Genomic DNA, 288,358 nt, shown 5'->3' on the forward strand with positions numbered 1-288,358 from the left:
TGGGCATCTGTATTTGAACCTACTTCCTGGTACTCATCCTGCAACCATCTCCCAATTCCTTATCAACAAGCAATAAATTATGGGACTATTTATTGCTCACATAACTTTGTCAACACATCACTACCGATTCCCACAGATTTTACTCAAATCCTATTAATTCGCCCACAAGATCCTCAACTTTCCTCTTCCAGAAAGCCATGTCTCTGTAAGCATATTACCTATGTTGTCAAAAGCCATCAACCAAACTCCGAAGGGTCAGACGTAGCCTGCCAAACTTCATGGATGCTGGAAGATGACACATGACTCCAGGGGCAAAGATAATAGTTGGTTCATTGCAATAGCAGTACTAAATCATCAGCATTTGTGCCATTTTCCTGAGCCCCAGTTTTTACAAGGGGACATGAATTGGGCCATATGGTCTCTGACTTGTATTACAGGAGAGGAATATTTTATACTACACAGTGAGCATACCTGCCTTTTTCTCCAGGCGGGGGGGTCAACCATCTCAATATTCCAGGCCTGTAAACAACCCTGTTACTTGCTTTAGACATTAACTCTACCATCCAACCCTATTCTCTATGCAAATATCCTTTAAAAGCTAGTCTACAACAAAGGGCAGTCAATGCCCCTGCTAGTTAAATTACAGAAATAAGAGACCCATGGAGAATTGTCTCCCAAGTTAAAGAAGAGAATTTCAGGAATAAATTGGTTTATCCAGTTAATTTTTGCAACCAGAAAGCTATTTGACCATACTCTTTTTGTTAGGATTATTTGTTAGGAGGTACGCTGAATCCCATGCACACAAATATAACATGCAAGGTACAAGTACATTTTTTTTTTTCATACTTTTTTTTTTTTTTTTTTTTTTCAGAAAGAAACCTGAAGCCACTTTTGGAGCTAAGGTTCTTCAGACATAGATAAATAGTACATATTATCTGTATCGGATATTAAAGAGGGAACAGAAAAAGAAAGTATAAGAAGAGTATAATGAAATAACTGCAAGTACAAATGTAAAATGATACAGAGACAAGAATGATGGAAGAAAATGAACACTCGATTAGATCAGCACAATGGAGTGAGAAACAGAAATCCACGGAGCAAGAATATGTTTTGGCTTTGCAGCTAATGTGGGTTTTGGCAGGATTAGATTTATCACTCTGAATTGTTCCTGTCTTTTGGAAATAAATATTGAAGATGATTCTATAGTGTTGAATGATATAAGGGAAGTAAAACAAATTTTGAAAAAGTAGAGATAGCTCAATTTTAAGTTTAGGAGGTAAGAGAGACAGTATTAAAATAGTACAAGAAAAACAAAGCAAAGCACGCGAATATTATAAGGCCAATATTCTGTGGGAAAAGAACACTATGAAGAAGTTCATAGGAACTTCTTAGGGAAGTTCCCTTAGTTCATAGGGAAGATGGGGAAAAATCTCCCTACCATTGTAGATTTAAAAAATCTACCTTAGATTTCTAAGGTAGAAATCTTAGACTTAAGAACTAAGGACTTAGTTCTAAGTCCTACCTTAGAACTAAGTTCCCTTAGTTCATAGGGTAGAAATCTTAGACTTAAGAACTAAGGACTTAGTTCTAAGTCCTACCTTAGAACTAAGTTACCTTAGTTCTAAGTCCTACCTTAGAACTAAGTTCCCTTAGTTCTAAGTCCTACCTTAGAACTAAGTTCCCTTAGTTCTAAGTCCTACCTTAGAACTAAGTTCCCTTAGTTCATAGGGAAGATGGGGAAAAATCTCCCTACCTTTGTAGATTTAAAAAAAAAAAAACGAAAGAACTCATTTTATATGACTAAAATGAACCTAACGAAGAAACTCATACTTAAAATTTAGATTTTAAAATTTAGATTTAAAATTTTTATTTAGATTAACCTGGAACTTCAGAGTCACAAAAGTATAAAGGGTCATCACTCTCCTTGCATTCTACTCTCTATACCTGAGTTGTGAGTAATGTGAATGCAGGAAGGGAGTGAGAGCTAGATGAAAGAGGAGGAAGAGGAAGGTGAGGAAGGCGAATGTGAAGGAGGGAGGAAAAAGCAAGCAAAGAAGACAGAATAAAGGACTGGGAAAGGACCTAAAAAAGGAGAGAGACAAGGAGACAGAGACCTCATATTTAGCGCCCAAATGCATAACCTGTGATGGTGTTTCAGTTAATGATATAAGATTATAAAATTGTATGCTCTAACACACTAACATATGATATTCGGTGGCTTTTACTGTGAACAAATAAAAACAGCCTGCAACTGCGTATCAGTAAAACAAAAATGGAGGCAGGTTCAAAGCCAGGTATCATTATAGTAGATGCCGAAGCCCCTTTTCCCCCAGTTATTTTCTATCCAACCTCAGCACTTGCTCCTCAGACCACAGCAGAGAAAAGGCTTGTCAATATTTGTACTGAATCCTGGTGTTTAGACTTCTTAAAAGATAAATGATTAAAAGTTTGGAATCAAATAAATTACTGAACTCCTTATCAGCAGTTTCCAAACCATATTTGATATTTTCCAGAATTGTAGTAGATTTATTTAAATTCATCAACTTAGTTTTTCAAGGACTTTTGACTTAATCATTTAAAATCAAAATGTTTTATTGTGGCACCCTCTTTTCTGTAGGAAGGTTGTAAAAAGTGTACTGAATATCAGTTGATTCCATAAAAATAATTTTAGAAAATAGCTTTTTCATCAGTGTTATTAGAACATTAAAAGATTTATTTGTATAGCTGAAGTTTACTCTAATATTTGTCTTCCCTTTATCTATCTTACAAGAGCAAACAATGTACTCCCAGAAAGGCTGGGTTAATATTAATATCAGAAGCAGCAGGTTGAAAGTTGAATTGTATTACATTTGATATTCCTTAACTGACTACACCTTTGAATTTTGTAGTGCTATCCAAATGATATACAATATAAACTGTTTGACATGACATCCCTTTAATAACTGAATTGTCTGTCCAAATTCAGACATTTTGTGTATTGCCTGCTATTCAAGGGAAAATTATTTGCACCATTTTGGTGTATTGATTTGTCTTCTTTGTTGTTTCCTGGAGAGATTCTATTATCGAACTGAAAGAAATATTCAGCAGTCACTTTGCTCTGACTCTCAGTAAGAAGGAATTGTTTTAATATGATTATAAATTGAAGAGTAGAGTAAAATCTACCATAACTTTCTTGGTCAGCTCCGGTTCTCTTTTTCAACTGAAACTATCTTCTAAGAGTTACAAACAAAGTATCGAACACCTGGGAACTTCACAGTGGTGGGGGCCTACGCTTTTCCATTCTAAAATTACAATTTCCATAAAATATTCATAAATATTTATTTTATCCATAAAATAAAATATAAAGTCAAGTATTCTGTGGCTCCTTCTAAGCTTTTCTTTCAGATCGTTCAATATTGGGTAAATAAGATTGGAAATGCTGGTGAATTTGAATACATTCCTTTGGTTCCATGTGCTGCCCTACTGTTGTTCCCCTGAAAATAGAAATGACTATTATCCATTTTCGTTCAGTTAGGCCAAATCCTCTCCACCTGGCCAGGCTTCCTGGCGGCATCGCCCTTTATTTTCTGCCTACCAAAAGCTGACTATGTCAGGCTCTCTAAACTAAAGGTGATAGTTTTAAGATTGTTTCCTTTGTATCCCACTAGAGGTTTTAACATTTCTCTTCACTGATATGCAAACAGTCTAATATAAAAACGGAAGGGGAGAAGAGAGAGAAATGTTCTTTTAAGGGTCCTGAAGTTCTTGTCACCTTTGAAATAGATTGGTGGGACGTAGGCTACTCTGTCCCTTCATCTTCCTATCAATCTACCAAACGGCGTGGCAGCAGTCACTTACACACCAGGAAGGAATAAAGTCCCCAAACAACTGCTCGCTCAGTGTGTTATTAGCTCTCCCAATGTCAGTCGAAAGTGTTTTCATCCTTCAGTGTTTTCTCAGCCTGGCAGAAAAATGGATAATGGATGATGATGTGGATGACAAAGTGCATGGACTCTGGAACTGATGAAGAGGAGAGAGAATTTGATAAGAAAAGCACCTCTGAGGCCACAGCATTATGAAAAAATCTCTCTCTCACACACACACACACACAAGTGGAGCCCCTTTGTTGCTTCTGTGTTGTTTAATGCTCTTGTCTCCCCAGCTCATGCCATCTTCTCTCTTGGCTTACGTGCAGTCGTGAAAAATGCAGACACATAAAGTTGGTTGAAGATAAAGATGATTATCATCTCTCCAGTAAGTGTCTAAGGTATATGTATAAATCCTTGCATTTTCAATTTCCTTTTTTTTTTTTATCTTTTAGATCACTGTGGGAAACTATCACTACTAACAATGATTCCTATTGTGCATATAAAAACCAAACTGCATAAGAAGTGACCTAAACTTACAAGCACCAATATTCAGATATGTTACCGTGATGGGATGTATTACATATTTACGTGTTAAACAGAGCAGCGTAAGGCCTTTTGGATGATGAATTGTGTAACAGGATGAACTCTGGGGATGTAATCATCATAGAAAAGGGTGAGGTTATGGTGTCAGGGGAGCAAAAGGAACAGAATATATTTAGTTGAATAATTAAAAATTGTTCATCTGTCAATTGCTCTCGGTTTTTTCTCTGTAATCCTTTCCATCAACTCTCTTTCCTCCATCTTCTCAGTCCCCTATTGTTTTAGTCCTTGTTGTCTTTGTAGTTTTCCTAAAGATCATTCCCCTATAGTGGGTATTTAGTATTTTTGGAATACAAAATATTCCTCTTGCCTCTAACCTGTACTTTACCCACTTTGCTTCAAACTCTTTTCTTGAACACCTGTGATGTACCTGGCCTTGTGCTAAGAGGACAGCAGCACACCGGCCCCAGGCCTATATGCTTGATAACACAACATGGGTCCTCACAGGTGCTCATTCATGATTCACTTTACCCACATCTTCCTTTGGTTTCCACTCAAACAAGACCCATCACCTTTCTCAATTTTTCCTGGTTAAGGTTTGTTAATGTTTCAATTCTCAGCTTAAACATCAATTTGCTCCCATAAAACCTTGTCCATACCAAATTTATCCTATGAAGAGCTGTATTTCTAGTACCTAAAACTTTGCCAGGTAATCAGTGTTTTATTTATTTATTTATTTATTTATTTATTTAACATTTACTTTTATTTTTGAGAGACAGAGACAGAGCATGAGCTGCCTCTCTGGGAGGGGCAGAGAGAGAGGGAGACAGAGAATCTGAAGCAAGCTCCAGGCTCTGAGCTGTCAACACTAGAGCCTGACGTGGGGCTTGAACTCACGAGCCACAAGATCATATGACCTGAGCTGAAGTCGGACTCTTAACTGACTGAGCCACCCAGGCTGCCCTATTTATTTGTTGTTTTAATGGAAAACAAGAAGCATAAGCTGAAAAATGGCAAAGGTCATTGTGTTTTTCATCAACGTTTTATTTTCATGTTTCAAAGAAAGCATCAATTACATTTAGAGCTAAGGACAAGTATATACATAAAAAGGAGGTCAAAATCCTATTAAATAAAGTATGTTAAACTCTCATCCCACCCACCCCCATCTTTGACTCATTAAATAAGTAACCAAACTGTAGACACTTTAAAGATTAAAAAATATGGAAGTTCATTAAATATTTTTCCACTTTTTGTTGGAACATGTAAGTGAAAAGTATCCCAATTGCTGAGACTACATGAAATTATATGTGTAATAAAAGTGAATGAAGTGTATATTGATTTTACTTAACAAGCTACACAATCAGCAATGTCCAACCTGAGGGTTATTGAATTATTGCAAAAGCTCCATAAATCATGTTTGCACTGAACTCTGTGTTTAATCCAGGAAACCATCCTGGTCTTCCCTGGCCATCCAACACAAAGCCAATTCCAAACTTTACTCACTCAACATAATCAAAAGCCAGGCTGGCGATCAGAATCACGAACAAGAGACATGGTGTCAGGGCAACTAGGGGGCTCAGTCCCTTAAGCGTCTGTCTCTTGATTTTGGCTCAGGTCATGATCTCACAGTTTGTGGGATTGAGTTAGACATCAGGCTCTGGGCTGATAGCATGGAGTCTGCTTGGGATTCTCGCTCACCCTCTCTCTCTGCCCCTTCCTCCCCACCTCCTCAAAATAAATAAACTTTTTCTTTTTAAGAGAGATATGGTGTCTATGTTCAGTAGTTACAATACTGATATGCAACTCAAGTGGATTTTTTGTGTTAGTGGGCATATTATTGAAGACTATTTCTAATTAGTATTTCAGTTCATTCTGACCCCAGTAAGAGTGATATGGGCTTCCTATGTGGAATGGATTTTCTGTCTGTCCCTCCTACCTTCAAAGAATTCCTGGACTCTATACATAGAGTCATTTTTCTCCTTAGATCATGTTTCCAGGCATAATGAGGCAAAAAGGCAAATAACCCCTCTTATCATTTTTCCAACACAATTACCAGTATGACAAGTAAGGAAAAGAAATGCTAATTTAATTTTTTACTTTTCTCCTATCTTCTGGGATTTAAAAAATGTTTATAAAATAAGACATTAAAAATATAACAATATGATTCCTACAATTAATAACAATAATACAATGTGATATTAAATCACTTTCACTTCTCTGCAAGTCAGATGGAAGCTGGTTGGTGCTCATGTACAGCAACATAAAGCATTGTCTATTTTTGGACACATAATGTTTTTCATAAATGGCTACTTCAACATTTAAACTAAGCCACAGCCCTTTTGTTATATACGATAGTATATAGTATTATTAGTAGTAGTATATATAGTATTACTGAGGTAAAGAAAATAATTTCTAATTCTGAATGAATGTCTTATGTCTTATACTCATTTCCAAGGAATAAAAAGAAATATTATTCTGGTTGTGCCTGTAAAGAAAACAGATTAGTTTTCCTATGTGAATCACTAAAATAACCAAATTATTCTGTAATTATCATTTCTCTATGCTTTAGTGCTCATAAATTTTTAATTAAATCAATACTTAAGATAATTTTCTACTACATAGGTTTCATGGTTTTCAAAAACCTCTAATGAGAATTTCGGTCTAAATAAAATGAAGACATGTGGGAGGTGATGTATGTTCGTCTTCCACTAAAATTTTCAGTCCTTTCTCTTGGGGCCTCTTAATTTTTCATATCTGCCAAAGATTTTAGCAGCGACTATCATTTGCAACTTAAATATTTTCAAAGCATTGTTTTGTAGTTTTTAGTATAAGGTGTAGCTAGTGAGCAAAATCTATCACCTCTGTCAAAAGTTTTTCTTTCATTTTTTTTTTTCTGAAAGAGTCTTTGATAGAGATATTTTAAAGATTTGAAATAAAATGTTTACTTCTGAAAATGAAATCAGCATAAAAATTCACTATCTACCTTATATTTCAAGAAACATATGCCTCTATTCCCAATCAATAACATACCTGGTAATAAGATAGATTTTACCTCACAAAAAAATACCCAAAAATCTTAATGGGGAAAAAAAACTCATCCAATATATATATATATATGCTTCAGGCAGTAGTACATTTCTCAACTGCAACTCTTGTCCTAAGATGGTGTTTCAAATAAATAAAAGCCAATACAGAAAGGGTTGCAGATTAAAGGGATACTGAGGGAGAGGTGGCATTCTTACGTTTCTGTCCTGCCAAGATCTTTAATCAGAAAAAGACATGGGAGGTCATTGACCTCCTCATACAAAGTCAGGGGCAAGTCTAGCTGTAGCAGCAGTGGGAAACGTTCACGGAAATGCTACCTGTGCATATCAAATGCAGAGCTGACATTATTTCTATTATCAGAGACTAAGCAAAACCCTGTGATGGCCATACAACTAAAATGTTAAAAAAAAAAAAAGTGAGGGTTTTGTTTCATAGTTGCTAGTGTTGGCAAAAATGAAATGTTACTTCTGCAGCATAAAACTGACAGTTCTTCCCCTTCTAAAAGTGCAGACTCTTATTAACATTTTGTGTATAAAATGTGCAAAATTTAAGAATGCTTTGAAAATTTGTATCTACAAATGGGTAAGTATATAAGTAATTGCAAACTGCACAAGTTGTATAATAGACACTACAGTTTCTGATAGCTTTTGTCATTTAGTGCTGTGATGCGGCTACCTCAAGAGTCAAAGGTTTATCCATATTTCCTTTGCCTGGCTTTTTCATTTCTCTCCCATGTTTTCATCTAGGGCTGTCATCTTCCCTACTCTGAATGGCAGGTGTTGTGTTATGGAACACAAACCATTTTAGGTGATGTTGTCTAGTTTTCCATTGGGAAAGTAGAAGAACTGATGATTAATTGGAACCAGATTTTGGTTTGAGCACAATTTTGAGATGCTTCTAGCAACTAACTGATTTGGACCAGGTCTTCAGGATCATTTTGGTTTTACCCTAAGCTGATTTTAACTCTTTCTAGTGTGGGAACTTCAAAGGGGGGTGGAGGGGGAGACTTTGGTGTTACCTTAGACACACATCCTCTGTGACTAAGCCATTCATCTAGGAAAAAAATCCTTTCAAGTCGTAGCCACAGGAGGACAATCGTTTTCTGAGAATTAAAATGGAAATGAAACCTTACAAGGTTGGTATTTTCTTAGTGGATACCATATTTAAAAATATGTTTAACATAATAGTCCAATTTAAAGGAAAATGCTATCATTACAGATGTAAGATAGTAGTTTTTTATTCTTAACTACACACTAATCTCAAAGAATACAAAGCAAAGTATTTTCAACTACTGGACCTTAATATTGCAATCTTTTCTTATTAAGCTTTCTTTCCTCTCCTTTGACTCTCTCACGTACTAAAAAGACCCCATAAGGAGTTGAGAATCCTTTAGGATTATAACGCACCACGACAAACAGTCTGAATACATATATTTTAGTAAATATGTAGAATCACAAAATGCAACCCTCAAAATTTAAATCTATAAATAAATCATTCCTATTGCAGCCAACCGCAAAGCAAAAAGAAAAAAATAATGTTTAGTTTCTCCACCAACTTTTCCTTTTCATTACAAGGTCAATAGATGTAGGTGGGAAGCTATTTTGGCTTTTCAGTTTCCTGATTGCTCTAGATATATCAACTATTCACCTTCATGTTAGTGACTTCATTAAGTTCTGATTTAGAAACTAATTTGAAAGAAGCCTGACCTTTGAAATACAGAGGGTGACAAGAGGGCAAAGAAAGGAGGTGGAGAAGATACTGCTGAGCAGATCTCAAATCATATTTATGCTTTAAAAGCTACCTTATGAGCCATTCACCACTCACAAGTTAGCGTTTTAATCCAAATTTTCACTTGAAAGTAGCCCCCGCTGACTCAAAAGTGTTATAACATGCAGTGGCCAGGTGGGGGAGAAGTGCAACCTTCCCCCTTTGAAGGCTGGCTGCCTGAGATCAATAGGCGTTCACAGGTGGCCACACTTCAAAGAGGAGACACAGGGTCTCTGTTTCGGTCTAGCCCCTGGAACAGTTATTTCCGGCCCCCCCCCCCCCCCCCCAGCAGCTTGGAATTGCCTTTCATGTTCTACTTTCACTTAAGAAAGTAAATGAAGAGCATCAGAAGCAGATCTTGATGAAAAGAATTTTAAAAGAAGCCAACATCTTGAGAGGACCAGCTACCTTTTAAAACCTATTAATGCAAATGCTGGGTAGAGGGAAAGGTAAACCTGCAGGGGAGATTTTTAAAAGGAACCCATCTGACATTTTAGCAACTAAGCTGCATCTCTTCAAGGAACTGCTTTGTTCGGGGCAAATTATGCTTAGAGACCGAGCTTTGTCTTTGCCGATAATTTATTTAATACGGGTTCACTGCAGGAATTATCATTTATAATGGTAATAATTCACAAGCCAAAAGCGTAGTTTCACGAGCCAAGAATGTAGTTCTTGAGGGACACCTGGGTGGCACAGCATGTAAGCCAATAGAGAAATAACATACTTCCAAACCAATGAGAGATTAGTTACCCCATTCATTGTTCCAGGCAAAGGGGAGATTAGAGACATAAAGTCAACTTTATTTGAGGTGTACCTTTTCAAAAGTTGGTTCTCGGTAGAGTTGGCCCTTCCATCTAAAATCTGGGTATCAGCTTCTGGCTAAGGTCCCCCGCTACTGGGGCTTGGGGCTAGTGGGTGACAGTGCTGGTATTGGCAGGCAAGGTGGGGTCCTCTGAAGGTTAGTACTCCAGGGACCATTGCACAGTTTGCCCCACTTTCCCACGAGGAGCAGCCTCGCCAAGGCAGCAACAGATGGCTACGCGGGTTAACACCACTGCCGACCATGGGTAGGCTGGCTACGGCAGGAGCAAGCACCTCAAGATCTTCAGAGACCCATTTAGACCAACAAAGAATAGCCTTGCCCAGACCAAACGCGCTTGGCAAGGCTTCACAGATTCTCGGTATTTAGAGTCTAAATGTCCATTACACTACAGTCGCTTCTCCACACGTTTGAATCGATAAGCACCAGGCAGCATGACAATTCTGCTGATACCATCCTAACTCTCCTCCAAATTCACCCTCAGATCCAAACAACTTAAGATATAAACAAGTAGATCAAATACTGGTCTGTAAGCAAAATATGCATTCTGTAGCTGGGTATCTATTCAATAGCGGAGTTAGATTGAAAAAAGGCCCACAGCTGCTGAGTTCAGGTGGAAAGAACTTAGTGATATTAGTTGAAAAATAGCAATGACCAAATTTTAGCCATTAAATGTATTTCTTTACAGCCAACACACAAGAATGTAGTTCTTGAGGGACACCTGGGTGGCACAGCTGGTTAAGTGACCAACTCTTGATTTGAGTTCAGGTCTTGATCTCACGGTTCATGAGATCGAGGTCACACTGGACTCTGGGCTCACAGCACAGAGGCTGCTTGGGATTCTCTCCCTTTCTCTGCCCCTCCTTCACTCCTCTCTCTCAAAATAAATAAACATTTTTTTTTTAAAGAATGTAGTTCTTGGGGCACGTGGGTGGCTCATTGGGTTAAGTGTTGAACTCTTAGTTTCAGCTCAGGTCACGATCTCAAAGCTTGTGAGTTAGAGCCCTGCTTAATTCTCTCTCTGCCTCTTTCGCTTCCCCTCTCCTTCTCGTGCTCTTTCTCTCTCAAAATAAATTAATTAGGTAAGTAAATAAATAAAAGTTAAAAAAACAAAAGAATGTAGTTCTTGAGAACATTTATACACGACATTCACTGAAATATGTAAATGTAACATAATACATTTAAGTATATCATATATGCTTCATTTTATATAGAGACCTAAAATAATAATGTTTCTGTTGTCACAGATAAATAACTTGTGTAAATCCCAATAATTTTATGGATAATACAAAACCAAATTATTTATAATCCAGAAAAAAAAAAGCTTGGCCACATGTTGAAATCATCTAGCATGCTTTAAGAAAAAAAGATGCCTGGACTCCATCTGGTGATTTCAATTTAATCAGGCTAGAGTGGGCCTGGGCATAGGAATTTGAAGAGCTCCCTAGGTGATTTTCATGAGCACTAAGAGTGAGCGGTGCTCATCTAGAACAGAACCTCTCAAATCCTAATATGTATATAATCACCGGGAGACCTTGTAAAACTGAATATTCTGATTCAGTAGGTCCAGAGTGGGGTCTGAGATACTGCATTTGCAACATGTTCCCAGGTGATGGCAAGCTGCTGGTCCCCAGACCACTTGTCATGGAGCAGTAGTTAGTGTTTCTCAGCTCAGGAAAGGAGCATAGGTTGGAATCATGAAGGCATTCAGGTTGAAACTATTTATATCCTCATAACCTCCAGTCTAAATAGACACCCACTACCCACCTGCCTCCAATTGCCCCACCTCCATCTGCCACTGTTTCTCATCTTTCACGGTAAGCTTGTTGCTGAAGGTCATTAAATCTGGTTTCTGGAATAATCTCTGCAAGGCTGTGCCGGGACTTTAAAATGCAGTCACTAATAGAAATTGCATACCGGGATATTTCAAACGAAGAAACTGCTTACTACAGGTAACTACAAAAGCAGTTCTGCCTTGTTAAATTTCTACTGTCTGTATGTTGAGCTCAGTGCCAGCAAGAATGCTAAGTGGGGCCTTTATTCTGATTGGTCCATATTCATGACATTTGTCCAAGGAAAGGATAGGCTGAGTGAAAGAGCCATCTGAACCTGAGGAGGAAACCAGATATCCAGACTGGCAGAGGTCAGACCATTCTGTACGCACAGCAGGGATGTTTCACCGTGACCTGCAGTACTCATCTCCAGAGCGGCCTGCGTGGGTCCCCGGCTGCTCACTGTGCAGAGTGCTCTAGCCCTGCTTAGGAGAGTTCCAATTTCTTCACCCACAGACCTTTTAAATAAACTACAACATCGGAAAACTATAAGCAAGAACTCCGCAGACTGTCTCTCAAATCTTCTTGTGTTCTACGACAATGGGGTATTTAGAAAGATTATGGGCTTCTGAGTATGAAAAACTTGAGTTTTTGAGTATGGGCTCCGAAAGAATTTGAGTCTCTAGATACTAACATATACATCTCTAAGCCTCCTAGTTACCTATTGAGGATCCTCCAATCTCTAATGCCCTGGCTACCTGGGAGCCTCAGTCTTGGATTCTGCAGGTGTAGCTTTTCTAATAAATAAAGTCACTGTTTTCCAAAATCAAACAATGTACTAGAATAACTGGGTTTTAGAAAGCTTTAACACCTACCACAAATCATGGCATGACCTAAGCACTCAGACCGTTTCATTGAGGGACAGTCAGTAGACTAAAGGTCCTTTGATTTCAGTATCTCTTCCTTCCTGCCATCTGGCCTTACCTGGGGCAACCTTAATTGTCCTGGACCGGTCTTCCTTACTCTGAATCCTGGGGGCAAGAATTGGAATTTATCCTTTCCCAAGAGATCTCAAGGAATCTTATGCAAATTGACCCACCTGCTCCTTAGATCTGAATAAAAATCAAGATCATATTGCTAAGACATGCAAAGAAACAACTTTTGTTAGGTTCTGGCCCTAGGCATTACTTCACTTGGTGTTCTTTTATCACTAATCAGTCACTTGCCTACCTGGTGGTAGACAATCTTTCAGAAACTGAGGATTTAGAAGTTAAACATATGAACAAAACCCTCATCCTTGAACTGCAGATTCTCTAGTTTAGGGGAAAAGGTTTACTGTATTACAAGAAAACTATACTTTATTGCAATTTACCATATACCAGGTATCATATTTAGGGTCCTTTATAGATGTATCTATTTACTCCCCCCAACAGTCTCTTGAGACATATCTAGAGGAGAGCCAACTTTAGCAGAATTAGAATCACCAGCAGAGCTTGTTAAGCTATAGCTTGTTGTCCCTAACCCCCACAGTTTCTGATTCAGTGGCAGGGGTAGTAGAATTTTCACTTATAAGACATTCTCAGGTGATGTTCATGCTACGAATCTGGGATCAACACTCAGAATAACTGGATTAGAGAACATTTACTCAACAAATAAATGTAGCCAAACATTGATGAAGTACCTAGTACATGGAAAGTACCATTTTAAACACTTTAGTGAATTATCTCATTTAGTTCTTACAACAATCCTATGAGATAGAAATTATTATCACCAGCCCAACCTCACAGATGAGGAGGCTGAGGAATAGGCCAGTGATCTCCCCAAAGTCACATGGTTTGCAAGTCTGTAATTCTGTTGGAGTATAAACTCAGTGTGAACTCTCAACTCTTTCTTCTGTGCAAATAGTTGGTGCTCCTCACTACTAAGTCCTACATCAGGTGGGAAGGATCTGGTAAATGAACGAGACTAACAAAATCTCTGCTTTCACAGAAAGAAGGATGGGGTTTGCTGTACTTTTGGATGTAATATATAAGTTGAAGCATGAAGAATGAGGGGATGGCCACTCAAAGAACCAAGGAAAGGACTTTAGGAGCAGAGACAATAAGAGCAAAGAACTCTACCTGACATAGAGTGGCATGTGAATATCAGAAACCAGCCAACTAAGGGAAGAGTAGGACAGAATGTGGTCAGAGAGAGATGCATGGGCCAGATGACAGAGATTTGAAGGTCATCGTAAAAAAACAAAAAAACAAACAAAATGGTTAAACTTATTTCCAGGGCTATGCAAACCAACTGAAGGGTTTTCATAAATAATAGGATCTAAGTTTTGTCTTTAAAAAAGATTATGTTTGCGGCTGCAATGAGAGGAGGCTACGAGAAGGCAAGTTTAGAAATAGGAAAGCCAGTCAAAGGACTATTGTGGGAGACCAAATGAAAGATGACAGAGCTGGGATGATGTCAAAGGCATCACAGAATACCTGGCACAAAATTAGTGCTTAATAAATGGCAGTAAGTATTAAATAGTTAGTCTGAGGGAGAGCTCTAGGGTCCCTCTGCAGTGTTCCTCTCAGGCCATCATCAGCGGCCATAGCCACCATTGCTGTCTTACTTTCCCAAACAGCAGGAAGCATCTCTGTACTCAAACCAGATTGTCTGGAATTGTGAAAAAGCATTTTAGATAGTACATTGCTCAGTCTTATTATAGGATGCTAATTATAGCATTTTAAAGATTCTGATATTGGCATAAATTAGGAAGTATAATTAGCTAAAATTTTCATTTTTCTTTGATCTTTGTTCTAATAGAGCGGTATTTGTGAATACAAGTGAAAATGGATTTAAGTTACTCGATGTCTTCAATTCCAAAAGTTCCTACTTCTTTTAATAAGATTTAAAGTGTTTGGAGTTGGGAACCCTTTCAAAATTACGTGCCCGATGAAAGGAATAGTGTTTCTTTTTTCCTGAAAAATTGTTTTAAGTAGGCAGTATATCGTTCAGTTAATACATTCTTGGAATCGTGAGAGTGTTTACATATAATAAATACAGCCTTCTGGATAGAGCAGCCTGCATGTGGTCACAGGCTGTAGCTTATTGTTCCCTACTCTTCACCATTTTCTAGCTGTGCAACATTGGACAATTCATTTAGTTCTCTAAAACTCAGTTTCCTCATCTGTGAAAATGGGAATAATAGGAGTTCTAAATTCAAGGTTTAGAGTGAGATTCAAAAGAGACAGTATTTGTGGAACACACGGCATAATATCAGGTACCTGTTAAACGCTCAACAAATTTTTCCCTCGTTTTTATTATTTATCCTTTATCGGCTGAATTTTTTTAGACAGTTGTATTAAGATATAACTGACCTGCAGTAAACTGCATATATTTAAAGTGTACCATTCAACAAGTTTCCATATATCTATACACTCGTGAAATCATTACAAGTAAATCCATACATACATGCAAAAGAAAACAAACCCCATAATCCCGAAACATTATCAGTTAGTAAATGAGATGGCTTTCTCAACACAGTGAGGTAATATTGACCATGACTTTTCCGTCTGCAACATATATCTGAATGTAGCAGATAAAAATTATGTACTATAGAAATTCCCAATTTTGAAACCTATAGCTATAACAAAAATCCTCTAGTGCTATGAAAATTTGCTTCTTATATGATTTGGGAGGAAAAACCTCTAATGTTTTAGAATATTGTCCAAATTTGATAGGAGAATAAAAGGAGTAAGCCCAACAGGATGTTGAAAGAGTGTGATTAACCTGTGGCTTAGCGAGAGACTCTCAGAAGGACTGCAGCATTGTGCAGATTTCTTTCAGGGTAAGGCTCGTGAACATGTTCTTCATATAAACCACTACCATATCATTTAGGGCTTAAGAGCAAATTAAATAGTACATTTTATTCTATATTATAGTGAAAACTCTAGCATAATATAACAAAGCTATAGGAAATAATGCAGGCGGACTATCACCCTTGTGACTTAACATCTAAATGCCATCATTTAAATTATCATCACGATGCTGAACAATGTTTACAAAAGTACAAATGTCTCATGTCTTGCCCATTTTTAAAAATCTTCCTAAAGGTTGACTGGGAAAGTCTTTGAGAAAGGTAGAAATTTCCACCATGACTTCCATTATAAAACCACCTTGGTCATCTTCTGTCACTTCAGCTTAGTTTCTTTGGTGTCTAGTCTCTTTTCTACAATTAAGTAGCCAAATACTTTGCGTGGAATATTTATCACAAGTTCTTTTTCATACACATAAGGACCACTAATTAAATTTCTTGAGTCACTGCTGATATTCAAAGACACTCCTAAACGAGCTAGTTAATGTACGTGCTATCCGGAGGCAGAGAGCCTCCTTTAGCAAAATGACTTAAATCGTAGGTGGTAAAAGAGCACCTTCTTGCTCCACGTATTCAATGTTCTAGCCATGAGCAGGAATCATGAAAATTACTCCATTAGTGTCAATGGTAGAAAAATAATGTTACCTTTATGTATTTGTTTGAAGCACTGAATATTATTCAGAAATCTTGCCTATAAACTCATTCTTTACACCTGAGACATATTGCACATGGTTGCTCTTTATTTTCCTCCCCAATTCTATAGCTTAATATAAATGATCAATTCATTACCGAGTATGTTTCATAAAATATATACAGCATTTACATTTTCATTTGTTTCCCATTATGTGTCTAGTATATTTTGCTATCCACTATAGGGAGCAAAAATGAATGACCTTACCTGCTTTTCTCTTTATTGCAGGTTTGGGTTTTTCCTTTCATTTCCCTTAGAGACGACTGAAAGGGAGAGATTCAGGAGACAGATTAGAATGCTGATTCCTAGGATCACGGCCTTCCTGCTTTAATTCAATCAGTAAATCAGTGCTTTCTCTTTGAAACAGTGGGCTTCCTTAGAGAAAATAAATGGGCTCATTCCTGTGCAGAGCTAGATAGGGACATAGTGGAGAACCTTTGGACACAGTGGATAGCTGTTAGTTGAAAAGCCAGCAGAAGCATAAAGGGGTGAGTACAGAAAGATGAAGACAGTAAGCAAGTAGATGAAGTTGGCAAATTATGAGCTACAGCGGACACATTGTGGAACACCAAAGCTGTTTGGAGGGAGCGTAGAAAACTGTAATGTTCAAGACACAACTTAGCTTTCTTTGATTGCTCTTGACCTCAGTGCACTCATCCAATCAACTAGGATGGCCGAGACTCATCCAGACCATCTCCCAAATCCTACTCCTCATTTCTTCTAAATGATCCGTGTGTAAATCGCCATCATCTCCTAGCTGGTCTCCTTTCTTCCACTCTGGCCCTGAAGTGGCCCCCAACTGCCACCATCCCCAAACCCTTACACAGGAGCCAGTTTTCTGCCCTTAACTGGATCTTCTCACTTCCCCCTGCATTAAAACCCTTTCCTGCTTATTAATGATAGAATAAAATCTGAATTCTTTACCAATATTTTGATCCTAATATGATTTGTGCCCATATTCCTTTCTTCATTTCACACCCCCTTCCCTTGTCTCTCAAACTCCAGCCACACCTGGCCTTTCTTTTAGTCCTAGAATATAAAAAGCTCATTTCTACCCTGAGTCTTTTCATGGTTTCTTCCCTGAAATATTCTTCATCCTGATTTTCACATCCTCTGAATGTTCTTCCTTCAGCTTCTCTTGTCATGATATCTCAGCTTGATCTGTATCTTCTTGTAAAGAACCCCCCTGACCACTTGGTCTTAAGTCGCCCTTTTTTTTTCAATCTGGCACATTTCCCAATTATATTTTTCTGCATAATAACCATCAATAAAATATATCTTCTTCCTGTTTTCTTTTTTTGTTTATGACCTGCTTCCCTTCTTCCACCATGTTGTAAATTCCACAATAGCAGGAACCTTGGTTGTCTTAGACGCTGTTCTACCTCTAGGCCTAGAAGAGTACCTAACATATACACAGCGCTCACTGACTATTTATTGAAAGAATGAATAATATACTCTTGCCTGTGGTCTTTACCCCATTAAATTAGGGTTGTCTGTGAGCTGCCAGAATTTCCTTTAGTTATCTCTTCTGGGACTTCTTCATTTCTATATAGAGATGCTAGGGGAGGGGGGCTTGTAGAGTATTTCCAGTTTCTAATGTGACCAATTTTGATTGTCTTAATTCATTTCAAGTAGCATTTACTAAACATAGAAAGGCTGAGTGTACAATTCAAATTCATGTACAGTCTGAAAAAGCCCTAACCAAACTGAATAAATATTTAGCCCATGTGCTTGCAAATCATTCTGATGTGTGCTAAATAATTTTCTTATGTTCTTTTTTTTACCTTTGTTAGCTCTTCACCACAGCTTGTCTTAGCTCTATACATCTCTGTGTATTATCTACACATGAAGCCTAAAACACTGAGCAGTTTAATTATGTGCACATTTAGCATTATAACTAAGTATTACCCTCTCAAAACATTTTCTTTTATATTTTTCTTGTAGATATTGCAGACAAGTCCACTTTGGATAAGACTGCCTGCTTAGAATTCTTCCTATTATGTTTTCAACACCTGACCTTGGAAGTCTGACAAGCTGCGATTTCATCTCCATCGAGGATATAGTTATAGACTGACATGTATATAAGTATCTAGTGTCTCTCCAAATGCACACCAAATATTTATGTGCTACTGCCCACAGTCTCACCAGATATTGCTACAATCAATCCTCTAAAAGGGAGATTTTATATATTCAAGCAAACTTGACACCTAAAAAAATCCAAAATTATATACAGTATAAATAAGGGCACAGTTATCAGTGAATAGTTGTAAACAGAACAGAACTCCAGAATTTTTGCCTGAAATCTCCCCTTAGAAGTCATCTACTTTAACTATTTCACTGCCTAGTTTAGGAACCAGAAACCCAAAAAAAGAAAAGGTAGATTTGAAGTAGATTTGGGAAAGCAGCAGAAGAGTATCTAAAAACCTGGTCACTTGATGTTCATATCCCAAATCTAAGAAGGATTTGGTTGCTCGGCATATAGTACGTATTCAAAAAATACTTATTGAGGTACTGTTAAAGGATTTTGTTGTCTGCTCTAGGTTAAAACAAATCACAGTAAACATGATGTGAAGAAATCTTTCTGTGTTTATAGCACTACATGATTTTGTGTTTATAGCATGCATTCTAAAAAATATTACTGAGTGAAGCATGCCTGAGTTCTAATCTTCATCTGCCAATGTCAGGTTTCAAACACGCAGACTGTATGCTTCTCGGGTAGGTCCCCGATTTCAACAGTTAACAATTCCCCTTTTAAAGGAATTGATCATAGATATGCTTGAGGTTTAACTGAACTGACCAATGGCCCATCCCATGTAGCATTCAGGGAAATTTTATGCTTGGGTTTAGAGCTATAGCTACTCTCTGCAGAACCTGGCACAGTTTGCAACTCTGCCTTTTTGAATCATGGTCAATGCCTTTGCTTATAAAGAACCACTCCATTCTGGTTGCTCAATGCCAGATTGTTCTCGCTGCTATTGTCTCTCAGCAGGCCAAAGCTGTGTAGCATCCTTTAACATGGAAGGGTTTGTCGACGTCGTCAGTTCTTCATATTTGTAAGTATTGCATTTGTGGGGATGAAATATAGCCAAATCCATATCATATCCAGCCTGTCTTTCCCATAACTGTCATTTCTTTGGCTTGAAGTAGGTAATGCTTACTTTCCAGGGAGCAAATCTAGCCTTCTTTCAGAGTGGCGTTTGGAAAGGGATTTACGTTCTCACACTAAACAGACTTCTTGTTCTACGAGTATCAAAAACCAGTGTAGTCACAAGAAAGAAAAAGAGGGGAAAAGGATGCTGAAAAGTCCAGGAACATTTTGGAGTCTTTCAAAATACAGTGGGATTGAAAGCTCTTAGACACTAGCAAATGTATATGACATTTATTATATTTGAGATCAATTAAAAAATAATACCTGCTTTAGTGCATAAAGATATCACCAATTCAGTTCTGCCAAACATTATGACATTCAGAAACATGTATGGTTTTGTACAACACGTAATTCGAGAACTACCTGCAATGTGATAGAAGAACTGAACAAAATTATAAGAAATACAACCAAAAAGATGTAAATTTAACAGCCTGGAACTAGAGCATTAAGAGGTCTTAAAACTTTCACCCATTATTAATTCCAGACAGTAAATTCTAAGTAAGTAACTGTCACAGAGAAAATCTGTATCTTAAGATAACATTCCAAGAATACTAAATCACAATAAACCCATGAACAGTTGTAGGGACAAAACACACAGTTGACAGCTTTCTGTGTGGGGCTGATGAAGAGTAAAAAAGTAACAAAAAGTCAGCTGACACGGCTTTATGAATCAAACTCTAGCTATCATTGCTTCAAAATATTCCTTTTTGACTTTTAATAATAAAGCACTGTTAAGAGGGTATAATTACCTGTTTACTAGGATGCAGTATTATTCATACTTAATGGACTGTTTCATTGGCTTCACACGAAAGCAAAGTATCGTAGGTTTATTTGAAGTAAATCCAATTATTTAGTGAAAGAAAATATGAGGTCAGTTTCTGTTATTCTAAAGAAAGAAAATTCTACCATTTTAGTGTCTTTAAACCTAAACTAAGCTAGAATCAAATTATTTTAGGAGTGATCTGTTTGTGATATAGGCAATACTAGGGTACTGTTTTATTGTCCTAGAGTAATGGGTTTTTTGAGATATTTTACTTTTCATTGTACAACATCAAGGTTGTTTTATTCAGGGAAAAAAAAGTTAAAAACATACAAATGATGTAGGACAATAAGAATGCAAACATTATAAGAACATTAATCATGTAAGTAGTTCAGCAAATATTATCTGCACTGTTGCAGCCCATTTGTCCTTTTTTGTTGTGTCTTATATCACTGTATTATGATAAACTATGGTTTCACATCATTCATCAGCAATTGGATTATAGCTGTATTGCAATTTGCTTAATTGGTATCAAAGCAAAAATTATGCTGTACTGGACAGGTTGTTAACAGAATGTAACAAAGGGAGAAAAATGTCATCTCTAGCAAATATGAACATCACAATATATGCTACCCCTATCAAGGCAAGTGGATTGGTTTTAAATGTCATGATGAATAATTAGGAACTGTGAGCATGATCTGTGATCATTCCGAAAGTATTTTGTTAAAATACTGTACACTTCCAGCTAGAAACTTTGAATTTTTAAATCATGTATTAAAATGAAAAAAACGAAAGAAAAGAGATATTGTGCCATCAAAAGGAGAAAGGTAAGTTTTCCTGCCTTAGGAACAAAAGAGCCATATATATATATATATATATATATATATATATATATATATATATATATATATAATGAAGCTCTCAAAATGAATGTACTTACCCCAGGATGGACAAGAGCTTCATTTTTCATCATCAGAATTCACATTTCAATCCCCTTTGAAATGTAATTTGAAAAGCTAGTAACCGATTTAAACATGGCCATATTCTAGTTAGATTCTTAACCTCTTTTTGCATCAAAGAATTGTGAAAAGAATTCTTAAAATTCATTAATTGAACAAAGTTACAGACTTTCAAAGATCTATCTATCTTATTCACACACACACACACACACACACACACACACACCAGTACCTATATCTAACTCAAGTTCATCTGAGCATAAAGCCTAAAACCAACTGTCTAAAATCTACTTGAAAATGGAATATCAGACTAGAAAATTATATAATAGACTTTTCATACATAAATATAATTATTTGTAATAAATTTCACCTGCCTAATTATATATTCAAGGCCTTATTTTAAAATCAAATGCATCCCTTCACCATATATTAATAGCCAAGAATGAAGATGTAGCAATTAATGACAACTGAAAATCGACTTGCATTTAAAAAATTGAAATAGTGATTTACAAAATGATATTTCTCATGTAAAACCAATATAATTGTGAGCTATATTATATGCCTCATGACATATGCTTTTACATATAAATTTATATCTGTGTACAAATAGACAAATAGAAGTATGCAGAGGCAAGAGTAAACACCCCTATTCCTTCAATAAGTAATAGTTGAGTATCATTAACACGGTTCTTTGCTATTCCATCTGACAAATTCAAAAAGGGCATCATAGATTCATTGAGCCTTGTAGCCAAAAGGGAATTTTGAAATCTTTTAGTACAAACTCATCATGCAGTTCAAAGTGTCAATCAAAATATATTTAAATACATTATAGATGAATATTTTCATCAAGCAGATCTTATGATAATGTACATACACATTGAGACAGACATTAGTCATTCTCAATCTTGACTACATATTAGAATAACCTGAGAAGTTTCTTTAAAAATACTCATGCCTGGGCTCCCTATCTCCAGAGAGTTTGTTTAATTTGGTGAATTCTGGCCATCAGCGTGTTCTAAAACTCACCAGCAGCATAGTTGCGAAACACACACTAATATGCAGCAACCAGTGTTGAGAACCACTGACCCACGTGAATCATAGAAGCGTCACTGTTAGGAGGAGATATCAAAATGCAAATGCAAAATGTCAAAAATGAGCAAAGTCTATTTCCAAGTTAAAACAAATTGTTAATATTGCAAACCAGATTCATACATGTAAATTCATATAAATAGTTCTTTCCGTGTTTATTAAGTGAATCATTATGCATACATATTTTTAAATTTTTAATTAAGGCTATTTTACATTTCTATGACCTTGAAGTTGTTAAAAAGCACTTTACAAACATTAATTGTGCTTCACAATATTCCTATAAGCTACATATTATTATTTCTGTTTTACAAATGGGAAAACATAAGCATGAAGAGGCTAAACTAATTGCCCACAGTCAAGCAACTAATGAATGTTACAGCCGGGAAAATAAGGGGAGGGAGTATTCTAATTCTTAATTTCCTTATGTGATAAAGTTTTCCACAGGGGTCAGAAAGGACAAAATCCTGCAAAAAAATGTTATGAATTTATGCAAAATCCTGCAAAATCCTGCAAAAAAATGTTATGAAATCAAAAAAAAATTTTTATGAACATAAAAAATGTTATGTCTTTTTTAGAAGGCACTCTGTCATCTTCTGTGGATAGGGTGACACCCTGAACATGAAACAGCAGAGGACCAAGAACCTCTACTTCATGTATTCAATCAAGAGCCTCCAATCCACAGATGGGACTAAGAACTTCCATTCCAAAAAAGGACTAAAAACATCCATCTGAGGTGAGTACCCCCCACCTCAAAGTGAACGGCCATACAAATATCATACACGCGAAGTGCCAGATTCGTGGTGAAGAAAGAACTCTAAGGATTCAGAGGAACTTTTTGGAAAAGTTTGAAATCAAGCTGGTGTAAAGACATGAAAAAAATTCAGGCAAAAATATGTACAAATATTTGGGAATGTGTAATTCCTTCATTTCTTTTCATCTCGGAATCTACGGAGGAGAGTATAGATGGTAACGTCTGGAAATGTGGTAAGGGCCAAAGGGTGAAAAGGCTTGAATAGCAGTCTGAGAAGTCTGGATATTACCCTACAGGCATAGTGCAAACACACTGGTCATTTTTCAATAGGTTTCAAAGGCAAAGTACTACACAGGAATATTTATCCAAAACATTAGAATTAGTAGAAGATAGTTAAATGGGAGAAACCAGAGCAAAGATACTAATTAGGATATAAATTGTTGGCTGATGTGAAAAAAAGACTGGCCAATAACAGAAAATGTGGGAATAGACAGAAGCACATGGATTAACAAGACCTTTGGGAAAAAAATAAAGCACACACACACACACACACACAACACACACCAAAAAAAACCCAAAAACAAAACAAAACAAAAATTATTAAAAGACCTGGTAAATAACTGACTATAGAAAGAGGTGGAAAAGAATTTAAAGGTTATAAAAATCTATCAGCATAAGCATACTCTACATGTCATCTAGCTAGGTCTTAGATACATTTTGTGTTGTAGAACTCCCTTTTATATGTGGCAGCCCATCTCATATTTGGATAACTCTAATTACCAGGAAGCTTATTTTATTTGGCAAAAAATTCACTCATAACTTTCACTCGTAACTTTTATCCTTTGCTTCTAGGTTTATGCTTATATCACCCTAGTGTACAAATGCAATTATTTTTTCTCTAAAGGGTCAGACATTTGAAATTTTAGGCCTTCTAGGCCATATGGTCCCTGTCACAATTACTCAACTTTGCTGTTGTAGGGAGAAAGCAGCCATAGACAATACACAACATGAATGAACGTGGCTTTGTTCCAATGAAACTTTGTTTACACAAACAGATGGCAGGTCAGTTTTGGCCCAAGGGCTATAGTTTGCTGACCCCTGCTGTAGCTTATAACTATGTTTAACATATTTTAAGGCACATTTTATCCTTCAAACTTTCTACAAAGTCCCCTTCTCCAGCCTAAATATTAACTATTCCTGATAAGATGGGGTTTTGAATCATACTTCCATGCTTCTTAGCAACGTATCCATGATTTTTTAGACTGTGGCACTTACAGTTTAATAAATCTCCCTCAAAGTGGTCAGATAAGCAATAGACTGAGGTTACTGACTCTCCTTTTTTGGGGGGGGCACTGTAGTATACAAACAAACTCTCTGATTGAATTAACTATTCGTGAACAGCCACGTTACTCTGTTGACTCATGCATCAGATTAAGACTCCTTTCTGCACTTTGAGGACATAGGTTGCTCTCAGGCTGCTATCCCTGCTCTCTGTGACTTTTGCTCTTCCTAATTGTGCACTATAGCAACAAGATAGGCAAAGGCTGATGTGTGAAGTTCTAGAAAAGCAGATACAAACACTCAATGCCTAATGGACCAGCTTCCTACCTCCCAAATCCTAGCCCAGGCTAGGCCTTCTCTGATCCAGGTTCTAGGTGATTCCTGGTTCTAATGTTTCCTCATTGTCCTGTGAGCTGGAGAGGAGCTGTGGAGTAATGATCAGTGAGGCCAGAACTCAGATTCAGCCACATGGGGCTGGGTTCAAACTGGCCATAGATAGAGGAGGCATTTGCTGAGAAAAGAGGAGTGCCCTTTACATTCCCTGGAGATGATGAACGTCTTGGATATTTAGCTGAATGATGTCTGCTTTTCCATCTGTAATTTTTGGTCATGAGGTAGAATTAAAAACTATCAATGATTCTTCATTACACATACTTGTTTTTCAACTTGAGGTTGAATGAAAACCATCTGCAGAGCTGGTGCTGTTACTACAACCAGCCACTCTTTATCAAGTCAAGCTTCGTAATTGTCTTCATAGCTATTTATCACTAGATGATCTTTCCTCCCTCCTTTCTCCCCACCTTCCTTTCTTCCTTCTCCCCTCCCACCCTCCCTCTTTATTTATTTATTTGTTTATATTCTTTCTCTTAGTAGAATGTATGCTCCTAAGAGCAAAGACTTTGATCTAATAGCTGTAATGCTCCAGGAACTATTTAGTGTAGAGGATCAGTGGCAAAAAAGACCTAGGCTTTACCCTTAAGCATCTAAACTTTGGGGAAACAAGAAAATAATTAATAAAATTATAATATATAGTTATACCTAATGTGCTTGCCCCCATGTTTTTTTACATGAATTATATAATAACTTCTCTACCTTTTTACTAATAAACTTAAATTTTAGTGTCTATTCTAGTTATCTGATGCTATGTCACAGACATCCTAAAACTTGGCTTGAGACGACATGTATTTTGCTCCTGAATCTGTAACTTGGATAAGCTTCTGCGTCTGTTCCTTTTGAGGTCAGCTGGGATTGGCTGGAAGACTGGAATGAAATGAAGGCCTAATCTGTCACAAATCTGGAGACTGAATATGGCTGTTGATTGCAACACTGGCTAGGGCTGTTGGCCAGAACTCCTAAATGTGGCCTGTCCACAGGGTCTCACCTGTCTCCTGACATATGACACAAAGGATGATTTCAAAGAGGAGCATCCCAAGAGAGCTCAATCACAACTGTGGTGCCTTTTCGAACCTAGCCTCCTACTCATGCAGTGCGTATCATGCCATGTTCTATTCATCAGAAGAAAGTACCTAAGACGGCCTCCCCTATTCCAGGAGAGAGGAAATAGCCTCAATTTTTTTTATGGGAGGAATATGGACATGTTTTAAAGCTACCATAGTCCTTCTTCTGTGCGCCACAGATTACTTACATTTCCTCATCATGAAAAATACCTCATCCCTCCATAAGGCCTTCCAAAGGCTCTACAGCATTGGGCTCACACTTGAAGTCTAAGATTTCATTATCTTTATCAGGTTATGGTGACATGAGACTTCTGGCAGATTCTAGTCAGGCACATGTTGCTAGTCCCAATTTCTGGAAACAGTTCTCAAAAGGTTTTAGTGCTGCCCTCGGGGCTCTTGATTCCACCCTCTGAGTCATCCTTCTTTTTACATGAAATATGGCTGGTGTTTGCAGCTGATTACTTTCCTTAGCCTTCTTACTGCCCATACTAGTTCCAGAACCCAAAAGACTCTTCACGTCGTAATGTCTCTGCCTCTTTCAGTTCAAGTGGATACAATTAAAAAAAAAAATCCTTAGACGAAAGCTACCCACCCCTTCAACAAATTTCTTTAAGATGAAGCCTTCTATACTTCAAGTTCCCTGGGACACTGCTGTGGAGACAGTTCTCTCAAGATTCTTAGAGGGCCTTTTGTCTATTTGAAAGGGTCTATATGGCACACCCTTAAATCTTTCTGAGGTCTTAACAAAGGGATTTATAGTTACATCCTTGGTTTTATCTTTAGACCATGTTTCTCTGAGAGTGCCCTAGATTTGATCTTTGCCTGGAAGCTGTTATTTAATTATAGCATCTTTTGCAATCTGGAGGGTCTGGGAATAAGAAACTATTTTATTTTTGAACCCAGAAAGGCCAGGCCCCTTTATATTTAAGCCTTCCTTCCTTCCTTCCTTCCTTCCTTCCTTCTTTCCCTTCCTCCTTTCCTTCCCTCCTTCCTTCCATCCTTTTCTCTCTCTCTTTATCTCTTTGTTTTTCTTTATCTTTTCTCTCCCCCCTTACATTTTACTATAGAAAAACTAGAAGAAGCTCAATGGCACCTTAAGCACTCTACCTGGAAATCTCTTCAGCTGTATCATTTAATTCCTTGAGCACATTTTCTGTTTTTCATCTTTTGATGGCAGGGACTTCAAAGAAGTTATAGACATCTGTTAAAACCACCATAATATCTAAGTGCAGTAATAAACATGATATTGGGAAAGATTACTGAGCCATGAATCTAAATAGATTCTGACTCCAACTTTATTATTAACTAGTAATATGACCTTATCCAGATTAAATTGTTTTTTAAAAATATTTTAATAAATGAAAGTCTATGTGATTATTTTCAAAAAAAGTTAGACATCTTTACCAGGCAAATAATTTTAATAAATGGAAAAAATGCAATGAGTTTTAGTCTGACATACTTGTTCATGTTGTAGTTATGATGTCATCTGAATATTCCTATTTTACAAAATATTCCCCAAATAACCAATTATGAGTATACCAGGGGTTAACACCAAACTATCTTTTTAAAAAATCATGATCAAGTGACCATTTACAGCTTTCCAATAACATTCTAGGCTTCCCATGTCCCTCAGTGGATAGAGATAACAGCTCAACATCTTAGTGTAAGCTCCGCAGCACCTAAGATAAAACCTTTCACATACAGGAAGACTGAAATTATGTAAGTTAGCTAAAACTTCAATTACCATTTCCCCATCAGTCCTGACCCTCAATTCTATTCCAGGGAGGTGAAATTATATCATTTTAGCATTAGAAAGAAATATTATGATCACCTAGCCCAATGAACTGCCAATATCAATGACCCATAAACTGGGAAATAGGACAAAATGAAATCATAAAGGCCTTGTGGAAGCAAAGAGGACTTCCAGGCATTAGCCATTAGGCAATGGAAAATTGTTGGAGAATTTCAAGCATAGAAGTATTGAGGATAGGGGTGCCTGGGTGGTTCAGTCAGTTAAGCAACTGATTTTGGCTCAGGTCATGATCTCACAGTTTGTAGGTTTGATCCCTGCATGGGGCTCTGTGCTGTCATCGTGGAGCCTGCTTGGGATTCTCTCTGCCCTTCCCACAGTTGTGCTCTCACTTTCAAAATAAAAATAAATAAGACTTACAAAAATAAAAAAGAAGTAGGGGTGCCTGGGTGGCTCAGTTGGCTGAGCATCAAGCTCTTGATCTCTCTCTGCTCAGGTCATGATCTCATTGTTTGTGGGTTCGAGTCCTGTGTTGGCCTCTGCATTGACAGTGCACAGCCTACTTGGGATTCTCTCTCCCTCTCTCTCTGGCCCTCCCCTGCTCACATTTTCTCTCTCTCTCTCTCTCTCTCTCTCTCTCTCTCTGTCTGTCTCTTTCAACATACATAAATAAACATTTTTAAAAATTTAAAAAAAGAAGTATTGAGGATAAAATGAGCTGGTGACTATATTATCATTGAATGATAGGAATGTCAAAGTGTTATACTTATTAAATATTCAATAGGTTGAAAGTATACTTAAAGGTCAGTTTTAGGGGTACCTGTGGGGCTCAGTTGGTTAAGTGTTCAACATCTGCTCAGGTGATGATCTCATGATTTGTGAGTTCGAGCCCTGCATCAGGCTCTGTACTAACAGCTCAGAGCCTGAAGCCTGCTACAGATTCTGTGTCTCCCTCTCTCTCTGCCCTTCCCCCACTCATTCTCTCTTTCTCTCTCTCTCTCTCTGTCTCAAAAAAAAAAAAAAAACATTTAAAAAAGATCAGCTTATATAATTTAAAATACTGCCAAAGACAAGTATATTGTAATAGTACTAACGTAGTTTTGTTGTTTTTTTTTTTTAAAGGGTAAGAAACTGCATTTTGGTGAAAAACCTTAAGGATTCTTCATGCCATGTATGGTCTCAACTGCACCAAAATATCAAATACCTTAGAAAAACTCTCACAATCTCTGAAAAGATGGAGTATTTTGCTAAAATACATACTAAATATAACCTGATAATTGCTCTCAGTTAATTGAGTGGTTGACCAGTGCTACCAAAGCTATCAGATGTACTGTATACAAGTTATTACAAGGACTAAGAAACTAAAGAATAGAAGATCGTCCTATAGTCAATCAGGGTCTTTGAGAGGAAATAAAATTAATTCTCAATTTATGTTAACAGGTTATAGTTTGGAATAGGATCTAATGCTTACTATTAATAATGTTAACAAAGACTTAGCAGAAAAGAGAGGTAAGAGTGATTATTTTACCTTTAAAATAAGTAAAAATTATTTTTTTTCCTAGAGTAAAATAAGGTGCATGCAGGAACACGACAAAAATGGCATTCCCAAAAAAAAGATATGGAAATAAGAATCAGAAAATAAAAGGATTTGCATGACTATAAGGAAAAAGTTTCATAAACAAGTGAGTCCAAACTTAATTTCTGAAGGACTATTTTCTATCCATTTATTGATAGGGTGTAATTTTGACTGAAGAGATATTGGAACACAATGAGCCATTATTTGAACCCTATAAACCACTAATTCTGGTTTTCTCCCTAATATCCAAGCATTAAAATATTGAAAAAAGAAGGGATTAAGGGATAATATATGGAACTAGATACTATATTAAGAAGTGGCAAAATCATGCCATAGGCAGCCACAACGTGTGTATGTGTATAGTAATATTTTCTGTGCTAATAATTTTAACATGATATGTCAATTTCATGGTTCATTTATGAATTCCAGTTGCTACAATATCACCCAATTAAGGTTTCTTCTGATTGAATTTAAGAAAAAAAAATAAAATAAAATAACATAAGAAACCTAGTGTAATTTGGCATTACTAACAATAGAACACACATATATTAAGTATCTTATTACAATAATTAGTGCTATAGCCAAAAATAAACTTAATGGAAAAATTATGTATTAATTTATTAAGTCCATATATTTTCATTATATTATTAATTCAAAAGTTGTTGAGCCTTCAATGGAATATCCAGACATGCACAATAATAATTAAATTCAGTTATTTTATGTATTTGTTTACTGTCACTTATCTTTCATATCTTTGCTAGCTTCTACTAATTTAAAAATTACAGTTTTATATACTTTTATATTTTGTCATAATGACGGTATATCCTTGTCACAGTAGTAGGAGATAACATTATATTTAACAGTATCTTCATTTGATTTACACGCACGCTCACACACACATACACACACACACACAGTATGTGGACCTCCATTTTCTAGGCAGGACATTTTAATCTCTCCAGTCTGGATCCTTCTTTGCAGCTCCAGACTTTTCTTGCTTGACAGCTCCACTTGAATGTCTCACAATATATTTTAAACTTAACATACCCAAAATAAAACTCTTGATTTACCTCCCAAACTTATTCCTGTACTCCTCATTTATATTTCAGTATAAAGTACCTCTAATCATTTTGTTATCAATGTCATCTGGAGGTCAACCTCAACACACCCAATCCATCATCTGTAGGAATTATACGTTCAACATATGTTTTAAAGCCCTTCTATTTCCGCTACCATTACCTTAATCCAATCCATGACCATATTGTAAAATGTACGTTTTAAATTCTAGTTCAGTAAATGTTGGTAAGTATAATTCACATAACAAAGATTCACTGGGGTCCTCAATATTTAAAACCAAAACACTTGAGTGGCTATGGTAGACTATAAGCTCAATGAGGATAGAGATCATCTGTTTTTCTCACCAGTGTATACTAGCACTTAGCATAGAGTCTAGCACAAGATATTTGTTGAACACATATATGCATGATTGATGAAATGGTTTCAGTGGAAATTGGGGTGAGTACCAGACTGCTAGGAGTTAGATAAAGAGTCATCAACCTAGGTAAACAACTTCTTCCAAAGGTTTCACAACAAGTGAAATGAGATAACCAGAAAAGGTGCTTAGGAAGGAGGCACAGCCAAGAGATTGCTTCAAGATGTAGGATTTGGCTCTGTTTAATTTGCACATCCTCATATCTGTGTGTACAAGAATGTGTTCTAGATTAATTCTTTTTGGTTCATGTGCCATGATGAGTATATACTGTGCTTGGGATTCTCTGATATCCTTTTCCAGATGTCTCCCCTTCCACACTTCCGATATAAAGTCATAGCATATGGATTAAAGCATTTTGTAAATCTGATTGCCTTTGGGAGATTTTCAAAGCACACAGTGTGCTTTGGCTCTCTGTGTATCATGGCTACAAGTTGAAATATCAACCATCATTTTGGTATATAGTCATAAATGAAAGAAATGTCCTTCCTCCAGTTTGCAATGGGGAAGCAATAGCAATTACTGATATCACAATCCTGGAAAACACCAAGGAGGAATGGAACACAGTATGAGACACAAATGCTGCCATGGGAGCATGTGCAAAGCTAGGAAGGAAGCAATCTGGGTGAGTGATTTCATGGGGTGTAGTGTCATTCACTCCCTAGAATAAACCTGTACTTTTAAACATGTGCCTTTCACTAGGGTATTTTTATCTGAATCTCTCTCTTTCTCTCTCTTTTTTTAAAGTCTGAGTTTGAACTGCCAGCTCCTATATTTTTATGTGACTTTGCAACTGCCTTAATTCCCTTTGAGTTCAATTCTGCTTGGCCATTCAGAATACATGTGGCTCTCCCTCTCTGATTATTCCCATTTACCAACTTCGGATTAGAAGTGGTTCTTCTAGAATGAGAGAAGAAAGAAAACTAGGTGAAAATTAAATCCATGGTGTAAGTTTCATAAGCACACTAAGTGTAAAATAAATGATGGATGTAAAAAATGGCTATGTGGAAATTATGTTAACGTGGTAAGGATAGCAATTTTCAGCCTAACGGAATATGTGACCTTATCAACAGGATAATTGAAGTAACATAATTATATTGATTATAACTGATGTTGTGGGCCAAATAATGGCCCTCAAAAAGATGTGTTCATGTTCTGATCCCTGGAACCTGTGAATATTAGCTTATTTGACCAAAAAAGAGTAAATGTTACCTTCTATGTCAAAAGGAATGAAAAAATGAAAGGGTGCTTGTATTGGATTATCCTAGTGGGCTGTAAATGCACTCACATGTTATCTTATAAGAGGGAGTTTTGAGACAGAAAGACATGGGAGATGAGAGGAAAGAAAAAACAGCATGATTACAGAGGCAGAGATTGGAGTGATGTGACCACAAGCCAAGGAATGCCTGTAGCCACCAGAAGCTGGCAAGGCAGGGGACAAATTCTCTCCTACTGATTCACATGGGAGCCCTGCCCTGCCAACACTTTGACTTCAGACTTATGACCTCCAGAACTGTGAGAAAAAACATTTGTGTTGTTTTGAGCCTCCCAGTTTGCAGTCATTTGGTATTCTAGCGCCAAGAAACTAATATACAGGACGAATATTAGAGTCACATCACTTTTGCTTTCTTCTTCAGGCTCAATGTATATATGTATGTATGTATGCATGTATATATGTGTAAATATATGTATGTGTTTATGTATATAATATTATATATACAAATATGAAATGATATATATAATATATATATATATATATATATATATATATATATATATATACTATATATTTGATAGGCCTCTTGATAGCCTAATAGGAAATTAAATTGAAAAAAATCCCAAACCCGAATTATATGGCACCTATGGGTCAGGGCTGAGCATGAAACATGTGCTACATCTCTCTCCTATAGACACACACATTTATAGTAGGAGTGAGATGCTTCAATTGGCAACAAGCGAGCTTTTCTAATGCTGAGGGAACTGTTGATTACACTCATATAGACATTAAAACCCTTTTCACAAAATAAATATCCCTTTGCAGCAGAAGGCACCAGCATTCTATGAATGTGTAAGTGGAATGTGATCACAGTCATTGTACTGTAAACATCTGTCTGCATTTCCCAGGATCTTGCCATGATTCCTCCATTTCACCTAATTTGTCACTACCCATCTGTTTGAAGATAGATTGATCACTGGTGGTGGGATTATTGGGCAAGTAGTTCTTATGTTTATTATCATGTGCATAACAATACCTTAAAATTATATTTAATGTGAATTAATTTTTAGGTGACAGTGGGTGTCCCAGAGGCCCTATTTGTTTACAAGCAGTGGGAACCACAGCAGAGCAAAGATGCAATCATATAATCAGTTAAATATAAACATCCAGAAATGAGATTTCAGACTTGATCCTCAGCCTTTTTAGCCCCTCAGCCTCAATTCGATCTGTTGAAGAAACCTTCTGATATTTGGAAGTACGTGTTTCAAATTTCTCAAACTTTACATGTAACATTAACATTTTTTTTTTAAAAATTTGGTTACTGTGTTAATGCTTCAGATTATTTTAATTCAAATACGAAATTTTATTTAATGACCAAATTAGCTCTAATGAGACTAAACTTCCTATACTATTGTATAACTTGCTTTCATAATCTGCTTAAATTCTTTAAGAATCTCTGTGTGTCCTTTGATCCTATAGCCTTAACTGACTGTATGTCTTCATGGACATAATTAAAAATTTATCTAAAATAAATTAATTTTTAATAATATCTATTTTGATATGTCAATATGACAACATTTGAAGCTAAGATTCTATATGCCCCTGCACCACATATTTTATTTATGTAGTGATATGATTAAAACAGACACATATTAAAGCTGAAATCAAAACTATACACACACACACACACACACACACACACACACACACACAAATTTGAGCATTATATAACAAATGATTATACTCAGCTATTGACTTGCCTCAGGTTGCAATATCTTTATGCAACCAGCATTAAATCCTGCACTCCTAAATAGTCCTCAGAATGTCAAGTGACAGAAATATTTTTCATACCTAATTATAAAGTAAAAAGAGATGGTTACGAGCAAACATAGAACACATATTTAAAACACAGTAGAACTAAGTAATAGGTGCTATTTTTAGCAAGTCACAACAATTTATAATCATGTCTTAATTTCCATTATGTACTCTTTATTACTATCAATATCAAAATGACATTTTCCATGAAAATGCTATGATTAAATTCTATGATTTGAGTGCTTTTCTCCCTATCTCCCTATCCCATAGCCTCATATATCCAATGAGGGTTTGATCTGATGGCTATTATTCTGATATTCCCATAATCAGAATAAACCTCCCACAGCTATCCTATCCCAAATCTTCTCATTAGCCCAGTCAAGTACACCTGTCCTCTCCCCCACTCCCCATGAGTGTTTTTATTTCTGGGTGTGAAACTGAGCTAATTATAATAAAAGGACATTCTTGCTGAAAAAGTGATGTTAGGTCGCCCAGAAATAATAAGGCAAAATCTATGTATTTTTCCCTAGGGCACAAGCTGCTGACATACACTCTTCTTCCTGTGAACACCTGGTCGGAATCTTCATGAACTTTTTCTCACTAGGGATTAAGACATGAAGGAGAAAGGATCAGATGTTTGGGAACAGATGGCTGTCCCTAGACTAAATTGTTCTCAGCCATTCAATTATGAAGACTACCAATTAATCCCTTTCTAGGAAAAGAAGAGTGTATCTTGAAAAGAGAGAAAGACAAGATTTTTGTATGAATGATGCCAGTTCCCAGAGAGGATCAGTTAGGTGTAGCATCACATGGTGACACTCAGATTATGAGAGGATGTTAGGACAAAGAGGTCCTTTTTTGTGTGTGTGGTGTGTGTGTGTGTGTGTGTGTGTGTGTGTGTGTGTGTGTGTGTGTTGTGTTGTGTTGTTTCTATCTGAAGGTCACAAGCAGCTTGTGAAAGGGAAAGAAGAGATGCATTTTGGGGGAATGTCCCATGGATTCTTGAGGAAGAGACAAACCCTGAAGAATTAGTCCTCTAGGGAGCCCTGGGCATTGTTGCTTAAGGAAACTCTGCAATGTCAGGTTATGTGAGGAAAGAGTTCTGGAAGGAGGTATCACCAATAGCAAGAGCACTCAGGAGGCAGGATGTCTAGATTTACATCCCAGTTCCCACCATAATTTTCTGGATGACCAGGAAGAAGTCATTATACCACTTGTTGCTTTAGTAACCTCAGTAGTAAATTTGAGGCTAACAGTAATAATGTCTGAATTTACCTTCCACGTGTATTGTAAAGATTTGTTAAGTTTTTATGTGTAATATTTAGTAGTGTGTCTGACACATAGGAAGCACTCAATAATTGTGAAATAATAATTTTATTTTTATTCTATTTTTGTTTAAAGTTTATTCATTTACTTTGTGTGTGTGAGAGAGAGAGAGAGAGAGAAAGAGAGAGAGAGAGAGCTCAAGCCCATGCACTAATGGGGAGGGGCAGAGAAGAGAGAGAGAGAGAGAGAGAGAGAGAGAGAGAGAGAGAATTACAAACAGCCTCTGTGGTGTTAGTGGGCCCCTGATGCAGAGCTCCATCTCAGGAACTGTGAGACCATGACCTGAACCAAAATCAAGAGTTGGATGCTTAACCAATCGAGCCATCCAGGTGCCCCTTTATAATTTTATTTAAGCCAGAAAAAGATGCTGAGAAATACTACAGGTTCTGTGATTTGACTAGGGCTCCCCTTGGTCTCACATGGAATTATTATTCTGTTGGGAGACGGAGACAGTTTCAATTCTACTCTGTTCCCTCAATTGTTGGCATGAGCTCTGAAGTTAGACAAAATTTTTTGTTTGTGCTTATTTATCTGGGGTCATTTTGAGAGTCAGTTGCCTCTTCTGTTAATAAGGTGTGTTATGTAAGTGCCAAACTCTAGTAGGGATTCATTACAGCTGATTTTCTTGTGACCTTCCTCTGGGCTTTGTACTTACACTGAAAAAGAAAAAGTAACACAAGTGACAGAAACTACAATAGAATCTTAGAAACAGAAAAAATGTTTGTGCTTGGACGAATCTGCATGCTAACTAGCTACAACTTCTCCTTAGACTCTGAGTAAATTGTGGCTCCTGGGGGAGCAGCCTAGGCTACTTAAGGTTAATCACTGGTGCTTAGAGTTAATTGTTATCAATCCCTTTGTCAAAGGCTGCTCAGTTGGAGGCTTCCATACATAATAATCAGTTCCGACAATAGCTCCAGGCCTAAAATGAGTTCTTTTTACATTCTTCCCCATGATCAATTATCAAAATATACCAAAGGGTAAAAATGGACCTGAAATCATTACATTTGTCATCTAGTTATTTGCAAACTTGAGAGCGCATCAGAATCACTTGAAGGTTCTGTTGGATCAAATTGCTGGGCCTCTGCCTCAAAGTTTCTGACTTGTCAGGTCCGGGATGGGGCCTGTGAAAATATTTTTCTCTCAAGTTTCCAGATGCTACTGATGCAGTTGGTACTAGAAAAGGAAAACAAAGTTTTACTCCATGTGGCATTCCTAAAGAAGACAGGCTGATGAGCCAATCTCTTCTGAGGGATCTAACTTAACTACAAATTGACAATTCCCTTTGTCCTTGCTAAGCCTTTGCTGGGTCCCCTACCTTTGTACCCACATAACCCAGTGTCTCATCTATGACCTTTTTAGTTGTCTCCTCTTTTCTGTGACCTATGAGGATGCTTCTTTGTGCATCAAAGAATATGCAGACTAGGAGGCCAAAATCATCTCTAAAACAGAGACAGCCCTCCAGTAGCTCTCTTCCCCCTCTGGACTGCTCGATGTCAGAATGTTGTGTAGGGGTGGAAAATTTTCCCTTCCTCCCTCCTAGATTCCTTGGCTTACCTAATAATCAAATTGACATAAAATAGAGAAACAGGAGAAAAACAAATCTAATGATGCAAATACGGGAGCCCTACAAAGGCATGACACTCAAAGGGAGTTTGGGGCTTATATACCATCCTGAGCTGTGAAGAATGGGGTGGGGGACTGGAGTTTCAAAGAGGAGGATGACAATCACAGAAAGGTTTGAATAGCAAATGTTTGGGAAACAAATGTTTGTTATACCAAGTAGATAAGTTTCCTGGGTATAAAACATTTTCTTTGGTAATAGCTCTCTTCCTGGTACAGGGCTCCTATTCTTTTAGGTAGTTAAGGGACAGGTTAAGAACTTTTCCTGAGTTTTCAGCTTAAAATAATCTACATGCCAAAGTGGAACACTGGGGTGGAATTTTCTGATCCCCTTCATTTTTCTGAGCCCTCTGTCTTCACCTGAACCTCAAACCTTGGTGTCCACACATATTCATCCATCCCCTCTGGTCCTGTAGCTTTTAAGTGGGATGCAATTGTTCAGAGAGTAGAGGGTGATCAAGATGGCCTTAACATTTCCTTCAGTTTGACTACACTTTAAACAGGTTTCTCCCTGACTCTAGCTAGGCCCCTAACCTCCCTTTTCTTAAAGCATTTGCTTTAGAAATGTGCAATTATAAATTCTTTTTCTTCCCTTCTGAGATGTCAATCTTATAAAACCCTAGAATATTGTTCTCAAGATCCTGGGAGCCATCCCTTTGAGATGTTATAATCAAGAAAGAGAGTGTCTTTATCTCTCAGTCAATGTGGGAAGGAAGAAGCCAATTAGCAAACACAGATGGTCTAATCACCTTGACCAGGCTCCCTCCTAAAATCCTGCAGGTACTTTTCCATTAGCTTACCTCAGCCTTAAAAAACTCTCCTACCTTTTATTTCAGCAGAGTTGAATTCAATCTGTCTTCCCTATTGCAATAGTCTTGAATAATTTTTTTCCTTTAGTTAATTCCATCTGGTGCAATTTTCCTTTGGCAGAAGACTCTCCCTCTCAGATTTGCATGAGCGTGTCCCTTTGCTGACTTGTTGAATGAAACTGTACCCTGCTCCCAACCCTCACCCACCTTCCTGTCCACTTGTTCCTAGAGTTGGGCCTGCAATGCTCATATTTCCACTCCAACTACGGAACAAGGTGACAGGTTCGATGGCACATGGTGACACTGGAGCCAGAGCACTGGTCACCTAATGGCAAAAGGAAATCAAGGCATTCCCCATAAATATTATATGCTTTCCTGGCATCAGTGCTAAACTCTGGTAACACAAAGACAAATAATGTGTGGCCCTTGCCCCAACTGTCAAACATGTTTTCTTGAGCAGCAGAGATGAATATCAGACCCACATACCATATCCAGGCAAATTGGCTGTCTGCTGGAGGGAGATAACGCCTCAGATTTCCCTGATAAACAGAACCCAGGGGATACCCTGAGGAACTGGTTCAGTGCCATTTATCAAGGTGGGGAGAGTGACTGAAGATTAAGAAAAATCAGACTTCAGTGGCAGCCAGTCATTGATTCTACGTAGAACCTTTTACTTACCCCTTAATATTAAGGTGACCTTTTTACTTTATCAGCCAATCATGATCCTTTTCAGTGATAAGCATCCTAGCAAACTCACTGGGACAATATGTATACCTATGACCATCTTAGGAAAAGTAGGGTGTTAAAGTAATTCTATCTAAGACCAATCATGAAGACATTTGCCGTAATTGAAGATCAGAAGATTCTCCTTTCACCAGTGCACCTAATACCCATACATATGTATATGCATGCATGTGCACACACACACACAGCCATGAAGAATATAAAATCAGGTCTCATTTCGGTATCAAACTGATATCAGCAGAGCACCCCTATCCATGCACCTCAGAGAAATTCACAGCTACAATTCCTTAACAGACAAAATCTCTCCTTGACCTTCTTCCTTATGCCCCCACCCCTACATGCCTCCTCTTCAATAACAGCCCGCTGACCTATGCTCTTTTACTGCTGGAGGAGAAGTGGAACAGCATTAGGAGAGGTAGTCCAGTCCCCGGCAAAAATATATAAAAGAATAAAAAGAAAAATCTAAAAAAATGGACGTCTCATATTGCCAGGTTTAATTTCCGGCTAGCTTATCTTGAGCATTATCTAAATGGATTCTCCTTTTCTGAACCTGAACCACGTTACAAAAATCTCTCTTCTGTTTCCTCAGCCTAGAAAGACTCTAACCTGGACAAGGGGAAAGTATTAACCGCCACCCACCCTTTCCACTTTGGTCTGGAATTCCCCTGGATTCTCCAAAGAGGTCAAAGCAACACTGGTTCAAGCTCAAAATATTCTCCCAGGGTGTGAACAAATGCAGATTCATTAGTTCTGTACTCACTCTGGCTGAGGTGTAAATGCAAGTAAATAAAAAGCAATAGAATATTGCTTTGCCTATACAAAGCCATAGCTAACCTCCACTGATCTGAAAGCTTGAAATAACAATTGCACTATGCTATTCCCAACACCAAGATGTGTTTGGCGTATAGAAAGTGCTTGATAAATTTAGTTGACTGGATTGATGAAGGTTCCTATTCTTTGCTGCCCTGTGTATACTCTTGATATCTCTTCTCTCAGGCCTGGATGGTCAAGTCCATGCATTTTTCCTCTTTGATCAGAATCTCTGTTATAGACTCCATCTAAGATACCACTATCCACATATCTATCTTCTCTCCTAGACCTGTTAGATTTTGGAGGTCAGAGACAATGGTTACTCTGTAACCCTGACACCAAGAACATTCCTGTCACGTGGGCGTTTAGTCAATGTTCACACACAAATCTGATGTGAATCCATGTTGCCTCTCCCCCCAAAAATAAATAAAATACAAACTAAAAATATAATATAATATAAAAATAGAATTTACTGGGCATCTGGGTGGCTCAGTCGGGTAAGTGTCCAACTTCAGCTCACGTCATGGTCTCACGGTTCGTGAGTTCGAGCCCAGCTTCGGGTTCTGTGCTGGCGGTGGGCTCTGTGCTGACAGCTCAGAGCCTGGAACCTGCTTCAGCTTCTGTGTCTGCCTCTCTCTCTGCCCCTCCCCCACTCACACTCTGTCTCTCTCTCACTCAAAAATAAATAATCATTAAAAAATTTAAAAAATTGAATTTATAAATAAACATAAATTAAAACAAAATTTTAAATATGCATTATTTTATCTAAATGAAAACATTAATATTAAATACAAATGTGTGCATAAGAAAGTCATAAGTTTTAAAAGTGTCATCTATTTTCAAGCAAGTACTCACTACAAAGAGGAGAATCCTCAAGAAAACAAATTCTAGGATTTGAATGAATTCTAAAACTGGCTATAGTAATAAAGAACAATAAGTATAGGATCAAGGCAAAGGTAAGCCGTAATTTAACAGGGAAAATTCGTGGGAGAATGTCTTGTATTGAGAGTTGTTACAATTAGGTAGACCCAGGCTCAAATTGTGTCTCCAACATGTGTTAGCTGTCTATAGAGACACTTTAGTTGAATTTGCTGAGTATCAGTGTCTTTGGCCATACCACAGAGTTAATACCATCTGTCCTGATAGGTTGTTGCAAACATTAAGTACGATAAGGACATCAGTAGCATCTGACATTTACATAGATACCAAAGAGACTTCAGATTCCATCCATATATCTGATTCTGAAATTAGGACATATATGAAGACGATGGCATCTTTGTTGAAAAAAGGTAAACAATAAAGAGTGATCAATAAATAAGTATGATGTTAACCAGCTGAGGCAGAAAATTACTATATATTTCTGAAAGAAACAGTTTTATCCCCAAACTAGATTCCAAATAATTGACTTCTAATCATAATTCAGAATACATCTATTTTTAAAACAAAGCATGTATCATTCTTCCCCTTATTTTTCTCTCTTAGAAAATAATGCTACTTAATATCTACAAATGAACACCCTAAGTTTTAAATTTACCAACATATTATAGCTCATAATAAAAGAACAATGTTTTAATTTAAAGTTTTACATCATTAAAAACAACTTAACATGAGATTCTCCTCAATAAGAAAAGCAGATCTGGAGCCTAGACATCCGGACATCTTACTTTGTTAATTCGGAATGAGCTCTTACAAAGCCTTGCCCTTTTCCCCTCCCCTGCATCATCTGCGGCTCCTTTTCTGCCTCCCTTGCCTTTCTGCTGTGCGTACCCGCTCTAAAGACGTGATCGTTCGATGCAACATCTCATCAAGAAAAGGCTGGAAACGTATCATAGATAATTATCTTTCTCTTTTAGAGATGAATTCTGATCCTTCTTCTAGGTCACATGTAAATATGACATTTGAGATTTTTATAAATAGAAGCAATGATTTTGAAACAATGCAAAAATAAAGCATGAGAAGAAGCTGGTGGTGAGAAACCAAAAGGGAATTATTATTGTGATTATTTAGTAAACTGAATTTAGACTGGGAGTGACAGTCAAGATACATCCATTACCATATTTTCCATTAGCTCCCTGCCATCCTAAGCAATATCACACTGCTATTCCATTGCTAATTTTAGCTTGCATAATATAAATTATTTCTTATGTTCAATTTACTTATTTGATATGACAATTTAAAAGAAATGTATACCTCTGAACTTTGTGTGAAAAATGGTATCCAATACACCTAGTCCTGGAGAGAGCAGGGTCTGTTTCAATCCTTCCCATCACCTTGGTGGTGGTCGTAGTAGCTGTTGCTCTTCCAGTTTTGCATTTTGCTTCTTGTGTAAATCAGTGCTGTTAAAAGAAAAAAAAGGAAAAGAAAAGAAAAAAGAGAAAGGAAAAAACGTGTTCATGTATTCTGTATTCTGCACATTTTTTAAAACCAGTGCAAATTAGGGTTCCCGTTAAGAAAAAAAAAAAGTTTTTTGAAAAATGCTAACATTACACAATATATAAAATATCAGTTATAACTGATGTGATTATCTTTTGATAGGTAATGGTAGTACTCTGGAGAATATTTTAATTTAGAATGTAATGGGAAGAAATGTCCACTTTCTAGATAGGTATTGAATTCCAAAATGAAGAATTGTTAAGATATTAATTTGAATGTTCTATAAAGAATTTGGGGGGGGGGGGGGTGCCCGGGTGGCTAAGTCAGTTAAGCGTCTGATTTTGGCCCAGGTCATGATCTCATTGCTCGGCTCGTGAGTTCGAGCCCTGTGTCGGGCTCTGTGCTGACAGCTCGGAACCTGGAGCCTGCTTTGGATTCTGTGTCTCCCTCTCTCTCTGCCCCTCCCTAGCTTACGCTCGCACTCTCTCTCTCTCTCTCTGTCAAAAATAAGTAAACTTAAAAAAAAAAAAAAGAATTTGGGTAATGATTGTATTTATTAGAAACATAGTTTTGGCAAAAGGATTTCACCATTTTTAATACATGAACTGGAGAATAGGTCAGCAGCCTTGAATATAATCAAACTTCCTTGGTAAATAAGTAGAGTTTTAGGAGAGGGGGAAATTTTTGCATGATCAAATCTATTTATCCTGTGAAATTATAAATATGATCTTAATAGTATTATTTTATTTTAAAATCTAATTTTTCAAAAGATCATATAGTAAAGAATGTTTTTTTCAAATAAATTACCTTTCAGCTTCAGCTTAAAAGTAGCATGCCTCCAGTTCTATTTTATTTAAGAAAGAAGTGTTCATTACTTATCTTCTTTAGAAATGCAAAAGCAATTACAAAGGTGGCATTTTCCTTTAACATCAGCTCAAAACTAAAACTATTTGTTTGGGGAAAAGTTCACAAAATCATAGCAGTTCACACTGAAAGCCACATTCAATTATAGTGGGTTTTATAGATACTGTAAAATAGCTATTTGAAAAACTTTCTTGAACTTCAGGTCTTCTAAAAGTCCCAAGATCTTAAATTGCACCTCATAGTTTATAACATTTAATAACATTTCCCCTTCTTCAAGCCCCAAAGGTTAAAAGCCATTTAAATGTGTTTAAGAAGAAAGTATTATGTCTTTAAAACTAACGTTTAAGAACAAGCAGTTCAATGGAAATAAATTTGTCTTATAATTAAAAGTCTATATACAACTACATGAAACAATTATAAATTAGTATATGTGAAACTTTTAATTAAAGGTAAAATTTTTTTAGCAGTCTCTCTATAGATAATGCAAGTGAATATAATACTTCAGGTTTATTAAAAGAAAATTGGCATTTAAAATATGGATAATAATTATGTTCATTCATACCCAAATTGGGAGAATATTAAGTGGACTATTCCAAAGACCTGTCTCACATTTTCTTGAGCCATTTTTCACTTTTTTCACCATCAGGATAAGGGTTACATTTTACATTAATGCACATTTATAATTAATGGTTACTTTACATTAATACACAGCATCTATAGAGTAAGACTAGATTCTGTTCATAGATCGTGGCTAGATTCTGAGCATGTTCTCCTAGGGAGCTCAATACTTTTTTGTTATAAATAATGAAAGCAGCGTCTACTGTTCACTTTCGAAAGAGAACACTACAATGACATGTTGTTGATCAAGCAAAGTCTAGTGTTTTACTTACTACAACAGGAAAAACACCATCCTGAAGTTTAGTAGTGTCTTGGAAGGGGAAATTAAAGCTGACATTTTTAAGGTTAGGGATCACCTTGCCAATGGTTTAAGGCAAATCTTTTAATGTGGGATGGAACTGGGGATATTGGGCGAAGTTCTTAATAGTTTAGGACTGGAAGACAGAGGGAGACAAAGAGTGAATGTCAGTGAATAGACAATTGTTTGATAGGCAAGTGGGTTTGACCAGCTGAGAAGGAGGTTGGTTGAGCACTTTATTGATTAGATAAATGGATTTTTCTGAAATTATGGAGGAAAACAATAAAGTTATACATTTTTCACAGCCTTATCTTCCTGGGTAAGAATTCACTGGAACAAATTTTAAAGTCTCGTAATGTAGTCTCAAAACTAAGAGTTAAATTCTAGGACACCAGGGATGTAAGTTTCAGCACTTGGGAATGATAATAATAGTCACTGTATATATACACCAGAAGCAGAAGAAGAAAAAAAAGAAAAGAAATCCTTTCATGTAAGTGTAAAAATAATCTTATATTCTTATACTATAAACATATAATAAAAGGAGGAAAGTTGCTAGATAAGCACATTCACACACAATCCCAGAAGCATTTCACCTGGGAAAAAGTATCATATTAACTACTGGAATAATCTCTAATATACATCGCAAATTATTTTTCCTTTGTAGATTTTTGAAGAGAAGCATTTTAACGACGAGTAATGACATTTAAGTTAGGCATCATATCTCTGGTCCTCACTTTGTTAAAGTATATATTAGTTGAAACTGAAATACATGCCTTTGAACTCTAAGGTATTTCCACGTATTTAAATGTGATCCAAGGAAGATCTGAGCTTTTGTGCAACTGAAAGGCCATGTGGGGTCTGTATCAAAGAATCAGCTGGGGGTGAAAACAAGTAGTACAAAGTTAGCTTATTTCTAGAATCTATTGCCTATACATAAGCAATACAGATTCATGAAATAAAAGGGCATTTGGTCTCCTAACAATGTGCTTAAAATTATTTTCTTTTGAATACTTTTCGCATTTAAGAAACACATTGGCTCTATGAATACCCCTGATTCTTTCTTCCCTTCCTTTCCTCCTGGCTTCCTTCTCTTTTGCCTTCCTTTTATTTCTTAATTTCCTTTCTTTCCCTTCCTACAAATAGTTAGGTCTCCAGCTCCCACTAGCCACTCCATGAGGAGTGTGGAGAGAGAGAAAGATGAATCATAACTATGCATATAGATTGACTGCTGTCTTTTTAAAAAAATTTTTTTAACGTTTATTTACTTTTGAGGGAGAGAGTGTGAGTGGGAGAGGGGCAGTGAGAGAGGGAGACACAGAATCTGAAGCAGGCTCCAGGGTCTAAGCTGTCAGCATAGAGTCAGATGCGGGGGCTCGAACTCATGAACCATGAGATCATGACCTGAGCTGAAGTCAGACAGTTAACCGATTGAGCCACTCAGGCACCCTGATTTACTGCTGTCTTTTAATTAGTGTAGCTCTATACATTATATTTTATTCAATGTAGTAATGAAAGCAACACCTGTAATTATCAGATATTACCTTTCAAGCAAGTTTTTATTACATATCTCCAGTGGCATCATGTGTACTTAGTTCTGAAACACTGTAGTTCATTCTGTGATTTCTCCTATTTCAAGAGATCTTTGGAATTAGTTCAGATATATCTGTTCATCTATGTAAACTGTCTATGCCTCTTGCCACTACAAGTTGTTTTTTTTATTTTTTATATATTTAATTTTTTTGAGAGAGAGAGAGAGAGAAAGGGAGAGAGAGAGAGAGAGAGGGAGACAACCCAAGCAGGGGAGGGGCAGAGAGAGAGAAAGAGAGAGAGAATCCCAAGCAGGCTCCACACCATCAGTACAGAGCCTGACGTGGGGCTTGAACTCACAAATGGTGCGATCATGACCTGAGCTGAGATCAAGAGCTGGACACTTAACCGTCTGAGCCATCCAGGCACCCTTAGAAGTTTCATTTTCATAAGTAATGCCATTTAAGTAATTCAGTAAAATTCTCACCAAAATCATCAGAAATAAGGCCAATCTAATATGTAAATATGTACTTTACATCTCTTGAATAAAGTGGTAGCATTAATTCAGTGCTTTTCATTGGGCTTTGTTTAATTTGTGGCCAGAGATAAAAATTTAATCAAAATAAAAAGGAGTATAGAAAAAGGAAACATAAAATGTGTAACTGATCTGAGAGCTTCTAATCATGACTTCATGTATCATCTATAACTCAAACGAAGCATCTTAATCATTGGTCTACTTCTCTTTTGTTTCTTGTAGTGTCATTTTTACTATTACCAAATTAGAAATTAGTTCCTGTCATCTCAACTAGTGTTTGGTAGTTACTGGGGAGAGGAGGATTGTAATAGTTCACTGGATGTTGAATTAAAAATTGTGTATGATGCCAACAGAATAATAATCATCTTTTCCTCTATAAACAAGGACTGAGATTCTCATATTCGTGTAAATTAATCTGGCAAATTCTACATGCTTTTATGAGGGAAACACTTCACTGCGATCAGTTAGTGCTATTGTCTAAAAACACATCGGGCCTCCGTAAATACCAATTACTGTCCTCCCATTTTTTTTGGAACAATTCATAGTTAAGACCAATTATTTACGTATCAGTTTGTCTTTCATAAGTGAGCACATTAGAGACTTTAACTTTGCCCAAATAAATATCAATATAGTAGCGTTCGTGTTATTTGCTCGTATCTTCCAGTTCCTAGATAAGGCAACTGGTTCGCAATTCACTACCATTCTAGGGAGATGCTTTGAAAACCAGTTCAGTGCCCCAATACACGAGGCATAGGAACAGCAGTGTCTGACACAACCAAAGGGTACTGGCAGATGAAGTCGTTTAGAAGAGTAAACTTTCGAATATAAAAGTGCAAGTCACATCAGTCTCGCGGCCTGATTTGTCAGTTTGGACAAATCACAACTAATTTGGGGTAAAAACAAAGTTCATGGCATAGACCCTTCCTTTCCACCTCACAGATGTCAGGCAATATGAATAAGTGCCTCAGAAAAAAAGACACTTTATAAAACACAGTCTATCATTATGTTTTAAAATGATTAAAACCATATTTTCCAAAATAGAGGGAACTTCTAAATATATCTATAAAGTATACTCAGACTTCGAACATCTGTGTTCTACCTATATAATCAAGGGACGTAATCAGGAAAATGAATATTCCTAGAGGTTCAAACAAATCACTCTCAGATATGCTACACTTAACAGGGTAAAATAAAATATAGGTCAAGATTCAAGAATCATGGGGAGGCATACGTTTATGTCAGGCTGTCGTAAGTCTTACAGAAAGATAGTATCATTGAAATAAGTAAGAATTACAAATGTTAGAGTTCCCACTTCTTAAATTTTATACTTAACTATGTTTAAAAATAGGGGTGCCTGAGTGGCTCAGTCGGTTAAGCACCGTACTCTTGATTTTGGCTCAGGTCATGATCTCGTGGTTCACGACTTCAAGCCCTGCATTGGACTCCATGCTGATGGTGCGGAGCCCGTTTGGGATTCTCTCTCTCTCTCCCTCCCACTCTCTGTCCCCCTCCTCCACTCTCTCACTTTCTCTCTCTCAAAATAAATAAATAAACTTAAAAAAAAAACAAACCAGGACCATATTTTTATCGACAAGCAATACAATTAAAATATAATAATATAAAAGCTATATTTGAAGATCTAACCCATTTCAGTAGCTTACTAAAAGTATTCAATTTTGCAAAGAGAAGAAATATGTTACAGAATGTGAGAACAATTTGCATGAGCAAGAAAAATAAAAATAAAGTTGCTAATTATCAGGCAGTTCTAGTATTTAAACAATATATGTGCATGTATATACAATATAGAGACAGAGAAATGGAAGGAGTTCATAAAGACTTAGAAGATTCAGTCTTTGGAAAATAGCATATTAGGCCTATAAGTCTATTATTAAAATAATCATATCAACTTGGACAAATTATAGTCAATTTTTTGTAATCAGTCTATTTCAGATTGAATACATGAATGATAAATACAGAAAGATGATAAGATTAGAGCTTGAATCCCTATCATATATAAAGCAAACACATTTTCATCTTTTTTCTATTTTTAAAACAAATGTTCATCTCTAAAATCATAAATCTCTTAATTTGGTGCCCCAATAGAAAGGAGAAGACTGAAGTCAGTTCCAAAAAGAAAAATCAGTTTTGATAAATATTTTGACTTTAGTATAGAGGACCTAAAAAACAACAACAACAACAACAAAAATTTGAGAGAAATGCTGTGAAAATTATCCTCCAAGATGCTTTATGACAAAAATGCATTGATCTCGTATGCACTGATATTAGACATTAATACAAGTCTTGAATTAGAATTAATAGCATCCATTAAATTTTCCATAGCAGAAGTGCAAGTACTAATACACCAATGAGACTTGCATCATCAACCATTTAATTTTAAACATTTTTTTAAAATGGTCTTCAGACAATGTTCTATACCTCCCTTCAATATGTGCTTTCTTTAGAAGTTTGGGAATTTATAACACTGGGCAGAAAGTTGTTATACAATGATCCAAATGCATTCTTAAAAATGTACTCTGACTTGCTGCAGCAGAACTATCCACTGTTGCATTAATATTAAGATGTGTGGTTTACAATTGTGGGGTTTATTTTTTCCTATTCATCTCTGAAGGCCCATAGACTAATACAACTTATATTAGTGAAGTTAAAATTTTCCAAGAATCTTAGGAGCATACTCCTATACTATAACAAACCAGAGCCTTAACAAAATTAGTTTTCATAGCAAATATATTTTCCTCCAACATAAGATGTATATAAACGTATACATTAATTTTATGAAGCCCATGAAATAATCTTTCCAACAAATGGGCATATCTCGGGTTTATATTATATATTTCTGGGGATTTTGGAGTTGTGTAATAATCGCTAGTCCTATTATTATATGCTGGGTGCCGTTCTAAATGCTTTATATGTAGCATCTCAGTAACCTTGCCTACAGCTCTGTGTGAGAGAAGTGTCTTTACTGTCTTCATTTTGAAATGAGGAGCTAAGACCCCCGGAGAATAGGAAAACTGCCAAAGATTGCAGAGCCATAAATGGCAGAACCAGCACCTGATGTGAGTCAGTTGAACTCTAGAACTTCTACTCTTAACCACAACAGTTTTTCTCAGACTGTAAAATATTAAATGTTCTTTGGTCAACACTAGAGTGCTCGAATTATCTGAAGAAGTTTTCAAAATAGCTATTCATCCCTTCTGCATGGAGCATGCAATGTATTTGGTTTCAATGGTACTTAGAAGGAAGGTTTGTTCCTGACCTTGACAGACATCAGGCAGAAATGTGAAGGAAGAGAGTGACAAACCTCCCCTATGTGTTCAGCAACCTTCTTCCCGAGGGATCTAGAAACCCTTCTATAACCCTAGCTCCTCTGATATTAATATGCCCTTGCTTTTAGGCCATTATCAACCAATCCTGTGTAAAACTTTAAAAACTATCCTAATACATCCTGTTACAATTATTTATTTCTTTTTTCTTTTTTTTCTTTTTTTTATGTTTTTATTTATTTTTGAGAGAGAGAAAGAGAGACAGAGCACAAGTGGGGGAGAGTCAGAGACAAAGAGGGAGACACAGAATGCAAAGCAGGCTCCAGGCTCTGAGCTGTCAGCACAGAGCCTAATGCGGGGCTCGATCCCAGGAACTATGAGATCATGACCTGAGCCGAAGTTGGACGCTTAACTGACTGAGCCACCCAAGCACCCCATCCTGTTACAATTATTTAATGTTAAATACAGTTGTTCAAAATATCAACCATTTTATGAAAGCAATTACTTTCTTCAATATCCAGTTATCATAAATTTTAGTTTAGGCAAGGGGTTTATGTTAAAAATAAATAAATAAAATTTATTTAAAATTAAAAAAAAAATAAATTCATATGGTCTATTCTCTGCCTGACCTGTAGGGAATAGAGTTCCAGAGGGGAGGGAGAGGAATTCACATCATCCTTCTCACAATGAGGTAGAAATATCCTCACTGGATATTCTTCCAGAAACTTGAATTTTATTTCTTGAATTTTTATTCTTCCAGAAACATGAATTTTACTACCTGGTAATCATTTAAAATATTACTTTTCATTTTAAAAAAGAGATGTTGTAAAATCAAATGTAACATTTACATAATTTTTTAAGGATAAAATAGACTTGAGACAAATTTTGTGTTTTCACTTTTTAAAACCTACATTCCAAATGCTTCCTTCCTTTCCCCAGGACAAAGTCAAGATTTCCAGAACTCAGGGTCTTTTGGAGAATAGGATGAGAATTACTTGATCAGGAATATATGGACATTGAGAAATAAAGACATTCTTCAATTCATTATATAATGGTTTCTTTTAACTCCATTGGAGAAAATATGCTTGGATACTGACAGACTAACAGATGCCATCACCCTGTCTCTAAATTTAGTTAATATTATATTGAACTAAGTAGAACAAAAAACATCAGTATGTGCCTCTGTGCAAATGGTCACATTTAGTAAAACCTACGATGTTTTAGAGTAAAAAGAAACATTAAAGATCACTTGGTCCAAGGGTTTATCTTCCAATTGGGTACAAGTGAGCCAAAATGATGTGATTCAAGTTATGGTGCACCTTACAGTTTTCATCAAGTCAGTACTAGAATCCAGGTCTCCTGCTTCCCCTTTCATTCTCTCTACATTATGCCATGAATTAAATTCTTAGGTACTGATTCATTGAAAAGCCTTATGCACCCCAAAGGTGCATGCTTCATTCTTTCTTTTGTAATCTTTGGCTTCTCAACAGAAAAGAAAGCATCCAGGAAAAATAGCTAGTCTGAGTCGGTAGCAGAGGGTTGTGTATGAGGCCTCTTACAACAATATAAACAACTCTAGTAGCAGTAGATGGAATGAGAACAGACTGGTTACTCAAGGATGCAACAGTTATCAATCTTTAAGGAGAGATAATCATGGGAGGGAGACTGCAACTGGGAGAATCAGAAAAAAGCTTCCACCTCTGTCAGCCCTTGATCTGGCTTTGCTCTGGGTTCACCCTGTCTATACAGACTTGGAGAGGTGACTTAATCTCTATACACTTTAATTTGCCCATTTGTAAAATAAAGCACCTCGTCTAGATGTTATATTTGAATTTAGTCAGAAGACCGAGAAGCAATGATGCATGACAATCGTTATGTTCTTAAATTCTGTAATGCTATAACCACAAATGGCTTCTCTCTCTAAACATCCTGACGTTTTAATTGTGTCCTATTAAAGGTTAGAAAAAGAACTGGTTTGCCCAATTATCTAAAATACTCTAAATATAAAATAAATATTCTAAACATAAATACAAAACATGCCTAAAAGCATCGATGGAATCAGCAGTACCTCCCTAGCCACCTCATAGCCACTGCACAAATGGAAACGGATGGTCTCAATGAATTAGATATGTTCCTATACGGCTCCGACTCCCACGAGACCATCCTCCAAATAGGGGTTTGTTTAGAAATATTTTGAAGTCTAGGCATTATAAAAGAAGACATTTGAAAGCCAAAAGCATTCACTACCTACGGTGAAACATCTACAGTTATGGAATTTCAGCCATGTTGAGAGTTGTCAGGAAAAATATTTTGGGGTGGCCATATTTGCCACTATCCTTTTCACACAACTGACACAATAACTTTATCCGCTTATATCTGCATGTGATGGTTTGGCCAAAGGCCACAGTCCTACTTTAGTTTTACAAAGTAGGGCTTATTTTTATCATTATCAACAACAGTAGGCAAACAAAATTTTGACTGGGAACCGTTCATCTTTGGTTGGAGAAAAACCAACATGTTCCATGGGCAACATTCCATCATCTACAATTAGTTTAGCTAACATTTTTCTTCAGGATGCTTTAGCTGTATCAAATGGAGCCTCCTACTCAACCAGGTTCCATGGTATAGATTCAGGATATACCAGCACATGAATTAACCATTTAATCAATGAAACCATAGCCAGATAATATGGTTAATTAAATGAATACTTACTGAGTCCCTACAATGTTGTGTGTTCTGTATACACTTAGCAGTAGGAATACAATAGCAAAAATCCCAGTCCCTGTCTTCCTGTTGTTCCAAGTCTGGAAAACACTGTTTTACCAGCTGTATCTGCCTTCCTTACTCTAGTAATCTGGACCACATGAGTGGTGAAACCCCTCCTCTTCGCTTCTAGGATTTAGAGTAGAAGCAGGCCTAAGGAAGAATTCTTCCTAAGGAAGAATTGCTCCTCTGGTTCTTATCATTCCAATATAAGAAGAGACCAAAAAAAGAGACCTTCTTCCTTAAAACCTAGAGCAAACGTGTTATACACCACGTCCTATCTTTACACTGTTTCATGCTCGTAATGTTAGGGCCCCCCACCCCCAAGCAGAAAATAACTCTGTTCCCATCATACCACTTCATCTTCATGAGCTAGAAACCAGTAGAAAAGAAAACCAGTTGATTATCGGGAAGACTAGAGTTTTTACATCATATATTTATACTATCGTATTTTACATAATTTCGTTTCTTTCACCAAACTTTGACCACTGTTGTGAATTTGTTTAGTTTCCTTCTGGTGCATGTCAATTTCCAGCAGAGGAGGAGAGAGGAGAGAGGGAGGAGAAGTAGCAGGGGGAGCAGTGGCCCGTCACAGGAACCTGGAGCCTCCCTCCAACTAAAAGCTGGTCCATGTGGACCTCAGGGTGGAGCGTGCTCTGGGGGCAGCCTAAAAAACATGCATCCAGCATAAGGAAAGATTCCAGGAAAGGGATGAACATGGTTCCCTTCCTGTTGTATTCCAGACAACATATTATTCATGCTGTCACTGGCACCAAAGAACAAATTAGCCTGTCTGAATATTCTCAGCAGAACAGAGGCAATGATAGCAAACTGGGTTATACAACATTCTGAACAAAATGCAATAAGCTATGTAATAGGCCAAATCAGCTCCAAAGTTAAGCTTAAGGAAAAGCCCTCTGCTCTTAGTTATGTGTTTGCATGGCAAAACATATTTTCGGTTCTGATATAAAGTCAAAGTGAAAGCAGCTAGGACATTACTCATCACGTGCATCACAATGAGCTCCATCACACAGACAAATTGTACTGAGTAATATGGTTTAAGGGAGGATTAAAATAAATTATGGCAGGAAACATGTAGTTGGCTGATGAATTCATCACAATCACTGTTTCTTAATTAATATTTGTTAAACAAAGAAATAACTATACTGTTGAGATACTTTACATGTCAACTAAATAGTGTATAGTAATAGATCAGTAGTCACTTAGATAGATAAATAAGCTTCTCCTGTTAAGATTCTCTGTTTTTGCCACTCAGAAGCAAAATATGGTTAATACGAAAGTTGATCATCAAGATATTCTCATTAATTCTAGGTAGTTGTTTACATTTTTGGTTATTACTTTAATTCAAGTTCCAGTTGTTACACTATAAAAAGGGCTTGTTAGGCTTGTGTGTATTTACAAAACAGCACTAAACTCTCGTTAAAATGGCTTTCTCAATTCATTTTACATATAAAGTTCTGTACTTCATGATCATGTCAACCTCGAAATTCTTAATAGTTATTCTTGAGAAACAAAAAAGCATTAAAACCTAAAGCAACATGAAAAGACGTCTTAACAGTCATCAACATCTGATCATTGAAACTTGCCTTCCTCTCAAATGGGAATATACCGACAGGATGCAGAAGGTAATTTTGTGTAGCAGCTTTTGGTAGCAATTATAAAAACACAGAGGACCATCAGGGCTCAGAGGAAAAGGGACAGGGCAAGGAGAGAAAAACTGATCAGTAAATTCATGTTCAATGCACAATTCACATGCCATTCTTCAGGTAAGTTTTTGCTTCGGGAGAAAGAACACCCTTGTAAGATTTCATGGGAATTCTGTTGGAGAACAATTAACTGAGGTCTATGTAGGAGAAGCAGATCGGGAATAGCTCATGGTGACCAATAAAAAGCTGTTTCATTATTCAGGCATGGCATTAGTTAGTAGAAAATGGTGGAAATTCTGAAAAAAGTATATATAGTTAGAAGCATTTCAGAGAGCAGAACAGTAGAATTATCATACACAGAAATGGAAATGGTATCTTCATGTATAAAACCCAGTTAGAGGCTTGAATGTTCAAAGGGACAACCACTTCAAACTTACCATATCCCTCAGATGAATATAGAGTCTACCCTCCAAAAACCTACCTAGGATTCTCTTGCTTCTACAGCCCCTCTCTTCTAAACTCTGCACTATCAGTAAACCTGGCTTCTCTGGGCTTCTTTAGTTTCACTTGATTCACCCATTATCTTGACTCTTTAAAAATGCATGCCCAAGAATTTGATAGAGCAAGCACATGGGACAGAAGTAGGGAAACTGTGCGGATCCATACATTAAGGATTTTTCTCCACTGTACATTTATAGCTTTGCCTCGTAAGTATCACAACATTTCAGTGGTGCAATTACAATGATTCCCATGAGGAACACACCAAGAAGCAGTCTAAAATTTCAAGGAAGCATAAGGGGAACTGATTGAAACTTCACCTTGCTAAAAAAATGTGAACGACAACATGGAAGAAGAGGTTGACAAACACAAAAGAGTGGCACCCAGTTGAAAAGACATTATAAAGGAGATTCAAGCTCTGAAGGAGCTGAGGCCTGTTGCAATGCTAAGAGGAAACAGCAAGCATTTCTATTCTAAATTTTGTTTTCCTTCCCTCAGCTTAAAAATACGCTTGCCTATTGCATTGTAGCAGATATGATAGACAGACTAACTCAATATCCGTCCAACCTCTTTCTTGTATGTCTTCCTGTACTGCAGAAGCTGGGACACATAAAATCTACATTTCCTAGATGCCCTTGTAGCTAGGTTTCAGGATGTGATTTAGGTTCTGTCAATCAGACACTTTCATGTGAAGCTTGAATGTGGAAGAGAGGACAAGTATACCTATCATGGTGTTATTTATTTATTTTTTTAAGTCTAATCTGGCTATATTGGATGTTCCCAGTATTAAGTTATACTTCCTTTGTTCTCACTTTTAATTATACTGTTTTTTAATGTATGTGCTTTAAATTTTTTTAAAAATTGTTTAATGTTTATTTACTATTGAGAGACAGAGAGAGACACAGCATGAGCATGGTGGGGGGGGGGGGTGGGCACAGAGAGGGGAGAGACACAGGATCCGAAGCAGGCTCCAGGCTCTGTGCACAGAGCCTGATGCGGGGCTCGAACTCACAAACCACGAGATCGTGACCTGAGCTGAAGTCGGACACTTCACCGACTGAGCCACCCAGGCGCCCCTATTTATGTACTTTTGAAAGCCATCTTAAGAACTTTGAAGGGGCACCTGGGTGGCTCAGTTTTTTAAGAGACCAGCTCTTGGTTTTGGCTCAGGTCATGATCTCGTTGTTCATGCGTCTGAGCCCACATCGGGTTCTGAGCTGACAGTGCAGAACCTGCTTGGGATTTTCTCTCTCCCTCTCTCTCTGCCCTTCCCCTACTCATGTTCTCTTTTTCTCTCTTAAAACAAATAAATAAACTTAAAAAAAAAAAAGAACTCTGTAGAAAAAACAACATTGAGCTTATCTTTGCATAGAATTTTGAACATCTTTTTTGTTCAATAACAGTAAAAAAGCTATCTTTTATAAACAATTTTTAAATCATGACTAGTCCAATGCTTAACAAAAGACATGTCATTGTTTTAATTTGTATCTATCTAGATCTTGGAGATACTGAATATGTTTATATGTTTTTTAGCTATTAGTAGATCTTTCTTAAAAATTATAATTTATTTATTTTTTGCTCATTTAATTATTAGAACTGTATGTTTATATTTTTAAAGCACATTATCATTATCTGGAGTATATTATCTATCGCTTCATTTATTGCATATATCTTCTTAATTTATTCTCCAGTTTTTAATATTGTATGTTTTTTAAACTAGTATTCAAAGGAGTTTGTAGCCAGGGCAATAGGGGAAGGCTTGTTGTTAAACATAACAGTAAAAACACATAAAGCAAAACACTTCATATGTTGTTTAGAATATTTCTTCATTGCAAGACAGAATGAACATTGAAAAGGGTAAGCTCAAGCCTAAAACAGATGAGGGAGAAAACTCCCTCAAGAAGATGTGGTATAACCACATCTTGCCATTTGCAACTACGCCGATGGAACTGGAGGGTATTATGTTAAACAAAATTAGTCAGAAAAAGACAAATAATCATATGAGTTCACTCATATGAGGACTTTAAGATACAAAACAGATGAACATAAGGGAAGGGAAGCAAAAATAATATAAAAACAGGCAGGGGGACAAAACATAAGGGACTCTTATATACAGAGAACAAACAGAGGGTTACAGGAGGGATTGTAGGAGGCGGGATAGGCTAAATGGGTAAGGGGCATTAAGGAATCTACTCCTGACATCATTGTTGCACTATCTGCTAACTAACTTGCATGTAAATTAAAAAATAAATGAAATAAAATAAAGACATATAAGAAATCTAGTAATTTTAAGTGAATACAAATATCCCAACTATGAAAAGTGAGTTTAGTGCTCCTCCCCTAGCAGCTCACAATGAGATCCCTTGAACACACAGCAAGATGGTGGCTGCTTCCAACCTGAAGGGAAAGCTCTCATCAGACACCAACCCTGTGGACACCTTCATCTTGGATTTCCAGCCTCTGAAACTATGAGAAAATAAATTTCTGTTGTTTAAGAAAGAAGGAAGGAAGGAAAGAAAGAAAGAAAGAAAGAAAGAAAGAAAGGTGAGTTTGATGCTATGTCCTAGAAAAATCCTAGCCTTGATAACTAAAGAGATGATTTGTGAATATTTAAGAAGAGTGATCTACAAGAACCATGACAAAATTAGTATATTTTCTTTTCAACTCAGATAACAAACCAGCAGATCAGGAAATTCCACCTTGTTGGGTTTCAGCTGAATATTTGGCAAGTCTTTCATATATCATTGTTGTCAGAAAAAAGAAGTATGGACTGCTGGGAAAATTCATACCTGGTTGAACAATATTTTCTATAGAACTTTGTTTACTTGAGAAAAGTTTCTTAAAGTGGCAATCATCATTTTTTTTTGGTTTGAACATAAAAAGGAATATAGAAAACAATTTTGAGTATCTACTCTATGTATTTATTCACATATAAACTATTTACATATTTATACACTAAAATTTTGTTGATTATAAAACCTACAAGAAGGTAAAATTGACAAGAATAAGACAAAGATTAAGCAAAATAACATCTGATTCATGAACATTCAAAAATTGTTCTAAACAAAAAATATATTACAAATGACACTCATAAAGTACCTTTTTTAATGTCTTACTATTTGTGATGTTTTCACTTAATTATTAAGCAATATCCCAAGGCACAATGTACATTTATTGCTGTGTTTACCCTTCTTACCAAGTCTGTTTAGATTCTCAAGGTATGTGTAATGAGCCTGATTATGAGATTATATTGGATGGACAGTATCATCTCTATCATTTTCTTTTCCTTTGCTTACATTTGCAAAATGATATTTATTTTTATTTGCACCTTCTTAGCAGAAATCTTTTAAGCTACTTATACATTTAAATCACCAGGAAAGTCACTTATAACACAAACTGCAAGACATAGCAATATACTAAATATGAACAAACTCTTTAGGTTGTAGTCATCAAAACCTCTGTTAAAGACCTCTCTATTCCTTCTGACAGTAAAACCTCATTGGATTATGAATCAATTAATATTTGAAATATTAGTAAAAATTGGTATTATGTGATTGTATAGATAAAATATGTATAAGTAAAAGTCATCTAATATTATCTTCTCCTTCCCAGTGGCTCAGATTGTCTTGTGAAATTCTTGGGATGAGAACATCTCACTTTATAAATGATCATTTTTCATATTAATGACTTAGCTGAAGACATATGAAGCATAATTACTAAATTTATTGATGACACAAAAAGGGAGGAACAATTAACATGCTGGACAAGTTCTTAATTAAATTCAAGCACAATATCTCTCAAGAGTAGGAATGGGATTGAGAATGGGAGGATTCAGGTGGAATCTAACAGTGACTGGTGTTTCAGTCTTCAGGATATTTACTTTATGTAATTTATTTATTTAAGGGGCAGATAAATCTCAGAAAGGCATGTATCTGGAATGTTGAGCAACAGATCAAATAGCCAAGTATCTAGAATAATAGATGATTTTTATGCTCAGATATTGAGCATTTAGGAGGTAGCTACTATTGTAACGTTCATTTAAAGAGACCATGTTTGTTTCACTATATAAGCAGGAACACATTGGTTTTGCACCTTGAAACGTATTTACTTATGATTATTGTGAGCCTTACAATGCAATCAAATTGGCTTGAGATATATCAGGTCTCACCTGTGTACATGAGCTTTCTTTCTCTAGGTACAACTTTTCTCGATTCTTCCTAAAGACCTACACAGTAATTAAAAGAGCTGAAGATGTTAAAGCTTGAATTTCTTTTTTTGTTGTTGTTGTTTTTTTAGAAAATACAAAATGGTCTTAAAATATATGAAAAACTATATAGCAGGAAAGGGATCATGCATAACTGGGAAATTTCCAGAGGGTAGAACTGAAATCAATGAGTAGAAATTATTCTTTAAGTAAACATTAAAAAAAGTTTTCCAACATTTTTTAAGCTATCCCAAAAGGTAGTGATAAGTAGAGGTAGAGATAAGTGAGGTAGAACTAAGTGTTTAAGCAGAAAGAATGGTCAGTTGATCATAGAATTTATATAACAACTTACTCCATACTATGTGGAATAAACTCATTCATCTTTAAGGGTTCTCCTGCTGGAAGATTCTGTGACTCTTCAAACCAGTTTACACTTCAGAATAACTTTGTTTAGTCTTCTGAAAGTCTCAATTAACTTGTTATATGTTTAAAAGATACACAAAAAAAGAATTCTGAAGTTATATTACCATATGCATTGATTAAATCTTTTATTTAGTACCACGTAAAAATTTAAAACAAAATTTTTATTTTGCTGGTTCAAATACTACCTTCTCCCTTCAACTGAAAAAACCCACATGAATCTATTGTATCAGTTTTCATTTGTGGGGGTGGGGGTGGGTGGTGGTGTTTTGTGTTCAAGTGATATAAACCTGAGTAAAATCATGTGAAAAATTAAATATTCATCCAGAGTTTATTGTTTGGTATTAAATAAGCGTTAGCAAAAAGAGTCAGAAATAACTTACTCTTGATCTAAAAGGACAGCTAGAACCAAAATTAAGATTTTTATGTGATTGTGTGTCTATCTCACTATCTCTATGTAACATGGAAAAAAAAACAATAAATTTCATTAAAAACATCCCTACTCTTGACAACTTATTAAAATACTATTGTATAATATATAGTCCAAAGTTATATAACTATACTCTTAGAAATGCACAAGGAATTTTTAAAGAACATGTATGTTTTATTGAATAGATATTTTAGATAGATTGTTTTATCTCCTCTAATTCTTTCATAATACACATAATGTCTTATCAAGGCAGAACTTTGACCATTAATAAGTTCCACACAGGGGTTAAATAATAGAATATTAGCAAATATTTGCTGATTACAAAGAACATATGAGATCTGTCTCAAAATAGGGACGCACTTATGGTTCTATTCACGTGTAGAATCAATCTACATTATCAGCATAAACAAGATTTAACAAAAAAGTCTAATGGGCTTTGAGTTCTGCTATATGAAAATTAAGTAAGAACTCCATATCAAACCATTGGATGCCATGATAGATTAAAGTTTTACCAGTATTCAGAAAACAACCCCCCATTAAAAGAGATATCCCAAATACTGAAAAGACCACACTGCTATGTAGAAAGTTTCTATTCAGTGAAAATTTACAAAGTGTACACTAAATTTATAATTGTTGAAGTAGAGACTTAACAATTTGGTTTAAATCAAACTTTTTTCCTCCTAAGAGTTAATCCCCGAGTAATCTGAAGAAGACTCTACCTCAGCCAAATTCTTCAGAATCTGCTTTTCTCAACTCACAAAATGACTTTTAAAACATAATTTATTAAGTGTATATATAGTTCAGTGCCTTCCAGTAAATTCTATTTTCTGCTAAATATAGGAATGTGGCCTAACCCCTTAAGATACCATCATTAGAATCAACTATTATGACATCACTGAAAAGTTAAAGCTTTCGGTAGGTTCACTGCTGTTCACTGTGTAAATACAGATGCAGGAAGTTTTTCAGTGGCAGGGCATTGTTCTTGTTTTATGGTGTTGTTTGCTTGATTATTCTTGGCTGTCTTTGTCCCATTGAAATGGCTATATTGAATGTTTCACCCCAAAACTTTCTTGTTTTGCCACTTTTTTTTCAAATTGGAAAGAAATTGAAACTCAATAATTAAATTTGACAGATTTACATTGGCAATTTTCTGCTTAATCATAGAAACAACTTTTGTCTTCACTTTTTATTTTTTATGTCATTAATGATCAAATTCATTAATATACCATGACAGTCATTAATTTGCCAGTCTATAGCACTTTGCTAAATAACTTGTTATGCTATTAGTAAATGTTATCTTACATAAGAAAAATCTATTTTGACTCATCACATTTATCTTCAGGAAAATGAAGTAAAACTTAAAAAAAATAATTAGACCTACAAAGGCTGACCAAAACAAAACAAACAAAATAAAGCAAAAAACCCCCCACCTTCTCCCACCAAAAAAAAACCTTCACATATTAAAATAAAAAAAACCTTGAACCTAAGTTTAGTGATACTTTAAATTCTAATCAATTTCTTCTGTTTTTAATAAAAAAAGATAAAATACAGTTATGTGTTTGTGGAAAAAATATGAATAAATTTAAGGTTAAAAATTATATCCTGTTCATGCAATGCTTTTGCTGGAGACAGTATTACCTCTTTCCTCCAGAGGAGAGAAAAAAATCAAGATCTAAAGAGTTAGGTTTTTTTTTTTTTTTTTTTACAAATACAGGTGAATTGTTGCCTTTAAGGCTGCAACTGACACTGGAATTTTTAGTAAGCCCTAATCAATCATAACTCTTGAAAGCAGCTATTAGGAAAGTCATACTGTGTGACATGAACTTTCCAAAAACCAGCACTGACAGCAGCTCTCTCTAAGGGCACTCATTTTCTTCCTCTTTTATTGAAAAAAAGAGAGAAAGATGTGAATTTTTCCAAGTTCCAAAAATGGTACTTTTAACTATTAAATAATTTTAATATACAGAATCAATATTTTATACATAACATTTGCAAACTGATTTAACGCACTCAATACAGACACAAGATAAAGACAGGCAAACATTTACGGATGAAAAGTAATTAGTATGACTCTCTTTTAAAGAAATCTACCCAGACTAATTTTAGCTTTAAACGTATGTCAGTAAATGAAGTTTCACAGAGTCATGTATCAGTTCACTGATATGCGATCAATTCAAAGATAACTTTGATTAGGCTAGGTACCGAGATTGCTTACGCACTTTTTATTTCTATTCATTAATCAAGAAAGATAATCATACCTACTTCCGTAAATTGAGTGAATGGAGATGGTTCAGCACATGCGTTTATGTGTGACAATAAATCTCCAGATGGAAGGGAAAGAAAACAGAATTCAAGCAGGCTATCCTCATAAATAAACGAATGGCTCAATAAAATTGTCCGTAAATAGTAAATCTCAAATACAGGAGATATTTTTCTTTTAGCAATTGTATTAAAGTAACCAATAGTTTATTTTGTGGATTCCTTTCTTTTTCCCTCTATCCCTCTTTGTTCTGCCTGTTCACATACACAACTGGGGCAGAAGACCGACTGTTCACCTTGGAGGGGAATCAGAATATGCCAGCCCAACATATGCCACTGTGACATAAGATTATTCTGAGCAGAAAGCAAACTGAGAAACAATAGACATAGGAGGAACCTCCCAGTCCTTCCCCTTTCTGACTAAAAGCAGGGCATACATTCCCTTTGCAAAGGTGATGTAAATTTCCATTTGTAAAGTTTCCCCCTTCTCAGTACCAGGAAGAACATGATAACTTCATTTCCAGCTTGACAGACCTTAATAAGCAACCCTACCTACCATACATTAGCTATTAACCTTCCCCCAATTTATTACTGCAAGGAGCCCCAACTCCCTTTTCCTTTGTCTAGTCACAATGACTGCCTTTTGTTAAAGTGGTATAAAAGCTCCCAAACCTGACTGCTCCTTTGGGTTGTCACTTGTTTGCTTTGAAGCCCCTGTGAAAGTAAAAATACTTTCAAAATGTGTCTGCCTTTTCTTCAGTTAATCTGCCTTTTTCCAGTTTAATTTGCAGGCCCCCAAAAAGAAACTTAAGAGGGTAGAGGGAAGAAGGTTTTTTCCTACCCATACACCATTATTATTTATCTAGGGGGTGATATAATGTTAATGTCATGAGAAGACGAAAACATGTTGAGTTTTCTACATTTAAAAAAATGCAACTAGTGTACCTTACATGCAAAACTGATTTTAGTTTAGATTTAGAAATTTTGATAAATAGGGTATTTTGACTCATGGAACCACCAAATTATTTCCTTTATCATTCACTAACAACAAAAATAAGTCTCAATTAGCATCAAAGTTATAATTAACATAGATAAAAATCACAGCCTAAATTTAGTTGACATTTTTCCAAATCATTTTCATATCTCTGTTGAGTCTGTGTTAGGTTAACTTTTTAAATCAAATGCTGACCAAAGCATAATTATAAAATAGAACCTCAAAGGTAAATTTTTGCCTAAATAACTAAATATTTGAAGAAAAAATAGTATTATTTTCATAGTAATATATCTATATATGAATTATGTGTTATGTATATATTTAAAAACATGACATTACATATATACTAATGTATGCAACTTACACATAGGTTTATGTTTGAATGACAGGTAATTTGATTCAAATATATGTACTAGATATAATATGTAATATATATTACATGGATGGATATATACAAGTGTATAATATATGATATATAATTACAATTTACAGGGGCACCTGGGTGGCTCAGTCGGTTAAGCATCTGACTTTGGCTCAGGTCATGATCTCACGGTTAGTGAGTTCAAGCCCCGTGTTGGGCTCTGTGCTGACAGCTCAGAGCCTGGAGCCTACTTTGGATTCTGTGTCTCCCTGTCTCTCTCTGCCCCTCTCCCACTCACACTCTGTCCATCTCTCAAAAATAAATAAAAATTAAAATTTTTTTAAAAATTGTAATTTATAGAATTATAATATATATATAACATGATTCCTGTCAATGTTTTAATTACCATGCAAGATAAGCAGAACTAAATATGTAACGAAATAAATTGTCTGATATTGAGCAAATGTGATTAAGGTGTGTTTTTAATCTGAACAGTTCAAAATGCAACCAGTGTGCAAAAATGTGAAGGGAAAGAGACAACATAAGACGGTTAAATCTGGGAGTAGGAGAGAGGGAGATATTCTACATCACTGCAAACACAATCTTGAAAATCAAGATCAGTGGGGGGGGGCGGAAACAAATGCAATCAAAATCTTGCATCAGTGGGGGTGGGGGGAAACAAGGTCCTAATTCTGTAAGAAATTTATTGGGAAGTAACTTCTCTAGTAGTATTTCAGCAATCATGTTTAAACAATGTTAATCATCAGGGTGCCTGGGTGGCTCAGTCGGTTAGGCAGCCGACTTGGGCTCAGGTCATGATCTCATGGTTCATGAGTTCAAGCCCCACATCAGGCTCTGTGCTGACAGCTCAGAGCCTGGAGCCTGCTTCAGAATCTGTGACTCCCCCTCTCTCTGTCCCCTCCCAGCTCATGTTCTGTCTCTGTATCTCAAAAAAAAAAAAAAAAATTAAAAAAAAATTTTTTAAATAAATAAACAATGTTAATTATCCTGCCCTGGTTTATCTTCTAGGATGATTTTTAAAACCATTTCTACATTTTTAAGATTTTAGGAGAGCAATTTTTTTTTTAGTGTTTATTTATTTCTGACAGTGAGAGACAGAACATGAGCAGAGGAGGGGCAGAGAGAGAGGGAGACACAGAATCCGAAGCAGGCTCCAGGCTCTGAGCTGTCAGCACAGAGCCTGATGCGGGGCTCAAACTCACTGACAGCGAGATCATGACCTGAGCCAAAGTCGGACGCTCAACCAACTGAGCCACCCAGGTGTCCTAAGACAGAACTTTTGATTTATGGGTATAGATAACACAAAAATGTTTTTTTATCTCAGCAGGGAGTCATTAGGGTCTAATGTCCTATGGGAAGGATTGCAGAGAAGTGTCCTGATTTCACTGGACTCAGAGTTGTCCTAATACATGATACAAACTATTGTCTAGGAAATGGTGCACAGGTGATGACACATTCCTAAGCCTGAAAAAAAAAAAGCAGAAATTATCTCCAATGATCTATAGGATTAAAAATTTTGGCTAATCTTTGCCTCAATTTCAAAAATTCATTTTTGCTCTCCCAGAGTATCTCTTCTTACATAGGTTCACTTTCTTAATAGGAAAATTATACACAATAAAGATATCATTTCTTTTCTATTTGGTGAATTAATTATAATTCTCCTTCTCTTTTTATTGGGTTGTAGTGCTGAATGAGACTATTAAAAACAAATACCACATCACATTTTTTTATACCATTACCATTTAAATTATAGTGGCTTAAAGACCTAGAATTCTAGTACACATGTAAAAATCAAAATCTATTCTCGATTCTTTATACCAATATGAGAAGGCACAAGGTGGCTAACGGCAAAAAGCAAATCTTACGATTATCTTTGAAATGTATCTTTAAAAAGAATCTATAATTACTGAATCCACTTCTGCCTGGGGAGATTTTCCCCTGGTTTTCACTCCAGCTCATTCTCCCCTGGAAGTCCAACATTCTTAGAAAAGGCAAACCACCTCTCCCCACAAACAGGGTTTCAATTCACAATTTTTTCTGTAGAGAAGAGGTAGTTAAATACAAGGCTTTTCTTGTGCTGTACCTGCCATCAAGGAGACGCAGGGACCCGGAGACATACCAACAAAGCAACAAAGGAATCAAATAAGTAGAATAATTGTTAATTTGAAAAGAACGTTTGCTTGGTTTGAAATAGCAAACCTATGCAAAAGTTGGGGCTTATTTCTTCGCTTTCCATTTTTACATTTTTTCCACATTTTAGATGAGAAATATCGTAAAATCTCAAAAAGCTGTTGTACATATTGATAATTAGGAAGGCAAAGTATTATCACAGACAATAGGAGACAGGGGACCAGGGTTCTCAGAACTCCGGCTAACTGGTCTCTATGCTTCAAAGTCAGTGACAAGTGCCCTAAGTCTGATTTTACCTGTGAAATCAAGGGATGCATCCACATGATCTCTCAGAGTATCTCCAGCTCTAATAGGTCCATGATCAACCTACTGGAAAGATCCTATCTAAAAATGGTCAGCATTACTCAGATCTGGATTAAAGGTTCATTAATTGAAACTCCACTTTTTATATCGTGGAGCAACCAAATTACTGAAGCAACCTTACTGCTTTTCTTTTTTTCTGAAACATGATTGTAGTCTGTCCTTTGCTACATCACAGTTTTCATGACACTCATCAAAACTGATTGTTAACTCCTTAAATTATGCCCATTACATAAAGTATAAAAGTTGACTATTTTAAGTGAGACTCACAGATGGGCAGAGATTGTCAGAACATCTTAACTGCAGTTAACCAAATTATTTTTCTCCAAATGCTGATGTGATGACACTAAATTTTGTACTAAACATGCATTACAGAGACAAGCATTCTATTTCTACAAATGGGTTCTACTTTTTAAAAAATCTTCAAGGTTCCAACTACTGTTGCTTATCTGGAATAATTAATTATAAGGATTTAAGCTGGACTTTTTTTTCAAATAACACCGTACAAAAACTAGAAGTTTTGCCTATTTTGTGTAACTACATTTATATAACTATATAAATAGCAATGCTTAACAATGCAATGTTTTTGTACAGATGTCTTCTTTGACTCTTCCTTTTGTAATGATATACTAGAACCTAGTTTCTTTTTTTGATTAGTAAAACTTACAAAACTGCATAGGCATAGTTTGCCCTGGATATACTAAAACTTGACAAATAGGATTCAAATGGATTTTTCCTATCTGAATAGAGGCATCCTCGCAATCAAACAAAGAGCAACATAACAGGGTTTCTTTAGCAAAGATCAACTCAGTTTAAAATAATCATACCAATATGTTACAAACTGAATATTCTTCCTGCTTCAGTGAAAAAAACCCACAAAACATATAAGGCCTCAGTGCTGATGACATTTTGGTTTAAATTAGTTTCTTTTGTAGACCATGTGTGTTCTTTCTCTTGACAGACTACAGATCGCATGAAGGCAATTATGTCTTTAGATTTGCCCTCTTTCGGGTCAGTGGTATAATTATAAGAGTTTGCACAGCTAAGTTGGTAGGTGGTATATTTATTTAATTGTTTACCACTCAGTCGAGCGCCAGCTTTAGCAGAACAAAAGACTAGACAGTCAGGTCTATTATAATTTATGGTTGGCTGGGTTTGTTACAGCCAAATCATCCAGCAGAACCATGCCACGGTGACCCAGGAATGCCCAGCTCTTGACATATGCCTTGGTCGTGTTATCCAGTCATAACAAACCAAACGTACCATTTCGTGGACCTCTCGGTGTTTGTTTACCACATGTGCAATTGAATTATTCTAGCCACCATATGTGTGTGGAAATCTCAGGAATATAATTTAATTACGCTAAACCAAATATCAAGGATATATGATGTGACTTCTGAGGTAACTTAGGTAATACCTAGAATATATATGGGAATAAGAACTTCTTTTTAAAACAGTATTATTTGACACTATAGCAAACATCACACAATGTTGATTCCTTTGTCTTTTTTCCCTTTGGCAAACTTATTCATAAAATTTGTTAAGTTTTCCCCTCTCTTCTTTAGATTCTTTACATATATAAACATTTATTGAGCTTCTAATTGGGGCCCAGACCTATGGTAGGTATTAAGGGTGCTATAATAATAAAACAACAGATGATTGTGTCATTACTGTGCCAAGAGTGAGGACTGTGTGTAGCCTCAGTCTCTAGCACATGGTAAGTGATCAATAAATATTTCTATCTATCTACCTACCTACCTACAGCAGATCTACAAATGTTTGGTGAATGAACGAATTCTCTCAATGCAGATTGCCAGTTGTCAATGGTCATGGAATGTAAATTCAACTTTAAGGATAAATTAAGCACCGTAAGCAGCTATAATGACACCTGTAAGAGTTCTTAAATCAGATTATTGTGATTGTTTGATAAAATCCAATACTTTAAAATGAGTAAAAGGGGTTTACAACAAAAGAGGCAGGTTGAAATTTAGAGGTTAATATAAAATATCACTAAGCTTGAAAAAGCCTTTTTTTTTTTAAAGTCTGACTATGATTTGAAAACAGGAGGGCTTTGGGGCTGATGTTGCAGACACACACAAATTTCAGTCTGTAAAGAATTGTATCTTGTGCATAATGGAGGATTTGGATTATTGCCTTGTGGTTGAGAGAAATCGTCTTATTAATGAAGGATAGGCATGACTGGTTTCCATTTAGAATTTTTTTTTGTTTTTTTTTTACCTTTATTTATTTTTGAGAGACAGAGCACAAGTCGGGGGTGGGGGGCAGAGAGAGAGAAGGAGACACAGAATCTGAAGCAGGTTCCAGGCTCCGAGCTGTCCCCACAGAGCCTGATGCAGGCGATCGAACTCACAAACTGTGAGATCATGACCTGAGCTGAAGTCGGACGCTTAACCAACTGAGCCACCCAGGCACCCTTAGAATGTTTTTAGTAAACTGTCAACAGTTGTAAAAAATAGCTACCTCAGTCATTTGGTTAGCTAATTTTATGTATTTGTTTTATATGGAAACATTCAAGCAGATTTTCGCAGCTAATGAGAGGAAGCACGTGCCACAGAAAACTAGATCAATAGGGATCCACATCATTTTAGAAGAAAACTTCACAAACACAGCCAGATATCATTCCTTTCCTGACATTGCCTGATTATTTTTTGTACCTTCTCCCCAAAACATGGGAAAAGTATAAACACATGGCACTAACATTCTGGAAATGAAAATCCATTGGAAATGGTAACTTTAGCAGGAAGTCCAAATGCTCATCCTTTCTCTGTTCTTCCCTGTACAAATTTTTCCTCCTTGAAATGTATTATGCCACACAGCATCCCTTCTACAGCATGCAGGACTGAGTTTCTGCATTCCTCATGTGTACTCTGTGGATCTTTCTGGTTGTGATGTCCCGCAGGCAGCTCCCGCTTCTGCTCCTCTCTCACCACCTGTAACCTAGACCCAGATCCTCTTTCGGCAGAATGACTGGTATTCCATGAGCCCTCCTTATTATCGGCATGAATTTCCTATAATCAAATTCCAGCTAGAGCGATGCTTTCTCCTTAATTTCTCAGTTTTGTCTCTTCCCTAAAATGTTTGTTGATGCATAGCATGTACATAAATGTGCACAAATCATCACCATGCAACTCTGTATATTCTGACAATGTGAGCAGACTTTAGTACATACACCATACACAAAAATAGAGCATCAGTAGCTATGCTCCCCTCTCCTTCTACCTCTAACCACTCTGATGGCTGTACTAGGATCCAATTATGGTGGCTGTAATTTACATTCTCCTGATGACTAATTTGATGAAGGATCTTATGTGTAGTGCCCTTCTTCCTCTAAGTGTCTCTCTCTCTCTTGCCTGTTTCTTATTGAGTGGTCTGATTTAGACTAACTATAAAATTTTAGAGTCTTTTATGTATTCTGGATAGGAGAACTGTAACATTTATTTGTTGCAAATATCTCCTCGGACTCTGTTGCTTGCTTTTTCATTCACTTAATGATGTCTTTTGATGAACAGAAGTTTTTAATTTAGACGTCATCTTTTTTTTCCCCTTTATGGTTCATGCTTTTTTGTGCCCTGTTTAGGAAAATTTTTACTGCTTAAAAATTTAAAGATAAACAATATATTCTTTCCTATTTTGTACACTCCCAATAACGTCAACCAAATATAATGACTGCTTTGTTTTTCCTTTCAAATTTTTGGGACTTTTTCACTCTCTTCCAGTGTGTTAAATAGAAGAAGTAATAATGGATGTGCTTGCCTCATTATTGATGTCAGAATAAAAGTTTTCACCATTACAATTAAATATGAAGTTTGCTAAAGGAGTCTGCAAAAAGTACTCATCATGTAAAGAAACTTCCCTTTTATTACTAGTTTACTATGAGTTTTTATTATAAATGGTTGCTATAGCAATTGATATTTATTCTGGGGTGTCTGCATGGCTCAATCGGTTAAGCATCCAACTTCAGCTCAAGTCATGATGTCACAGTTCATGAGTTCAAGCCCCGCGTCAGGCTCTGTGCTGACAGCTCAGAGCCTTGAGCCTGCTTTGGATTCTGTGTCTCCCTCTCTCTCTGTCCCTCCCACACTTGCATTCTGTCTGTCTCTCTTTCTCAAAAATACACAAACATTTAAAAAAATTCAAATGATATTTATGCATATTTTGAAATAAACATGATTTTCCTCCCTTTTGAGCAAATTACATTGACTGATTTATAAATCTTAATCCAACTTTGCATATAGGATTAAAGCCCATTGATTATTTTTCCTTAATTTATTCATGAGAAAGATAGGCCTATGAGAATTGGGAAGTCTCTCTTATGTGTTACCTTCCACCAGAGAAGGTTTCCCTTATTCACAAACAGAAAATTAGAAGGACAACAGATCACTTTCATCCAATAAAAAACAGGGCAGAGTCAAGTATGAGTTTTTATAAGACTTGGTGTCTTTTAGATTGTCTTCTCTCCCACTCCCATGGTACGGCTCTGTAGTGCCCAGAGCAGGGCAAACCTCCCCAACAGCGTCTCCAGGAAAGTGACGAGATCCCAGAGAAAAAAATAGGTATGTGCAGAAAATCATGCAAAAGATTCATGTGTAAAATGTAGCATACAAATGGCAGAGAATTAGGGGTCTTAAGGATGTCTTTTTTTTTTTTAATTAATAATCATTTTAAAGAACATGTGTGTCCTTAGAACCTTTGTAAATTCTCTAGTTTTGCAATTATTATGGTCACCCATATGTTTGTCTGTAGTAAATGGTAGAAGGAAAATCTTTAAAAGTCAGGGAGGAAAAAGCTTCATATACAGGTGGTTCAGGGGCATAAGGAAGGAGAAGATGGGAAGGAAAACTTGCCACTTTATAAGCCAGTCAGTATCCTTGGATGCTGTATTCACAGGGGCCTAATATTTGCTCCCAGAAGGGGAAAGTTCTGACCTGAGACTCAGGCCTCCAAATATGAGACTTGTCATGGGCACAATCTTCACCAAGGAAGCCACACATTTGAAATGTAGGGTGACATTTCCTTTGGAGACATTATAATGACAACTTTTGTATGTACCGTCAAGATAATTCTGAATGAAATAAATTTTATAAATTAACCTGCACAGGAAGGCAAGTCTGCCTAAGTGTCATATTATATATATGTATATGTATATTTGTATGTATATTTTTCAGAATCAGTCTAGCATAATATATATGTCGGTGTCTAATAAACTGATTGACATTTTAGGAATGTTCTTCTTACCATGATATCTTCTCATTTTTATGGGATAATTTTGCCAGGTTATGGAATTTTCAAAGCTGTTTTTCTCGTTTTTAATACCTATTTCTTTCAGGCTTGCTCTTGCCAGTGGGGCCATCACAGAAAGTCGAAAAGGTAAAACTCTGGATTAACATATCTTGGGAAAGAAGTATGGAATTGCCTCTTTGGATTTTATTAATCACTGTGAGAAATTCTGTTACATGCAAAGGTCTCTTCTATTGGCATTTGGGACTTCACCTTCCACCTGTCTACTTTTCAGTAGTCTCCTGCAAGGAGATGTCAGTCACCTACTAAATGCATCTGTTCCCTTGAAATCCATCATCTTTCTCGGCTGACGCTTTTAATATCTGCACACCTTTGCTCTGAGTGCAGCCTCATATAACTAAATGACAATCAGATGCCTTTTCTCAGAAATTATGCAAATATCTCAAAGTTCATATTTCTGAATCAAAATTTATGTATGCCTTAAACGTGTATATCTATATCTATCTATCTGCGATTTGTCACATCTCTTTTCTTTCCTTCCCCATTTTTAATACCTAAATTTAAAACTCATTACCTGTCAGGTGGGTTATTCTTGTAGTTTTCCCAACTGCTTTTCTTTCTACTTCCTGCGTGGACATAACTGCAATGCATCCCCCACTCTGCTCCTACAGAGGACTTTCTAAACATTCAGATCTGACCGTACTGTTAGATATTTTAAAATCCTACAGTGACTCCTTGTAGCTTTTAGGACAATATTGAAATGCCACTGCTTAACATAGAATATCATTCTTTATTTGGCAATTTCCTATCTGACATTACTTATTTGCTTGGAAGCTCAAAAAAGGCCTCTCTGGCTGACAGCCTCTCCTCTGCCATCCTGCCAATGCTCCTTTGTGGTGTATTCAATAAGCTTCTATCTCCTTTAAAAATAAAAAAAAAAAAAAAGAAGAAGTCCTCTCTTCTCCACCCTTAATTCATTAAATAATACCTACTCATTTCCCAAACTAAGTACAAGCTTTCGATGGTCACCTATTTGGAGTTAGAAGTTGGCCTCAGTGCCATTTATAGAAAACTGCAGTAGAGTACTTACCGCACTTTATTATAAACAGAGATTTCTTTCTCTTACTCTCAAATTAAGCCTTAACAACTTTGAGGACAGTGATTTTTCCCTATTGACATTGTAGCCCAGGGAAATAGCCAAAGACCCAGTATATAATTGATACCCAATAAACTTCTGCTGTAATCACGAACGCTTGGATGTTATAGATTTTATGTATGCAATAATAATTTGTAATTCAACAATATAGATACAGAGAAGAAAAATAATTTCAATCCATAGAGTACTCAACCATAAACCATAAAGAGCTGACAAATCAAAAGGAACTGTTTAGCTAATGTGACCACCATGCGATGAGTGATGAAGAAAGGGTATTTCCTTTGAAATGCTGTATTTAATTATACAATAAAAACGCATAGGGTTATAAAATTTAATATAAGCTTTCTTACTTTAATAACACAAATGCCAACTTTTTAAACAGGGTTTTGGTAGAGTCGCTTTTATATAGTTCCTTTAAGTTTGCCTCTTATATTAGGTCTGTTAATTGTTTCAATAAGTTTTCCAAATCAAAAAATGGCCAATGAGGAGTTGAGTTGTCAATTGCCTCTTAATTATAGTGATTTGGAGAAGTCTGGAAGATGACCCTGAGGGCACTTGGAAACACAGATTTTCTTTACTGCATTGCTGTGGTTTTGTTAATGTGGCTTGTGGTTATTTAGTTAATTAGGAAGGATAGTTTATATAAACAACAGGCTTTCTGAATAAAATATTTCCCATAACTCTAAAGGCAAGGATTTATTGCCTTTGTCTTTCAACTCATAACTGTACATTTGATAATTAAATTCTTGGTAATAGGATCCTAAAATTACAGTAGTAGGGATGAAAGGACCTCATCTTTGGTCAAGTCTGGACCCAAAGAGGGAACCCTGATGTCTGATTTTCAGATGACTTCTGGGCTATATGCTTGTATTTATGTGTGTGTGTTTACATGTATAGGTTCATATGTAAAGGATCAGGGAGATGTATACTTCATGACAGTGTCTTGTCTTTGTTCTGTTATAACCTGCCTCTATAAGGCTCGTCAAAATCAAGTGTATCCTCTTGTTCTCCAGCCTCTTTAATGTGTATAATAAATGTATCTACATATAAATGCTATAACGTAATCTTTGTAACTTTCATTCTTCCCTCCTGAACTGCTTTAAAATATCAGACCTTGAAGTATATTATTTTTAAAATATCTCCCCCCATAGGACATATTAAAGTGTACGTTTACCTTTCTCACAGCAGCACTTGTTGTGCAAGCTCCTTCAAATTTAAATATGTCAAAGTTATAATTATAGTAAAATGAAAGCAAATGCAAGACTGGCTCTGAGAGGTTTATCCTTTTAAACTGCAAATTTAGCTGTTTTACATAGGCAGGTTTAATTTCAAAGATTTTCACAGTGTAGGAACTAATTAATTAGTTAATAATGCATGAAGCCAGTAGAGCATTATCGGTGCTATATCCCAGATGGAAAACTAGAACAAATGGGGAAACTTGCATTTAATTTGACCCTTTTAAACATGAAAACTTTAGGCTTTTCTGGTTGTCTTCTTACATGTTCGTCACTTGATCCTTCATGCCTTTGGTCATCCCCTACTCCAGCCCCACGCGATTGTAGAATTTTTAGCCTCTTGGGGTGACAGAGGGAGATGACCACAATTTGACAAGGACAAACCATTGAATGGGCTTGACAAAGCTGATTTTAAAAACCAAAGTCATTCTTCAGTTTGATAGCACATTATCTTCCATGAGCTGCTAGTGGCCATTCACTAAATTGCCTCCTTTATTAAAACAAATGGAAACCGAGGGGTGTGAGGGTGTTAACACTCTCAATCCTACCTACTTCTCCTCCTCCCCCTACACACACACATACACACACACACACACACACACACACACACACACACACACACGTTAAAGAAACCAAGCAATCTGAGTGCTTTTTCCTTCCAGGTTACACTTCTTATTCCCAAAGTGCTCTAGAAAAGCTAAATAACAATGTGATTTTAATCATCAAATACATTCCTTTCTTTCACATCTATTCTTATCAAGCCACAATGCTAATTTGACAGGTGAAATGTACTTAATGCTATGAAGTATTATCACTGTTCCACCACTTCTGTGTTTTTATGATCTTCATAGATAGAAGGAGCCAAAAAAAATCTACAAACTGAAATCTGTGTTACTTATTATGTACTGCTCCTTTACTTTCAGGGGCAAAACTGAAGCCTCTTTAGATCTTTCTCCTTTGCCAGTAACTAGACAATGTGTTACAATGTAGGTATCAACTGTAGTTAAGGAGTATTTTTTTTTTCCTGGAAAGATCTAAAACTGGAGAAAGGACACACTTTAATTTTAGGGATGGATGCTGAAATTCTAAATTCCTAAGAGTTTCACTGCAAATAATAGAAACAGAAACATAATCACAGGGGTTCTTTCCAAAAGGCTTCTGTGTCTTGTCCCATTGGGTGAGTGCTGAGATGTGTGGAATCACAGTTTGAACTACAAACATATGAAATCATTTAAGGGCTTACCTGCTGCAATACACCACGTGGCTAAACTCTTTCCCCAAATGAAGGACACTGGTTCAGAGGAGGTATCAGTCCACTGGTCCTGCCAGGCCCATGTGCACCTAGTGCTGCCAAGAGAGAAATAGAAAAGCATATGAAAGAAAAGGCATCCTGAAGAATTCTCGACTTTTTACATTTCTCTTTAGCAGAAAGCCAGGATGGATAGGAAGTTCATGATGCTCCTTCCAGATCTGCAGTACAGAGAACAATCCAAAATTTCAGGTTGTTTTCTTCTAACAGTTCAGAAAAGACTCAGTTTTGTCTCTAATTTAATGGCATGCGTGAATAATCCACTCTGCATCTGGAAATTTTTTTTTTTTTAATTACACGCTGTTACCATTTCATTTAACACTGTAGTTGCTACATTAGCTGCTGGAGGTACAAGTGTGGCCCTAATGGGCACATTTCTGGCTCTCACAGAGCTTCCAATTTGGTTTGAGAATCGGGTAATTAAAAAGCAATTATAATACAGTCCAGTAGTGCAATTCATTGTGGCAGAAGAACGGCAGCACCATAGGAGTACAAATCAGCCACGACAGACTGAGTTTGGGCGGGTGGGGTGGAGGGGCAGTGAGGCATTTTCTTCAATATTGTTGGAAAGCGGAGGAGGGCCAGTAAAGTGTCCTCCAGACTGAGAGGGCACTTTGGGACCGAGAAAGGAAGCAAGCCACTCCATACCACTTGCATTGAGCTTTATCCAAGGTAACTGTCTGCCAGGGGCAAACGGGTGGGAGAAAACGATGGAAGCCGCTACACAACTCTGCTCCACCCCAGACCCGGGCCTTCACCCACAGGTTTTACAGACGAGGGGCATTGTGGGGAGGTCAAAGGGTAGTTATCTAGAGTGGTGCCACCTGTGCACCAGTCCCCTCTAACTAGCTCTGCTAGTTAGCTAAAGTGACACTTTCTGTGCACCCCTTGCGGGACGCTCAGAACACGCCTCTGCACATGCAGGTCAGGGCGTATATTTGAACCTCCAGGGGCCCAGAACACATAGCCCCGAGGGAAATAATTAAAAGGGCGTGAACAAGATGGACGGCCAAAGATGGAGTCAGTGCTGTGGGTACTTGTACAGATAGAAAAGCTAACCTGTAATCTGAGCAGCAAGTAAACTATTGATCAGGTGGCAAAGACAGAAAAGATTGGGTCAGAAAGAGCTTTGAATGGGCTGTTAATGGTCACAGAGGAAGCAAGTCATATTGAAGGAAGAAAGTCCTGATGAGCAGGATTGAGACATGGAATCACAAGACTGGTAACAAACAGAACAGGTATGGTATGCACATAAAAATGTTAATTATTAAACTATCTTTCCATGTGTTGGGTGTTATCTTGTGGTAGTAGCAGAATTTTATGTCCGTATTAATTGTAATTCAGTCTGAATAGAATCTATTCTAGGGCTCTGACAAGAACTGAAGCCTGCAAGACTGAGGATTAGATGTAACATGGGGAAATTGCTAACGTCATCTCAACCAGACCTTCAAGAGATCCTTTTACTTGAAATGTAAAGCATATTTCACTATAAGCCTTCCCTCCACCTCTTCTCTCTTCTTGTCCTCCTGTTCGTTTAATATTTCTTAAATGGGGTAGAATTTTCAAAGTGGCATCAGCTGCAAACATGGATTGATTTTCTCCCCAACCACTGAATTTATTGTAATTCTTGATTTCCTGTGCAAATTTCAACCAACTCTATGCTACTGTTGCATTTTGGAAGCGGAAACTTTGTTTTCAGATGCCTTTCCCATGCCTAAGTGCAAACATTCGATTTCTAATGTTATTTCCCAGTACTGTACTGATAGCCCCTCCCACTAGCAACAAAACCACAATCCTTTGGGATATAAATTGTAAACTAATACACTGAAAACAACAACCAAAGTATTTTCTGTACATTCAGCACTTGGCATTTGTTGCATTTTCAAGCAGTGTATGAAAGAAATAAGACACAGTTCAGCAGTAGGTCTTGAAGGAGAACTTGTGTTTAGCTATTTGTGTACGTTTGTTTTTGTTGTTTTCCTTCAGAAGTAGGTGAATAGTAATTTAGCAAAGAAGGAAGTTTATAATTGCAAAAACTAACTAAAGCTGGATTTTTTTTCTTCTCCCGACATTATAATCAAATTTGAATATGTGTGTTTCCTGAATCAGGTCTTCCCATGGACATGTGTGCTGGCTAAAATCATAGAAACATAGCATTAAATTTGTGATATTCAAAAAAGTAAAAACCATCAGGACGTTCTGATAACCACACAAATTATATTATAGTTGTCAGAATGAAAGGAAGCAAAGGATAGAGAATGATTTATTTTATTTGTTGGGTCAGGACCTAAGTTGTCCATGTGCTACCCATGTAGGAATATATATTTGAACATATCACCACTTTGTTTTCTGATGGCATCCTTATTATAATGAGGCAAAAATGATAATTTCCTCAGCAGTCTGTAACCATTTCCCTGGAGGTGAATAAATACAGTACAAACACAAGCTGCCAACAGTATGCATTGGGTCACTTGGTTTCTCTTTTCTAAAAAAAAAATATATTCAGCTGTAAAATTTGGGTATAAATTGCAATCATTCAATTCACATAGAAATATTTTCTTAAATATTTTTTTTTACTGTCTTGATCTTGACACAGAAACTATATAAGAAATAAGACAAAATATTATCGCTATTTGAAATCTTTATTTAGAAAACATTTAAATTATTTCTTTCATATGCATACACAATAGTCTTATAAGAATGTTTACTACATCTAGGTTTAATTTATCAGGCCATCTGATATACCAGCTGACATGGATATCAGTAGGATTTGCCAATTTGGCATTTATTCAACCCTTTTATTTCCTTTCTTTCTGTTTTTTTTTTTTTTTCTTTTGAGTTGGGGTGTTGGGAATTAGCACCTTGGTTTTCCTTGGAAATTTACCACTTCTTCACCCTACATCTATGTAATTGAAGTGAGCTTGAAGCTATGGAACAGCTTTACGGGCAGGCATGTGCCCAAAGTCAAGTCAACGAAACTGAATTCCAGGGCCTGTACTACAACAATCAGGAGATAAAAGTTCTCTTTCCTCTTGTGCTGCTTTACTGTGAGAATGTACACAAAAATCTGGTTAGGGGGGCGCCTGGGTGGCGCAGTCGGTTAAGCGTCCGACTTCAGCCAGGTCACGATCTCACGGTCCGTGAGTTCGAGCCCCGCGTCAGGCTCTGGGCTGATGGCTCAGAGCCTGGAGCCTGTTTCCGATTCTGTGTCTCCCTCTCTCTCTGTCCCTCCCCCGTTCATGCTCTGTCTCTCTCTGTCCCAAAAATAAATAAACGTTGAAAAAAAAAATTAAAAAAAAAAAAAAAAATCTGGTTAGGGCTTCTAGAATGGGAGAGCCCATTTAAGAATTAAGCCAACAAAGGGACAATAAGTAGCCAACAGGGAGAGATGATTCCCTTATTCGAAGACCTTGCACTAACCATGCCTAGACTTTCCCATTTTGTTGGGTAAAATTTTCGGTTTTTGCATAAGGCAAGTTGAGCATATTTTTGTTTTGCCACTTGTCTTTTGCAACTTAGTTTGGGGGTTTCTTGTGAAAAGGAAAAGCCCTAATTAATACACCAGGGTGAGCTCCCAAGAAACGACTGCTTTCTGCCAATCCACTGAATAAATCCCTCAGAAGTACAGGTTTACAACAATGCATATTTTCATGAAGACTTTATGAGAAGCACTCCTTTAGAAAATAAATTCAACTGGGTTTGGGTCATATTATGTTTATCTTTGTATCTCCAGGGCCTTATAGTTGGTCTAGCATATAATTAAATCTCAATCATTATTGAATAAAGTGTCCATAAATTCCATACATTAATTGGGCAACAGAAGTACAGAAAGGTATAAACACAGGTTACTTTCCTTTGAGGAAAGCAGAAATCGTATAATCAAATTATTGGAATAATCCACATTTTACACTTGTCCAAGACTTATTCGATGATGTTCTCAAGCATTAAAAAGGGTTACTTACAGGCTGAAGTAAACTTGGAAAATAAACCTATTACTTGAGTTAAATAAAAAACTTCCAAGTACATTAACACATTACGGATGGCAAGACTTCTTGCAGCTTCAGGAGTCAAGTCCAGTGTGCCAGACTCGCAAGTGAAAACATTTAAGAAACAAAACACCTATTAATCATCTCACATGAGCATTTTACACATCACCATTAGAAAAGCTGCAGCTAAGCATGATATGGACAATACTTTGGGAGTGGATGAAATGACTGAGGTGAAGTCATAAGGAAAGGATATTTGCCAAGGCTCTAAGGCATTTTTGAGAGTGTGTCAGGAAGAGAAGGTATTTAGATGTATTCGAGGTGGGGGCCAAGTGTGTGTGAAGTCCTATACGTCCACCAGCACCGTGAGAACAGAGAAAGGCAAAGATTCTTGACACTAATTCCTAATATGGAATATCCTTGTCAGTGGTGATTAGCAGTTTCTCCTTTTGTTATATATTATCTTATGTAACTCTTACAAGTCTGTGAAAACACTGATCTTCCCTCCCTTTCTTAGTTATTAAGTGCTACCATCACCCACACCACCCATGATAACAGCAAAAATAAAGATGCCAGCATGTCAGGGAGGTTTCTAAGGGCTTTGAATGTTTAAATCCTTGAGCTTTTACAACCACTTTGCAAGGTAAAAACTATATCATTATCCCATTTGGTACCAGACTATTAATGAGACGCTCAGTATCTCATTGTTCGGAGACAGATATTAGACACTCAAGGTCACAAGATGGCAGAATCACAGCCAACTCAGGAGGTCTGGCTTCAGCATCTGCTTCCTTTAAGGTCATGTTCTACCATGTGCAGCACTGGCCTGGGTATGTGTATGTGTTGGTAAAGAAACAGACAAGTTCCCTACCCTGGTCAGTCTACAATCTGTGAGGAATATCGACCAAAACAAACAAACAAACAAACAAACAAACAAACATCTCTCAAAGTAGGAACCCCACTCTTGAAATCTTTTAAGTCAATGCATCAAGTTGAGCAAATATAGGAGAGGTAATAGCTAGTGATAATTAATCAATACAAGGTCAATTGTAATTTCCTTTGTATGGAGAACAACTTTAATCCCTAATGTCAGGATTTATTTTTATGAGTTTGGAAATGCTTTACCTTGGTAATTATTGAAAACTGATTCTCCTTAGTTAATGTGATGAAATTTCCCTAAAAATCTTAAATGAATGCAAAAATAAGAAATAGGTTAGAATTCCGTCTGTTAGAGGACCCAAGAAGGAATGATTGGTGCTGGAGAAGTACCCGAGCTGAGCCTCGAGATACAAAAATAGTACCAAAGAATAGGAGAAAGAAATGACTTCACTAAGTGCTTACATTTTGCTTGCTAAGTCCCTCCCATTGCTTCGTCTCTTTCCTCGAGGACATGTAAAGGGAGTTGGGGAGTGAAGCCCAAATGACTAGGGTTCAATAACCACTAAAGTAGTTCAAACACCTACCACCCTTGCAACCCACGTTAGTTTTACCTCCCTCCTTCTCCATCTGTCTTCCTTTCAGTTCTGAAATAAACTTTTCCCTCCCATCCTCAACAAAACTCTCATTCCCTTAGAATGATTAAAGTAGATTACCCCGAAAAGTAAATCTTTTCCTAGTTGCCAGTTTCAGTGCTTCTGGAGATAGTAAAGTGTCTTGGTCATCTTTGCTGTTTCCCTTATGGGAGCACATCACTGAGTGTCACCTAGCCTCCTAATTAGTCCAAAAGTCTACTTCATCTATTTTCTCTGTTTCCCAGGGACCAAAATCACGATAATGGCTACTTAATCTCTTTTTCTCCCAAGCATTGCTGAAGGTAGCACAAACTATCATCAGCTAGATTGGTTTAGCTATTGCAGCGCTGTGACAAGGAGTGATGGGGATACATACACCCTTGAGAATTACCTCCTGAAAGCTCCAAATGTGAGTCATATCCATGTTCATGTGAGTTTAATACTGAAGAATCATCACTTAATGCTGTCCATGTAGGTCCCATCTTTACAGGCAGATACAAAGTATGGTCAGTAAAATAAAAACTAAGACAATGACAACAATAATGCTACTTATGTAAATGTACAGACCATGTGGCTTAACCAAGAAAATCAAATTCCTTGAGCACGACCATCCATTCAATAGTCTAACACCTTTGAATAGCTATGAAGTGCCAACCATGTGCTAAGCCTGAGAATGCTTTTTAAAAAATCATTCTCCCCCATTTAATTGAGACTATCCATCCAATCAATCCTAGATTCACTATCACATTCTTTGCCCCAGAGAACACACCCTCAATACATATAAAAGAAACTTAAGCTTTAAATAAATCTAAAGGAAAAACTGAATATGATACTTATTTAAAAAGAGTCTTAAAGCTTACTTCAAGAGAATAATTAAATTAGAAATACCTTTTGTTTTTCCCAGTAAACTCTTTTCTTCCTAAGAACACTAGAAATCACCTCCTGACTAACATTAGGTAGGTTCACAATGAATTAGAAGGAATCAAGGGTAGGGTACTCAAGTAAGAAAAACTTATATTGGCTTTTTTGTTTCAATAATGCAGTGAATAATTTAAAATTAAAACTGAATTGGTAGTATTTAAATCTGATGATTGCTTTAATCTGAACAGTTTACTTCCTTCAAATCTCAGTTTACTTCCTTCAAAATCTCCAGATTTTATGATACAAAAATAAACTTAGTCAAGATAAATCATTAAAGGTCTTAAGAAATACCTTAAAAACTTAATAAGAGCCAGTCCAACATTTAATCTCCTGGGAAATACATAAAATCCAATGATAAAAATTGGTTAATCTCCAAAATGATGTCAACAGAGTGTGTAAACCAATTGAGGTTGGCACAGTATACAGGAAGTGTTTTTTTCATATTATATAATTCAGGTGACCTTATAGAATTAATACCCATTACTCAAAGAACAAAACACCATGGCTGAAAGTGTAGGTGTTTAGCTAGCTACTCTTCAGCTTATGACATTTTATTAAAAAAAAAAGAAGAGAAAAAGAAAAGAAAAGAAAAGAGAGAGAGAGAGAGAGCAAGGGCGAATATCTATGCAAACACACTAGGCCCATTTAGTAATTTAGGTCAAGATAAATGAAGTATGTAAATAATTTATATTTTTCAGTGAAGTGCTTTGCAATGCTATCTAATTTACAGGGCAAAGAGCATCACACATAAATTTTTAGAATCTCATTAAAACATAAGTCTACTGATAGACCAGCCAGATTCTGAATTCTAGAAAATCTCTTCAATTTTGAACAATAAAATAGACATTGTAAGGAAAACTTTCACAATACATCAGCTCATTGGTTTCTCCTGGACTATGAATTTATACTATTTACAGGGCCTTTGTTCTAAAGGTGGAAAATGAAATAGAATCTCTCAAGGGATTTGAAATCTTTCCTCTAAAGCTCCTTCTACGGTTTAAATTTCGTGTATGGCTCCTATGCACAAACATGGGGGAAAAAGCATTTGGAACGAGAAAAGAACTTAGTCCAGTTCAAGGCTCTCATTTTACAGATGAATGAATTCATCCTAAGACGACTCTCCAACCGAAGTCATTAGAAGCATTGTGATTTTATTTCTCGTGTGCCATTAATAAGGGGGCTTGCAACTCACGGGCTCTTGTTACTTGGTATCGTAAAATCTGACCCATTGCATCGTCTTAGATGTACTCCCAAAATTCTAGTTCCTCATAGAGTAATTTTCTGGCTCTATTTACCATCTTGTCTTATGACATAGCAAAGAAGTATGCTGTATTCCATTGTCCTGCTTTTAATCTGAGCAAAACTGAAATAAAAAAACAAAAACAAAAACAAAAACAAAATAATGTATCAGGCAACAGACGTATTGGATACTGCAGATAGCCCCAGAGAACAGTGATGTGTCTGGGCGATATTTGGTTTCTTACCAAAAATACAGCCCAGGACTCTAATCGTAGTTATTTTCTTTTAAGAAATGGATGGTAAATGACAAGATGATACTAAACCCTCATAATACAAAGTCATGAAATTTATTGATCCACCTCAAAACTGCTGGAGTTTCCATATATCAGGGCTTTCAAGTAGTAGTGTACTCTCTGTATATCATGCACATTAAGGTTTTATTAAAAATTCAGTGAAATATTTATATCTCAGTTATAAATCCCTGATGGGTAGATGAATGCAATCAAGACATAGTGATTTTCCAATGTGAGTTTTATACATAGAACACTTTGCCATGGCAATGGATGTCTTTCAGTTCTTAAAAAGATAACAGTTGTTAGGTGTCCTACTTCTTACCTGGGAATGACTTATTTGACCACTGTTTCAACTCTTCTTCCCCATGCCTGCCCCTGTCCCATCCCTATCTTGAAGAGTAAAACTGATTTTCAAGAGAATTCCCATAGGGCCTATTTCAAATTTCCCTCGGCAATTCAGAAATAATTCCAAATTTCCCTAGGTAATTCAGAAATAATTTCATAATAATGCATAATAAATTTCATGCAGATTTTAAAGTTATAATCCTTTCTATTAAAATTCCCAAGATAACATTTCTTACAATAATTCCATTATGTAAGTACAAAGGCAATTGTCAGTAATTCCAAATGATGTCGATATTTGCAGATAGGGGTATCTATCTCTCCTGAGCCCCACCGTCAGGGTTGCCCTATTGCTTATCTCTAGGGGCAGCATTCACAGAGAACAGAAAGCCCATCACATCCTGGCAATAGTGACACCGAGATGATGGCCAAGGGACTCTCCTCGCGAAAAAGCCACAATCAAATGATTCGGTTACAAGTTTAAAATTGTCTAAATGACCATATCTTTCTAGAAAGTCCCTTCAGAATTTAAAAGATTTTTGCGCCTATCTTGAGTACCAGTAAAATCTGGAATAAAACTCATTTCGAAACCATTTTTTTTAATTTACAATAAACGTCAGTATTTAACTTGAGAACCTTGTTGCTAGATCTCCTTTCATTCAGTACTTTTAACAATATTTAGTGGCACAGATACAGGGACAAAACATTACAAAATCTAAAAGAAAAAAAGTAAACTCAATATCTATTTCCAGAATATTTGATCTTGAGTGTCTTTATAAATCACAAGCTTACGACATTATAACCAAAGACTGGTTTAGGAGGGCAAGAGGTTCAGAGCAACTAAACTTGATCTCTAACTTATTTCTCTTCCTCCCTTTGAATATCTCTGCTGATAATCTTCTTCCCTTTTAGTTTTAAAATGTTAATAGTGATCTCACAGGAATGATACCTTGAATTATATCTTTTGTCAAATAATTTACAGTGATATTTAGAAATCTTAAGCCAACAAATCATGTGCACGTAAACAGAAGATATAAAATATAATCACTAGGATTGTCTATCTTGCATTTGTAGAAAAGGTAGTGTCTTCAAAAATAATAATGTTAAAACTGAATATCCCCAATGCTTCCTTCTGTAATATAATTCAATTCTTCAAGTGCACTTTGCTAAGCATTTTTTTATGTTTTTCTAAAACATTCACTATAATCTCTATAGTTTTAACCTATCTTCGCACTTTCTTCAAGAAGGACTAAATAGGCAAATAAGACCACTGATATAGCAATACTTTAATGTACAGACCTGCCTCAGAGAACACATAGGATTTTAACTGACGCCATCCCAAGACTCTCACAGAGAATATCTCTTATCTATTGTTTTCTTTATTTATTCTATCCTTGAATTTTCTTCATTTGTGTTAACTTTGGGAAGTAGAGAATGAGACGTGAGATAATCTCATATAACCATCATCAGTATAGATAGACATGGTAAGTACATTTGAAGTAGGTGGTGTTTCACACCCTGGAAGGAAAATGCAAATCAGATGATTTTTATATTGCAGTTAAAAAAAAAATCAACTTCTAGAAGAAATAAGTGAGGGCAAGGGGAAACTATAGAAGAAAGATTTTATTGAGACAGTAAAACTCACTCTTTCTCAATAGTTTTACCATCTTGTGTTCTTTAAGCTTCCGAGGAATTGAAGTCTATTAAAGCAAGGCCAAGTATTGTGCATCAGCCTGTCCCTAGGTTTTTCTACCATCACAATCATGTCATGGCAGAACAGCAAAGGTCTGACATTGGCTGTTTTTCCTCCAGGGCCACGCTTAGCCTCCGTAAATGTTGTTGATGTAACTGGCCTTCCCTGTACTCCTCCCATCTCCCCTCCAACCTGCATTATAAATTAAACTGATTTCATCTCAAGGCTCAACTTTCCAAGCAGACTCCTCACAGATTAATTCTAGACACAACAGACGAGTAGCTGAGACCTTGAAGTTTTTATACTTGAAAGTAATAAGTGAAATGCAGAGGAATTCCAGATTTTGCATTGCTCTTTGTTTCTCTCTCTCTCTCTCTCTCTCTCTCTCTCTCTCTCTCTTTCTATCTAAAAAAGGAGTGAATTCTCAAACTTCCTTCATCGAATGCTGGCATTGAACAAGGATTGGAATTTCTTTGAAAATGTAAAATCATAACTCCCAGTATAACTCAGATCGGCATTTTGTAAGTCTGATGATCTTGGACACATTTATTATTTTATGGTTGCCTTGCTAGATATCTTCATTACTCTGCAAATTATCTGAAGTCTAAGGGACTTTTTAATCTAAAGAAAAGTGTGGTTGCTGCCTCGTGAATGATTTTCTTGAGGTCAGTCCGAGGAAAGCATACTTGCTGGAAGTGTGCTTGATTGTCATTTGTTTAGCTTAAAGGATGATGAAGCTTTAGAATATAAAAGCAATTCCTGCATTCATTTCTCAGCATTCACTGCTGCCAGAAAATCGGTGGAAAACTTGGCTGTTAGGACAGCCGGTATTTTCCTGGACAATTTCCAAAATTTAGATGAGTTGTTATTAAAAGTAAAGTCTGTCTGGTTTACATAGACATAAAAAGTTCTGATTATACATTTAGGACAAGAATTCCCAAGAATTCTGTGACCTTTCTGAATATTTTGGCTACCTTTCCAAATTACCTGCTTTAGATAAAAGCTAAATAAAATAACCCTTTTTTTCTGAAAGTTTCCTTTACCTAATATACATCATTAAAATATATACATGTTTAAATGTGAATGAAGAACAAAGGTACATTTATGACAGTCAGTAATACTATCTAGATAAATGAAAATAATGTTCCATAAATTAGAACTGTTTTCTGCATCCTTTGTATTTTTTGTACCTTCGGTAATTATTTTCATACTTATTTTTTTTTTTTGAGAGAGAGAGAGAGAGAGAGAGAGAGAGCACAAGCAGAGGGGGGGCAGAGAGAGGGAAAGAGAGAATCTCAAGCAGTTTCGATGCAGGGCTCGAACTTGCAAACCTTAAGATCGTGACCTGAACTGAAATCAGGAGTTGGACATTTAACTGACTGAGTCACTCAGGTGCCCCTTCAGTAATTATTTTCAGCTTTAGCATAGGAACTCTAAAGCACAGTGCCAGACAGGGCATAGACCAGAAAGATATGTACAATACTGTGCATGACCTCAAGTCTATCACATTCTCTTAAAGGGTAACATGGATAATCAAAAACTGGTATAAGATGCAATAAACGCCACCTGTACCATAAAAACAAATACTATTATTCAGAGAAGGAACAATGATTTTCAGCTATGAGAGTCAGAATAATGAAGGCATATCTTGTGACTGAGCCTTAAAGAATATAAAGACTTTTAATGTACAGTAATCCTGGTGGATAGCGTTCCAGGCAAAGAAAGGAGTATGAACAAAGGTAAAAAGCAAGGTGTGCACATAACAGAGAGAGTAGTGAGGTTCAAACTCCAAACCCTGACATATGACATTGTTCAGGTTAACGACTGCTGTGTATTGTGTAACAAATCACCTCCAAACTCCGTAGCTTAAAACAGCAATCATTTTATTGCCTGTGATGGTTTCTGTGGGTCAGGAATTGGGGAAGGGTTTGGCTCCACAGTATAGGCTCAGGATCTCTCATGAAGTTGCAGGCAGACAGAGGTTAAAACTAGCAGAGTGAGGGGCTGGTGCAGCCGAGAGCTAAGCTGCTACCCCTCCGGATGCGGTCTCAGGGCCTCTCTGTGTGGGGTCTGTTTGGGTTTTCGCACAGTATGGTGGCCACTGCACAGTCGCATGGCTGACAATGTGGCTGAAGTCTCCAAGAGCAATGTTTCTGGGGGATTGTGTGAAAGTTGATTCACTTTTTATGCCTTTGAGAAGTCTTACAGAAATCCTGAACATTACTGATGTGACGTTCCATTGTTTACAAGCAGCTCACAGATCTTCCTCGATTCAGAGGGAAAGGAATTAGAGTCCCTTTCTTGGGAGAGGAATGACAAGCTTGCGTAAGAATACACGAGACAGGAAATAGCATCATTGTCTTTGGAAAAGACAATCGGCCACAGACATTCTTTCTGACCTGATCCTAGCTAACGTTTTCCATATTTAATTCCTTCCATTTCTTCATAGACAAGCGTGCCTCTCCTGTCACAAAGAACTATTTGGGATTCTAAAATGTTGTTATGCTTTTGCATATCTCCCTGCCATTGAGACTCTTGCTGCTCTTCAGGAACTGCCCATTCTCTTTGTGTCTACCCAGCAAAATCCTGTTCGGCTTCACAACTAGCCACTCTACACGCAGCTTGCACCGACTCTTGCAGAAAGTCTGTGTGCTCCTCTACGGCTCACAGGATTTGTTTTTTCTTTAACTTTTTAAAATTCACTGTGGTATCATAGATTTAACATGAAGTTTACATTGGTAACCAAGTGTCCAATTCAGTGGAATTAAGTACATTCACATCCCTTTGCAGCCATCACCACCATCCGTCTCCAGAATTTTTTCATCATCCCAAATACAAAGTCGATACCCATTAAGCGATAACAATAACTCTCTATTCTCCCCTCCCCACAGCTCCTGGTAACCACTATTCTACTTTCCATCCCTATGAATTGGATTATTCTAGGTACCTCACATAAGTGGAATTATAAAATATTTGTCTTTCTCTGTCTGGCTTATGTCACAAGGATAATGTTTTTAAGTTTCAAACGTATGCTAGCAGGCATCAGAACTTAGTTCTTTTAAGACAATAATATTCCACTGAATGGATACGCCATATTTTATATATCCATTCATCCATTGGCGCACATTTCGGTTGTTTCCACCATTTGGCTATTGTGACTAATACTACCATGAACATTGGCGTATTCTAGAGGCATGTCACATTAATCTTCTGAGGAAATTTATAAACACTTTCCTACATGCCTGTTTATGTAAGCATCCTCTCAAACACCCGAACTCCACAAGTTTTAAGTTTAAAAACATTGACCTATTAGTTTCCACATCTTTGCAACCTAAAACATAATATATATTCGCTAAAGATACATTTGATATGGAACAATAAACAATTGAGGCAATGTCTGTAGCGTAAGACCTGTTTCTGGCCTTCTATGCATATTTGCCAAAGGCTTCCTCAGTTATTTGATCTGAATTTGAGATCATTTTATAGATAGATCAGAATGTACTAGATCCTATAATAAATACAACCTTTTAGCTGTGTCTGATTTTCAGGAGCTCACATTTTTAAATTGAGGTGGAATTCCTCTATATGGTTTGAAAGGAAAACCATCCTTCCCTGCTCACATGCTGTCTCTCTCTCAAAAATAAATAAATAAATAGGGGCGCCCAGGTGGCTCAGTGGGTTGAACGTCCGACTTCGGCTCAGGTCATGATCTCACAGTTTGTGAGTTCGACCCCCAGCTCGGGCTCTGTGCTGACAGCTCAGAGCCTGGAGCCTGCTTCAGATTCTGTGTCTCCCTCTCTCTCTGCCCCATCCCTACTCATGCTCTGTCTCTCTCTGTCTTAAAAATAAATAAAGCAATAACACTTTTTTAAATAAATAAATAAATTTTAAAAAAATATTCTGTTTGTGGGATTCTCATTTAGAGTAACCATGAATCTAAAGAATCGTAACTCCCATTTTTTGTGTCACAGTGAAGAAATGAACAAAGCAACATAGCACAAGTTATGGAATGGTGCAATATTATAACATAAGTAGATATGAAATACCCCAATATTTTACATGATAAAATTGATGTGGGCCAAAGAAATGCTATAGCAAGCTATATCCGTAGGTAAAAATAAAGAAAATATGAACAAATGGCAATATGCTTTTATTAGACTGTAGGCCACAAATTTGATTATGTAAAAAGAACACAGCACATCTGGTTGTGATTGTTTGATTGTTGCCACTGGAATCAACTACACATCCTAAAATCCTAGGTAAAATTTGTGTCATAGTACTTATGAAAATAAATATAAAATTGAAAAGTCTTAGGCCATAGCATTTGTAATTAAAGATGCAAATAATGAAAAATAAAATGTTACTTACTCTAATCATTGTAAATACTTTTGAAAAGTTAGCATGAAAATAACACTAGTAAAATTAAGGGTCAATTGAGACATCTATGCTCATTGTTTAAAAGTAATGCAATTATAGAACAATAATTATTGTCTATTATTCATTCCCAAAATGCTACAATCATTTCTTTTATTATTTTGTCACAAAGATGTTATCACTTTTAAAATAAAAGCTGCTTTTTCAGGTAAGATGAAAACTTAGATGATAATTATATTCTTTGAAAATTTCTTTTTTTTAATGTTTATTCATTTTTGAGAGAGAGAGAGAGAGAGGGAGGGGCAGAGAGAGGGAGACACAGAATCCGAAGCAGGCTCCAGGCTCCGAGCCGTCAGCACAGAGCCTGATGCGGGGCTCAAGCCCATGAACCATGAAATCGTGACCTGAGCTGAAGTCAGAAGCTTAACCGAATGAGCCACTCAAGTGCCCAGGTAATTATATTCTCTGTATGAATCTCTATGTCTCACTATGCAGACAGGCATAAATTTTTTTGATTTATGAAAAGATCAGAAAACAGAACTCCACATTTTGATATACAAGATTATAAAGCTATTTAGTGTTTATCTTCATAATTTTTCATAACCTTATTAAACATCTACCAAATAATTATTGTGGTATAATTTCACTTATATCTCCTGGATCATTGAATTCTATCCCCAAATTTAAGTTGTTCTATAGGAAAAGTTACATATTGATCTTTGAAGGATAATGCACACCAAAGACTCAGTCCACTGCACTGATAATGGCAAAAAAAATCAATACCAGCCAAAGTACAAGGTTCACGAAGAATTTCAAAAAAAACAACACTACTAAGCTAGTCATCACCTGTTAAGTTTTACAATTTTTATATGAAAGGAAAAAGAGGGGGAAGCCAGGGATGTTTAGAAACCATCCTCCTAGCTTTTTCACAACATCACCACCAACAATACTGAAATATGTCAAAGTCTGTGTGAAAAATGAAAACCAGTGACAATGAAAGCATTCAGCCTGAAAGATAGATTACCTCTTTCCCATGTTGCACTTCAGAAACAATACAAAACACGATTACTAGTCCCAGAGGAAGGAAGGACTCTTTACAAGTGATATTACCATTTCAAAATATCTTTGTATAAAAGCAGAACTAAATAAAGACTCTGAAACGTCAGGACTTCTGGGACAGAAGCTGAAATTTTTGTAAAGAGATATATTCCTGGTAGAAGAAAAGATGGCAGATGGGAGTGGAAAGGAGTCAGTTCATACATCATGGTTCACGCTTAGTTGGAATATAGTCAAGGGAATAAAAATTTTGTGAATATAAATACCATAGATATATTTATTACCATGAGTGTTGTGAGCTGTTTAGAGCATTAAATTTAAATCAAATATTTGTATGTCACTGTCAGAGGAGACAGTCACTCCAAAGGAAGTGCTCATTCAGAGAGCAAAGAGCAAAATATGTGCAAATCAGTCGAAAATTAACACACAATATACTTGATGAGAAGGTTCCATTTCTGATCTGGGCTGGCCATTTTCTAAGACCTCTGGTAGACTAAATGGGAAAGGGTAATATTACATTTCAAGTGCCACTTTCCTTGACCTTTTTTCTTTGGACACTATGCAGTATGAACTGATTTCAACAAAAGTGAGGACTTTGCTCTGAACTAAGGAAAAAAATTCAACTTTTTAATGAACTGTCTTAGTGTGTTTGGGCTGCCCTAAAAAATTCCATACTGGATGGAGTATTTATTTTAAGTTTATTTATTTATTATGAGAGACAGAGAGAGTGAGTGAGTAGGGGAGGGGCAGAGAGAGGGAGAGAGAGAGAATCCTAAGGAGGCTCCACACTGCCAGCATGGAGCCTGACATAGGGCTCAAACCTACGAACCAGGAGATCATGAGCTGAGCTGAAATCAAGAATCACTCAACCAAAACTGAGCCACCTAGGGATCCCTGGATGGCATTGTTTAAATTTATTTTCTTCAAGTTCTGGAGGCTAGAAGTCCCAGATCAAAGTACTCCAAGTTCAGTCTCTGGTGAGAGCTCACCTCGTGGCCTGTGGATGGCTACCTTCTTATAGCACATCTTCACACAGCCAACGGGGAAGGAGAGGTAGAAAAAAAATGCTCTCTGCTGTCTCTTCTTACAGGGACACTAATCTTACCAGCTCAGGGAACTACCCCTATGACCTCATTGAACCTTAATCACCTTCTAAAAATCCTATGTCCAAAAATAGTCACATAGAGGTTTAGTGCTTCAACACATAAATTTTTTGGGGGGGGCATACTATTCAGTCCATAGCATAAACAAAACAAAATGTTTATAAAACCCAAGCTAATAAAGCTAAAATGAGATGAAGGAGATCATTACTTCAAAATCATTGAAACTATTTTGAGTATTTTAAGAACGATTCTACTGTACTGATATTAGTTGAAGGATGCCTCCCAAACAACTCCCAACATTATGAAACATGAAAATGTTCATGGCCGCTCTTTTCCATATTTGAGTAATCCCTGGGCGAAGATCATTCGTGTGTGCATGGGTGCAAATTGTGTGTTTTAAGTCACTTTCATTGCCATTCTTTTGGAACAACTATTGGTGCTTAGGAAATACAATTTATTTTGGGGTGTCTGGATGACTCAGTCAGTTAAGCTTCTGACTCTTGGTTTCAACTCAGATCATGATCTCACAGTTTGTGAGTTTGAGCCCCACATTTGGCTGTGTGCTGGCTGTGTGGAGCCTGCTTGGGATTCTCTCTCTTTTTCTCTCTCTGCCCCTCCTCCTCTCACTCTCTCTCTTTCAAAATAACTAAATAAACTTAAAAAAAAGAAATATATTTTTATGTGTTGTCACATCCTGAAAAATTTTATTTAGTGTATTTGCTGAAGAACAAAAGTTGTGATACATTCCAGAGCTAAGACACTGGACTCAGCTTTGGTGAAACTCATCTAGTACCCACCTTTAGCCAAGATGTCCAGATGATGACTACACTTACAAAACATTTGATTTCATCTTCTATTCATGCTAAGATAGCTACAAAAAAGTATGTCTGTAAGAACGGAGTAAAAAAACATTAAATTACCTTCCAGTGTAACACAACAAAGTGTGTAACTAGGATTATAAAAAAATATATTTTCCCCTGAATTCAAAGCTTATATCATAGTAAGAAAACCACTGGTTAAAAATGATGATTGGGGCACCTGTGTGGCTCAGTTGGTTAAGCCTCCGACTCTTGATTTTCGCCTCAGGTCATGATCTCACAGTTGTGAGATCGAGCCTCACATCTGGGCTGAGCAACAAGCCTGCTTAAGATTCTCTCTCCCTCTGCCCCTCCCCCCCTCACGGGCACTCTGTCTCTCTCTCTTAAGTAAAAAATAAATAAATAAAAATGATTATTAAAAAATAGGTAATATCATAATGAGATATAACTATTTTGAAAATTCCAGAGAGGCATCATTAAAAAAAAATTTCCTGTGTACCTAATCTTTCTCACAATTTCCCCATTTCAGCTATAAAGATAACATGCATGCAGCTCACTTTATTGTTTGGTGAGAAAATATTTCTACTCACTTACTCACTTGGCATAGGTTAGGAAGTCCTATGATATGTCCATATGATATGATATATTTCTTTTTCCCTTTCACTCCAACCTCAAGCAGGTTTTGACATAAAGGCACTTCTAAATATTGAGACTGTTTCAATGAACCTCTTTTTGAGGCACTGGTGTCAGAAGGATATCAGAAGAGTAATGGCTATTGTCTACACATTCTTCCATAGGAGATGTGCTTTTTGACAGAAAACATAAAAGGCCTACAATGGAAGGACTCATTCACAGTCCAATGTTTCATTAATCCCACCCCCCCCCAATTTTGCCTACAGTTTACAAATTCAGCCATTCAATTTTTACCAAAGAATGCTGACTTCTTTGTATTTTAAACCCAAACTTTGCAACTACTTTTTAAAATCCTTTGGCAGTATCTACTAAATCTGAACATGGGCTTACTCAATAACCCAGAAAAAGACAAGTAATGGGGTGCCTGGGTGGCTCCGTCAGTTGAGCACCTGACTTTTGATTTCAGCTCAGGTCATGATCCCAGGATTGTGGGACTGAGCCCCATGGCTTAAGATTCTCTCTCTTTCTCTCTCTTCCTCTGCCCCTCTCCTCTGCTCACACACACACTCTCTCTCTCTCTCTCAAAATAAAAAAAAAAATGAAATATAAAATAAAATAAAATAAATAAAATAAAAAATAAAATAAAGTAGAAAAAAGACGAGTACTAGGGTGTATATAGCAGCATGGTGCTCAATAGGCCCAAACTGGTAGCTTCCAAAATGCTCTTCATTTTTGCCCATCAGCAGTAAAATGAATAATTGCACTGTGTCATATTCACAGAATAGAACAGTATACAGCAATGAGAATGAACAAACTACAATTATATTCTATAAATATGAATGAGAGCACTGGGTGTTAATGTAAGTGATGAATCACCAAATTCTACACCCGAAGCTAATATTACACTGTATGTTAACTAACTGGAATTTAAGTAAAAACTTGAAACTGTAAAATACATAAATAGATATGGTAAAATGACTATTTTTAATATTAAATATAAATGAATCTCACAGGCAGAAAACAGAAGTCTGAAGTAAGAGTTCAGTCTGTATGATTCCACTTATGTAAACTTCAAAAATTGTCAACAGTATAAGAAGCAAGGAAAGCAGTCACCCTTTGGTTGGGGTCAGTGACTCGAAGGAACATAAGAGAGGCCACCAGGGCGCTGGTGATAGTTTTTAATCTTGGTGCTAGTTAAACAGTTACCTTCAGCCTGTGAAAATTCACTGAGCTTATGACTTGCACCTTGGTACGTGTATGATGTGATTCCATCAAAAGTAAACACAAGACCATTTAAATTACAATCTCCTCAGGAGTGAGTATGTCTAGGGGGGGTTAAGGTGGCTTGAAATTACATAAGCTCAGTTTAAAGTGTATAAATGGTAAAGCTTTTCAGCATCTGACTTATATTTCTCACAGATGCAAAGTTTATTAAATCTAAGAATTTCAAAACTAGTCATTGGGCATCTTATATAGATTTAGCATTATGTAATTAAATCATGCCTCCTCAGTGTATAGTTTTCTCAATCCTTTATCTTTCCAAGAGTACCGCAGTAATGTTCTCTGTGAAATGATTGATTTTCTCTTCTTGATTTCTGCCTTATGTTTATTCACCCTCTCACTTCTGTCTCTTTCGTTATAGCCTCAGATTTCAGAAATTGATTTCCTTGATTTTGGCTTCTTTAAAATTACTCTAAAATATATTCCTAGGTAGAAAGTAAAATATATGGGGCGCCTGGGTGGCGCAGTCGGTTAAGCGTCCGACTTCAGCCAGGTCACGATCTCGCGGTCCGTGAGTTTGAGCCCCGCGTCAGGCTCTGGGCTGATGGCTCGGAGCCTGGAGCCTGCTTCCGATTCTGTGTCTCCCTCTCTCTCTGCCCCTCCCCCGTTCATGCTCTGTCTCTCTCTGTCCCAAAAATAAATTAAAAAACGTTGAAAAAAAAAATTTAAAAAAAAAAAAAAAAGAAAGTAAAATATATAGCATATGGCTCAAATTAAAAAATTCTAAGCAAACATCAAAATCAACGATCACCGTTGCTTATCCACTCACAAAGCCTAGACAACAGATGCCCTTCCTGCATCCACCCGTCCACATGTCATCAAGTTTAGATTTCTAAACTTCAGCACAATGCATTAACATTCTAAAAATGAAAGTGATATAAACAGTTCTCAAATTAATTCAGGGCATTATAAACAGAAGGGGTCAATGTGGTCTGTCAAAGAATTCAGGGGTGATCTTGTTTGGCTAACATAAGCACCGCATGAAACAGTCTCAGAGGAGCCCATCTGGTTTCTCTGAGCCCCAGTGATTAAGGACAAAGGTAGTGGAAATGAACGCAAGTTCTAGAATATGCTATTTGGAAAACTTTAGTTAATTCTTCTATCTTGCTGCAGTGAAAAGCGTATGGCCATGCTAAACAGAGCAAAGGAGACATTTGATAGGCAAAGAAGAAATTTCCTGGATACATTTTAGACCTTTTTTCTGTTTCGTATACAATAGAAGTTGGACCAGAGTATGAGTTTAGGTCAGTCGTAAGTCCTATTATTTTGTTTTTTCTTTACCTCCGTATTCCCACAGCCTATCATAGTTCATATAGCGTACAGTAGGCAACACAAACATCTTTTGGCTATATGCATGCATAACGTGAAGAATGATTGGAGCCAAAAGGATTCGAGAGTGGGTAATTCACTCTGGGCCTAACGAGCAGAACTGTGAATGGCCTATAAGAGTTAGAGACATGTGGGTGTGCATTAACAGATACTTAATGAGCAGTTTAATTACCATGCTGAGTCTGGCCTATATTACAATGCATTATTGTGAGGCTATAAATTATTTATATGGCTTAAACATATGTATCTGCTTTCATCCTCGCTTATTTTTTTCTAAGTACTTTGTATTAACTAGCATCTTGACAAAAAATACAATTATGTGTATTTCCTCAAGATAAGGGAGAAAATATATCTCAAACGGAAAATCAATTTGTTAAATCTATATTTTTCATGTTATAAAGTATTTTCACTTTGAGAATTACCAGGATTAATTGCCCTCATTTGTTCTCCATGTGGCAGTATTCAGACCTTCCAATAGATGTATTCCCCCTGCCCCAAATGAGTGTACAATAATTTCCTAAAGCTCCTTTTGGAAACATTCCCAGATGTAAGTAAATATGTTGAAAATAATAGAACTGAGAAAATCATGTTTTTCAAAGGGAAATTTCATAAAGGTAACTTTTAGATGGAAACTAATTTTTGTTGAATTAAAGAGGAATGTGTTACCAGGGGCTTGTGAAATACCAGCACAATGGTAAGCAGTGAGTGAGTACCCGGCTCATCAAGACTACAGCAGGAACTTCAAACATTACTTTGAAGATGGAAGTGGGTATAAGTCCACAAAGTTCTTAAAATAAGCACACTTGGGTCCATTGAATGGGCCTGAGCAGCACTGCCCTTAGTAAAAACATAGGTGAACTGGGATCCATCAACTTATAGCCACAAGTGAAAGAAAACCAATTTTGTTAATGGATATAGGTTCCCAGAAAGATTGCATGAGATTATAATTAACTACTTAAGAAAGACAGGCAGGATGTTAGTAAATGTGGTAGGTTCAATTCTAAAATTGTGACAGAAGCAAAAAGCAGTCAGAATAGCAAATGACTCCATGACTTTCCTTTTTTGTGATTTGGGGGTAATGGTTTTCCTGCACTGCTGAAATTCAAAGAAAGACATTAAGAGAAAGGCCACGTTTGTTACAGCAAACTCTTTGTGTGTGAAGCATAGAAAAAAGGGTCAAAAACGTGTGCAGGAAATTTCTTGTACGCATACTTAATGGCTACTTCACTCCCCAGCTTTTGAATACACCATGCTGAGACCAAACAAGCAATTTCAGTTTGAGCCACATAGCTTTGGATTGTCCCACAATTATGGATTAAACTACATAATACTGGGGACAAGAGATGAGAGATATACCGTGGTAGGAAAACAACTAAGAATACATGGCTACTGAGAGTGTGCAACCATAACAGGTATATGTGCACACAAATATACGAACCCACTCAGCCCCTTATCCAACATCCATCTGCAGAGTGCCCACTATGTAAGGCACTATGGAAAGTTTCTGAAGTTATAATAAAAAAGATGATTGACTCTGCCCTCAATGAGCCCAATGGGCATAATATTATAGTAGGGCCATAGACCAGTAACTCACTATGCAGCAAATCATATAGACTTCTGAAAATTAAACAAAACCTATGAGACCTTCTTTTAGAAGAAAAAAACCCCACATTTGCCCAGGTATTTAAATAATTCTACATGAGGGGCGCCTGGGTGGCTCAGTTGGTTAAGCGTCCGACTTCAGCTCAGGTCACGATCTCACGGTCCATGAGTTCGAGCCCCGCGTTGGGCTCTGGGCGGATGACTCAGAGTCTGGAGCCTGCTTCCGATTCTGTGTCTCCCTCTCTCTCTGCCCCTCCCCCGTTCATGTTCTGTCTCTCTCTGTCTCAAAAATAAATAAACGTTAAAAAAATTAAAAATAAATAAATAATTTTACATGTATTTGGGGGTTTCACAATCTCTAAAGTCTATCCATGCAGCCAGGGATTCATCGATCACAGATTACAAACCTGCCAAGATGCTCTTCCTCTTCCTACTTTACTACCATGCTTCCTCATTTCATAGATGCCTGACATACTAAGGCCATTTTTTACTATCACATATTACTAGTTACATGTTGCTGCATAAATCTTAACTATTTCAAATCTTAGCAGCTAGAACCAAAAATTTAAATATCTCACATAGATTCTGAGAGTCAGAAATCTTGGAATGGCCAACCTCAGTGGTTCTGGTGCGAGATCTTTCATGAGATTGCAGGCAAGATGTTGGCTGGCACTGAAATCATCTTGAGCTTCGGCTAAGTCAAGAAAATCTGCTTCTAAACTCAGTCACATTGCTGATGACGGGATGTCTCAGTTCCCTGCTGGCTGTTGGGTGTAGTCCTCAGCTCTTTATCACACGGGCCTCTCCTTAAGATTGTCTTAGACTTGGCACCTGGCTTCTTCCAAGAGAAGCAAAATCAGTGTGAAGAGGAAAGCATAGAATCTCCTATGACCTAGCTTGAGAAGGGAAATAATGTGTTGTAATCTACTGGTCACACACCCTAATGTGTGGAAGGGAATCTCACAAGGGTTTGATTACCAGGTGGTAGAAATAACTGGAGATTGTCTTGGAAACTGGCTACCATAACATTCAAATTAGAATAATAAAAATAACATTGAAGTGGTCAAGGGACTCAGAGCATAGTCCAGTTTCTGAAATTGGTTAATAGTATGATATTAGCCAAGTCAGTTACTTTTTATATATAAAATGAGTGGCTTTGGATAATAAACTCTCAGAAAGCTTCCAACTTAAGTATTGTGTGTCTAGATGACCTCCCCATTATCATTTCAATGTCTAGCAGTTATATCGCCAATAGGGATTCACTCAAACCCAGTGTAGAGTCAATCAATAAATGAGCAATTTGTGCATTCAGGAAGACACAATTCACTGTAGTTTGTTTTCCAGAGTAGTAATTATTGGTGGTATTGCTAGCCACAAATATGTTGTTTTTACTCTGAATTTTCTTATTTGGTGACAATTTGTAAAATGACAAAGGAACAAATTATCAACAATTTCTTTCAAAATATTTAGTGTTGCTAAACTGTTTTAGAACTTTGTAGGTGAAATCTGGCACATATTAAGGCATCTCTAGCTTATAGACAACTTCTAACACAAGACTACAAAGTTTTCTGAAATCCATTTTAGGTCAAGTTGGGTATGTTGTCATCAGGAAGCATTGGTTCATGAACGACTGCCTCAAGGACTTTTGAGGAGGATTGCAAGTTATTGAAGTGGAAAAGCCTTTCAGAAGATCAAAATATATCCTAATATCAACCCTGAGGTCTCTTGTTGCATAGTCAAGCATGGCTGCATAAAATAGATTGAATAAAACTGGAACCATTAGATAGTCTTGCTTCCCAGGATTAGTGATGGATGGCTCCAGCCAGATGCCATCAACACTAACTTGACCAGTCATTTCATCATGAAAGTTTCAAGCTGTTGGTAAACTTCTCTGGCAAACCTACTTATATTGCTGTTATCAGAACAGAGATTCTCTGTTGTCAGCAAAGTTGTGGTAGATTAATAATCACAATGTTGACAGCTGAAGGGAAGCAATGTTCTAGTTCACTGTAAGATGATATCACTGGGACCCTGTGACATAACCTTAAAAATGTTAACCGTGAGCTATTCTTGACTTTTCAATGCAGTTAAAATCAGTAAGGTACTCTTATCCTCCAATGTGATTCAAAAAAATATTTAGGAGGATACTTGAGTAAGTAAGATTGGCAGGATCCTTGCCCTCAAGTCGCTTACAATCTAACCTATGGGAGGAAATAGAACATAAATATTTACAGGGTTGATGAATAGTAATTACCATAATCAGTTTTCATAATTCTTATAATTAAAGACATTCCTAGGGCTCATAATTAAAACTTTGACAACTAACTACAACCTCATGCATTCCTCCCTCTCACATCTCTCTCTCCTTCCCTCCCTCTCATTCCCTCTTCCCCTCCTGCTCCTCCTCTCTTTCTTTCCCTCCCTCCTTCTCCTCTCACTCTCACTCACCTCCTTTTGCTCTTTTCTTTTTGGACCATATATCTTCTCTGTGCCTTTCTGCCCTTCTCTACCCTGTTCTTGGCTCAGGAAACTGACCCTGAATGGCCTATGTCAATAGACTTCTTCCCCTTCTAGCTTTCATTTGGGTTTGGCCAATGGAAAGCCACACCAGGAGTAGAGAGAAAAGAGCGGATTGAGTTCAGGGTGTTTATTCCCTCAGCTCCTTGCTTTTCTGGGTCATCTCCAATTGACCAAGTCCCTTAACCAATGAGTCACAAAGTCTTTCCCTTCATCCTTTGATCCTAGTATAGTAACAGCTCCAGAGTATTGCACTCTCCCCTGTGGTTTCTCTGAACATACAACTTATACCTTTGAACATGATTATTTTATCACCCCTCTCTTGCATTATCCTAATTTGAATGTCCCATTTTCTGCTGAGAAACAGAAAAATTCAGCTCCATCTATGAGAACTCTTCGCCTTTTCATTCTCTCTTTCCCTTCTATTAGCTTTACCACTGATAGTCATTTGTCTTTTCTCCAGGGAAGATCATAGCTAATTTCAGAGATGAATAAAACAAAACAAATTAACAAAACAAAACGCTAGGCTCTGTAAGAAAGCATTGCCTAAGACTTATCATTTGGCTCACTGGCTAGTGCTTCCTTAGAATTGTTGCTTTTGCCTCTTTGTTTCTGCGTTAGTCAGGACTGGAGGAGGGGACTGGCTTTGGACTACCAGTGAGAGGGAAGAGGCAAAGTACAGAGTAAGCAAGATAAGTACTAGAGAGGTAATTCTGCCAGGACACAATGAACTCATATTACATTGGTAGGGATTTCTATAACTGAGAGATCCAAAACTCGGGGCAGGGGGATGAGGAAAAGTAGAGAGTCTCTGAGGGAACAAGTACATTCCAAGAATGCAGCAGAAAATCACAGCCTTTGTCCACATTGAATCTGAAAAATTGGGGTTTACTTACCTTCAATAAGAAAATTAATCATTGAATTCATTTTGGTATAAAATGAAAGAATAATTACAGAAGCCATGTAAAATACTTTCACTATTTAAATTTCTTTTCAGTAGCACATTGCTACACGAAGTAGAGAACATTTTGCCACTAAAGTGCTGAATGACAAATGTTTGTAAGGAAGAAAGATTTTTAATTCTATTAAAGCTACCCACAGACACATGGAAGATAATGTGATTTCATATAAGGTTATTTACTCGTTGTGCAAAAGTCATTAGTGCCCACTTGTAAATAAAAGTCTATGTGAACTTCACATGCATGTTGGAATTTCACATCTGGAATGAATCTTTTTGCAGAGACTGAAACGTATTCAAGTGGTTTTTTTTTACATATATGAGTTATAGGATCATTCCTAACTAACCAGTAATCACATTTCATTATGAAAATAGAAACAGCCTCTTGTGTAACTCAAAGATACAGATGGCAATTGGAGAAACCAATACTCCATGACAGAAAAACGCTTAGCACCTCTTTTTATTTTTCTTACTGCTGTTATTAAAATAAGGGTATTATGATACTTATTATAACACATTCAAATAGTAGAGTATATTTGAGTAAATATGGCCACAAAGTTGTTACTGCCCTTCTCACCAAGAAATGGAGTCTACTTTCTCATTCTTTCCTACTCACTTTGACCAACAGAATATAGTGGAAGTGATGTTGGGTGACTACTAAGACTTGTCCTCAAGGGAGCCTATGTACAGTGTTCCTTTTTGCCCTTTTAGAAAAACTCTGACTGTAAACATATTAGAGAGAACTCACAGGAGAGAGAGGCCTGGCCATCCCAGCCATTCCAACAAGGGGCCCAGACATGGGAGGGAGGCCATTCAGGACTAGCCAGCCCCTAACCCACCTACTGATTGTAGAAGGAGTGAACCTAGATGTGACATGGCATAAAGACAGGCTGTGCCAGTTATTCCTTGCCTAAACTGGTAGCCACAGAATTGTAGGCAAATAAGTAGCTATTGTTTGAAGTCACCAATCTTTGAGTACGTTGTTATATAGCAACAGGCAACTCATACATACAGAAAATTGTGAAATGATATATAACAGTTCTCCCTCCACAGATTCTCCATACCTCATTTCCCAGAAATTATCATTGCTACCATTTCTGTTGTTGTCCTTGTTCATTCTTCTTGACATTTTATGTGCCTTGATGAATGGATAGATAGATAGAAAGATAGATGAAGATAGATGAATAAGTTAGTAGATAGCTAGATTAACAGATAAGAGGTAGAGATAGAAAGATAGAAAGTTATTTCATAACTGTCATACCAGACACTATTCTGTAACTTTTGCTTTATCTAAGAATTTATTCTAGACAATTTTTCATACCAGTACATAAATGCATTCCTCATTCTTTTCAACAACTGTGTAATACTAGAATCATCATACAATACTTAACATTCCTTATTGGTAGACAGTGAGGTGCTTTACATATTTTTTCAATTACAAAATATTACTGCAATTAATATTATCATAGTCTCTTTTTTACACTTTTGCATGAACAAAAGGCAATGAGTGAACAAAAGACCCCAACTATAATTGCTGAGGAGAAGATATTTACCTTTTAAATGTAATAGCAAGTCCAAATTGTGATCCTCTAAATGTGTATTTATTTAGTTATTTTTTTTCCCTGAATTTGGGGGCTGTTTTGCTTGTTGTTGACCAACTCATGGAGACACATGTGCTTGCTTCCACCATATTTCTATTCCAAAGCTCACCGATTGTTGTGGAGATGTTGCCTTTCTATGGTGCTTGAGCACAACCTCTGCTTCTACAAGATGGTATGTTCACGTGTGTCTGGAACAATGAGTTTAACCCGTGTACCCATTCTGTTTAAAACTGCACTCAGAGTAAACACAACTCACCTGAGCCTGCTGAAATCTGCTGATGGCCAGGAAGGTGTGCAGTGCTCTGTCAAAGCCATCCAGCTTGAAGTCAGTCATCCTTACGGTCATTCTCATTGGGTTCTAATGAGATGGTGCATTTTGGAAAATGACAAAAAGCATGCCAGAAATTTGTAGGAATGTCTGAGTAAAGTAAATAAATAAGCAAAGGCTGGGTTTACCAGAGAATCGTGAAACGTGACACAAACAAAACTTTAAGACATTTTGAGGGGAGAAAAGAACCCTATTTATATCTATGCTGAAATACAGCACGTAACAAAGAAAGCACAGGAAACTTTCTGAGATTTAAACTGCAGGTGTGTGGTTCCTGCTGCTTCCCTTCCAGATGTGTTATCCATCAGTGAGCTACCCTATTAACCCTGCTGGATAAGTAGGCTCTGTTAGACAGGGAGCAGTCATTTCCTTAGTTCTCCAGGGATACCTGGTAGTCAGGCTAATGCAGAACTTTGGGACCTATCAGTGCCCAGATCTGAAATGCGCCTCACCAGGCCTTAGGTGAGCCTCACCAGGCTCACCGGGTCGTGAGTCTGCGAAGGCAGCCGCAGAGGAGAGATGTTTCTTTCGGTCTGGCTGAGGCTGTTCGGTCCCTACTGCCCTCCCTCTCAACAACACTGGCTTTCGCAGCTCCAGAAGGGGCTCACATAATTCTCATCCACATGGTTTTGTGGACTACCTGCAGCATGGGAGAAATACCACCATTTAGTTCAGTCTGTATTACCTGACCAAAAATCTAATCCAACTATAATAATTTTATTTGCCTTTCAGCTATTCTGCTGTCTTGTGCTGCCCTGATACATGGTTCAGGCTTGTGAGAAGCCATGACTACCTCATTCAGTGGCAAACTATCCACATCATTGAGACACAAGTAAAGTAAGTAAGCAGACAACAAAATTACCCTTTGGTAAAGGTCTTGTTCAATGCCAGTAACCGCAAGTTGGGTTTTGTTTAATTTGGAGTACACTGAAATTATATCGATAAATGAACATTTAAGTTCATCTGAAAACCAAAGGTCAAAAAGTTCAAATAACTTCCTCTTCTCTTAGCTATTGTTTTAGCAAAAAGAGTCAAGGAAGTAGCTAAAACATTAATCTTTTTTTTGTTTTTTCTTCGAAACAAACATATTCTAAAGTGTGTCAAGGAGTAAGCACAGGTTTAAATGAAACTACTAACTTATAAGAAGAGATTAATCTTCATATTCTTGGGTATGAGGAAATACAGAGCACTAGGTATTTAAGTGTAGCTAAGTAGTGTTTTAATGATAAGGGTTTCTGAAATAGTTTAATAACAATGACAGTAAGTGTTTAAAATCTGTAAGCAATATACTAAACAGTAGTCTAAGCACAATTGTTACACCATTTCTTTTTTAAAACATTTCTACGAGTTCCCTAACATTACTACCATTTGAATCTGAGGAAATTCTCGTTCAAAATCTTACACAAAGAGCAATTTATCCAAGTTCAAAGAGCTAGTGAGTATCAGAGCCAGAATTTAAATATGTGCATTTGATTAATTTATAAATAGAGACTTGTTACAGACAATTAAAAAAAAACTCAACAATACATGTAATACTTTATAGCAGTTACAGTAGCTCATTATCTAGTTTGCTCTTCAAATAATCTTGTCAGTTAAGTTCAGAGCTGTTATCTCTACCATTATGCAAATGAAATTAATGAGGTTCAAAGATTGACTTTTTCAAGGTCATCCAGTTACACTACTGAGGTGCATTTGGCACCCAAGTCTAGTTCTTTTGAGGTGATTTTTCTCAACTATCCCAAAACTAATCAAAGAGGCATTTGGTAGAAAGTAAATTACAAGTGAAATGTCATCAAGAAGAAAAATTACAGCATTGTGATCAATAGATATGTGGTAAATTTTAATTCCAAATGGTGAATTCAGAATATATTTGATTAAGAGGAAATTCATTTTGAATGATTTCATTCTCAACACCAAAAATATGGCCTACCACATAATAGATTCTTAAATACTTGTTGATGGAATAAGTGAATGAATGAATCTATTACAAGACACCACTGTACTAGGATATTTTTCTTGTCCTTATTTAAACCATAAAGAAATTATCTACCTATGAATTTAAATGTCGAATACTTAATTTATTGTGCCTCTGTTCAAAGTTAAGCAAAATGTTTTTGAAATAATCTAAAATTGATATATGTCTAAGTAGTGTGACTTCTTGTGAAAAATGGAATAATTCAAAGTACCAGACATATGAGCAGGTATTGATAATTATGCTATTATAAATTATCAGTACTCCATTTAAACATTTATGTGTTTTTCAAAATTAACCAATAGCTCCATTTTGGCCAAATCTCATACACACACACACACACACACACACACACACACAGGACAGCTGGAGTCTGTCCAATATAAAATATAATAATTCTGCCCACATATTACATTTAGTATCAAATATTAACATGCATCACACTCACCTGGAGGGCTTGTTAAAATGTAGATTAAATGGGCCCTATCATAGGTATGGAGCAGAGCCTGAAAATTTGCATTTCTAACCAGTTTCCAGGTGATGTTGAACTGCCCACCAAAGGACTACATTTTTTGACCCACTACTATCATGAAAAGTGCTACATTTGCCTGGAACTCCTGCTTTTAAAATTAAGAACAGAAACAGTTCCTCTCAACCACCATCCTCCTGTCCCACATTACATCCTCAAATTTGGTTCACGTGATTTGCTCATATGCCAAAGGTAATTTGTGTTTGTAAGAATTAATAGATTTCCTAAGTTTATAGGTTCCAACACAGCCTCAGGGCTTTAGATTGAACACTGAATAGATTCAGCTTATAATGGAGGATCCAACGATTATAACAACAAATTAAGAAGTCAAAACGCTAAATCATCACAATTGTTTTCTGTCTAGTTGAAAGTTACCTATAACTAAAAATGCAATATATTGCCATTATTCAGCAAAGGTTTATTAGGTGTTGCTAGTGTTAGTAAATCAGTCTAATGAAAGATGTTAGCTATTTCAAGCTGACTATATACACAGAGGTATCAGATCTAAACATCACTGCCACGAGTAGCAAGGGTTAGAAATAATTACTATGACCTTGGATGTTTGACTTCATTTTTCACCAGCTTGCTTTTAGTTGCAGTCAAAATGAGTCTGGCCATATACTGTAAAATCTGTGAAACATATGCTATATAACTCCATGTAACTACAGGCAGAGGACTGTGTTCAATTCAATGTTTAAATTGATATTTAGTTAAAAAAAAGAAACTTAACCAAGGACAAAAGAAATTAGGTAGAACATAGTTAAAATGTTAGGATTAGCGAAAAATAATGAGGACTTCAAAATCTAAGAAAAAATAAAAAGATTTAAGACAGGGATTGTTACTTGATTGGGAAACATTAACCAAATGCCAGAATTAGACCTGATAATATCCATCATTTATGTGTCATTTATTCTATTAATACTAGTCCTTCCAACAACCCAGTTTTCAGATGAAGAAACTGAAGATCAAATATTTGACTTGTCCAAGTCCAGTTAGCCAGCATATCAAATAATATTTAAATAATGTCTAAACAAGCTGTACATGTACAATCACGGGGTTTACTAAACAAGCCTATGGAATAGGAAAAAATGTTATGTTTTATTCAGTTTCAAATACACCCTTTCAATCTCACATTTAAATAGTTCTCAATGGCTTATGCTTTGCTCTTTCTTCTATTCTTTTTTGTTTAATTTTTTAAATGTTATTTATTTTTGAGAGCGAGAGAGACCAGGGGGCAGGGGAGGGGCAGAGAGCGAGGGAGACACAGAATCCGAAGCAGGCTCCAGGCTCTGAGCTGTCGCACAGAGCCTAATGAGGGGCTCCAACTCACAGAATGCGAGATCATGACCTGAGCCAAAGTCGGATGCTTAACTGACTGAGCCACCCAGAAGCCCCATCTTCTATTCTTTTCTTGATTATGAATTTGTATCACCATAGCCATGGTATACAATTTGTATACTAGTTGATTAATGCACTATGTATCCAGCCTCCTTTATTTCTTTAATTTTTAAAAAATTTTTAAACATGTATTTATTTATTTTGAGAGACAGAGGGATAGAGAGTGAGCAGGGAAGGGAAAGAGAGAGAAGGAGAGAGGGAATCCTGAGCAGGCTCTTCACTGTCAGTGGAGAGCCCAACTGGGGCTTGAATTCATGAACCATGAGATCATGACCTGAGCCTAAATCAAGAGTCAGTCCCTTAACTGACTGAACCACCTAGGTGCCCCTCCAGCTTCCTTTATTTACTAAAGCAGTGACAACAGAGACTACTTGGGAATGATCTAAAATTGTAACACATCTATTTAGTTACTAATGACTAACTCAAACTTGTCTTTTCCTTTAAAGAAATTTCAACAGCTGTAATTCCATATTATGTCTCCATTGGCAATTAAAGGATAATATTTCTATTTAATCAAAGGCATATTTTGAGCATTATGGGGTTAATGCATGTGAAGTCTATGTTGCTCTCCTGAAACTGATGCAAAATAGATTATTTCAACGTGCTTTATTTAACTCAGCCAAGTTTCTCAAGTGTGCATTTCCAGCTTTTGTAAGTTACTACTTCTGCAAGATTCCATTGTATTCTAATTATCCATATTACTTTTCTTCATTTCTCTTATTTAAGTAGTTTAGTATCTCAGTCATTTGAGGTTATCACTGATTTCTTTAATTTCATACCTCTCCTAATTTATTAGTGAGCCTATTTTTTATCTCTCTCTCTCTCTCTTTTACTGATATGATTATAAAACCTCATCTTTTCTCCTCAATGCCTTTTTGCTTTCCTTATCTCGGCTCCTTTTTTTTTTTTTTTTTCTTATTAACTTTCTGCATCCTATTAACTTTCCTACAATCCTTATTCAGTGAAATATATTCTTTCTTGGTTCACATCCCACTTCTCTGATGGTAAGTCTTTAAACTGTGTGTGTGTGTGGGTGTGGGTGTGTGTGAGTGTGTGGGTGTGTACACATTTGTCCTTATAGAAAGGAGACATTTTAAATTAATTCAATTCACATGATATAACTGCATTATCTCCATTATAGTATAGTCTTCTATCTCAGGCTATTATTCTCTAACTATCCCTCCCTATATGTATTATACTACTGTTCTTCATATTATGATTTTCATTTTGGTTTTGCTCACACACTCCTTTAATATTACATTCAATCTCCTTAGGTACTAAATGGTCAAACAGAGTAATGAATTGTTCTTAATTATTTACTCATATACTTTAGGAAAACAAGAGCCCGCATGGTAAAAATAATAAAGACTATAGTTTGTTCTAATTAATGGCAACTTTAAAATCGCAAACTTCTTCACACCAAGTAATTGAAACTCTAGCTTATCATTTTGAAAATATAAATAACTCTGTAATTAGAAACTCAGATATAAGATTAAAAAATAGGTGGGTTGACATATTTGTATCCTCAAGTAACATTTCACAGGAAGTGTTGTATTTGACATACCATTAAGACATAAGGCCATACTTGAAATCACTTCTATGGGAGTTTTCCACCCACAGTGTCAGCTAAGGGACCATCACAGGTAGGTCATATGAGTGTCCCTCCCTACTCCTAGACATAAACCTTGTGACTAAGGGACAGCCAAATCACAGGCTGGCTATTTATCTATTGAGTGGTCTGGTTTGAAAGTTCTGCCCTAATTTAGCTGAACCAATCAGTCCTTATTCTTGAACCTTGAAATACAGAAAGAATCAAGTCATTAGCTGTAAAGTCTACAATGAAAAGACCAGATTCAGGGAGGCAAGATGAGTCAAATATTAAGAAAAAAATTATGTAGAAACTAGAAAAATGAAATATTGAAAGAGTATACATTGTAACAGTGCTTTTTAATGTGCAGGAGTGTGGAATGTACCTTCTGCAAAAGAAGATTCTCAGAGCAGGGGGTGCAAAAAGCTTGAAAATATCTTGTAAGGGATTCAGAGTAGAAAGTGAGAAAGTCCCATACAGACACTGTGGACAGTTATGAAGAAGCAGTAATAGTGAGGTGCAGGAGTAAAGATTCATGAATTCTTTTTTTTTTTTAATATAATTTATTGTCAAGTTAGCTAACATACAGCGTATACGGTGTGCTCTTGGCTTTGGAAGTAGATTCCCATGATTCATCACTTCTTGCTGCTGGAATTGCCAGAACTGTCTCAGACCCAAAACTTTTCATCCACTTCCGGTATTTCTAAGGCCACACACTAATACATATTCTAATCTTGGATTTTTTTTTATTTTTTTAAATTTACATCCAAATTAGTTAGCATATAGTGAAACAATGATTTCAAGAGTAAATTCCTTAATGCCCCTTACCCATTTAACCCATCCCCCCTCCCACAACCCCTCCAGTAACCCTCAGTTTGTTCTCCATCTTTATGAGTCTCTTCTGTTTTGTCCCCCTCTCTGTTTTTATATTATTTTTGTTTCCCTTCCCTTATGTTTATCCGTTTTGTCTCTTAAAGTCCTCATATGAGTGAAGTTGTATGATTTTTGTCTTTCTCTGACTGACTAATTTCACTTAGCATAATATCCTCCAGTTCCATCCACGTAGTTGCAAATGGCAAGATTTCATTCTTTTTGATTGCTGAGTAATACTCCATTGTATATATATACCACATTTTCTTTATCCATTCATCCATCAATGGACATTTGGGCTCTTTCCATACTTTGGCTATTGTTGATAGTCCAATCTTGGATTTTAAATAGAATCTCTCTTACTGTCACACATATCTTTATAATAAACTGTCACCAAATTGAGCTGTCTTGAGTGAGTTTCCTTTCCTTATAATCAATAGAAGCCCAGCAAAAGTATTCATTCTGGTTTAATTCCATAAGTACTTTTTGATTACTTGGAATGTATAACAAACTGTGACTGATGATATGATATATATGATATGATATGATATGATATGATATGATATTGATATATATTCAAAATATGTTTGCATAGATATATTCAAAAATGAATTGCGCCTAATTCTCAAGGAGTTTGCCATCTGATAGAGAAAAAATTCTTATAGAAATAATAGAAAATCATAAAGTACCTAAAAAAGGAAAGGTCAATGCATGCAATGTTTTGGGTTTTTTTTTTCTATATTTTATTCTGCTGATTAAGAGTGTTCTATGCTTTACCTCACATAATATAGCTAAAAGTAGTGCTTGATCACAAACACCAAACTTAAATAAAGAATAAAGAAAAAAGCTTTGAGGAAGAAAAATTTGGTTGTAGTAGTTGAGAATAATAGGAAACTGACTATGTAGACTTACAGCATAATTTTACGTTTCAGAAAGTAAATGCGATCAGTGTCCTAATGCAATTAATGGCAAATGTATCTAAGTTTCATATATCAAAATTCTTGCCTTTTATTGTTGTATAATATTGTTTTATATGTATATTATATATGTAGGTATAAGAAATTATAACTGTGTTATTTTATATTATTTATATATCTTTTATTATTATATCATAATATATTTTTCAAATTGTATCTCTTAAAAAAACCAGCCTTCACAAAAGTCCCCAGCAAAATGAGAAAAAGACTTTAGTTAAATATGACAGTTGTTCAGAGCTTGATGTTGTCTATCTGAGGACACTGCAGGAATTATCTGCAGTCATCATAGTCGTGAGTAATTATGAGTGAAGACTATTCTGATTACACTGACAAGACAAGGAGAAGCAGGTTAAGAGAGCAGCAGATGGGATTCAGATTAAAAAATTAGAATATGACATTTCAACTCTAACTGAAATACGTTTTCTTGGCAAGAAGAAAGAATCCCTTTTCCCAGAAATTTCCGAGGAAATAAAGAATATGCTATAGTGCTTCTCAGAAGCAGAAAGAGAGATTTAGGCTTCCGTTTGAATTAACTTCTGATTCTGCTTCTAAATGTATATTTGTTACAAAAGTCACTCATACGCTTGAGCCATTAATACTACACCTTATAGCAATAGATTAAAGACACATGCATGGATGCCTATATACACACCAAAAACAACTGATCTAGTTTTTCAAAGCAGCTTTACAATTATTCCTGGGAAGGACAGTATTTGTCTTACGTGGTTACTAATCTATTCATAAAATATTCATTGAATGCCAGTTACATGGAGATGGTTGCTGTGAGAGTACACAGGTAATCTGCACTATATTCTAGGAAAAGATTATCAACTGAATTTACTGCTCTGAGATACTCTGTCTTTAGTATCACATCTGGCAGTGACCAAGGGATGAGTTTTATTAAAGTAGCTTGTCTTTTTTCCTTGTTGTTGTTTTTAAATCATGGCATTCCAACAAACAGTCCTATATATGGAAATTAAAAAAAAAAAACAAACACCTCATATACTCTTTATTGCACAAAATCTCAAGATGTTTCACAATGAGGACCCCCTACAAGCAAAACAAATTGACTCCAGCTAAGTTATAATATCGATTATACTCCTCTATTTTTATACAATCAACACTTTTTTAACTCTACAGTCAAGCTATTGGAATAACTAATTAAATATTATTAAATTGGGTCAATAAGGGAATAGTATATAGATCTAAATTGGCTTTTAATAATCTTAGGATTTTGTTTTATTTTCTTCAGCAATAAAAAGTGAAAATGTGAATTAAATTAAGTGTATCCACATACTGTAGAGTGCAGATAGTTGGGATTAGATAGTTTATGAAAGCAATCTAACTTCATATAAATAAAAACAATAGCAATGATGAGTTCTTTAAAAAGAATGAATCAGACAGATAATCACAATTTAGTATTCAGAAATGTAAGCCATAAAAAGAATCAAGTGGATAAAATAGTCTCCCCACTGAGCATCATATTTTGTATTATCTTGTACAGGAGATGAAATTTACAGAAGAAACATTTTACCTTTAATGAACTCTAATTTTGATAATCGAGTTGCCAATTAACAGAATAATTGCAAGGGTAGATTAATGTCACAATTCTCATTCAGTTATCTTTCAGCCACTCTCCGTGTGTGTGGTAAATATTCAAAGCACATTTTTTTCTTGAGCATTTCCTCAACCCAGATTTTACCTTTAACATAATTGACAAATTTGGAGGGCATATTTTACTACAAGAGCCTGAGGACCTGATCCTATCATTAAAAGCACCCCAGGAAGAAAAATTCAAATGCAAATTTCAACTGACCTTTGTGGAAACAACTCATATTATTTTGCATCAGTAGCCACTAGAGATTTGTCTGGCTATATATGGATTTCCACATCTGTCAGCTATAAGTGCACTTCATCTGTCTGCTAAATCAGAGAGCCAGAAATAGATGACAGTGATCAAGTCTTTGAGCTTCTCTTAAATTAGCCACATCATGAGGTAAAGTTAGTTTCTCCACTGGGCTTTCATCCTAAAGGTTTTACTCCTAAGAAACTTAGAGAAAAGAATACACCAGAAAAGCAAATGGAGTCTTACCTCTTCCTTTCGCTGATTTTTTTTCTTCTTTTTTCTCCTTGGAATGGAGTGCTGACCAGACAGCCTGTCTGGGGGTAGGTCCTGCTGGGAGAACTGAGCATAAATTACTCTTGTTTGCAGCTACCTAAGCTGTGCTACCAAAATACAACTGCAGCAAGAAAGCTATAATGAACTTCACCTGTGCCCAGGTTGCCTTCCAGATCTCTGTTCCTAACCCCCTACTGTTTCTTTCCTTTGTGAACTGATTTAAAAAATAATAAAATAAAAGCTTACTTACCCTTAGACTTGAGTCCCGGGTGATATGCACACCAGCTGCTAGTATGGAAAATGCATTGATTTTTTTTTTTCCTTTTTCCTTTCCATCTCCATCTTCATTAAATAAAGGGTCAGTGTGGTGAGATAGGGAAGCACAACCACCTGTGTAAGACAGCACACATCTGCCTAACATTTGGCTTCCCAGTTTGACCACCAGACTATAGAAAATATTTTCTAAACTAAGGTTAAGAAAAGGCAAGACATCTCTGAGTCGCTCTGTGTATCATCTGTGTATCATTTTCCCCAGTGTGGACATGTGGGAAAAAAATAGGTGATAGGAAGAAAAATGTGTACAGAAAAATCCTGTAGAAAGCTCAAGAAAAAGTGTTTTGCACTTACCCTAATACCTAACGTCCTCCTCCCCTTTTAGAATGGTGTTTTTTAAGTAGAGGCTCTATTTTAAGCACAAAAGAGAGCAAAATAAGTTTAAAACCTGCAACAGGATTCAAAACGTCATCCCTAGCAAAGTGTTCACTGCAGCCTAAGTTCAGGAAACTTACCCCAGTGCTGGAAGTCTGTCTCCTTTGCCATCTGACACCTAGAGGTACTCAGTGTTGAATATTACTTAGCCGATTATGAACAGGAAACCTTAGCTAGAAGTAGCACATTTTGTTGTAAAGGTATGGAAGTGAACATTTGCAGTACACAAAGACTTAGGTCTTCATTTTTCAAAGATGTACAACTTACTCCTAACAGCCTTTATTTCATGGTAGGTCTGGGAGTTCCAAGGAGAAATATAGTATGTAGCATACAACCAACATTATGATTCATTATGTGGGTGTTAACATTGCACTTCTTGGCAAGCCAGGAGTCCTTGATGCATGCCAACTGTCATTTTCTAGCCAAAAGTCTTAAGGTAATATCATCAACTCCTTCTACATTAAAGTTAATAATTAAGCAAGTCTTCTAACTCATACTAATGTATTAGATATGATTAATAAGAGTAATTGTATATGAGCTACAACTCAGGACCTATTGCCCTTACCAAGTTAATATCTACATGAATAATTGCTCTACCCTTTTTCTATGTGTGAATAGTCTATTGCCATTTCCTGTGTTATTAATAAGAATCTTCAGGGATGCCTGGGTGGCTCAGTTGGTTAAGCATCTGACTCTTGATTTCGGCTCAGGTCATGATCTCATGGTTCATGGGATCCAGCCCTGTGTTGGGCTTTGTGCTGATAGTGCAGACCCTGCTTGGGATTGTCTTTCTCCCTCTCTCTTTCTCTGCCCTGCACACATGTGCTCTCTCTCTATCTCTCTCCGCCCCCCCCCCTTCCCCCTGCCCACTCTCTCAAAATAAATAAAAATAAACTTAAAAAAAATAAGAATCTTCAATGTCTACTTCTTAGGCCAGGTGGAATTTAACTTGGATAAAACTGAAGAAGGTAGAGAAGCATCTGATAATAAAAATACTTTTTGCATCCATTTTGACTTCTCAAGGGATGTTTCCTATAACATTATAATTTATCTGATATTTTCTCTTAGAAACAGATTTGAAGTTTTAGGAGAGTCCAAACAGTAAAGTATGTCTTCACCTAGGAGAGCTGCTGTTAGGGGATTATTAGTTCTGGAATAATTAGGAAAGATCTGGCAATTATATTCAGTACTGCATGATTGAAGAAAGTATGGCTATACATCATAATCCTGCCAAACACACATATTACATTTATATTTAAATAATGCATACGTTTGGGGTGCCCGGGTTAAGCGTTTGACTTTGGCTCAGGTCATGATCTCATGGTTTGTGAGTTCAAGCCCTGAGTTGGGCTCTGTGCTGATAGCTCAGTGCCTGGAGCCTGCTTTGGGTTCTGTGTTTCCCTCTCTCTCTCTCTGCCCCTCCCCCGCTTGCGCTCTCTCTTTCTCTCTCTCTCTCTCTCTCTCTCAAGAATAAACATTAAAAAATAATAAATAAATAAATGATGCATATGTTTTGTAACTCCATTTTGTATTTATTAAACAATATTTCCAAATTAATGTTACCAGGTAGAGAGGCCAAGTATTGAAGAGAACATACCTGTTGTTCTAGATCATAGGCAAGAAATGAAGGTAACTCTGTCACCTTAGACAAATTATTTTAACTGTATGTTCCTCACCTATATTATGGAGAAATTATATCCATTTCATATTTATTGTGGAAATTGAATGAAATAATGCCTATGAATTACTTAACACATTATAGTCAATTAATGTGAACAGGTATGTAAAAAACAACCACCAAGCCTATGAATCAATACTTTTCAGGTCAATATTTACCACTCTTATTGCTTCATTTTATAATTATTTTATTCTTACCATCTAAAGATTTTCTTGGATAAAATTCTCAAAATATGACCCCTTCATTTCTACTGTGTGTTATTATTGATACAGGTGTTACTTACTTTTCATTGCAACTCACTCTGACTGCTAAAGGCCAAAAAGCAGCTTGTAACATCCTTTCCCCCAAATGGATCTCTCTCTCCCCACCCCCCCCTCCTCAGGATTCTTACTCTAATACATCTCTTTATTTTTCTAAGATTAAATCTGAATTCCCTTCAAAGTAGACTTGGACTCTTATTTTTAAGTGATACTTGTATAGAAAAGTACAACTCAGCACCTCCTCATTTTCCATGAAAAACAAAATAAGCCAACCAACTAAACAACAAATGCAATACAAAAAATATAAATGAATAAAAACTACAAGAAGTCAGAAAAGAAGATAAAATCCACATCCTTTATGCAATGCTGACTCTTGGCTATGAAGAGACGGGGGGAAATGTTACTGCCAGAATTGAGAGCAAGTGTAGATCCAAAGTATAACTAAGCCCAGCTCAGCTCAGCACCTCAGAGTCTCTGGACATGTGAGGCAGTCAAGGGTCAGATTTAGAGCAAGTACTGACTGGGAGTCTCACCACATCCTTTGAGCCCCCTCATAGAGCAGTGATGGAAGTGGAGCAGGTCTTACAGTTGAATTAAAGCCACCTGGTGAATGCAGGGCACTCTGGGAGCAGACCAACAGCGGTGTTCATTAGACTCCCTTCCAGCCCTGTACCCCCAAACATTTGATAGCCATCTAAGTCAACAATCCAGGCAAGGACAAGCTGTATACTCTATCTGATCCAAACACCAAGGCTGCATAGAAATTATTCACCTAAGAATTGATAGAGAGAAAAGGAAAATGACACAAATATCAACAAACATAGAAGGGAAAATAACTTTTATAATTAAGGCCACAGAGAACAGATTAATCACATGCATTTTTAAAATGATTTCTTCAAAATAGAATCTAACCTAAAGAGATGGAGAGTCAAATTAGCAGTTCAAGACTGAAGAAAGTATGTTTACTGATGGTGAGCACTGAAACTGTTTTAAATTTTAATACTGAATAGGAATGAAAAAAAAAAGAAAAGAAAAGAAAAAGGATGAAAAAGATCCCATTTTAAACTTGATCCTAACAATTAGAAAAATGAAAATTACAGAATGTATTTGAAAAATGTAAAGTAACCACTTGGAGAATTTAAAATAGAACCTGAATTTCCAAAACCTCCAAAAATGAAGGAAAGCGGGAGAGAAAGAAAACAAAACAAAACAAAACAAACAAACAAAAAGGCAGAACTCAACGTTAGATCCCAACAAATCAAAGCTGAAATGAAGGGAAAGTGTGCTACAGGAACACAAACTAAAAGAAATCAGGAATTACTAATGAACAAAATAGTAAGCAAGCAAAAAAGGGATAATTCATACCACAAATGGGAACCTTGTGAATGATTGGAATATATCCAACAATACTGCATTGGAATACATAAAACAAAACAAAACAAAACAAAACAAAACAAAACAAACAAACAAAAACTCTCACAACAGAGATAAAGTGGAATAAACACCAGAAGTAGAATAAGAATAGAAAGTTTTAATAAATTCTCTCATTCTTTAAGAGGTTAGGGTAACAAAAGCAATCAAGGATATGCGGGATTTAGAAAATACCATTACTAGCTTTGATTTCAATAGTTGCAAATTAAAATCTTTACCTCAAAACTGGAAAAGAAAACTTATTTAAATTACACAGATCACTTATTTAAAATACACAGATCACTTTTTATTGAAGTATGAACTTAGAAATTCATAAAAAGAATGTAAAGCTCAATACCTTATCCCACAGTAGACATCTATGTAGCTATTACCAGTCAAGAAAGTAGAATATTCTCAGTACACTGGAAGGCCACTTCATGGTGCCCTGTAGTCATTATATCCTCCTTCTTCCCCAAGGAGAACTGTTATTATGATTTCTAAGACTGTATGTTTATTACTTGTTTTTCAACTTTATATTAATGGAATTATATATTATATATTATTATATATTATATAATATATTACTATATATTATATATTATTATATATTATATATTATTATATATTATATATTATTATATATTATATGATATATTATTATATATTATATATTATTATATACTATATAATATATTATTATATATTATATAATATATTATTATATATTATATATTATTATATATTATATATTATATATTATATATTATATATTATATATTATATATTATATATTATATACATATATTATTATATATTATTAATATATAAAATATATTTTATTATATAAAAATTTATTATATTATATATATATTTTTTTGTCTAGCTTCTCTTGGGAAACATTATATAATGAGAATTATACATGTTTCATAAAACAGCCATTCATTCACTTTCAAAGCCATTGCTTATTATCTTTTATTGCCATATTGGTTAACCCATATGAATAAATCAGACTTTATACTTTCTACTGTTGATGGATATATGGGCTATTTCATTAGTTTTGCTTCTTATTATCAGTGTTGCTAAGGATATCATTTTACTTGTCTCTAAGTACACACATGCACCCATTTCTGTAAGATATATACCTTTAAATGAAACTGCTGGTTTGTACCACATGTATACATACAACTTTAGTAGATACTGTCAAACTTTTTCATAAGTGGATCTATCAAATGAAATTCCCATAAGCTTTAGTGAGAATTTCCCATGAGCATAATCTCCATTGCTCCCATCCTTGTCAACACTTATAAATTGTTATTCTTTTGATCTGAGCCATTCAGAGAGATGCATAATACCATAATACTATCTCACTTAATTTTAATATCTGTAGTTCCTTCATAACTAATGAAATTAAATACTTTTCATTTGCTTATTTCAACAAGTGCCTATATATGCTTTGTATCCATTTCCCTGTAAGGTGTCTATTGTTTTCTCACTGATTTTTAGAATTCTTTATATTTGTACACAAGCCCTCTGTCACTTGTATGTGTTACAAATGTCTTCTCTTGATCCACAGGGTATCTTTTTACTATCAACTTTCATAAAGAAATATTCTAAATCTTAATGGAGCACAAATTAACAATCATTTCCTTTGAGGTTAGTGCTTTTTGCATTCTGTGTAAGCAATCTACATCTATCCCAAGTTCATGAAAATATTGTCTTGTATTCTAAGAACTTTACTGTTTTGCTTTTAGATTTTTATTGGCAATACACCACGAATTGCCTTTTGTATATGATGTTATGTAGGGGCCAAGTTTTATGTTTTCCCATTATGGATACTCAACAGATTTTGTAACATTTATTGGAAAGAATGCTTTTTCCTCATTGCCGTGCAATACAAACTTTGTCATGAATCAAGTGTCCATATAAGCGTGGGTCTACTACTAAGCTATCTATTCTGTTTCATTGATAAATGTTTCTCATTTTGTACTAATGCCATCTCTAATCATCATAACTTTATAATGTCTTGATATTTGCTTCTATAAATCCTCTCCCTCTCCTTGTCCTTCTTTTACAAGGTCTTTCCTTCTGACTCATTTGCCTTTTACAAATTCATGGAAAATGATATAACTTTTCACTTATTTGTGTCTTTTAAAATTACTCTTAATAATATTTTATCATTCACTTTAGAGAATGGACATACCACTTATTAGATTTACTTCTAAATTTAAAATTTTTAGCATCACTAAAAATGGTAATTTTTTTTTTAAGAGAGAGAGTGCAAGTAGGGGAGAGGAGCAGAGGGAGAAAAAGAGGGAATCTTAAGCAGACTCCATGCTCAGTGCAAAGTCTGAAGCAGGTCTCAATTCCCTGATTGTGGGATCTGTGGGATCCCACATGACTGTGGGATCATGACCCGAGCTGAAATCAAGAGTCAGATGCTCAGCAGACTGGGCCACCCAGGTGCGCCAAAAATTGCAATATTTTAAATTCTATTTCATTTTCTTTCTTTTTTTTTTTTCAAAGTTTTTTATTTATTTTTGGGACAGAGAGAGACAGAGCATGAACGGGGGAGGGGCAGAGAGAGAGGGAGACACAGAATCGGAAACAGGCTCCAGGCTCCGAGCCATCAGCCCAGAGCCCGACGCGGGGCTCGAACTCACGGACCGCGAGATCATGACCTGGCTGAAGTCTGACGCTTAACCGACTGCGCCACCCAGGCGCCCCCTCATTTTCTTTCTTATAATGGATTTCAATAATTTTTTTGCATATGGATATATATACCTCTTACCCAGCAATCTTGCTAACTGCATTTATTAATTCCTATAATTTAGCTATAGATTCTTTTTGATTTGCTACATATATATACCATTAACAAATAATATATTATTTTCTTTCCAATTCATATATATATTTTTTTTTTCTTATTTAATCACAGTAGGTAGAACACTGGATCTCAATTGGGAGAGATTTTCCCCTATCCACCCAGGGAACATGGGCATTGTCTAGGAATACTTATGTTTTTTATAGATGGGTTGGGGCAGGGTGATACTGGCATCTGGTGGGTAGAGGCGAGGGATGCCGCGGAACATCTTACAATGCATAGGACAGCACTCCACAAGAAAGATTTATCTGCCCCCAAATAGTGCTGAAATTGCAAAACTATGGGTATGAACCTGTATGAAATGCTGTAATGAAGTTGCAAAGAGCAGAAATCCTTGTTATTTCCAATCTTAAAGGAAGAGATTTCAATATTTCACCATTAAATAGGATGTTTGTGTTAACTTTAAATAGGTAACATTTATAACACTGAAATTTTTTTTCTATTTCTTATTTGCAAAGAGTTTTTATCCTTAATAAACACTAAAATTTATCAAATGCTTTTTAAGCATCTATCCAAATGATCATATGACTTTTTCTTTATTCTAGTAAGGTAGTGAATTAAATTTGTTTTTCAAATGTTATACTAATCTTGCATTCTTAGAAAAATAATCTCTGAGCTATGTGGACCTATTCTTCTTCCTTTGGGGAGGTTTTAATAAATACATAATTATATATATATATATATATATATATATATATATATATGCCTATATAAATCATTATACATATATAGCAATATCATAACATATATGTATGCATATATATATATACATATATTTGTATATGTGCATATATATATACATACACATAGAACCACTCATACTTTCTATTTTTCTTATGTCAATTCTGGTCATTTGTACTGTTTTAGCTACTAGACCATACAATCTGTATTTTCAATTCATTGGTATTGAGATGTTTCTAATAACTTTTTATGACCTCTTTAATATGAATAAGATTTATTGTCATAATTCCTTTTTCACTGTAGATAAGGTTTACCTGTACTTTTGATTGTTTTAATCACCAAACACAATGAATTGGTAAAGAAACAATAAAACAGAAAACATAACAAATACTAAAGAAGAGAAGTCTAGAAAAATAATTTTGAGTTAGAAAATCTTCTATAGTAAAAAGAAGTTGGATCATTGAATTCTTAACACACATAATTATTTTAATTTAAATCATGAAAATTCACCACAGCAAAAAGCAAAGAAAACGGATACAACCTTATGAAATAATTCAAAATATGTTAATGAAAGTAGGAAAGCAAAATACTAGGAGTCAAAGTTTAGTGGAGTGCAACTGGCATTTGTGTATAAGAGATGCATGATGAATGATGAGGCAGAAGAAAATTCCAGCAAATTTCCATTTTTCCTCCCCTCCTTTCCTGGCCCTACAAGGCCAAAGAAAATGGATTTAAAGCTATACATGTCCTTTCCCAAAGACTACTTTAATATCTTTTTAGGTGATGGATGTCAAAGAAAATTCACAAATATTGTTATAAAAAATAAAGCAATTAGTATATCTACCTATTAAGCAAGCCAGAAATTGGAAAAATATGATATTGCAACTTTGTAAACATATGATATATAAAAGGGAAAAATCCTTAGAAGAAATAAGATTAGTAACAGAAAAATAAGCCTTATAATCTCCACACTAAGAAGAGTCTAAAAAATACGAATTCAATAAAACAGGGAGATTAGAAAGCAACTAATTTAGATGAAAAATTGAGGAAGAGAACATATGGGAAGGGAAGAAAAATAGGATAAAAACAGAGAGGCTAACCTTAAGAGACTCTTAACTAGAGTTGCTGGCAGGGTGTTGGGTGGGGGGATGTGCAAAATGGGTGATGGGCATTAAGAAGGGCACTTGTTGGGATGAGTACTGGGTGTTGTATGTGTGATGAATCACTGGGTTCTACTCCTGAAACCAGTATTACACTGTATGTTAACTAGAACCCAAATAAATAAATTTAAGAGAGATTCTAATAAAAAAAATGGGAAAGAAACAATGTGAATTACAAAACTAATAATCAGAGACAGCAGGCCTAGAACAGATATAGTTAAAATTCAAATTATACACTTACAGGGTGCCTGGGTGGCTCAGTTGGCTAAGAGTTTGACCTCGGCTCAGATCATGATCTCCTGGTTCGTGGGTTTGAGCCCTGCGTCGGGCTCTGGGCTGACACTCAGAGGCTAGAGCCTGCTTCAGATTTATCTCCCTCTCTCTCTCTACCTCTCCCCTGCTCACACTCTGTCTCTCTCTGTCTCTCAAAACAAATAAATGTTAAAATTCAAATTATACATGTAGGTAAAAGGCTTGAGGTCATCAGGATGAGCATAGAAGAAAAATACAAATATGTAAATTTTACAGAGGATTGTTGACACACACACATATCCATATGTGTATTGTTCATGTACATACATATGAACATTTGCATACACATAAGCATGTACTGTATGTGAGTGAGGAGAGTGAAAGACAGAGATATGATGATGAAAACAACAGGAAACTCACATTTTGAACAGAAAATATATTTAGAGGCATAATAGAGTGGCATCTCTTTAAATAGAGAAAGAATGAAATGTGCCAAATTCGAGTATATAAAGAATAATTTGCATTCAAACAGAAAAGAAAAAAAATACAAAACAATTAATAAGGAGATATATCCTGGATTTTTCAAATTCAAAAATAAAGAAAATTCTTTAGATATCTAGACAAAGAGAGAAAAGACTACCTACAAGAAGGGAAAAATAGAGTTAGCTTTATACTTTGGCATAGCAACTTTCCATGCCAAAGATCACTGAACAATGTCTCCCAGTTTTGAGAAGACAATTTGATCCATGAGTATTAGGCTTAGTCAAATTGTCATTCAGGGTATAAATCAACAGACAGACATTCTAAAGATGAAATAACTCAGGAAAATACCACCCAGGGGTCCCTATTGAAAAACCACTTGGCAAGAATAAGTCAGTTAAATAGATGAATCAAAATATATAACTCAGAAAGGAAAAAAAAACACAGTATAAAAGCTGAGTGTGAAACTAAGATCTGTTTTATATATAGAACTTAAATAAAACAACAGATGTTGTGTTTGTAGAACAAATCTAGACGTGATACATTTTAAAAAATCATTTTATATCTGGGCTGGGGAAGGAGAGAGGGATGAAGAATCCAAGAAGTAGAGATCAGTCTTTGTGAGCAAGTGATCAATTAACACTAAAAGGATACATGTAGTTAAAGAAAAGCGGAATTATTTTGAATTTTATGTTCTTAATATTTTTTTACTTAACCCGAGATAAATATTTTAGTCAGTAGTATATATTTTTTGTAAACTACTATGAAAAAAACTATGTAAGTTTTTTTTTTTTTAGGTTCACATCTGTGTCTTTTTCTTCTAATAAATATAAATTAAATCAAATGTGATATTTTCATTAATACCCATACATAGCATGCTCCCATTTTTGTTACTAATTTGTTTTTCACATCTGCTTGTCAACACTTGTGTAGGTTTGTAGAGATAAATGGCTGCCATATCGCTTACTAATATTTGGAGTGGTTATTATTTGTGGTTAAGTTAGTAGTGTCTATTTACTTTTTAATAGTTTCTTGTGTTGTTTACTTTTGAATAGTAAGCACTTGCACTTTATAAAAACAATGCCCTTGGGGCGCCTGGGTGGCTCAGTCGGCTAAGCGTCCGACTTCGGCTCAGGTCACGATCTCACTGTCCATGGGTTCGAGCCCTGCGTCGGGCTCTCTGCTGACAGCTCAGAGCCTGGAGCCTGTTTCAGATTCTGTGTCTCCCTCTCTCTGACCCTCCCTCGTTCATGCTCTGTCTCTGTCTCAAAAATAAATAAACGTTAAAAAAAAAATTAAAAAAAAAATAAATAAAAACAATGCCCTTAGGATAATACAACTAAAGTCTCTGGTCACAAAGAAAAAATAATAAAAGAAATCACTAGAAATATGAAAGAATATTTTAAAAACCCCAGAATTTTACAGTAGGTCAAAACAGAAAAAAAGCTTACCATTTTTAGGTGGGAAGGTTTAATAATATTAAAGGTTAATTTTTCACAATTAACTCATATAATTAACTAAGTAATCTCAATGTAATCCATTTGGAACTGGGGAAATTATTCTTCCTTTTTCTTAGAAGAATAAACAGGTGAGGGAAGGCAATAAAAGATCTGAAAAAGGAGGCTGTGAAGGAGAAAACCTTGTAATTATTTTTACCAAAAAACAACCAAGCAAAAATCATAAAGAAACAATAGGTAGCAGTGTAGTATTGATGTATTCCAGATCCGTGGACTAGTACTTATATTTACTTAGAATTTTTTTTAAATGCAATTTTGCAAATCAATGAGAAACTTATTTAGTCTTCAGATATCAGAGGTTTTTGGAAAAATATAACAAAATGTTGTACACCATACAGGCAAGATACATTCAACATAAAGAATTTAAAATTCTAAGTAGTATCATTAAAGGATTGTAAGAAATTGATTTAGATATGATTTTGGTGTGTGAAAGGCCATTCCCAAACAATAGTACCAATCATACAGTATAATTATTCTTGGGGCGCGTAGGTGGCTCTGTTGGTTAAGCATCCGACTTAGGCTCACTCAAGTCATGATCTCTCCATGAGTTTCAGCCCTGCATTGGGCTCTTTGCTGACAGCTCAGAGCCTGGAGCCTGCTTCCAGTTCTGTGTCTCCCTCTCTGTGTCTCTCTTCCACTCATGCTCCCTTTCTCTCAAAAATAAATAAACGTTAAAAATAAAAAATAAAGTGTGAGTACTCTGTTCTTTTAAAAATACCAGAAGACTTTATGTCAAGATAGATTTGAATTTCTTCCTCAACTTTAAACACACCAATAATGGATAATACTTTTTAATTAATGTTTATTTATTCTTGACAGAGAGAAAGAGAGAGGTGGAGAGGCAGACACAGAATCTGAAGCAGGCTCCAGGCTCTGAGCTGTCAGCACAGAGCCTGACGCGGGGCTCAAACCCACCAACTGTGAAATCGTGACCTGAGCTGAAGTCGGACACTTAACCAACTGAGCCACCAGGTGCCCCAATGGATAATATTTTTAGAACATTATTATTATATAACAAAGAGTGAGGTTTACAATTCTAGAATAGAATAAAAACACAAAGTGTTACATAGGGGCCCAAACCAAGAGCAGCCAGGAGTCTAGTGTAGAAGTGACTAGAAGTTTGACTCTCCATACTTAGGGAAAGTGGACACAAGTTTACTGCTTGAAACCTGGGACTGACGTAGAGCTATGGATCCTGCAAAACAAAGTAAAAATCTCCCTGAATGGGAGACCAAGAAATCATCTTTGTATCTGAGACAAGCCATCCCCTGTTCTGTCTTTAAGATTTCTGGGGCCAGGTGGAGATAGGCAAAACTACTACCAAAGAAAAGAAACTGGTGGAGAAAGAGAGAAATAGTCACCCCAAATGAACTTACAGATATGTCATAGCACTAGGGGGAGAACTTTATTAGGAAGCACATCCATCAAATTTAACAATCAAAATATGAATTCAATTCGATGAAAGGTAGACAATAAAAAACATATATAGGGTAAATGCTAAACTCAACAAAGTTCCATAGAGAACTGGTGAATTGGAAAAATATGCCTAAAGATTTTATGATCAAGGGCAGCACAAAAAGATAATGACTACTTATACGAAAGAGAGGCAAAGATACATAATAGAGATAGAAATGAATACAAAATTGTAGGTAAGTAATATTTGAAGAGATCATAACTAAGGATTTTTCAGAATGGATGAGAGATATATTATCAGGTGGGCTCTCTTATTCAGTCGAGAATGTGCCAGTGGTGTATTTCCATTCCTGAGGCAAAAGTCATCTTTAGGATATTCTTTTTATTGGTCTAATGAAATAAAAATTACAAAGGACACAATAAGTCATTCACAGAAGAGAGACTAGCCAGTAAACAAATAAATATTATGTCCAACATCACTAGTATTCAGAGAAGTGAAAATTAACATATACACGAGCAACTATTTTACTCCCACAGATTCTTCAGGTATTCCAAGAAGGAAATTCTACATATAGTGAAGATCTCAGATCAAAAGAGAGTAAGATTTCCTATTGGTAGGCATTTGTGTTTTCCCCTACACCCCCATTATCATAAATAACACCACAAAAATGGGTATGTTCCCCATGGAAGTGTATTTATTGGGACATCAGCAAAGGATCAAGGACTGAATTTTGTGGGACACCTGCAGTTAGGGGAAGGACAGAGGCTAAGAAGAAACAAACCAGTTATTGACAGAGAGAAGAGGAAAAGAATAAAAGTGTAATAGCTTAGAGAGAATTTCTAGAAAGCTATCGTTGGTCAATATTATATTCACAGATGACCGTGAGAATGGACACTGAGAAAGTCATTGATTGTAATAACTAGTTCTTTGGAAACCTCAGAAAATAGTTTCACGAATTTGTTGGAAGTAGATGTCAGGTTGTGGAAATCTGAGAGTTGATGAAGAAGCAGATGTAGTTAGTTTCACCCACTTGAGAAATTTTGACCAGTTTATGATAGTTTTATTAGCCTATAAATTTGCAGTTCTTAGTCATTTCCTATATAACAAACCCTAAGTTGTACGTTATGAACCAATTAATTGGAGAAAGACAAAATGGCGTGTCATGTGTACTCTTTTTTTTTTCTGCTATACCTCATTCTTCAGCCTCCTCCAATAGGGCCAAATGCCCAACCATCCCTCCATACAAAGTTTTGACTAAGACTTACAGTGACTTTCAGATCACTAAATCCAGTGTATTTTTCTGTCTTTACCTTAACCTTTCAGCAGTTTGCAAACTTTTTAATGCACACTCTTGATACAACCTCTTTTTTGTTTTCAAGGTACAACACTCTTAGTTTTCCTCCTCTGACTATTCTGTTTCTTTCACAGGTCGAATCCCCTTTTCTAAACTGTTAATTTAGAGTTCCTCAAGACCTTAGGTTATAACTAAATGCATTTGACTCATAAATTTGTGTCTTTAGGGTGAACATTTACTCTGAGCTCCAGATATGTCAACCCTTTATTTAATATCTATTTTGGGGCCATTTAAAGGAACTTCAAGAACATATTGAAACTTTAAGCTTTTTCTCAACATGAAGTGTTCGTTTTCCAGAGGTCCTTATCCCTTTAAATGGGGCAATCTTATCCATGCAGTTAAGTCAGACAGAAAGCTGGATACATCCCTGTCTCCTTCCTCTCTATAAACCCATATTCAATATCAGGCTCTTTGATTTTACCTCCCAAATATCTATTACCTACACTTCACTCCACATATACCAACTCTTTCTAGGACCAAGCTAAATCATCTCTCAACCTAGAGTGTGGTATAGAACCCCTTAATTGTCTTGCCTTTATACCATCTATCACACATTCTAATTCTTTCTTCACATTGTAGTCACTGCGATTTTTCTTTCCCCAAGTATAAATCTAATCACCTTATCTCCACATAATGCTTCAATGGCTTCCTTGATTCATGTGTTAAAAATTTAATGAAAACATGTAATAGATCTATAAGAAATCTAACGGATCTGACCCCTGTGCACCTTTGTGGCCTCTCTCTCTATTCAGGTCTCAACTGCTTTCTGTCCATTCTTTATATCCTCACACTTGGCCCACATATGTTCATGTGTGGAAGAGTTCTTCGTGACAGATTTTTGTCTTTTCTTCAATCATCCAGGACATGTTTTCCAAAGAAGCTCTTGTTTCAACTTTTATTTCCCATTATACAGGTGTTTACAGTACCAAAATCTTGATTAAGGTGAGCACCGTTTTAACATTGCATTGGTTTCTGTAATTATTTAATTAATCTGGTTGTTTATAAATTCTGTGAAGGCAGAAACAGCATTTATTTGCTCACCACTGTATTCAGTACCTGGCACAAAGTATATACTCAGTAAGTATTCATTAGATAAACATGACAAATCTGGCTAGAGGTTTTTTATCAATTTTGTTAAATTTTTCAAAGAACCAGCTCCTGGTGTCATTGATCTGTTCTATTGTCATTTTTAGCTTCTATATCATTTATTTCTGCTCCAATCTTTATTTCCTTCCTTCTGTTGGTTTGGGGTTTTGTTTGTTCTTATTTTTCTAGCTCCTTTAAGTGTAAGATTAGATTGTTTATTTGAGATTTTTCTTGCTTCTTGAGGTAAATCTGTACTACTGTATACTTCCTTCTTAGGACAGCTTTTACTGCATCTCAAAGGTTTTGGACCATTGTGCTTTCATTTTCATTTGTGTCCATGTATTTTTTCACTTTGGTTTCCTGGTTGACCCATTCATTGTTTAGTAGCATGTTTTTAACCTCCATGTATTTGTGGTCCTTCCAGATTTTTTCTTGTGATTGACTTCGAATTTCATAGTGTTGTGGTCAGAAAAGGTGCATGGTATGATTTCAATCTTCTTGATTTTGTTGAGGTTTGCTTTGTGACTTAATATGTGATCTATCATGGAGAATGTTCCATGTGTACTTGAAAAGAATGTGCATTCTGCTATTTTAGGATGGAATATTTTGAATATATCTGTTAAGTCCATCTGGTCCAGTGTGTCATTCAAAGCCATTGTTTCCTTGTTGATTTTCTGTTTAGATGATCTATCTGTTCATTGATGTAAGTGAGATATTAAAGTCCCCTACTATTATTGTATTATTATTAATTACTTCCTTCATGTTTGCTATTGTTTTATATATTTGGGTGCTAACATGTTGGATGCATAAATATTTAAAATTGTTATATCTTCTTGTTGGATTGTTACCTTTTTGATTATGTAGTGCCCTTGTCTCTTTTTACAACTTTGTTTTGAAGGCTATTTTGTCTGATATAAGTACTGCTACTCTAGCTTTGTTTTGACATCCATTTGCATGATAAATGTTTTTCCCACTCCCTCACTTTCAATCTGCAGGTATCTTTAGGTCTAAAATGAGTCTCTCATAGGCAACATATGAATGGGTCTTATCTTTTATCCATTCTGACACTCTATTTCTATTCATTAGAGTCTTTAGTCCATGTAAAAAATAATTATTGATAGGTATGTATTTATTGCCATTTTGTAACTTGTTTTGCCATTGTTTCTGAAGATTTTCTCTGATCCTTTCTTGTCTTTGTCATTTTTGGTCTCTCCTTTGCACTCAGAGTCTACTTTAATATTTCTTTCAGAGCTGGTTTAGTAGTCATGAACTCCTTTAGTTTTTGCTTGTCTGGGGAAACCCTTTATTTCCCTTTCTATTATGAATGATATATTTGCTGGAGAGAGTATTCTTGATTGCAGATTTTTCCCATTCAGTACTTTCAATATATCATGCCACTCCCTTCTGCCTTGCCAAATTTCTGTTGAGAAATCTTCAGCTAGACTTATGGGATTTCCCTTATAAGTTAAATACTTATTTTGTCTTGCTACTTCTAAGGTTTTTTTTCTTTATTATTATATTTTGCAAATTTTATTATAATATGTTTTGGTGTTGGCATGCTTTTCTTAACATTGTTGAGAGTTATCTGTGCCTCCTGGAACTGGATATGTGTTTTAGTCCCCAATCTGTACCTTCTGGAACTGAGTATCTGTTTCCTTCTCCAGATTAAGGAAGTTATCAGCTAGTGTTTCTTGAAATAAATTTTCTGCAGCCTTTTCTCTCTTTCCTTCTGGGACTCCTATGATAGGATTGTCATTACATTTATGGAGTCACTGAGTTCCCTAAGTCTATTCTCATGTTGCATAATTCTTTTATCTCTCTTTTGTTAGGCTTAATTATTTTCCATTATTTTGTCTTCTAGGTCATTAATTCATTCTTCTGCTTTGCCCAGCCTGCTGTTCATTGAATGAAACCTGTTTCCAATCTCATTTATTTCAATCTCATTTTTGATTAATTCTTTTTTAACTCTTTTATCTCTGTGATAAGGGTCTCACTGACATCTATTCTTTTGTTAAGCCCTGTGGGTATCTTTATGATTGTACTTTCAATTCTCCATCACACATGTTACTTATATCCATTTTGCTAGGTCTCTGGGCATGGCCTTATCTTACTTTTTCATTGAAATAAATTCCTCTGTTCTGGCATTTTCTCTAAGTGTCCACATTTTTCTATGTGTTAGAAAAGCCAGTTATGTCTCCTGCTCCTGAAACTAATGGCCTTATAAAAAACAGGTTATGTAGTAATAAAATAGATATATCTCTAGCCAGAATTATCAAAAAGAAAAGAGAAAGGACCCAAATAAATAAAATGACAAATGATAGAGGAGAAATAACAACCAACACCACAGAAATACAAGGGATTATAAGAAAATATTATGAAAACCTATATGCCAACAAATTGGACAATCTGGAAAAAATGAACAAATTTATAGAAACATATAAACTATCAAAGTGGAAACAGGTAGAAATAGAAAACTCGAGCATATCAATAACAAGGAAAGAAATTGAATCAGTATTCAGAAAACTCCCAACAAACAGAAGTCCGGGGCCAAATGGCTTCACAGGAAAATTCTACCAAACATTTAAAGAAGAGTTAATACCTAGCGTTCTCAAGCTATTGCAAAGAATAGAAGAGGAAGGAAAACTTCCAAACTCATTCTATGGGGCCAGTATTACCCTGAAACCAAAGCCAGATAAAGACTTCACTAAAAAATGATTATTATAGCCCAATATCTTTAATGAACATACATGCAGAAATTCTCAGTAAGCTACTAGCAAATCTACTCCAACAATACATTAAAAAATCATTCATCACAAATGGATTTTATTATTGGATGTAATGCTGGTTCAGTATTCACAAATCAATCAATGTGATTCATCAAGTTAATAAAAGAAAGGATGAGAACCATATGATCTTCTCAATAGGTGGAGAAAAAGCATTTGACAAAGTATAACATCCATTCATGACAAAAAACTCTCAACAAAGTAGGTTTAGAAGGAAAATACCTCAACATAATAAAGTCCATATATGAAAGAACCCACACCTAACATCATACTCAGTGGGGAAATACTGAGAGCTTTTCTCCTAAGATCAAGAACAAGACAAGGATGTCCACTCTTACCATTGTTATTTAATATAGCACTGGAAGTCCTAGCCATAGCAATCAGACAACAAAAAGAAATCAAAGGCATCCAAATTGGCAAGGAAGAGTTCAAACTTTCACTGTTCACAGACGATATGATACTCTACATAGAAACCTGAAAGACTCCATCAAAAAACTGCTAGAACAGATACACAAATCCAATAAAATTGTGGGATACAAAATCAACATACAGAAATCTGTTGCATTTCTATCCAATAATGAAGCAGCAGAAAGAGAAATTAAGGAATCAATCTGATTTACAACTGTACAAAAAAACAATAAGAGACCTAGGAATAATCCTAACCAAAGGTGTAAAAGACCTGTCCTATGAAAACAGTAAAGTACTGATAAAAAGAAATTGAGGAGGGCACAAAGAAATGGAAAAAATAGTCCATGTTTATGGATTGGAAGAACAATATTGTAAAAATGTCTTTAATACCCAAAGCAATTGACACATTTAATGCAATCCTTATAAAAATACCAACAACATTTTTCACATAACTAGAACAAAAAATCTCAAAATTTGTGTGGAACCTCATAAGACCCTGAGCAGCCAAAGTAAACTTGAAAAAGAAAGCAAATCTGGAGGCATCACAATTCCAGACTTCAAGTTATATGACAAAGCTACAGTAACCAAGACAGTATGATAGTGCATAAAAATAGACACACAGATCAATGGAACAGAAGAGAACCCAGAAATGAACCCACAGCTAATTGGTCCATTAATCTTCAACAAAGCAGAAAAGAATATGCAATGGGAAAAAGACACTCTCTTCAACAAATGGTGTTTGGGAAACTTGACAGCTACATGCAGAAGAATGAATGATCAGAAGAATAAAAGATCACATTTTATACCATACAAAAAAATAAACTCAAAGCGGATTAAAGACCTAAATGTGAGAACTAAACCAGAAAAATCCTAGAAGAGAACACAGGCAATCATTTCTGTGACACTGGCCATACCAACATTTTTCTAAATATGTCTCCTAAGGCAAAGGAAACAAAAGCAAAAATAAATTTTGGGGGCTACGTTAAAATGAAAAGCTTCTGTGCAGCAATGGAAACAATCAACAAAATTAAAGGGCAACCAACAGAATGGGAGAAGATATTTGCAAGTGACGTGTCTAATAAAGGCTTAGTATCCAAAAAAGATAAAGACTCTTAGATAAAGACTAAGACTCAACACCCAAAAACAGAATAATCCAATTTAAAAATGGGCAGGAGACATGAATAGACATTTTTCCAAAGAAGACATAGAGATGGCCAACAGACACATGAAGTGAAGATGCTCAGCATCATTGATCATCAGAGAAATACAATCAAAACTACAATAAGATATCACCTTAATGCTGTCATAGTGGCTAAAATAAAAAACACAAGAAACAACAAGTGTTGGCAATGATGTGGAGAAAAAGGAACCATCTTGCACTGTTGGTAAAATTGCAAACTGATACAGCCACTCTAGAAAATATTATGGGGGTTCCTCAAAAAAAAATTATGGAACCACCCTACAGTCCAGCAATTACACTATTTACCCAAAGAATACAAAAACACTAATTCAAAGGGATACAAGTACCCTGATGTTTATAACAGTGTTATCTACAATAGCCAAATTACAGAAAGAACCCAAATGCCCATCGACTAATGAATGGATAAAGAGGTTACGGTATATATACACAATCAAATATTACTCAGCCATAAAAAATCTTGCCACTTGCTATGACATGAATGGAGCTAGAGAACATTATGCCAAGCAAAATAAGTCAGAGTAAGACCATATTATTTCACTATTATGTTCAATTTAAGAAACAAAACAAACAAGCAAAGAGGGGGAAGAGAGAGAGGCAAACCGAGAAATAGACTCTGAACTATAGAGAACAAACTAAGGGTCACAAGAGGGGAAGGTGGGAGGAGGGGTTAAACAGGGATAGGGGTTAAGGAGTGCACTTGTAATGAGCACTGGGTGTTTTATGGAAGTGTTGAATCACTATATTGTACACCTGAGACTGATATTACACTGTATGTTAACTAACTAGAATTTAAATAAAAACTAAAAAAATTAAATAACATGAAATTTGCTAAATTAAATAAAAGGTGCTTAAAAATCAGCAAGACATGTGAAGGATCAGTCAATATCTGAGAAACATACATAAGAAGAAAGACAAAGAAATTACAAGAAAAGGAGATGTTAGAGATGACAGAGACAGGATACACAGGAAGAAAGAATGCACGAACCTCACAATGGAAACATAATGGCTAGCACCTTGTATTAACCTAATGCTTATTTGAAGATTGTATGAACGTTAGCCTTGGAAACTAGAAATAATACACTTTTCTTTGGAGATAAAGATGAAAGAATAATTATAAAGACAATTTTGAGTTTGAAGTTCAACAAATTCCCTTAGTATAATTTTTCCCTTAGTTTATAATTTTTTAGAAGTAAAATGTTCCTTGCTTTCTGGATTGCAGAGCCATCCATCCTCTTCAAGTCAAAACTGCTGTCCTTGTAGCTACTTGCATTGTAAATTGCTCGCATCTTATCAAATGTTCCAAAAGGAACACTATAAATTAACTTTCTTGTTCTGGGCTCTTAGCAACATGCTCCACTTTCCTGAACTAAGCATTTCATCTTATTTAGCTTATCCCAGCTTCTCTCCATTCTTATTCCCTTAACTTCTATTACATCAAACCAGTTGACAGTTCTGACTCCCCAACTTGATTATCAGGGACTCTTATTCTCCCATTTGTAAACTGTCACCATCCCACGATGTCCACACATCACATTTCCATGTTATTCTTCTTCTCAAGCATTAGCAAACCCAATAGCTACCCTGCACTTTGATTATAGTACAATTTCTTTAATCTCATCCAAACTGGACATGTTCCTCAATCCAAAATGACTCTGGAAGAGGAAATTTTTATCTCCTTCAAATGCACAGTCTCTTGGTTAGCCTCAAGGCAAATTAATAGAGCTAGGTCAGGATATACACACTGCCCTTCTTGATACTAAATAACTTGTATAAACAGCACACACCTTCTGGCTATTTCCTAGGCAGGATTCCTTAGGGTTAAGTCACATTAAAAATTCAAATTCTCCTGTAACAGAAACTGAAAAAAAAAAAACAAAAACATGAGATGAAAGAAGTAGTTGGAAAGCATCTTGTCCTTCATGTCAATACTATTGCCATTTTTTTCCTTGGAATAATCTAGCATACAGGCCTCTGAAAATAAAATGCCTTGAGACAGAAAATATCCACAGAATTTCATACTGATAGCCAGTTGCCAAGGACAGTGAGGAGAGTGGAATGATCTCACCCCATCAATGAGCCTAAACCAATAAACTCCAGCCAGAGATACCAACGAAATTCTTTAGAGTGCATACAGGGAGATATTAATACTATAAAGCTTTCTTTCTTAATAGGACCCCCTAAATGCAGAACTGAGATTTTACCTCTTCATCACATCACAGTGAATTTCCAGCTCTCTGGTGATATGTGAGTTTCACTTCTTCCAAAGTAATTAGTTTGCAATGCTAATAATTTTAAAAATCCAGTATGTGTAGACTGACTATAGTTCTTTGTGTACCCAAGACAGTACTAGTTTAAGATTCTTGTTTTTGGGTAATTATTAACGGTGTCTTCTGCACTCTAAAGGTTGCATAATAAACTGTATGGTCACCTAATTATAAGGTTTTAATGACTAGCACTAAATGTTCCAAAGTAACTTACAGGAAGAGTGCTCCACAAACCATATGTTTAAAAATGTAATATTTACCTATCTGAAGGCATACAATGTGTTTGTCTATTCAAAGAGCACTTTTTTCAAAGAAAAAAAACTCTCAGCAGAGGCTCTGGGTATGAATATTTAGAATCCATGATTAGATTCCTTTGAAAATGTCACATTAGTTATTACCATTGCACTGTGCAAATTGCATTCATCTCCCTAGTGGTCATGAAACAAGAGGAACAATAGTTTATCATCCACTTCACAAATAGATGTAGTACCCAGCTAACAATTTCCTGGGGAATCTTCTCACATACTTGGTATGGAAAGAACTGACAGGTGTCAAACCCTGTCACCTCACCGTGTGTGAGTATAAAGCGTAGCAAACCAAATCTTTGGTTTTTCTGGGGACAAATAAAGATCACGTTGGTGGATTAATGGAAAGACATTTAACTTCCAGTTTGCAAGACAAAAATATATCTGTGGCAAATCCTACCACAATGGTATTTAAACCATATGTTAATGGCTTGAAACATCTGCAACACTGTAACTAGTTATAAAAACCCTGCTGGTTTTAAGCACTGATGGGAAACAGCATGTAAGCTCCAGGGAAAACTGTTCTTTGACAAATATCACCTCCCCCTTGCACCAGCTCACTCTCTCCCCACTTTCAAGATATCCATATTGTTCACAAAGTGTTGCTAGAAAGGGAATTCTAACTCTTTTCGGAGTTTGCCACCCATCTAGAATCTAATTTGCACAGGCTACCCTCTAAAACAAACAAAAAAAAAATTCTAACACAAGAAAAAAAAGTTAAGTCTAAGATAACCCCAAGAATTAAAAACAAACAGACAAAAACAAAACCCTACCTGGTAGTCTTTTTGTGACTGAGTCATCACTGCATAATATATCATGGTTTCAAAGCAAGTTCTTGTCTGATGGGAAATAAATTATACTTACATAGGCTGATATAAGCAGAGAAGTCACATATAGATGAGCGTAGAGAATTGTGAAAAGTATAAATACAATTTACTATATTTATTTTATATAAAAGAGAAGAATGGTTTATGTTGAAAACATCACATGATTTTTTAACTGAATTGTCTATGTATGAACTAGAAGATGACACATATAATCAAAAGAGTAGAGCAACATAAAAGGAAAAGGAAAAAAATAGCAAAAACAAGATAGACCATGAGACCATAAAAGAGTCATTTGGATACTTTAAAGAATTTCATGGTGCTAGGCCTACCCAAATAATTTTCCAGGGACTTTAAAGAATCTGTGAATAAAATGCTTATGGAATGGAGACATGCCAGAGGACTGGAAACATTCATATGTGCCTTGGTTTTTCAATGGCAGCAAAGGATCCGTTCTGGAAATTGCCAAAAACTGCTTGATTAAAGCTCCTGGCAAAATTCTACACTGAGCTATTTCACATGCACAAAATTAGAAAAACAAAAGAATAAATGTCAAGGATGGCCTGAAGTCTTCTCTTTTATGAATTCAAAGCTGACTTGTAGTTTCGCAAAATAAAATTAGATTGCTGAGCAACTTTATGCTCTTATTTATAAGCTCCCTCTTCAGCTGAAATTGCGTGTCACTTCCCACATTTGTCTCACCTTTCTATGATATGGAGTTGCTTCTAGGGAAGATGGTGGGGAAAGGGAGAAGAGAGCCTGTAAAATGTCAAGTGCACAACCATTCCATCTTGTATATATGGTTTCCAACTTGACTCTGCCACTGGGTATATCTCTACAAAAGAAATGGAAGGTGTTTATCCATTATTGCATTAAAAACAAAACAAAACAAGCAAACGAACAAACAAACAAAACTCAAGTCCTTCCTCCCTGAGTATTAGTTTTCTCAGTGACTAATCATTGCCTGGCTGTTAGCTAACCAGTAAATTCCTAATATGTTATCTCCTCATTTTAGTCAAGATCAGCTGTATGCTTACCAGGAATCCCTTTCGATCAAGCTTTTATCATTCTTCTTTTGCTTCATCCCCAGATTCCAGCTTCTTCAGCATGTACCGTGTTCTAGAAAATTTGGAAATGCCATTTCCTGTGTCTCTATTCCCATGGAATTTCCAAAGAAGTCTTCCAATCTTCCTTCTTCCTATGTTGCCCAGTTACACAGGTTCTTCTGGTTTTTGAAATGAGCAAGATCCAGGTAGAAATTCTAGTTTCTTTTCACTGCCCCCCTTTGGTTCAATAAGAAAGAAAACTTTCCACAAAGTGTCCTTCATTCAACAAGCAGATGTTGACCGCTTACAATATTCCAGACACTGTCCTTTAAACTTGTAGCCAAATTAGATTTGTCTGAAGTATGAAACGGCCACTACCAGCACATAGGTATAAAGAACTCTGAGGTAAAGATATTATTGGGGAAGTCAATGAAGAATTTTCCAGTGATTTTCCAAAGATCAAAGCAATGATAGACCATTTGTGAGCTTAACAATGGCACGAAAACTAGTCTATGGTCATGTGACATCCTTGAATGATGCAATTATGAAGAATAAAGGTATATATGAAACATAAAGTATAGGTTTTGAATAAGAAGGAGCTCAGAGGTAGAGACAAGTTAAACAAAATTAAGAGAGAGCAAAGTACCTCGTAGGAATAGGAGGAGTAGAGAATAAAGAAACTTTATACAAGGTTTATGAGTCATAAGAATTACAGTATATGAATTTTTCATGGATCCTACTTCTTCTGTGGCCCAGCATTATGACATTTCTAACCTTCCCTGAATATTTACCATTCCTTTGACTTTCATACATCTGTATCTTTAAACTAGAACTTTCCTGAAACAATACCTCCAAAAATTATTGAGCAATCGAAATGAACTATACAGGAACTATGTCCTTTACATATATTATGTATTCTAAATTTACAATATTAACTAAATATTGTCATTCCCATTTTTTATAGTGGGAACCTGATGGTCAGACTGCTAAAAATAGTGTAGTGCTAAAATGGAAGAGTATTTTGCCAGATATAAATTTTCTTCCTTGCTTCTTTAGTGAGAAAATGGCCAGTTCAAGTTTTTCAATTTTAAGGTACAAAATCACTTTTAAACTTTTGAAGATAGTCTTCAGAAAAGAGATAGTAACAAAACCTCTTAGTTTTATTTTTGATTCCTTTATAGAAAACACAAGGAAAGAAGTTTTCTTATCTCTGAAGTGAATTGATTTTCAGGGAAACAAAGGGACTCACTTCTGTGTCTTTGAGTTGCAGGATCCTGGTACTTGTCCAAAACTCTCACTCCCATGGCTGGTGGATTCCCTAACAGGTGCAGTGTATGTGAATTTTGAGAGTTTTGACTTTAGGATTCAAGTGTAGTCCCTCTTGATCAGGCTTAGTCCTGAGAGAGTGTGACAGTTGTCCCTGGATGAACCAGTAAGCTCTGGGAAGGTCTCCAAATTAGCAACAGCACTTTCAAGAATCATAGAAATGCATCACCAGTTAGATAATGAGGGAAAAACCTTCAAGAGTGATAACTAGGAAGCTGATTAGATTCCAGTTCCCTGTAAGATTAATGTGGAAATTCTTTGGACTGGTAAACTTCTGGGAAAGATGAAGAAGGATGGCCCAAAAGTAATAATATGCTGATAAGAAGGTAAGGTGAACTAAATGGCTAATTAGAAAAATGAAATGAATTAGATATAGCAGAATTCTTTCCTTTAATTTTTTTAATGTTTATTTATTATTAGAGAGAGAGAGAGAGAGAGAGAGAGAGAGGATGAGTGGGGGAGGGGCAGAGAGCAAGGGAGATACAGAATCGGAAGCAGGCTCCAGGCTCTGAGCTGTCAGCACAGAGCCCGAAGTGGGGCTTGAACTCATGGACTGCGAGATCATGACCTGAGCTGAAGTCGGACGCTTAACCAACTGAACCACCCAGGTGCCTCAATTTAGCAGAATTCTTATCCCTTCTTTCAACCTCAATTTGTGTAGTAGTTCATATTGGTTTTACAAATAATTCACCCTAAGTATACAGCTAGTAAATGCTAAAGTTAGGATTAAATTCTATAACCCAAATCCAAACATTTGCATCATGCTGCATCATCTCCCATGAATTTAAAAGTGATACAAATAGTTTTGATACAAATATATGTATAAAATTATAAATTGTCACTCATTTAGTTTGATGAAATATGGTTAACATTGTATTTAATTATATTGCTTTTATCCTTCCTTTTATTTATATTTTTCTTATCAAAATGCATGAATCATACCTGTTCTTTGCTAAGTATATATTAAAAATATAAATCTACTCAGTCATTTAGAGTCTATAGGGTTTATGGAAAAGGGTAAAACAATATTAATCCATTTACTTTTCTAGTGTTTTATCTTCTAACAGGAAGCTGGACTACTGGTAAATAGACATGGGGGATTTTTTTTTATATTAAATATACTCATTTATAACCTGCCCATAATATTTTGAACTTATCTCATTGAACAAAGAATACAGAGTGGGAAAGTTCCCTAAGGAAGAGCATGGGGTGAATTAGGTGCCTGTAGAGGTTTGGAGTGGAGGGACAGTTAGTGACCTCATAGCCCAATTTTTCCAAAATGGGAACCTTTTTTTTTTTAAGCTCCTTTCTGATGAAGAAATAATAACCCCATTCTATTAATTTGGCCAGTGAAATATGAGTGGAAGTGGCATGTGACACCTTTCTGAGAGGCTTTAAGAACCATTGCTTAATCCCCTATTCCATTTGTCCATATCCAAGATAAGGGATGCTCCATTATTCTGGTCTCTGGAGTGAAGAACTGAACTGACCCATAATGAACAAGTACCATGAGTAAGAAATAAATGGTTGTCGTTAAGCCACTGAGATTTGGGGTGTCATTTATTATCAGCCTAATTTAGTTAAGCTGATTATGCAGAAAGTGATACCCAAAAGTGAAATTCTGCTCTAACAAAAAAAACACAAAAAACAGAACCAAAATACTGAGTCAAGTATCAGTGGGTGGTGAGAAAATTATTAACAAAGGTTGGAAAGATGATGATATATGTTTGCAGTGGCAAAACAACTGGTAAAACTCTCATGTGCTGTATCTTAGAAAGCAGACAATGTACCTAACGCACATTTTGGCTTTGGCTGTAGATGTACGAAAAGAAGATATTAATAGCTTGAGTTGGTTGTATTTGGCAAGCCACTACAAAATGAAATGAGTTCAAAAGAGATTTTAACAGATTTTAAACGCATTTGGAAGACAATTGAGAAACTCCTGAAATTCCAGAAAGTGTAGAGTAGAACGTGTAACTGGTTGTCATTTCCAACAAGTAAACGATATAAATAAGAAGGCCTTTGAAAAACAATGGCCGGTTAAAGCAAAGTCTCCCTGAAAATAAGGAATAAATCAAGGCACACATGTAACAACTTAAAATGGAAAAGAAAAGAAAGAGAGAAGAGAAGAGATAAAGAAAAGAAAATCTATAGAAATCTAGGCACCCAGTGAATCTTTTCAATTGTTTAAAATGGCACAAGGAAGCAACTAACAGTATAGTTATCTTAAGAAAATTGATAGACTTAAATCACCAGCAAAATACAGAGAGACTTCTCATTAAAAATGCGGATTTGGGCCATTTATATGCAGATCTGATTGTAACCAAATAAATAAAAAGCTGACTCTGAGATCTTAAGAGAACTGCATGGTCAAAAGAACCATTAGACTAAAAGACTAATTAACTCACAAAACAACTTTTGCATTCCGAACCTTGTTCTAGCTAAAAGCAGACTGAGAAATTTGCTCAGCCCCGAAGGAAGACATATTTTCTAATTTCCCTTCAGATGTAACCATGAAGGAATATTGAAAAGCCAGTGAGCACAAGCGGCCTTTGCTGTTGTCACCTAAAATGATTACCTCCTCAACCACTTAATTCCAATTCAAAACTCCTTACCTAGAACACCAGATATGGTTTGGGCTCTCTCCAACTGTGCACTGCTGTTTATATTTTTAGATCTCATTTTGTAATCATACATTTTTTGTGATTATTTCATTCATTCATATCTTACAAAACTATAATCTCTGTGAAGGCAAGGACTCTATTTTAGCTCAACATTATAGTCCCATTCCCAGAACATGATAAAGTAACTAGAATGTATTTGTTACATGAGCATTTTTTCCCCTTCATTCCCTCAAGCCGAGAGTATTTTGAAGATGGAGTTTCCAGAGTACTCCTGTCTTGTAGGATCAGGTTTACAGGTACACTGGGTAGCCATGAATACTGATTCCTTGACCTTCCTTTCTTGGTGACCATTTTAATCCAGTTTGGAATTAAGCACTATGATACTCTCCCTGGAGGCTCTTAAGGATGACTACAATACCTGGTTTGTCTGGGACAAAAGTGGTTTTCACCAGATGTCCAAGCATAATTATTAATAATGCCCCCTTTCATGCTTAATGGTGCCCATATTTAATGATAAACTATATAGTGCCACTATTTCTAGAGGGCTACCCTGCTTAAAGCTTTGCACTCCCAGTCTAAAATGCCAAAGTTCCCCAAGTTCAAAATAAAGAAATAAAATTTACCCCATTAGGATCTAGAGTGGCAAACAAAAGCTGAAGTCCAAGTACAGATTTTTCCTGATGAGTTACTATGGGTATTTAACCTGGTTAAAAAAAAAAAAAAAAAAAAAAAGTAAAACCAGTAACACACAGCTTTCTCAACTGAACCAGAAAAGCAAAGGAGGTCAATAGCAATAATAAATTGCAATAAGGGCCAAATTGTTCTCCATTTTTAGGACCTGAAGACTCTGAAAAAGTTCCATGCCAGACAAAAAGATATATGGGAATGTCTCTGCCTTGGAGAGACTCCCACACTGAGTTCAATTGTGATGTCTCTGCATTAGGGAACTTTATTGCTAGAGCAAATGAAAATGCAATCTGAGGGGAGTGAAAAACTTGGAAAATCCCACACTGTTAGTAAATTAGGTCTTTTAAAAAAGGAACATCCTGGCAAGCTCAAATAAATCATTGTGACTCTAAGAAACAACATTGAAAGGTAAGTGCACTTTCACGGTTACATCTTTGTTCTATTTCTTTCTTAGCTATTTGACTCATGTGGTGAAGTAAATTTCTCTTGATTTTTTTTCTTTCATGATCTACAAGCTACTGAGCCTGACAGACTTACTCACCAGAGTTTTAATTACAAAGCAACACAGTTGCTACACAGAATGACAACTCCATGTTACTGAACCAACTGGGCCCTGAGATGTGTGGCTAGAATCCTATATTCCCTTCGCTTTATAAAGATGAGAGACTGACCAGATGCCCTAACAGCAGGGCTTCTTTTTGATAAAAGGTAATTAAACCTTACAGACAAATGCCGTGATTTAGTTCTTATAGAACTAAACCCGTTAATATAGTAAAAAAAAACACCAGCACAGAAGACACAAAATCCAAACAGTCATTCTGATGGGATTTTCAAATATTTCTCTTCCTTCTCATTAACTTTTCAAAATAAATAATTAGTTATCCTTCTCTTTTCCTTTTGTTCTAATGAAATAATAGCTCAGAATTAGAAGAATATAATTTACCTGCTAAATTATGTAAGGAAAACAGGCCCCAGGGATTCCAACTGCTCATACCTATTTAGGTGACCAGCTCTCCCAGTTTGCTCAAATATTGTACCTATTTTCACACTGAAAATCCTTTGTCTCAAGAAGCACCCTCTGTCATGAGCAAGATGGGACAGGTGGTCACCCTACGACTTGTTTTAAAGGAGATTGTCAATTTTATAAATTCAATCTCATTAAACCTCCCTACGTTTTTAATGCATACTATATATGTATAGAGTATACAGGCCTATTTAATATATACAGACCTATATACACTAAGTATAGGTAGGCCTATTGGATGCTTTCCTTATGTACATTATTTTTGCTTTGCATATTTTTAGTCTATTTTTTTTACTTTGTAACTGAAAGAAAATATGTTTTGAGGAATTTTGTATGTATTCATCAATATAAGAATAGTGGATTGATATTGTAGGCAGTATTTTCAACAGTTCTATACACAAGATTTCCATTGTCAGGGATAATGACTTCAAAAGAATAATGGAGTAGGAAGGGCATGAGGGAGAAGTGGCAACTCCTTTTTTCTAAGCAACACAAGATTACATGAAGTTAAGAGGAAAAGATTAGGATGCATTTTCTGCAAATTTGGGGTAAGGCTGGGTTTTATAATTCTGGGAAAATTTCCTGGAAGAAGCATATTTTTTTAATGTATATTTATTGGGGGGGGGGGGGACAGTGCAGAGAGAGAAGAAAAGAGAATCCCAAGCAGCTTCCAGGTTCCATGCTGTCAGCACAGATCCTAATATGGGGCTCAATCTCATGAACTGTGAAATCACAACCTGAGCCAAGATCAAGAATTAGACACTTAACTGACTGAGCCACCCTGGTGGCCTTGTAGCAAATTTTTTAGTACCTGTGCTATCAAGTTTAAAATGTCTACTGAAAGCTAGAATATAAGGTAAAAGTTACATACAGTACAAGTGAGCTTTTGTTAAGACTTACATAATCAGAAGTAATAACTGTTAAGGAGCCTCTCTTGATTCAAAAAGAAAGCTCAGCTAAATCTGGAAATACATAGACAGTAGAAGTAAATCTAAAAATTCTGAAAAAATTTATAATAATTTTTATTGTAACATTATGACAACAAACAAAAGCAGAAATTACAAGTTAAATTTTATAACAAAAATATTTTATACAGAGAGCTATTCCTGTCACAGAAACTCCTGCTAAAGGTAGACAGAGTACACATAATGGATATCTAAATATATACCGTACATGAGAGGTGCTTTAAATCAGAACTTTATGAACACAAATGATCTAATCTGAGTGATTTAAAACACAAGATGGAATCAGAATAAAAAATGAATCACATATTGTGGTGCAATTATTTTATGCACAAGTTTACTTACCAAAATTTGACTGTTAAATAATTCAGTCCAACATCAATATATGTTACCTAGTGATTCACTAAAAACCTAGAAGAGACCACTATTCCTGAGACTATTTTTTTCCATTCTTGTTCCATGAGTATTCCTCTGCTTTCTTCCAAGTTCTTCTGTTTTCTCTGTCTCATACTGGTATCATTTCTGCTGGCTTATGCTTCTCTGCTTATGTTTATGAGGCATATTAGCTTCCTTCCTATCTATTTCCTATATCTCAATGTTTCCCAGTCTATGATTCTGATCATAGTACAGGGAAAGAAGCTATGCTTTATAATGTTTTGAGAAGGAACTAGCTTCCTGATTGGCATCCAAATTGAAAAATGATTTCCCCCATTGGCCAGAATCATGGAAACCATTGCAAGTTCTGTGGAACTTGTGTGATAGCATTAAACAGACTTTTGGCCACCACAATCCTGGATGGATCTCTTATGATGATTTCTCACTCAGCATCATGTGTGACACATATATAGTGCTGGCCTCTAAATATATGTTGTTGAAAACATCCATGTATACGCATTCATGTCCTGTTTTCTTTTTAAATCAGCTTTTTAAGTATATATTTGAGTGGTTATGCAAAATTTTAGTTAAATTTTATAATTTTCAGTTGTCATCTTTAAAAGTGGCTTTGTCTTTTTCTGTCTAATAAAAATATGACCCCTCAACAAAATCAACCCAAGGCACACCAAGACACAGAGTAACTGAAATGGCACAAAGTAGGGATAAGGAAAGAAGTACTAAAGCAGCAAGAAAAAGAAAACAGTTACATATAAGGGGAGCCCCATAAGGCTTTCAGCGGGTTTCTCAGCAGAAACCTTGCAGGCCAGAAAGGAGTGGCATGATATATTCAAAATGCTGAAAGGAAAACAAAAACAAAAACAAAAACAAAAAAACTGCAGCCAAGAATATCTAGAGAGGCTATCACTCAACAGGAGATATAAAGAGTTTTCCAGATAAACAAAAGTTAAAGGAATTCATGATCAGTAAACCAGCACTACAGGAAATGTTAAAGGGGACTTTGAGTGGAAAGGAAAGACTATAAGTAGGAGTAAGAAAAGTGAAAAATATGAAAGCAGTAAAAATGAGTATATCTGTAAAAATCAGTTAAGGGATTCACAAAATAAGAGGATGTAAAATATGACATCAATACCTAAAACATGGCCAGGAAGAGGCATAAAAAATGGGTTCAGATTTAAGTGACCATCAACTTAATATAAACTGCTATATGCAAAGATGTTATATACAAACATAAAGGTAACCACAAATCAAAAACCAGTAATAAATATGCAAAAAATATAGAGAAAGGAATACATTTATATGACTAAAGAAAGCCAGCAAACTATGAGAGAAGAGAGCAAGAAAAGAAAGGAACACAGAAGAACTACAAAAACAACCACAAAACAAGTAACAAAATGGCAATAAGTACATACCCATCAATAAGTACTTTGAATGTAAATGGCCTAGATACTCCAAACAAAAGACAATGGGTGACTGAATGGATAAAAAATCAAGACCCATTTATATAATGCCTACAAGGGACTCATTTCAGACCTAAGGACAAGTGCAAATGGAAAGCTAAGGGATGAAAGAGCATTTATCATGTAAATGGAAGTGAAAAGAAAGCTCAAGTAGCAATATGTATATAAGACAAAATAGACTGTATAACAAAAACTGGAACAAGAGACAAAGAAGAATACTATACAATCATAAAGGAGAAATCCAACAAAAGATATAAAAATTGTAGATATTTATGCATCCAGTATGAGAGCACCCATATACACAAAGCAGCTAATAACAAACACAAAGGAAGTGACTATAGTAATATAATAAGAGCAGGGGACTTTAACACCCTATTTACATCAATAGATAGATCAATGAAACAGAAAAACCAACAAGGAAACAGTGGCTTTGAATGACACATTAGACCAGATGTATCTAATAGATATCTTTAGAACATCCCATACTAAACAGTAGAATACACATTTTTTCAAGTACACGTGGAATATTCTCCAAAATAGATCGCATATTAGATAAGTCTCAACAAATTCAGATTGAAGTTATACTATGCATGTTTCCAATCATAACTCTGTGAAACTAAAAATCAATAGCAAGAAAAAATCTGAAAAGTACACAAATACACGGAGGTTAAAAACCATGTTACTAAACAGTGAATGGGTCAACCAATAAATCAGAGAAAAAATTAAAAAAAAAATACATGAGACAAATGAAAATGAAAACAATGGCCCATAATCTCTGGGTGCCTCAAAGTTGTTCTAAGAGGGAGGTTTATAGCAATACAGGTTTACCTCAAGAAGAGAAAAAAAAAAATCTCAAATAAACAATGTAACATTACACCTAAGGGAGCTAGGAAAATAAGAATAAACAAAACCCCAAAATGGTAAAAGGAAGGAAATAATAAAGATTAGAGAAGAAATAAAAGAAATACAAACTAAAAAAAATAATAATAATAGAACAAATCATGAAATCAGGAGCTGGTTTTCTGAAAAAATCAACAAAATTCATAAACCTTTAGCTACACTTATCAAAAAAGAAAAAGAAAAAAAGACTCCAATACACAAAACCAGAAACAAAAGAGAAATAACCAACACTACTGAAATACAAAGGATTATAAGAAAATATTATGAAAAAGTATATGTCAACATATTGGACAACCTAGAAAAAATGGACAAATTCCTAGAAACATATAACCTCCCAAAACTAATTCAGTAAGAAACAGAAAATTTAAACAGACCAATTCAAGCAACGAAATTGAATCAGTAATCAAAAACTTCCAAGAAATAAAAGTCCCGAAGCAGCTTCACAGGTGAATTCTACCAAACACATAAAGAAGAATTAATACCCATTCTTCTCAAACTATTCCAAAGGAGAGAAGAGGAAGGAAACTTCCAAATGTATTCTATGTGGACTGAATTAGTCTGATACCAAAACCAGAAAAAGACACTACGAAAAAAAAAAAAAAAAGAGAGAGAGAGAGAGAGAAAGAAAAAGAAAAAAAGAAAAAAAAAAAGGAACTATAGGCCAATATCTCTGATGAAAATAGATACAAAAATCCTCAAAAAATATTAGCAAATTGAATCCAACAATTAATTAAAATCATCAATTACTATGATCAAGTGATCACTATGATCTCAGGATTTATTCCTGGGATGTGAGGTGCTTCACTATTTGAAATCCAATCAATGTGACACATTACATGAACACAGACAGGACAAAAATTATATGATCATTTCAATAGATGCAGAAAAAAGCATTTCACAAAACACAACATCAATTCATGATAAAATCTCTCAATAAAGTAGGGTTAGAGGGAGCATACCTCAACTTAGTAAAGGCCATATATGAAAACTCACAATTAACATCATACTTAACGGGGAAAAAGTGAGAACTTTTTTCCTAAGATCAAGAACAGGACAAGGATGTCCATCCTTACCAATTTTACTCAACACAGTCCTGGAAGTCCTAGCCATAGCAATCAGAAGTAAAAAGAAATAAAAAGCACCCAAATTGGTAAGGAAGAAGTAAAACTTTTGCTATTTGCAGATGACATGATACTGTATAAGAAACCCTAAAGATTCCATGAAAAAACTATTAGAACTGAAAATGAATTCAGCAGAGTTATGGGATACAAACACAATGTACAGAAATCCATTGCATTTCTTTACACTAATAATGAAATTCCTGAAGGAGAAATCCAGAAAACAATCTCATTTATAATTGCACCAAAAAGAATAAAATATCTAGGAATAAACTTAACCAAGAGGTTAAAGAACTGTTCTCTGACCTATAAAACATTGATGAAAGAAATTGACATAAACAAATGGAAAGACATTCCATATTAATGGATTAGCATTAAAATGTCCATACTACTCAAATCAATCTACAGATTTAATGCAATATTTATCAAAATACCAACAGCATTTTTCATAGAAATAGAACAAATAATCTTGAAATCTGCATGGAACCACAAAGGAACCTCAAGTAGCCAAAGCAATCTTGAAAATGAAGGAAAAAATGGGAGGTATCACAGTTTCATATTTGGAGTTATTCTACAAAGCTATAGTAATCAAAATAGTATGGTAATGATGCAAAAATAGACATATAAATCAATAGAACAAATTAGAAAGTCCAGAAATAAACCCATAGTTATCTGGTCAATTAAGAAAAGCAAGAATGTGCAATGGGAAAAAGAGTCTCTTCAACAGTGGCCTTGGGAAAACTGGACATCTGCATGCAGAATAATGACACTTGACCACTTTTTTCTTTTAATTTTTTTTTAACGTTTATTTATTTTTGAGACAGAGAGTGACAGAGCATGAACGGGGGAGGGGCAGAGAGAGAGGGAGACACAGAATCGGAAGCAGGCTCCAGGCTCTGAGCCATCAGCCCAGAGCCTGACGCGGGGCTTGAAATCACAGACCGCGAGATTGTGACTTGAGTCGAAGTCGGACGCTTAACTGACTGAGCCACCCAGGTGCCCTGACCACTTTTTTACTATACACAACAAATAAGTTCAAAATGGATTAAGGACCTAAATGTGAGACATGAAATCATAAATATCCTAGAAAAAAGCACAGGCAGTAATTTCTCCAACATGGGCCATAGTTAACAGTTTTCTAGATATGTCCTCTGAGACAGGGGAAATAAAAACAAAAATGAACTGTTGGAATTACATCAAAATAAAAAGCTTCAGCACAGCTAAGGAAACAAGTAATAAAACAAAAAGACAACCTACTTAATGAGAGAAGATATTTGCAAATGACATATCCAATAAAGGGTTAGTATCCAAAATATATAACAAAAACGTATACAACTCAATACACATAAAATAATACAATTAAAAACGGGCAGAAGACATGACAAATAAATTTCTCCAAAAGTGACAAATAGATGGCCAATAGACACATGCAAAGATCCTCAACATCACTCATCGTCAAAGAAATGCAAATCAAAACTATAATGAGATATCCTTGCATGCCTGTCAGAATGGTTAAAATCAAAAACAAAAAAATAACAAGAATGGCGAGGATGTGGAGAAACAGGAACCCTTGTGCACTGTCAGTGAGAATGGAAACTGATGCAGCAACTATGGAAAGCAGTATGGAGGTTCCTCAAAAAATCAAAAATAGAGGGGCACCTGAATGGCTCAGTTAAGCGTCTGACTTCTCCTAGGGTCATGATCTCACAGTCATGAGTCTGAGCCCTGTGTCAGGCTCTGTGCTGACAGCTCGGAGTCTGTAGCCTGCTTCAAATTCTGTCTGTCTGTTTCTGTCTGTCTGTCTCTTTCCCCCTCCCCCACTCACACTCTGTCTCTCAAAAAATAATAAACATTAAAAAATTAATTAATTAATTAATTAATTAATTAAAAAATAGAATTACCATGTGATCCAGTATCTTGGGTATTTACCCAAAGAATATGAAAACATTAATTTGAAAAGATATATACCCCCTATGGTTATTGCAGCATTATTTACAACAGGCAAGATATAGAAGCAACCCAAGCAGCCATTGATAGATGAATGGATAAAGGAGGTTTGGTATATATGTGTGTGTGTATATATATATATATATATATATATATATATATACACAATGGAATATTGCTTAGCCTTTAAAAAGAATGGGACCATGCCATTTGCAACAACTTGTATGGACCTAGAAAGTATAATACTAAGTAAAATAAGTTAATCAGAGAAAGACAAATATGATAGGATCTCACTTGTATGTAGAATTTCAGAAACCAAACAAATAAAGTAAAAAAGAGACAAACCAAAACAGACTCTTTTTTTTTTTTTAAGTAGGTTTCATGCCCAGCTTGGAGCCCAACATGGGGCTTGAACTTATGACCCTGAGATCAAGACCTAAGCTGATATCAAGAGTTGGATACTTAGGGGAGCCTGAGTGGCTCAGTGGGTTGAGTATCTGACTTTGGCTCAAGTCATGATCTCGCGGTTCATGAATTTGAATCCCCACATTGGGCTCTGTGCTGACAGCTCAGAGCCTGGAGCCTGCTTCAGATTCTGTGACTCCCTCTCTCCGCCCCTCCCCTGCTCCCACTCTGTGCGTGTGCGTGTGTGTGTGTGTGTGTGTGTGTGTGCGCGCACGCGAGCGCGTATCTCTCTCTCTCGAAAGTAAATAAACACTATTTTTTTTAAAGAGTTGGATGCTTAACCAATTGAGCCACCCAGTTGCTCCAATAGACTCTTAACTATAGAGCACAAACTGATAGTTACCAAAGGGGAGGTAGGGGTGGGGCGAATGGGTTAAATAGGTGATGGGGATTAAAGACTACACTTATCTTGAGCACTGAGCAATGTATAGAATTGTTGAATCACTACACTGTACACCTAGAACTAATATAACACTGTATGTTAACTATATTAGAATTAAACTTTAAAAAATGAAAAAAAAAACATCTACTCTCTCTATATATCATTATCAATTTAAGAGTATATCAAGACTGGTCTTTTTTTTTTTTTTTTCTCTTTGGTTTAGAATAGTTTTGCCAAATCGAGGAAATCTTCCTTCAAAACAAATGAGCAAGCAAACTTGAAAATATGCTACTCACCAAAGAGAGAACATGAACTTCGATCTGTATCAACAAATGATCTGTGAGTCCTATCCCCACAACAAACATGCTCAAGGTTTGTGTTCCTAAGGGGACATTAGTTGACTTGGGGAAAAAAAAGGCAAGAAGAGGGTAATAATGTTTCCCAGATTAAATTACTCTATTGAAATCTTATGACTTCTTTTGTTTATGCTTGAATATTTTTAAGACTCCACTAGGAAATACTCAATACGACACAGAGCTGTTCTGCAAACTGATGAAACTCATCTTGCCACTCTAAAAGAAAGTTACAAGAACAGATAAGACATCAATATGAATTCGTAGCCATGGAGAAAAGTACCTGCAGTGCCCTAATTTCTTTCTTTCTTTTTTTTGTGGTAAAATAATAATAATAATAATAATAATAACAGGGCATCTACCATTTTAACAAATGTTTAACTGTACACTGTAGTATTGTTAAGTATAAGCACATTGTTGTATAAAAAATTTCTAGAAATTTCCATCTTGCATGACTGAAATTTTGTACCCATTGAACAGCATCTAATTTCAACCTCTAAGCTATAAGAAGACCTTTTAAATCTTGCTGTTTAAACTTGTTCCTCGGAGCAGCAGCTCCGGCATCATCTGGGAGCTTATAAAGATGCAGCATTTCGGCCCCAATCTGAATAGCCAAAGAGTGTCAGGCATAAAAACTTTAAGATCAATTCAATTCCATGTAGCTAATAGTCATTTAAACGAAAATCATGAAAATGAAAAACAACCAAATAAGCAATAAATTGATTCTTCTGAATCAGAATCACCTGGACAGGTTAACAAGCTCTCAGTTTGAAGGCACATTAGAGTAAAACAATGCTTTGCCAGATGTCTCGGAGGCAAAAACCTTGAAGAAAGTAGATGTACTTATTCTGCTGTGGAATACAATGATGAAATTTGTGAAAACAATGCTCAATTCTTTAAATTCATGCGGTTTGAGATTACTAAACTATTGTCTTCAATGAGCCATTCTGAAGTTGCAACACAATATGGCCTTTATTTTTTTTCCCATTTTTTAAAGTTTATTTATTTTGAGAGAGAGAGAGAGCATGAGCAGGAGAGGGGCAGAGAGAGAGAGGAAGGGAGAGAGAGAATCCAAAGCAGGCTCTGCGCTGTCAGCACAGAGCCCGATGTGGGGCTTGAACTCACGTACCTTGAGATCATGACCTGAGCCAAAACCAAGAATCAGGATGCCTAACTAACCACCTGAGCCACCCAGGAGTCGCAGCCCACAGACATTGTCTTTAAAAGAGGAAGGTTTTTGCTTTCAGAAGACCTGCAAAGAACCTGCATATTTGGGGAAACGATTCTGTTTCTGTGGCTCTACCTACAGAGCCAGCCAGTGTTCCAAAACGTATTGGTACTATCTAGTGTGGCCAGACAATTCTGTTTCATCATTTTCATCATTTTTGTTGCTTTTTGCTCCACTGCTGTATGCATCCTATGTCCCGTAATACTAAGCCATCCAGTGTGCAATTCTAAAAGCATCATTCACAACAAATAACTGCCTTGGTCGACTTGAGAAAAAATACTGTAAACGTGCTCTTTTATTCCCCCAAAGAGCTACAAGATAGAGAACACCCCTGAAAGTCATTTTCTTCAGGAATCATTTATACGCAGATTTAGGGAGCTTTTGGGCAGAGGTATCTAGTTAGAATATGAATGTCACCAGGCCACTCTCCAAAGTGAACGAGTAAAAAGCACAACAAGGCAAACACATTCGCCTCCTAGTACCAGGCTTACCTGGTTTCTCACTTCCTCTGGTGGTACTTGGATCTATGACTTTAGGACAAAATATAACAAAACTGCATATTAAATCTGAAAAAAAGTGTATCTTAGAATGGACTTTCCCCTACTTACTTTTTTATTCTTTCCTAAATCTATTTTTAATATTCTATCTCCAAAGTGATATTTGGCAGTAATTGGGGAAGCTCTGGGAACTTAGGGTAGATTATACGTCTATGATATTCGCCAGAATTGTGCTTTATTACTAGACATTTTGTTAATCTTTTGCATTAAAAAATGAAAGTGTCCCTACAATTACCATTTAGGGAAGGATTCTTTGGATTTTAACCATATTTCCTAAACTGGAAATTGAACATATAAATGAATGATAAGAGTCTGTTTCTTCCTCTGTTCAAAGCGGGGAGGATGCACTAGGAAGTTAGAGGTTTCTGAGGATTGACGCTCATAGAAAGAATGCATGTCATGGATAATCCATTTGGCTTTGTGAGAATGTGATCATGTACTGCATTTTCTCATTACCTGGGTAGGTTGAGACTATAACAAGCCCAGACCCCTTTCCTAATCCTCTTAGGCAGTCAGATTGCTAGAGCTTTGCAATGTAGCCTCATGATGACTTCTAGCCGGTATCGAGAAATTGGAAACTGGCAATAATAGCATCTGCTTAGGGCAAGTCTCTTCCTTATTAAAATAAACAGAAAATGTAAAATATAAATGTCCAGGTAATCACAATCATTTAACAAGGAAAATTTAAGTTGCAAAGTTAAAAATATATTTGCATCATTGATTTGAAATCACTAGAATTTTATTACTACTCACAATTTAAACTGTTAACGTGGAGACGTTTTATTTAACCTCTCTAAATTGCTAACATTCACATTTTAAGTGAAAACGATATGGGGCACTTGGGTGGCTCAGTAGGTTAAGCGCCCCATTCTTGGTTTCAGCTCAGGTCATGATCTCACAGTTAGTGAGTTCAAGCCCCTCATCAGGCTCTGTGCTGTCACCGAGGAGCCTGCTTGGAATTCTCTCTCTCTGTCTCTCTCTCTCTCTCTCTCTCTGTACCTGCCTGGCCTGCTCTCTCAAAATAAATAAACTTAAAATAAAAAGACAACTCCCTGTGAAAGACTACTTATAGATAATTTTCTAGACTTAGAGCAGAGGCCTCGCTCCCATTCTGGATGCATCTGCTCCAGCCATGAAAGCTATGCTTGAACTTTCATCCTTACAATGTTGAAATGGCTATATGCATGTATATCCACAGTGAGGGCTTTCTTGTGTTTTTAATAAAAGAATTAAACTTTGCAGGAAAGTGAAAGGAAAAGTTGTTCTTAAAAAAAAATAAAACATCACAGTCTAGGTAAAACCTGTGGGGATTCAACAGTACTTGAAAGACTACTTTTAAGTATTCTTGATCTCAATGATCTAAGGGGATTGTGAGAATTAATGAATAGTGGGTTGCAGACTAGGTCAAAACAGAACTTCTCTACCCTATTACCCCCCAAAAGTTTTTATTGTAGATGCATTTCTTATCATACTATTTGGGGTTTATTCAGCTGGATATTTGCATTTCAAATAGTCATTTAAATACCAGACAGTTGATGGAAATCTAATGAAATTACAGAAATAAAACCATTCACTTTTCAAAATGTGCCAGAATTCCATCTATTAGAGAAATCAATTTGAAATGTAAATGACATAAACTCAACACATATTGCGTTCCTGTCAAGTGTAAAACACAATCTTAGGCACCATTGGGAGGGTCCAAAGCTTATGGCTTAATTAGCCTTTGCTATTCTTCACATGAATATCACCTAATCAGTGAGAAAGAAGAGCGTGAACTCTTTCACTTAAGATTACAAACAATAAGTAATAAATCTACAATACTTAATCTATTTGATAATTGTAAAATAATTGATAATTGTAATATTGATAATTGATAATTGGTAATTGTAAAACAAAAGGAATAATACCACAAGGCCACATATTTTGAACAAAGAGGGTGAAATGATCTAGTGTGTACATACACATACAATATGTTGGATGAGAAAAACAAGCCAATCTTGACTCTGTTCAATTAGGACCATTATACCAAAAGGCAGTACATTTTTTCTGTAAAGGACCAGACTGCATACATTTTTGCCATTGTAGGTCATTCAGTTTCTGTCACAACTACTCAGCATTACCACTGGAGTGCAAAAGCAGCCACAGACCACATGGTTGTAACTATGAATGAATGGGGTTGTGTTCCGATGAAAGCTTATTGACAAAAATAGGCAGTAGGGCTGGATTTGGCCCACTGGCCCTAGTTAGCTAATCCCTATTCTACACAATGTTAAATTTACCACTTGAAAAGCAAATCCCTTCATGAGAGTGTTGGTTGTGGTATTTGTATGTGTGATAATCCAACCACCACAAAACGTGGCTCGAAAGATTAGAACTCCATCATGCGTGAATTTTGTGATGAGTCAAGCTTTGCAATTACTCAGTATATTTTGAACAGGGGCCACTTGATGGCTTACTATAGGGAAGATAAAACAGTAGAAAATATATTTCAAGGGACAATTTTATGATAGCCTCGGGATAGACTAGATAAGTTACAACATTTTCCCTATTTCCATTTTCTGTCAACCGTTTTTTACTTTAGATTCCATGTATTGAAGTTTAATTAGCTACAACTACTAGTCAGAATAAACTACTTCTTTCAAATGACAAAAATATTATTTTCACATTTTCTTAAAGGAAATGTTTTACAAATACATACCTACAAAAATATTAAACTTAAGGCACTATAACCTATTGCAAATATCAACATCTTCCCTAAATTAGAAGATATATTTGCCATTGCTAATTTAATTCAGAGTTTACCACATTGACTATATTTTTTATTCCCTAGGAAATTGTAAGAATAAAATGTTGTAACTTTTATTCAAAGATGAATGATCATGAAGGGTGAAAGGAAAACTGTATGAAATACTTGCAATAAAGAACTCTATATCCATCCTGTAAATGTAGTAATAAAATGATGTTTTGCATTGCAAATGGTATTCTCTGTATTTCCCACTAGTCAGTTTTCAAATTTTGAAAAGGCAACAGTCTACTCTGAGTCTAAAACATCTGATTAGCTAAAGTGTAATTTTTAAGTTGACAACTGTAAATGTTTAGTACACATAAATTTTACAAGTAAATAGCACAAACCTGTGATATACCAAGTGTAATTTATAAATTGGTGACATATTGGTCTACTTAGATTTCCTTCTTCTGAAGCCTTATAATTTATAGGCATAAGCAAATTTCTGAGAATGAAATTCTGAAGCCCTTCATTGAATGATTTTAGGCCTTTTAAAATAAGTTTAAGTAGGACATTTTAATTTTTTTTTTGGTCGTTAATAGGGAGCAACTATTTTTGTTTGTTTCAAGTTTTTATTTAAATTCTAGTTAGTTAACATACAGTGTAATATTGGTTTCAGGAGTAGAATTTAGTGATACATCCCTTACATATAATACCTAGTGCTCATTACCACAAGTGACCTCCTCAATACCTCTCACCCATTCAGCCCATCCCTGGCTCACCTCCCCTCCAAAGCAGGACATTTCTCAAACGTATTCTCCTATACAAGGTGTTGAGTTTAAAGTTTAGTAATATGCATACATAATCTCCAAGAAAATATTTAAGGATTTTATCCATCTACAAATGTCCATACTCGTGAACATTTAGATTTCAAAACATTCAAACTGCTTAAAAACCAGAATCTGGGTGGGAGCTCACATTGACCCATATGAGATCATGTTAGGGTTTAACTTTGTTCAGGCTCCTAGTGGCTGCTCCATGATAAAACGAAGTAATGATATTTTTATCAGGGCTATCTCATAGACGTATGTTATACTTGCATTTACAAAAGTGTCATGGCCTGAGCAGATGTAGGTAAAGAATATAGGTAGAAGGCAAATAGAAACAATAGATTGTTTTAGAATTCTTATGCAGGACTGTTTTTCCAGAAGGTATTCCCAGATAGTCTCTAATTAGAGACAGTTTGGCTACATTGCCCTTTTCTTATTGATTAAATTTTTCCTCCAATATCTGTCGACATCTAAGGATAAGCCAACTTTTGAATAGTATATTCACATCCTTTTTTCTTATTTTCAGATTCTGTAACAGAGATAATTTTCAGATTGAAAAGAAGGTAGATTGTTTTGCATTTAAGCCTTATTGAAATGTGTTTATTTCAAATATATCTTCAGTATTGACATTAATCCTGAATAAAAAGAATACAATATTTTAAAGAGTTTTAGCATTTCTTACATTTTTCTTGTGATTTCTTTTTCCACAGAATATTTGCTTCTGACTTTTTATGGGTTGTGAAACCATTCAGTGACCAAAAATGGTGAATATACGTAGAAAAAATTGAGTATGTCATCTGCTACCGTGAATAATTTTAGATTAGATTGCATTCCTTAAAATGGAATCTACAATGTCAACATGCACAGTTTGTATTTTACCAGGCAGAATTCTGTGACTATATTTACCAGGCAGAATTTTGTCACCTTTGTACACCCCCAGAATTATCAATTACATGAGGAAAACTTAAAGTGGATTATTGCAATTTTATAGTTAATGCCAAGAATTTTAATCCAAATCCTGCAGTCATCTTTGATTCGGAGATACATTTCTAAACACAGGTCTGTTTCTTCAGCTGGCTGAATGGAGAAAAAAGCTAGATAAATTTTGACAATCTCTGTTACTATCTCAAAATTCAATGTTCTTAAGGTGTATCAATTCATTATCTGATTATTTACCATTTCTTCACCTAATGCAGTTAGGTATGCTCCATTTTTAGTGTTTTATGATTTAATTTGCTTGCCAATGACCTCTAAGTAAGTCACAATACATTTTTTATTAAGTGAGTCTTAATAAAACAAATTATTCCTTAAGAAACAATTATTCTCTATCATATAAGGCAACACTATTAGGAAAATATCATAAGGGAAAAAATTCACATAGGGAATAGCGAGAGTAGACTTTGGGCTTATATTGGCATGTGTTTTGCGATATGACGAAAACCTGTGCTTCTCTGGACACTTGAATACTTAGTTTCAATATAAATATGTTATAAGTAGATCCAGACCCAGAGATAATTTATTGGATAAAATAATCATAAAAATACTGTCATTCATATGCAATAATGGGGAAAAACTGTTATACATAGGATGATCTGTCATTATAAAAAAAAAAAAAGAACTACTTTTACTCTTACTCTTATCTAATAAACTTCAGTGTTATAACAGTATTCCTAGAGAGAGACACTAGAGGTCTAGTTTCAAACTCATTAATTTACTTATATCTCCACTCACATTCTATACTAACTTACAAGAACACTCTGGCACCTTCTTTTGGTGAAGCCTAAAAAATACCTCTTCCTAGTTTAGAAGCACACTTCTATTTTTATTCTAATATCCACAGCATCAGTTGGTATAACTCTTTTTTTTTAATTTTTTTAATGTTTATTTTTGAGAGAGAGACGGAGACAGAGTGTGAGTGGAGGAGGGGCAGAGAGAGAGAGGGAGATTACAGAACTTGAAGCAGGCTCCAGGCTCTGCGGTGTCAGCACAGAGCCCGACACGGGTCTCGAACTCACAAACCGTGAGATCATGACCTCAGCCGAAGTTGGATGCTTAACTGACCTAGCCACCCAGACACCCCAGTTGGTATAACTCTTGAAATGAATTGTCCAGAACAGATCTACCATAATTATATAAAAATTACCTCAGAATGGAAAAACAATCATTAAAGATAACTGTAAAGAAAAAAATTCCTATTACAAAGCCAGAGGAAAGGAGTGTCCAGAGCTTAAGACTAATATAAATGTTCTCTGTTCAGTGGTTATTGAATTTGGTGTGTGTTTGCACACAAAGAAAATAATTTGTTATATAGTAACAAAAGACAGCTACAAATTTTCAACTATTTAGAAACTTTCCCACTTTTCACACTGGTAAATTTTTATGAATTTGGGCTAAACGTGAATATGATTTGGCCAATGGGAAATAGAAACATAAAGTTTAAAAGAAAGCATGTTTCATCATTGTTTCAGAGGTTACCAAGGTTTCATAAGCCTTCTGTACCATGTGCTATGGGTATAATTCATATCTTCACTAAAAATTATTTCCTTTAGAAGCAAACCATTATAATTTAAACCTAGTTCAAGAAATATTATATTCTTGACTTAGAAAATCAAAGATGTTCAAGTTTTTACTGTAAAATTGGAAATCATAAAAACCATTTATGAATGAGTGATTAGAGAGAAGATAATCCCAATGAAACTATAATTGGAAGCCAGTTCAGCATTCAGGCTGGCCTGCTATCTGCCTTGTCAGAGAGACGCCCTCAAGATGCATGCCCACAATGTGAGAAGAGCACACTCCAAAGAGACACTGCCACACATTTGATTCACTCACATCGGAAATAAAAGTGGCATCTGGAAATAACTTAGAAAGTCAGTTGTGCTTTGGGTAATGAAAAGGCTTTAACTCAACGTGAATTAAAGTTGAAACAATTTAAATGGACAGATAGAATGCGGTTGTTTTGTCATTACACCACTTCCCATTGATGAGGACACTCTCTTAGGATGTAAATTCAGAGCACAGAGGCTGCATTGTTGGAATAGAGAATTTCCAATATGTTTGTCATTTGTCACATGGAGCACATCTGCTAGAGTCAAACTATGGCAAATTGATACTCCCCACTTCATTAGAGACCAGGGTATGGAGAGGCGATCTGTGTATTACCATGAACAGTGATAGTGTTGTATTTCAAGGCTTCTAATCACCAAACAAGAAAAATATTCTAACGATAACTCCTCTCTCTACCTGGTCCATACACAGTCCAAAACATGAGTAGATTATGAATCTTTTTTCTCAAATGTTTTATTTATTTTTGAGGGAGGGAGGGAGAGAGAGAGAAAACATGAGCAGGGGAGGGGCAGAGAGAGAAGGGGACAGAGGATCCGAAGTGGGCTCTGGGTGAGTCTGATGTGGGGCTCGAACTCACAAACTTTGAGGTCATGACCTGAGCCGAAGTCAGACGTTCAAATGACTGAGACACCCAGGCACCCTCAAGCAGATTATAAATCTTGATAGACACCAATGGACTGGGTTATACTGTATGGCATTGACATTTTTATGTCAAATATTAGCAATTTCATGTAGCTCAAGCTTAAGGTAAACCATGTTACATTCTAAATGGGAACCTCTTTTTAAGAATCACTACTGATTGAGATCATAGCTGAACACAGGAAGCACGAGAAACACCACAGTCCAAGTTCTACAGGTAGCCAGTGCTTGCTGAGTGTCCAGTCCAGCCAAGGGACTAGCACTGCCCCAGTTCATCATACTCCCTGGGAAGCACAGGAGGATGACTGGGGAGGAGACCAAAGAGCATAATCACATTTTAAGTAAATGCAGTACTTTTAAAAGGAGAATATCCTCTCCCCTCACCTCCCTGCTGTAGCAGAAAAATGTGGTGTATACTCCTCCCCATAATAGAGTCAGGTAGAGAGCCCATAAGAAAAGGACTTTCTCATAAAATTAGGAAGTAATATAGCAAGAGTTATCGACTCTTGATTGGATTTCTTGATTGGATATTGTCAAGGTACCCAACTTGCTGCTGACAGGATGCTATGAACTAAATTGTTTCCCCCAAAATACTTATGTTGGAGCTGTAAACCTCCAATGTAATCAGATTTGGGATGGGTCCTTTGCAGAGTTAATTGAATTTAGATGAGGTCACGAGGGTGGGCTTCTCCTGATGGAATTAGTGCCCTTATAAGAAGAGACACAAAAGAGTGCTCTCCCTCTACCTCTGTCTCTCTGTCTCTCTCTCTCCATCTGAGGACACAGAGGGAAGGTGGCCATCTGCAAGCCAAGATGAAAGCTTTCACCAGAACCTAACCAGGTTAGACCTAGATCTCAGACATCCAGCCTCCGGAACTGTAACATAATACATGTCTATTGTTTAAGTCACTCAGTCTATGCTAGTGGTCGGGCAGCCCAATACAGACTAACACAAAGAGCAAAGGAGCCTTGCGAATGAACAGATGCTGAGATGTAAGAACAAAAAGAAGTCCAATGCTACCACCTCAATGGTTTTTTCAGTTTTCAAGTGCTATGGAACCCACTGTACATGAATTTGGGGATTATGGAAGGTGGGTAAGAGTGGAGGCTACAGTCCTATGAGGCCGCCAGGTGTGATGCTCCCAAGTGAATTTCAGTCAGAACCACCAGTGGTGGAGAGAGCCCCTTGTCATCAGGTATATTGGAGTGTAAAAAAAAAAAAAAAAAAGATCAAACAATGATTCCAGATGATGCTAACACAGGGAAAGAGTTATGTCTCAGAACAGAAGCCCTACCTGAGGCTCAAGGTATTGAAGTCACAATCTGATATAATTCAATTGTTAGAGTCATGATCTCAAAGCAACAGGAGTGTTTAAAAATACAATTAAATTGTTCTAGTAAACAAACAAAAAATGAATGAAAAGTTCGGGAGTCAGACTGCTATATTTCCTACCAATGAAGTCTGCGACCCAGAGAGAGAGGGAGTAACCACAAGCAGTTGGTGGCAATTATCGGGAAAAATAAAATTACTCCGTATTAGTAGCCCATCAATTTGAAGCTCTTTTCTAAAGCTTTTATATCAGTGTTTTCGAACATAATTACATTCTGAAACCATGGGTATTTTTCGGAACATTCATTGTTTGTCATTCTTTTTATGTGTAGTGCTCTGAATTACCATAAAATTGTTTCTCAGGAGATTTCTACTAGACAAATGAAAACATCTTTGAATGTTTTGCATAAAAAAGTACCACCGACTCAGTTCCTGTAACCAACAAGAATTAATTGAGTACTTACTATGCGCTAAAATTTCAAAGAAGGAAAATTGTATTACCCCCGACATCCAGAAGCTCAAGGTCTAGTAGGAGAGACCAATAGATTTTAACAATTAAGGATTTATAATATATAATATATATATTTTTCCAGTTAAATATGTTTTGTTACCATCCAAATAGTATTATAGAAAGGAATGGATTGTTATTTAAATTGTTTATGCAAGCATGCAAATATATTCCAGAAAAGAAATTATATTTGTTAATTGGTTATCTTAGAAAACTAATACTTTGCACACATATAACAAATTTTGATTTCATATCTCACTGCAAATAGTTTTTAAATGAAATTACAGGAATCATTAGCCACAGAACCCATGATGGAGATCTCCCTAATTATTTACTCTCATTTCTAGTTGGTCTAGTTTTTCTGTTTATTTCACAACAAACAGTTCATAAATGAAAACAACTCAAAAATTTTTAATGTTTGTTTTTGAGAAAGAGAGACAGAGGGAGTGGGGGGAGGGGCAGCAAGAGGGGACAGAGGATCAGAAGGGGGTTCTGTGCTGACAGCAGAGAGCCTAATGTGGGGCTCACACACATTAGATCATGACCTAAGCCAAAGCTGGACACTTAACTGACTGAGCCACCCAGGCATCCCAACAACTCAAACTTTTTGAGTGACTATTATATTTATTTATGAAGTTTATACACGTCTTAAGGTAGGTTTAATAACTTCCCTAAATGTGTCCTACTGTCTACATACAAGATTATTTAAGTGTCCCTAAATTTCTAAAGGTTAGGCTTTTTTTTTTAAGTTTATTTATTTTGAGAGAGAGAGAGAGCACAAGCAGGGGAGGGGCAGAGAGAGAGGGAGAGAAAGAATCCCAAGCAGGCTCCACTCTGTCAGCACAGAGCCTGACACGGGGCTCTATCTCACAAACCACGAGATCATGACCTGAGTCCAAATCAAGAGTCAGATGCTCAACCGGCTGAGCCACCCAGGCACCCCAAAAGTTCAGCCATTTTAAAATCACATACATTCAATAATTGTCCTTGTGTTAGCTAATACAGCTGGCTTCATTTAACACCTACCCAGTCAACAGAGTAAGAGGCCATATCTCAGCTCTCCTGTATCCTATAAATTTAACTAAAATATTCCACCAATAGTTTGAAGTCTTTCTAATTTTCCCCCTCCTGTTTCCCTTCACATTCCCATTTCTTTTGTTACTGTCTACTGTGAGAGCACAGTAAAAACTCCAGTTTTTACTTGCCACATGCCATATTTTATAAATCTGCTATGTCAACTATCTGTATTAAACATGCATAGAGTAAATCTGATGTTTTTATGTGGCTTATAAGAACAAAGTCTATACTCTTCATCATAACATTCTAGGTGCTTTATGGTCGTTGACAGTTTCATTCCCAGGTTTTTTCCAATCTCTTTACTTTATATTCTAACCACACTTAAACTCCCCAAATGTGCCAGGAATGGACATAGGCCGTACTACTGACTTGAAACAACATTATCACTGACTTAAAACAACAAAGGTTTATTTCATATTCATTACATATTCATTCATTCATTATTCGTATTCATTACAAGTTGACTGAGAACTCTGCCACACGTCCTCCTCACTGATGGCCCCTTCAGAAAAGGGCTGGGCGGAGGAAACATGGAACATGTGGGACGGGCTCTTGTACACTTTCATTTAGAAGTGATACATATGTTATGCTTCCACTCTACTGGAAAAGCAAGTCGTATGATCTCGTATGATCACACCTAGGGAGGGAAGCCAGGGTATAAACAAAGTCACATGTCTTCATGATTCTGCTTATTCTAACTCCTCTTCTTTTCCTGCCCAAATATTACCCTTTTGTATATGACAATATCCTTTCCATTCTTCGTGATTGAGCCCCTTTGTATTCCCACTGGCATCGTGTTAACGTGCTTCATGAGCATTTATCTCATTATAGTAACAGCAGTGACAATAGTAACAGCACCGGAAGCATTACTTTTTGAGCACTATGTACCAAGCCTTGTGTGGTACTTTATAAATATCATATTCAATCCAGACAAAAACCTTATGACCTGGGCCGCCTGGGTGACTCAATCTGTTAAGCGACCAACTCTTGATTTCAGCTCTGGTAGTGATCTCACCGTGTGTGAGTTGGAGCTCCGCCTCGGGCTCTGCGCTGACCATGCAGAGCCTGCTTGGGATTCCGTCTCCCTCTCTCTCTGCCCCTCCCCCACTCGCTGTCTCTCAAAAATAAATTAACATTAAAAAAAAAAAGCCTTATGACCTATTAGGCATATTCCTTTTGGCAGAGAAGCTTGAGACAGTGGAGGATAAAGTGTCTGGCTTTATTCATACACCTGAAAAATGGACAACTCAAGATTTGAATCCTTGTCTTCTGGTTACAGAGACTGCTGGTTGCACCACATTCCACAATCTTTACCTTGCATAATAGAACCTATTCGGAGTTCTCTAAGTTCACAGCCATTTTCATGGTCTTTCTACATAAGGAGCTCTCAGTAAATAATTGGCGAATTAGTATTGTTAGTGCATTCTTCCATGACTCCATAGTCTTCTGCTTCTCCTGTAGGGAGTGGTAACAGTCCTTTAAATAGTTTGGTTCACTTACATAGGGAAAAAAAAAACCTGTAGGAAGGCTGGATCTATATTTATTGAAGAAATCTTGTTAGACTTCACTTGTCATTAAACTATGGCTGAATCCATTGGCAGAGCAAGTAATGCCACTGCCTCTGGATTCCAGCTGGCCAATCCTGACAGTGCAAAGAACCAATGGTAATTCAAAACGAATTCTGAAACCTCCATGGGGTGCCATTTTAGAGTTGAATGCACAATACAACTCTGCCTCTATGAGGCAAGTTGGCTGCAATTTTTAAAATATATCTAGTTTCACTGTGTTCTAGCAGCCTATTTACATGTTATGAACTCTGACTACATTAATTATAGCTGCCACTTTCTATAAATAAATATCAGTAGCAAATAAAACTAGTATTCAATATTGTTTTGTACTTCTCTAGGCACAGCCTGTCAGTAAATTGGTTAGAGTCTTTGATAGCCATTTTACACTGAGCTTGGTTAGTGCCAGGATAATTGGTGTGAAAGTAATGAAATTACATCATAATTTTAGAAGGAATATAGCTACCATATGCTTGCATTACAATATAACTGTTGGTTTGTTTGCAGATTACACATGCCTCAGGCATCCTTTAGAGTCATCTCAATTTATTTAGAGAAACTTCTACATGCATCAATTGGAATGATGTTCAGTGAAAAAATTAAAGAAAAATAATTGCTTAATTAAAAAATATATAGCATCTATGTTTATTCCCACAGCTAATGATCAGAAAAAATGGTTTCTTAAGTTTTTACAATGACATTATGAATAGCCAAACAGAAAACCCTTAGCGCTGAATCTAACAGAATTAACCAAAACAAAATATATTTTTCAATAGTGACCATTTCTATGATAACCAAAATCAACTTTGAAAGTCTACCAATTCAAAATATCAGTAGAGTGGCTTTTTTTTTTTATTTTTATTTTTTACTTTATGACAACAGGCTTCATGGGGAAGAGTGTCAGATCAAGATTGGTTGTGAAGACTGAAATACAATTTATTTTTTTAATGTTTATTTATTTTTGAAAGAGAGAAAGTGTGAGCAGGGGAGGGGCAGAGAGAAGAGGACAGGGGATCCAAAGCGGGTTCTGCACTGACAGCAGCAAACCCGATGCAGGGCTTAAACCACCATGTGATCGTGACCTGGGCCGAAGTCAGACGCTCAACCAACTGAGCCACCCAGGAGCCCTAAACACAATTTAAACAAATGGAATTGAGGGTTGACACATCAGTGACAAAAATAAACAGCCCTGTGGATTAAAATTTGGAGATGTGGGTTTCTTTGTCCCTGAGTCTTTACAGTTACCAAACCTTTGAAAGGATCATAGCAAATATTATGTCATAAAAAGAGTAAGGTTTTTTTTTTTTTTTTTTCTGGTCAATTACTTGATTCTTAATTTTTTAAGATAGCATTTTCAAAGATTCAGAATACATAGCCACATACTTAAAATGCATTAAGCAGAGTTTATTAAATATTCAATAATTCAGAAGATAGTCATTGCCTTGCTCCCTCACAGTTAGCTCTGTAGGAGTCATTTATCATGGGCCCAGAGTTAAACATAGGCTGTCTACCAGTGCGATTTCAGAGGTGTACCTCCCAGGCTAAACTTCGCTGTTCAAAAATGTTTGAAATGATTTGACCAGAGGACAAAAATCTTTAAATGCACTAATAGAGATAAGGCTTAAAGCGTAAATATTCATGATTGAGGGAATGTATTAGATAAGATTTGTAATAAGGCACACACACGATGGCTCTTGGTTTTTCCCCCCCAAGATCAGTTTTTATAGTTGAAGGGGGCGGTGGTGGATTCAACATGAAACCAGGAGCGCCTTGGACTCTCTTTAACTCTGCTGTGATCTATTTCTCACGGGCCTGATGTGAAGGCTGGAGAATGTCAAAATGGAGCTCCGTGTAAAATAACATCAGAGAAACAGAAAGGAAGACGGGCACCAAAATCCAAAGACAAATAGGCACATAAAAATGTATCTACTTCAACTACTTACTCGACTATTAACTATCATCTTTGGGTCACTCCCAAAGTTAGGTATCATTCATTATCTCTTACCTGTATACTAGCTCCACTGGGTATATATCTGCCATCGTCTCCACCTCAGTGGAGGTACAATATTTTATGCAATGATTGTACAATATTTTTTCAGCTCTTGGAAGACCACCTCGATCCCAAGAGAAAAACATCCACCCTCTCATTTCAACTCAGAATTCATAAAATTTAGGGACACCTGTCTGGCTCAGTTGGAAGAGCATGCAAATATTGATCCTGGGGTCCTGAGTTCAAGCCCCACATTGGGTGTAGAGATTACTTAAATAAATAAAGTTTAAAAAAAAGAATTCATACAATTTATTGTCTCATATGTATTCTTACAAGGTCTTACATTTCTTTCTCTGAAATTTTATATTCCATTCTTCTTCTCTACACTCATGTCCATCATGTTATCCTGTTCTTTGTTATCACATGTCCAAATCAGTTGATGGTCTCCTACTTGCTCTTCTTATCTTCAGTATCCTGAAGTCACATGTCTTTAAACTTCTCACTTAGGCAAACTTTCTCAAAACATTCTTTTTATTGGGCCAAATCCCTATGCAAGAATGTGTGATGGTGTCAGTGTGTATGTTTATACATATTATTTTTCATTATTCCCTAATATACAGATGACACCCTTAATAGTGGGTTTTGTATAATGCACTATGAATGCAATTTCTTCACATTACATATCTAAAACCTATTCCATTCATTTGGCTATAAAAATTGCATCTTGTCACCCATTTATCTATCACGTTTTTCCAATCCTTAAAGATCCAGGTTATGGCTTCTTTCTCCCATGATAGTCTATACCACTAAGATTTTCCCTTTGAAGTCCTGTCCCATTTGTTGTCAATGCTTACACGTGGAAAGTTAACTCCATCCAACAGGTTCAAGTGCCAAAGTTTCCCTTCATCTCCCTTGAGGACAAGGGTGATGTCCATATTATTTTTGTATAACTTAAAACACATAGCCAGTGATGACTATATATCAAGTACTATTATTTATCAGCTTACATACTGATTTCCATTGAGTCTAGGGCCAACTCACTTGACTAGTTGTTAAGTATAGGTTGTCAAGTAGATTAATTATTTTTGGCTTTCATGTAGGGGTTAAATCCCAATAGGTGGGTACATCTTGTCATTTAGTTAGGATTTAAACTGTCCCTTCTATCCCTCTTCTCCCAAAAGTAGTTGATTGAACTAGGTGACCACTAAACTTTCTATTCCTGAGATTTCTTGATTCTGAAACTGGATGACTCATGGGAAAACAAATTTGAAGCGAAATCAGTTTGTATAAGGTTAAGAAGATCCATGCAGGGAAAGTTCTGAGGCAAGTTGCTGGAGAATTTGCAAAACAAATAATAATAATAATAATTATAATATATAATATATAATTTTATATTATATATCCATCAGAAACAAAGATAAAATGGTAGGTTAGCAAATTGCTAATAAGAATGATTATAAAGAGCTAGATTTATTATTCAATGTGAGCATTGGCCTAGTTATAAAAACCTGAGAGAAAAGGTTTAATGAAAGCATTTAAATATGTGATTCAAAATGATAGGTAAAGTCTAATTACTATTATAACACATTTGTGTTCTTTCAGAATTGTGTGTGCTTTAATCAATACTATCGTTTCAGATGTTAAGGAGAGTATGTTTTAGTAGGGATTCAATTCACTGGTACAGAATATAAATGACAAGTCATGTAGCTTATTAAAGTTCTGGGCTACTTTAATCGAGAGAGAATTGTGGGAACATTTTTCCAGGAATCTTAGAGGGTGTGGCGATAACTGGTAAGACCCCAGTTATAGCTTGTAGCACTAGACCCCAAAGAAGGCATGTGCTTTGAATAATTATATCTGGAAGCTGCCTCATTCTGGAACCAGAGAGTAGGGTGAAAAAACGCAACAGAGCTTTTCTCTAAGGTCAGGGATTTTAGAAAACCAGTCCCTACTTGGCTGGCCTCATCCTAGAGCTGTAAAATTAAATTGGCTAGTGGAAATTGCTGGAAATAAAATGCCAGGGAATAGAATATCCATGCCTTCTTTTTCAGAATGTCTGTTTCCTCCATTTTAAACTGTAACACTGGGCCATACTTTGCCTTTCTTTCTCCCCTACTCCACCCTCCCTCCTCACCCTTCTCATTTCCTACAAAGGAAAAGGTTTATATAAAGTTATCTATATAATTCTTAAATCTGTGGGGGAAAGTTAAAATCTTTGAAGGAAATGGCTTTTATCCCATGTAAAATTGATTCAAACCCATTTTGGGTCAACAGGAGATAAAAGCAAACCATACCCTTGTGTATGTCCATCCTATGCATGACTCCTGACAGTGATTTTGCGATAACTAGCATGGAAGATTCTTGGAATAGGTTTTAGAGACGGATGTCCAATGTAGGAATTACTGTTTGGTAATAAACATACTAGGCCCCCACCCTCCCTGATGACTGAATAAAATAGTCTACAAAGTGTCCTAACAGAGCACAATGTTATAGATAAAGCATTATTAATTTTTAAGGCTTTCTGGTATTTTTTATACCTAAGTTTCTTTGGGTATCTTCCAAGGAGGAAGGAACACACACCCAATTCTGAACCAGCAAGTTTCTAGGGCAGTTCGGTTAGAATAAGCATCTTTTTCTGAGAGGAACAATTCCACCCATTTGGATGTGTGATTACCTTCTTTGTGGCTGGATTGATCTTCCCCCAGTGATAGGTGTTTGAGAGATCCTCTGTTAACTAGATTATAGGCTAGGAAAAAGACATAGGTTCTGACTGATAGATCCATGCAGGTAATTACTTACATAGCTAATGAAAGGCGATTAATGGAGAAAATCATTGTATTCTATTGTAAATGAATCCTTAGAAAGAAAGGACACAAAGAACAGCTGGATTTCTTTAACAACAAACTTGAAACTAAAGAAATGAAAATATTACTAAACATACAATTTCTAACTTTTTCTGTTGCCATTTCTTTTTTCTTCTTTAAGATGGCAGGTCTGCTGTGACCAAAGAAAATCTTTTCTCTGAGAGTGACAGGAACACAGAGATTTAAACATTATATAAAGATTTTGGTCTGTCCTCAGATTGTTGTCATTTAGGTGCCCAAAGATTTTCCACTAGAACATATTTAGAAATTTCATTTTTAAAATTCTCCTCCAAACTTTTAAAGTCCTTGGAAGTTTATACACATTCCTTTAAAATATGTTTAAGTCAAGCATTTTGCTACCAGATTTTCTGTAGAAATTAACCGTAATAACAAAGCTTTAGGAACTTGTAGAGCAGAGGCCATGCCCTTAAATGAAAATGCCTACTTTTACTTTATAAATACATGAAGAACACTGAAATGAGAAAAATTTTAAAAGACACGTATCTTCTCTTTTGAGTTGGGAGTTATCATATGGACACTTATTACCAGAATTTATTGACCCGGATATTACAGATTATCAGTATTATCCTCGAATTCAAAGAGCCATCCATAGGGGCTTTCTACACAAGCTTCTATTTGGAGAAGTTCTAAAATGAAGGCAACTTTATGGAAAGTAGGCAGAAGTCAGTTGTCACAAATGCCTAGTGTGTTGTTTATGATCATTAGTAATGTCTGCTGATTTGCAAAGCATGTTAAGAGGCTTTGTGTAGAAACAGCCACATGGTGAGGAGCTGGAGTAGGTGTGATTGCATTCAGATATTAAATTATACTTTATAGTGTATCTGTAGGGTTGCATCAATCCAACAATATAACATTTGCGAAGCAAAAGTACTTTAATGTCTTCTCTAGGCAAGTAAATGGCAGAGCAAGTGTACATTATTCTCAACAGGGAAATTCAAGTATATTTTGCTGCTGCTGACGAAAAGATTAAATAAAAGAAATCCAATTTAAAATATCAGTGTTCCAGCACTAACCTGTAGTGAAAACAGAATTCTGAAATAGCAAATCTGTCACTGTCTGCAGGTATAGGGACTTCCACAATTTAAGACAGTAAAAAGATCATATCCTCCTTTATTTTTTAAAAAAGTTTTCAGCAACTACACTTTCACACTTGGACAACAGATGCTTCTGCCTCTAAGGATAGGAGTATCATTTTTTGAGCACTTACTAGGTGTAAGATACAAGAATTAGCATTTAATAGACATTATGTAATTAAAAACCTCCTGATAGCCTTAAAGAGAACGTATTTTGTTAGAATTTTATGGAGGACAAAAGAAGAGCCACAGACTATCAACACATAACCCAGTGTTGCAAAGCTAGTAAATTGCAGGGCCCAAATTCAAGCCTCTGTCCCTCCAACTTCAAGGTGAATTGATGCTCTTATCCAGATGCTGCACTCACTTATGCCATAAAGTTGTATTCACCCCATCTAGCACTTTTTATATAACAAGCATCTTACGATTAATAACATTCTAGGGGAGTTTTTTGTTAAATGATTCTCTTCTGTGATTTAAAATAAAGTTACGGTAGCCAAAATATGACGGCCTTAATTTAGGAAATCCCCTTTAACAGTTTACTATTATTATTTAACAATGCTTCAGTGACAATAAACCAAACATAGGGGCAGGGGTAGAGAAAGAAATATAGCTTGTTTTCATTTTTCCTTTTAAAGTTACTAGTAACACTGCAATATTTTCTTATATAAATATATGTATGCAAATGTAGCCATACATTAACACTGAGGTTAATAACTAATATATCTGTATTTTAATAATTTATAGTTGAAAAAGCTCCATGTTAGAAAAGATTTCATCAGTCTATATTATCTTTCAATTCCTAAAATAATCATTTTAAGTTCAGTTTTGCTCTTAAATATCTTGCACATTAACTTGGGAGTGATTTGGAAATGAACTTGCTCATCTCTAGATATTCATTTTGCAAAATATTTAGCTGTCCTATATATGTAAGGACATATTGAGTTAGATGAATAATTTATTTCCTGGCCAGCAAATGCAACCCAATTTACCAAAAACAAAAACAAATAAGCAAAACGAAAACAAAAACTCGTCAAAACAATCTCCATAATGAGACTGCTAATTTGTTTCTTTAATACCTTAGTATCTCTTTCTCACTTTGTGGCAAATCAAATACAATCAGTTTGTGGTAAATGCTAATCAAAAGACACTAGAAATAGAATTCATCTGAACGTTTGCTTGCAACTTCCCTCATAGGCTATGTAACATTTATGTCTGGGTTATTAAGTATTCAACTTAACCTAAACCTTGTAGAGGACGCCATAAATGTTTTTCTCACCAATTTCTTACACAAAGCTGGAAACTCAATCTTAAGTCAGGAGGTTGATTTCTCCTACACAAGAAACAGTATGATTCTTTTCACACCCCTGCCAGAGGCAATTATGGCTGTATTTAATTCCTGAATATACAGTTCTTTGAACTCTTATTCACAACCTCAGAAGGGAAAAATAATGGGCTTTGTGTCAAAATACAGTATCTACTTTCTCTTAAGACTTATTTTTTTTAAGGCAGCTTGAAGTTCAAAGAAAAATTGAGGGGAGGGCACAGAGATTTCCCATATATTCCTTATCCCCACAGATACTCAGTTCTCCCATTATCAACATCTCTCACCACAGCGGTGCATTTGCTAACAATTGATGAACATACACTGACACATCATAATGACCCAAAGACCACAGTTTACAGTTTCACTCTGGATTTCTTACTTTGAATAGGTATAGTGAAATGTATGACATGTATTCATCATTATGATATCATATAAGATATTTTCACTGCCCGAAAAATACTCTGTGCTCTACCTATTTATCCACCCCTACCCACCAACCCCTAGCAATCTTTTTACTGTACCACAGTTTTGCCTTCTCCAAAATTCTATGTATTTGGAATCGTACAATATGCGGTCTTTCAAAAAGTTTTTTAAGTTTGTTTATTTTGAGAGACAGAGAGAGAGAGAGAGCAAGTAAGCAGTGGAGGGACAGAGAGAGAGGGGAAGAGAGAGAATCCCAAGAAGGCTCTGCACTGTCAGCACAGAGCCCAACACAGGGCTTGAACTCAAGAAACTGTGAGATCATGACCTGAGCCAAAACCAAGAGTGGGACGCTTAACCGACTGAGCACCCAGGCACCCCCACTATGCGGTCTTTCAAATTGGCTTCTTTCACTTGGTAATATGCATTTAAGCTCCCTTCAAATATTTTCATGGCTTGATAGCTCATTTCTTTTTATCACTGAATGATATCCATTGTCTGAATGTGCCAGAGATTATGTATTTATTCATTTACTAAATAAAGGACATCTTGGTTGCTTCCAAGTATTGGCAATTATGAATTAAAGCTGCTATAAACATCCACGTGCAGGTAATTGTGTGGATATAAGTTTTCAGCTCCTTTAGGTAAACACCAAGGAGTGCAATTGTGGGAATTTATGGTAGGAGTATGTTTAGTTTTGTAAAATCTGACACACTGTCTCCCAAACTGGCTGTACTATTTTGCATTTTTCACCAGCTATGAATGAGAGTTCCTGCTGCCTCACATCCTCGCCAACATTTGGTGTTGCCAGTGTTCCAGATTTTGGCCATTCTAATAGGTATGTAGTGCCATTTTGTTGTTTTAATTTGCATTTCCCACAAATTGTATGGAGCACCTTTCCATATGCATATTTGCTGTATGCCTTCTTTGGCGAGGTGTCTATCAAAGTCTTTGGCCTGGCTTTTAATAGGGTTGTTTGTTCCCTTGTTGTTGAGTTTAAGAGTTCTTTGTATATTTTTGGTAACTATCTTTTTAACAAATATATTTTTTCCAGTCTCTGACTTATTCTGTTGACATCGTGGTTTTTTTTTTTTTAAGTTTATTTATTTTGAGAGAGACAGAGAAAGAGTGCACATGCACTCATATGAGGAGGGGAGGGGCAGAAAGAATCCCAAGCAGGCTCTACGCTGTCAGCACAGAGCCAGACTCAGGGCTTGATTTCACAAACCATGAGATCATGACCTGAGCCAAAATCAAGAGCCAGACACTTAACGAACTAAGCCACCCAGGTGCCCCAACATTGTCTTTTACAGAGCAGAAGTTTTAATTTTAACAAAGCCTGGTTTATCAATTTCTTTTATGTATAGTGTCTCTGGTATTGTATCTGAAAAGTCATCACTACACCCAAGGTCATCTAGGTATTTTTCTATGTCATCTCCCAAAACTTTTAGTTTTGCATTGTACGCTTATGTTCATGATCCATTCCGAGTTAATTTTTGTGAAGGGTGTAAAATCTGTATCTAGATTCCTTTTCTGAGTATGGATGTCTAATTGTTCCAGTGCCATTTATTAAAAATACTAGTTTTGCTCTATTGCATTGCCTTTGCTCCTATATCAAGGATCAGTTGGCTATAGTTATATGTGTCAATTTCTGGGTCTCCTATTAGTCTATTTGTCTATTCTTCAGCCAACATCACCTTGTCTTGATTACTGTAACTTTATAGTTAAAGCCAGTCAGTATCAACCTTCCAAGTTTGTTCTTCTCCTTCAGTAGGGGTTAGCTTTTCTGGATCTTTTGTCTCTCCTATAAACTTTGAAATGACTTTGTTGGATCCAAAAAATTACCTTCTGGGGATTTTGATTGGGATTGCATTGAATTTATCGATCAAATTTGGAAAACCCGACATCTTGATAATATTGAGTCTTCCTAACCAAGAACATAGAATATTTCTGGATGTATTTATTCTTTGATTTCACTTATAACAGTTTTTTTTACTTTTCCTCATATATATCATGTACATATTTTGTTAATTTATATCTAAATATTTCATTTGGAGGGATCCTAATATAAATGATATTGTGTTTTTAAGTTCAAATTACACCTGTTCATCGCTGGTGTATAGAAAAGCAAAGGACTTTTGTATATTAACCTTGTACCCTCCAACCTTGCTATAGTTGGTTACTAGTTTTGAGAGCTTTTCTGTCAATTCTTTTGGATTTTTTACATAAACAATCACATCATCTGCAATCAAGAACAGCTTTATTTCTTTTTCCCAATGTGCATATCTTTCTTTCTTTTCTTTTTTTTCTTACTGCATTAGTTAGAACCTGCAGTATAATGTTAAAAAGGAGTGATGGAGGAGTGCCTGGGTGGCTCAGTTGGTTAAGCATCTGACTTAGGCTCAGGTCATGATCTCATTGTTCATGAGTTTGAGCCCTGCATTGGGCTCTGCACTAACACTGCAGAGCCTGCTTGGGATTCTCTCTCTCCCTCTCTCTCTCTCTCTGCCCCTCTCCCACTTGTGCTCTCTCTCTCAAATAAAAATAAGAAATAAACTTAAAAAAAAAAGGAGTGATGGAGATGACATCTTTATCTTGTACTTGATCTTAATGGGGAGAGCTGGGTTTTTCACTATTATGATGTTAGCTGCAGGTGTTTTGTAAATATTCCTTGTCAAGTTGAGGTAGTTCCCCTCTATCCCTAGTAGACTGAGAATTCTTATCACAAATGGCTGTTAGATTTTGTAAAATGTTTTTTTTCCTGCATTTATTGATATGATCATGTGACTTTTCTTCTTTTGCCTGTTGATATAATGAATCACATTAATTGATTTTTGAATGTTGAACCAGCCTTGCATATCTGGGATAAATCCCACATGGTATATAACTCTTATAGACATAGTCAGATTTTATTTGCTAATATTTTTTGAGAAATTTTGCATTGTGGTCATGAGAAATATTGATGTATAGTTTTCTTTTCTGATAATGACTTTTGGTCAATGACTTTTGGTTTTGGCATTAGGGTAATGTTGGCTCCATAGAATAAGTTAAAAACTATTCCCTCCATCCTCTGAAAGAGATCATGAGGAATTTATACAGTTTTATTCTTTAATGTTTTGTAAAATTTACCAGTGAACCCATATGGGCCTCATGCTCTCTATTTTGGAAGGTTTTAATTATTGATCCAATTTCTTTAACAGATTTTGCTCAGATTGTTTATTTCTTCTTGGATGAGTTGTGGCAAATTGTGTCTTTCAAGGAATTGATTCAAGTCATCTAGGTTATCAAATTTGTGGCATAGAGTTAGTTGTTCATAGTATTTATTACAATTTTCATGTTGAAAGGATCCATGGTGATCATCCTTTCAGTTCTGATATTAGTAATTTGTGTCCTCTCTTATTTTCTTAATTAGTCTGGCTAGAGGCTTATTGATTTTAGTGGTCTTTGCCAAGAACCACCTTTTGGTTTTATTGATTTATATCAATACTGATATCCTGTTTTCAATTTTATTAATTTCTGCTCTAATTCTTATTATTTCTTTTCTTCTACTCACTTTGAATTTAATTTGTTCAACTTCTACTAGTTTAATAAAGTGTAAACCTAGATTATTGGTTTCAACTTTTTTCTAACATAGGCATTCAATGCTCTAAATTTCCCTCTAAGCATTGCTTTCACTGCATCCCACAACTTTTTATTTTTTTTGGAGTTTTGGAGGTGTAAGTGAATTTTTATCAGAAAGGAAAGTTGTCAACTTAAAACAGCAGCAAATAAAGAATTAATAAGAAAACTTCCGGGGCGCCTGGGTGGCTCAGTCAGTTAAGCGTCCGACTTCGGCTCAGGTCACGATCTCACTGTCCGTGAGTTCGAGCCCCGCGTCAGGCTCTGTGCTGACTGCTCAGAGCCTGGAGCCTGTTTCAGATTCTGTGTCTCCCTCTCTCTCTGACCCTCCCCTGTTCATGCTTTGTCTCTCTCTGTCTCAAAAATAAATAAACGTTAAAAAAATTAAAAAAAAGAAAAAAAAGAAAACTTCCTATTATCACAGATACACAAGACCTCCATCATATACAATAAGGGAGGCATTTCGATTTGTGACCCTCACTCCAGGAATGCCAAATGCTTTTCCTTTCAATCTAATACTTCTTGATTCCTACCAAAAAGGAATACAGTAAGGGCATGGAAAAGTTTCTTACTGAAAGGAAACCCCCCCAAAGAAGAGTAAGGAAGGGAATGTAGAAATTAAGAAGTCATGTGGAACACTTTTTAAATTGTAATGAACTACATTTTCATATCTTCACAGTAATACAAATCATGGTCACTTGCAGAACTGGTTCAGATTACTTAAATACCAGGTACATTTTTAGTCCTTTACATAAGTGTTTGGAAGTTACTTATGTTTGTATGAAATGAAGCTACTAATACATTTCTACAGCAGTAACTGCATACCAGGAATGCCAAGACAAACACAAATCAAGGAGCGGAGTTTTCCCAAAGCGGCAGTGTGAAAGGACTATAAACAGTTGATTCCATACACATGAATGGGTTTCTTTGCTACAGTAAGTCCAAATGGAATAAGGAATGGAGATGCGTGAAAGGTTTCTTGAAGGGAAGAACCATGACACCTGTATGCGTTTAGCTTTCTGTCCCTTCGGCCATGTCACATTCTCCCCCTGCGCTGTCTGATGTTCATAATGTTAGGTGGTCTCTAAGCAACTGCATGACCAGGGTGCTATCTTTGTATAAGTCTTCACTCAGTATATCAAGTTGTACAATGGCCTCATCAAAAGCTGTTTTAGCCAGTGTGCAGGCAAGCTCTGGGTTATTAAGAATCTCATAGTACAGTACAGAAAAGTTATGAGCCAGCCCAGGTGGATTGGGTGTGTGGGTTGCATCTCTTTCTCGCTCATATCAAAAGCCTCTTGATAAGCTCCTTGGGGATTATCTATAGTTTGTTTTCCACCGTCACAACATGCAACTTTGGCAAGGAACCGCAAGTAGTCTCCCTTCATTTTCAAATAGAAGACCTTACTCTCTGGGTTAGTTGCATTAGCTATTAAATACTTACCCAGCACCATGGTGTAGGTGGACCTCAGTTCAGATTCCACTTTCTCCCAATAGACCTTACTCAGTTACAACTCTTTGTCAGAGGTGGTGGTTTTCTGCTTCATGCTCCAGATGACCTTCAGGATGGCCCTGCCGCCCCGGACCACGTTCTTGAAGAGCATGTTGCACTGCTCTCTGGACAGCTCGGCTCCCTGCTCCATCACGGCCTTCATGCAGGTGGTCATGTCATCGTAGTGCTCAGCCTCCTGGGCCACCTTTGCTTTCTGGATCAGCTGTTTTCTTCATGCGGACAGGGAGAGGAGAGCAAGGGCGAGCGTCGACATGGATTGGCCTGAGGTGGGTCCTCGGAGGGCCTTCCCGTCTCCACGGCCTTAGCTGTGGTGCGACTCTTACCACTCTGATTGGCTTTTAACTTCTTAGCCCAGCACCCTCCCGTCTCTTGCGTCCCACAGATTTTGCTACATTGTGTTTTTGTTTTCATTTAGTTCAAAATATTTTTAAATTTCTCTTGAGATCTGTTCTCTGACCCATGTGTTATTTGATAATGTGTTCTTTAATCTTCAAGTATCTGGGGATTTTCCAGTTATCCTTCTGTTATTGATTTGAAGTTTAATCCCGCTGTGGTCTGAGAGCTAACACCATACGATTGTTATTTGTTTGGATTTGTTAAGGTGTGCTTTATAGATCAAAATGTGCTCTATCTTGGTGAATATTCCATGGGAACTTGAGAAGAATGAATATTCTGTTGTTGGATGAAGTAGTCCATAGATATCCATTATATCCAATTGATTGCTACATGTTGTTGTTGAGCTCAGCTATGTCCTTAACTGATTTTCTGCCCACTAGATCTGTCCATTTATGATATAGAGGTTTTGAAGTCTCCTACTATGATAGTGGATTCATCCACTTAATGAGTATATATGTTAATGATTCTTATTAGTCTTCTGTACTTTTGACTCACAACTGTTTGTATAATTATGCATAATTATCTTACAGCTGACACTTCTAACTCCAAATATATGTGTAATAGATTAATATTTCAAGGTTTTATTTTGAAATTTTATTTTTGTTATGGTAAAACTGACGGTTTTTTAAAAATTTAAAGTAAAAATTGAAAGTACCTTTTTTGGTAATTTACCTTGAGATTTCACCAGCAGAAAAAAAGGAAGGCCTTAGTTTTATTTTTCATACTTGCCATCTTTGATGTCACCAAATCTACTTATGAATGAGAACTACAAAGACAATTTCATGCCAAGACAATTCTTTGGCTCATACCATTCTACTTGGCATGGACCTTTAGTTCCTGTCACTCATTTCCTATATTTATAAAGAATAACTGAAAATGTTTCCCTCTTCTTTTCTACCTATACTTTGAATTAGCAGGTGACTTCTCTGCTCATACAGGCCCTTGTATTTATTCTTATTATATATATATATATATATATATATATATATACACACATATATATGTACATATCTATAATACTTACTGAATTTGTTTATGCTCAAATAAATTCAATATATTTAATATTAAGAAGGCTTTTATACCATCAGTAAAGCCCTCAAAACCCACAAATACTGAATGTCTAAAGCAATGTACAATTTTGCCAAGTTTTCTTTTTGTCCCCATTCCAAAGGTTTGATAGCCTCCCAATCTCATACTTAAATTCCTTTCGGTTTTACACTTTGTTGATGTAATACCTTAACAGTGTTTCTGTCAATGAATTTGCTACATAAAGAAATTACCAAGAAAGTCTGTAGTTGAGGTCATTTCTTATGAGGTATGGGCAAAAGGGATGGACACTACCAAAGGAAGTGCCCAAAATAGAATATAGACATCATGCAATGGTTTGCAATAGTAACAGCAAACATTATATTCATGGCTAGAAAAAAGATAAGTTCATTTGAAGTTTAATATATTTGCTTCTTTTCTTGCTCTTTATCAGTAGTTCTAAAAGTTAAACATTTTCACACTACTTCTGCGATATATAAGTAGACTTTAAAGAAGAACTGAAGAAAGAAAGGAAAATTCTACTTAATAGTGCAATGTTGGCAACCAATAGCAAGTTCTCTAATTTTTGACAAGTGTTTAAGTTGTGGGCGGTTGTTCCAAATATAAGCTTAGCCCATGGATATGCTCTTCTGTTATTTACTTTTGAAAACAAAGTGACTCTAAATTGGGCATCAGCTGATTAAATGGTAACATTTTTGACATAGTGAGCCTGTAGATTACAGCAGTCCAGAGCATAAGCCATGGGGCCAAATGATCTGGATTTGCTTATCTATGAAAGGAAGACAACCACAGTACTTTCTTCACAGGAGCTTCTAGGGATTACAGGGGTTCATGTTGTGGAAGGTGTGCTGAACAGTGTGTGGAAAATATTGAGTGCTCGGTAACTGCTGACTCTCCTTTTGAATGCTTCAAGTGGTACAAGTTAGGAAGCAAGTAGGAGAGAGAGTCAATACTGTCAGACCTAGTGCTATGCAACATGGAGGTGTTCCAATCAATCTCTACACGGGGACGTTTCATTCTGCTAATAAAGACTGAAATAATCATGAAGACAGGTTGCCAATTGTTGCAGGAGAGATTATTTTGGATTATGCATGTGGGCCTGGTATAATTAATCACAAGGGACCGCATAAGAGATGGAAAGAGGGATCAGAGTCAGAGAAGGCAACGTGGTGATGCAAGAAGAATCAGAGAGTGAGAAATCTGAAGATGCTACAATTGTCTTTGAACATGAGGAAGTAGTCATGAGCCATGGAATGCAAGATGCCCCTAGAAGATAGAAAAGTCAAGAAAGCATCCTTTCTCCTAGAGCCTCTATAAGAAACAGTCCTACTGACACCTTGATTTTAGTCTTTCTGGTGTCTAGATCCATAAAATCACAAATTTACATTGTTTGAATCCATTGAATTTGTGGTAAATTATTACAGCTTCGGTGGGAAACTGATACAATTGGACATACAAGGACAGAAGCTTGCATCCACACATTTTTATACAAACACACACACACACACACACACACACACACACACACACACACAGAGTGATGAGGGCTATTGCATCACTGAGTAATGCAGGTCGCCAATTCTTTGGTAGGAAATAGCTAAGATCGTACCCACTATATATTCTTTGCACGTTGTTCTAAGTGTGTAGGATAAAATGAAAAGCTCTTTCACCCTCATCACCAAAGTGGTCTGTTTATTTTCACCAGGTCACTAGTTTGAAAAAAAAAAACAAACAATGAATTACAACAATAGCCTATGATGTGTGCACAATTCCTGAGCAGTGAAACATGTTTCCAGTTTTCTAAGTACGTATTGGACTTCAGGGTCCGCAAAGCCAGAGATCGTGTTTTGCTCCTCTTTCTACCCCTAACACCTAGCACATATTATGTCTCTGAATAAGGTCTCATTCAAAGTTTGTTGCACTCAATTGAACAAGGTAATAAAAGTAAACCATATTTCTTATAGAACTTTTGGTTCCATTATTCTTAGTATGATAAATGTTTTCTTCCCTGTGTATGTCTATCTGTGTACGTGTGAATGCATATGTGTGTGCACTCTCTGTCTGCAGATGATGTTTGTGGGTTTTTTCTTCTGTAGTAGTGAAGGATTTCTTGCTTTATGACGATATTTCACATTTATTTGATGCCTGACCAGAAATACAAGTGAGGCCTCTGTTCAGGATTTAGGGGAAAGAAAAACAAACTGCTTTTCAACAGAATCTTGCTCACACAGTGCCCAGAACAGTGTACTGACATCGATGCTTATTATAAACTACATGAGATTATATGATGATGGTGATGGCATTGATGATAAAATAAAATTAGTCCTCTGTTATTTCTTACTAGAGTGTCTGTGAACGAAAATTGAAAGGCCAAATGTTAGAAGTGAAAAAAAAAATCTCATGAATTAAAAAAAAGGATTGATTACATGCATTAATGTTCGGCTAATATATATTCTAATCCACACTAAACCCCGGAGCACAAATGCCTGGGTTATTAGAGACACATGCCGGTAAACTGTTCATGATTATTGTCTGGTGATCTAGCTGCCCAAATAGCTCTAAAGTGGAATGTAACAAATGAGATTAGCCTTCTCATCTGAGTGCTAAATCTCGCATTGCTATCCACAGCAGCCAAGGAAAACTCCAGCTCCCCTACTTCTGGGCATGAAGAGGAGATAGACTCAATCCAAAGCATTTACATTTTTAGTGCATCACTTTCTTTCTACTAAGAACTGTCTAACTGCTGTCTCATTTTCTCCATTAAAATCCCAGTTCTGGTCACTCTATCCTGTCGTCAGCAATAAGCAAGTAATTAATCAAACCCCAAGGAAGAGTTAAAAGGAGTCCCTTTATAAGTCTGTGTCTGTGGTGTAATTATAGGTCTTCTCTATGCTGCCATTTTTCTTGAGCCCTCTGTACTCACATATGTGCAGGGACCATACCTGTCATCATGAAGAAGCTGGAACAGGTTTCTGAAAGGATTCCAGGACATTCTGCCCTCCCAGACCTTTTCTCTGTTGCCCTTCTTGAAATTCTGCTTTGTTCCTCCTTATATCCTTTCTTCCTATCCTTTTGAATACAGCAGGATAAAACATTCTCTAGGTGTCATAGCCTCTTCTGGGCCGCAATATTCTGGAACAAAAATTCTAAGGAAAGAATTGGGGCTGCTGTTGCTATTTTTTGTTTGCATTTAAACCAGTTTTATAATAAGGTATTATCCAAATAGCTTGAATACAGATCTATAAGCCACTAAAAATAGTGGGAAAAAATTAGAATAAAGCTTGTTTCAAAAAGATGAAAATAAAGCACAGCACAAAGAAGAGTGGATAAAGTGGTAGTCAAACATAAGAAATCCTGTTTTGGCCTCGTAATCTCGATTGACAATTTTTTAAGCTAAAACATATGTGGGGGAGCTGGGGAGGGAGTGCGGAACTAACAATAGTTTATTCAATTTGAACACTGAAATGTAGGTATGGCTGAAGAAAGTTAACTAGAGACCTGCAGTCAAAGACGATCAGAATGAATCAACCTATGTGGCAGAAAGCAGGCAGATGGCCCCAATCATATCAGCCCCACCCCCACCCTCTGCTCTCATAGGTATGTGCCCGTTCGTTTTTAGTTTTCCCTTACTTCTTCATCTAACTAGCCTGATGTGGAGCACAGTGCCAATGGAATTATTTTGCCACATTTTTTTATTTACAAAAGCTAATGAACATTCGGTACAGTACTCTCTAGAGAACTGAAAAACAAAACGACAACTAGTATTTATGTGTTAAAATAACCATCGAACATATTTAGAGGAAAAGACATTTTTAAAAATTCAATTAAGACATTTCCATTTCCATCTGGGGAGTCTGGATGGCTCAGTTGCCTGAGCTTTCAGTCTCCTGACTTTGGCTTAGGTCTCACGATTTGTGGGATCAAGCAGGACGGAGCCTGCTTGGGATTCCCTCTCTCCCTTTCTCTCTGCCCCTCCCCTGCTCGTGCATGCACACACTCTTTCTCTCTCTCAAAATAAATAAACTTAAAAAAAACATTTCTATCTTAGCAATATTTCTTAACATAGTTATATAGGCACATGTATACAATATGTAATTCACATATATTCAATACTTTCTAAAGCTATATAAGAGATTAAGTGCTAGGCATGGTCTCAGCCTGCATCTCTCTCCATTCTACTCCATGAGCATGTGTTCCGATATCAATGGGAACATGTTGCCCCCAGAGGATGAATCTAATGTTGAAATTACTCATTTTTTATAAAGCATGGCCCCTACATACCATCCAACTGCTTTTTGGGGGACTCAGTGATGAATCAGTGGTTAATATTCTAGCAGAACTTTCAAAAGAACTGTGAAGAGGGCAAGGTAGCTCCTAGAATAGCTCAGGATGGTCACTCTATTTCCCCTGGGACTCAGTGGGCTCCACTGATAAGGCTCTTGCACAAACTCCCTTCCCAGAATTTCCCATGTGTCTCCATGTTCCCACAGACCCATGTAAAACAATTTCTGGATGTACTAAAGGACCACTGGGAAGGAGCTGGGGCCACAGAAATGGGTAGGAGGCTGGACTGGCTTCCTGGCCTGAAATATTCAGCTTCCCTTCCACGTCGTGGTCTACATCAGAACAGCTGTTGGGAAAGCTCTTCTGATCCTGCAAAGCAGGGACAGCAGTGAGAGAGTGATTAAGGGAGACGTTTCCAAGCTGCATCACTCACTTTTCTTTGTAGCTCTTTAGTTTTTCAGTATTTTTACTCCATTTATCAGAAAAAAGTATATACTGTGGGTGTGACATGATGAAATTTGTTCTAATCCTCAGATATTTCTAAAAAGACTGCTTAAAGGCCAACTACGAAAGATGCATGAAGGTCACTGTAGAATGTCAGCACAGTCAACTAAAGAGTAAACATCTTCCCCATAATGGACCGCTGCAAAGGCCGTACATAATTAACCATAGATGCTTCACCTGCTGGGTGAAGTTGGGACAGTAGGGGAAGATCATCATTCTAAGTGCCTTCATGGCATTGAGTGGAATCACTTCTCCTCCCAGGACCAGCTGGAGAACAAATTCTGACTTTGCTTATGGGAAAAAGGTCAATGCCAAAGTCTAAGGGGTCTACAGATACATGTGGTCAGAGCAAGTGGCAAATGCCTTCATGAACTGAACTAGTAGTTTGGCAGAATGACAGAAACTGAATGACTAAGGAAGAGGGGGTGCAAAGAAGGTGAATACACGGCTCGGAGAACTTTGAAGACGTTCTTGGCCTGAAGAACCATATGCAAGGTCAGAGCTCAGCTCCAGAAGAGGTCATCATGACACAGTTTTGTGATCTCAGATGTGGATCTGGTAGTACTGGTCCCAAACTTCTGGAAATATAGGAGTGGACAAAACCACAATGAAAGAGGGATGAAGGATCCAATCAGATGTAAAGGGGTCGCAACTAAAATAGTAATTCTTGGCACAAAAGTTTGATGAATCGGCAGAGAGGTTCCTAGAGAGCCCCCATAGAAAAGTTCCAGAACCCCATGGACTCTGGGGACCATGCAGGTACTGAAAATGAGGGAAGGAGGCCACGGATAGGTGGTGGTATCTAAGACGAGCTGGAGAGCTCACGCCTGTCTAGAGGTGGCAGTTTTGCTGGTCCAGCAGAGTTTTGTCCACAATTGGCAGATTGTGTTCCTCTCAAGAGAACTTATATCTAGATGTGAAAGCTTCTATTCTGTTTTTTTTTTTAATGGTTATTTATGCAGTTTTAAAAACAAACACACAAATACTATTATCTCTCCAATGCTGTGCAGGAGAAATAAATCACCTACCCAGGATAAATGCTGAAGAAGGGTCACCATCTTACTATCTCATTCCTACTTGCAAAGGGTGTTATCTTTGTTCGGGAGAGTGAGTAGAGCCTGAGTCAGTGGGTGCCTGTCAGGAGACTGTCAGAACATCAGCCACTCCTTCAGCAACCTCAAGTCTGGCTCTGTGCTGTTGTTGTGTGGTGCCCTCCGCGGAGACCCAGCAGTGCATTTGTCAGTTTTGCCTACATCCCTATTTCTTTTCGGGTAACTGCTTAATCCACATTGTGTGCAAATAATGTTGGTAGGAGGATAAGTCAAACCACGTCAGCCTCCTCTTACAAAAAGCCAGAAAGCTTCTTCCACCAGATCCTATCACTCACCCTCTCATTGCCCCCAAACAAGTAAAGGGTGGATACGTTACCTAAATCTGGCTAGTTCAACTTTCTGTCCTGAGATTTTGCATTTCAGTAATGTAAGGATAATAAACAAACATGCAAAACCAATTAAATAAACAAGCAAACAAACAAACAAACAACCATTGAGTGCTAGTGAAGTTATGGAGTGATATCTTCTGCGAAGACCTTTGGTAACTGTCTGATCTCTGCCTTTCTCCTGGTTCTTCAGCCTTCTCTTCCAGTTATACTCTTCAAAAGAGAGAGAGAGAGAGAGAGAGAGAGAGAGAGAGAGAGAGAGAGAAATCCCTGTTTGATCCAGGTCCCCAGAGTTGATTTCAGTTGCCTGCCACCAAAGAGTCCTAGCCACTCTCCTCCCCAGTGGAATCAACAGAACAGTGGAGAAAAGGAGGATACTCCAGCCAGAATCCTACTGATCCTTTGGTAGGTGTGCTCTTGTGTGCTTATCAGCATGGTCTCCAGCCTTCTCTAAGGATGCTGCTGTGCAATTTCCGCCTCATATTGTCGGCAGAGAGGCTTTCCCTGAGAACAAACTAGGCTCTGCCAAAGCACTTCACAAAATGGAACCTCTCCAGACAGACTTGTAAAGAAATGAAAAAAATGCAGGAGGATTAAGAAAGGTGACAAGGGGCAGGAAAACATCTCATATCCTGCCCATCTCTGCTTCTTCCTCTGACCTCTGAGAAACTCGGCATCAACCAGTCAGTGAACCTCACAGGGAGTATTTACAACAGTTATTACAACCATGGGTTTTGCAGGGATTGACTGGAGTTCAAATTCCAGATTTGCCACTTACTGGCTTTGAGCCCCAGGTAAGATACTTCATATCTGAAACCATTTTTCTCATCAGTAAAGAAGGAAAATAATTTCCAGTGCATCTCACTAAGATTCTGAGAATTGGAAGACATGATGTTCATAAGTGCTTACCATAGGGTCCAGAACATGATAAAGGATAATAAATTAACATGCAATAGCATGTGAGCTCCATGATATTGACAGCCTATATAAAGTAGTCAAGTACAGAGCTAAAAATTAAAGGTTCAGAGAAAATTATAGCCCACTTTACAAGCTCAATCTAGTAGAATCATTCCCACATTCATTCATTAAATGGTGGAGAAAGAGGCTAACTAAAAAAACTTCTCCTGGAGCAAGAACAAACCTTATTTGGTAGTTAAGGACTTGTTACTCAGGATCTACTCACAGTGTATCATTTTATTATGTTAGTTTCAGAATTAAATTTTTAAATAAATCACTTTAATAATTAACATGTTGCAGCTGTAATTCGTGAATTTGGTTAAAGAGAATATACTAAGGTGGTTCTGAAACTTAGCTAAATATAATCACCTAGGGACCTCTTAAAATGATGGATACGCAGGGCAGGCCTCACCCCAGAGTAATCAAATCAAAATCTTTGGGGTAGGACCCACGCATTAGGATTTTAAAAGCTCCCCAGGTGTTACCAGTATAGATCCTAAGCCAAGAACCTCTACATCACGGTGAGAAAAGAGAAAATATATTCACTGTATTACAGAGAAAGTAGGAAATTTCAGATATCTATGAGAAATAAAAGTAATTTTTAAAAAAAAGTAACCTGAGGGGCACCTGGGTGGCTCAGTTGGTTAGGTGTCTGACTTAACCAACTTAAGTGATTAACTGAGCTTAAATGATCTAAGCTCAGGTCATGATCCTACAGTTCATGAGTTTGAGTCCTGCATCGGGCTTTGCCGATAGCAGGGAGCCTGCTTGGGATTCTGTCTCTCTTTTTCTCTGCCCCTCCTCCCCATGTGTTCTCCCACCCCCTACTCTCAAAAATAAATAAACTTAAAAAAAATAAGAACTGTAACCTGTTTTTGGATTACAAATTTTAGATTGTTCTAAAATCAGTAGGACGAGCCACAGAAAAGTGATGATACATGGAAAGCGTTATTATAATATGATAGTATGGACATTCTACAAACATCTGTGCTAGCCAGGTTGTAATGGTAAATACAAAGCTGAAATGCAATTAAACTTGTCTACAAAACACAACTATGACTTTGATTCAGTAATTTATAGTTTCCCTCTGTTTGAAAATCAAATCTAACTAAATATTCATAATGGTAGCCTTTCCCCTTCACTTAAAATCAGGGTTTCTCAATTCTAGCATTGTGGACATTGGAGGCCAGATAATTCTTCTGGTGGGGCCTGTCCTGTGCATCGTAGGATATTTAGCAGCATCCCTGGCTTCTACCAGTTAGATGCCAGCATCACCACCACCCCTAGTTCTGACAGCCAAAATGTCTCCTGACATTACCTTATGTTCCCTGGGGGCAAAATCTTGCTGGTTAAGAACCAGTGTGTTGAACGGACTACCACACACATGAGACTTCAATCAATATTTGCCCTAACTGGTTCCATTTAAACACATTTCCTGGATTCTAAATGAGGAAGAAGGAAACAAAGACTGATTTCAATTTAAACAACGTTTACTTCAAAAAAAGTTATAGAAGAATTTAAAGACAATGTTAGAACCAAGCTCTTCTAAGGAAGAAGACTGCAGGCTTGGCATTGAGTATCTCTGTAAGAAACAACACGGATTGTAGGGAGAAGAAAAATCGTGTGGTATGTGGTCTAGATCTGAACGGCTGTGAGAGCTACAGTAGGAGAGATACTTTGCTCAGTTCAGTTCACCTCAGTCCAGCCACATGGCTCTTCAGTGATCAGGCCGTCCATATGCCCATGTTACGGCGCAGCCGTAATATTATCCTTTTGACCTCATAGTTATGTCAAATTTTAGCTATATCTGGTGTGGATTATTCACCTCATTCCAATAAACACACAATGAATATCTATTAAGTGCCAAGAATTATACTAAGTGCTAGGAATGCCAACACGAATACAAAATATTTCTGAACTTTAAAGATTTCCCATTCTATCAGAATGAGAGCACAGTTTACAGCTTAAAATCTCTACCATTGTGTAATTTTTAAAATATGAAATGTAAAGGTTATTAAAAAGACATGAGGATCTAATCAATCTTGTGGCAACTGGATTTAGCGATGATATTTATCTGGGTGATGAGGTTGGACTCTGAGGGAAGTGCTAACCTTTGCTGATCACCTATTTGTTATGTTCCAAATAGCGATTCATTTTGTTCTCACGATAATAGTGCAAAGTGATATGATTATCTCTGTTTTAAAGAGAGAACATTCAGACAGAGAGAAGCCAACTGGCTTATCTAAGATCACTCAGAATTTCAACGTGTATCTTTCTGATATCAAACCCCATGCATTTTAAAAATTTTGGAATTAACTGCAAACATGCAGAGAGTGACAAACATAAGAAAGTATATAAATACCCATTACCAATACCAATACCCTTTACCTAAACCCATCTCTTTTTTTTTTCATTTCTTTTCATTTGAGAGAGAGAGAGGGAGAGAAAGAGAGAGAGAGGGAGAGAAAGAGAGACAGAGAGCGAGCAGGGGAGAGGGGCAGAGAGAGAGAGAGAATCCTAGGCAGAGCATGGAGCCTGACACGATGTGGGTCTCCATCCCATGACCCCAGGATCATGACCTGAGCCAAAATCAACAGTTGGACGCTCAACCAACTGAACCACCCAGGTGTCCCCAGACTCACCTCTTACTAACAGCTTGCCTCATTTGCTTGGCCATGCTCTTTCTCTCTCTCTTTATATGTACTGTATACTATAAATGTATAGATTAATAATATATACATTAGCATATGAATATTAACAATAAATATATTTATACATTGTATATTAATATATTCTATATCTACATATACATATTATATAGATATGTATAATATTTTCTCTGAACATTTGAGAGTAAGTTACATACAAAGTAGTCACTTACCCTAAATTCCTCAATATGTTTTCCCTACAAATAAGGATATTCTCTTACATCATCACATACAGCTCTCTACTTCAGTAAATATTAACTTTAAAACAATGCTTTTACATAATTCCACAACTATATTCCAATGTTTTAAAAATTGCACTGCACTGGCAGCATGGAGCCTGCTTGGGATTCTCTCTCTACCCCTTCCCTGCTCATGAACTTGCATGCACGCTCTCTCTATATATATAAAGTAAATAAACATTGTTAAAAATTTGACCCAATAATGTTCTTTATAGTAACATTTCCCTTTAGGACCCAGTTTAGAATCAGATTTTATATTTAGTTGTCATGCCTATTTTTTTCTCTTTTGACCTGGAACATATCCATAATCTTCCTTTGTTTTTTTGTTTTCATAACATTGGCATTTTTGAGGAACATAGCCTTCTCCCCACTTCTTAGAACGTTACTCATTTTGGGTTTGCCTGAGGTTTCTTTATGAGTAGATTCAGATGCATTGCTGGCTGAAATGCTGTAATAGTGAGGGGTATCCTTTCCAGAGCATTACATGGGAGGTACATAATACCCTTACATAGGAAGAGTCCATTTCCTAATTTATAAATTAGGGTTACTGAAAATATAAGAGAAAAATGTGCATCTTTCCCTTGTATCTGTACTAATATATGCACGTACCTATTAGACACCCATTGGTGCTAGCTTCTTCCTTCTCATCATCATCTTTTCAATACACTTAATTTCTCTTGGATAAATTTCTAGGACAAAGGGGAAAAAAATGGCACAAATTTTTAAGCCAAACCTTGCTAAATCTTTCTCCATATATAAGTAGTTCTATTATGTCCCAGAATTACAGAATGTGGACAACCTTACATAATCACTACAACATTTAACTTCTAGAAATCACATAATTAAGACTAAGAAAATCTCACCTAGTTTCCTCCTTGAGACTTCCAAGTCCCATGTGAGGACATCATTTTCCTTCAGGGCCAATTGCAAGTTCTACCAGCAAAGATGTGGCCTATTCCCCAAATGCTGTCTAAAATTAATACAACACTTCTCAAAAATGGTGTTATTTTCTTTCCTGACGGTCATCTGATAAACCCTGAATGGGCCACTCACTCGGGCTGCTGATACTTGAGCAGACCTGACCACAAGAGAATCTCAACTCCAGCATATCACGCACCAAGCAGAGTCAGCTGAATTCCAGAATCCCGAGGTGGAGAACTCACGTGCAAAGAAGAAGCACCTGGACAACATAATCACAGCTTGAGCACCACACACGCATGCAGCAGGCCATCTCCAGTTAATGCAGAGTTTAAATAACGAACTCAGATACAGTCAGTTCCTCAGCCACGTTCAGAGACCTTGCTCTCCTAATATGGGACAGTGGGAGTTTGCAATCTTCTCAGTTGAGAAGACCCACTCCATTTCTCCCACCCTATTCCTCATTGTCAAGAATCTTCTGAAACTCCATGGTAGATTAAGTTCCCTGCTTGGCAGTAAAACTTTTTATTTCCACTCAGTGTTCAATCTTTGGTCTCTATAGTCTTTATTTTTTCTTTAATATATATCTATGTACTAAAGCCTGCTTACTGTGAATGCTGTGATCCTCTTGGCCTGAAGGCTTTTTCTTGGACACGGGAGCATGTTCAGCTCCCACACAGGGCAAACTCTAAGTGCCAGGAATGAATATTCCCCAAATATGCCATCGGCCAATAATGGACAAGGTATTAGTGACAGATACGTTAACTTCTACCTCCCTGGGTAACTCTAAAGCATGTTCTATACTGTCTATCAGATTTTGGCCAAAAGAATGAGTTCTAATTGCCATCTATGGTCATCGGTTTCCTTACACACCCTCTTCCATGCCTCATGTGCTCCTCTCCTACTGGTGTTCTCTCAGGTTTGGCTTCACTTTGCAAATAAACTATTTGCAAAAAAACTTTGCCTCAGAGCCTGCTTCTAGGGAGACCCAAATGAAGACAATTGTCTTTTCATGGGCTTTTGTAAAGAATGACATAAAAAGAAGTTTAATCCTCACTAGCATACCGGTTTTAGCTTCCAATCTTGTGACAAGATGACAAAAAGTTAAAAGCATATTCTAAAACAATCAATAATCTTCAGGCATCAGGAAGTCTAATTCCAAATATAAGAATGGAAAATCAGTCTGAACCTTCAGAAGCACCCAATTTGCCTTAAGAGATTGAACATATAACTTATTTTTCACCATCTGCATTTGGGAAGAACTCCAGGAAAAATCGGTAGGTATTTTCTCCACAGCTATATGAACAAAAGGGCTAAGCAATTTTGTTGAAAGACCTCTGTCCCGAAGGTAAATTCTAATCTCCACTTCTAGAGACAGAAAATTGCTGTATCTTTTACATAACAGTCCTGTAGTATCATATTTTCCCTTTTAAGACTACTGTTTTAAATATGTTTGTAGACAGAGTTAAAATGTACCCATCTTTATTTATCTATCATCTTGCAGACTATATAATATGTTTAAGAAATACCTTTTGGATGTAATCAAATTTAATTGAAATGGCTTCTCCAGAAAGTCTGTAGTTACAATAACAGCTGAGTTTTGTTCAACTAATTTTGAAGCAAGTCAGCAATTAATGGATTTCAGATATCCAATAAAATAGATTTAAGATCAAATATAAAGGTTAATAATGCAATTGAATAGTGCAGTGATCTGTGAAACAATAGACATAAGGGTTGTATAGTTTCCAAAATCACGTTTTGATGATGGGCAAAGATGATTTTACCAGATCTCAGTTGGATTAGTTGTTTAGTAGAGTTAAATATGTAGTGTTGACAGTAATTCCAATAAATGGAAATGTAGTAAAGAGTTTTGCATAAATACACAATTAAAGCACATTTGCAAATCATTATTAAGTATATTATGCTTTATTTATAAAACCTAAATGAACTTGTTAGAAACTCATAATACTGTGTGTGTGTGTGTGTGTGTGTGTGTGTGTGTGTGTGTATCATGCTAATCTATTTGGGGGCAAGAAATCTTGTGGTGATATGTTAAGTGTTTGAATATATTGTAAATATTACTGATAATGAGGTTTCTAGTAATAGGGTATTAGTATATTACACAACCATGCTATTTAAAACCATAAGTGTAATTTACCTAATTATATCTCCGTTTTGCTTTAGCTACTCTCTCAGAAACACATACTTTGTTCCTTATGTGCAAAATTTCACAGTGTGTATATGTGTTAACTCCATTACTTTTCCTGGTTTATTAATTTTATCAGATAGAAGAATGCTTGACTGTATAGCTACAGTTTGTTGACCTGTTACTATGGTTGTAATCCAAAGTATTTCATTTTACTTGATATTGCACATATTGTTAATGTCAATACTTTTAAGAATATATGAAAATTACAAATTATATTCCTATGAAAGCCTAAAAACTACCTAGTACAAATCTAATTCAGCCCTTAAAAAGATCCTTGTCTAAGACATTATCAGTAGTGTAGTCAAGGAATACGCAAACTTTAAGAAAATAAGCATAAAGAAGAGGATATTATCCCTTGAAAAATATAAATCAAGATCAAAGTGGAATGAATTCATAGGAAATGTGTCAACACTGTAAGACTGTTAAATTGAAATATACTTTAATTGGACTTCTGTAAAGAGTAGTATAGACTTCCTAAAAGAAAAGGAAAAAATCAAGAACAAGTGGTAAATTGTTAGAAAAGATAAGATACATAGATATTGAAATAAACATATTCTCACATACAAGGTTACTTATCTGTTAGGAAGTTAGCAAGGGGTAGAGCACATTGCGAGAACTTTCAGAGCTGTTCTATTGATAAAAAAAAAGACATTTAAAGACAAGGGTCTCTCTCTTTTCCTCTGGTCCCCTGACACTATGTTCATAGGTCTTGTGCAGCTCTCATCGTTATTAATTGCTCTGGAGAAGAGTCTTATCACTAGTCTGGGAACCCCTGGGGGGCAGCACTAAAACAGTCATTTCTGTGTCTCCGTCCGTGGAGCACAGGCTGTGCTTAGGCTTTCTTGACTGCTTAAAGCTGGGTTGCAATTATTTTTCCCAGGACTTTTAAAATTCATGCTTTCATAATTCTCTATTTGCATTCCAATATTAAGATATCACAAAAATAGATGCATACTGCTATCTTGTTAGTATAAAAAGTCACTGAAATTAATTTTGAAAACAAAACAGCAACAATTCTACTTGTGCAAACTATAATATACCAAAACACACTAATAACCTCACCTTAAAGTCTGATTTCTCCTTTTAATTTCAGTTTAATACACAAGCCTTCCTGCTAGGCTGCTTTTATTCCTTTGAGGTCCACTCAGTGACACAAATGGGAATGAGTGGTGGGAAGAAGAAAATGTATGACTCTATCTTAAGCCTATAGGATTTGTACGGACAGGATAAAAATTGGAGCTTTCCTTTAGTAAGTATATCAGGTCCCACCTTTGACTTATGATGGCTAAGTGATCCAGAGGCACAAGAACAATTCCTACCTGGTTCTTGTTAGAGATACCTCATTGTCCATTAACCAACAAAGACAAAGACGTTCTTGTATTGTTCCCATATTACTTTCATTTTCTTAATTGTCATTTTCGAGAATGTTTAATTCCATATTTTTCATTACTTATTCAAGAACATGCAAGTAAAGCACTTATTATAATGACTATGGCCCTCCTGAAATCTAGCTCTCTTTCAAAAGGAGGAAATACAGATTTCCATTATATGTTTGATTTCTTGACCTCTTTTAAAGTCGTAGCATAGGATGAATATGAATTAATAATGATTTTGCTTATTACACTGGCTTCTATCTTCAAGAGAACGAAAGTGGAGGCAAGTTTGGAAAGTCGATGTATCCAATAGATGCCATTTGGACCTACTGCTGGATAACTTAGCACTGGTGGTTTGATAGGAATATAGCTTTCTACATTTTGACTGAATTTTCCATTCTCAGTACTGAAGCCACATCAATCGTTCTATTAGTGAAAGGGGTTGTATTTCAGAACATCAAATTTGTTCTGAAGACCCTGTAAAGAGAATTAAGTGCATTGTTAAGTATTCTTTCTTCAATGTTAGAAGTGTAAATTGTTGACACGTGGAGAGAAGAGATGCCACATTGCAGATCATTCTTGTTGGATGAAGCACGAACTGAAGTATCACTTTCTAACAATTAAGAAATTAGCACTAACAATTATGTGTCATTTCTTCTCTAGAGCTCACAGCATGATTAGTTTATGCCTAATTAAGGGCCTAAATCAGCAAAGAAAGTCTGGCTCCAGCCTGAGGGGAAATTCCTATAGGCTACTTCCTAAGTTTTCTCTACTTAAATTAGAATGTAATTCAATTTTCAGTGATGATTTGAAAGGACTCTTTATTATTTCACAATTCTCTTATTTCAGACAAACCTTTGATTTCTATCTCCTATAGTTTTCTATGTTGTCCTTTTAACTTGTGAAACAAATTGAAAATAAAATTAACTTAAAAAGAGAGACAAAAGAAATAGAAGACTACATATAATTAAAGAAATGTTTCTTTAAGTTCGTAGTCCTTCTTTTCTCTTCCAACAGGCCATCATTCTCGATAATTTCAAAAATTCCTTAGAAAACCTTTTAAAAATGAAACCACTAAGCCCAGACCAAAAGCCACACAAATTTTCCCCAAGAAAGTGAAAGTGAACATTTAGTTTGATATATTTAAAGTGTTTCATTGATTCTTGGATAAGATTTTTTCAAACACCTTATTCAAAAATGGCAAAATGAGGAAATGATTGGAGACAAGATTCCCGGAAACATGAATGAAACAAATAAATGACATATATATATACATACATATATGCACAGTACATCTGTATGTGAGTATATGTATATTTAAATGCATATGCACACCTATACTCTATGTATATACACACACATACACAGTGTATAAATACATGTATATAAAGCATTTGCACATACACATGTGGAATTTATCATGCTTTATATTCTTACATGTATTATATCATCATATTATCTCTGTTTTACAGCTTAGGAAACTAGAGGCCAAAGCTTAGAAGTGTTTATTAACTTTCACACGGTCATACAGCTAGTAAAACGGCTGAGGCGCAAAGGAAAGAAAACAGGACAGACTAATACAAAATAAAGGTCAAAAGGGTGCACATAAAATTCCTAATTTAATGTTGCCTTTATGATTAGTTACGCCCTTTCAAAACTAATTTAACCCTAAAGGAACATCTTATTCAAAAATATAAAACAAATGGCTCTCACAGTTTATCAAAACTAAGAAAAAAGGTTTTTAATGCAATTTTCCTTTTCCTTTTGACATTTCTTTGCATGGCAAATTCAGGAAATATAACCAAAGGGGAAACGATTTTCCCTAAAAATGAGAAATGGCAAACTCCCGTGTTATCAAGAGAGTAAAAGAAACCAAAAAACCTCGAGCCTCTGGATATATAAACAGCAATGACTATACATTAGAAACTACCTACGAGACACTTTCCACGTTTAACTAAAACCGGTTTCATCTTTCTCCAATTTCCAGAGTGGAAATCAAGACTTCTGAGGAATGAAAACAAAAGAAAACAAGGAGAGGAAACAAAAAAGAAACAAATTATATTTCTTTAATTAGAAGACAAAGTTGGAAGAAGAAAAATGTCTTTCTAGGCACCATATAGCAATCCCAGATGCTCCCTTTCACTTGAAATCCAGTGATTTGGTTTACCAGAATGCTTGGGTTAAAGACTCCCCCGCCCATGTGTATAACTAAGCAAGAAAGCGCTTTGTTTCTTTTTCTTTGAGAAAGTAGAGAACTAAAATGAACCAAGTGAAAATCTGAAGATGTGCTTGTCTCCATCAGACGCACAACATACCTTCAGAGTGCTTTTCAAAAACCTTTGATAGCCTGACTACTGTGACTGGAAAGGGGTCACAGAAATATAACATGATTGGTGACAACTGATAGATTATTTTAATTTTGCTTAGTATTTCAAATATAATATTATTGTAGGAGCACTGTTAGATATTGTTGTAATATTTTTTGAAGATTGATGTGTTAAAGCCCATGAATGTATAGGTACATATACATATTTATTTATATATAGATATTTGAACACATACATACACACATGTATATATATAATCTAAAATACATACACTGTTGGTAGCTGGATTTTGTCACTAGCAATGCTTTGATCCTGGGACCCCTGAAAAGTCAAATAGTACACAGTACAAAATATATCCATATAGAGCCATTAATAACTATTCAAATAATTAGAATTTTAAAAAAATCAGACTGGAGCTAAAGAAATCAGGGATTTGACCTGAAACAACTTCTATGCTGTTGTATTTTATTTATCTCCCCTTGAAGTGGAATTTTACCTGGAGAACATAAAGTCTGGATTAGTTTTTATGGGCATCACCACGATACATGCAGAAAATCAAGCCTCCAAAACTTATTGCAACATCTATTTTATCAGCCTCAAACTACTTCCTGCTGAGTTAGAAATAGGTTCTCCCCTCCAGCTTCATATATGTAATAGATCAACATAATAGAATATTCCATTATCATTTTTAAAATTATTTGATTAATAACAATACTTATGAAAATGCTGATTTCCTGGTATTCATTTTAAAGGACTTATAGGGTAATTGCCCCTTAATATTGATAACCATAAAATAGATTTTTACATCTGAAAAACAGGACAAAAGAAATCATCTATCAGCTTATTTCATACTTAACAAGTTATAAGGTTAGAAAGAAAATATTTCTATAATGTTTTGCCATTTTTATATCTTCTTCATAAAACATCTTGTATTTTTAAGCCAGTGTGACAAAGCTTATCTTTGTTCCTCATGAGGGCTGCAACTTTAAACTCCTTTGTTTCCCCTTTCACAATACCTGTATTTCCATCGTTTGGAAAGTGGGGGGGGTTGATGGGGGGCAGGGGAACAATGGCTTATTTATTTTACCCAGAGCTCTCACCTATTAAAAAGTCCTATAGAATTGACCCTGAGGATTAGGTTATAGCAAAATTCCAGTGGGATATTTTTTTAAGCAGGAGTTTTGCAATGCAAATGATCACAAAAACTTTTATATGTGTTGTAACTGAAATATACTACTTTGGGTCACAATACTATGGAAAGAAAGGGAGGAATAAAAGAAGGGAGAAAAAACAGTTATTTGGGGCATATGGGATGAAAAGTCACTGTAAATAACTGCATTTGTGGGCATTTTTAGTGTTATTTTCGTCCTACCTTTTCTCAGTCTGACTTAGAAAGCAGTTTATAATAAGGCATTGGCCATTGCAGGCATCCAGATAGAAGGCCTTTTAATGACAAATTTCTACTCTATGGTAGTATTCAATATTCATTTGATTTAAGAGCATTATGTAGTGAGCACAACTACTTTATAATGGGTGAATCAATGATTTATGTTGGACCAAAATATTCATCAATTAATAATAAAGAATACTGTCTGCTCTTTCAGAAACAAAATGAACAACAAATAAACACACACAGACACACACACACAAACAGAAACCATCAAAATCTGGTTCTTCTCATTTGTCTCTGACAATGGGAAGCTTCTGAGATATCAGAGAGGAATATTAATCCTTAATGAGGAGAATAATATGTTTGTGAGATATGAAAATATGGGAAAAAATCCTTGGTCTGAACTACAGATCTGGGTACATTGTTGGAAAAGATGGTTTCCTTTTTAAATATTTTTCTAAATAACATTATAATTGTCCAAATAAATGGTTAATTATTTTTCTCAAATTGTTTGTTAATATTTATAGGACAAGTGTGAATAGAAATAGGATACAAAGTTTTCGAAGTCACTGCCAATTATTAGAATCTGAGGAAATATTTGGGTATTTTTTTAATTTTATGGACAATATATATCTTTAGGAAAATTGATTCAGAAAACTTAGGAAATGTCATGAAATGCACAATAACTTAATTAACTACCAAGAAATAAACAACTTCTTTTAAGTAAGTTATGGCTGCTTCAAGGGCCACAGGCTAGGACTCAGAGCTATGCCATAGGTCTAAGGGAGCATGAAGGTGACACAAGCATTTGCCCATCTGATTTTGGCCTTGAAGGTGGAAGGAACTGAACTGAGTACAAGAGCAATGGGTCATAAATTGAAGTTCCATAGGGATCAGGAATCTTTTCTCATACATCTGTTGTTTCCCCAGTACCTAGTAAGATGTCTGGCACATGACTGATAGACTCCAAAGGTGTCTGTGATCATGTATAAGGTCCCTGAATTAAGAATTAAACATCCCAATACACATTGGACTGCATGGGGTAAGACCTCCACTGATGACATAATGGAGGTTTGAGAGGAGAATCTCACAAAAATATCTTGGAAGCCCCACTAAATACCTCCTCGTTCCGGAATGCATCAGTTTGTGATATCAAACTGATTCCACAATTCAATGTCTACTCTGTAGATATGGCCAGATACAAGTATGTTGGTGATGCAAATAAATGTCACCTTTTAAATTATGGGGCCAGACAATAACTCCCAACAAATCTTTTTTCTTTGTTCCAGAGAGTCCTAAGGTAAAAGCACCTTTAGGTATTGCTGTTGGTGAAAGTAGGGCCATCCAAGGGGAAAATATCAAACTTTGTGTCTTTGGGCAATTTTACAACTTATCTGAACCTCAGTTCCCCAACAGAAAAAAATATCCACGCATGGAGCTCGTTGGTAACACTGTGAGAATTACATGCATTAATAAACTTAAGGCAACATTTGAGAACAATGACCACCACATATTAAGTGTTAGGTATCTATTATTTAGAGCTTGAGACATTAGACTGGAACTCCAGAAGTAGCTCAAGAGTAAGCATACAGGTTTAAGATGCCAAGATTTAAGATTCTATGACAGTGGGTGAAGCCATGAGAGTAAATGGGTTATGTGAGAAAAAACAATACAATGAGAGAAGCACGCAGGTCAAGTCTAAACTCTCACATAGGTGCATATTCAATAAGGAAGAAGAAAGCCCTGGGAAGAAGTGAGATTGTGGTCATGGACAGAGAACTGGCAATATATTTGGATAGAATCTGAATTCAAAATTTAGCTCTAGTTGACAAGCATGACCCTGGCATGTTACCCGTTCTCTCTGATTCTTACTTCTCTAATCTGTAAACTGGGAGTGATAAAGAAGTGTCAGACTTGCTGAAAAGATAAAATTGCATTAAATATTTAAAAGCACATAGCACAAAAATATTAGTTATTAATATGTGGCAGTTATCACATATAGTTAGTAAAAATAGGCAAAAAAGTCATGATGAAAGGAAGGAAGAAAAGAAGGAAAAAAATCAAAGTGGGGAGGAAGAAGGAAGTTGGTAAGAAAGGAAAGGAAAAAGGGGAAATAGAGTAAGAAGGAAAAAAAAAGAAGGGAGAGAGCAGGAAGAAAGGGCAAGAGAGGAAGAAAGAAATAAGGAAAAAAAGAAAAAAGGAAAGAAACAAGAAAGAAATAAAAGAAAAAAAATACACGTAGCCAGGAAATTTTAATTTCTAGGTAATTATGGCAGAGGGTTTAAAATATGGTTAATATTTCTGGGGGAGGTGGGAGGAAGGGAGAGGCAAAGTAGTCCCAAAGATGATGTTACTACATTGACTGTTTCCTCTGTTATTTTCATAACTCTGAAAATATTTTGAAAGAAAGTTTATTATATATTTATATGAACACACACATGAACGTAGCAAGTTTTTGTGACATTTACAGCTGTTTTTTTTTAAATTTTTCTACTTATTTTGAGAGGGAGAGCATGCAAGCAGGGGTGGGGCAGAGAGAGAGGAAGAGAGAATCCCCAGGCTCTGAGCGTGCATTAGCACAGAGCCTGATGGGGGCCTCAAACTCATAAACCTTCAGATCATGACCTGAGCTGAAATCCAGAGTTGGACGCTAAACTGACTGAGCCTCCCAGGCACCTCTGTAGCTGTTATATATATATATATATATATATATATACATATAATATATATATATATTTGAATATATATATATTTAAATATATATATATATTTGAATATATATATATATATTCAAATTCCAGTTAGTTAACATACAGTGTAATATTAGTTTCAGGTGTACAATAAAATTATTCAACAATTCTATATATCACCCAGTTCTTATCACAAGTGCACTCCTTAATCCCCATCACCAATTTCACCCATCCCTCCACCATCCTCCCTTTGGTAACCATCATTTTGTTTTCTACAGGTAAGAACAGTTTTTTATTTTTTGTTCTTTGTTTACCCAAGTAATGTTTTTCATTATAAAAAGCAAACAGGGGCGTCTGGGTGGCTCAGTCAGTTTAGTGTTCAACTCTTGATTTCTGCTCAGGTCATGATCCCAGGGTCATGGGATCAAGCCAGGAGTTGGGTTCCATACTGAACGTGGATTCTGCTTAAGATTCTCTCTCTCTCTCTCTCTCTCTCTCTCTCTCTCTCTCTCTCTCTCTTCTCCCTCTGCTCCCTCTCCCCTGCAAACTCTCTCTCTCGCTCTCTCTCTCAAAAAAAAAAGTAAAGAAGATTACATAGAATACCTTATCTCAGACATAAAAAAAAATTACAATTTTGGGAGCACCTGGGTGGTTCAGTCAGTTAGGTGGCCAACTTCAGCTCAGGTCATGATCTCACAGTTCATGAGTTTGAGTCCTGCATTGGGCTCTGTGCTGACAGCTTGGAGCCTGGAGCCTGCTTCAGATTCTCTGTCTCCCTCTCTCTCTCTGTCCCTTCTCCGCTTGTGTTCTCTCTCTCTCAAAAATAAATAAATAAACATTAAAAAATAATGTAAAAAATTACTATTTTCTACATAACTTTCCATGTTTTTCTAAGCATACAGGTAAAGGTGTTTTTGTATGGCTTCATATGATACATATTTTATGTGCGCTAATTTCCATTTAGCAATATACAGATTGATGTATTTTCACACATAATTCTAAATGATTGCATATGAGGTGCCATGCTTTCTAAACTAAGTTCTTATTGCCGAATAATTGGGTTATTCTCCTTACTTTACTACTGAAAATAAAATTGCAAGAGAATCCCCATACATAAGTCATTTTCAGAGAATGTTTTTAGAAATGAAATACTTGCATTAAAGAATTTTAAAAAGCCCCTGTAAATCATAAGTAATCACTTAAACTGAATCAATTTAAAGTGAATTGTAAAGAAAATTAACACTGATCAAGTAATATGTGCCATTATAAAATACTATAAACTAGGGGAAAAAAATCTTTGCAGGGTATCATCAAATGGGCAGTTCTACATACAGACCTAATGATCAAAGAAGGTGACTAATCTCACCTTCTTCAACAGAATCTCAGGGTAGCAAGAAAACAGGCAGCATAAAGTCACCAGTTAATTTTTTTTCTCATGTTTTACCATATTCCTTCTGGCCATAATTAGAGAAGAAAAAACGTCATTGGCTCCAGGTGATGATGACTGTTCCCTCTTGCTTTACTCTACTGTGAGGTCTGGCTCCAGGGCAAAGTGGAGAAACCTTGAACTGTGAAGGGCAGAAGAAGAAACGTGACAGGTGGGCCAACAAGAGGAGAATCCAGAAAAAGAGGCCAGGAAAGGAGGTTGTCAGAGGGAATCGGAAGTGGCTTGCACCTGCTAGGAAGTGGAAGCGCAGAATCGTGGCTGCTAGGAGCTCCATTGCTGAAGGTTTTGACAGCAGTCTTTCAAAGGTTAGGCAAGTTTCCTCCCCTATACATGTTGTCCCTTCTTTTTTTAAAATGTTTATTTATTTATTTTTGAGAGAGAGAGAGAACAAATGAGTGTGGGAGGGGCAGAGAGAGGGAGACAGAATCCCAAGCATGGTCCAGGCTCTGAGCTGTCAGCACAGACCGTGACATGGGGCTCAAACTCACGAACTGCGAAATCATAACCTAAGACAAAGTCAGCTGCTTAACCGACTGAGCCACCCAGGCACCCCTACTTTATTCCTTCTTGATTAGAGAGAAACATATTTACCCGTTTGAGAAGCCTTTTTAGATAATTTCTAATCCCTTTTGAGATGTCAACACTATGGTTCCCAGGAGGCAAAATAGTTTCTTTGCTGAGTAAAAAATATTATTAAAAATAGACAAAATTCTAGTCTAAAAGAATTTTATGAATTTTTATACTTTGTATTTATATATAATTTAATTCTACATATTCATATAAAGATAAAGTGGGAGTACGATGAATGTTTAGTATTTATTGTTTGTACAATAGGGTAAGCTCTAGATAGAACTGCTTTGTCAGTTGGGTCCCAGCATGATGATGAGGACAACAAGGGGCAGGGCCCCAGTCATCCCATCAGAACATGTAGCAGGAATTAAAAAAAAAAAGCCCTTGTCATTGAAAAGTACCCCAACAAGATCTAGGTTAGCGTGGGTGATGCATATCCGAAGAGGAAAACAAAGAGAAGAACGAGGAAATTCACACAACGTGAAGTATAAATGTAATATAGATGAAATATGGACAGATGAAAGAGTTTTATCTTCATAAGTAATAGTTTATGTGTTTATATTACATATATTTTTAAATGGGAATCAACACAATGCTAGTAGAGACGTGGTAAGCTAGCCACTGACTTATCTTTCTAATAAGTAATCAAGAGCTTTAAAGAAATAAGCAGAGCTGCCTTCAACTGTTTATACTAAAGGATTTCTTCCTAACAATATTTATTACTGTCAGACAAAAAAAAAAAAAAACCTACATAAAAAAAACTTGCTGGGGCGCCTGGGTGGCTCAGTCGGTTAAGCGGCCGACTTCGGCTCAGGTCATGATCTCACGGTCGGTGAGTTCGAGCCCCGCGTCGGGCTCTGTGCTGACAGCTCAGAGCCTGGAGCCTGTTTCAGATTCTGTGTCTCCCTCTCTCTGACCCTCCCCCATTCATGCTCTGTCTCTCTCTGTCTCAAAAATAAATAAACGTTAAAAAAAAAAAATTAAAAAAAAAAAACTTGCTATTTCCAAGAATAAGAGAATGGTTAAATATATTTTTATGTATTCCTACTGTGACTATTACATAGATAATAAAGGCCTATGTTTGAAGATGAGAAGGTAGAAATGTGGATTTTTATATGAAGCATAAACATTTGTATAATTTCCCATACTTTGCAAACCTCTGGTGTGTAGACCAAATGTATGTGTGTGTGGGTGTGCGTGGGTGTATACATTCTGTACCAATGGCTTGTGACCCTGAGTGTCAGATGTCTAGATAGAATCAGGGAAACAACTTTGCATAGAGGACATCACTGTGTATGTACAGAGCAAAATGCTATGTCCTGTGCAGTGGGACTCATCCCTGAGATGCCATCAATCTTCAGTTAAGTTGTGAAAATTCTTAAGGAAAATTTTCTGCATTCTCTAAACATTTTCATTGTAAACATATATTCCTTAGATTTGGGATTTGGGGGGTATTTTTGAAAGTATTGAATTTGGATCACAATTGGGGGTGGTCTGAAAAGTCAGCCATCAGGTTAATGGAAATCATAGATACTGTAGGTGTTCATAAAGCCATGACTCAGGGAGAAATATGAAAGGAGGTGAATAAATCTCAATGTTAACAGTGATATCTCGAGGTAGTATGATTTTAGGAAGTTATTTTTTTCCTTATTTTTTTTATCAGTAGCATCCAAATATTCTATAGCAGGTCTACATTCGTTTATAATGAGAAAAAGGATATAACTTTATAAAGGAAGCTTTTTTTACAGTGTGCCTGTTAAGAAGTTTTCAACATACTCTAAAATTTTTAACTGTAGATATAGACCATTCTATGAAAGATATAAAACAAATGAAGATTCGTGACATAAATTCTTCTTTAAGTTTATTTTAGTGAAAAACTAAGGCTCCTAATGAATTAGTTGTATTATGTTAAAGATTTTGCGTCTTTCTTTGAAAACTATTGTATTTTTATTTTTGCTGCCAGAAAACTCAGCCCTAAGTTTCGTGCTTATTTGCAGCAAATTCCTTTTTCCTGGATTTTCTGTGTCCATCTCTTATTCAAGTCACATTTTAACAATCCTTTATTCTTATTTTTATAGTTTCATTGTACATTTATCATGTCGTAAGCTGCATCCACTTATTTGAAATCGTGTTTTCCTGCCATGCTCCTCTTTGCAGTGTAGCAAATGAGCACACAACTCTCAAATGGAATGCACCTCCGTGCCTGTACATATATCGTTCTCTCTGCCTAAAGTCTACTTTCCTTTCTAGCCAGACTGGAGAAATCCTGATTCAATAAGGTTCAGACTGATTATTAGCTCCTGTGGATCCAACAACAATTTGTATATTACTTTCAGGCACTTTTTGTATTAAGTTGTAATGACTGTTAGTCTTTCTCCAGGCTTTGGGTTTCTTGTGGACTGCTGGAGTTACCTTATTCACTTTTTTTAGCACACTGGCATACCACGTGGGGGCTGCTCAATAAATACTTAAATAAATAATGTTAAAATAGAAGACAAATAAGTGAAACTAATGAGCTCAATCAACTACTCAAACAATTGCATTCAACTTCTATCTTAGGAATTTATTTGCAATTTCTTTGGAATTGTAGATAATAAAAACCATGTTGCCTTTTATGAAAATCTGGCTTCCATTTATGTGGTCAGATAGCCTGTTCTGTTCCATCGTGCCATTTGTCTATTTGCCAAACGTTGAATGAGTGTCTACATTGTGCCTCCCATATTGAGCTAGAAGTCAGGGAGTCAGTGGAAAAGGACGTAGACATGATCAGTGCTCTCATGCAGTTTCATCCGAGTAGCAGAGGCAGACATTAAACAATCATTACCAATTTTATTTTTCTACTTGTGGTTATAAAAATGCCAGGAAAAGTGAAGTAAGCTCTAAGAGTTCATAATGTAGATGAGGATGTTACATTCTAAACAATGAGCAGGAAGTTAGTTTATCAAGATGGTGGAGATTGGAGACTGGGAAAGTAAAGAGGGCTGCTCAGGCCATGGGAACATTAGTGTGAGTCCCCAACTCTGTCAAAGGCTTGAAATAAACTGGTGGCCAAGTGATAAATATGACATTTTGAAACGATTATTACTAACAAAATAGATAAATCTAAGATCTGACCTATATAGAAAGGTTAGTTGCACATGGAATTTCTCACCAGGAGACACCTACAAGAGGAGATGCCTTTCCATCTTTGTGCGCTTGATACCTTGCACAGTGCTGGCGCATAACAGATACACAAATGTTTCTTAAAGTATTTCATCCATTATCCATGAAAAATTCTTATTATCTAGAGGAAACTAGGAATTTTTTATCCATTTTTCTTGAGGAAGGTGAGAAATTGTTAACATAGGACCCTTTAATATAGCACAATGATGAGTAGTTGGAAACAAACACATAAAAGCAAAGGTCTAACTCAAAAAAATGCACGGAAACACAGTCATTTAAGGAATAAAAAGGCAAAATCATATTAATGCCATAATGAAGAGAAAACTAAGTTTTGATATAACATGCATTTCTTCCCCAGTATAAAATTTCTTATATTTGTATGTAGTTTCTACTCAAAGCTCTTTAGCATAAATATCTCTTTTGATAGTTACAGTAATTCTTCCTAAAAATATTTTCAAGTTCTTCTTATAAACTCCTAGCAGAATATGATTTACATGAAATCAAGTTTGTCAGCACTGAGCTAGGAACACATATATTTTATTACATTACAACATGACTATTTTTGGTGCTTTCTATTTTGTCTCCAGTTCTAGAAATTATACCTAACAATGAGTAACAACACTCCTTTGCACAGAATTGTCAATCAGTAAAAATTTGCTGGTTGATTTATTGATCTTAGTTATATTTCATTTCTGTTGCCATCTTGATCTTATGCAACTCAATATATTTCACATTTTAAATTCACTTTGACAGAAAGTTTTTTTTTCTTTTTTACATCTTTCTACAAGTTTGTATAGCCTACTGATAAGGCCAGGTTTCATTAAATATATTAATATTTAACCAGAATTAAAGCATATTTCTAGCCATTTAGATACATGTGATTTCGCATAGTATGCCTATTTTTAAATGTATTAATTATCAAGTAGACCATAACAATTTTTCAAAGTCACTTTGGTCTATCATCTAAATACATATGCGCATGTAAGAATTAATTTTGACAACAGATTATTTAACCATTAGCCTAAAAAAACTCAACTGCAGCTGTTATTCTCTAATTGTGGAGTCCCATATTTTGACACTTTTTAATAAGAAAACTTTTGACCTAAAATACTACAATGTGGGTTTTTTGTTATTTAGATAACGAAATATTGACATAATTCTCTATGATTAGTGTGAAGGTTTACAATATGTTCACTAACGACAACAATAAGCAATATGCTTTCTGCTTCAGTTGAAAAAAAAATCTCTAGAGAAATAAAAGGCTGATCCAATGGAAAATAATCTTTTGGGAAGTAAATTTCTACTGTAGCTCAGTAAAAATCAGATTTAATTGAAAAAAATGTGAACTTTAAGCTTTATGTACACATACACAAGTCTTATTTAGAAGTTTAAAAATGAACAACTGCAAATAAATTTGGGAAATAAAACTTTATCAAAGGTTATTTGGTGTTATGGAATATGAATTATAAATATAAATGTATATGGTTTTATATAAATATACATTATAGTTAATTTGCATAGCTTCATCTGAACGTATCAGTTACCACTGAAATAACACCCACACTCTTCTCTACATTCCCACCTTCTGACCTCCCGGCTAGCCTCCAGATTTATTTAGGGTAACATTTTCAAGATACAAACACTATCATGTCACTTCCCCATTCAAAATCCATCACCTTCTAATATATCAGTTCGAACATCCCTTTCTGTTTACTATAACTGCCTGTAACTGCCACCTGGAGGTTGTCTCTTGGATATATCACAAGCTCCCACGTACCCTTACTTCATTACACTTAGCGCATTTATGTTTTTTAATTTCACTTTTACTCCCTACCTCCCTTACTATATTCATGAGCGTCGGAATAGACTCTGGCTTTGCTTAGTATTATTGCCTGGTGCATAGCACAGTTCTTGGCACATAGTTACTGCTCTTTAACCCATGAAACATTTGAAAAAGGACTAAACCAGGAATTGAAATCTGTGCACTCAATTTTTACTTGGCTACTTCCTAGCAGTCTGAACTTTGATTAGTATATGGGTCTTATCCTCAGACCACAGAAGGGGCACTGCTGTAGACTCCCAGCTTCATGGGTAGTTATACTTGGATGGCACATTCCTTGCATTCATTGGCTGGTTGAAGAGTCATGGATTTTCTTACCATAATTACAATCAAAAGACTTCATTTAAATGGTAGTAGCCTGTAGTCATATGGAGTCCATCAAAGCCCATTGGAAATATGGCAAGGCAACTAAATATACCAGAAAGCCAAAGTCATTGAGTCAACAGCGACCAAGAGAAAACAGAGAGTTATTCTAAGAAAGAAGAAATAGATGGAATAAGAAGCAGAGATAAGACAGCATGTATCTGGAGAGTAAGAGAGTCAGAGGGAGATGCAGACAGACAGAGAGAGTATGTGATTAGCTCTCTTGTGACTTTCCAATGACTTCTGAGTCCTGACACTATTTCCAGCTCCACTTTTCCATGACATTTTCTTGTGTCCTTGGAAAAACTCACATTTCTTCCTGAGACTGATGTTTTGTTCATTTCAACCAACAATTTCTGACTAAGATATTGAGTTCCTTAAACCATCTGACTCTCAGTTGTCTCACTGTTAAATGGATTTAGTAACAAGTCAACTGCCTATCTCACAGTTCTACTGTTAGAATAAAATGAAATCACGCACATGAAAGTACATACATTTATTACATTTTTAATTGATTTGTTAATATATTCATTCAAATAAACATTAATTACATGCCAACTATGGGCCAGATATTGGGCTTATTCAGAGATTCAACAATGAGTAAATCTCTATAATACCTTTGAGAAGCTCGTCATGTAATGAAAAGCACTAAATACAATTATATTCGTTATTGTAGTTTGAAACTATCAGGAATGTTTTACTTTTCACTTTTTCTGCAGGAAATTATCTAAAATTTGTTGTGTCATTTACTATCTAATCAGTCACGGACAAGATATAAAAGACTTTATTAAAATCTTTTTTGTCCAAACCGTGAAGCTTACTGCCACTCTTATGTGGAATTATGTATATTACTTAACGTAAGTAAATAGTTAATTACTCAAAAAGATCCAACTAATCACAATGCAAGAATCTGGATGTAATTTTTTTTCCAATATAAAGCACATATGGGAAATGCTACCTTTACTCAGAAGCAATATAGACTTACTCCTTCAAAAAGGATGACAGTTGTGTCCACTCTCTGAGTATTCTAATATAACACACACTCTGAGATTCAATTCGTGCTGCTAAAATTATACCAAAAACCCTAGTATTCTGTGAGATTTTAATGGGCATTCTGTGAAAAGTAGTTCTGAGATAAACAAACAACTAGACCTATTCTCTCCTCCTCCAATTTACCTTCTATTTCCTCTCCTTCCTAACTCCTATTTCAAAATATTGCATGCCCAGAAAATATTTTGGGTGCCAGCAATCAGCCCTGATACGGTAATCTTCCCAATCTTTTAACGCCTGTGTCAGGCACTGGGGACAGATACGCTGGAAAATCAAATAAACATTGCTCCTGTACTATTCCTCAGAAGGCAAGGAAATATATAGTAAGTAAGAAATATAAATAAACAGGAAAGCATGATAAGAATTATAAACGGAAACAATAGATTACCATATGAGGACATTTCTATGGGGAGGGGTTGATATATGTGTGAGAATGAACAAACAGGAAAGCACTGTCATTGGAAAGAACATTAAACTGAGACCTGCAAAATGAAGTTAAACCAGTGTCAAGGAGTACATTTTCCGGAAAGCAGATTGAGATGGAGGTGATCATCCAGACAGTCGGCATTGGACAATGGAAGCAAGGGTGCCCAACTGACAGAAGGAAAAAATTGGGCTGTTATCTCATTGAATGCCTCCCTCAGAGACCTCGGAAACTGTAGTCACCCTAAGAAGAAAAAGAGAAGATGAGGAGTATGGTGAGGGAAAATGTCCATTGGATTTAGTGGTATGGAGGTCATTTAGATGCTCAGAAGAGACATGAAGAGTAAGACTGCTGGGTAAAATGTTAAGGCCCATTTAAGGTTAGAGATGGTGAAATGGTGGCCATATGTGTTACTTTCTTCAGTAGTGCTGACCATAAGAGGTAGATGTTGAAAAGATAAAGAGCTGGAGTTTTTATTCCCAAGTGTTACAAGGAAAGTGGGGATCATGGAGATCAAGAACAATGAGAAAAAGAAAGTTGCTCAGACTTCCACGAAGGAGAGAATTTTAAAGCTGGACAAATTTGATTTGTTGTTTTTGTTTTGTTTCCTTTTTGGTTTTTTGTGGTGTGTGTGTGTGTTTTGTTGTTGTTTGTTTGTATTTATTTTTTATTTTTTTCAATATATGAAGTTTATTGTCAAATTGGTTTCGATACAACACCCAGTGCTCATCCCAAAAGGTGCCCTCCTCAATACCCATCACCCACCCTCCCACCCCCCATCAACCCTCAGTTTGTTCTCAGTTTTTAACAGTCTCTTATGCTTTGTCTCTCTCCCACTCTAACCTCCTTTTTTTTTTCTTTTTTTTTTCCTTCCCCTCCCCCATGGGTTTCTGTTAAGTTTCTCAGGATCCACATAAGAGCGAAAACATATGGTATCTGTCTTTCTCTGTATGGCTTATTTCACTTAGCATCACACTCTCCAGTTCCATCCATATTGATACAAAGAGCCATATTTCATTTTTTCTCATTGCCACATAGTACTCCATTGTGTATATAAACCACAATTTCTTTATCCATTCATCAGTTGATGGACATTTAGGCTCTTTCCATAATTTGGCTATTGTTGAGAGTGCTGCTATAAACATTGGGGTACAAGTGCCCCTATGCATCAGTACTCCTGTATCCCTTGGGTAAATTCCTAGCAGTGCTACTGCTGGGTCATAGGGTAGGTCTATTTTTAATATTTTGAGGAACCTCCACACTGTTTTCCAGAGTGGCTGCAACAGTTTGCATTCCCACCAACAGTGCAAGAGGGTTCCCGTTTCTCCACATCCTCTCCAGCATCTATAGTCTCCTGATTTGTTCATTTTGGCCACTCTGACTGGCATGAGGTGATATGTGAGTGTGGTTTTGATTTGTATTTCCCTGATGAGGAGCGACGTTGAACATCTTTTCATGTGCCTGTTGGCCATCTGGATATCTTCTTTAGAGAAGAGTCTGTTCATGTTTTCTGCCCATTTCTTCACTGGATTATTTGTTTTTTGGGTGTGGACTTTGGTGAGCTCTTTATAGATTTTGGATACTAGCCCTTTGTCCGATATATCATTTGCAAATATCTTTTCCCATTCTGTTGGTTGCCTTTTAGTTTTGTTGATTGTTTCCTTTGCTGTGCAGGAGATTTTTATCTTCATAAGGTCCCAGTAGTACATTTTTGCTTTTAATTCCCTTGCCTTTGGGGATGTGTCAAGTAAGAAATTGCTATGGGTGAGGTCAGAGAGGTCTTTTCCTGCTTTCTCCTCTAGGGTTTTGATGGTTTCCTGTCTCACATTCAGGTCCTTTATCCATTTTGAGTTTATTTTTGTGAATGGTGTGAGAAAGTGGTCTAGTTTCAACCTTCTGCATGTTGCTGTCCAGTTCTCCCAGCACCATTTGTTAAAGAGACTGTCTTTTTTCCATTGGATGTTCTTTCCTGCTTTGTCAAAGATGAGTTGGCCATACGTTTGTGGGTCTAGTTCTGGGGTTTCTATTCTATTCCATTGGTCTATGTGTCTGTTTTTGTGCCAATACCATGCTGTCTTGATGATGACAGCTTTGTAGTAGAGGCTAAAGTCTTGGATTGTGATGCCTCCTGCTTTGGTCTTCTTCAAAATTACTTTGGTTATTTGGGGACTTTTGTGGTTCCATATGAATTTTAGGATTGCTTGTTCTAGTTTCGAGAAGAATGCTGGTGCAATTTTGACTGGGATTGCATTGAATGTGTAGATAGCTTTGGTTAGTATTGACATTTTGACAATATTTATTCTTCCAATCCATGAGCACGGAATGTTTTTCCATTTCTTTATATCTTCTTCAATTTCCTTCATAAGCTTTCTATAGTTTTCAGCATACAGATCTTTTACATCTTTGGTTAGATTTATTCCTGGGTATTTTATGTTTCTTGGTGCAATTGTGAATGGGATCAGTTTCTTTATTTGTCCTTCTGTTCCTTCATTGTTAGTGTATAAGAATGCAACTGATTTCTGCATGTTGATTTTGTATCCTGCAACTTTGCTGAATTCATGTATCAGTTCTAGCAGACTTTTGGTGGAGTCTATTGGATTTTCCATGTATAATATCATGTCATCTGTAAAAAGTGAAAGCTTAACTTCATTTTTGCCAATTTAGATGCCTTTGGTTTCCTTTTGTTGTCTGATTGCTGATGCTAGAACTTCCGACACTATGTTAAACAGCAGCGGTGAGAGTGGACATGCCTGTCGTGTTCCTGATCTCAGGGACAAAGCTCTCAGTTTTTCCCCATTGAGGATGATGTTAGCTGTGGGCTTTTCATAAATGGCTTTTATGATGTTTAAGTATGTTCCCTCTATCCCGACTTTCTCGAGGGTTTTCATTAAGAAACGTTGCTGAATTTTGTCAAAGGCCTTTTCTGCATCGATTGACAGGATCATATGGTTCTTATCTTTTCTTTTATTAATGTGATGTATCACGTTGATTGATTTGCGAATGTTGAACCAGCCCTGCATCCCAGGAATGAATCCCACTTGATCATGGTGAATAATTCTTTTTATATGCTGTTGAATTCGATTTGCTAGTATCTTATTGAGAATTTTTGCATCCATATTCATCAGGGATATTGGCCTGTAGTTCTCCTTTTTTACTGGGTCTCTGTCTGGTTTAGGAATCAAAGTAATACTGGCTTCACAGAATGAGTCTGGAAGTTTTCCTTCCCTTTCTATTTTTTGGAATAGCTTGAGAAGGATAGGTATTATCTCTGTTTTAAACGTCTGGTAGAACTCCCCTGGGAAGCCATCTGGTCCTGGACTCTTATTTGTTGGGAGATTTTTGATGACTGATTCAGTTTCTTCGCTGGTTATTGGTCTGTTCAAGCTTTCTATTTCCTCCTGATTGAGTTTTGGAAGTGTGTGGGTGTTTAGGAATTTGTCCATTACTTCCAGGTTGTCCAGTTTGTTGGCATATAATTTTTCATAGTATTCCCTGATAATTGTTTGTATCTCTGAGGGATTGGTTGTAATAATTCCATTTTCCTTCATGATTTTATCTATTTGGGTCATCTCCCTTTTCTTTTTGAGAAGCCTGGCTAGAGGCTTATCCATTTTGTTTATTTTTTCAAAAAACCAACTCTTGGTTTTGTTGATCTGCTCTACAGTTTTTTTAGATTCTATATTGTTTATTTCTGCTCTGATCTTTATTATTTCTCTTCTTCTGCTGGGTTTAGGCTGTCTTTGCTGTTCTACTTCTATTTCCTTTAGGTGTGCTGTTAGATTTTGTATTTGGGATGTTTCTTGTTTCTTCACATAGGCCTGGACTGCAATGTATGTTCCTCTCAGGACTGCCTCGCTGCATCCCAAAGCGTTTGGATTGTTGTATTTTCATTTTCGTTTGTTTCCATATATTTTTTTAATTTCTTCTCTAACTGCCTGGTTGACCCATTCATTCTCTAGTAGGATGTTCTTTAACCTCCATGCTTTTGGAGGTTTTCCAGACGTTTTCCTGTGGTTGATTTCAAGCTTCATGGCATTGTGGTCTGAAAGTATGCATGGTATGATTTCAATTCTTGTATACTTATGAAGGGCTGTTTTATGACCCAGTATGTGATCTATCTTGGAGAATGTTCCATGTGCACTCGAGAAGAAAGTATATTCTCTTGCTTTGGGATGCAGAGTTCTAAATATATCTGTCAAGTCCATCTGATCCAATGTATCATTCAGGGACCTTGTTTCTTTATTGACTGTGTGTCTAGATGATCTATCCATTTCTGTAAGTGGAGTGTTAAAGTCCCCTGCAATTACCACATTCTTATCAATAAGGTTGCTTATGTCTATGAGTAATTGTTTTATATATCTGGGGGCTCCTGTATTCGGCGCATAGACACCTATAATTGTTAGCTCTTCCTGATGGATAGACCCTGTGATTATTATATAATGCCCTTCTTTATCTCTTGTTACAGCCTTTAATTTAAAGTCTAGTTTGTCTGATATAAGTATGGCTACTCCAGCTTTCTTTTGACTTTCAGTGGCATGATAAATAGTTCTCCATCCCCTCACTCTCAATCTGAAGGTGTCCTCAGGTCTAAAATGAGTCTCTTGTAGACAGCAAATAGATGGGTCTTGTTTTTTCTATCCATTCTGATACCCTATGTCTTTTGGTTGGCGCATTTAGTCCATTTACATTCAGTGTTATTATAGAAAGATATGGGTTTAGAGTCATTGTGATGTCCGTAGGTTTCATGCTTGTAGCGATGTCTCTGGCACTTTGTCTCACTGTTTGTTTGTATTTAAAGAGAACAATGGAGATTTATTTCTTGAGGGCTATCCTCTTAATCTTCAATATTCAAAATAAATCTCCAGATGTCCATTGTGATCATCATTCATCTCTGTTATTTGGAAGCATATATTGTATCTTATTATATAGAAGCACAACATTTGTTTTTTTTTTTCTAAATTAACCCATTACTGTTTATCACTGGTGATGATTGGCTTTTTTAAATAGGTAGAATGAGAAAGTTTTTCAACTTATTATCCTTCTCCATATACATAATAAGGAGACTGACATGAAATAATGATTTAAAGGTATGATAAATGTGGAGGAGCAAAGGGGAGAGAAACATCTTGCCCAAGTAAGGTAGAGGCATTATTTACTTACCAAATATGCTGCACCACAATTCCCTGTCCCTTTTAGTTAGGTAGACATATGTGATCTTTACTGTGTACAGAAATAGGGTGTATCACTTATGAGTTCCAACATCTAAGAGAAGTTGAGAGTCCATACTCACTCTTCTCCTGCTATGGTGACCTGGAAGCCATATGCTAAACTCATGGAGCCAAAGATGGATTCCTGATTCATCACATGGCAGCTACCCGGGAAGACTTTGGATATGCAGCAGACATTGCACGAGTTCTTACGTGCTAATTCATTGAGATTTCATCTACACAACATAACCTGGTCTATTGTGACTCACATAACAAGTGAACAATATTTTTACATGAAAAAAAAATGAATGTAGCAAACAAGTGAGTCATCATGATTCCCGTAAGTAGGGAATCAGTATTATAAATCCGTGATTACTATGGCATATTTTAGAAGATTCAAATCAAAACTATAAGCCATCTGAAAGGAAATGTTTTAAAGAGGTTGGACTAACAGATATTTATTCCTAGGTCCTTAGTATCCCTCTTCTTTAAAAAGGAAAGTCCTTGATATACCCTTCCTTCCAGACAAGGAGAGATGGTGAACCACACCTGTGAAGTAGTCCAAGAGGCCTATTTTAAATACTTATCAAACACACACTCTGACATTTTTCTTCAAAACATTCATTATGCAACATCCTACTTCCCTTACCAAATAAGTCTTTTTTTGTAAACAAAGAAATGCCTTGGTTTTAATCTGAAGAGATTATGGGAACAATGATTTATTGTCCTCCTGGATCTTGTGGTCCTTGGTAAATTGTGCAATCTCAACTTCCTAACACCTCTCTATATCCACAACCTATTTAAGAAACTGTTGCTTGGGTGGAAGGTAACTGATCACAGATTTCTTATGTTTTGAAAGCCCAGAAAATAATGAATATTTTGTCTCAATTCTCACACATTACTGATTTGGAGAAAGACTACAGTGCATACGTAGCAAAGCAAGTGACAGTGGTTGGAGTAGGGGAAGAGGGAAGGCAAGGACAATTTTGCTTTGTGAGACCCCGCCCCAGGAGAGGCTATTGGGTCTTAACAAAGTCAGAAATTAAACCTGCAATATCATCTGTCCGCTGAACCCTCTGACCGCCCTTTACAAAACTCCATGAAATGCTGTCAGAGCCAGGACAAATGTGATAGAAACCAATGAGTGACCCTTCAAGGACACCAAATAGCCAATCTGACAGCATCTAGAATTTGTTTGCTTGCAGTTAACCACATATTTTATCCTTGCTGCATGGTATGCTTTCTAATAAATCTAATAGGGGTGCCTGGGTGGCTCAGTCGGTTGAGCATCTGACTCTTGATTTTGGCTCAGATCATGATCCCAGGGTCGTGGGATTGAGCCCCTCATCAGGCTCTGCACTAAGCATGGGGCCTGCTTAAGATTTTCTCTACCTTTCTCCCCTTCCCCCTCTCCCTCACTCAGACTCTCTCTCTCTCTAAAAATAAATAATAATAATAAGTTAAAAAAATAAATCTAATAAATCTCTTGTTTTAGGGCTAGGAATGGGATTGTTACTTTTGTTCTGGAAAACTTTAAAGGGGTAAATAAACCCATGTGCTTTGAAAGAGGATAAAAGGTCAAAAATCAGGATAGGACCTTCCAACACCTCGGTGGCCAGGTAAAAGTAAGGAAAGTAGACCCGTTTTAAAAGAGGCTCACATATGAGTGCTAAGTGGATTCAGCATCCAAAACAATTCAATAAAGTAATTGTAAATTGGGTAAAGTCTGTATTCAATACAATCTTTGCAATCACCATAGGGCCATGCTGTATCTCCTTTGTTCATTTCATTATAGATTTTCAGCATTTTTTCCTCCAAAAATTTAATGCCTTCAGGCTTCCCTAGGTCTCCACTGACATAAGGAAAGATAATTAAATGACAAATCAATTAGCATTAACCTGTGATTACTAAATGTTTCAGCATTTCACTAAATATTTACATCTTATAAAAATATGTGACCATGCAATGGTAAGGCTTAACACCACAGTATGAGTTCATAGTATTCTTTATCAAATGAAAATATTTGGTGAAGATCTATGTACAATGTGGGATAATATTCTAGGGAAGGGGGCATTTCCAGTATGCTTCATATGACACTGGATAGCTGATCACATATTGCTTAATAGGAATAACAGCAGACTTGGATCTACTTTATCTACTTTTTATCTTTTCCAAACAGTATCTTAATTAAATCAATGAGAATACACATTTACTAATTCTCCACCCTGCCAGAATTTAGAACAGTGCCTGGAACATAATAGTCATTCACTAGTTACTGAATGACTCTAATATCTAGAAACTAGCTTCTATAAATTGACAGCCAGGCAATTGTATAGCTATTCTTTTTGTTCTTTTCAATAATCCAGTCAAGAATTCCAATAAAGAATTAAGCCCTTTTGTCCATATAATAACAGACATATCTACGAGTTTAATAAACTTAAGTTCATAATAGGAGAGCTGTTCCTATCACCAAACAGAGCAAGACCCACTTTCTTATACTAGATTATGCTATTTTGTCCTATCTAAATGCATAGGAACCAATATTGAGTGAGCACCAAATATCGTTTATGCATTACTCTGAATATAACACTTAATAGCATTTCCTGTTTATATGAAATACTGGCTACCTACTATTGTAAGCACAATTCACAGGTAAGAAAACAGGCCCAGAAAAGTTAAATAACTTGCTCAAATTCTCATAGATAGAAACACAGACAGAGTTAGGATTTAGGATTCAGAAATAATTATTTTCAGTTCTAAAGCCTGGAGACATACTATGCTGTATAATACATTCTGCTTTAATACTTGAGTATAGTACAAAGCTAAATCTTAAATTATATTTGTATTCTGGTCCATTAAATTATTTTCAATGTATATTTTGACTAAATACATACAAATTAAGTTAATTTCTATTATAAAGATAATAGAATTTTTAAATAAACATGCCCAAGCAGCGATGGTCTTTCCTGGAATTACAAAAACTCAGAACACCCTCTATCAGGTGCTGCCACCACAAACAGACCTCTGCTTTCTCTCCAGTCAACAAGGTAACTTCCTCTAATTGTAACCTGCATCCAAAGATGGGCAAAAAGTCTTTTACAGACAAAATACTAACAGACAACCAAGCATCAGAAAACATTTAAGGAAAGCCAGGATCTTGACCAAGAGGTGTAAGACGTAAAAGCATTTTTTGAAGAGATAAATTTTAAAAGGAAAAAAAAACGGTTATCCTTAGAGATATTCAAAGAGATATCACATCCATAATAAATACAGATATACTGTAAAAGAAATAATTAGTAATATTGGAAATTAAATTATTTTATTAGCAAAATAAGTATGAAAAAGCCACAAGTTGAAAACTAGTCACAACAGGGACACCAGGGGGTGGCTTAGTCGGTTGAGTGTCCTACTTCGGCTCAGGTAATGATTTCATGGTTCATAGGTTGGAGCCCCACATCGGGCTCTGTGCTTACAGCTCAGAGCCTGGAGCCAGCTTTGGATTCTGTGTCTCCCTCTCTCTGCTCCTCCCCCACTTGTATTCTGTCTCTGTCTCTCTCTCAAAAATAAATAAAACATTTAAATTTTTTTAAATACTCACAACAAAAAAGCTAGTTAGTCAGGTAAAAAGATGATCTTCTACAATAAATCATAAAGAGATAAAGGTTTGAAAAATAAATGAAAATTTAAGAGATTCAGAAGACAAATTTAGAAGATTTGACACCCATATAATAAGATTTCTGGAAGGAAAGCATAGGGACAATGAAGAGAAGAAAGCAAAAAGTGAAATAATAGAAAAAAAAATGAATATTATCAAATAATTTCCAAGAATTGAACAGACATCAAAGATCAAAAGGGCTCACCAGTTTCTGTTTAAAAAAAAAAAAAAAAAGGACTGATACTAAAATATACTAAAGGTATTTTAAAATCAATAGAAAAAGGGGGGGCCTGGGTGGTCAGTCGGTTAAGCGTCCAACTCTGGCTCAGGTCATGATCTCACAGTTCGTGAGTTTGAGCCCCACATGGGGCTCTGTGCTGACAGCTGAGAGTTTGGAGCCTGCGTTGGATTCTGTGTCTCCCTTTCTCTCTGCTCCTCCCCCGCTCATGCTCTGTCTCTCTCTCTCCTTCAAAAAGAAATAAAAACATTTAAAAAAAATTTAAATCAATAGAAAAACAGTGTAATAATATCTTAACACTGATATAAAAAATATAAAGGCTATCTACTAAAGATTAATAATCAGACTAATATTAGGTTTCTCACTAACTAGAGTGTATAAGACAAAGGCTATAAGAGGCTATAGGGAACAATGGCTACTGGAGAAAACGATTTTGAAACGCAAGTTCCTTTTAAAATCAAATTAGTGTTCAAGTATGAGGATAAGTTGTAGACATTTTTTGAAATGAAGTAATTTATCATGTTTCTTATAAATACATAATTCTGAAATAGTAATAAAACAAAACAAAGTAAAAATTAAATATAAATCCAAAGTAAAGGAAGCATGGATTACAAGAAACAATGGTGTGGAAAATGTAACAAAATAAAAGAAAAAAAAATAAACTAACACAGATAAGCATAAAGTTTGTTGATTCACTATATAAAAATCTATATAAAAAATTGGAATTAAAATTTCAAATGACCTAAGCATGAGGTTTAGTCAATTGATCGATGAGCAGGAAAGTGATATACTATATTCATATTAGATAATATGAAAGGTGAAAAAGTAATGAACTAAGTATATAATTCAAGAAACTAGGGGAACCAAAAAAAGCCTTAATTAATTAGATTAATGACATCTACTAATTAATAAAATAGAAAAATTTTAGGGGCAACTGGTGGCTCAGTCAGCTGAGCTTCCAACTCTTGATTTCAGTTCAGCTTGTGATCCCAGGGTCATGGGATCGAGCCCATGTCAGGCTCTGCACTGAGAGTGAAGCCTTCTTCAGATTCTGTCTGTCTCTGTCTCTGTCTCTATCTCTCTTCCTCTCAACTTCTCCCCCATTGGCGCTCTCTCTAAAATGAAGTGAAATAAAACAAAACAAAATAAAATAAAATATGTTAACAAAAAAAGAAAAAAATTTTAAAGCTAATCTTTTTTCTTTTTGCTATTCAGACCCCATACTTAAAAAACGAATAGGCATAACATTAAGAAGGAGAACAGGGACAAAGTTGGAGATAAGTGGATTAAAAAATTCTGTGACCAGTAGAGATACTTTTATTTCAATATATTGGAAAAACAAATGAATGAGAAAATTTTTCATGAAAATATTAATCATCAAAGTTGGTCCAGGAAAATAAAAATATAAAACTCAAATAGACCAATAAACACAAAAGAAATGTAACAAATAGCCAAGGATCTACCAAAAAAGGCATCTGATCAAGGTAGATTTATAGGTGAGGTCTATCACACCTTCAAGGAATAGTTTATTATTATCATCTCAATTATTCCATAGCATAAAAATTTACTTCATATTTCAACTCATTCTAACATTACTCTGCTGTGAAAACCTAACAAAGGTAGTGAATACACCTCACACTCACGTGCATGCACACACACACACACACACACACAAAACCTCTAGCCCATACTTACATGTGAATACATGTAGGAAAAAATATGAGTGAAATATTAATAGTTTGAATTCAAGGAAAGGATAAAAGTTTATTACATCATGGCCAGGGTGGACTTACCCCAGAAATAGAGTAACATTTTACTGTAGCATTTGGCTGTACTATGAGATTTAAGGTAAAAGAAGGGTTATCTTAATAAATGTTGGTAACATATTAGATAAGATTTGACATCAATTTCTAAATTTAAAGAAAGAGAAAAATGCTCTCTTAGGAAGCTGGAAAAAAATAGAAACAAGTCAAGAATATCTACCATCACCATTACTAGCAAGCATTGCCCTGGAAGGTCTAGCTAATGTTCTATGAAAACACAATTCTGAACAATGGAAATAATGAAACAAAGAGAACAAAAATGCAGTTATTTTTAGACTTTGCTACAATTTCACAGAAATGCTAAATAATCCACTGTAGTCATTTAACTATTTTTCCACGAAAATGTATGGATAGTTAAATTGTATGTTTTTTTTTTTAATTAAAAACTCAAGAAAAAGAATTTAATCCCAGGGTTCTCTTACAACCACCTCTAAATGTAAAGCAAAACTCTCTTATCAGCTGACTCTATAATTGAATCTTTCCTTTAAGTAGAGAGCAATTAAGAAAGGAAAAGCAAACTCACTGATAATGATAGGAGAAATGTTTTCATACCTGTAGTACAGTCTTGCAGGATTAAGACAATTAAAAATTATTTCTAAGGGGCCATCATTCCTTTATCTGGAGGAGATTAAGTTCACTGACCCGAGGGGTGTGTAGAGATCCATGGGATTCTAAGAGATTGAATTGCAGCCTGAGAAAATGGCTTAATTGTGATACTGAAATCTCTCTACACTCAGAAAAGGCCCAAAGCAGTTGTCATATTGTTGTTGTCCATCTCTCTGCATGCTTAAGCTTTATACATTTCTACTCTGAAGACAAAACTTATTAAATGTTTATCTTGTTATCCTCAAGCTTCTTCATCTTTAATCTTATCTAAATTCCAGTCTTTAATCCAGTTTAGTAGTTACAAGAATTCTGGGATAGAGCTGGAAGATTATAAAGCTGAAAAAGAAATTACACTTAAAAGAAAAACCTCATAAGAATTGAAACTCTGCAATTAAGAAATGAAGGAGGTAGCAACTATAGACTGCTGGAGAAAAGGTTAATGAGATTCAATCCTTAGCATACTGGGCAGCAAAAGAGCCTTGTGAATAAAAGCATAGACCCTGCTGCCAGATTTGTACTTCTTGGATCCTCTTGGATGCTAACTAGCTGTAGGACATTGCCCATTTTACATAACCTCTCTGGGGTAAAGTTTTATTTTCTATAAATTAGGGTAAATCAGACTTACCTCAAAATGTTGCTGGATTTTTTTTTAATTTTTATTTATTTTTGAGAGAGAGACAGAGCATGGGCAAGGGAGTGGCAGAGAGAGAGGGAGACACAGAATCTGAAGCAGGCTCCAGGCTCTGAGCCGTTAGCACAGAGCCTGACGTGGGGCTTGAACCCCCAAACCTTGAGATCATGACTTGAGCTGAAGTCAGATGCTTGACTGATGGAGCCACCCAGGTGCCTCAATTGCTGGGAATTTTTAGTCAAACCTGGTTTCTGACTTATGGTAAGCAATATAGGCACTGAATAGAATTTTATCCCCAAACGCTGCACAAAATGAAATCTGTGTCACAACTTACCATAGCAGATATTTTGTGTGTGTGTGTTTAATTCAGAATCAAAATGTTTTGTGTCCTCTGTAAGGTGCCAAACCTAAATCAAAATTAACTATATACACTTAGCATAGGCATTGATCTTAAATGATGTATGCCGAATTGTATTATTAGAAAGAAACATTTTTAAGAGTGGAAAGCATTTAGTGGTATTCTATAATACATTATAAACTGCATTTTTCATGTAAACCATTAGTCTGCATATGATGAGCAAATGCATTTTCAAGAAAGAACGAAACATGTCAAGTTAAATTTTTAATGTAAGTCCTAGTCTTCTATTAAATTTGGTTGTGGAACAAATAGGAGAGATCTCAAATTGCCTGTGTAATGCTGGGTTTGCGTGATTTTATTTACTTTCTTTATAATAATCCTAGAAAAGTTTGTTTTGTATAATCATTTCTATTTTTTTTCAGGAGATATTCTTGTATAATCATTTTACACAGTTATGTCCTTGTGAGCAGATCTTGTGTCCGACTAGTCAAGACAATTGTCTTTGATTTATTTTAGAAAAGAGACACAGAATATATAAACTCTCACAGGCTGCCACTCTGTTTTCTTCTAGCTTTGAAAAAAAAAAAAAGCATCCATGAGACAGAATTTGTGGAATCTTAACCTTCATGAGACACAAGGAAATGAGACTTGAGATATAATGTGGTTGTTTATATTTTTTTTCAAAAGAGGCTGAACTCCCTCTGCAGTAACTTATTATGCAGATGATATTATTTTTTAATTGAGAAAATAACATCACAGGTGGTGCAAGAAATCTCAGCTGTAGTCATTCCACATGTTAATTTCATTGGTAACAGAATCCGAAAGTCAGCATAGTATCTGGCCTTTCAATTCAGACAAACCTGGTTCTGAATTTGGGTTCTGTCAGTTACCACATTTGTGACTACAGAAAATGTATTTAACCTTTCAAAGCCTCAGGTGTCTCATCTGAAAAACAAATAGTACGTACTTAAAGAATTGTGATACTTAGTGAAATGATGTATGTATGAGAACCCAGCATGCTGTCCTGCATGTGGTCAGAACACAATAAGAATTAACTAATATTAATACTTGGGGGGAAGGTGGGTGTGCACAGGAAGAGTCAGGGGGAGGAAATGGAATTGGGGGGGGGGAGTCAATAATAGTACCAAAATATTCCATTCAGTTCTGCTTTTTTATCCTTTCTTTAAAAAACTAAACCCATGGAACCAATTTCTTAATCTCTCTTTATCACATGTTGGAAAGAAAGCCATCAAATGAAATATGATCTGAGGATGGCATTCAGCTTCTCTTGCTCCTAATAATTTTGCCGTTTTATTACCAATTATTAAGTAGTCTTTCTCTCTTTGTGACAGATACATTTCTGAATTTGGCATTGTTCCATTTCATAGATTTGGCAGGAGAAACCATAAATTAATGTCAAACCCAAGAAAGAGGCTTCCTACCTTAGTTTTATTACTGAATATGCGTGCAAGATTGGTAACATCTTCAATATGACGTATATAACGCTGAAGGTTTGGGGGTCCCAATAATGGCACTCCTATTCTCCACCTGGACTCAAAGCAAATTGAGAAATAGAGCAAGAAAATAAGGAAGATGCAGAAAAAATCATCCATTGCTGGCAGAGCTGAGATTGGAGAATGTGACATGCATGCAGCATGGTTGAGCCCTCGAATATTGACACCAGAGTTAGGCTTGCTTCCCCAATCCTCCCTGGTCCTTGAATGGCTCCACCCCCTGAAGTGTCCCCTCTGAATGGGCACAGCGTGTAGTGTGTCACAGAGCAGATGCTCTGTGGGCAGCTCAGTCCCAAAGAAAGGAGAGGAGAGACCTGGCTACTTTCTCTTTCTAGGTTTACCAGTAAGATCTTGTAGATTTCTCTTCCTCTCAGGGGAAGGAATGAGGGAGGGGTGGGGAGAGAGGAGGAGTGCTATGTTAGCATGTGTCTCTAGATGTAAGGAACCCTTAGGAAGGGGAATTAACTGTAACCCTAAGATTTCCCAATTTAATCCATTGATTAGGCTATTGTCTCACTTAGCCTGTTATCTCCCAGAGAGTGCCTATTGCCTTGGGGGATCAAATGGAGAACAGGCTATTAAAACAGGGCTTCCTAGTATCTTCCTGGGTCCATGCCAACCACTACTTTCTGGGTATTCTCTTGAGGAACAATATAGAAAACAAAAAAACAAAAAACAAACAACAACAACAACAACAACAAACAGATTTTGCCCATAAAAGGGCTTTAAATAGTTTTAAACTCTGCGTTAAATCAACCACAAGACTACTCTGTACCCAAGTGACCAGTGTAGTCTGCACATGATTTGCTCTATTTCCTATTCCAAATTATGTGTCTTCACATTTTCCATTAGATCTCACCAGAAATCTGCAATATAAAGTTTAATAATAGTACAGAGGTAGTTTAATAATTACATGAATTATTTTATATCATATATAATATATATTACATATCATATTATGAATTTTAATAATTACATGAACACATTCGAATGATACAATATCAAAAGAAGCCCCACATGTCAATAAAACACCTTGCTTTATCACATTCTCAGACTGTTTCAAAACTACTTGTAAGACCAAGTTCAAAGACCAGCGAGAATTAATACACAACATACTTTTCTGTGCTAAAAATCCAAGATATCTGCACTCCTCCCGCCTCTTACTTACAATCCTGTTTCAACCGTAGGGATTCTTGATGTTTAGGTGGAGCCAAAATTTCCTTACCCAACTACGTGCCATCTTCCATGGGAATAACTGTGCTTTCTTAAAGATTTCAGAAGTTGAATTAGCTCAATGCCAGATCTCTAATATGCCACACTTTTTAGAAACCCTAATAAGTTCATGTAATTTGCAAGATGATCATAACACTGGCCTCAAAGGAAGCCATTCCTAGCTTCCACAGTGATTATCCAAGATACAATTATATTCCTAGAAGACAGTAAATATGTTCCCAAAGATATAGCAATGACTCAGAAGTGTTTGAGTGAAGTAGGACAAATATAAACCTTCCTGGTTATAGCCTCACGAGGATGCCAGTCAGTCTTTGCTAATTTTCTGTGAATTTATTTAACCGGGAGAATTCTCTGAGCAAGATGTTAATTTCTGCACTATGGCTGTTCCACTGTCTGGGGAAAATTCCATCAAGCACGTCTCCTCTCTTTGAGTGTGGTATTTGAGATACTGAAAACATCTTGCAATGTTTATAAATTTGCAGTGATGACTGGTCCTTTTTGAGGTGTCTTTCTTTCTCCACCACAAAGCCCTTGATTTCCATTTCTTCTGTATACTGTCTGCCGGTGTCGACACTAACAACCTCATTCTAGAACCTCATCTGTGCTCTGGGGCCTCTGTATCCTGCCTGGTCTGCCAAGATTCCATAGAACCTGTACACATATTTTAGGATGCCAGCATCCATTAAGTTCAAGACCAAGCCATAGAAACATGTATGATAAAGTCCTCTGTGTGGACATTAGCTCTTTGGCTGAGACCATGTAACTCAATCCGTTTCCTGAGTCTCACAGTATTCTGTCTACCTCTCATAGGTCAGTAAGGGGGAGGTGAGGCACCATGAGTGTTTCACTAATGGATGGCCCTCTTCATGAAATTTCCAGGACCAGGGAAGAATCATTACCTTCTTCCTTAAAATGTGCATATGTACATTATTTTCAAACAGATTCATAGAAATCACCGTAGTTGTAAATTGGCCAATAGGGTGTACTCACACACTCAAAACACTTAATTCAGAAGTAAAATTAGTTGGTATAATAAGCATTAGTGTCATGAAACATTAAATTTTTATTAAAATTCAATACCATAATTATGAGTTTAAAAACTAAGTTGTTTTAAGTTTATTAAGCTACATAACCAACTTAAAAATTTTTAACTCATTAAGAGTTTTATTAACTTTTATTTTAACCCATAAATTTGAACCTAATGATAACATGCTTTCCTTTTAACACATGTTATTAATGTTTAAATCTTGCAGCAATCTTACAAGGGACATGATCCTCCCAGTGATAGAGTTAGTAATAATCCTGGAGGCTAGTGCTATAGTGGAAGGTTTTAAAGATGGTTAAAATTAATAAATGATAAAAGCATAGGTCTTCTCTTTTTAATTATAAATGATAGGAGGGTCATTTTTATAAAGAAATCCATGTTCAGCCATAACAACTAAAAAATACTTTCATAGACAAAATATGACAAAGGTTTCTGTCATTTCTCATAACTTCATGGAGTGAGTAGCAGTTTGGTTCTGTACTTACCCTTTATCCAGTACTGGCCAGGCTAATCTTGCTTATTTTACTCACTTCTTTGAAGCTGAACATTAAGGGTCCTTGAGACTTTGGCTTGGTTACCTATCAATGATTTAAGCACATTTAGTTTTTCTTCAGCCAATGTGCCACCTTTCTTCTTCTTCTTTTTTTTCTTTTTAAACTGAAACCACTTAATCCCCCAACCCAAAAATGTTGTGGAGGAGGTAGCCGACTAAATGTTCCAGAGTGTGTTATAATACTTATCATCACTGTTAACACTCATCAGGGCTTTTCATCTCTTAAGTGCTTCGTATGCATTAGTCACCTCCTCCCTCTTAACTCCTGCCCACCTTGCCTCTCTCTCTCAAGAACTCTGATGGATCTTTAACTTCAAATGACCTTTGAATTTTTATAAAGTGCAGTCATTGATGACGACTTCCCTTTGGGGTCAGTCTTATCTGGAGGTAAGGAAGCACATGTGCCTTGAGGTTCAAAATTAATAAGAAATAAAATGCATTCCAAGTGGAATTCAAGAACTCCTTTGAAACACATCTTGCTTTACTCACCTCTCCATCCACCGCCCCCCCTTCAAGTCTTTAAAGTAATGCAAACATGCTCACACTGCTTGAATACTTGGGGTTGTACTGCAAGATAAGTGAGTCGCTATGCCTGGGCCCAAACATTTCGGTGCCAGGAGAGCATTGAAAAGCCCATATAAGTCTTTAAGACTAGAAATAAAAGAATTTGACCAAATAGTCAACAGGGAGTAGAATAGATTAATACCAGAAACATTATTTGTGAAGACAACGCGTTTAAAAGAAAGAAGGCATAAACTCAATCTGTAGAAGCACAGCCTGTTGTTCTTCATCAGCGTCTTCCTCTAAAGGCTTACACATAAGGGAGAGCCAATTACCAGTGGCCACCCAGGAAAGATCAGCCTCGAACATATATACTCTAATCAAATAACTAGCGGAACAGGAAGAAGTGGAAAACAGCCGTGGCTATAAAGAAATGCTGAACTGGCATTCCTGAAATCCAAGCAGTTTTTGTTTCTGTTATAAAAAGTCACAATTACAGATTTTCATCTGTTAAGCAGTAAAGGAGGGATGATAACCTGGTCGCAAACTGAAGCCTTCTTCCAGGGACAATTGAGAGGACAATGAGAAAGGAATGGCGGAGTTCTTGCATGGGGAGTGTTTTCGCATAAATGATGACTCCAGAGTTAGACTGGAGGGGTTCTGCTATTTACAGGTGTGACTGGTGCTCCGATAATATTGGCAACCAGAGCCATGATGGTGAAGGCCTGGAGAAAGGAAAATTTCTGAGGTCCCATCTGCAGTTATCCAGTTTTTGCATTTTCTTGGCCCTCTTCCCTTAATTCTGAGAGGAACGCTTAGCAGTAATAAAAGAATGTGGTTCTCCTTTTTGAGAAAGAGGGATGGGCCTGTGTTTTCTTTTTTAACTGTTTTAATCTGGGATAGGTTAGCCTGGGATATAAAGTGCTTGCCTTGGGCAAAAAACCCAAATATTCAACATTTACATTGTTTGTAAAACTCTTCAGCAATGATTTAATGTTTAGCAAATGGCAGTCCTAACAAAAGTTAACTTTTGATGAAGTATTACAGTGTTTCAAAGAACACTCACAATTATAGATTTCTGTGTCCTTTGTTTTGTTTCCAGTGTCATTTTTTTTTTAATTTTTCCATACAAGAGAAAGTATTCAGCCTTTGTTAAAGTCACTTTGATAAAAACCTATTGCAAGTTAATCAGTTCCACATTTCTAATTGTTTTCTCAAAGAAGCTCAGGATTATTAATTTGGTGAAAGTTGTAAATGTTTGGCACTGGAGTTTCTGGGGAATACTTCAGTAAGATTTGTTGGAACCATGTGTTATAAACTATGCTCTACACCCTGCATTGATAGACTAACAGGATCCAATGTTTTCAGCCTAATTGCTCTGTAGGGATCAAAGACATGTTGCTTACTCATCTTACGCTAGGTTTTGGGATCAGAAAGAAAAGTAGTTTGATCCCCAGAAAAAGCTGTTATGAGGCAAAATGGAGTGCAATAATCCATATTGGAGCCAGGAAAAAGGGGGAGCGTAGATTCCTAGACAGATTTATAAAAGGGTGATATAGGAGATATATGATCAGTAGAGGAAAAAAAATGATCGTAACTCACAGTTAACTTGGCGATTACAAACAGTGGGTGTATAAAGGCAGGCTGAAAAGTAGTTTTTTTAAGTATTTTAAAAATCACACGTATTAGCGGAGTTTTAGATTAACTTTCTTTGCCCAAAGTTAATCATTAAAGACAAAAGGCCTTTATTTGAATTAGTTCAGATCTGGACTTCTAAAATCACTCATCTAGGGGTGCCTGAGTGGCTTGGTTGGTTACGCGTCCAACTTCGGCTCAGGACATGATCCCATAGCTCATGAGTCTGAGTCTCTTGTTGGGCTCTGTGCTGACAGCTCAGAGCCTGGAACCTGCTTCAGATTCTGTGTCTCTCTCTCTCTCTACCCCTCCCTTGCTCACGCTCTCTGTCTCTCTCTCAAAAATAAACTTAAAAAAAATACTAAAACGAAATCACTCATCTACCATATATAAAGAATGAAATTTGAAAAAAGTTTAAAAAACACCTGATGAAAAACACAATGTGAAAACAGTTCTTAAGATATTGAGAAAAGTGGAATAATTTATTTCTTAAAACTTAACAAATGAAGTAACAGAATTTTTTAATATCTAACTTGAAAGCTTGTACCCACTGTCTTTATATATTTGAAAGAGATTCTGAAAACTTTCCACTAAATTCTCTCAGATAACTCCCTCCCACTCCTCCAATGCCTATCCTATTGGAGTCATAATTTTCAACCCTAAAGTGAGAAATGTACATGGCAAGTTTTGTCCAAGAAAATCTCGATAATAATAGCTGATATTTATCCAGTAGTTGGTAAGTTGTTGACACTGACTTAAGAATTTTGTGTCCTTATTCTCCCTCTATACTCAGAGCAGGTCTAAGAAGTAGAATTATAATTATCCTCACATTACAGATGAAGAAACTGAGTCACAGACTGTGTAAATGACTTGCTCAATATTCACCAAGATGGCAGACCTCAGAGGCCATGTTTTTGATGGTAATCCCCAGGTTTGTAAAATCAGAGGCACAATTTCTTTTGTGTGTGTGACAGTTGTGAATCACCTGTAGATCTAACTTCACCTACATTATTTCTTTCATTTTCTTCATTTGCATGTCTGATCTTCCTCCCTGACTCTACCTTCACACCTGTGAAGCATCATTTAACATGGAAAACAAAATACCTTCTTGCTCAAATCAGTGTGTGTGAAAATTATATTGAAAAGCACTATAAAAATGACTCTAATAAAAAGAGCCTCCGGTATTCCAAATAATGGAATTTTTAAAAAGAAGAAAGAGAAAAAAAAAACTCCTATAAGAAAAGATCTACTTTTCTTATTATTCAAAACATGTCACTTTCATGGTTTTCTTTTTTCTTTCTTTCTTCCTTACCTCTATTCACTACATTCATTTGCCAGCTCCATATTATCAAAAACAGCCATTGTCCAACTTTTATGATCATTTAAAAGTGGACTAGTCTGACCTATAGGCCAGTGAACTAAAATAATAACTTAGGAAGTAAATGATATTAACAGTATATCCCTGAAAAATGCTTAGCATGCTAAAAGAAAACAAATGTTTGTCTAATGTATATATCTACATATAAACATAGAGGCAATTATAGCATAATTGTAAGTGAATTCCAACAGACCATGGCCATATCTTTGTTAACAGAGTTGGAGTTTTAGCTTTGTGTGAATTTGAAATAAAACCTGTTTCTGTTAAAAATTCGAAATCTTAGTTAATTCTAATTGGCAATTTGACCCCATATGATTAGACTGTCGTGGTCGTGTTTCACATCCTGTGGGTTAATTTTTAGTAATTTTCCATTGCTGTTCATACCCTTAGCATATTTAGCAAATCAACTTAACATCTGTTAAACTGCAAATATTCAAGATAGGGTCTTCCTTTCCACTTGTGAGACTAGCATCAGGTATGCCTGAATGTTTAATAAAAAGCTTGATGTGATGATTAGATGGATGACAAAAATGACAGTGATAATCTAAGTTTGAAGCTTTAAATCTCTGGATTTATTTTATAACTTAAGGCGGCTATTCGAGATTTTAATGCAAAATGAAATGTAAAACAACACAACAAACATTTTCAACACTGTCACCTTTGCCTTTCCCATTTAGTAATTATTTTTTAAGTACTCTGATGATGGATGTTATCCTCTCTTTTCAAATCCCCTTTTCCTCAGTTTTTTTTTTCCCTTAAAATAGTTGTCTCTTTCCATGGAGCGCATATTTTCTAAGTCTCCTTCTGATAGGAACCACTTCTCCACTACTGTATGGCCACTGAACTATCCCTATTCAAGTCTTGGGATCTCTAAAACAATTTCTTTCCTGAATCTACATCCTTTGCTCTAGGCAGCATGTATTTGGGAAGCATTAATGATTTTAAAAGGCTCTGGCTCTAAGAATTTTTCTTAAGATCCTTTGCATTTTTCTTTTCAAAGAGCTTCAATATGGGGACCTGGTAAAGAAGGATTAATGTAGTTTAACAAAGTGAAAAACTAATTGAATCATTAACTCACTATTCAGATTCAAATATCTTCATTCCAAACCGTATTCACTATTTACACTTCTGCTTTGCTCCTCTGCCTGACTCTTTTCTTCTCCCTTATTGGTAAAACTTCTTAGTCTTAGTTCTATCCCTGAAAAGGTCATGTGAAAATGCACATCAAGCATGTCAGAGAAAGTCAGGGCTTGCTAGAGTGAATGCTTAGAAGGCTTTTGCTCTAGAAGTTTGAAATCTTACATGTCAATGTTCCTTAGAGCCCCAGTAATTCACTTAAATTAATAATAATAATAATAATAATAACATAGCTATCACTTCTTTTTTAATAATTTGTATTTGCTAGTTGTGAGTCATTTTGTACACCTCATTGAACTTATTCCTCCTTAAGACAGAATTTGAATTCAAAGTTACAATTCAATTTCTCTGAAATTTTGCAATTGACAGTAGTTTCTTCATATAGTAACACTCCTGCAAGTCCAATATCACTTTTAAAAAACTGTGTAAAATAATTTAAAATGCATATAGGGTCCACTGTGGGCAGGTAATCATTTCATACAAAGAGAGCGAGAGAGAAAAATGTATGGTGGGGGAGGGGTGTGCTTACAGGAGGCTCTTTAACAAGCCCATCACTAATGAAACCTTCCCAATACTCACTGTCTATATCTCACCTCCCAAATATTTTTGGACCGGAGGCCAATTTTAATATTATTTACTAGACCATTGATAATAACTTAACCATCCTAAGTGGTACGTTCAATGTATTAGGAAAACGATGACATTTCTGTTAGTCTGGTCTATTTTAAGCCCAGTGATTTCTTCTAGACAGACACGTGCTAATTTATATTGACAACACAATACAATGTTTAGCTGACTAAAATAAGGTACTGATGAAGAGAATCATTCGCAGACTTTCATAAATAAGCAGTTTTCTCCTTGATCACTGGTAGATTCAAGTCCATTTTCGTTCATTCATCTTCACAATAGGTAATTATAAAACAAACAGGAACCATTAGTCAGATTTGTTTTCATCCCCTAAATGGAGATAGTTAGTCCTGAACTTAGATTTAAAGCAAAACTTACTCTTGGCAATGTTTAATCATTTGAAGAAAAAAAATCACTGCTTTCTTAAATAAGATCATGGCAGATAAAAATTAAGTCTTAATTAAATGCAATTCCATTTGTAGAAACACCTAACGGGACTGCCTTGAATATAGTAGGTGCTCATTTGGTGATAATTATAGTTATTAGCAGAGTTGGAACTAGACCAAATGTTCCAGGGCTCTCAGTCCCATTCCCCATATCCTATTTCCCCTTATAAACCTGCAGCACCTTGTCCGAGGCAATTGATCACTCTTGCACTAATCACACTCAAACTGCTGTTTCCAAGAGCAGGAAAGGGATGAACAAATCAGGAAGGCTTGTGTGCAGTATTATCAGAGACCTTCCTGAAAAGGCCCTTGTTTCAAATTATTTAGAGTACCAACCACAAATAACCATTATTTTTCTTCTTTCATGGACTTCCTGCCAGAGGTCTAATTGTACCTGAATATTGGCATCAACATAACAATTTAAAAAGCGAAAGTTTTCTAGTGTTTGATGAAGCAAAGCTCCAAATCAGTCTAATCAGGTAGATGTGGGCCGTCTATCATCATCATCATCAAAGACAACAAAATGCATTGTCTTTTCTACGTATTGGAGTAAAGGACAAACATGGTCCAGACCTTCAACGATTCCCTTCTTGATACACCCCCAACCCATTGAGAGACATGAGTAAGAAAAAAAAAAGGGGGTAAATTCAAGGATGAAATGGGTGATTCCCCAACAGATTTTATTTTTTTTTTGTTTTTGTTTTTTTTTTCCCCAACAGATTTTAAAACAACACAATATTTTTTTTTTCTCTCAACCCTCTTTTGTTATTTGGTATCCTTCACTAAACAAAAACAAACAGAAGAAATTTGGGCGTAGAGGTACGCCCTCCAAGGAGACTTTTCCCACTTCCCCCACACCGCGTTGAGCTGCTCCCTGCCCAGAGCTGGCACTGAAACAGGTCAGACCAGGAAGGGGCCCCAGGGTCATCTGTAAAGTTTGACAATTTTCTTCCCTCCACAGTCAAGCTTAACCCTTCTGAGGGCGGGCATCTGAGGCACAGGCTTCATACTGATGCTATCCAAAGAAAATGAAATGAGCTGCTTGCTCCCTGTGCTTTTTCAGGCTGTTGCCTGGTCTAAACAAAAGGAGGACGCAATTTGGATTTACCTCATTCTCACCCTCCTTGCCGAGGCAGATGTCTTAAGCACTCTATTTTAAGGATTCAAAGCCCATAATATTACTAATAACTCCACATACTTGTTTGCATTTCCCATGTTCCATATAAATGTCAGAGGCAATGACTTGCAGCCCCCTTTAATCTCGTGACAGCTTTATTATCATTGGTTGGCTGAACTTCAAGAAAAGTTACGACAGTGGCAAAGTTCTGCAAACTGCAGCACATATTTCGGTAATTAGGTAAAGGAGGGAAAGCTACATTTAGAATGCACAGCTGAAATTATTTGCTAAACACTTAAGATGCTGAGGTATATCATATTCCTCCCAGGACAGCTTTTGAAGGATGATTTACAAAGCATTTCTTTTACCGTTTTGCCATTTTTTTTTTCCAGTTAGGCTGTTTTAGCAGCAGCTCTTACTTGAAAATGGATCTTCTGATAATGGAAATATTGTATTTGCAATATGAGAAGGTGGAAGAAGGGAGTGGTCTGAGAGGCTGTGTTTTTCATTTTCTCCTGTTTTGAACTCAACTTTCTCAAATGACTGCATCTTTCAATGAATGCTTTAGCATTTAACGTTCAAGTTGATTCTTTTTCATAGCTCTGGAATCAGGCCGAGGTTTTTCCAATCTTGGGGGAAAAATAATATAAACTGCATGAAATGCATTTGATCCCACCCAAACAAAAATCATTTGTCTTTTTTCAAAACTTAGTTATCAGTAAAGTTCATGCTAACAATTACCTAATAGAGTTGCTGTTTTGGTATCTTGTTAGGAGGTGATATGATTTAACAATTTCTTAAAGGAATCTTTTTCAGTATGGTAATGGGTTTCAATGAAAAACCCAAAATCATGGACCAGAAGAGAGGGTAGAATCTGTACCTGAAAATAATCCAGATATCGCTTAAGTGTATAAATGTATAAATAACACCCTATTTTAATTCCTAAAATTAGTCTGTCCAGACTCATAGTTAATAAAACCTATTTATCGACTGCTAAACCTTCCAATTTTTGTTTTGATCTGAAACTCAAACTATTTTGATCTAATTCCATAGCTTTCTTGGAAGTTAATCTGAGTATTATTTAACAAATCGACAAATTCTTCCAGTTTCTACAGGAAAAAAATGTGCTTATTATAAAGTGGAGGGGAAAGTACCGATTCTTTTTCAACTAGACGCTGTTTCAAGATGCTATGTGCCATACTAGGAAGAGTACAAAGCAACATTTTCTCAGTCTCCCCTTCTCTTTCTTTAAAGTATACATCTGGAGGGGCGCCTGGGTGGCTCAGTCGGTTGAGCGTCCGACTTCGGCTCAGGTCATGATCTCACAGCTTGTGGGTTCGAGCCCCGCGTCGGGCTCTGTGCTGACTGCTCAGAGCCTGGAGCGTGTTTCAGATTCTGTGTCTCCCTCTCTCTCTCTGACCCTCCCCCATTCATGATCTGTCTCTCTCTGTCTCAAAAATAAATAAACGTTAAAAAAAAAAATTAAGTATACATCTGGAACTTGATCCAAAATAGATTCAAAGAAACTTAAAACGTATACAAAATAAGGACAAATAAAATAAATTCCATGTACATAACAAGATTAGGCCAAGGAAAAGAACAAGAGCTAGACATGAAGATCTCAAAAAAATGTATGCCATTATCCTGTACACTTTCCAAAAGTTGGCTATGAACAGAATTTAAGCTGGACGGGAAGAGTTTGATTGGTTGCATGATCAGATTCTCAATGTTTTTAAGAAAGTGTGAAACCAAACACTGAGGGAGGCACAGACATCTCTCTCTGATTGTAGAATGAGAAAGAAATTTCTTTAAAGAATACTTGTAAGAAGGACATAGTGTAATATTGCACAATACTCGGTAGCATTTACCTCTTGGTAAGCAACATTAAGAACTCCATAGATTTATCTGTCATAGTTGTCATCCCATGGCTTCCTACGAAGACCTCATTTAGTAAATGCCATCCTACGAGGGGGCTAACACGCTTTGGAATGGCCTGGCTTAATTTAGGAGTATATTGCTTACTGTGCAAAACAATGGATGCACTATATATCTTTCAAAGGATCTTACATATTATTTCTTTTAGCTGACTTTTTTTTAGATACTAGAACCCACGAAATATACTTTAGAAAGAATCTAGACTATAGCTAGTCTCTGTTACAATATGGCACAGTTTCTTATGTTTTATCACTGAGAAATTTGATCCTATCTTTCTTTTATTCTAGGTGGATACATTCTAGTAAACTCAAGGTTTCCCTATTGCCCATAGTCAATTCTACCATTTACAAGATTACCAAAAAATAGAAAGAGAAAATGAGAAAGGTAAAATATGATATGCTTTTCATAGAAATCAGAAGAAAGTTTGATACCTATGCCACTTTAGTACATAAATAACAAGTATTTGGATAAAAATTTGTGTCATATTTGCATGTCTCAAATGATATTTGTGTTATAAAATATATACATGAAAAACCGTATTTTTGCCTTTCATTTTCCGAAGCATGTTCAAAACAATTTCTTACCTACCACACTTTAAAGAAAATGAGCTTTTTTCAGCTGTTTTTCTTTTTGCTTTATTTTTTGGCTTTCAAAATAAAGATTAGCATAACTTCAATGTAATAAATATTGAGGTAAAATTTATATCAAAAGTAAATATGATACGAGTTCTGCACAAATAAGTATTTGATTTCTCCGAAAACCATTTATCTAAAGCTTACTCCAGTATTTGTTTTGTTATTAGAACTCATTAGCTATCCAATATTTTAAATTAGAAGTCAGAACTAATACCAAAACCCTCCTTGGAAGTTACAGAGTCCTGGAAAATTACAAGAATAAGTGTGGTAAGTAATGTAAAAATGCTCACATATAACCTTGAAAAGAGCATATTTGCTAGGTAACGACACTGCCGAAACGGCAACATAGGTTGTTTCTGACTCTGCTCCCCTTCACAAAAACAACTAGCAACTTCTCAAGGACAAGACACCATTGAGCCTCCTGCTCCTCCCCTGGGAAAGGGGAACCCAGGGAGGACCCAGGGAGGGCAACTATCGACCCACCCCCAGCAGGTGTGGTTCGCTTCATGGGAGCCACTAGTCTGAACTCGCACCACGGGGATTTCAGGGTGCCCCAGCCACCAGGAATCTGACTATGACAGAGAGGGGAGAGTCTTACAACAACCAGTATGTGGATCTTGGCAGACCAAGTTCATACCTGCAGCATCCAAGTAGTAATCCGAACCAGTGGGGTTTTGCTTATCTGCAAAACCAAGTTGGCGTTGCACTCAGATTAGAGAAATTGGCAGGGTACAGATCTGCTTGATCTTAAATAAGGAGGTTTGCCAGCCCTAGAGCCTAGTTTGCTTACACTTAAGCAAGGAGCTGAGTCACGGCCTCACATGCTGTGGAGAGTGCCTCCCTACCACATCTGACCAGAGGGGCTGGAGAGAACCTCAGGAGGCTGTGCAGCCCAGTGGTTCTTGAGCAGAGAGGCAAGGTGGCAAGGCTAGGCTGTTGCCCCCAGAGCAAAGCCAGTACCAGGGGTGGAGAAGTCCCATGCTATGCACAAGCAGGGGGATTAATTCATAGCCAAGGCTAAGGGTAGTTTCCAGCTCTTTCTAACCAGAAAGCCTGCTTGGGAAATTGAGAGTTGCCTGGCTTAGGCCCTCCCCTTCCTGTCCAAGCAAGGGAACTGAGACATAGCTCCACCTACCTGCTGTGGCTCCTAGCGGTATCTGACCAGAAGGATTAGTGAGGACACCTGGAAGCTGTGTGACACAATGACACTTGAGCCAAAAGAAGAGTAAGCAGAACTGATAGTTTGCAGAGCAAAGCCAGTGAACCTGTTAGGCCAGGGAACTCGGGGCAAGGCTTGGGTTAGGACAACAAAGAGCTTTCCTGGCCTTAGAGCTGCATCTCTCACTGTGCTCAGGCACAGAACTAATTGATAGCCCCCACTCATTACTGAGTACAGCCTCTACCTGCCTGATCAGGGAACCTAATCAGAGCACATGAGAAACAGCACAGCCCCTCCAACAGCCCTGATTATGACTGCATTTGAAAAGAGAACACAGCTGGTTGCTTTCTCTGCCTGCAGAGTAAAATGTTGGCCTCACTTGACCAAAGAATTTCATGCTTACTCTTGTCTGATTCAGGTCCCCAAACAACAAGCCATATAGGCCTTGGGCTGCCCCCTTGCTTCCCTGCCTTGACTAATTCATAGCCCCATCTATAATTTTTCTTAAAGTTTTATTTATTTTTGAGAGAGAGAGAGTGAAAGAGCATGAGCAGAGGAGGGGCAGAGAGAGAGGGGGACAGAGGATCTGAAGTGGGTTCTGCGCTGATAGCAGTGAACCTCAGGTAGGGCTCAAACTCACAAATCACAAGATCATGACCTGAGCCAAAGTCAGACTCTAAACTGACTGAGCTGCCCAGGTGCCCAGTCCCATCTATAATTTACTATAGTACCCATGCCTAAGAATCTGGGTAGCCTCACCTGAGAATCCAGGTGACCACAGAGTCTATCCTACACCCTTACTTGAGTAGGAAATCAAGCCAGTGGTCATTCAGCCGTTCTCTGCCAGTGGCCAACCTTCCATCCCCAATCTCAGAGCTGGAACAGTTGCCTTATCCAAAAATGGATCATAATAGAAGATCCCACCTGCCTAAGGACATTACCAGTAGACATACCTAGAAACCCAAACTGAGCTGATTGTTGAAGGTCTGTCTCTTCCAAAGTGAAGAAGAGAAACCCAACTACTCAAATTTGAAGATTCCAACATAAGGAATAAAGGATCTTGAAAAACCAGGTAAATGTGACATTATCAAAGGAAACTAATAAAGCTCTAAAAACTGATCTTAAAGAAATGGGTTCAATGAGCTGTCAGATAAATAATTCAAAATAACCCTCTTGAAGAAATTTAATGAACTACTAAACACAAAGACAACTAAACAGAATTAAGAAAAAATACATGAAAAAATAACACACAAGAGTATAGGAGTATAGGTAGATTTTTTTTTGTAAGTTTATTTATGTATTTTGAGAGAGAGAGAGAGAGAGAGAGAGAGAGAGAGAGCAATTGGGGGAGGGGCAGAGACAGAGGGAGAGAAAGAAGCCCAAGCAGGTTCTGTGCATGGTCAGCATGCAGAGACTGATGTGGGGCTTGAACCCACAAGACGGTGAGATCATGACCTGAGCCAAAATCAAGAGCCAGTCATTTAACCAACTGAGCCACCCAGGTGCCCCTATAGGCAGATTTCTTAACAGAAACATTTTAGGCCAGGAGAGAATGAATTGACATATACAAATTTTTGAAAGAAGAAACTATCAACCAAGAATACTATATCCAGTACAGCTGTCTTTCAGAAATAAAGGAGGGTAAGAGACTTTTCCAAACTAAACCTGAGAGAATTTATTACCACTAGATCTGCCTTACAAGAAATGCTAAAAGGAGTTCTTTGAGTGGAAGTAAATGACACTAATTAACATCATAAAAACATGAAAAGGTAGCATAAAACTCACTATTAATCATAAATATATAAAGTTAGATTCTGTAATTTGGTAATGGATTAATAATGGTACATAATTCACTTACAACTCTAGCTTAAAAGTTAAAAAAATAACATAATAAAATAACTGTAACTAGAATAATTTGTTAGTTACATAATACAAGAAAATGTAAATTGTAACAACAACTAAAATGTGAGGGGGGAGAAGTAAAAGTGTAGTTTCTTTTTTAAAATGTTCTTCATTGTTTTCTTTATGTTGTATCTATATGAGAAGATGAATGTTAGCTAAACTTATTTTGATAATTATTTTACAATATATGTAAACTAAACCATCATGCTGTATGCCTTAAACTTATACAATGATACATGTCTCTTCTTTCTCAATAAAACTGAGCGGGCAGTGGGGGAGAATACTTGATAATATAATTTTGATTCTCTAACTTTTCAAAAAGATGGAGTTGGAAATTGGTGGGGGAGAATCTAAGGAAAAAGTTTAATGTAGATCTGTGAATTTGTTCAAGAAAAAAGCTATGATCCATTTTACAAAAGAGACTATTGTATTACATGTGATATCATTAGCTTTTTAACAGGGTACCTAAAAATTTAGCTTTGTGACTCACAATCTTTCCTATACTAAAAAAACAATTAAAAGTCAACTTTCCTACTATCTTCAGCTAACTAATGAATCAGTCATGCAGCCATGCATAACTTCATAAAGAATCTACAGAAACCATGGCACATTTACTTTTCTAAAGTTTTGAAGTAGATACCGGTGAGCAAGGTGGCACCTGAGAATAGCTTTTTTTTCACAGTGGGGTAAGAGGAAAACGGCATTGAGCAAAATTGTTGAGTATCATATAAAGGAAGGTTCATTTTCATTGCATTCTTTAAGTGCTAAATGCAAGGGATATAAAAAAGAATAAACTCAGCACTGTTATCAAGGGGATTTTGATTTAGTAGGAAGACAGTCATTCAAGCAAACCAGCCTCAGTAAAATATATAAACTAAAACTGTGGCAGCCAATGTTGGTAAGCCTATTCTCTGGCCATTGTGTCTTACTGTGGTGTAATAAGAAATATAATTGGTCTTTGTCCCCAGTTTCTGGCACTGTTTTCCTTAAACCCTCAGAATTTCCTAAGTGAATGGGAACGTCTTTTGTTACTCATAAAGGACCCCTTTGAGTACACTTCAGTTTATACTAACGAGGTGACTTAGAGTGGGACCCCTCGATAGCTTCAGGAACAGGCTGGTCACCAGAAGGACCAAGTGATTCATAGGTTGGAACTTTCAGCCCCACCCACAAATTTTAGGGACAGGGAGAGGAAACTAGAGATTAAGCTCTATAAAAGCTCTGGAACAATGAGATTCAGAGCTAGTGAATGCATCTACCTGATGGTGGAATGACACACTCCAGTTTCATAGGGACAGAAACCACTGTACTTGGGGACCTTTCAAAACATTGCCTTATGTACCTCTCCATCTGGCTGTTTATTTGTCTCCCTTATAATATCTTTACAATAAACTGGTAAACATAAGTAAATGTTTCCCTGACCTTCATGAGCCATTCTAGCAAATGATCAAATCTGAGACAGGAGTCATGGGAACCAATTTACAGCTGTTAGGTCAGAAGTACAGGTGAAAACCTAGACTTGGTGATTGGTCTTGGAAGTGGGGGCAGTCTTGCAGGGCTGAGCCCTGAACCTGTGAAATCTGATGCTATCTTCAGGGAACTAGTGCCAGAAATCAGTTAAATTTGTAAGAGGCCCAGTTAGTATCAACTAAGAATTAGAGAATTTCATGGTGGTATTGGAAAACACTCCAGATGTGCTATAACATTGCTTCTTACTAAGGACTCTGATTTTGTTCAGAAACTGAGAGGCCATCTGATTCATGGGCCCCCTCCCCAACTCCAGGGGTAGGATGTTAATCAACCTAAGCCAATTAGGAAAGTTCCATTCCACCTGACAATTCTAGTTTAGTTTTGGGTGTGATACCAATCAGACCAATGAGATGTTAGGAGCACATGCCGGGAAAGTTTTTCTTCTAAAAGGAAATGCCAAATTGAGTATTCACCCTATTTTGGAAGTTCTCATGTGAGTTGGAGATGCCTGGACCTGCTTCAACTATCTGTGCTTCTAGGACTCACCTCCCAGGAATACCTGATGATACTCTCAGTCTCACTTACCTCACCTGACAAATCACTGTGATAAAAATAGATTGCTCTTAATGACTTTATTCACAGATAGACTTGCATGTATAGATTCACAAAATCACCAGAATTATTCTTATTGTGGAAAATTAAGAAATTATGACAGGCAATGGGTGAGTATTTAAGTAATTCTATGATAGCAACATGCAGATGGCCTCACAGAGTTGAGCTTAAGTATCTTTTTGTTTATCATTTTTAATGATTTTGCTTAAGTTCTCTTCCTTTTTGCATGGCCTTTTTCTAAACTCTGGATTGTATCCTTTCATGTCTTTCTCCATGTGCATACAAGGACATTATCTGCACATGTATATAGATTAGGGATGTAAGGCTGTTTTTTTAAAAATCATTTTATTCATCAAAATGGGATCATATATTTTATTTCTTAAACTTCCTTTCCTAAGTTAACAACTAGTATCTGCCCATAAGTCATTAGCTATCTATACTGCAAAATATTCTATACTGGATATGCAGCAATTTGTTCAGCAACTTTCCTATTGAACAATATTGAGGAAGTTCCCTTTTCCACCTACTTATAATGGCACTATAGTAAAAAAAAAATTTTTTTTTATACATCCTTATGTGTCATATACATTTATAAGATAGTTTCCTGAAGGTGGAATTGTTTTGTGAAAGGTATGGGATATTTTTACCCTCCTTTTTTTAAAAATATTTTCTTTTTTTTTTTTATTTTAGAGAGGGAGAGCATGCAAGCCAGGGAGAGGGGCAGAGGGAGAGAGAGAGAGAATCTTAAGCAGGCTCCATGCCAGTACAGAACCCAATGCAGGGCTTGATCCCACGACCATGGTATCATGACCGGAGCTGAGATCAAGAGTCAGATGCACAACAGACTGAGTCACCCAAGCACCCATCCCCTCCTTTTTAAATAAAGATTTCCACTTGTTGGAAAAATAATTTTTTTTTTCTTTTTCAATCTCAAAATGTTCTTCTTGTAGAGAGTTGAATCAAATATATTCTAGTGTATTTCTTTATGTTTCATTGACCATAGACTATATGTTATGAGACTACTTACCAAAAGGACTGCTATCTTCCTGAGATTACCCTATTGGATTTCATTTTACTTGTTCATTTGCAGAGTTAAATAAGAGATAGAAAGAAAATCTGAGTTTACAATACTATACTTCAAGTTCTCCGATTGTGAGATTGTATCGTGTTACACATCTTCAGTACTAAATTATTTTGCCACCACTACTTTGCTAAAGTGAACCCACAACTCATAGCTCAAGTTCTTTATTGTTATTTTGTTTAAAAACAAGTGACCTCAAATCACTTGGTATTAATCACTTCTTCCAGTTTATGAACAAAATAAAAAAAAAGTACTCACTTGATGATAAATAGCATGGGTTTTTTGTTTGTTTTCTTTCTTTCTTTTTTTTTTTTTAATTTCTTCAGTTTAAAAGTCAGCACTCAGAACCAGCTCTGGACTCTTATGAGATATCTATTCTTCTGAAGAGACAGGTGTGCAACAGCAGCCAGACCAGCTGTGGAACTGGCAACATTTCTGAAATAGGTTGCTTTGATAAAGCAGGAGGACATAAAGATAGTTCAACGGGAGTCCAGGGAAACCTTTTGTTTATTAGTTTATTCCTTCTGTATTAGTCCTGGAGCTTGAGACTAGCAGACACATAATCACAGTTGGCATTTGCCATGATACGGTTGGCAAAGAGGCTGCAATGGAGCATCTCTCCTTTCTGGCCAGAAGCAGCCATGTTGGCAGGCTATCATAGAGAGGGAGGGTTGCCTGCCTCCTAGCCACTCTTGTGACAAAGAGATCAGTGTCATCTGTCAGTCTGGCACCTTTTTCACAAGTGCAAAATCCACACAAACTTCAGAGAGTGAGAAGGATCTTCATTAGAAAGTGATTGTGTGTGTGGGGCGCCTGGGTGGCGCAGTCGGTTAAGCGTCCGACTTCAGCCAGGTCACGATCTCGCGGTCTGTGAGTTCGAGCCCCGCGTCAGGCTCTGGGCTGATGGCTCGGAGCCTGGAGCCTGTTTCCGATTCTGTGTCTCCCTCTCTCTCTGCCCCTCCCCCGTTCATGCTCTGTCTCTCTCTGTCCCAAAAATAAATAAAAAACGTTGAAAAAAAAAATTAAAAAAAAAAAAAAAAAAAAAAAGAAAGTGATTGTGTGTAGCAGTAATCCGGAGAGATGAGACTTCTAAAGATACAGGATGCAGCACAGTGGGAAAATGGAAGTGACATGGCTGTGGAGAGGGCTCATTCCTAATGCTGGAGTGACTTATGATATGTTCAAATGAAATACAATACCCAGGCACATGAACAATGTTAACAAACAAACAAACAAAAAATAGAATAGAATAAGCATTTTCCTCCTCACACTGTGCAGTCCAGTGTGTGGTTGTCTTTAAAGCTGATACAGTTTAATGAAATGATGGCTCAAATGGAATCTGCCTGATAACAAAATATCTTGGGGTATGAAAGCAGAATCATTTACTGCATAATGCCCTGTTGAGCATAACAGGCAAAACAATATTAACCCTAATATTTTTAATATTGACTTAGCTGTCAGAGAGCCCTGAATTATAGGAAAAATGGCAGTTATCTAATCAAAACCCAGGACACTGACATCCTTTGTTCCTGTTGGTTTGTTGTTTTCTCAAGACTGGTGAAATTCAAATACTCCTTAAAATTACGAAGATAAAATATAATGATTCAAAGAAAATCTAATAGGTATTTATAGGTGATCTAAATTCATTCTGACATGCCTATGCAATGCATTACATAGAAAATTAAAAGCCAGTTTTTAACAGGACATCTAGGTCAAGGCAAAATTGTATGTTATATGTAGAAAACAGCAGAGGGTAGTAATTCAGATATCAGACTTCAGAATGAGTCAATCTCAGTTAAAATTCCACTTTCATCATTTACTGTCTGTGGAACTTTAGACAGGTCCCCTTTCTGTGCCCTGATTTCCTCATTTTCAGAATGGTTGAGAATAATTATAACACCTGCATTAGAGATTGTTATAAAGCTAAAAGACTTAATCAATGTCAAATCTTAGAACAAAGTCTGAAGCATAACAGGTGCCCAATAAATATTAGCAAATAATGCTTGACAATTTGTCTTTACCAGACCCCATCTCCCTCTTATCTTCTAGTCCCCGTTGCTTAAATGCTTGGTTCTCTTATATCACCATCAACATTTGTAAGGGAGAAAGGTCAAGAAAGACTCTATTCTTCCCTTAAAATTTAAGTCAATGTGTTACCCTTTCAGTGCTATTTAACTCTTGAGGGTATTTTTCCCTCTCTAATTGTGCAATTAAGCATTTGCCATCTGTCACAGATATGGCAGCAGCTCTGAATGAGTTGGAAAGGAATTTCAGGCCCAAAGGTGTGATTTCATATCACAGAGTAGATAGCCTTACTTTACTAATTCTACCTACACAGACCGCCTGCTCAGTACAAACACTCTCAGGAATGTAAAGCAGATATCAAAGCATTAAAAATGATGATTGGTATGTGCTTTTCAAAAAAAAATGTTTTTCTTCAATGTTGGACAATAGAAGATTGTTAATTTGTCTTCCTTTATTTAAATTGTTCACATGATTGTTATTCTAAGGAAAGGTTTTCAATTAAGTTCCACTTCCCTTCTTTAGTTTTCTAAGAGGGATAGAGTAAATAAAAACCAAAAAGTTAGTTCACTGAAATATCACCAAAAGTGACAGCTTTCTTTCAAAATACAATTAGCCTACCTTTTTCTTTTCTATATACACCCCACTGCTGATTAAATCTATTTTTCTTGTCTGTCTAGATATGCATAGTCATGTGCAACAGCCACTTAACCATCTGTGGCTACAAGAATTCAAAATATGGCTAGTACAAATTGACATTGAAGAGCAAAATATACACTATATTTCACACACTGAGGTTGAAAGAAAGAATGTAAAATGTATCATTAATAATTTTTAAATTCCTATGTTGATGATATTTCATTTGGGTGAAATAAAATATATTATAAAAATTAATTTCATCTGTTTAGCTTTTGTTTTTAATGTGACCACTAGAAAACTGAAAAGTGCATGCATGTCTTGCATTTGTGGTTTTCATTTATTTCTGTTGAATAGTGTTGCTCTAGACTGATAAAAGGGAAATGCTGAAGTTATTAAAACACACACACAAACTGGAATTTTAAAATAAAAATTCAAAAGAGAAATTTAATCCCCAAATTCCATTTCTAAATGTCATGTACTATTTGTCTTGTTAAGAACAACCATGGAAACCAGATTTATTACCCCCCCACCCCCCCCAAATCATTTGAAGACCTCAGAGAACTACTGAGGCAAACCATACTCGAGAGCAGAAACCTAGGAGGAAGGTCTTTGCAAAGATGTGAGCTGAAATAAAAGAGTTAGAGAATCCACTGTCCTCTTCTGGGAGACAGAGAAGCCACCAGAGCTTCTGGTGGCCTTCAGGGGATGGAATACAAAAATTGGGGCTTAGGACTTTTAAACATCTGGGATTTGAGGTACAAGATTTCGGAGAGAAAGAAACAACAAGGAAGTGAACCCAATGCTAAGGAATTTCCACTTCAGCTATTTGCCAAATTTTTAAACTATTCAAGGCTAGAGACCAAAAAGTTAAGCAAACAGTGTCTACAAAGGAGATTGAAGTTTTTGTCTGTTTTATGATTCCAAGGAATTAAATTTGGGCTTTTAGAAAATGTTGAGAAGGAAGTGCCATAATAAAGACTCCAGCCTCCCAACTGGGACCGATGGAGGACCAAATCCTATCGAGGAGAACCAGACTTTGATGGAGTCTTATGAAAACTTGGCCCAGTCTTAGTAGGTAGAACCCCCATTCTATATATCTGCCAGAAGGGTGTGAACCCTCTGGAGAAAGATAGTACCACCTAGAACCTCTGTATTATTTCATATAAAAAGTTAGCCATTTGATTAAAGATTACTAGGCATTTAGGAGTGCCTTGGTGGCTCAGTTAGTTAAGCAACCAACTCTTGGTTTCTACTCAGGTGATGATCTCACGGTTCGTGGGTTCAAGCCCTGCACTGGGCTCCAAGCTTACAGCATGGAACCTGTTTGGAAGTCTGTCTCTCTCTCTCTCTGTCACTCCCCTGCACGCTCACTCTCTCAAATAAATAAACTTAAAAACTAATTTTAAAAAAATTACTAAGCATTTATAGAAACAGAACCCAAAGTGGGGAAAATAGATAATCAGCAGACCTACAGATGTCCTATGCTATGGTCTGAATGTGTTCTCCCAAAATTCATATGTCAAAATCTAACCCCTAAGTGATGATGTAAGAAACTAAGGACCTTTGAAGATGATTGGATCCTGAGGGTAGAACCCTCAGGAATGGGATTAGTGCTTTTATAAGAAAAAAGAAAGAAAGAAAGAAAGAAAGAAAGAAAGAAAGAAAGAAAGAAAGAGAAAGTTCCAGAGAGCTCTCTAGCTTCTACCACCATGTGAAGACAGACACAGTGAAAAGGTGCCCTTAGGAACTAGGACCTCAACGAACACCTGACCATGTTGATGCCCTGATTTGGGTCTTTCCAGCCCCCAGAACTATGAGAAATAAATTTTTGTTATTTATAAATCTGTACTAACTGAGACAACCCAGTTAGTAAAGTTATCATATATGGTCTCTAATTAACAGGCTTAAGAAAATAGATGACAGATATAGAAATTAAGAATCAAATGGAAACTCTAGAACTGAAAATGCAATTATAGAAATTAAAAAACTCAATAGATGTATTTAATAGCAGGAGATAGGATTAGTGAACTCTAAAATAGGTCAATGGAAAATATCAGGCTTACTCAAAGAGCAAAAATTATGGAAAATATGCAGAAGAAGGTAAGAGACATATGGGTCTCAATAAAAAGTTCCAAAACGAAGTATCAGTGGAGTCCTGGAAGAGGAGAAAGACAATAGGCAGTAATCACATTTGAATAGTCACTGACTGAGAAGTTTCCAAAACTGTCAAAAGATATCAGACCTGAAAGGCAAGAATCCCTACCAAACTGACTAGGATAAATCTAAAGAAAATCACATTAGGTACATCATAGTAAAACTTTGGAAAAACAAAGACCAAGGGATAATCTTAAAAGCATGGGGGTTCAGGGTTGAGGGGCAAGAGCTAGTAGACTCTTCACTTGCTACAAGAAGAAAGGAATATAACTTGGCAAATTGTGAGGCTGGATGAAATTAGGCATCAAAAGAGTTCTGCAAAGCTCATAATTCAACATACTTGGAAAGGCTGCTGCAGATTAACATATGCCACATGCAACTCTCAAACTAATCCACACAGGGAAATGGTCAGTTAGCTGTAACAAATTATGGTAATTACATGAGTGCACAAGATCCTTAGCTCTCTGTTAAACTGTGGGGACAGTATCTACCAGAAGGAAAGAGCAATAATCAATGAAAATTAAGAAAGATGATCCATTTTAAAACCATTTCATTAGTTTTAAAATTGCCATAATTTCAGGCGTATGTTACCAGTGAACGCTGAAAAGTTCCTTTGAGAAGCGTAGATGTGGAATAGCTATTGTAATGATATGACCCTACTTTCTATTTAAATAAGGGTGATGGACTAGTTAGATCAGCCTTACAAACAATACCATCATTTAAATCCTTTACAAACTGTGGAAAATTTTTACCAAATTTACCCTTTCCATTCATATATGTTCACATCCTTCTCCAACAGGAAATGAGTGCCTATTTGCTCCGGTAAGTAAACATAAACAAAAGCAGATTGGAACAGAAACTTTTCTCCATCAAATATCACTGAGAAACACCAGTAAAAGGGAAGAAAAAGAAAAGGCAGGATGCGTGTGGTAATATACATGTATGCCTATCACCATACACTCTGTTTATCTGTTCCATCAGTGCCCCATGTGCTGTGACACCTGAACCTTGTGGTCCATGATGAGGTGAATTTACTGTTCTGGTGGCCTGATCCCTTCTGAGTTGAATAGTCTTTAACACCTCTCCTTGAGCGGTTTGTTCATTTTTTCATCTATTTATTCTGCAAATGTTTATTGAGTACCCACAGTGTGGTACGCACTATTGTAGACATGGTGCCTATATGGAAGAGACAAGGTCCTTAAGTAAAAGACATGAAATGTTAGATACTGATTAGTGCTGAGGAGAAAAAATAGGGAGAGAAGGTCAGAAATCGGTGGGATGCCATTTTAAATAGGGTAGCTGAAGAAAATATGGGTAAGAAAGTAAAGTTAAAGACTTGGTGGAAGTGAAGGAGAGGAGAAATTTGGGGCAAGCATTGCAGTCAGAGAGTCCAGCAAATGCAAAGGCCAGGGGGCAGGAGCAGAGCCGATGTGTTCAAGAACAAGGAGGCCCATGGACTGGAAGAGAGGCAGCTTAGGGAATGTAATAGGAGATGCAATCAGAAAAGTACCTAAAAGCAAGTTCCCAAAGGGCCTTGCTAGATGATTGAAGAACTTTGGCTTTTATTCTGAATGAGATGAGATGCCACTGGAGAGTCTTGTACAGAGGGGTCACGTGACTGAAGTTGGATTTTAAAGGTTCATTCTGGCTGCTGTGTGGAGGACACAGATTGAAAGGGGTCATGAGAAGGAGCAGGGGGACTAGTTAAGAGGTTATTACAATAATCCTGACATAAAATAATGGCACCTTAGTTGAGAGTGGTACTGGTACAGATGGTGAGAGATCATTGGATTGTGGATATATTTCACCCATAGAGCCCATAGATTTTGCTGATGTGTTGGCTCTGAGAAGAAAAAAAAAGGAGTTGAGGATGACCATAAGGTTTTGGGTCTACAGAGCTGAGGAAAATGCAGTAGCCATCTGCTAACATTGAGATCACAGGAAGCGCAGGGTTGGGAGGTCTCAGTTGGGAACATGTTAAAGTTTGGGATGCTAAATACATATCTAAGTTGTGAATCTTATTCTGCATGTGCTATGGCAAATAATTCAGAAGGGAAAGTAATTTAAATGTAAATACTCTTTGTAATTTTCCACAATTAATTATTTAGATTCATAATGTAAGTTATTAGAAGGCACTCTCTTGGATTTGGCTGCCCAGGATACTGTTTTCCCTGTCTTCTCACTGTGTTAAAACTGTCTTTCTACGACAGAGAAGGGGTCCACATGACCCAACCTTGATTAATTGTAGAACCTTATGCTCTTTGACATTGTGATGTGGCCTAATCAAATGGCTTCCTCCTTTGACACATTGAATCAAGAGGAATAAATTCTCCAGGTGCCTGGGTGGCTCTCTCGGTTAAGCATCTGACTCAGGTCATGATCTCGTGGTCTATGAGTTTGAGCCCCACGTCAGGCTCTGTGCTAACAGTTCAGAGCCTGGAGTCTGCTTCAGGTTCTATGTCTCCCTCTCTCTCTGCCCCTCCCCTGCTCACACTTTGTCTCACTCTCTCTCTCTCTCTCAATAATAAATAAACATCAAAAAAAAATTTTAAAAAGAGGAATAAATTCTCTTCCTCTGAGATTACCAATTTGGGGTTTTATAAGTCCACAGCTGATGATCTCTGTCTTCTCTGATTGCAGATCACGCTGTAGGAGACCATGAAGACAATACACAGTGGAAGGACTGCTGAAAGATGGAAGGCAGGCTTTGAGGTTCTGTACCAACCTCTACTAAACCAGCCTAGAACTTCACAGTTACTTGAGTCAATAAATTGCTTTTTTTCTCCCCAACATTTGCCTCCTCCTCCTTCTTTTTTGATTGGACTATTTTGAATCGAACTTCTCTTATGTACAACTATACAAACTGAATTTTTTTCAAGAACAAAAAGTCCTTAGAGATTCATTCATTTCTACATGTAAAGACTGAGACATATCAAACTAATGAGACATATCTAAATGGTGAATCCTATTTTGCCTGCCTCATGTGGAAATTGTTTATAATTTACCAAACCTATTGGAGTCATTTTTCCTTTGCTGAAAAGACCAAACCTACGATTGAAATGACCATAGAAAGAAGACATACCTGGGCTGGGGTTCACTGACTCCATAGATTTTAAAATTTCTTTGAAATAATTAAGAATCTATGGTATTAACAATCAAGAGTCCAGAAAACTTTTTAAGGGAAACGGAGTTGAAATTAAATCGATAGTAGATTCTTAGCTGAACCCTGGATTGCTATTATTACTTTCAATTTCCAACTTACTACAGTTTATATTTATGTTTTATTTACTGTATCATGTGGTAGATGACATACCTTCTCAGTTCAACTATGAAGCACCTACTGAAATTCTTTTAATATATGGGTTAGTTATTTTATAAATGTAACAATGGCTTGGCGGTTGGCTCAAAAAGCTGTAACTTTTGTTTCATGTTCTTCACAAACCACCAAAGTGTGTGCATTTATGTCTATCCATAAATTAAGTATTCAATAAGCACATTTTCAAAAATCAAATATATAATAAGAGCTTTTCTTGAAAATGTCATCTCATGTTTTGCTGGAGCAAAACACTATTTTTTTACTTCTAAAAATAAACTTTCTTTGCCCCCAAAGGGGACTGTTGCCAGATGAGAGTAAATTAAAAATAAACCTTTTTAGATAATATCCAGCAGAGCAAGTATGGCTCTAAAGGAGGGTGATTACTTCCCAACTTCCCTCTTGAGATTCAGAATGAAGATCATTCACAGTTGTCCCTATTGAAGATGCTTAACACAAATACAGTTAGCATCTGGAGGAGAAAAAACAAAGATACCTTTATCTTAGGATTCCATGACTGGAGACATCAACATTTTCTTCTAATTTAGTTTGATTCTTGAGTAACTCTCTAAGTCTAAGGATTAAAATGGCAAAAAGAAAATGAGAGGAGGCCTCAGATAGAGTGAGCTGTAGTTTAAACAAGAAGAGAGGCCCTGGGCATTATCTTCATGTGAATGGAGATCCCTTGGATAATGCCTACAGATTGGATAGGAAAAAAAGGTTTTGCACACAGCCACCCATTGTTCAGTCTTTGTGAGGACCCAAATAAGTGGAGACTTGCTTTTCAGGCCCACTCTGTGAGGACTGAAGAGAGGAATGCCATTGGATCCCAATAGTGTTTGATGTCTTCATTTTCCAAGACTCCCTCTGTACAGGTCTCTCTCTACATAGAGAAAAGGCAACTCCTGAACCAAGTCCCTTCCCTGATAATGAGCACTGGAGCCCTTGTATTATGATAATGTGCTTCTCTGGTCACAGTAGAGCTAATAGACCATTGCGATGACATCACACGTTCCGTAATGAAAAACAGTGGAAGGAGGGGAAAAGGAAAACAGTCCCTTAAAACCATGAAATTCCCCAGAGGGCCACAGCTAATACTGGCAAAAGTGCACAAGACAGACACGTGACATATTACACTAGACAAGAAGGGAGAAATTACTAAAACTTTTAAACCGTCATCCCCAACTTCTGTCCAATTGGCCCATCCCCCAGAAGGGTAAGAAAAGAGAAATAAAGAGATGCAGATAATTAACTAATACAAGTTTTCTGGGCTGGCTACCTGTCAGGATTTAGCAGTTTTCTTAGACATGGGATGTTGGCATGCTTTATCCTTTCTCTGACTATTTGTGTATATTCAGATGTTTTTAGTTTTAGAAATAGGATCATATTGTAATTTCAAATATATTCTAAAGATGCAGTTCTAAAAGCCTCAAAATTGTGTCAGGCAGCCATTTTATAGCTTTCTAGCTTTCCACTACTCAGCACAAATTACTGGCCTTAGAAAAAGCCAAGTTCATTGTCTTGTAAAATACTGTGGGTATTTATATCACAGCATGATAAATCTCAGAGAGAAGAGAAAGTGGGTATGAGATTTTTAGATCTATTACACCATTTAACTCAAAGAATGTTTATATGACCCACTGCACAAAGTTTAAATACATGAGGCAGTTTTGATTGTTAACTCCCTGAACTCGCTGGCGGAGCAAAGTGAGACGAGACGTTTCTAAACAATGTGCTCTGGTATTGTTATCTGCTAGAAGGCACTTTCTGTCTTGTCAGCTGCTTCAGACATCTGCTCAGCTCCATAAAACCTGCACAAGGCATGGGTCATTTTTGTTTGTTTGGAGCTGAGGAGCATTAGGTATTAGTTGACTCTAGCTCCGTTACACAAAGTTAGATAAAGAAGGAGAATTTTCACAATAAAGTCAGTTCTCAAGATAAAAAGTTTGCTTAACCCACGCAGTCTATTTCCGAGACATATTTCCATTAAAAAAAAAAGTGTCTGTGATAGCATGCACGTTCATGTTACAGCGATTTGAACAATAAAGAAAATGTCTCATCCTAATTTTCCACATAACTGCTAGATGATTTTAGAGTGTTTCCATAGAACACCTTGCACATTGTTTAAGATGTTGCACTTTGTCATTTTCCCTTAACATTTTATCCCCTGTGTTGCTTTGTCCTGCCCAGAGCAGCATTTCAAATTGCTGCAACACAGGAAGATAAGAAAAATCACTTTATCATTAAATAATCGTTGATTATTTAAATTGTGCGGTGTTTCTGTGGGGCCCAGTTGTGAAGCTAATCTTACACTTGCTTCTGTGCTTTCAGTTGTCCTCTCCCACATTATGTAACCCTCTTAATTTTATTCAAAAACAATAGCAAAACCAAAAATGCCTGACTCGCGTGTTAGAACTAGGACAAATTGCTGTGTGTATTTTTTTATGAGCCTTGAAAACATACACATGATAAAATGCACCCAAGATATGTGTTAGTATTCCAACGCTACGATTGTGCTACAGTTCTGTCCTGGGGCTCCCAAATACAGCCAGACCCCCTCGGAATGTTCATTTATCAGCAGGACTCCTGCTAGGCAGGGGATTTAATTCTGCTTGGGAAGAATGGGTATGGGATTATGATAACGGGGGTCTTCCTCCCAGGCTTAGAAAGAGGAGAACCGATCAGGCTGTAGTTCTAGGGAAAACTTGCAAATGTAAAGATTCTAAATTTGGATAGGATATACAATTAAACCTTTAAAGCTGTAAGGACAAGGTAATATTGATCTTTTGGACCCTTCCAACCATCTCCCACCGTGTCCTTCTCTCTCCTTTTCACCAGTCACTTCCTGTCTGTTGAGTCCTTGGCCCTGCTATTATTATTCTTGGGGAAATCGAAGGCCTGGCAGAGGTGAGTTACCACTCCTAGTCATGATCCCACTGCTGCCAGGCCTGGCTTAAATTCCCTTTCTACTGAGACAGGTCTAAATTTAGGCTGTTGATGCTCACACTATTTGTTCCGAAGTGCTAGCCACCAGGGATCTTGGGAGTAGAGCCAGGATAGAGCTGGGGTGTTATACTCGAGACAGATAACAAAGGCGCATCTCCATGTTATCAAAATCCCATCACGAGAACATAACATAACCCCAGACCTCACGGAAATCGGGTTGAGCTCACGTATTTTAGACAAAGATGAAGACAACAGCCTTAGAGGAGTATTATGAAGCACCTAAGCTGATTTTGAATTTCAGAAGCATTTATTCTTTAAAAAACAATTAAAAATTTTTAAATGCGCTAACATAAACTCATTAATTATGTAAGAATGCGAGAAATTTGCTGCTATTTGTCCAACTGGCAACCGGTGCAGCCCAATGTTGTGTCTCTGATATTACTATCATGTGAACATTGTGTGTCAATACTCATTTGCTTCAGTAAGACAGCTCCTCAAATGTGCAAATAAAGGAAACAAAAACGTGCTAACAGTCACATCTTATGATAAATAATCATCTCTTGATCTACTTTTCCCTTATTTACTGCACCAACTCTTTGTGCCTCTTTCTAGCAAAACTTCTCCCTAGAGTTGTCCATGATGTCTTTCTTCAATTCCATGCCCTCTTTTTATCTTAGATGCACTTTAGCCATCCTTTTACCCCAATATCCCCCTACGACTGCCTTGTCAAGGTCACTCATGAGGTCCAGACTGATCAATCTCATGTCACTTCTCAATCTTTCAGTCTAGCCTCAGCATTTAGCCCAGTTTTTGTCTTTTCTTAATGGAACGTTTCTTCACTTGTTTCCAGGACACCACATTTTCCTGCTTTCCATCCTACCTGACAATATTGCTGGTTCCTCTTCATCTCTCAGACCTTCAATTCCAACATTAAGACACTAGTCATTTTTCTCTATACTCACTTCCTTATTTACTTATTAGTCTACAAGCTGTAAATAGCACATATCCATTGATGACTCCTAACCTCATACCTCCAGCCTGGCTCTTTTTTGTTTCCCAGGCTTGGCCACTCCACTTGGAAGAATGATACATGATTCAAAATTAATTGATCCAAAGCCAAACTTCTGATTCCCCCCCCCCCAAACTTCTCCTCCTTTCATATTCATCATTATTTTAATAAATGATAGCTCTGTCCTTGCAGTGGTCAAGCCAAAACCTTTGAAGTCATCGTGGATTTCTCTCACTCACAAAATCTAAATCAGTCAGCCAATCATTTGGTTCTATCTTCAAAATGTATTCAGAAACATACAACTTCTCATCATCACTACTATTACCTTCTGGACGAAGCCACCAACACAACGCTCCTGAATTATTACAATAGTCCTCTAATACTGTAGTAGGATTGGTCTGTATTAAATAATTCAGAAAAGTAAAATAATATAAGTCAGATACTATCACACCTCTAAGTAGCAGAGTAAAGTCTACATTCCTTACCATGGCTTATAAAAACATGTTCCACTTTCTCTTATCCTCCCCCTTGTTGGATTCCGTGATGTTCCTAAAACTCTCTTAGTACAGAATTTTACCTGTTTTGTTTCCCCAGCCTGAAATATTCTTCTCCCAGATTGTCACTGGCTCATTCCTTTTCTTTTTCCTTTAAGGCTCTGTCCAAATGTCACCTTCTCAGGGAAGCCTTCACTGATCACCAACTGAAATGCACACTCCTCCAACAGCTCTCCCCATTTTCTACTTTATTTTTCACCATCTGCCACATGATATATTTTACTTACCTGTCTCTCCCCACTTAAAAATAGGTTCCATGAGGGGCGCCTGGGTGGCTCAGTCGGTTAAGAGGCTGACTTCGGCTCAGGTCATGATCTCGTGGTCCGTGAGTTCGAGCCCCGCGTCGGGCTCTGTGCTGACAGCTCGGAGCCCGGGCCTGTTTCGGATTCTGTGTCTCCCTCTCTCTCTGACCCTCCCCCATTCATGCTCTGTCTCTCTCTGTCTCAAAAATAAATAAACGTTTAAAAAAAAAATAGGTTCCATGAATAAAAGGGCTTTCCTTTCACTCATTATCATATCCTCACAGCCTACGATAGTGTCAGGCGCTTAGCAGGCACTTGATAAATACTTGTTGACTCAATAAATAAATAAATGAAAGGTAGAGGCAGAGTGTTAGGAGACTATTTCAATAGTCTGGGTGAGAAATTATGGGGGCTTGAGCCAGGATGGTAGCTGTGGAGGTATTTCTAGATTGCAGAGGAAAAGCTAACAAGGATATTGAGATTCCTATCACTGCTATTTGTCTCACCTCACAAGTAATAAATCTGCATTGTACCTGAATGCATCAGTTTGGGGGGATCCTTAACGTGAGGCTACCTTGACAGATCTGATCTGCTTTCAATGTGCCAGCAGCACTCTGTTTTAGTCTAGAGAACTGAGGACCAGACCCTGAACTAGGGTTGTCAGATAAAATGCAGAATATACAGATGTATTTGTATTTCAGATAAACAGGGAACGAAATTTAGGTGCATCCCAAATACTGCATAGGACATATTTATACTAAATATACATGTACACATAAATGTATTTTGGTATAAATATTATATACATACTATATATACCCTATACACACACACACACACACACACACACACACACACACATATATACACATACACATATATATCCAAATATTGCATGGAACATACTTATACTAAACACATGTATTTATATACTACATATATTACGTATATTTATATTATACTTATATTCTCTCTATATATATATTTAGTATAAACATGTCTCATGCAACATTTAAATGTATGTGTGTTGTTTATGTCAAATCAAATCAAATCAAATCAAATCAAATTGTCCTTTTAAATTTAACTTTATTTGTTTGTTTGTTTGTTTGTTGCTAAAGACGACAACCTAACCTAGACTATTGAAAATTCTCTGACGTAATGAATGTTACTTTGAGTATTCTTTGGGAAATACTTTCTAGCCTTCTCTTAATAAGAATAAACCGAGTGAGCCTTATATTTTCCCTCAAACTTCTATTTCATTTTGCAGTGATAGAGGATATGGAAGTTAGGAGCCATAGTTTAATTATCTTTAATTTCACTTACTATCCTTGAACTGCTAACAAATAATCTTCAGCCAATAACAATATCAAAATTGGAAAATTATCTATTTCTATAATCTAGTTAATTTCTATTACTTTGCACCTAGTAAAACTAAATTTATTTCATAATTCTCTCAAGAATGTTTGTCTAGTAGTCTGCATCTAACTCAATCTATACTTTTCAAGAAAGTGTGCCAGGCCTGAGCTCCACTGCCCTCAACCCTAAGTCAGCAGTGAAGGGACTTCTTCCATTTTACCAGTGTTCCCTGGCCCCTTAAACTCCTACATTTTACCAGAGCTCAGCAACAATAGGTGAAGAAAAGTCACAGAAAAAGGGGAGGAGCAGGGCAGTCTTAATGGCAAGAGCATACATAGAAAAGAATTCAAAGCAGAGGTTCTTGGGTAGAACTGACAACTCTTGCATCTATATTTATATAACTCCTTATAGGTTAAAAAATATTATCTCAAATGTTATCTTACTCACATTTTATTTTATTTTTTTAAATGTAGACATAAGGGTCATGTGTGGAAATATTGAATGACTAGGTAGGTGAGCCCTACGTTGCAAAAATACAGTCAGTGATCTAAATTCAAGTCCAGCGTGCTTTGCCTTCTCCACCGGAGGCCTCTGGCAGCCAGTACTGAGTTAAAAGGAGGAAATTCTAATAAGACAATGTCCTTTCAACCTAAAGGAATTCTGGATCCATAGAAACTTAAAACAAGCCCAAATTCATCAATGTATTGAACTTTCAGAGACATCAAGCGATGTACGATTGCCTCTCTTAAGCAAATGTGTTTTTTGGGGGAAAAAAAGACAGAAAGGAAAGAACATGAACTTAAAAAGGTGTCAAACACTTAAATCTGTATTCAGAAATTATCCTTATATCTTATATCATCACAGTAAGGGAGTAGCAGCCAGGATACATTTGGGGACCACTGGGTTTTATAACCTGTCCCTATCCTATATATTTAGGCAAATCTTTTCTCACCAACCCTTCTCAATTTTCAGTAGCTTTTTAATTGGTTTTTCCTTCGCTGGAATATCACTTTATCTCAAGATCCTTGTACACCACCTTGTTCACAATGGTTGCTGAAGACAAATTTCCTTATTGATGAATAAATTAGAGAAGTCACTATGCCCTTATGAGAGATCGCCTCCCTTAGACAAGGCGTCTTCCCAGCACTCTCCACTGCTCTAACTCTTTTCTTCAATTCTTCTTAATTGAATGTGTTGGCTCCATCTGAGATGCACTGTCAACTTCTCTCTTCCTTTCCAAATTGTACCCATCCTTTACATTCTTGCTCAAATGTCACTGGTGCTCTGAAGTCTTCACTGATGATTTCAATGTACACTGTTCAATCCTGTTTGTAAACTTCTGTCACCTATAGAATTTAACATTTGATTCTATACCATCTCCATTTATTTTTTATCTCTTCAAGATTAATGATGCCTGGAGATCAGAACCTCTGATTCATCCACTTCCACCTGTCTCAAATTTCTATCAAAATGCTTAATGATTTATTGATGAGGTCGGCAGAAGTAATGGTTTTTAACATCTACAAAATGAACAAGGAAGGAGTGGGACCAGTGAGGACCACAGGGATTCAGAGACTAGTAAATATACTAGTAAATATACACTGTTGGGCCAGCGCCTTGACTATAATATTAAGAGCCAAAAAATAGCCTCGTACTGTGCATGTGTTTAATAAATATTTATGGAATTTGCATATTAATAAATTAAGCCCAAATTTATGCCCATGTTTGATTAAGCCCCTGTTCACAACTCCAGCAGCATTCAACCTAGAGCCATTCGAAAAGTGGAATCACTACTTTCATTTTCCAGTCTCTTGTTTAGGCAATATAAATAAAGCCTCAACTAGATGAGTTGAAAACATATGTGATCCTTGTTAACCTTGGTATCAGCCTATTACATCAAAAGCCATTAGAAGCAATAAAAAGATCTTAATAAAAATTGCTGTTGTATATATTGGCAAAACTGAAATTGTGCAAAAATATGTAGAAGTAGTCATTAAGTAAAAATATTGTGAGATGAGGATCAGAACATAGAATTGTCTTAGTTGCACTTCAGATTATCAACCATAACTTAGAATTTTTAAATGAACAGTGGGTCACAGTGATCAGTTATGAGTATGTGCCAGAGATAAGGTTACAGACACAAATTAAAATAGTAGGAGACACAGGACTAGATGGGAAATCCAGCAGTAACCACAGACGTTACACTCAGTCATTCATATTTGCTGGACTTTGGGATATTTGTCTTTTTTCTTTTTTAAAGAAAGGTAGTAAATGCTTTGCAGCTGCATCGCTTGCAACAAAGCAATGTGGCTAAATTTTTCAGAATTAGTGAAAGGCAAACTGAAGTAATGTTTTCCCAAATAGATCCCTCCAAATCTGGAAAATCTTCCTACTTACCATCGCTCTGTCCCTTGACTGTTACAACCATTCCAAGATGGAGTTTTCTCAATTTCATGGATGTATTGCTTACTTATCCTTTCAAAATTATTTGTACAAATAATACAGAGTTATTCTTTATCTTCTGCAATCTCATGCCAGGGACTTTGGTGAGGACTTACCCCACGCCCTGAACGTCTAGCGTCTATCCTGAGAAGGTAACATACCTGCTATTATGACACAAGTCACAATTTTCCCCGAGCTCTCTGGCTTTTTGAGTATTTCCTACTAGGCAGTATTACAAATGCGCCTTTAATGTTAAGCACAATATGAAGCTTATTGAAAAAATTGTGAAGTTTTTGCTTTCCCTTTATGTCATACTGCAGATGACACCATAATTCCAGATGAGCTGGGTGCAGGAAGTCTGAAAACCAACATTTCCAGACACAAGTCCTGCTTCCTCGGATTGCACACCACAGTTGTCTGTAATGGAATGACAATCACAACGTTTATAAATCACTTTGCAGTTTACAATCCATGTTCACCTATATGCCGTTTGCACCGGAATGCATTAGCAAGGTCCATTTGAGTTCAGAATTCTAAAATAATAATTTATCAGAAGTGCAAAATGATTATGGAACAACTCAAGATTTTTAAACAAAGAAAAAGGGGGATTGTGTAACTATGCATGACCTCACCCTACATTGGCCACGTTTTTCTAAATGGTTCCTTTGCAAAGACTGTGGATATGATCTTTTGGATGTTCCCATCAGAACTACCTGCGCAGCATATAAAAATATGGAATCTTGGGCTCCGCATCACGTCTCTGGAGTCACATCCGCATGCAAGTGAGACAAGATGGGTTTCCCACATTGGTATATTTTTACTAAGCTCTGTTAGTTCATCCTGAGGCACATATATGATGGTGAAATTTTGGCATTTGAAAGATTTTATTTTATGGAAGCAAATATCTTTTTATAGTTTAAAAACCTTGGGGCGCCTGGGTGGCTCAGTTGGTTAAGCATCCGACTTCAGCCAGGTCACGATCTCACGGTCCGTGAGTTCGAGCCCCGCGTCAGGCTCTGGGCTGATGGCTCAGAGCCTGGAGCCTGTTTCCGATTCTGTGTCTCCCTCTTTCTGTCCCTCCCCCATTCATGCTCTGTCTCTCTCTGTCCCAAAAATAAATAAACGTTGAAAAAAAAAATTTAAAAAAAACCTTAAGCCTGAAGCAAATTATTTGACGCCTATTCTTTAGAAGTAGCTGATAAATAACAGGAAAGTAGACTGACTTAATTAGTATGGTAAACCATCCACAGGCAAGACTGTGCCTAATTGCTGTTTTTACCAGAGTTACCTCTCTGTTTGATTCTTGGTATGAAACACTTTTCCAAAAGCACATAAGGCTCAGTCAATTATATTTACTTGTTAATTTGGCCTGCCTCGGTTTTTCTCTTTTTGCCTTTCTTTTAGCAGCAGTTTCTCATTATACTTGAGACTAGTGGCCCCCAAAACTCTCATCTGTGCAGTCTTTTGAAGAAGTCACATTACTTGGTGCTAATTTACTTCATTAAATGACTCAGGGCTTTCAAATAATTTCGGTAAGTGCTTTTTCCTCCGAAATTCCGGTATCACCCAAGGTAGATGAATCTGACTGTGCTTGTCCATTTCAAGTCATACAGATCATTATTTTCACTGAGTAAGTTCGTAGAGATCATAATTGTACAGGATGATTTTCATCAGGAAATTAGAATTCATATACACACACATATACTAACTGCTGGTTAAACTCAAAATATTTTTTGAGCTGTTCAGTCCTTAGAACAGAAGATCTAAAAATGTATAAACAAATATCTCACCCAGAATGGTGAATTCTATTGGTAGGCCTGCTTTCAGCACAGGACACTGATGTCTTACTGAATAATTGAGGACACAGGAAACCACCTTCCACCTCATACTCACTGTCTACACACACACACACACACACGCACACGCACATACACACACACACACACACACACACACACACACACACACACACCACTTTCAGTAGAAGCGTTTCACACAGTGCTTCGGACTGTTTTTATAATCATTTTACAAATGGCCTCTGACTCCAAGGAAAAGAATTATTCCATATTCTCTTGTCCTGACTGCCACCTCCTTCATCAATGCACATTATGTTTTTCTAGTTTTTCTCATGATGATGCCTAATCTCCCTCACCAAAAACGACTGAATCTAGCACTCTCAGATTTCTCTCACTTCCTTGTGCCTTGTTTTCCTCTCTGTTTGATCCTGTTTCAGACCACTTGACCTGTGTTCTCATAGTTCTCCAGAGACTTGTTTCCTTCCCACTCAGAAAAAGGCTCATTCATAGTCCCGTTGTCCACTTGTCCTCTGCCTACCCTACAGGTACTCAGCTGCTGGTGCTATTTCCATCAAATTTTGTTTCTCTGTTACTTTCTTTTTCTTTTTCTGAAGTGTAAAATAAAAGAGCAAAGAGAAAGGGCAGGTGATGTTTCTTCCAGATGTAGGACAGGGCCAAGGCTAGTCTCAATACACTTCACGTTCGATTTAACTATGCTTCTGGGGGTGAGGGTGGGGGAATCTGGGGAGGGATAGGAGACAAGATGTATGTGCCTCTTCCACCTTTTCAACTTTGTGAAGTATTTTTTGAAGCATTTTTAATTTAAGAAAAAAATTAATTTAAGATTATGTTAAGTCAATATGCAAACTCAAATGCTATTTTCATTAGCTGAGTTCCATCTTGCAAATATTTTGCTGTTCCTCTCAAGTTAGGTAATAAAGGTTGTTTTTTTTTTTTTTTCTGTCCCCTTCCAATAAGGGTTTTTATACTTGCAGTTCATTTAACACAAGAATTCTGAATATAGGGATGAAATACTATATAAAATAGCCTCTCTGATTAATTTCAGCTAGTTTCTAGTGAGACTATTACCTCTGGAGCTAAGGAACTTCCAGGTAAATGCCATTTGTAATGAGACCTTTTGTATCTGGTTCCTAGATCTTTCTCCTAATAATTGAAAGCTGTAAGCATCAGATGTAAAGTTGATTAATGTAGACTTCTCATATTACTATTGTACTCAGATACAAATGTTATATTTGTAACAATAGTGTAAGGTAAGTGCAGCCTAAATACCACACACTTGGTCATCAGCAGTTCAGTCCCTCCTAGTATGGACTATCTCATTAACAGTCAGACCGAACCTAGGGTGCCTCGGTGGCTCAGTTGGTTAAGCGACCAACTCTTGATTTTGCCTCAGGTCGTGATCTCATGGTTCATGAAAGCGCGCACACGCTGTCTCAAACTAAATAAGTAAGCTTTGTTTTAAAAGTCAAACCAGGGGCGCCTGGGTGGCTCAGTTGGTTGAGCGTCCGACTTCAGCTCAGGTCACGATCTTGCGGTCCGTGAGTTCGAGCCCCGCGTCAGGCTCTGGGTGGATGGCCTGGAGCCTGGAGCCTGCTTCCGATTCTGTGTTTCCCTCTCTCTCTGCCCCTCCCCCATTCATGCTCTGTCTCTCTCTGTCTCAAAAATAAATAAATGTTAAAAAAAAAATTAAAAAAAAAAAAGTCAAACCAAACCCAAGTGGTCCTGTGAGGGAACTGGGCCATGATAGGTAGTGGCATGTCGGTGGATTCTTTTCAGATCACAGTGAGCAACGGGGCAACTACCCACCGTGCCACTCCTTGTGTTAGAAACCACTGAATGGATTTCTCTCTTTCCTTTGGCTTGTAAGGAAAGGATTCCACCACCCATTTCCAGCTGCCTGTGTGAATGCTAATCTCCTTGCAGTGAGGGAAACCATGAAGTTCCAGTAACACTCTTTGGCGGGAAGTCCCCCCTTTTCATCTCTACGGCTTTTGGCAGCCACAGGAGGTGACATGACATGAAAGTTAGCTTTGTTGTATTCATACACTGGGTCCGTGATGTTCTGTGAAAAGTTGCTTCATCTAAAGAGAAAGAAGCTATTTAATTTTATGTCTGAATCTGAAAAATTCGGTTCAGATGTGAAAGTGAAGATATTCCCTTCATTCTTTTAAAAAAAATGTTTATTTATTTATTTTGAGAGAGGGAGTGAGAGGGAGAGCGGCAGAGACAGAGGGAGAGAGAGAATCCCAAAGCAGGGCTCAATCTCAGAACTGTGAGATCATGACTTGAGCCAAAATCAAAAGTTAGAGGCTTACCCAACTGAGCCACCCAGGTGTCCCCTCATCAGTTTTTTATTTAGTCAAAAGCCAAAGTACATTAACAATGCTGTGAAAGAATATGCATTGGTCTCTGCCCCCAGTTCCTGATACACAGCTCCCAAAACCTTTGTAATTTCTTAAGTGATAAGAACAGTAGGAACATCTTTTGTTCTAGTATTGGTCTTTGACCTCTGTTTCTGACAGAGCTCCTGAAAAACTTGCAGTCTCCTGGATTATAGCAATGTCTTCTGTGCTAGTGAGGCAATTCTAGGTTAGTTCCTGGATGGCTCCTGGATGAGAGCTAATATGAGAAAGAACAAGCCATCAACAGAATCTGGGAATTTTCAGCCTACCCCCGTTCTCTTAAGAAGGGAGGAGGGCTGGAAGTGATTGATCATGCCTACATGATGAAGCCTCCATAAAATCACCAAGGTAGGAAGTTTGAGAGCTTCCAGGTTGGTGAGTAGAGAGAGTTGTGGTGACAGTGGTATGCCTGGACAGGGCATGAAAGTCCTGCACCTCTTTCCACATACCTTGCTCTACACATCCCTTCCATATGGATGTTCATCTGTATCCTTTATCATATCCTTTAATAAAGTGGCAAACATAAATGTCTCCCCATGTTCTTTGAGCCACTCTAGCAAATTAAGTGAACCCAAGGAGGGGGGCATTGGAACCTCTGACTTCTGGCTGATGGGTCTGAAGCATAGGTAAAAGCCTGGGCTTATGATTGCCATCCAAAGTGAGGTGGGATTAGTCTCATAGGACTAAACACCTAACCTGTGGAATCTGTTGAGTTGATTTGTAGGAAAACTACAAAGTGTCAGAAGTGAAGAATTCTGTATGACTAGTAAAGGAGACTCACAGGATAAAAATCCATAGTAGGGGAAAACTGGGTTTTTCCTTATATACGAAGAAGAAAAAAAAACTGGAGTTTTTCTTTCAGTCACCCATGATATAGGGCAGCAGCTGTTCTGGAATCAGTTCTAAAGGTAAAAGTTCTCCATGGAATTTAGAGATAGATGTAACACCTGGGAAGTCGGTTCACTTGATGCATAAGAAATACAAACCAGAGAAAAAGACAAAATATTCTATCTTTTGGTTATTGTTATCTATGATAGCTAAAAGTAAAAGAACATGCTGGGTTGGATATTGATGCTAAACCAAACTCAGATTTCACTGAGACTGAGTTTCAGTTACTAGTCCCAAAGTCACTCCCCCCAAAATTGTGCAGGGACAATAGAAATTACTTCTGAATCTGCTGTTTGCCAACATGGTAATCAAGGTTGGCGGGGGATGGATAGACCAAGAAACTATTGGAACCAGAGTAGAATATGAAGGAGGAACTTCATTTTATTAATCAGTGTCAGCAGCTTCCTGAGGAACCTCTATTGAAGTGAGTTGTGAGAGTGATAAATTTGGGGGCTGCGTCTTTGGTTTCAAGTAAGGCATGTTTGGGTTGATATAAGACCCACAGCTCACTATTGGATAATCACAGATGGCTATATGTGATCCAGACACACAGGAGGTTATTCCCCAGGATACAACCAATCTGGTGAAGTGCTTAAAAGCCACTGTAAGGTCTGTTTAATCTGAAAAGGAGGACTGTCCATTTCTACCTATGAATACCAAGTAGAATAACCAAGAGGAAGCAGCTGATATGCTTTGTATATAAACCATGTGGGACCAGCTTTATGATGAATGGGATATTTGCTCATGGAATATGCCCATTATCCTGTCATGGTAAATGCTATAGTTAAGGGGGCTGCATCCAAGTGGCACCCCATATAACTTCACTGTTGCAAAACCAAAGGACAGTTGCAAAGCCCTATTGAATTTGCTGTCTCATCTTCCCCTCATGGGTCTTAGAGATGTTAACAAAATATTAGGTTAATTAACAGGACAATGGGACAAGGCAGAGAAGAGAATTAAGACACCAGTCTTAACAGAGCAGGAATTTTTAAAAAGTTATTAAAGAATAAGATGAATAAAGCAAATATTGACAGAAATGAAACAAAAAGGAAAAAGAAAGAGAAGAGTCATGGGATGAATAAAATGGACACTGAAGGGATTAGAACAAATGTTTTATTATAGCACTACCAAAGGGTGGGTGAGCAAAGGAATCCCAGGTGGCACTCCAATATTAAGGTGCCCCAATAAGTCCAGTCTATTTCTCAGAGTTCAGAAAAATTTTAAGAGCGTGAAGGCAGAGATTAAAAGTTATGGGAAACCGGCAGTGTCTGGGTGGCTCAGTTGTTAAGCGTCCAACTCTTGATTTTGGCCCAGGTCGTGATCTTTCAGTTTGTGAGATGGAGCCCCATGTTGGGCTCCATGCTGACAGTGTGAAGCCTGCTTGGGATTCTCTCTCCCCCTCTTTCTCTGCCCCTCTCTCTTTCTCAAAAATAAACAAATAAACTTTTAAAAATTGTTATGGGAAAACTGAGCAATGATCGCTTGTACTTGTGGCAAGCAGATTACTCAAGTTCAAGGTTGACAAAAGTGTCAGGGTCCCTTGGGGTAAAAAGGCCAGGGTCCCTTGGCTTGAGCCCTCACAGGGATTCAAAGTCTTTTTCACAGAGTGAGTAGGATGGTCAAAGGGTGCAAAAGAGACATTTCCAGCACTCGCTGATACAGGAGCCCATGCACTGTGGGACCATAATCCATTGGTGAAGTCCTGACATAGGCTACAGTTAGATTGAGAGAACATAAAAATGTGAAAGCCAATAAGACTATGAAAGTTGGAATGTTCAAACAGGCTTTACGTGAAGTGGTTGTGTCTCTTTTACCTGAATGTTTTATAAGAATGACTATTATGTCTGGCTGGGGAATACTCCTCCTACCTAGCATTGTAAAACCAAAACCTGTTGATGAAATCCTAATAGAGGCTACAGTTGGGAACATAAGAGTTGATGCAGTTACAGTAAAAGTTTGTGGGAGAATTGTTATGTTTGAACAGGCTAGATCGCCTGATTGTATTTTGGGGAATAGACATTGTGCCTGACTAGAGAATGTTTCCCGTACCTAACATTGTAAAACAGATGGCATATAAATCACCCTTCAAGCAATATTAACTGGACATGCTAAATGGGAACCAGAAATATTGCCTGAGTGAACACAGTGTGTGATAGAAGCTGGAGTTCTGGTAGGGACAAACTCTCTGTGTCACAGCCTGATGTGCCGCCTACCTTGGGTCTTATGGCAAAAGCCTGTGGGCAACTCCCAGCAATGACCACTGCAACTTTGGATTAGAGAATTTCCATTGAAGGGTGTTTATTACCCTGCTATCAGACATTAGTTGAAGTGACCCTGATGAATGAATGATATAAAATGATCTTAAAACCTAAAATATCCAGGGGCGCCTGAGTGGCTTAGTCAGTTGAGCATCCAACTCTTGATTTCGGCTCAGTTCATGATCCCAGGATCGTGGGATTGAGCCCTGCCTCAGGCTCCACACTGTGCATGGAGCCTGCTTAAAATTCTCTCTCTCTGCCTCTGCCCCTCTCCCCCACTTGCTCTCTCTCTCTGAAAAACAAAACAAAACACTAAAACATCCATAATGTTTAGCGTGATGTCAGGAAAACACTCTAATGGGGATGGCCATGCCCAGAAGATTTCCATAATTAAATGAAAATGGTTTATACAGGATCATGCTGCCCGGGAAAAGCAAGAAGGAGATACTCATGAGCAGGAAGTCTCTTTCTCCCAAGAACTGATTCTGGAACTTTGTGGAGAACTACTGGATACTATTGTCACTTGGACAGTGCTCTATAAACAGCTGTCAACTGACCGACATGGAACGGCTTGTTTGTGGATGGCAGTTATACAGTGAAAGGACAACATACTCTTTGGAATGTCACCACCCTGACTGAAGAAAGTGAAAATAAATCAGCTCAGTTGGCTGCATTGTACACTGTTTTCTAGCAGTGATGGAAGAATGTGGTGAAAAGAGCCCCAGTGTTTGGGCTTTTACTGACTACTGGGCAGTGGCCAATGGCCTGGTTATATGCTCTGGCAGGAGGACAATGGAAACCAGGCCTATTAAAGGGATATTCACGTGGGAAATAGCCCTAATGAAATCACTGTAGGCCTTTGAGGGGTACATTAAAGTAGGACATGACTATGCCCATCGCAAGATTCCCCTTCCAGGTTTAGAAGCTGATTGAAATCAACAAGCAGATATCCCTGCATGCTCAGCTAAGGTGGACACCTGGGTCCATGAAATAAATGGATGTGTGAGTATTGCAGCTGTGCAGAAATGGGCCGAATTTGCACATAATCTCTTTGCACCCTCTGAGGCACAAGGTGCCAGTAAGAACTGTTCTGTTCCCTAGCAAAAGAGACAATCACTGCGGATGGCTATGTGGCAAATTCCCTAGGTGGGGAGGGGAGAGGCATGACCACAGCTGGCAAGTAAGACTGATGCTGGTGGCCCCAGGGGTGACAAATGGGTCCTAACAGGAATAGGCATTGACTCTAGCTAGACTGGGCTTTGCTTACCCAGTGGTAGATTCTCATGCTCAGGATCCTATCAAAGAACCTGAACAGAAGATATTGCACCAACTTGGATGGCTTTAAACCAAGGGGCACAGTTTACAGCTTATAGTATCCAACTAAGGGCAGAGAGATATCCTCCTCAGAGGACTAGTTTTACAGAGAATTGGAACAGGTAATTGAAACATTGGTTGTCTAAAAGGGAGGAGATAAAAGCATGAAGGGCTAGCTTACACATCTTTATGAGTGTGCAAAAAAAAAAAAAAAAAGACTAAAAACGTGTCCCCTCTGGATGGATTCCTGCTTTTCTAGTGGATCTGGGGAAGAAAAGCTGGGGAAGATGCTGGTCTACTTTCTTAACCACATCCCCTCAATTTTTTCCCCGACGTGATACAGTGGGCATAGGACGAGGGCTGCAACTACACGAGCTGGGACGGAGATGCTTTCTCAGCAAGAAGTTGCAATTCTACTTTAAACCTTTTATCAGAATGCCTAAGGCCTGATCAGTCAGGGTGCACCTTCACCCCATTTGACCAAATTGGGGCTAACGGTGAAGCCAGCCACATTGCCCGGTGGTGAATTCCGCTCACTAGTTCTGCCCCTGAGCAACCTTACTCTGTGTGAACAGGAGTGGGCTGAAGGGGAGGCAACTTGGCCTCCACACTGGGCAAACCCGAAGGCCTTTTCACAGGTAGAAGAGTTTGGTGATAAATGGAGAGAAGGAAGAAAGGTAGCCAAGGGTAAAGTAATGAATAAGTAAGTTCTTTAATAAGAGAAATCCAATATCACATTAACACCTCAGAAGAGGCTTTGAATAAGAGATGCTATTGTCTCTGAGCTCAGTTACATCGGTTGCCTGAAAGGGTAAAGCTATTTGTTTACCTGGAACACTCCTGCTTTAGGAATCTGACAAGACAGCATGGGAGCCTACAGATCTGAGAGGCTAGGCCCTGGGAGACATTTTTCATATAATATGACGATGGATTGGGATGATTATGGATGATTGCACAGGATTCAAGTAATGTGCCAATATCTTTCGAGTTAGTTATCATTTTGCCATGAAGGGCCTGTGGCCAGAGACTCCAAGGTGGGCTGTGGGAGAATAGAAAATATACACTGGTCTCTGCCCTCTATTCCTGGCACAGAGCCCCTAAGCCCTTGTAATTTCCTCAGTGATAAGAACATTTGGAGCATCTCTTGTTCTAATATGAGCCTTTAACCTCTGTCCGTGGCACAGAGCTCCTGAAACCCTAGATAGTGTCAGAATTGGGTGGGATCGTGGGACACCCAGCCGGTGTCACAGAATATTATTTGGTGTGGGGGAAAATATTCACACATTTGCTGACCAGAATTGTCGGATATCGTTTTGTGTGAGTTAGGAGAGGACACTCACAGGGAAGCAACACAGGGAAGAACCGGGGTTTCCCCTGCACCCATGGAAGCCTACAGGAAGCCCATGGAAAGCTGAGTTTCCCATTTTTAGATGCCATGTCCGGAAGGGGAGTTAAATAAATATTTATTGAATTGAACAGAATGTATTTGGGACCAGACAGATGACTTATAGCATTTCCATTCCTCCTCAAACAGCAGTCTCTCCACACAAAACAGGAAACCTCCTCTCTACGTTTTCAATCATTCTCCTTCATAAGGACAAAATAATCTCGAATTAAAGTGAAGTTTATTTATATTCATACAGAAGTGATATTCAGTTCCCCCCTCCTCCCTCCCCCCCAAAAAAAGACTGGTTCTGTATGATTGCAGTAGCATCTAATCAGTTACAATTTGTGTGCTTTCTTCTTTTTTTTTTTCAGAATGCTAGCTACATTTACATGATCAGCATGATACATAGAAAAAATACATGTTAATGTGAACTCCATCTGAATCATACCAAGTGTTAAAACTTTTATGAAGCTGATTCACCAGGTGGGAGTGCTTGATTTTTTTTTTTCCCCTTGCAAAAATTTTAAAAACATTTTGGAATTTAGGAGCTAGTGAGAAGATTAATTAAAGTGAAGCAGGAAAAAAAAGTCTTTAAAGGAGTTATCTTAAGATACCTAAATTTTAGTAAGTCATTCTACCAAATAATTATGGGTGCTGAAGGAATTTTCAAGCTTTCTAATGTATTCTTGGTGTCTTTATTCTTTTTTTTTTTTTTCCTTCTGTCTGATTCCAGGATTTAAGCTGCTTTTGAAGCCTGGAAGTAAATTGTTAGATTTACTTTCTCTCCCACTTTGAGTTTTCTGAACTAACACTTCTAATCAAGATTCTATCTCATAGAATAATATGTGAGGCAGACATTACAAACTGTCTCCACTATTTTCCCTTTTTCTTTTCCCCTTCCCCTTGGGCAATAGGCTCTCCTGGACACGTCTGTAAGGATTGAAAGTACATTTCTCATCCCCCTTTTCAATGAGATAGGCCATGTGACTGAATTCAGAACGAGGAGATATGAGTGGAAACAAGGGATGCAATAAAATATCTGGACTGTATTTTTTTTCTGGTCTTATGTGGCTGCTATCTTATTTTGGCCATGCAAAAGGGAGAGACACCTTAGGAAAAGTTGGAACAGTAAAACAGAGGAAATCTAGATTCTTGAACTGTCAGAGGGAACATGGAAACTCACTGAGTTGTACCAATCATCTTTAGATTTATGGATCAGCAAAGTAAACTTTAATCATATTTAGGACACTACATTTTTAAGTATTTTGTTAAAGCCTTTGATCCATCTGATACAATTTATCATAATTCAAAGTCTTGACATTAGCAATATAAATAGATGGCTTTTGATTTTCTGTGTTAGTTGACTCTTCTGGCTTAGGTCTGGGCCCAAGACCCTGTTCTCACCACATAAGTGTCAGCCCCACTCCTGGATGTTGGCTTTATTCTCCATCATCCAAGGCAATTCCCGATTTGTTCTACTTTTAAATTCTCTTTTTATTATTTGTTTCTTATTTTAACAATATGCTAAATTAATTAATTGAAATCTCTTAGGCAGTATATTTGTCTATACTTATGACTATAGGATAAAGATTCTTAAGCCCTTCCTTGCTTAAGAGATTTGGCTTTATTTTTATATGAATGTCATCTATGTTTTTAGAAACATTGTGGTGATAATAGTAATTGTTCACAGAGCCCATCGGTACAGCAGATTGCATTAGATGCATTGGGTTTAGTCTGGTCATTTTGTAGCCTTTAAACATGGAGTGGTTTTGTGGATTTCACCTGGTAAGAGCTCATTTTTATGAGAATCTTGGGACTCATGCTGACTGAGTTTCCCCTTTGCTTAATTGCTTGTTTCAATTTACATCAGATCAATAATATTTGTTGAACGCATGAATAAATAAATAAAAGAAGTTTACATGATTACCTTTATAGAATAAAGTTTTGCTAAGTGGTTAGGAAAAAGAAGTAGGAGTTTTCCACCATGACATGAGATGACAGGCATCTTCCAACTTTCCATTTGCCACCTAACAGCAAAATATTCCTTATGTCCTAAGAATTTATTCTGTGAGCCTAGTTTTGTGAAGTTTAAATTAAATTTTAACAAGAAAATCTCAGTTAACATAACAGGAAGGCACAGCATGAGGAAGCAGAGGAAAGCTATTAACATAGGTGTCAAAATAGATGTTTTTGGCCCTATTGAAAAAAGGTGAATGTATCACCTGTATTAATCTCATGCTTTTCAGAATTGAATGTTGGCATAACTTCAAAATTTATATATTTTTCATAAGTTATTTACCATTCAATGTAATGATATTGCAAAGAAGGACACTGATATTTTGCTCAGCCTTCTAGAAAATATATTCTGCTTGTTTATTTTTCTTTAATGTATATGAAAAAATTATTCTGATTTCAGTGTCTAATCACATCCCAATTTTTAGCATCTTATTCTTTTGAGACAGGTTTAGTGACATTAACATTCTTTACATGCTTTAACATTTGAAAGGTTATATGATGCCCCCTGAACTCTAAAACTCCCGTGTATATTTCATAAAGACATTCTCTTAACTATACAACTACACAAACTTAAACTTTCAAAATCAGAAAGTTAACATTAGTGCAATACTATTATCTAACTTAAGACTTTATTCAAATTTTTCCAATTGTCACAATAAAGTTTTTTATAAAAGGAAAATAAATTGGATCCAGTCCAATATCACACATTAGATTTAAATGTTCAGTCTTTAGGCTCCTTTAATACAGAGCAGTTCCACAGATTTTCTCTGACTGCCATGACCTGGACAGATATGAATAATACAGAGAAACTATTTTATAAATGTTCCTCAGCTTGAGCAAGTCTGACTTCCCTCATAATTAGATAGAGCTGTGCTTATTTGGACAGTAACCCAGAAGTGATGTGTATTTCTTTCTACACCCTAGAAAGGAAGCTCTCATATAGGTTTGCCCTGTTTTCCAAGATGTTAATTTTGAATACTTGTTAAGGTGGTGCTTGCCACATTTCTCCACTATAAAGTTGGTATTATTCCCTTTGCAAATAAGAACTATTTATTGTTACTTATTTTATTATTATTTATTGTTATTGTTATTATTTGTAAGGAAGAGCTTTTCTTTCTCCCTATATTTTTATTTCTATCAGTATGAAGTTACAGATTTTCATGTTCTTTTTCTTTAGTGTTTGTTTATTTATTTGAGAGAAAGCACACACGAGTGGGGGGAGGGGCAGAGAAGGAGAGGGAGAGAGAGAATCCCAATAAGGCTCTGCGTGGTCAGCACAGAGTCCAATGCAGGGCTCCGTCTCATGAACCACGAGATCATGATCTGAACCAAAATCAAGTCCCTTGCTTATTCAAGTGAGCCACCCAGGGGGTGCAAGATTTTCATTTTCTTTAATGAGTTATTCCATTGTTATCACTATTTGGGAATTCAAATGGTCCCCGCTTTGGCCAGTAGAATCCCCTTCAAGCAGGCCCTTGGGCCTTTTTGATATGCCCTCATCATTTTTTTGTCCATCTTTATATTCCAGGATATTTCAGGCCCATCTTCTCCTTTTCCCACACCAACCTGGAGTCAGCCATTTCTCCAAGTAGTCTTGGTTTCTCGTAGTGGAGAATGTTTCAGATACCAAGATGTGAGCAGTAGGTATGCTTGTTGCTACTGGAAAAACACTGACTACTGGTTCTTTCAGCAGAGAGCTAACAGGTCTATGCTCTTCTCTCTCTGTCTCTGTCTCTGTCTCTGTCTCTCTCCAACACATGTATATCTGTTATTTCTACTTTATCTTTGTATCTATACATGCCATGAGTTCATGCTGATGCCTCCAATTCCAAATCAACATCAAAGAGTTTATCCTAGCCTTCCCTCTTTCCATATTTATCTCTCTCATCCCTTGAGAATGAAATCTGGCTCCCATTATACTCAATATATTTACTTATTTACTCAATTCTAGAGTGCACTGAAAGTAGCTTCAAAATTGCCAACCTTTCTCAGAGACTGCAAAATCAAAACCACTGACCAGAGTTCAATGTTTGCTTGTAATTCTTTCTGTCTTTAGCCTAAGGATGTATAGTCAACATGTTTTCCAATATTACTTGGCTTAGTTTGGTTCTTTTTCTACTTGATCATTGTGGTTATATTATTCTTTTAAAATTGAGTTAGAGTTACTCCTTTCTGTTAGTATCTTTCTGTTAGTATTTAATATTAGAATTTTCCCTACACATTTGTTGATATATTATTGGTGGTGGTGTTGGTAGTTAGTATGTAAAGCATTAACATGGTTCCAGGAGCCGCTATACTATTAGGTGTACTCAGAAAAGTGTTCCTCAACTCCTTACTTCCCCCTATTCTTATTCCTAATTCCCTTGCACTCTGTTTTCACTCCCCATTGCTTCTGCCACATTTCAAGCCATCTGATAGAATTTTATACATTCCCTCCATTCTTACACAAAATTTGTTACTATAGGTACTTTTTTCACATTGCTCTTTTCTACTTAATATATCACGAGAACCATTCCATATATATTCCTACATATTTCCCTTATTTTGTTTTATATTTACATAGCATTTCTTTCTATTATAGTGTATTCAAAAACTCTTTGGTACATTAGTAGTTAGGTTATTCCCCAAATTTTGCAATTCTAAATAATGCTACAATACATAACTGTGTGCATATATTTTTAAATTGTTGAATGTGGAACATCAGGACAAATTCCTATAAGTTGAATTGCTGTTTTAATAAAGAAAATGTATGTATCATGTGTTACATATTGCCAAATTCCTCTCCGTGAAGCTTATACCAATTTTCTTCCCACCAGTAATGAGCATGCCAACTTCCCCGTAGCTCTCAGCCAACAGACTGGGTTGTCAAATTCTTAACATTTTGTCAATCTGATAGGGGAAAAATTATATCACTGAGTAGCTATAGTTTCGTAAACTTAAAGACCACGTTTATATTTTATAATTTGTTCATGTTTTTTTTTTACCTGCTTTTGTATCAAGTTTAATTTATTTTGTTTTCCTCCAGCTTTAAGAGTTCTTTGTGTATTTTGGACATCATCCCATTATTTGCATATATGATGCAAATATTTTCTTTCTGTCATTTGTCTTTCAGTTTTTCTTTGATTACATTGGTTTTTTGTTTTGTTTTGTTTTTACAATGCAAATGTAGGGGTTTTGGTAGATGAATGTATTTTCATTGCATTTGAATTTTCACTCATAGTTAGAAAAGCTTTCCTTGAGCTTAGATTGTACAGGATGTCACCCTTTTTTAATACATGGGTGATGATTTATTTTTTATGCTTAAACATCTGAATTATTTGGAGTTTACTTTTTGGCATATTGTGTGGCCTGAGTCTAATTTAATATTTTTTCTAAAAGTTACTCAAGTGTCCCAGTACCACTTATTAAACAGCTTATCTTTTTCCTGGATGATTTTAGATGCCACTTTAATCACTGCAAAATTTCGATCACATCAAAATGTCTCCATGTGCTTGGACCTATTTCTGCACTTTTAAAAAACTGTTTGATATTTCAGTAAACTGTGTCTCCACTTGCATCATCATGACACTGTTTCAATGGTGGAGGCTTCACAGTATGTTTTAATACCTGCTGGAATCAGTGTGCCCTCTCAGCTTTTCTTTTCATTTCTTTTTTTTTAAGTTTCTTTTTTATTTATTCATTTCGAGAGAGAGACAGAGTGAGCGGGGGATGGGCAGAGAGAGGGAGAATCCCAAGCAGGCTCTTCGCCCGATTCAGAGCTTGAACTCGCAAAATGAGAGATCATGACCTCAGCGGAAACTAAGAGTCTGAAGTTTAACCGACTGAGCCACCCAGGCACTCCTCACAGCTTTTCTTTTCACTATTTTCCTAGCTACCCTTGAATGTTTTCACTATGTTCCTAGCTATCCTTGAATGATTTTCCATATGAACCTAAGCATCAACAATGGCTACCTAAGAAGCTAGTTGTTTTGCTTTTTTTTTTATTGTGTTTTAAATGTTTATTTATTTATTTATTTTGAGAGACAGAGAGAGGCAGAGAGAGAAATGGAGAGAAAGAATCCCAAGCAGGCTGCACGCTGTCAGCACAGAGCCAGACTTGAGGCTCGAACCCACGAAATGCAATATCATGACCTGAGATGACATCAAGAGTTGGATGCTTAGCCGATTGAGCCACCCAGGCACCCCATTTGGTTGTTTTGTTTTGTTTTGTTTTGTTTTTTTCAAAATCTCTTAAATTGATAAATTAACTTAGGGGATATGACATCTTTATGATGTTGAGTCATTTAGTGCAGAATAAGGACTATCTTTCAAGTTAATTTTGTATCTTTTAAAAGCATACTAGGTTTTTTTTTTTTTTCATTAAACAGTGTCCAAATTTTCCTGTCCCTTTCATTTTATCTTCTTCATTAGAAGCATTGCCTTATCAAGACTAATTTACTGAATCCCAAAGAAGTTTTAAGACCCTTCCTTATGGTCAGAACTTTGATTTACTATGGCTTTTTAGTATTTCCCACTTGGAGTTGCCTTCCTTCTGGAAGGAAATTTTATCTACTGTTGTCTTCTCTCTATTACACAGCATTCCAGCACCACCTTAGCAACCAAGCCACCATAAATGTTTGCAACAGGAGCTCAAGAGTAAGCTCTGTTGGAAATTGCTTTTTTTAACTTAAATAATTTGAAGTCTTATGTTTTTATGCCTTCTGATTATGCTGAAGGCACCTCTATGATTCTATTTGTTCTTCTTTAGCATGTATTTGTAAGAGGCATGGAAAACATTTGGGTTTTGACTGATGACATAACTTATCCGTTCACAACAAAAATCGCTTCCCATTGTCAGGTTAGAGATGACTAACATACAGTCCTTACAAAAGAATATCTGTTACAAAATCCGCCCATAATTAAATAATTCAGTCCAGCTCAACCTTATTCCCCCAGACAAATTTAGAATCTTCTTTTCATCAGTCAATGATTTGTAACATATTGTGCTCTCTGTCATGGGGAGGGGAGGGAGATTTGTAACCAATATTTGTTGTCTAATTTGGGTTTAGATGAGTTAACCCCAAGTTCACAATGTAAATATTTATTTCTACCCTTAAAATCTGTGGTTTTAATTTGTGTTCTATAGAGTCTTAGTGGTTCCATGGAGAGGGAAGAGTGGACATGTGGGCAGGCTACACTATCATTTCATCAAAGCAGTTCAACGTTTAATGTCTTTCTTTGGGGTTTGTTATAAATGATCATAAGAAAATATGGTTCAAAGCTTAGAAAGTACAAAGAAAAAGAAAAAGAAAAAATACATACCTCAAAATGAATTTGTCTTTTTTTTTGCCCTTCTAAAGATGCACTGCTTTATGTTTATATACAGTTTCTTAGTAAACAAACTCCAATCCCACTTGAAAGTGTTCAGTAGAAATAGGATATGTGGATAAAATTTATATCTAATTAGCATGTCTCTATTCTGACTCTATTCCTTATAACTGAATGCTATTGTTTTAGTTATACTTTGCTGAAAAAGATACAACTTTACAACTTAGTATGTTAAAATAACAACATTGTTAACTCTCATAGTTGTGTAAGTTGATGGGGTTCACCTTGGCAGTTTTCCGCTGTTCTACTTGGAATAATGGTGTGGCACTCAGATGTCAGCTGAGGATGAAGTCATCCAGACATTTGCCTGGCATGCTAAATGGCTGGGCCTCTCCCCATCTCAACATAGTCTCAAGGACTCTTTCCATGTGGTCTTTTCACACAGTCTCTTAATCAAAATAGCCAGACACCGTACATGGTGGCTTAGGACTCCCAAAAGTGCAAAAGTGAAATCTGTCAGGCTTTGTTAGGACCTGGCCCAGAACTGATACAGTGTTACTTCTGCCATATTCTATTAGTTAAAGCTAGTCCCAGACCCAGCCTAGACTCAAGGGGTGGAGGCAATAAAAAGGCAGTAGAAATTCAGTAGAATTAGGAAGTATGGTTTATTGTGGGCTACGTTTACTGTGCTCAAGAAGTTTTGCTGCACTCAGAGCTGAACCAGGAACAAATGATTTCTCTTCAGTTTTGCTATTTTCACAAAACAAACCAATCTTTTGAAGGATTTTCCACTTCTTTACATGTGTCCCAGTTTGCTCTGTGCTTTTACCCTCTGACTTCTTACTTCCTAATTTACTGTTGTTTAGATTGCCAGGACTAACTGCCAAACCATGGACATATACTAGGCAAGTTTTTTTTTTCCTTCTGCAAAATGTCTCTTAATATGAAGAATGCATCCCCCAAATATGGCATATTCCTGACTTTCTTCTCTCTGGTCTGACTAGAAATAACACACGTCAAAAGACTTGTTGGTTGGAGGTCTTGTTGCCGCCTTCCTGCCCTGTACGTAGTAAGTGATAAAACATACCTGTACTGAGATGAGTTCTGTAGTGAAATCCTTCTGTCCCATGTTCCTGTTAAGCCCAGTGAGAAACTGGGCCCAGACAAGATACTGCTTTCTCAGTCATTTCATTTCTCCAACACAGTGGCACAAAAGCCCTATTTGTGTTCTGAGCACTCCAGTCCCGGGCGAGTTGGTGCAGAAGTCCTGGAATGAGATCTTTCCTTAGCTTGCAAGTCTATCCCTGAAAACTCGACTGCTGAAGATGCTTCCCTTCTTGTTCTCAATCATTATTAGCACGAGTGTAGTATTGGATGCGCTCAAACTTCCGCCATCACCTTCTATGCCTGAGCAAACTCTGTTACATTTCATTTCCTGGTGATTAGTTCATTAATGTACCAAAAAATTTCTAAAGAATAATCAGCTTAGATTTTAGTTGACAGCTTTTCCAAACCTTATTCTTGTAATCAGCTATGATATTTAAAAGATACTTCTTGAACAGTTAATTTTACATGTCATTCTCTATCTCAAGATGCAGCCCATAGATTAAGAAGCTAGATGTACCTTCCAGCTAGATCGCATCTGATGACTAAACGTTCAGTATGCACCCTAGGAAATCTTGATCTGTGCCCTGTGGCCCCTTTCGACTCTATCAATGGAGTGCCTACCAGAAACTGAACTACTAAATTCTCTGCTGAACTTCTGTCAGTAGGATTGTTCTCTACTGAAGGTTTCACAGTAGCCTATCATCCTGTGTGTGGGTGTGTGTCTACTTCAGCAGTCAGGAACCTATGGTATTTAATAATATAAAAAAATAGTTGTGAAGTAATGCTATCTTGGACTATAAAGTACATGCGGGTTTTCTTCCTAAGAACATTTCTGTGAGTAGAAACAAGAGAAAGCAGATAAACTACCTTTCAACTAGAAGGAATAAACATAGTAACCCGGCTTATCCTTCTCCGACTTCAGTGCAAGATCATAGTTAATCTGCCACAGGCCTGTGTAAGCCTTCTCAATCCTTTTTAGCAAAGGCAAAAGTGAGCAGGGCAGAAACAAGAGTTAACAATTCATAGGGGTTAGTGGATGTGTATGACATGTTTCACTGTTTAAAATATAGTTGTTTACAACCTGGAGGATCCATTTACATAGCTGTGTAAACTAATCAGTGAGAAGTATTCTAGAAACTTTAGGGAGGTACCAACTGCTACTAGGCAAAACCTTGTGTGTATTCTTTACCAGTGCCTAAAATTTGTTACTTAGGAGGAAAACACCAAAACAAGTCTAGAGAGCCTATTTAGATTATGCAATCTATCAACCAATATATACACACAGGTAACCATATAAATATGTAACTTATCTATGATTTGTAATTCTATTCATCTTGGACCTTATTTATGTAACTTGTCTGAGAAGTGTTTTCTCTTCCTTTATAAACTAATTTGATTTTCAAACCTTCCCTGAGAGATTTGTCCTGTGCTTTGACTCCGACTAGGCTCGCTGACCACCTCAATTGATTGTTGTGCATGCCAGCAAAATCCTGCTTCTCTCCAACTTTTCTCTGGTTAACTTTTTCCCTGTTAGCTCAACTCAATTTCTTTGTTTTCATTATTAAAAGGAGAAGGAAAGAAAACACAAAGATGGAATGAAAATTTTTACTAATCAATATTAATTATAATCTTGGAACGCTTCAGATTCACTCATCAAACTAATTTATTCTATATTCTGCAGACTACTCAGAGTGAAAAAAAAAATTTGCATGGGTAACCACAATTAAAAGAGAAAATAAGTAAGTGCCATACTCTTATAACAATATAGCCAATTCTCGGTTAAGCATCGGACTCTTGGTTTTGGCTCAGGTCATGATCTCACAGTTGGTGAATTTGAGCCCCACATTGGGCTCTGAGCTCTGTGGAACCTGCTTGGGATTCTGCCTATCTCCTTGTCTCTGCCTCTCTCTCTCTCTCTCTCTCTCAAAATAAATAAATAAACTTAAAAAAATACAATACAGCCAACTTTTATATAATATTCTGTATATGCTAAGCACAGACCCATGGGCTTTATTTTTATTAAGTGATTCAATTATCAAAACACCTTTCAGAATTTTGGTGTCATTGTTATTGTTCTTTTCTGTGGTAATGGTTCTTTCTTTGCTTAATGTTGTCATTTGAGGTTCGACCAACAAACAAAAAATAAACAAACAATACAGATGATTTATAATGTTAGGGCAAGTAGCAAATACAGACTGAAACGTTGAAAACCAGAAAAGTAGGGGTTAACTCATGGAACAACAACAACAACAAACTGTCAGGAGACTGAGTCAAAACGTAGGTAGAGGTATCAGCTTTTAAGGAGAAATTAAAGATTTCATCATCTGCAACCAGAAGAGACACAAAATAGATTTTGAAGAATCGACAGTTATGGAAGTAGGACACTTGTTTGGTTCAAGTCACATATTCTTAATTTTCTTGGAAGAACTGGAGGTAAATTTACATGCTGAGAGGGGCTAGAGTGCTACCTGTTATATAGTAGAACATTGACTATATTCAGTATGAGCAGCCAGAGTAAGGAAGCTTCACCCCCGTGGCACAGGTAGTCTATCACAGGGAAGCGTGGCTTCCAGCAATGTGTACCTTCCAATTAAAGGATTAGAAGACCTCTTGAACTTGAAGGTATTCCAAATTCTCCACAACCTGACAACGAAGTTTTATTTTTGTAGTGCAAGGAATTTGGAATACTTGAAAACAGAAACTAAAAAGGAGTTTCAGTCAGTGAATTAAGTATTGAAAAGCTCCATATAAATGATTCAGGCCACATTATCTTTATGGCGCGGGGGAGGTTCTTCATAGAAGAATCCTAGCTAATTTTAAGAAATTAGATACGAATCTACCATGTTTAAATCACATTTCTCTCAGAATTTTTACTCTTTGACTTATTCTATTATTTAGTATTAGAATCCTAGGTCTAAGATGGTTTAGTGTGTGTGCGTGTGTGTGTGTGTGTGTGTGTGTGTTTCCCTTGTAAAATGTATTCCAGAATGAGATTCACTTGAAAACTGAGATAGAAATTTGAAATGGTTCATTCGGAGTTACTAACAAATAACAACTGGCATCTACAATTCATTAAATGGAATTTTCCACCAAGCAAAATTCTGACTTTTGTTTAAGTCTTTCTTTGATTTTCTAACTAATGCAGTCTCTACATCACCTTTGGTACTTAAAAATCCCTGAGTGCTGTCTCTAATTTCCTCTGACCCTTAAGAAGTAAGTACATCACGCAGCTATTCCTGGACGGAGCTGACCCAGACAGTGTGGGAACAGGTTTGATAATAGTCATTATTTCTTCAAGCACTAAATTCCAAATATGTATTTCTAGGACCTTTCTGATTTTCATCGTAGTAGTCCTTTTTCATGCTTCTATTAATTTGTGAGAGTTTTGACCTGTGCACCATTGATATGTAACTGGATTCTATTTGGTTATGTTTTTATTTAATGTGCTAGATAATTTGAGGCAAACATCATATATGACTGGCATTTTCCCTAAATTGACAGTTGCTTTACTTACATGACTGGTTATTTTGGCTTTGGATATAAGCAAAATCTCTCTAGTGAGTCCAAGATAATTTATGATAGCATTGTACCTCGTGTGTCAAGCCAAATCTTATTTAACTAGCTTTTGCACATCTAGTGACAACAGTAGACATTACTCAGTTGCTAAAATTCAGCATTGTGCCACATAAAGTCTCCGCATCCCTTAATTTAAAAATAACTAAAGCTATCATATACAAACAAATAAGCATACATTACGTGCGCCAGTATTGCAAATGCTTTTGTAGTGACTTTTCTAAGTAACTAAACTACATAGAGGCCAAAAGAACTCCCCCATCCCCGGGATAATTTAAAGAATGTACACAAAAGATGACATTATTTACAAAAATCAGACACATTGGTTTTACGCTCTTTTAGAGTACATTCTGGGATAGGAAATGACTGGGTCAAACTTGGTCACTGAGGGTATATATTCTAAAATCTCATTATTTTAAACATCTGGCCAGGGGTAGAAGTATTTTTTTTACAGTTTAGTATCAGAATACATATATATATTTTATATATTATATATGTATAATATGTATATTACACATATATATTATATATTATACATATACATATTACAGATACACATATACATACACTACATACACACACACACACACACACACACACATATATGTAATATACATACACACACGTGTATATATTCTTTGTTCCTATCTGCTCCAGGTGTCATCACAATGTTCTTACAAATAAAGCATTCTATAAGCATCTATTACTTCAGTCTTAGAGGCTCAATCTCTTCAAAACATATGCTGAGGAAGAAAGACAAGTTAACAATGGGCATCTTGTATTCATTGTTTAGGATCACTTTAAAGCGAATCATTTCCTTGTCAACCCTTCTTCCTAGCACCTAAGTCATATCTGCAAATAGCTCCCATGATAACCACTTGCTTCCATGTCCACTTGAAGAAAAATGCGGAGCATTTTCCAGTTGCTTATAGGGAGACCCTAAAGTAGAAAACAGAAGGTTTTTTTTTTCTGTTATCAGACTGTCTAACTCCTATCTTCCCCCTAATAAAAGACCTTTTAAAGTAAACCTATTTCTTTCTGTAATCAAATACTCAAGAAGGGACCCGTTAGTCATGTATGTGTACTTCCTTCCTTTATTAGAATTCTCTCCCTAAAGCCAAGAGTCCTCTGTTGACTTTTAGCTCAACAACTTCTGGAAAATGCAGCTTCCATTCTGCTGTCTTGGATTGGTAGTCATGTCTCTGCCCATGTATTCGAATATACAGTGACATGGTCGCCAATGTTTCAAATGCCAGCGGAAATGCAATCCACTGCTAGAAGGAAGCACTTATGATCTGGCAAAGAATAAATGGCTGCCATTGGGAATAAGTGCTTGTCATATCAAAGCTTTGGCAAACGTTGATGCTCAGAAGACTTAGTCTAATGAATTTCATCCACACCTACCAGATGTGATACCTAGAAATTTGCCAAGTGTTTGTACAAATATATATTGCCTGGAAAATTTTAAGAATAAATGAGGTTTCATTTTGAAATTGATTAAAATTTTATTTTGGTAAATAGGCCTGGTTTAGAATACATGAAAAACGTATTTATCTATGCTCACCATCGCACATTTTTGCCAAGTCATTGATATTTTAACAAGGAACGCAATTAATTTATAATATATTTTATATTGGAAGTTTCCAGTATGCTTACAGCACAACAGTATTAAATATAGAATAGAAAAAAAAAAGACATATGAATGATCATACCCAGCCATTTGTTAGCAAGGATTATCTCTTTTTTTTAATCCTAAAAGTTTTAGGTTAACTTTTTGATTGTCTTTTGAACTTTCTTTTTTAAGACAGGTCAGAAGCTGCTTAAATTAAAATGTTCTTCCTCAATTCAAATGCTAAATTGGTTTCTTGGATGCAGTCTAACACTATATCCAATAATTAGAAGAAGAAAGGGAAAGTAGACAGTCTTTTTAGATGTTAACACCAGAGAAATTTCATCATCCAACAAAGAACAAAATCTGTCTAGAAAAGACTTTAGTTCAATTACCTGTTGCCAACAGTTCAAAGAAATCAAAGCAGGATTAGTGTTAATGACAAAACAAACATGTTGCATTGTCTTAAGCATAAATGAGATACAGAATATCTGTACTCACTGAAGATCAAAGGATAATTTTCAATGCAAGTGCAGCATACTTTCCAAAAAAGTATGAGAAACCTAAAAGGAGAAGGAGTTCAGATTTCAGTTTTTTCTTCATGTGATTCTTTAATAAAGGCAGATTGAAATTCTTTCTCAAAGGTGTCATATTTAGGTGTTGAGAGCCGTAATCTTATTATTACAACTTTGCAGCAGTAATGTATCTTTTTTAGTGTACGTTCTGACTTGTTAGTATTTGAATAGAGACATTGTAGGAAGAAATATTTAAAGTATCAGAGTAGAGTTATAGGAAAACAATAAAGGCCTACAGACACTGTTGTCGCTGGAGACAAGGGCATTTCTCAGAACATCTTCATTTTAAGAAAGTCAGAACAGAAATATCCTTAAGACGGTGCCTTAGACCTGCACACACACACGCACACACACATACAAAATCAGATTTATTTTTAAGAGAGAGAGAGAGTGAACAGGGGAGGGGCAGAGACAGAGAGAGAGGGTGACAGAGAATCTGAAGCCAGCTCCATGCTGAGAGCAGAGAGCCCATGTGGGGCTTGAACTCACCAACTGTGAGATCATGACCTGAGCCAAACAAAGTTAGAGCCTTAACTCACTGAGCCACCCAGACGTCCCTCTTTTCCATCTTATAGTATCACCACTTTCTTACCTGTCATGAAAATGGACTTTCCCAAATGTGTTCCAGTTTCTCAACCCAAGGGATCATCTATCCCAAGGGTTTTCAGTTTTTGGAATGCACTGTTCTTCCTCCACTTCTCTTTTTCTTTTTCTCCACACTTTTTCATCATTATTATCTCATCAAAGAGACTTCCTTGTCCTCAAGATATTTTTGCCAGACTGGGCTAGATGCTCCTCTATCTTATATCCTGCTTACTAAACAATATTAGCATTCTGTGTTTGTTTATCACATCCTCCATGAGATTGTGAATTCCTCAAGGACACTAGAATTATAATCATTACAATTCTCAAATTCTTTTGTTACTGTCGGCACGGTAAAGTTTGCTGAATGTCCTAAGATAAAACTTTCCTGGAAGTTTTCAATCCAGGCCCACAAGTGCATTCGTTTCCACAAAATCACCCCAGTTTGCTAATGAGTCTCTTAGAGTCTCTGAGAGGCAGAGACTGGACATATTCAACTGTTCAATTTATCAGGTTCTCTCAAGACTCCTGGTGACATGAAAAGGCCACAAACTACAGTCACCATCCAATCAAGATCATCATGGACATGGTGAGAACAGGCAGCTAAAAGTGTGGCTTTCATTTCACATTGTCTTGTTGCCCTGTGACTCTTTCCAATGTGGTGAAGTATATGTAATATACATATAGAGGTGAAGGTAAAAACTGAAGGTCAATAGGTAGATGTTGTCCTCCTGCCATGAGAAATACATTAACATTCAATGTTATCCCAGTTTTACCTCAAAAATGTCCCCTTCAGTATTCTTTTGTAACTAATAACCCAAATGGAAAGGACAAAAATTTTGCAAAACAAATTAAAAATTATTTTCCAAAACACAATACTATATTATCAAGTATATGGCCACTGTGAAATGTGTAGGACAATCTTTTCCCTAGTTCTTCATGATATAATGTTATTGCTATATCACATAATTAAGTTTCACCTCAGAGGTATTATTTGTATCCCAAAATTACTGTATTGAAAAAAAAGTTATTATAAAATACCTTATAAACAAGTCAATCTGCCATTTGAACTATTTTCAAGTTCAGAAATGAAAACCATAGGTATGGCAAGTATTCCATATGGTTTAAGGAGATTATTAGATGTTAATGAGGTTAAAAAGAAAAGAATGTTATGTTTCTATAGTATCATGTGTTCGAAAAATGTATCACAAACTAGTTAAAGTCTTAGACATAAAGTAAGTTTATGAATTCCACTTAGTAGAACATTTACTGCTTCAGAAAGAACTAGAGCTTGAACTAACAAGCACTTGCTTTTTATGTATTTATTCAATCACTGCATATTATAGTATACCTAAAATATTGTACTCACTTTAATCTGGCTAGTGATACAATGGTGACCAAGAGAACCTTCTTCTTACCATTAAGTATTTTACATGATTAAATATGTGGCCAAATATTTGTGAAAATCTTTCCTCTGAGTGTTCACCTGCTATGAATTACTACTGCTGCTATAGAGTTAAGATTTGTGTAGAAGTCATCAAAAGAACAGTGTGGATAATGGGGAGTTAGTGAGCTAATGGGGAGGGGCACGAGGCAGAGCAGGAGACCGTGAACAAAACCAGATCATATGGAACCTTGTTGAACATGGCAAGCAGTTTTGCTTATATTCAAAATACAATGGGAAACTATTGAAGGGTTTTAAAGCAGAGAAAGATACAATCTTATCTGCATCTTAAAATGAATACTTGAGCTGCTACAAACAGCACAAACAGTGAAAGGAACAGTTAGGAGTTTATTGCTGTACAGGAGAAGGCTGCAGCTTGGTGGATGGATTTAAGATCTCTATTCTGGGGATAAGTGATAGGCCTTTGATTAATTAAATGTGGGGGATTACAGAAGAAAAAGAATCAAGGTTTCTAGCTTAACAGCTGAATGAATACTGATGCCATTTTTTTTTTTTTTTAATTTTTTTTTCAACGTTTTTTATTTATTTTTTGGGGGACAGAGAGAGACAGACAGAGCATGAACGGGGGAGGGGCAGAGAGAGGGAGACACAGAATCGGAAACAGGCTCCAGGCTCCGAGCCATCAGCCCAGAGCCTGACGCGGGGCTCGAACTCACGGACCGCGAGATCGTGACCTGGCTAAAGTCGGACGCCCAACCGACTGCGCCACCCAGGCGCCCCGCCATTTTTTGATAAAGGGAAGATTGAGGAGAAACAAATTAGGGAGAGGAAATCACTTATTATTTATTGGACATATTACATTTGAAATGTCTGTGAGAAAGCCAAATGGGGTGTCAGGGAGGACTTGACATGTCCGGCTTACACTGGAGATGTACATAGGAAGCATCAGGTCTTCAATATCATGTGAGGCCATGAGACTGGGCTAATACCATGTAAAGATAGAGAAGAAAAGAAGTCCTGGAACAAAATACTGAAGTTCATCAAAACATAGGCCCAATCCAGCCACTACTCCCTTCCAAATCTTTAGGTTATTTCGAACCACCATCATCTCCCACCTATTTTGACTCTTGCTTCCTAAAATCTATTCTTTAACATAGAAGTGAGATGATCCTGGGGGAAATTAAGTCATGTGGCTTAAATGCTCCTCAGATTTTTTAAAAAAGGAGGGGAGGGGGAGGATCTGGGACACCTGAGTGCCTTAGTTAAGCGTCCAGTTCTTGACTCTTGGTTTCAGCTCAGGTCACGATCTCATAGTTTGTGGCATTGAGCCCCCATCTCTCTCTCTCTCTCTCTCTCTCTCTCTCTCTCATCCTCTCTCTCTCTGCCTCTCTCTCTCTTTCTCTCTCAAAATAAATAAGCAAACGTTTTAAAAAATGGGGGAATCTTATGGTGACCGGTGAGACCCTACCTGATCTGACCCCCATTTAGATCTTGGATTTAATCTTCTCCCACTCACCCCTCCATCTCTGTGCCCCAGCCAGCCATAGCGCTAACCTCACCATTGCTTGAATCCACCAGACGTGCTCCGCCTCCTATCTTTGCTCTTAATGTTCCTTCTGCCTGGAATGCTCTTCTCCTGTAGACGCATATGCCTCAGTTCCTTGCCTCCATCAGGTTTTCACTCAAATATTACCTCAGTGATTTCTGCCACCACTCAGGATCTGGTGTGTATAATTGCACAAGATCCCAATATTAAAAGGGTGCATCATTTTGCTTAATGCTCTGCTACTGCCGTCTTGAAGATCTTAACAATTTCTGAACCAAGTTCCCTGCATTTTTATTTTGCACCGGGCCCCAGAAATGATACAGCTGGTTTTGTAACTACCAGCTCAAATCCTCTCTCTATTTTTTACCTTGATTTCTTTTTCTCCATAGTACATACCGACTTCTAACCCATTGTATTTTATTATTTAATTATCTTCCTCCATGAAAATGCCGTGAAACCAGGATATTGGAAAAATCGTTCATTGTTGGGTGGCCAGTGACTGTATGACTAGCACACTGCAGACACTCCATAAAACTTTTTAATAAAAGAATGAATACATTATTGAATGAATACCAACATCAAGAGTGAAGGTAGAGGGGGGAGAGGAGGCAAAGGAGACTGTGATGGAGTAGTAAGTGCGAGAAAAATCAAGCGCTTCCCAACAGAAATTAGACAATAGTGTTCCAAAAGGAAGAGTAGTCCAATGTGAAAATTCCCGAGCGGCCAAGTGAAATGAGGCCAGCGACTTCCTGTTGACCTTGAGAAGAGCAACCCAATTAGTGTGGGAGTGGGGGGGGGGGGGTCTCAAACGAAAAATGGGAGTGAATTGGAGAGAATAAATAGGAGATAGGAAGAACTATTTTTTTAACAAATTAGAAAATTCTCTAGGCTATTGATTTATCATGTATGCTCCATGTATCTATCTATCTATCTATCTAAATAAAGAGCATAATGGATTTCATATAAAACTGATCCGCATGAAATGTATTTTTACCCTCAAACTATAAAATTCAAACTGCTACAGTACTTTTTCTAGACCATACTAAATCTCCATTATTTTTGAATACTTCTGAGGGAGGAGATGAAAAAATGTAAACATTTTCTCTGCACTCAGGAACTTTCAACATAATTAAGAAACAAGAAAATCATCAAGTAAAAAAAAAAAAAACCTGAATTTAAATAACATTTCAAGGAAATATGAAAGAAATATCACAGTGTTATACATCATGAATGATGTGTAACCAGCAATAATTACAGTTAAGGTTTCAGAGGAGAGAAGGATGATTCAGACTGTGGTGGTTAAGGAAAGCCTTAGAATAAAGGTAGACTTTCAAAGTGATCTGAAAGAATGAATAACACATATGCAGATAGAAAGTGTTTTTAAAAATACTTCACATCTTTGAAGAGGAAATCAGGATTAGGAAAAATTAGGAGATCAGCAAGTATAAGACTGATTGAGGGAGGCACATTTTGAACAAAGTTAATTTGGAATAAAGAGGTTAGGAAGATGAGAAATTGGATAAAGTAGTTTGGGAACTTATATGGGACTGTAGGTGCAACATGGTCTAATAAAAAGAGTATTTGCTTTGGAGTCCTAGAGACCTATATTTTTATCCTATTGCTGCTGCTGTTGTGTAGAAACTTAGTATCTTTAACCTAAAATCTGACGTAATGCTATTTAAGTTATAGGTTTGATGCAAGGGTTAAATTCACTAAAGTAACCAATTTAATGCACCTGATCTGTAATTAGTTCCCACTACCTATTGGTTACTTCTCACACTCATCCAGCCTCCAGTTAACAGATACAGTACTTTAAGTGTTTAACATTTACAGTTTATTATCTAGATGGACATTGTTAAAGGTTTCTAAATAGGCAGGCAATATGTTTGAAAGTGAGTATTTTGTTAAGATTAATCTATTTTTATTAAGCAAGAAAATTAGAACTATGACTGGTTAGAAACCTTATAGATTAATAGAGATTACTCTGAACTAATATTTTAGTTCTATTCCATATATCAGTGATATTATAATCCTTATATATGCCTAAAATATTAGCCCCAGCAAGCATCTCTCTTCCTTAATACTCAATAATGATGAGAAGGGCGTGTCTTATGTGTACAGCTTGATGAATTTTGTCAGGAGGACAGACCTGGACACACAGTAACCCGATCCAAATATAAAATATTCTTTGACATCCAGGTATCTTTTCGGCATCTTCCCTCCACTACCCCTCCAGCATTAACCTTCCTGTCTCCAAAAGGTAACCAGTATTCAGTCATCAACTATCATAATTGTTTTGCTTAGTATGGAATTTTACATAAATAAAATCACATAGCATTTACTTTTTCATGCATGGCTCTCTCACTTTACATCTGTAAGATTTGCCCATGTTGACTACAAGCAGTAGTTCATTCTTTCTCCTTGCTATATACTATTCCAGTATATGAATATATCCCAATCCATTTTATAATTGATCCACAAGTGCTTCCAATTTGGGGCCATTGTGAATAATGAATCTGTAAACATTCTTGCACATATTATTTGGTGCACAAATGTATGCACTTCTTCCAGGTATATACCTTGAAATCAAATTACTTGAATCATAGCATGTGGCAAGGAGTATCTACTAAATTAATTCAGATGTTTTATAGATGAAGCTTCTAGAAGATAACAAAGACACATATTTTTATAAACTTAAAAGAAGCAAATATTTCTTAAATTTTTAAAATAAACCAATAACTATAAGGAAACGTTTGAAAACTCGACCTTCATTAAAATTAAGAATTTTAGTTTATCAAGTCACCTTCAAGAGAGTGAAAAGGCAGGGGAGAGAACCTGCTTTGAATTAATTTATCCAACAAAAGACTCATATCCAGAATATCTAAAGAACTCATTAACACATCAATAGGAAAAGCCGCCAGACAATCCAACTTAACAACAACAACAAAATAAAGGCAAAAAAAAAAAAAAAAAAATCAAACAGGCACCTCACAAAAGGAGCTATCCAAAAGGCTGAGAAACATGAAAAAATGCTTGACTTTATTAGTAATCAGGAAAAAGGTAAATTAAATCCATAATGAAATATGACTACAAACACACCAAAATATCTAGATTGAAAAAGGTTGACCATATCATGTATTGGTAAACATATAGAGCGACTGGCTCCCATGCCCTGCTGATGGATGTAAGTTGATACGATGATTTTCATTCATATTGTTTTAATATGCGGATCAAGCAAAACATATCTGTGGGCTGAATCTAGTCAGGGTTGCTGATTTGCAACCCCCGACAACTCCTTCTTGTAACAGATAGGGACCCTGAGGCACAAAGAAGTTAATTGAAGTTTAATTCAAGGTCAAACAGCTAGAACCCATGTCTCCTGACTGCTCAGTTGGTGTTTTTTTCTGCCACACAGTGTGGCTTTCTCTAAATGACTAGACAGGAAATGAAGAGTAAAGCAGATGCGTTGAAATTTAACATATTTCACATTGTGCAAGTGAAATCCATTTCATGCAATCTTAAATGAATAAAAGGAATTTAAATGAAATTTATTTCAATGCCACTAAGGAAGTTTAAGGCTTTAAATAATAATAACAGTAAGCCTAGAACCACCTATTAGAGATTAAAATTTAGAAGGTTGAAATACAAAAGCCTTTCATAAAAAGATATCTGGGCATTAGTCACCATTGTTTTCATACATTTGAAAGAACTTAATAACCCATCTAATTATTTTTTTTCTGGAGTACAAATGAACTGTTCCAAAAAGATCAATTAAATAATAGCACTGAGCAGCGTCTTTTTATCAGAGGAGTTTCTTGTGAATTTACTGCATTAAAGTTAATTCCCTTGCTATTATTGAGGAAATAGTATGGTCATGTTGGAGTTTTAAAATTTCTACTGATGTAGCAGTGGAATTTCTTGGCAGATTAAACAATAGAATCTTTGGAAACACCAAAGTAGTCTTAAAAAAAATCATCTCTTAAATTGGTACATCTTTATTCAGAAAGAGAAGTTTGTCTCATTGTACGAAAGCTTTTAATTTCACAGCTAGTGAGATAAATTATTATTTTCCCTTACATAGGAATTTTACATACAAAAACTTGAACAATACAGTCACATTCTTAAATGCATTGATATAATACTAAGTATAGTTAAAAACTGCTCCTTCTTCAGATTTTGTCTAGCTAAATGTCTAGCTAAATGTCCCATCCATTGTGTTGATGTTCCATCTGCTTTTAATTAAAAGTAATTATCTGAGGCTGGTAAGTCAGGGAGCCAATATAAAAGTCCTTAAAATGTCCAGTGAGCTTCTCTAAATTTCTCAGAGAATGTTTAAATATTTTAATGATACTGAACATTTTCAGCTCCCTGATGAAACTCTACCAATTCCATAAACAATAAACACAAATTATGTGCAATTAGCTAGATCCATCATTTTGCAAAAAGCCAATGACCACAGACTACTCTTACTGTGGGACAATAAAAGGGCATACACAAATATTAGTTCACATATAAAATGATCCACTGGGCTTTCCCCAACTTGACGAAGCTAAATGTGTTAGCAGTATAAAGGGCAAGGAGCCAAAACATCAGAGAGAAAAAAAGAAGGAAATGAAATTTCGCAGCACATTGTGTAAAACTTTGTAGAAACTTTATTCGCTGTTATTAATCCTTCACTTTGATGAGAAATGTATTCAATCATTATTCCTTTTTAAGAAAATGCTCTCCGCTTTTAAAACAGTAATTGAAAGACTTTTTTTAGATTTTAAATATCTGCTTTAAAGTGCTTAGAACAACTAGCTACATTCATTTGAATCCCTTTATCGCCAAAAAGTCAGAGGGGAAAAAGAAAAGTGGCCCGATAGAGTTAGATTTAAATAATTTATTTCCTCAGAATATTTAACAAACAAACATGTGTAAGGAAGTACAAACAGAACCTAGACCTTTAGTTTCTTGCCAGCATTTTCAACATGCTAATATTTCTATAATATCATTTACATGGTTTCAGATGTCTACAACTGATCACCACACTAAAAAGAGCATTGCAATTTCACTGTGACCTAAGGCTCTAATCCTTTTCTTTTTCTCCTTTTCCATTCCTTCTTTCGCCCTGAAGAATTGCACACATATACAGACAGAAGCAGATAACGTCACACACTCAAGACAGGATTCGGCATGTTATCAATTCATTTCATTAGGATGCCATATCATTTTATAGGTCGGTTGTTTGTTTTGTCGTTAAGGGGACAGACACATGTCCTTTCATCTGTGGTTTCTGGTGAGCTCATCCAGGCTTTGAAACTGGTTTTTAGACAGAGCTTGATGAACAAAACTAGGTAGCCTGGAAATTCTATTGTCATTGTCTTTGCTTGCTTTGTTTTTAAACCATAAGAATATGTTACATTATGATTCATACCTATAAGGATAGAAATATGAAGTTGCAACTGGGAGTGGTTACCTGGAATAGCCCTAACAAAGAATGGAGAGGAGAAAAATTAAATTTACTTCCACATAAAACCTTCCCTAATATTTGGAGTTTACCCGTAGAGTGGGGTTAAAGTCAAGCCGATGCATCATGCATTTTACTTGAAAATGTTTAATTGAATTTACAGACTATAAGAGTCAAAAGATTCTGAAACATATAGTTGAGATCTTAAATTTTTAACCTGAGATCTTCTTAGCCTATTTCAAAGGGGGGGAAAAAAAAGAAGAAGAAGAAGTCAAGGGGATGCTGACATGATGCTCTTACTCAACCCTTTTGGAAGTTCTGAAAAAAAGCTTGATCAGATTCTCAGAAGAAACCCAGATTACTTCTGGCTTCTTGAAGACCTACTACATTTCTAAAAGTATGGGAAATGGTTTAAATTAAACATTTTCCATTGAATCACTCTTCACTCTGCACTCTCTATTATTTCATATAAGCCTGTCTGTTCCCCTCTAGGTAACAGAGAGCAGTCTTGTGTTTTATTTACCCTTTTGTACTCTACAGAGTTGCTGGTGTTTGGGGAGAGAGAGACACACACAGGACCCCATAGGT

The 288,358-nt window shown here is 36.5% G+C and overlaps 1 long non-coding RNA gene and 1 pseudogene across 2 annotated transcripts; both read right to left on the reverse strand.

Annotated features, from left to right (window-relative positions):
* Window positions 1-101,544: 101,544 nt before the first annotated feature.
* On the reverse strand, window positions 101,545-232,640 carry LOC132667388 (uncharacterized). 2 transcript variants are annotated; one of them, XR_009605119.3, is made up of 5 exons: window positions 232,272-232,640; window positions 222,156-222,248; window positions 110,790-110,929; window positions 110,513-110,593; window positions 101,545-101,726 (listed from the first exon to the last, which is right to left on the reverse strand). It is a non-coding gene; the product is annotated as an uncharacterized LOC132667388 (long non-coding RNA). The 2 variants fall into 2 exon arrangements; XR_013555411.2 differs by having other exon boundaries at window positions 110,513-110,596.
* LOC132667387 (14-3-3 protein theta pseudogene) lies at window positions 173,390-174,266 on the reverse strand (annotated as a pseudogene).
* Window positions 232,641-288,358: the final 55,718 nt, after the last annotated feature.

The sequence above is a fragment of the Panthera onca genome, chromosome B2 (genome assembly GCF_046562875.1).
Source record: "Panthera onca isolate mPanOnc1 chromosome B2, mPanOnc1 haplotype 2, whole genome shotgun sequence".
Taxonomy (NCBI): Eukaryota; Metazoa; Chordata; class Mammalia; order Carnivora; family Felidae; genus Panthera; species Panthera onca.